The sequence below is a fragment of the Ostrinia nubilalis genome, chromosome 16 (assembly GCF_963855985.1).
Source record: "Ostrinia nubilalis chromosome 16, ilOstNubi1.1, whole genome shotgun sequence".
Lineage (NCBI taxonomy): Eukaryota > Metazoa > Arthropoda > Insecta > Lepidoptera > Crambidae > Ostrinia > Ostrinia nubilalis.
This window is the reverse complement of record NC_087103.1, coordinates 5,552,102-5,795,894: the sequence shown is the minus strand read 5'-3', so window position 1 is coordinate 5,795,894 and position 243,793 is coordinate 5,552,102. Positions and strand designations below refer to the sequence as shown.

At 36.8% G+C, this 243,793-nt stretch overlaps 2 protein-coding genes and 1 long non-coding RNA gene across 3 annotated transcripts; 2 read left to right on the top strand and 1 right to left on the bottom strand.

Annotated features, from left to right (window-relative positions):
* Positions 1–247: 247 nt before the first annotated feature.
* Positions 248–161,830, top strand: LOC135079523 (phorbol ester/diacylglycerol-binding protein unc-13-like). The gene is made up of 11 exons (XM_063974177.1): positions 248–311; positions 75,541–75,570; positions 75,906–76,008; positions 88,673–88,787; positions 102,191–102,317; positions 155,954–156,067; positions 157,374–157,489; positions 159,641–159,744; positions 160,182–160,267; positions 160,790–160,886; positions 161,596–161,830. The coding sequence occupies exons 1-11, from the start codon at positions 281–283 to the stop codon at positions 161,828–161,830; spliced, it is 1,158 nt and encodes a 385-aa protein (XP_063830247.1). The 5' UTR covers positions 248–280.
* Positions 161,831–161,992: 162 nt separating this feature from the next.
* Positions 161,993–163,942, top strand: LOC135079469 (uncharacterized). The gene is made up of 3 exons (XR_010258811.1): positions 161,993–162,052; positions 162,912–162,996; positions 163,872–163,942. It is a non-coding gene; the product is annotated as an uncharacterized LOC135079469 (long non-coding RNA).
* A 17,083-nt stretch (positions 163,943–181,025) lies between these two features.
* LOC135079115 (uncharacterized) lies at positions 181,026–187,406 on the bottom strand. The gene is made up of 5 exons (XM_063973712.1): positions 187,138–187,406; positions 185,128–185,319; positions 184,572–184,716; positions 181,961–182,094; positions 181,026–181,568 (listed from the first exon to the last, which is right to left on the bottom strand). The coding sequence occupies exons 1-5, from the start codon at positions 187,192–187,194 to the stop codon at positions 181,353–181,355; spliced, it is 744 nt and encodes a 247-aa protein (XP_063829782.1). The 5' UTR covers positions 187,195–187,406; the 3' UTR covers positions 181,026–181,352.
* Positions 187,407–243,793: the final 56,387 nt, after the last annotated feature.

Here is a 243,793-nt window from a genome sequence, read left to right as displayed (position 1 = left end):
TAGGGCAGTGCAATAATTGCATCAAGTTTAACCGGGACCGATCGATGTGAGGGTATTTACCTCGCCGGGCGAAAATAATCCGGGTGCCGGTGATGTCAGAGGGAGTCGGGTGTGCGCAGGCGCGCGGCTTCGATGGCGGCCGGCGGGCGTCACTCGCCAGTCGGTCGGCGGGCGCGAGCGAGAGATGGCGCCCCGCGCCCGGTGCGGCCGGTGAGGCGCCGGCCCCGCCGACCGCCCCGGTCGACGGGCCAGCCCAGCCGGGCCACGGGACGGGAGGCCCATGCCCACCATGTCCTTACTCAGCGTCACAGGTGTGTTGTGAAGTGACTACGATACCCCATACAGCCTCGCTTTGGTCGTTATGGACGCTTGTAGTGTACAGGTATTTATGGTGGTAAAGGCTCGGCAGCATTAAAAGCCTGTATTGCGATGGCAAAACATATAAAAATCTAGATAAGATTATATCAATGCATTTCGGCCGACGATCGTCACTTGCGTATAGGTTATGATATGGATTCCCGGGAAGTCGGTTCAATGCGTCAATGAGATATAAAAGATAAGTGAAGTTTGATTACCAATTTCGATAACTCCCGCCCAGTTTGTTTATTTTGTGTGGAAATATCGAAGGATTCCAGTCATATTTCCAATATTTTCGATCTCGCAACAAAGGTCTCGGGTCGAGCGATATTTAGCGGCACGCGCTCGGTGTCTTCACTCGGATATGTTGTATCGTTCAAATTGTTTTGACTTCTAACTTTGTTGTTAATCTTAGTTTATGTAAACAAACAGGAAAAGGTGTTAAGATCAAAAAGTTCAGTTTACAGCTATTTTTATTTCATGAATTGAAACTTTTTGCGTGGAGAGCCTTTTAGAATTAAACCTTCATTAAGTGTAAGTAATGCCTTGCTTTACTACATTTTGTAAAACAGGTAAGTGTGACAATTAATAATTACATAATCCAACTAATTACCGTACATATTTTGAATAAGCAGCAGCATTACCGCGTCCTTTGTCTTTGATTTTTGCCGTAGCGAGCCCAAACGTAGCTACGTTAGTGCCTACCTATACCTTAGTTTGGTAGGCAGGGCTCCGTCGAATGCAGGCGCAAGACGCCAACCGCACGCACTGTAAGCACCTACTTATTAGTAGTTATAACTATTACACGTTCCGCTCTATTTCGTGCCAAATATAGGGCGGGAGCTATGACCATAACAGAGACTTTGGCCAAGAATTACCGCGGCTACATAAATATATCACGGGTTATGGTTGTTCTCGTGAAACTGCTGCGTTGACCCTCTTCTTTTCGGGATTTATTTTATGTAAATTGTACTCGGAATGAGGAAGACTTTGTTAGAATTATAAGTATTTGGATGTTAATACTCTCTTAAGAGCGTTGTTGCGAACCTCTTTGCGTCCTTTGAATACTTTTTCCGTCTCGAAATTAAACTTAGTAATTTTATATATCTTATTTAATTGTTCGTCCGTTTAGCCAGTCCTCTTAGATACTCGTAGCTTCCGTATTTTAAGGGAAAACTTTTCAAGATTACTAAAATATTTTGAAGTTTCAGTAGCATTAAGTCCGACACTTTCCGCAACATTAATTCTGCCAATCAATTGATTACATCTACTGCTGAAAACTAATTTATTACGTAATGGTGTTTGAAAAAGTACTGTATAAAATAATATCCCAATCTGCCTTGAACGTCAATCAAAAACTTGGTAATTCATTTTTGGCGACGGATTCAAAGTTTAACGAATTCGGAATACTTTTAACAATTGGAAATGACTTTGTTCTCATTCGCGAATGAAATTATTACTTACGAGGATTAGCATATAATACTTTGAGGGAATAAAGGAGAATTTAATAATCCCATCGACCAATTCTAGCTCTGTTTGTAACATTTATACAGCGTAGTGTGATATGTAAATATTTGTCGCACCTTTGACTATCTTTATTGCCTCAGACGACATGCAAGCTACACGGCATATGAAATTAGGGCAAGCGTTAACTAAAAGGCTAACAAAACAAATGGACACGAGGCCTTCAGGTTTTTATTTCTAAGAATCTGACCAATTCGCGTTCGTATTCACGCGCCAATCGATTGCGTTCGCTTGTGCTCGGGAAACGGAGCGCACTAATCGACACACTTTGCCTACTTTAAATTAGTAGAGATTTCAAAATCTGAGTTTCAAAACAAATGGCGGCACGTTTTCGTTTGATGAGTTGGAAATAAGTCCGTCAAATCACTTGACGAACTTATTTTGTTGTAATAGATGTATTTTCCATAAGACTGATGTACTGCCTATGTTTTGCTGAAATAAGTGCAGCGATAAAAATTGAGAAATTTTGACTCTTTAGCATGTAATTTGGAAAACAACACCCTAAGCATTTATTTTATTAAAATAATAAATCTTTCGGCTGAAACGAACGTACGAACGAATAAATCGTAAATCTACTTACTTCTTTTTTGTACTGTTTTTTGTAAAAACTAAAACAGTGTCATAATTTCAGCGGTTTTAATAAAACACTGTCTATTTTCATCGCACGTTAATCAGCAATTGATAGAGCGCGATAAAACATTTATTGGCTGAAACTATGAAGCACTATTTAAATGTTGTTGAATAGCTAAGCTATTTCCACAAGTCCGATCAAGTTGAATGCCCTGCCGGTACAGTTTGTTTATTTGCGAACCGATCGTTAGCGTTATTAGCGTACCTCAGGAAGCTCGCGGTATCGCCGTGCATCGCCCAATCGAATGCAGATTTAATGTCAGCTGCACTAGGTCTAATTTCGTGTAACATGAAAGTTCCATTGTAACACCGCGAAATTCTATTGGCCAGGTAAGCGCGGCCATTATCTTAATGTACGGGTCGAAGGTAATTTGGTTAGTTTGGACTAATTTCTCCTCGCTAGACAGATGCTCATCAGTCTAGCGAGAAGATCTCTTACCTACATCTCTATAAAGTATAACCGTTTTACTTAATCTACATTTAAAATGCATTTTCGAACTTTTGTTAATTGAACCGCGTACCATCTTGTAAAGAACACCCTTCGAACTTTACCATTCTATGAATAACATTTGTATATACAATTACTTCACCACCTTAAAATCTGCAAAGTAATAGCTTTTTCTTCTTCTTCTTCTTTCACGTTGCCTCACATTTTAATGGTCTCAAAAACACTTGAATACCTATCAAAATACAACAAGTAGTGATGAAAATAATGTGCCTTATGAATGAAGAACAACTGAATATGATATGTATAGCAAAGATCAACTTTAATATTCCAACAGAGAGGCAGCGGCTTTGTGTCCTAAGACCAGTCTTTGGGGGCGTATTTCCTACCCAGCGGATTATGGCACCGCGCCAGCCCACCTTAGGGCATGCGGACACTAGCGAACGCTCCAAACGAATCTTTCATTGGAGTTTCCGGGGTTAAGGCGGCGATACACTTTCATTTATTTACTTTTGGTATGTTCAGGAACAGATTTCAAAAACGCGGTTTACATGAGAATATTGATAAAAGAAAGTGGTACCTTTTGCACTACAATTTATAGCTAAACACTTACACAACATAGTTTTAGCCGTGAATTAAATTATCAGGTCTATTTGCCAGTAACTGGTATACTTGCCAGTTCCCTGCACAAGCCACCAACTGTCATTCTATATTACGCCAACTGGCATGACTGTATCATCTGATTTTCAATTAATTTTTATGAAAATAAAGGCATGAACGCAAATTGCATGCAAGTGTATCCACATGCCGCCTGCTACTTGCCATCAAGAAGCATGCAAGCTAATTTTCTGTGTTACTGGCATGTGTATCATCGCCTTTACTCGTACGTAACGACTCCTTAGAAATATTATTTATTGATTTCCTTTTCAAGGAGGTACAATATCGGGCCGATTAAAACAAAAGAAGCGGTCGGGTTATTATTTATTCTGAGGCTTTCATCGTACTACTTAAATTGTTTAAGCTTTGGACTTCGATCGAATAGCGGAAGCTTTCAAATATCGGAGTAGGTAGGTACTCGTATTTAAGTGTTATCGAAAGTCAAGATTACCAAAGTTTTGTATTTTGATTTTATTTATATATCGTCATAAAAAAGTGATTCTATGTATACCTCTAGCGAACAATTTTCGTCTTCGAATCGTTTGCGTATTCGACAAAATTCGATACTCAACCTTCGAATTAAACGATAGCATGACAATTATGATTCTCAAAATAAGTTTTATGCTACCATTTCTCATACTAAGTTCACTTTACGACACGTTCACATGGGCGCTGTTGTAGTTTTCGTACTATTTTATGCTAGCCGTACAGTAGTATTAGTCATGTATGTAGGTGTGTTAAATGATACTTTCGCTAGGTGAGAAAAGCATTTCATCCTTCAGAATCACAGAGAAATCGAGGAAACATCCGTTTTTTCATAGACTTCAAACATATCTTTCATAAACGTCACAAAACGATCAAACGTGTAACATGTTTGTGTGATTTATTTTTGAGATTGTATCTACCTACTTAAAAGTATCCACGATCTCCTTGTCGCATGCAACCCCTTGGCATTTCCTTGTCCTGCCCACATCGCCGCCCGCCCACAGGAGAGCCTCAAAGGCCTGAAGAGAGCCGCAAATGTACCTGCGTAGGCACAAAACTTTAGGGAGATATGCCTTAAATTATTCATTGCTGTAACTTCAAACAGATCTCGAGTATTCGCCAGTTTGAGGTACACTTTATGTTGCAACTTTGCCGAATTGATGTTCGCGTGATAAGGAATGACTTTTTCATTTCACTTATGACTCGCTAAGTTTATTGTTAGATAGTTTTTACCATGTTTCTCATGGGACATAGTAGAGTAACGGGTAAAAGTGGCATTTTATCAGACTCAAAATCAAACTTGCATTTGATAATTTGAACTAAGTACACACGGTACACATGCAAAGCTAACAATTTTCTTAATTTTGGACAGGCGTCCTTACTCCTTACTAAAGCATAGATTTTCCATCAATACCTTTTTGAAAATTTTTTGCAAAGGCCTTTCCTTCTTGTCTTTAATGCAAATCCCTGACAAAATTTAAGCTTTTTACCGTGTATAACATTATAACAGGCGATAGAAAGCGGTGACTTTAATTATTCTTAAAAACGTCCCGAAAAGTAATTTAACAGATATAAAAGTATTAAGTACCTACATTTTCTCTGCAAAGTGTCAAAGACTAAAGATTTTCACCACGAACATGATTACTTGTCGGCTTATTCCGAATCGCGTGATCAAGCACCGTTTGATTTAGTATTAGATTTATAGATATTGCCCTGATGTTGCGCAATACTCTGTTCAATACATTACTTGGTCCGTGAATTCTGTCCCAACAATTGGGTCTTTGTTTTTTACTGAAGTCAGCAGTGAATTTTCGATCCCTGAACTCTAAGGCCATAACCTATTCTGGCTTGATTCATTTATAACGCCAACGTCTAATTTTCTAGTACACTTCTCTTGTAGCAAAGTGCATTACAAATTCTGTTTCGTTTTAAAACCTTCGTAGATTTTGTAGATGACCTGTTTAAAATAAAAGCATGTTGGTGATTCTTTGAGTGCTAGTTTTCGTTAGCTAAGTAATTAGTAGAGTCGCTAGAATAATTACTTACTCGAACATAGCACGTTACGCCTTACTATAAACAGGAAAAAACAGTTTACAGTCTTTTGAATTTGAATAAAATTTAACTATAAACACTAGGTTCCGCTATGTAATGCTATTTATCTATTTCCCGCGACTTTTATTCGAGTAGATTTCGATAACAAAGCTAAGATCAAAATCTATTCTATTTAATTTGATAGTAGTTTTTACGTGACTAAGTACCTAATAGACATGTCCTACCCTCAAAAACATTCCCATTTATAAGTGCATAATTATGTAGTTAGTCATATTTGAAAAGGCTGTCTAGACTAGATAACTGAATCATACTATTCATTCCTCACAAGATGTCTCTAAACGCGGTAAAACATTTAATAACAATAATTGTTTCTTCAGCCCAGGATGGTCTGATCGAAGAATAATTTCCGCATACAGCCTGCTTCTATGCACTTCACGGTGGCGGCACATCGCACGCCGTCATTCACGTGGCATGTGCCCGCATGACATACAAACAGCTCGGTCTGGCTCAAAATATGAGCGCTAGCGGGTGGATTCTGTAGTTTTTCCAGCTAAGCACTGGAATTCGTTGCTGCTGCTGTCTTTCCCGAACACTATAATCCAGATCTTTTCAAGATGAGAGTGTACCATCCTACAGGACTATTCCCACCTCTCGTTCCCACCACTGCAACTCCTGTGTAGCCAGGATCTACAGCTTGACCGCCACAAAAACCCAACCAATGAAGGTCAAGTTTGTCCCGGGGGAAAGTTAAACTGTCATTGGACCCGCAACGAAATTAATCAGAAGAACATAGGAGGAGTTCGAAATTAAGGTTCGACTTCCCTCCATTGCAAAGCGGATGACAGGTGACAAACAAAGGTTTAAAACCTTTAAGAAAAGTGTAACACTTAACATCAGGTGCGATTGCGGTGAAATAACTGCCTTGCTCTGCAAAAAAAATTGTAACTGCTCGGAGGCAGCTGGAGATCCTTGGTTAGATTTCTAGAAGGTGTACGAATTACCTATCAAAGATTTCCCTTCATGTTAGTTCCTTCTTTTTATTTTTTTTATATTGCTCAATCGGATCGACAGCTTAACTTTCCGAAGCCACAATCATATAGATACTTACTTCTTCTTGGGCAATCCGGTTGATTCAACAAATAAACTAAAAACAAATGCACGAAGTCAAAGTCCAAACTTTTATTGCATTTTCATGAATATTACGTAAGATTGTGCAATCAGAACCATTCATAGTATGAAATCACGTGTGACGCGTATGCGTAATTCTACCTATGTTTGTATTTTATAACTGATTTTTCAACCTGGGAATTGAAACCCCAGCTCAAAAAAGTCCAACTTTTCAGCCCCACGATGGTCCCTTAGTTTAGGTCGATTCTTAATCCGACCTTATTGTCTTATTAGCAGATTGCCTGATTGCGTGATGCTCTTGGGAACATTAACACGTCATCTTGTACGAGGCACGAGACTGACGCCTACGCCCCTCGTTAGCCTAATAACGTCGTAACTGTTACCCCACATGATAAATACACGAGATACAAAATTAGACCTAATGTAGGAGTACTTTGCAAGTTACTTTTTGACAAAATCCACCCTAATAACAGAGTGCTGGGATGTTGGGATTTTCTATTTTATAAATGTAGAGGACGTGTTGCTATTTAAATAAAGTACCATCCGCTGCCATGACAGTACTATTCATGGATTGATTTTTGTTACAAGAGGTTTTAAAGTTCCCAGTTGAAGTCCCTTTTTTCAGTAGGGTTTTGCCAAATGTTTCTAGAGTAAATGGATTTTAAAACGTTAAGACGCCTTACGGTAATATTATAACTTTTTTGATAAGCTTTTCATTTTTATTGAATTTTCTTGAAATTGTCGCTTTATAAGAAAACAGATAAAACTACGTTATTTGAATTAATCTTGACTTTATGCAAATTATAGGGATTTTACATACCAAAAATGAATGTCTTATAACTTAGATCGACCTCATCAGGTGTGCTCGGAGAAGTGTGTCAAGATGGGCTGTTTTAAACGCGTTGCGGCGGACGGCCACTTGGCAGGATTCTCTATGGTACGATAGCTTCAACCTGTTTCCCTGAAGATATTGGATATCTTTGAATTCCTGCTTAGTCTATGGAGCCTTTGTATAAAGGCACATAAAGCCCAATCTTCGGTTTATTGATACAACTTTAAAAGGTTTAACTTTTGCGTTCGGATTTTCGTCAGTCTACTTGTTACTACAGCTGTAGTACCACAATTGAAACGTAAAGCTGTGAAAGTACGATTAGCTCATGTATTACCTAATATACATTATACATGTCGTGTTTTGAGACCCGTTTCTCTAATTTTTAGTTTCTAATACAAGTTTCATGTTCTCTTAACAGTAAAAGCTGATGTCAACTTAATTGTTTTGATGCCTCAAGTATGAGTTTAAAACTAAGATATCTTTTAAGAATAACTTAGAAATTATTTAACTCAATTTGTGTCTATCTGTATTCAGTAATACATACTTGTTATAAGTATTACAAGTTCTATTAAGCTTTGGTGTAATAGGATCATGTCATTTAATGTTATATGATGCCACTTACCGTGTACCATACCATGTTTTCATATAAAATAAGCGTTTACCTCAAAAACAAATTTACGTTCCCGGAAAATCGTTTCCTTGTATTGTTCACGTCGCGTGACTTTTAAAATGAGTTATTTTTTGTTGTTTTTACTCGAAAGTGTTACGTATTTGTTTACGGCTTTGAAGGGACCATTTAAAAGAAAATTTTGTTAGTTAGAAAATTGCATAATGTTTGTTTTTCCCTGGGATACTTGAAGGTGTGAAGCGAAACGTGATAAACATTCCTGAAAAGTCTTTAAGAAATGTTAATTTGCTCTTTTGGCGTTCTAACACCAAGTTTTCGTGCTGTAAATTCAGTGGTATTACCATCAATATGTATGTATAATATCAGTATGATATTACCATCAACATATACAATACTGACACTGAATCAAAACTATAGTGAATAGAAAGCAGTGTTTGGTCCCTCAATCAAAAGCTTAACAAAGCTTATCAAAAAGCTGTACCAAAACTTGATTTGCAATATGACCTCACTAAGGACCTAACATAGACTGTGACACTCAATTTTCTTATACGGATATGCCAAAGTTTAATGTATCTATCGCTGTATATTTCGGAATTAATGTTGAAATAAGTGCACGAAGGCTGCCCCATTTGGCTTTGAGGCAGTGTACGGGAATACACAAAGAACTGAAAAGGAACGAAGAATACAAACGCTGAGTCAACATCTATATTGCAGGGTTGCCACTTTGTGGAAAAGTTTAATCTAAACATGCTAAACATTTTAGTTGATTTGATAAACTAACTCATCATCAATTCGTTTAGTCTCCTCCTGGAATTGGCTTACAAAGTTACACTCATCGCGCCAGGTGGTTTGGGGAGACATATTAACATTTGGAAATGCGATCTCTAAACAAAAAAAATATTTGAGAACGAAGAAGCAGAAACAAACAGCATGAATTTATTAGTACATGTGAACCTAAAAAATAGAAACGGTACAGTAGCCTAATCAGTTTCCACATTTAAACGTTACAAGTTGATTGCTAGTAAGTTACAACTTTAAATCACAAAAAATGCATAATGCATATAAGGTCCCTCCCGGTTTAAATTGTACCTTTCTGTTCAGTTATGTTTGTATGTGATTCAGGTACAATAAAAAGTTTCTATCCAATACGAGTATGACAACTCATTAGTATTCGGCGAGACAGCGCAAGTTTGTGAAATAATAGAATTAGTGGATGACAGTACAGAAAACTAAACGCGTAGATATTAATTTATCTTCGTTGTATCTATACAAGAGACCCGTAAAATGTTCACTGTTCTTCCCTCAGGGAATAAACTCCGAAGTTGGCAACCCTGAACTGGGGTAGAGTCTCACGAATATCGGTTTTGGGTCATTATTAGATTAATATGGGGCTTGGGAACTAGGCACATGTTTCTTTAAGTAGTTACCGTGGCCAAATACTCTATCATCATTTACTTATTTTTGTTACGATAAATATAAAATTACGTAAAACATTATGTCTATGTTTGTACATGTATTTAGCTATAGTAGGACCGTAATTAAGTACTTGTATGGAATACTTTTACAACAATTTAAATAAATTAGCATGTTACTAGCATTATAACATCAAAATTCTAACTATAGCAAAACACTGGGAGTGTTTTACTAAAGTTAAACAAGTTGTCTACATGAAAATGCTCCAATATAATTATTTTCTTGACTTGATAAAATGTAAAAATTGGATGTACATTTTCGGCTCCGGCGCCTTCAACTTGACATTTACCTGTTAACAAAGGTCAGATATTCGCCATTTGACAACGAAAACACTCAAATTACCTGCCGACATCGGAGACAAATTCGCAAAAGGTTATCACAGCTAATAGAGCAATTTTGTTACTTTATATCGTGTTACTGGATCTGTGACGTTTTCTTTTGTTTTTGTAGGTTGCGATAGTTTTATAAAAAAAATTAAGAAAAAAAATCTGCATATTTTGTGGCCAGTGTTACTACGGGTTATTTTGTATTTGAATTTTAGATAGATGTCAGCAAATGAGGTTTCATTTCATATTTATTTTATATTTCTAACTTTTATTTACTTTAATAGTCTCATTTAAGTTGAGGTATTTGTTCCAAGTGGGATCGCCCGCAGGCTAAGCGTTTTTGGAACACACCTCTTTGTCCTTTACCACATATGGGCTGTAAATTAACATATTATTACTAAAAGTTTTGAAATTAACCTTAAATTAGAAAAAAGTCTCAAGTTCTGTAGATAAATATTACGAAGTTCTAGGTAACTATAATTATCTTAATTCTATACTCCCAGGGTTATTTATGATCATTATGTTTTTCTTACTTTTCTGTCACTTACAATCATTGAATTGAATCCTTTCAAGATGTCTCGCGAGAGCAACAATAAAATTTGAAGTTGGAATCGTCAATCGAATAAAAAACAAAAGACGGACGATATTCTTCGTCTGTCGCGTGCGAATTCGATTCGTGATTTATTTTATAAGCGATTTTCGAGACGTTTCTGGCGTGAGTTCCACCACGTGACTTATTCATCGGAAAATCAAACCGGTGTAGAGCATTAATCTTCGCGGCAGGACAATAATGTATTAGATTATACCGTTGATCGCCTGTAATATGCTGTAATGCGTATTAATGTGAGTGAGTAATACTCGGATAATGTGCAGATTTTTTTATACTTAGGGATAAAATTGCGGCGATGTTGTAAAAGTGAGGTGCGATCTGGTTTCCCATCTCATGGTATAAAATGTGAGAAAAAATAATTGCAGAGTTAGCAGTTACTTATTTAAACAAAACAATACAAACCGACATTATTCATCGTGATCATGAGTCTAACATTTATTTGACCTACTTAATACTTGTTGAAAACAGTCGTAAAACGCTTTAATCGTCTGATTTCAATTCACTTGTAGGCATGTTTATACATTTTTTACATACAAAACAAAAACATGTTCCTAGTTCGATACAATCTCGCTTTGATTAACATTATTACCACGACCCTTGTGTGGAGAGCATTAGGTCTTTTTCCATGGCATTATAGGCATTATAATCACATTAGGTTCTTTTAGAGGTCGGGCAGCCTTTGGCGAGTCACGTCCTGGCTGTTAGGCACGCCGAGAGGGCTGATATCACGGTTATCAATATTGGGCGTGCTGGAGTGCGCTTCGGAGGTCCGCGACTTTATGCGGATATTGCTAGTGATATCTTTTTATTTTTAATTTTGTAATTGTAATAATATTTTTTTTTAAGATTTTTTTTATGCAAGACAAGGCAGGTATTTTATGAATTAGAAATGTAATAATGTAATGTTTATGTAATGAATGATGTAACGATGTATTGTATTAATAATGTAAGTATTAACGATTGAGCGGATTCCTCTCAATAGAGGTTTTTTACAAACTTAAAGGGATTTCCCCAACAAACTGTTTAATTGAAATTGGTTCCAATAAATATTTATTTGACCGCAATTGCACCTGGTGTAAAGTATAGGATGGTAGATATCTGCCCTGTAAGTGCCTATTCACTCTCGCCTTGAAAAGGCCCGGATTATAGTGTTCAGGAAAGACACCAGCAGGCAGCGAAGTCCAGTCCTAGCTGTTCGCATTATAAAAGAGTTATCAAAACACTTGGTGCGTGCTGGTGGAATGTGGACAATTAGTAAATATTACAAATTACTACTAGTCCGGTTAACCCCTCGCATTAAGTAAATAGGTATGTTAATTGTGTTATGAGTGGATTCACCTCAATAGTCTAGTGGTGGCAGGATTCGGTTGTCAGGTTATCATAATAATTTCTTCCATGTAATGAAACCCTAAAAATTCAATCAATGTTGACGTGAATATGTAAAGCGATTACTACACGAAAAGTTTTGTATAGATATATTTGAAACACCTATAAAGTGTAAACGAAGTAGCTTTTTTAACTGCCGTTCGATCGCATCCATCAAGAGTAAATTAGAGCATGTCCACTAACCCCTAAAAATTGAGACTACAAAAATACACTTGGCAACACTAGTCGGGTCTCTACGTGGCAACTTAGGGAAAGAAAGTCGTTTTGAGGGTTAATAAGCGCCGAAGTCTCGGAGAATTTGATTATCCGAAGATACTTTTTACGCAGACCCTAAAGGAAAAACGATCGGAGGCTGTGGCTCAAGCGTGTATGGCACACACTCGTGTAATATTAATGACGCGAGTTCTGTCTTCGTCAAGATGTAACTGGCCACTTTATGACGTTTGATTAATTATGTATTGCCTGACCAGGAACATAAAAACCCTGGCATAGAGGCGCGTCAATTGCATTTGATAGTGCAACACTGGGTACAGTCGTACCTGTGTTAAATTAATAGGCTAACTTTATGTATCAGGATTCAGGATTATAGGCTAATTCAATGTTTTCATAAATTAACAAAAATATATTACATTAAAGGTAAACTGGTTTAAATAAATTAAATGAAACCATCAATCGAGCAAGTAGGATTTTATTATTATTCATCAATAATAACATTCTGAACTTGAATATTCAACTACAATGTCTGCTCATGAACGCTTCAAACTCGGTACTTCTTTCCCAATTCCATAAAATTCAACACTTAAAAAGTGACAAAAAACTTTAAAATAGGTAGTTGAAACAAACCACAGCTAATTTTCATAGTTGACTGTACTATACGATAAACATGTCAGTCAATTTGACAACCTTTGTCGGAAACATTATTTAATGAAAATATTGTCCGAACCCTTAGTATTTCTCTTCGACAAATACTTTAACACATTGTGAACCACTTTTCTTTCACGACTATAAAAAGTTTTTAGCAATTTAATTCAGAAAATCAATTGCACACATTTAAAATAAAGTTTGTTTACACTTTGACAGCAATAGACTGACATGCAAGGTGACTTATCAATGAAGTTTTCAGTTACTGTTGCCATTAAAAGAAATTAGTACCATTAATTTTCCGCAACATGGCGAGGGTTTTTATGTTCCTGGTCAGGCTATAGTTCGTTCAATTGTTTTTATCCGACTGGTGAAGAAATAGAGACTGTCTTTGCCTTTGACGTAATTATCTTGCCTAGTGGATTTTAACATTCATGGGGTATTACGTATCATCTGTTACGTATTACTATGCTTAACATCTGTGAAGTAACCATGAATTCAATGCTCTTACATCATAGTACGAGAGCCCACGACCAAAACCATGTCTCATAGCAATACGGCAAAAACCCTATAAAATCGTTAGATTGTATGATTCTGAACCCGACTAGGTGTGTAGTAACGGTCGAAAGTGTAGCAACTGCGTGGGAGGCCATTTCTGCTGTGTCAAAAAAAAAAGACAGTCGGTATTATAGCAATACGTCTGATAGTGAAAATGTACATAGATTTTATAATTGTATTACGAAAAAGTTTGTTTTCAGACATTTTGCGCGTAGCATATAGCCTGTGCGCATTTTTGAAAATGTCAACAAATTTAGCCGACCTGTATCATAGCAATACAGATAATATTTTTTTTCACCTTTTCGTATTGCTGCCATGATTACCAAAAACCTGTTTTCAGACACTTTAAGTGTATCAAAAAGTTGTATGATAGAGAAGGTGCTACACTTAATTTGTCTGATATACATTTTTTGCACATGTGGACAACTTATTTTGTCATGTCCAACAATTTTCAGACATATTGCTATGATACCGATCGGTAAAATTTGTTAACATTTTCAAAACGTTCTCAAAATTTAATGCGTTCACATTTCCGTCTGAAAATTGTTTTGTTCGCATCAAATAACCAAAATTTACTAATAAAAAAGATTTTCAGACGTATTGCTATGAGACATTTTTTTTGTCACATTTTTAATTTTTTTAAGTGATTTTACGGGTTTGCGCTACACCACTAACGTCTGAAAATAATGTTTCCGGTATCTCAGAACTATCATTCAACTACAGTTTGCAAATCAGACATATTGCTATGATGCAGTTCGGTAAAATTCTTTGACAATTTTGAAAATTCGGTCAGATCAAACGCTACGCGGAAAATGTCTGATATTGGTATTTTCGAGTTCAGGATAATCGTATCTATCGATTTGATGCGGTTTTGGCCGTATTGCTATGAGACAAAAATTTTGGTCGTGGGCTCTCGTACTATCATTAAAGTTCGTCTCTAATGTTTAGTTCGCTTGACAGTCTATTTTTTATTTAACTACTCATCTTGCTAATGAGAGTAGACACTCTTGAAAAAAGATGTTTAATATTAAAAGTACGAGTACCTACACATTTTTAACTATTCAATAAAACAACGCGAACGCGAACGCGAACGTCTAACTAGGCGATGGTTAGAAATCGACCATTGCCGTCGCAGTTCCTCACGGGACATGGCAACTTTAAACATAAACTTCACGAATTCAAACTAGTTCCGTCTCCTTTTTGCGAGTGTTCCACTGATGATGTCAGTCATGAGCAGTCTGCCCATCATATCTTGTGGGAGTGTGATCTTTGGAAACATGAACGTAATATAATGCTTAATTCAATACAACATACATCTGTTTCCGCAATTTATTACACCGATCTTGTCGCGACAAGGAAAAATTTCCGTGCTTTTAAGCGATTTTGTGAAAAATATTATTGGCAGGTAGTTGCTAATTGCTCATAAGATAGGCCCCCTTAATTTAATTTACTGTCCGTGGTGCATAATCTTCTTCTTAAAGGTTTTAAACCTTTGTTTGTCACATGTCATCCGCTTTGCAATGGAGGGAAGTCGAACCTTAATTTCGAACTCCTCCTATGTTCTTCTGATTAATTTCGTTGCGGGTCCAATGACAGTTTAACTTTCCCCCGGGACAAACTTGACCTTCATTGGTTGGGTTTTTGTGGCGGTCAAGCTGTAGATCCTGGCTACACAGGAGTTGCAGTGGTGGGAACGAGAGGTGGGAATAGTCCCGTATTCAATAAAACAAATACATATAATTGGATGAGTTATGATTTTCTGTATAAGTAGGCAAGGTGTCTGCCACATTAACCCGAATGGGCAACTCAGCATAATAAGATATCTAATAATAACCGTGAACCCTGGATATACGCGAACAATAGGTACTGGATCTCAATGCTTTGTTCGTCTTCTATTGTCGATGCCAATTATTCAAATCGAAATCTAATTTTATACCGGATTCCATATTAGAGCTCGCTAAACAAAGGCCGACCGGATGGCTCAAAGATGTCGCTAAAACAGCAAGTGCCTTTATTTCTAACGTTTATAATCATGATATCTTTTGATTAAGTAAATTAGGTTACTAGAGTATTTACATAAATAACAATATGTCTCCAAATATCTGTCTTTCACAAAGTGACAAAATGTCTGATGGATTATAAAAAAATTGAAAATGGCAGAAGCCTCAAAAAATCTAAAGCTTTGTGTTATATAAATTATATGAAAAGCGATACAAATGCGATAATTTCTATAAATATTCAACTCGTACGTTTATGTGCAAAAGATCATTCTCAAAGTAATGAAAATTTGGTCGAAAGCGTGTTATCAACATACGCAATACTACGATATCTCAAAAACGTGGGCGGTCTGCAAAGTACTTTCAACGGAATTGCTTTAAAAGCTTTATTATTAATGACACATGCAAGCTGAAAAAGTTAATGCCCCTAGGTCGTAGGTGTTTTTAGATGGTTATCGCTTACGTGAGTCATTAATACTGGGAAATAAAAATATAAAGTCACATAAAGGCTTCTACTACATCGATGATATTATAATTATGTAGCGTAAATGGTTTATTAAATTGACTTTTTTTACTTACAAACTTTAGTTACTTTTTATAATATTTGCGTGCTCTAAAATCGGATCCTGTTTAGACTAGGGTGATTGCTACAGTTATTGGCCCTTTAAGAGCGTTGTGTGAGTTAACTTGTGTAAAATGTAACAAAAACTCGACTTTAGTTTACTTTTTATATTTTATTATGAGAAAACAATATTGCTGCTATTTAAGCTAGTACCTATTTGGTGTTATACGATAAGAATTACAATAATAATTTGAAAAATATCAGAGATCACATTAAATTTAGCTATTGGCCCCAAAAACACAGTAATTGGCTCCTAGAAGTACAGTTATTAGCCACCGAAAAAAACCCATAAAAATCACTGAAACTTCACGCTTTGTAATCCTAAGTCATTTTGTCTTTCCTTAAGATTAGCTAAGAATTCGTCATCAGTATCACTCTTATCGATTTCTTCATCTATCTCATCATCGTCAGTACATTCAGTAACATTGTAACAATTGTGACAAAGATAACTGTCTCCTTCTTCTTCAGGAATATGCTGTTGCACAAGATTTATGAAAGACACGGTGACATTCAGAGCATACTAAAAGTCTATTTTTTATAAGCTTTTTGCAAATATTACAGATTTGATTGGATACAGATACATTATTCTTACTTTTTTTATTTTAGCAGTTTTCTTTTCTTCAGCTTTCCGTTTTCTGTCCTCTCTTTTTTGTTCTCTTTCAATTTTTCGTTCCCTTTTTTCTTTCTCGAGGATTTCTTTTGCTTTAGCTTTTTCTTCCAGAATCCTCTGATATTCTGGCCTGATATGTGAAACGGTAATCGCGATATATTTCTCTTCCCTTTTCGAGTTGGCTCTGGGGGAATCCGTAGAAAGTCCTTCAGACTTGATTTTTTTTGCCTGTTGGCGTGATGCAAAAAGTGATGAGATCAGCATAGCTTCCACTTTCTGCTTCTAAAGTTTCTTTACAGTTTTCGTTTTCTATTTCTATTAAGTCAAAGTTGTTTCGTTCTATTTCTTTCACCTTAATGTACGTTTTAGTGATCATTGTCTTTTTTTCGTCAATTTAGCCGGTAGTGGATGTACTTCTGCTGTGATACTAATAAAAGTATTGGTAGTCCTTGTTTCAGTTTTTTCCAGGTCGTCAAATTTATTTTTTGTTGTGTTCTATTTTCAGATAACGCTGCTTCATTAACTGTTATTTCCTTTTCTTGGGCCAACGGTTCATCTCGTCGTTCTCGTTCGTCTACAAGTACCTATCTCATCTTCTTGGGTCCCAGTTTTAGGGTCTTTCGTCTCTCTTTCTCTATCTCTAGTTTGAAGTTCTCCTATTTCACTCAATGTTGATTCTTTCTCCCGACTTACAGGTTCAGGTTCATCTGTAACTTCCGCTTCCAATCCATTTTGCTTATAATAAATAGTCCCAAAAAAAATTTCATTGTTTTGCATTTCAGGTATTATTTGTTTTATTTTTTTAAACTGATTAAGTGTTTCTGTTCCAACTACTTATACCAACCTTAGTATACTGTGTTACCTACGGCATCTTGTAACAATCTAGGTAAAGTAAATCAATAAAAATAGTTATTGGCCGTGCATAAGTGTCAGTAATTGGCCCCCCGGCTAATTACTGATCCCAATAGGTTAGGACGTTAGTATTTTAATAGCAAATATTTAAGGGTTAAATTAACTTAATCTTGAATAAAAATACAATAAAAGTAAAATTTAATTATTGGCCACCCATGGCCAATAACTGAAATAAATTGAAACGTGGTATAGTTATTGGCCGGTATAATTTTAAAGTTATTTTATTCCAAAACAAAGTAACTTAATCTATCTACATAAGCTACCATTTAACTCTTTACAAAAAAACAGTAAAATTACTATAACAAGCAAAAACACAGCAAAATTACGAACAATATTCATAAATATTTACCTTAAAATTTTGACAAGCATGCGGCTACTCGGACGACTCGTTTTCGAAAGAAAGCTTCTGCTGTTTAGAGTGCCATCTGTTCTTACTCTGACATACTACATTGGACAGCGTATTGCTCAGAGAAAGTATTTGTGTCTCTTTTCCACTCTTAATAACGTACATATGCTTGTTTATTTTTATTTTAGCCAAGGTGGCCAATAACTATGTACAGGCCAATTACTATAGCAATCACCTACTTATATTACCCTCATCTGAATATTTATTTATGTCATGAAAAGTAACTGCACCTCTCTGCACCAAAAACATACGTTTACTTCACCGGTTCGAGTCAAAACTACCACATGACCAACGTTGTCTCGTAGATATTATTTTAGGGCAGAAACTGCGATAAGCGGGCACCGCCGCGGTTTCATACAAAATGCTCCGTCGCGGGCACCCGCGCGGGGGACTTTCGTATAAAACCGCGCGGGCGACCGCTTAAGGCTTGGTATTTCTTCTAAAGTAGGTATTTCGCGCTGTCAAAATCTGCGCGCGCAATTCTTCGCCGAAAACAGCGCGTCAAAGAGCTCCCGCCACAATTTCCAGCTACACAGTATAGAAATACGCAGTTGGTTAGGTTAGGTTGACTTCCTTCCCTTCAAGCGTCACACTCACACACTTTGTTTATAGTCATTACGAAGCAGACTGATGGGAAACTGCACTGTCTTGAATTCGAAAGGGTAATTTGACGGTGTTTGGGGAATTCTAGGAATAAATACAGAGTCTCCTCATTGAGATTGAGACATTTCAATTTGAGATTTCACTTGACATTGAACACAATCTGAAATGGAGTTTTCAAACACTTGTAAAAATAAAAAGTAATTAAATCAAAGGCACTAAGTAGTATTGATATCAACTTCGAAGAAAATGACTGCCAAAATTACTTTCTACCCGTTCCACACGTCTTTCATGAATTATATTAAGGTATTGTTAAACTAAATTTCAAGTAGATTGAACCAAGGAATCACTAAACTTTGTCCCATACAAACTTTGCCCCCTTTTTTCACCCCCTTCATTTCATGACCCCATTTCAGAAAATCTTTTCTTATGAGATGCCTACGTCATAAAAAGAACACACCTTCCAACTTTCAGGTCTCTACGATATCCGTCAGTCATTTAGGACAAAGCATTTTTATTAGTTGTTCAAAACTCTATCGTTCCAGGTATGTCATTGACAGGAGGGCGCTACTATCTTAATGGGTTATTCATTAGTCCACTTGACATTTCAGAATCGTTTGACTTTAGATACCTAAGCGATTTGATATTCGGAGTCTTTTAATGAAATCAAGTTCTGAAATAACTTGAGGTGTTGTACCCGATCAAGCTTTTCATTGCAGGACAGTTAAATAGTTTTATTATTAGTTTCTTCTCTAAGTCTTAATTTGTCAGAGTAGGTAAAGGCTCCATGAGAGCAAAATTTAGCTTTATAATAGTTTTTAATTTTTTTCTTGAAATATTTGACGCCTTGTAATCTCTTGTAATCTCTCGTTAATATAGGTCCACACAAATAAAGAATGTTTGACTTCGACTTTAATAATTATGCTTTTACATAATTATAAATAAACTAGCTTTCCGCCCGCCGCTTCGCCCGCGTGGAATTTTTTGGTTTTTATATAACTTATTACACTCAGATATAATGTGGCTTTCTATTGGTGAAAGATTTTTTAAAATCAGTTCAGTAGATCCCGAGATTACCCCTTACAATGTAACAAATATACAAACACACAAACTTTACCTCTTTATAATATTAGATTATAGATAGGTAATTTGAAACCCTATTTTGTTTTATTCTTTTTTTTATTTTAAATATTTCACGATCCAAACTAATATTTACTGTAAGTAAATGCTAAATAGTAAATATTAGTTTGGATTGTGAAATATCCTACTAATATTATAAAGGCGAAAGTTTGGATGTCTGGATGTCATGATGTCTGGATGTTTGTTACTCTTTCACGCAAAAACTACTGAACGGATTTTGTTGAAACTTTACAGTATTATTGTTTATAACCCAGATTAACATTATGACGATATGTGGCAAATAAATTTCAATAAATAAATAAGACGTGTCTAAAAGCGCCATCTATCGTCATTGGTTAAAATCTACAGCACTGGACAAACTACGGTATGACGTTCGTAAATATTCATTCGGGGGAAACCGTGAAACGCCATCTATCAACATGGGTAAAATGAGGTAAAACGTCATATCTAACGGGGGTAAAACGAGGTCCACGCGAACGAAGTCGCGGGCGGCCGCTAGTTTATAATAGGTAGCTTTCCCTCCGCAACCTTATTGGTATTCCATGTATGTGTCTTTTAACTGAGTTCTGTTAAACATTTCATGTAAAATTTGTCCAATTATAACTCTATTTACATCTGCATCTGTAAGCAAGGATTCATGTTCTTCAGCCCAGATGCCGAGTAAACAGAATCATCTTTCAGTGACGTGCAGCTGCCCCTATATTTGACCCACTGACCTAATTTTTTTTTATTTATTTGTGTCAGTGTGCTCTTCTAAAGAGTGAAGACGATTGTATGTAGGTACTATTAAAATGTAATTTTAACTCATTGGTTTTGTCTCATATTTGAGGAATGTATCATGAGTAGAGTCTTAGTTTAAAAGGATGCCAACGATTTAAATTTCAATAGGTAGACAAAATTCAGAATTCTTAATTATCAAAAATTTTAGCTTTCTCCAGTAACACTGGTATTATTATACTGTGACTCATCAAAGTCATCATTGTCAAAAATATTGACAAATCGAGAACTGTCACGGCCAAAAAACTGGCACGCGTCCGTCCTCCGTAAGCGCCACCGCGCGACTGATTGAGATTGTCCAAGCCGTCATGGGCGATTTTTTCCACATTTTTTAACATAGTAACTAAATAAGACGCAATATAAAAATTTCATCCGTTAAAAGCCCTCAAGTTATTTCTAAACTTTAGTTTAGTAAAAGATTCAGAATCTCAAATCGTTTATTTTAAAAATAAAACCATTATTAGAAAACGAATAGAGGTAACTTTGGGAATTTATTCTATCGAGTCAACTTCATCAAATCGTGTTTCCATCCGTTAATAGCCCTAGAAAATATCCTCAACTATGCCCTAAAAAAATCTTAGCCTTTTATTTTACTGTTTAGTACCTCAAAAATGAAAAATGAAAACCTCATTTTCGCCATTTTCTCTGTTACCCGGCCTTAACGCAGTTTCGGGCCTTAGTTTGGCCGCCATTTTCTTTTTGCCATTTGTGAGCGCAAGTTGTTGTTTGTTGTTGCTTCTTATGGCGCCTCGCGAAAGAGGAAACGAACGACTTTTTGATAGTTGTCTAATCTAATTTTATTTTATTTTATTTTATTTAGGATAACAAACAATTGTACAATTCAGATATGCAGTAAAGTTATACATCGACATTTAGTTATTGTACAACCCGCACCGCTATCCCCATCTTACAAACATGCTTTGCCTCTTTGCACCACTAGCTGATCTATGGAAATGAACAGAACAATCAGTGGAGCCCACGGCCACGGATACCTCTATTCATTCCCACAAATCATTTAAATTGGAATTTTCCAAGTGAACAGAGTTATTTATATAAACAGTCAGACAGTTAACACAGCATAATAATATTTTATAACAATATTCTTATTTAAACAATGAATTTAATTAAATTAAATGAGATCTATCAGTTTTACTATTGAAAATCCACTAAGTTTACTGTTCAAAATCTGAGTACTAAATTTAACAAAATTATAAAATTATAATTTATTTTATTTATGACATTTTGTGGTCAGTTATTTTACTGTTGACTGTTCAAGTGTAGCTACATAAGTATACTAATAGATTGAGCTTTCGTTGCGGGGCCAATGACAGTTTAACTTTCCCCCGGGACAAACTTGGCCTTCACTGGTTGGGGTTTTTATTGGCGGTCAAGATCAAGATCCTGGATCTGTAGTCGCAGCGGTGGGAACGAGAGGTGGGAATAATTAATTCCGTAAAAAATTGAGCGCCGGTTGAAACCATTTAAAGTTTGGCATGATTTCCTATTTTCCGACGTACTTACAACGTCATTAATAACAATAAAATTGTTATTACCTGTTTCTACGGCAATCTAAGGTTACCCTTGAAAGCGGTTATTAAAAGAAAAGTCTCTGTTAGGTATAATCAACGTTTATTAGCAACACGAGCACTAATAACTCGATCTAAGTGCACTTGAGCGATAACGCGATGCAAGTTGTGAACGCGTGGGCGACCTTGTACTTGAGACTAGTCCTTGATGGAAAATAGATATGAAACTTATTAATATAATATAATAAATAAAGGAAGCAATGACGTGGTTCCGGCTCACAGAACTATAACATGACAGAATATGTACGTACTTACACAACAAAATTATAAAATACCATAAGGATAATGTAGCTAGAATATTTGGGACTAAAAGTGATCCTTTTTTAAGTTTGAAAATATTATAAAAATCTGCTTAAAAATATTGCAATAAGGAGTATAGTAGTAATAAAAGCATGTTGGTAACCCTATTGGTACCCTTTTCCCATCTTAGGGAACGGACATGGTATATTAAATAGAAAAAGGCGGTACAACACGACTATTTACGTAAAGGAAGGCATTGTCCATAGTTAGTTTCCCTTTTTACACAGTGTTCGCTGATACATATTAAACTACGGTGCTACGGCGTAGCACGCGTGCTACGATTAGCTACGTGATGTTACTACGAGATACAAAGCAATGTTATGGTAGGAAATGGGAGTGGATGGAAATGAGGGTTTTCATAACATCCAGTATAGTTCGTTTCATCCACGAAGACGTGCCCCACCAATTTTTGGTCGAGGTAAGCGCGGGTGCAGGGAGTTTGATCCGAGCAATCCGAGCGTCATTATTATAGTGTGCGTGTGCACTCATGGATAATTTAGGGTGTACTGATAACACTCAAACATTAGTGGAAGAATGGTGGGGCGCGTCTTCGTGGATGAAACGATCTATAGCATATAATGTTTCTTTCTTAATTAAAAATAAATACACTTCCGTTACATTTCCTTGTAGAAAACTCTACAAGTTTTCAACTAAAAAGTTTAGTCTGAACAAAATTCAGTGCCAGCGCTGTATAAAAATCCAACTTGTTTTCTCGTAACCTTTTTGTGAAGTGAACAGTCGTAAACACTATCGTATCGCTATCCTGTTGACAAACAATTGTAAACATAAAACTCTATAGATGTTTCACTGGAGTTGGCACTTCTACTATCTCGTTAAACTATCTAGGGTAGTCGTGGGGTGACTTTTCTTGTTTTTTGGGCCCACATTTGTTTTGGATTTAGAAGGTCGTTGAACTGCTATAAATAATTTGTTATTTAAACATAAAATATACTCCAATATACTCCAAATCGAATATCAAATACAGCGCTATCTACCATAGCGCGGAATTTAAAAAAATATCTGAAAAATAGGTATTTGAATAAACCTTGTATATTTTCTGTCAGAGAAAGATTGAGAATTTTAGAGTATATTCGAGCACAATATCCTTTTCTACCTAATACATGTTTCAACAAGAACAAAATTTGAAAACTCGCCTTATTTTTGTGAAAGAAGATCAACTTCAGCAAGCAACGACGTGGATTTTCACAGTAGTGCTTTTGCTGAGATACCTATTTTTGCACTAGTTTAAAAATAAAAAAGAAAGCTCTTCTCAGTATTTTCTCTAAATAAATTGACAAATTAAAAAGAAGCTTTTTAGATATTATTTTAAATTTATTTGCATCAAAAAAGCTCGATAAGATTTTATCTTTTCTAAAACTCTCTCACCTACGTTGTGCAATCTATACTTAATATAAAGCTAAAGAGTTTGTTTGTTTGGTTGAACACGTAGTTCTCAGGAACTACTTTCCGATTTGAAAAAATATTTTTGTATTGGATAGCCCATTTATCGAGGAAGGCTCTAGGCTAGGTTTTAGGGTGATGTAACCCTAAAACTCTGGGAGGATCAGTAAAGAAAAATGTTAAAACGGGAAATATTCAAACTATTTTCACGCGTACGAAGACGACTTCGACTTCTTGTGCCCACGAGGGCACAGCTAGTAGAATATAAAATGCTTAGCGATTCATTAGCTCGAAGAAGTACTTATGTTTTCCCTGTAAACTCCCTCCAGACGAGTGTTTGTATAACGAATTCACGGCTTTTGGAACAACGTATTGAATATTTTATTGTTTCACTTCAACGTTGAACGAGTAATTATACTGCTACAAACCTTTCCGAATAAATGCAGGCTTTTGATCCTTGGATTGCTGTCGATTATACGAGTATATTTGTTGTATAAATCTATAACAATGCATGGATTGCAGTATTTGTTTTTTGTTCTGTTGTATGAAAATACTTACGCAAGGATAACGAAAACAGAATCTAGCCAGCTAGTAAGCAAAAAAACGCTACTGCCAATGATACAGTATAGTTGGTACTTATGGGGGTTTAGCATTTTTGCAAAAAAAAAGCTGAAACATGAAAAAATTACTGCCTTAATGCTGCCTCGTGTGGGATTTGAATGTACAACTTGTAGACAATAGAAAAAATATTAATTTAATTCATGAAATAAAGATGGGTCTTGCTTTCGTTTGTACCCACGTCACGTTATCCTTTTGGCAGTGCAAAGTGGTTGCAAATTCGACTATAGTAGAAAAAGAGGGTTAAATAATATTTGCACCTCAGATTTAAACCTAATTTATGAAGATACCAATGAAAAATTGCAGTAATTGCTCCCAAGCCTATTCGCCTACTCATTGCCCTGCGGAGGCTTTTAGGTCACGTGATCTTATTAGCTGCTAATGCTTTGGATGTTAGTGGAGGCAAATGGCGTAGTGAACTTAGTGTCGCATTCCGTTAACCAATTGCTTTAGCAGGCAACTTGGTTAGAACACGCTTCAAGAAAGAAACTTTCAAGAGCTAGATAACTTGCTTTGTAGGTTGTGCTTAAAGTTTGATGTTTTTATTTAATTTTCATAAGGTTAACTGGCAGAGAATGCCCAATGGCATTAAGTTCGCCTTATGTACCAATTTTGTGGCATTTAAATAAATACTTTTCTCTTTTTCTTTTTTAATGGACTCTCACTAAAGCTCTCTTCAAAATTAGATCAATCAAAGAAACATTGTTAATTTGTTTACTTGTCAGTAGAGAAGGAAAGCTATTCTCGAGTGATTATATTAATTAATTTGAACAGAGTTCTCCAATATTAAATATATTTTAAGATACAATTTCCGTCACAATAATCAGTTGACTTCAGTTGTTGTCATGCCACAATATTGAAATTGCTTCATTTATTTCACGTGACAATTTAAACTTATTATGTCACTTATTCACTAAGGCTGAGTTGCACCACCTAACTTTAATACTAACTTTAACGATAACTGGTGTCTTTTGTATGGAGTTTGACAGATTTTTGACGTTTATTAAAGTTAAAGTAAGATGGTGCAATCTAGCCTTACTCAGTTGATTTATTCATTTCAAGACATTTCAAATCGAGAAATAGCAATCGGAAAACTAGTTGGGTTTTGCTCAAATTAAGTGTTTTAACGAAGCACCTTGAAATTATTGGTTAATGGGATCACATACCCAATTCCATGACTGTAAATTCAAGTTTTCGATAAGGCTATAAGAATATTTGTGGTGAAAGATAAAAGTGGAGTTACGAGCGTATCGTAATTCGTGGCCGTAGAGGCCACTGAGTTCAAACACGTGCCAGTGTCTCTTATAGTATTAGTACGAGTAGCTTAGTATGTTTGCCAACTATCATTTTAGTGCAAACTGTTGGAACACGGACGTTTGACGAGAATGGATAATCGTGTACAGGGGGCGTTAGTGTGAGTTTACGTCAAAAGCATTCGATATCGACTGCGTTAAAAAATAATAGATGAAGATTTTAGTTCTTGAAAGTTTCCGCTAGGGGCGCTGTACGATCCGTCATACATTTAATGTCACTTTTTTACGCAGTTGATAACGAATAGGTACGTTTGACGTAAACTCACACTACGCCCCCAGTTGTCAGAGGGTAAAATAACCTGCTACAAATGACAAAATACTAACAATTTTGGACTAGTTATAATATTTTATGGCTTTATTAAAGCGTCAAAAATGTGTTGTAATATTTATTCACTTAAACTTACGTTCTGAAATTTTATCTGAACTTGAAAAACTATATGGTTTATAAGGGCATTTCTACGGGGACGACCGATCGACCTACTGGGGCGAAAAAAGTACCTTTAAAATTGAAGTACGGACTTGAAAAAAATCACACGTATTTATAGGACTCTTGACTCGATGGAGAGCATATTCAGAAGACCGCCAGGTTTTACATCTCGCCTTGAAAAAATCCGAAAGTTCAAAAACGGGCGAAATTTGGCCTAAAATGGAGTGTCCGGTTTCCAGAATTTACTCGTTTTTGCTTCATAACTTATGAAATAATAACTTCCCCATTATGAAACCCACATTCACAGAACAAGGGATAGTTAATAAAGCTATATAAATGAGTTTCTTTATCGCAAGTCCTTGGGTTTTAATACAGTAACACATTTAAATTTTGTCCGACGTGTGTGCCTCAATTCCGTGATTTTTACTTTTGTGCTCCTATATCACTAACAACGCACAATACGAACACCCACGCCTGATTCCCATAAACTAGCAGTTGCACTCGAGTGGTCGAGCAGTATAAAAGAGGGATCAGTCGCTTTGAGGAGCATTTTTCAGAGGTTTGAAATCACTCAGAATTTTTGGTCACTGGTCATTTCTCAAACCGGTGTGCGACATTAATAATATTCATGAAGTATTTAATGAGATTACTGCTGAATTAATTAAGTATTTAACTGATATCTGCCATTACGTTTGGTAGAAATCGTTGTAATTTATAATATTTTCGAGTAATTTGATGAAATGTGATTTTTCCTCAATTCCGTGGATCTCAATTCCGCGGAATATGGGGCATCGAATTGAGAAAACACGTACACCGAATTGATATTAAATGAAAATAGATACTTTTATTGTGCTATAAATTGTTTGTGTAACTTAAAATAATAATGAAATCAATAATAATAGGGTGAACTACCAATCATTGGACCGTACCAGTCATTGGACAGAAGACAATAAAACAATTTTTTTGAGGTTTTTATTAAAAAAAATACACTACTATTGCTATCTTATTAAAATAATTCTTCCAGGTTCTTCGCTCGACCTTCACCAGATCGTCGGTCTACCTAGTGGGGGCTTGCTCACTGGTCCGTGGTTTCCACTCGACAACTTTTCAGTCCCAACAGCCATTATCTGTACGAGCTATGTGCCCCGCCCACTGCTACTTGATTTATGCAATTTTACGGGCTATGCCGGTCACTTTGGTTCTCTTGCCGATATTCACATTTCTGATTCTTATTAGGCTCATAGTAAGCGACCAAGTTTCACATCCATACACCATCACTGGTAGAAGACTTTTGTCTTAAGACGCTGCGGTATTTCAGACGTAATAACGAAGCTTCCCGATCGATGCTTAGCTGAGTTGAATTCAGCGATAGACCTCTTTCTCAAAGTTGGACCTAACTATCTGGACTCTTGTCCCAGGTATACACAATTGTCAACAACTTCGAGTGTAGTCTCCAACCTTCAGAGGAGTGGGTGCAACACGGACATTTGACATGATTTTTGTCTTATCCATGTTCATTTTGAGACCCACTTGTTGAAAGGCTCTACGGAGGCCATGACTCCGATATCATCCCCGATATCGCGACTTCTTGGTCTTCTGTATGATCTGCCGTAGCGTACCTGTGTGTGTACCATAATACTAAAGCCTTTTCGGAAACAAGCTTGTTGTAAGGACTCTCGAAAACAGCTTGTAAACACGCCTCATAAGTGAGATGAGTCTATAATACTATCACCACACTTCTGCGCCATGCCGGAGGCGTTTTTTCTTCGAGAATGACGGAATTGAACTGCTTCTGTAGAGCCTTTAGTACCGGCGAAGCTCAGCTATAATGCCGTAACACCTGGTGCCTTGTTGTATTTCAGCTATTTGAGTGCCATTCTAATCGTGTACAAACTGACGTCCTATATAATATCTTCGGTATAGTGTCAGGTCAATCTAGCTCTTGGGTTTTGCAATATTTGTTTTATGTTTAAGGTTAAGAATAAATAAACAAAGATACCCTGTGTTATGTATTTATTTGTTTTATTTAAATAAAATTAAAATAATGTATAAAAATTAAGAATTTATTATAGTTCCTTATTAAAGAATTAAACATAAATATTGATTAGGATTTTTGTTTTATTCCATTGGTATTTCAGACACATAAACCTAAAATTAACCATCTAACTAATAAACCAGCAATCAGATATCAAAACGTTTTAAGTATTTATTATATTAATTATTGAAATACATTAGGTATTTCTTCATAATGTCATCAATTCTAAGTTTGCGGAGCGATTTTTATATTTGGAGATTCATTTCTCAATTCCGTGATTCATTTTCTCAATTCGGTGCTCTCTCAATTCGATGCTTAACATTTCTCATAAACCACTTCACAATATTTAGTGACAATGCTATTTTTACATTCAGAATGGAGTAACATTTATTTTTTTGTATTGAAACTACTTAAAAAACTAAATATAAATTTTAGCACCGAATTGAGAAAAAATACACCGTACAGTAGAAATGCCCATAAGCACTAACCCAATAAATACCGGTTAAATGTGAACAAAATGTCCTGTTTATTTTCGTACTTTAGTGCTACTAAAAATACCGGGCCAATTTATAATCGCGGTCGTATCCAACGTAAAATGGTTATTTTAACGTCCAACCGATTGCAAATTGGTCGAAATTTTAACGAACGGCATTAAATTCGATTGCAATACAAAGTGCGGTACACTCGTGACTAGAGGTGGGATTCGAATAAAAAATCGAGTAGATTCGAATTACTCTTATATATGTAGTTCAAATGAAACAATGGTTCATATCGATAGGATGATTCGATTATTGTGATAATTATTACATAGTTATTTAGTATTATATAGCGCGCGATGTTTTACCGCAAACTAGGAGTACTGTGCCTCCCGTGCCTGCCACTAGCCCGCTCCGCCGCTCGCCCCGCCTACGCACACCGCGCTCATAAACTCCGGCGCCCCTCGTCGGCCAGTCCGTCTCAGAAAGGCAAACGGTGCGCGCGTCACGAGCCGCGGGGCCGGCGCGCTTTGTTACTCACTGTTTTCTTTTGTCTTTTCTGCTTTGTAATTTGTAAATCTACTTGTGTCACGTTTTTTCAATTGTCTATAGTGAATAAACCATTTAAAACCTACTTATACGCCTATAAATGGCGCATCCAACGAGTGGCTTCGAACTGTGAATTTAACTGTGTTGTGAACTTGTAAAACTTTACGAACATTATTAACTGTTTACGTCTTTCCACTGAGAAGTCAGTCTAGTGCAAGTGTGCGTTTATCAGGCTCGACTTACATTATCCAGTGCACGTAAGAGTTTTGTACAGACTGTGACATTAACTGTTATTGTTTTATAGTGTGTATATAGTAGGTTAGTTAGACTATAGACCAAGTGACTTTTGTAAATCTTTTGTACAGAAACATAAACATTAAGTGAAACTGTGAGTCTGTGAAACAAACAATGCTTGCTTGCAAGTTTCCGCGCGTAAGTACCTCGTACGTCGGTCGACGCTAGGTTCGTCCGGTACAGGCGTGACTGTGACGTCACGCGAGTCATCGTCGCGCAACCCGCTCGCTCAGGCGCGCTTCGTCCGGTACAGGCGTGATTGTGCATGTTAACCGTCGATGTCTTCGGCCGCCGCGAGTGATTTTGAGCGCGTTTTGGACAAGTTAACTCGCAGTGACTATTTGATTGGCTAAACGTATAAAGTTAAACAATTTAAAAGTAATGGTGCTAACGCGTTCGCGTGCAAACAGTATGAACCGAAGTGCTTCTACTACCGCCACGTCGGCGGATGTGGCTTCGCCACCGCTGCCTCGGCAGGACTATAGTCCGCCAGGCGCTGCTGCCGCGACGTTGGAGGGCATGCACGAGCCTTCTTATGGGGCAACCGCTACTGTTGCCGCGCCTCCTGCTGCTGCTGCGGGGTCAGTGACCCTAACCAACGAGCAGTTCGAGTTCCTAATCAGTAGGTTGACGCGCGATCCTGTGAGTACAACACCTTATTCTGGCAATTTTGCGAAGTGTACTGCGCGGTTTGACGGAGAAAAGTCAAGCGACGTGCGCACGTTTATTGATGCCATTACCACATACAAAGAGTGTGTAGGTATGGAGGAGGGCATAGCTCTCAGAGGCCTGCCTATATTGTTAACCGGCCTAGCTGCGACATGGTGGCTTGGTGTGAAATCCACTGTACATTCGTGGGCACAAGCAGTAGAGCTGCTTCAGCAAACTTTTGGTCCACGCTTACCTCCATACAAATTATACAGGCAGATATTTAGCAGAGAACAAGGCAATAATGAATCGACGGATGTTTTTGTCTGTAACCTTCGGGCGCTGTTCGCTCAGTTGCCGCCACGCTCGTTGAGCGAAGAGGTACAACTTGATATGGTCTATGGATTATTGCATCAACGCATTAGGGAGAAGGTTCCTCGTACCATGTTTTGCACATTTGGCGAATTATTAAGCGAAACCCGCCGAGTAGAGGACCTTGTGGATGAGATTCGTCCAACAGTCTCAAGTAGTAGACCATCATCATCATCCACATCAGCAACACATCCTGACTTGCCTCCTTTGACGGAAAGCAAACGCCGTCCACACTGTGCGTATTGCAAGCAATACGGTCACTTGAAGGAGGATTGTCGACGGCTTGCCACCCGGCAGCACTCTACCGACACTTCGGATAGGAGTCAACGACCCGGCCCTAAACCTGGGCCGTCCTCAGCGCTGACGTCGCCGCCTATTTCGTGTTTCGGGTGCGGCACTCCCGGTGTAGTGCGTTCAAAGTGTGCTAAGTGCTCAAGTTCTGTGCCTAAATCAGTGAAATCAGAGACAGTTTTTCAATCTATTGATGTTACAAAAGGTCTTGATTCACGCATGCGACCTGTAATTGACATTAAAGTGTTCGGTGAAATAGGACAAGTACTTGTAGATACAGGTGCTAAACATTCAATCGGTAGTAAAAGCCTAAGAAATCACTTAACAAATAATGGTCAATGTTTTGAAAGCATTCTAGTTGAACTAAAATTTGCCGATGGGCGTATTTGTACTAATTATGTTGATGTGGCCACGGTCAACGTTACAGTGTTAAACATAGTACTCCCAGTGAAATTTGTGATGTTGCCTGATGCAACTGAGAGTTTGCTAGGTATGAACTTTATTAAAGACATTGGCATGATACTTGACTTCAATGAGGGTACGTATTCTATTCGGAATGTACGTACAATTTTTCCGATGATATTTGAGAAAAATACAACATCTCAACAGGTATGCAGCTCGTCGTTAGGTCTTCGCGAGGATGAGGGCACTAATTTGGGTCCGGGTGACCGGAGCAGATTATCTGAACTTCTTAGTGTCAATGAAGATATCTTCAAACCAGGGGGAGGACCGACGAGTTTAGCTGTTCATCGCATAGATACAGGAAATGCGCTTCCTATTTCAGGCCCGCCTTATAGAGTATCACCTGCTAAGAAGGAGATAATACGGGCTGAAATTGACAAAATGCTGGAACTGGAAATTATAGAGGAAGCAGAGTCCGAATGGGCTTCTCCGGTGGTACTAGTGCCGAAAAAGAACGGCGAGACTCGATTTTGCGTCGATTACAGAAAATTAAATGCGGTGACTCGTACTGACAAATATCCGCTTCCCGTAATCGACGATATTTTAGCTACTGCCAAAAGCAATTGCGTTATGTCCACCATAGATTTAAAAGCTGGATATTGGCAGGTAGAAGTAGCTCCTGAAGACAGACACAAAACTGCTTTTGTTTCACCATTTGGAACGTTTCAGTTTCGACGCATGCCGTTTGGCTTGAAAAATTCACCGTCGACGTTTCAAAGATTAATGGACCGTTTCCGTTCGGGCTTAAACGACATTCGCAATAGTGGATCAAAAGGCATGACAGTCGTGGCATATCTTGACGATATTTTAGTTATCTCGGACGACCTTGACTCTCATTTGCGTGACCTGCAGCTGGTTTTCGACCGTCTTCGTCTGTTTAATCTGAAAGCCAACAGAGAAAAGTGTGTTTTTGCCAGAGAAAGGGTAACATACTTAGGACATGTAATTACCACTAAAGGTATCGAACCGGATCCCATGAAAATCCAAGCTATACAAGAAATGAAGCCTCCTACGAATTTAAAAGAATTACGGACTTTCTTGCAAACCTGTGCGTGGTTTCGGAAATTTATTCCAAGATTTTCAGAAATCGCACAACCTTTGTCCGATTTAACCAAGAAAAATAAACCATGGAAATGGGAAGAGAGAGAGACTGCAGCCCATGAAGCTCTTAAGAAGAGTCTTTCATCAAGTCCAATCTTACGACAACCAGACTTTGATGAACCTTTTATTCTGCGTACAGACGCCAGTGCCTATGCACTTGGTGCAGTACTAATGCAAGGTCCAACTCCAATGTCTGAGAAGCCTATTGAATATGCCAGTAGGTTATTATCGTCAGCCGAGCGAAATTACTCGACCACTGAAAGGGAAGCATTGGCTGTGGTATGGGCCCTTGAGAAGTTTCGAGGTTACCTCGAAGGTGCCCAAGTTCGCATTGCGACAGACCACCAACCTTTAAAGTGGCTGCTGTCTTTGAAAACCCCAAGCGGGCGACTGGCCCGGTGGGCTTTGAAGATTCAAGCTTTTAATCTTGATGTTGAATATACTCCAGGAAAAGTGAATGTAGTAGCAGATACTCTTAGCCGCCCTGTGTGTTCTGAACTCGAAACTGACGACAACACCACTTGTGATATCTGTCCAGTGTCCATTGATCTACCTCACCGTAGTTCTGAAGAGTTACGCAAGTTGCAACTGGAAGATCCGGAAGTTCAGAAAATCCTTTTGGACTTTGAAAATAATGACGACTCTTCTAAATGGACGGATCGAGGTTATTATCTATCACAAGGAGTTCTTTTTCGTTTTGATCCAGATGGAGAATCTGAGGAACCACAATTGGTAGTACCAGAATGTATGCGTGCAGAAATTATGAAAGAACTGCACGATGCTCCTACAGCTGGACATTTAGGCTTAGAGCGCACATTGAAGAAAATCAAGGAAAGATTTTATTTTCCCAATATGCGGCAATATGTATTCAAATACCTCAAAACGTGTGACCTTTGCCAGAAATTTAAGCCGACTAATCTCAAACCTGCTGGTCTTCTGCAGACACCCGCCCTACAACAACGCTTTGAAGTCCTCGCCATGGATTTGTTTGGTCCTTTGCCTGAAGGCAGCAAGGGTGAAAAGTGGATATTTTTGGTGGAAGACACAGCGAGTCGATGGGTTGAACTTTTCCCCTTAGCCGAAGCTACTGCTGAAAACTGTGCCAAAATATTGATTGAAGAAATTTTCTTGAGATATGGATTTGCACGCAGAATCATCTCTGACAATGGCACCCAGTTCGTATCGGCGGTCATGCAGAAAGCAGTGCATGTCTTGGGAGTTCAACAGAACTTAATACCAGTGTACCATCCTGAGGCCAATCCCGCTGAACGGAAGAACCGCGAGATGAAGCAAATGTTGGCAATTTTAATTGATCCCGAGCATCGTCGTTGGCCGGAAGCATTGCCAGCAGTCCAATTCGCCTTAAATACTGCTCCTAACCAAGGTACTGGTCATACCGCCGCATATCTAACTTTTGCACGTGAGTTTCGATCTCCAATAGAAATTAATAATGATCTGCGAGCCGTCGTAAATCAGGAAAATTATGTGCCTCAAATTACACCCTACTTAGAAGATTTTGTACGTCGCCTACAAGATGTAAAATGGCGAGTTGAACACCAGCAAGATCTTCGCAAGGGTGCTGCGGATAAGAACCGACGAACTGGACCCATCTACAACGAAGGAGACCTCGTTCTTATAGAAAGTCATCGCCTTAGTCAGGCAGCAAAAGGATTTACGAGTAAATTTGCTCCTAGGCGCGAAGGTCCCTATCGTATTTCTGAAGTAGTTTCACCTACCACCTATGAAATTGTAGATAGAGATAGTAACCCTCGAGGGAAGTATCATGCCAGTCTGCTCACACCTTATGTCGGTGATTCGAATACCGCAATCGTGCACGGCCGTAAGAGGGGAAGACCTCGGCGTAAAGTACCGGTTGCCAAGCCATCCTCGATGTCTTCTGATGGCTTGGAGGGGGAGGATATAGCGCGCGATGTTTTACCGCAAACTAGGAGTACTGTGCCTCCCGTGCCTGCCACTAGCCCGCTCCGCCGCTCGCCCCGCCTACGCACACCGCGCTCATAAACTCCGGCGCCCCTCGTCGGCCAGTCCGTCTCAGAAAGGCAAACGGTGCGCGCGTCACGAGCCGCGGGGCCGGCGCGCTTTGTTACTCACTGTTTTCTTTTGTCTTTTCTGCTTTGTAATTTGTAAATCTACTTGTGTCACGTTTTTTCAATTGTCTATAGTGAATAAACCATTTAAAACCTACTTATACGCCTATAATTATTACATAGCTCGCAGAGCTGATGGCCGCTGGGGCAGTAAAGTTCTAGAGTTGCGACCACGAGCTGGAAGAAGTAGTGTGGGCAGGCCCCCCACTTGGTGGACCGACGATCTGGTGAAGGTCACAGAAAGTACCTGGATGCGGGCGGCACTGGACCGGTTGTGGAAATCCATGGGGGAGGCCTTTATCCAGCAGTGGACGTCATTCGGCTAAAACGAACGAACGAACTTACTTGGCAACTATTTAAGAAATGGAAAACTTAACGAATAGTTACTACCAACTCAGCTAAGGTAATCTTGCTACGTCATCGAAGTTAATAAAAACAGCCAATTCAAATAAGAGGATTCGATTTCCCATAAATACTTATTCGAATCGAGCTCAGACTGGCGTTATTCGAATATGATTCGAGTCCCATCTCTACTCGACACGAACGTTGTCGGGATTATACGGTAAAGTGTGTTAGCATAAATTACTACTCGTTTTTAATCCCGCGCAGATTCGGGATTTGCCCGTTGATTGTCCAGTGAAACGAGATTAGTATACTCTGGTATACTCGCTAGTGGCACAAAGTAATAACCTGTCACAGCCAGCTAACTATAATTTCACGTGCTGAATATGTATGAGCTTGAAACGGGTTAACTGTTACAAAAATTATAACTTAGTCATAACTGTTAACGTTATGTGCACTGCCACACACGATTTATGGCGGCTTTTATGAAATAATATTTACTAACCATAAGCAATTTTTTTTGTTCATTTTTCATTAGTTTACTCGCATGCAAAATGACAAAGGCACATGAGATATTTATTAACAATATTATTACTTCGATTTCAAAAACATAACCCTCCTTCTGGCGCAGTCGAGTAAAAAGCTTCATCAGTCAGCATCATAGAGATGTTTTGTTTTAATTTGACTCCTTTTAAACTGCTTACTAACCTCTTTAACACTTTGCTTGCAAGAACCATAGATTTATTTACGGTTCCATATTTTAATTTAAACTGGCGTAACAAAAATTCGAATTTGGAAGTTTGGAACCCGCAAAAATGTTGCGCATTCTGTGAGAGAAACAATTGAAGCTCGCTGGAAGCTCAAGGTTTTACGTAACGTCCCGGCGTTACGCAACGTGCGTCTCCTTCGAAGTTATGCGGGATCGGCACTGAGCTACAACTGAGCTACATGTAGCAGAGCCACTATAGGGGTCTCAAGTCAGTGTGATGAGGCAAATGTGCTATACAGGGTGTAAGATACAGGTTGAGAAAAAGTTTTATGAGAGAAGAATGCGATTGAGTTTGAATCTGTGTAATTTTTCATGGAAAACTATGATTTTTTACATTTTATACAATTTATGTCCAATTTTGTCAAGTGGAGTACGAAATGTGATTTACGAAAATACACTCCTATTTGAGATACCTACTACAATCACAAAGTTTTCCAATAGATTGTAAACTGAATGTAAAAGCGAAGGTAGGTTCAATAAAAGTTTAATACATTTAGACTTGCCGTTGTCTGCTAAATATCTGGGGACTGAAGAAAAAAGTAAACACTGAACTTCAGTTTTAGTCTCGCGAAAAAGACTAATGATAACGAATAGGTACGGCACATTAATCAGCGAATTAATGGCGAATCCTATCGGTTACACCCTGTATATTTCCTTACCCTGCTTATGGTTTCTGTTGGTCTCCTATAAATAGAGTCCTACCGTACAACTTCGTTGTATAGCTGTTGGCACCCAACCTTCGGCGCAAGGTCACGGCCGGGAGTTTGAGTCAACGCACTTGTTTTTACTGCGCAGTGCTATTTATAATGTAAATACATTGCCTTCCGCATTCACTGAAGAGCTTAGATAATGTATTTCTAATAGGTTTATTGGTATAGTAATACAACATCGAGCCTCCAAGACTATCATTGTATAAGACTATTTTTTACAAAACGCAGCGTGGGACGTCCACCCACAAGGTGGACCGACGACCTGATAAAAGTAGCAGGAAGGTGCTGGATGCAGGCCGCTACCAACCGTGCCATGTGGAAGTCATTGGGGGAGGCCTATTATCAGTATTGGACGTCCTGTGGCTGAAATGATGATGATGATAATGATGATTACGTGTTTAATTAAATTTAATCTTCCTGTGAAAATTGGCAATACATTTTCTATTGTCAAAGCCAAATTATTTTTTATTTTAAACCAATGTAGAGGTACGACATATCTTACTATTTGTCAATTTACATGACCCAATCTATCCTAATACAAATTCATTAGAGTTTTGAGTTAGACAGCCTTTGTTTGTGGTCCCAAAAACTCTACGTACCTACCGTGTTTCAGCTTATCACAAAAAGAACTTTACCAGGAATCCCTCAGAAACTTTTAATATGTTCCTAACATTCATTTCGCTAGTATGTGACTTGATAACCTAATCAGTATTCAGTACCTTCCCCTAACATTTACATACTTAGAAATAACATCACCTATTACAATATTGGTATAGATTACTACAGTAATAATATGGAAATGTATTCGCTAGAGAAATTACCGAGTTAATATGTAAACAGAATATACATACATTTGTAAGTGTAATACATTCGTTTACAGATGACAGAACAATGATAGGTACAAGTAAATATTTGTGACGTGAAATGAAGATAGATTATCCATGTAAACAATGGTGGGTAAATAAAGACACTAGCAAAGCGAGACTAGACGATCAATCATACAATGTTTATGCCAAATGTACTTTATATAGTAGTAATACTTTATATAGTAAAAATATTCAAGGTTAAAAGGTATGGATCCGCGTAACACAACTGACCCATGGCTAGTTTCCTAAAAAAATAACTTTCAGTCCGTCAATTAAAAAATATTGGACATGAATAATTTTATTTATCAAACAAGTAATTACGAAGTGTATGATGCGTTGAAGTTCCGCGAGACGTCTTGTCGTCACTGCCCTCTTCGTTTAAACTTTGACGTGCTTTACTACTTTAAATTTTCATTAGTTTAAAAAAGTGAAAAATACGTGTCGAGTATTTTTTTAAAGTTAACCGACGGACTAATTCAAACTCTTGCAAACATCCCTATTGAAATATACGAGAGAACAGCCGCGGGCGTAGGTTAGTCTTTTGTAAAATCTTAATGAGCTGCTATTATAATATTAGTTTATAAACTTTGGTTTAGGTTAGTGGGTATTCTAATTTCGCTGAAAATTTGAACATTGCGAACTTTCTATTCATTTGCATTTTAAGTTAACCTTCGTGCAGTTTTGGGGGCGGCTAAAATGACCTCTACCGCTATCTATATTAGCAGGATATGTAATTCTATACTCGTTTGAATTTCAGCATCTCCATTCCAGTGTTTTAACTATGAAAGTTGCACGCTTTTGTCAGGAACAAGAATATCTTTAGTATCTAACTGAATCAAGTTTCGGCTGTAGTTAATTTTCGCGTACATTTTCAGTATCAGGCGATGGTACTTGTAGCTAGTGGCACGTTAGCCAAAGAGCTCGTGAGTAGTTACGGTATTACCTTGCTTAATTACTACCTCCGTTTAGAGGTAATGGAGAACGCATACCTATAATGTTGTTATAAAATCAAAATGGTTACCTACCAGCTTTTGTGATACGTATTTTGACCGCTTAAGCCTACAGCAACGTGTACGAATGACAGCAGAGGTGAAATTGTGTAAAGCAATCGTTATCATTTGACAGTTCATAACGTACGATTATTCTGTCAAACGCTTTGTTTAACTAACTTTATCGTACGTTATGAACTGTCAAATGATTACGATTGCTTTACACAATTCCACCTCAGATCATGGTGTGGTATCTTATACAGTTGTAAATAGGTGGTATTTTGCAAAAAAAATGTCTATTCTAATATGGTCTAGAGTCTAGACTGTAGGAACCTGTAAGGCATTCTTTAACCAATTCAAGCTCAAGCAATTTGAACTTTTAAATATTTTATTATCATTTCAACAGAGAACCCAATTACAGATATATTCAGGTTCATTCAGGACAGGTTCCAATAACACCACATCTGGCCAAAATACACACTTACGAAAACGTAATATACTTCATGGAAATATTCAAGTAAAAGTCATAATATTGAACAAGCTATTATAGTACTGATTTAGTAAAGGACAGTCAGAGACTAAAATGCCAGATATTAACGGGCAGTTAGAACTAATCAAATGAAAATCATACATGTCAAAATAAACCAAACAACACACAACAAATTACAACTGAGCTTATAATGAATGAGTCGTTTATTAACATAGTAGGGCGGAAAGCGGGATTTAGGTAAGCTTTCGCTCAGAAAGGTGTAATATATGAGGCTTTACTGCGGCAATGTTTTTACTTTGTGTTATTTCGAATTAGTATTTTAGTTATCTCGAAGGAGTTGACGCAGAGAAGTGAAAGTTCTATGTGATATGCAGTCCTTAGTTATTGCATTAGAAAGTGCAAATTGATTTTAGTCCCTTCTTTTCGTCTTAACGATTACCACAAAATTTTTTATAGCTCGAATGCTCGATGCCGCATTAAAATTTGTTTTTGAATTTGAAATAGAAAGTTTATGAAGGTAGCAATAAATGCTGATAGTACCAAAAACATTATGGTAGGTCATTGCTGGATCAGCAATGGTTTACACATGACGAACAATAAAAAAATATCCAACACAATTGGGGCGGTCTTAACGTTAACCTAGTTGAAAACATACTTTAAAATAATTTGAGATTGTATTTCTCAGTTTTAAAATGACAATTGGAAGAAATCGTTTGGTCCCATCTGCGATTTCTACGAGTAGCATCGAGCTGTGCAGTTGTTACTATAATACGGGCCATTGTCGTTACATCGTTAGAACGTGCGAAGGATGCTATAGAGAAAGTTTCAATAAGTTTTGTGTTTGAGAAGTCCAATCGATATCTGGTAGTGTCAAATTGCACATTGATTTTGAAGACAGTTTTACGAGTTAGTTTTATAACATGTGAAAAATAAATACCAGCATTGTTCGCGTCAATTGGTTTGTAACTGTTTGTTCTGTGTCTCTAATAAAATAAATCTTTCTAGATAAGTTAGTCCATAGTTAAGCCACGATAGCAACGGTGAAGGAAATAGAAAAAAAAAAAATTAAAAATAAAGTTAATCTTTATATAAAAAACATTGTTACTAACCAAAAGCAACAATTTGACGCAAAAAAACAGTCGTAAATTCTTAATTTTTTTTTTTACAAAAAATCTCTACAACTATGTAGGTACCATTTCTACTAATGTAAGGCGTTGTACTAGTACTTTGAAACGATTATAGTTAGGTGTTTTGACAATTTAGGCGTAAACACATAACAAACCGAAATACACAGCTATACTATCGTTTTTCGTAGGAGTATAGGTTCGAAGTTTGACTACAAAAGGCAAACGGAAAAACCGTTCAGCATTCTTCGAGTGATCGCGAGCGCGCAGTACTTACCAACAAACTTAACTCGGAGTTACATCATTAGAACTTACGAGTCTACTGCGAAAGGTTTAATAAGTTTTTAACACGTCAAAGAAGACAATTTGTGTTTTTTCTGTTTCGTCCGTTCCAGTTATATGTGGGTATGTTTCTTTATTTTTCATTTTGGCTTTGTGTGTTGATATTTTTAATTTCGGCAATAATCGTTAAATATGGCAATATAAAGTGCCAAGAGTAATAAACTGATACTGATCCAAATATATGTACTCATTTGTAATTAATTTCATAAATAACTGCATTACGTTATGCATCACAGAATCACTTAATTGCATGCTGAATAGTTAATGGTGATCCATTAATTATTTCAATCAACATCCATGCCATCATTTTGTTGGCGACGTAGGTAGATACCTACCTACATAAACCTATCCATCTACATAAACCTAAAATAACAGTCCTTCTGCGAGTATGTGTAAGGGCTCTTACGACTTTTTGACTTTTTTATTTGATCAAAAGACAACGCTTAAAAATTAATACTCGTAGACCTTTACAAAAATATAGGGTATCTGGTTGACGCGTTATTTTTTACACTGAAAATTCTTGACGTTTAATTGCTACAAACTGGCGCATCCTGACAGCACGAATATAACTGTAACGGCGCTCCGCTTAATTGTAAGTTTTACACAGTATCTGTTGCATAATGAAAGCATAATTTCGTGCAGGCCCGCTGGCTGGCACAGGGCCGCGCTCGGGCCCGGGCTCTTCTATCAAAATAAACAACAAAAATTATACCCTTCCTTTTGGTTGGGTAAAAACAATTGCGAATCAGGACCGCGACTTTTGAACTTGTTTCCTAGATCTTTTGGCTTCGATAAAGGATGCATTCCGAGGAGATCCATTGTGCATGTATTTGCAATGACGTACAAATATCGGCCGATGGGGCAGCAAGGTTTTGGAATGGAGGCCGCGTACCGGAAAACGCAGCGTGAGACGTCACTCACAAGGTGGACCGAAGATCTGATAAAGGTGCAGAAAGGCGCTGGATGCAGGCCGCTACCAACCGTGCGATGTGGAAGTCATTGGGGGAGGAGGCCTATATTCAGCAGTGGACGTCCTGAAATGATGATGATGATGATGTACAAGAATCTAGGCTCCAGATATTTGAGCCTGTGACTGGTTGAATTTCCATACGTTGACGAATTCTTGAGTGTGTTTTATAATATGGGTCTCAATATCATATGCTGTCTAGAAGTCTTTTTCAGCGATTAGATCGCTACAATTAAGTCATTTAATGCAATTAAGTTTTAGATCCATCTTTTTTTAACTTGGATAAAACTGGTTTTAAACAACAAAGTTGTAGTGTGATCGGAAGCACTCTTCCGGATGGTTAAGTTTGCCTATAACATTTAAGTTTTCATCAGCGCAGGGCCCCGGCGAGACTCGAGCCTGCTCTTGTTGGCACCACGCCATTAACTCCCATCCATATTACGGAAACTTCCTGCCCACCGAACATCGCCACATTCAACCTTACCCCCATTAGTTTAGAAACGATTTTCTGTTGCACTGCCCCAAACAACCGGTCGCTCCTTTCTGTTCAATTCCTTTTGTGTTTTTCCACACTTCGCGAATTTGGGAATTTAGGGTACCCAGATATGAGTCAAGTTTGCGCGATCATTTCATTGTAGTTATGACGATTTCGTTTTTTTTGTTTGTTGTTGTGTTTTGCACAATGGCATTCACTGACTTTTGTTATGGCAACTTTTTTGTAATAAATCGCTCTGTTGAAAGTTTGTCAAAAACTTCCACTGCAAAACTTAAAGGTGAATTTTATTCATCACATTCACAAGCTATTTATATAGACTTCTTGTAGAAACAGAGTAAATACAATTTGTATTTACTCTGGTAGAAAGCTCAAAGTATTGCAAAAAATGATTGATATTTTAAAGCTTATTAGCGGTGCCGGCCGCCGGCTTCGTATGTGTGGATCCCGTTTTACCCCCTTAGTGGTTGAATTTTGCAAAATCCCGTCTTAGTGAGCACCTACGTTCTAAAAGGAAATTTGAAACTCCTAGCACTTGTAGTTTCTGAGATTTCGCGATGAGTGAGTCAGTCAATCAGTGACCTTTCGCTTTTATAGATATAGATTTATAAGTACTCACTGTAAAGATTTGGAGCATTAAGGTCTAAAATCTAGCATTTCCTTATTTAGGTCAGTCCGTCATAAAGCGCTGATTTCAAGAAGCTAAGTAATTCCTGGGGGAGCTATGTTTCTTAATGTTCTTGAATATTAAGTAAATCCTTACGATGTGATCCGAGGAAGATTAATTAGTGGTCCCTAGACTGATGTAATTAATAAACTTCGCGTCCTCGAGCTCCGAGTGGGTACTGTTGCCGGAATCTTTCTGCCAACATTTCTCGTCACTTTCCTTGTTCCTTTTTCTCATTGTGGGAAAGGAATTGTAAATTGTGTGCATGGATGTATAAAAATCTCGCATCACAGACAATGGTGCCCATGTTGTTCCGCTTGCTTTGAAAATAAACGTATATTTCGTGTTGTAGATGTCAAAATACAGCCAGTTAGTATATTTTGAAACGAAAATGTAGATGCTCTCGCTTAATTCAACGCGAAAGTTGTGACTGTGTTTGTTACTTACAAAAAACTATTGGACGTCCACTTATTATATTAAAATCATACAAAGTCTCGAGAAAAAACTGGTTGTTGACCATAATCATGTTACTTAAAATATGGTATTGTTAAAAGCTTTGTAGGCACAAAATGAGCGTCCCGTCACAAGTTTTTAATAGGTTTTTGGTGACTTGTACTACCTACTAAAAACAGTTACAAAACTCATTCACGAATCTTTAATCTTTCGTTTTAAATTTTACAGTTACATGTGACATAAAGTACTTCAGATGTGATTGGTTTTTCAGCGTCATGCTGGGCACTGCTGGTGTTTTCATGAAAAATGAAATACGCTCAGTTTCATTGGCAAAAACAAATCTGGATGCAAAATTTCGGTTTCACTACGCTTTTTATGTTTCTCTAAAATCTTTGTTAGGCGGTATGTTCTGGTTTTTATTAAAGCGGCCGTGTATGTGGAATAATTTGGAATGTCGCCAGAGGGCCGTACTTTTTCCAAGTTAGGCCGTAAACGCGTCGCGCCCACTCGTTAAAATCAAAATTAAATCAAATTTTAATCATATTTGCGTGGACTAAAATTACCTAGTAATGTAATAAAATGAATGACAAATCGTTACTGGTTTTCGCGAGCCTCAAACTCCTCCAGAACTTTTTAATCCGGGGTTTTAAACATTTGCAATACTTACCTCCCAAATTATTCAGCAAAATACAAAAGAAATATTATTTCTATATCAGTATATTTTTTGCGGCTTAATAAAACCAATGCTTTTGGCTATCTCTGCAATAAAACAGTACTTAAAGATAGCTTTTAATATTATTCATATTTAAGTCCTTTGATCACCGCAACCTCTATAAAAGGTTTAATTTTCGTATTTGTATTCCTCAGATTACTGTTTATTAGTTTCTGCCCGTGGGTTTACCCGCAAGGATAAATAATACCTAGTACAATTCTGATTTAAAAAATTGTAAAAAATTTCATTCATCCTCAAAAACTTCATACATTTCAACATATACAAATAATAGGTAGATATCCCTGATCTGACACCCGTATTCACAAACGATGCTTGCTTAAGTGAAGCAGAAAATCGAACGCACAGAGTTGACTAGAGCTCTGTGATGGTTCGTGTGTGACCCTGTGCGTCCACGCGCACTGTGAGAGTTCATAGTAATGTTTGTGAATACGGGCGTGATTCTTCCCACGTCAGCGTGATAAAGGTGACATTAGCAATAAGCACCATGTAACGACGCGTATGTCGTAAATCGGAACGACAACGTTCGTACGTTTTGCACAACAATGTAATGGAACCGGTTAGAGGCGTTTATGGTTCACATTAGTAACTCGTTGTCCAGGGGGCCTAGTGTGAGTTTACGTCAAACGCATTCGATATCGACCGCGTAAAAAAGTGACATTAAATGTATGACGGATTGTACAGCGCCCCTAGCGGACATGTTCAAGAACTAAAATTTTCATACAATTTTTTAACGCGCTCACTAGTGAGTTTGATGTACTCACACTCAGCCCACAGGTCTGTACACGCGAGGTGCAATGTCAAATTTTCACCTTTCTACGTTCAAAGAACAAAGGCTTTCATGCAATTTGGGTCCATTCCGTAAAGTTGAAATTTTTAACAAACCTTTCTGGGATGCTTCCAGTGTAAAATAAAGATATATTCCAAATTTCAGCATTCTTGACTTGACGTGAGCGTGATGTCAGGAATAAGGAAGGGCGAAAAATTTCATAAGTTTAGACTTCGTGCTTCCCGGGAAATTCGTAACGTTAAAGCAAATTCATGCTCACAAATTATTCAGATTGTAACAATTCCCACTTTAATAAGATTAAGAAAATTATGAGATTAAACTAGCTTATCTATAAGCGACGTTCAATCTTAATTATACGACGCTCCTATTCTATTTTTTGTAGGCAGTTTTAACATTGTGATCGCTCTAGAATACAGGACGTAGTTGCTGTCTCGGACATGGAGAGAGTATATTCATTGAATTCAATATGATTTTTGTTCTTTTATTAGCTTACGATATAGATGCGTTCGAGAGTGATTCCTACTTAAAGTACCTACCTATGCTTTACCTAACAATATTATTTAACTTTTCTTTGTAAAAAAGTAAGAGAGCTTTCACTTTTATATTCATAACAGTTCACGTCTCAGACCAACATTGTAATAGGCAAAATGGGAGCGCTCTTTTAGAGGAAATGAGCCTGGCATTTTATGTTTCATAGCCGCAGTCGGCATAATATCGCACTTCTATGTACCACACGAATGTTCAATGTGATGTTTAGGTGCGCTAAAAATAAATATTTAAGTATAAATAAAAAGAAAAGCAGGAAAACGCGACAATGCGTACCTACAGGTCGCCTCAGCTTCTAGCCGAAGGAAGATGCAATTGTGTAAACGCTTTACTGCGTCTTTCTAAATACGTAATTACATCACAACGTGAAGCTATCACGAAATGGAATGTCACACTCATATAATTTGGCTACATTGGCATTTGCAACACCAAAAGAAAATAAAAGAATTGTGTTTTCTCCCTTTTTGAGTGGCACACTCATTTCTTAAGACTTCAATATTTTATTCGGTAGGCACACTGAATCTGTAGAGGTAGGTCATTTCGCAAACATGTTACTTGCTAGGATATTTCTTGTGAACCGTACCCCATTGATTGCCAGCCATCAAAGTGATGTGGGTAGGCATTATGACCAAGATATTGAAGATATCACTAAAATGTCACGTTTGGAACCTTATTGTTTTTGAATATGTTTCCCAACGTTTAAACTAAATCATTCAGTGGGGTTTCTTTTTAATCTTTCGTTCACAAGTGGGATGGTTCGACCAAATCAACGCGTGCAGCTCGCGTGCGCGATAGCGATATTATGTACTGTTTTTTCCTGATCGCCATCGCCATGGTTTGGTCGAACCTTAAGCGGTATATGCCCGTTTTCACCATCAAACTTTAACTTTTAAGAGACCCCTTCTAAAAAATCCTGTTATGTGACCCGTAAGGTAACCTTACGGGTCACTTAAAAATTAGGGATTGATGGTGAAAACGGGCATTAGACAATCTGATTAAAAGGTATCGTAAGTCTTTTAACCTTTAAAGTCCCAGACGGCATACATTAATGCCATAACAATTGATTATCTATTGTGTCTAGATTCGCGGGCCTTGAAGGATTAAGGCTTGGTATTTCTGCTAAAGTAGGTATTTCGCGCTGTCAAAATCTGCGCGCGCAATACTTCGCCGAAGACAGCGCGCCAAAGGGCTCTCGCGGCTACACAGTATAGAAATACGCAGTTGGTTAGGTTAGGTTGACTTCCTTCCGTTCAAGCGTCACACTCACAGCACTTTCTAATACAAATCAAAATATCCAAGTTATTAAAACAACTTTCAGAATTTTTGGGAATATATTTTAGAATCGAATAAATATAAAATATAACTGCCAAAGTAAACACGGTTCAAAGAGGCGTGGCGTCACCCAACCTTCCGGAAGTTCCACGCCGGCCAAAAGAATTTCAAGATTACGTCACCCGACCTATCGGTAGATCCTCGGGAGCTTGAGCTTGAGCTTGATTGGAAAAACATTTTATGATCAGTTACTCGTAGTAGCGATTATTTAGAGCTTGGATAATAAATTATAGTTGTTGCAATTCACGAAACTTTGCATGTGGTTAATTACATTAATCAGTACACGCATCAATTTTGTTCAGTCTTTTTGTTTATTAATAAATAAAAATAACATACTAAAATTGCATACATATTTGTTTGTATTGGTCTGGGTCTTCCATAATTTATATATAACGTATGTAGGTACGGGGCTCTGTGTCGAAAATCACTATGAGCATCACACGCGGTTACCTGCCGCAGGCACCCGCTCTGAGCACTCATGGGAGTTTATGCAGAGGTCGCTAGAGTTTGACTTTGTTTATAGTCATTACGAAGCAGATTTTGATGGGAAACTGCACTGTCTTGAATTCGAAAGGGTAATTTGACGGTGTTAGGGGAATTCTAGGAATAAATGCAGAGCCTCCTCATTGAGATTGAGACATTTCAATTTGAGATTTCACTTGACATTGATTGCAATCTGACATGGAGTTTTCAAACATTTGTAAAAATAAAAAGTAATTAAATCAAAAGCAGTAAGTATCTAGTATTGATATCAACTTCGAAGCAAATGACTCCCAAAATAACTTTCTACCCCTTTTACACGTTTGTCATGAATTATAATATTAAGGAATTGTTAAGCAAAATTTCAAGTAGATTGAACCAAAGAATCACTTTGTCCCATACAAACTTTGCCCCCTTTTTTCACCCCCTTCATTTCATGACCCCATTTCAGAAAATCGGATGCCTACGTCATACAAAGAACACACCTTCCTTCCATCTCTCGTTAATATAGGTCCACACAAATAAAGAATGTTTGACTTCGACTTTAATAATTATGCTCTTACATAATTATAAATAAACTAGCTTTCCGCCCGCCGCTTCGCCCGCGTACAATTTTTCGGTTTTTATATAACCTATTACACTCAGATAAATAATGTGGCTTTCTATTGGTGAAAGATTTTTTAAAATAGGTTCAGCAGATCCCGAGATTACCCCTTACAATTTAACAAATATACAAACACACAAACTTTACCTCTATACAATGTGTCCGGGCTTGTAGTGATCAAACTTTAAGGGCATAATCGGTTAAGTCGGCATAACAAGTCGGCGGCTAGTATGTAATCGGAATAGGTTGTGTGATTCTTTCAGGCAGTGCATTTTCGCATGTCGCGTGCGCTATAGAAACCGCTGCGAAGGGGTATCTTTGTTCAACAATTACGTCAAAACTAATAAACGTAGACTGATAAATTTACATTCGTTTTGTAGAATAGCTCAAATACTAATAATACAATGCAAATAAAACATACCTTAACGATCTGGTTTTTCTTGTATTGGAAAATAACTGAAAAAGAAGTGAAAAAAGTCATGTTTTTTTCTAATTAAATCCATTCTTACTCCCTTAAAATGTATGAAACTTGTATCTGTTTTCTACTTCTACTACTAGATAATTTTATTGGCTATCGTATGATATAAATTTTTTACTTATTAGTGTTAAGCTACCCACGCTATCACTTATTTTTGAAGAAAGAGGTGAAAACTTAAAATTAAAAACTTAAATCCTTGTAATTTTGTGAGAAATGGGTCAAGCCCCAAATTTGAAGTATTTTCATCGATAAAATTGTCCATAGATTACGCCCTTAAGGTTTGATCACTACATGCCCGGACACACTGTATAAATTAGATAAAGATAGGTAATTTGAAACCCTATTTTGTTTTATTCTTTTTTTATTTTAATTATTTCACAATCTAAACTAATATTTACTGTAAGTAAATGCTAAATAGTAAATATTATTTTGGATTGTTAAATATCCTATCCTACTAATATTATAAAGGTGAAAGTTTGGATGTCATGATGTCTGGATGTCTGGATGTTTGTTACTCTTTCACGCAAAAACTACTGAACGGATTTTGTTGAAACTTAACAGTATTATTGTTTATAACCCAGATTAACATATAGGCTAACTTATGTCGATATGTGACAAATAAATTTCAATAAATAAATAAGACGTGTAAAAAGCGCCATCTACCTATCGTCATTGGTTAAAATCTACAGCGCTTGCCAAACTACTGTATGACGTTCGTAAATATTCATTCAGGGGAAGCCGTGAAACGCCATCTATCAACATGATATCTAACGGGGGTAAAACGAGGTCCACGCGAACGAAGTCGCGGGCGGCCGCTAGTTTATAATAGGTAGCTTTCCCTCCGCAACCTTATTGGTATTCCATGTATGTGTCTTTTAACTGATTTCTGTTAAACATTTCATGTAAAATTTTTCCAGTTATAACTCCATTTACATCTGCATCTGTAAACAAGGGTTCATGTTCTCCAGCCCAGATGCCGAGTAAACAGAATCGTCTTTCAGTGACGTGCAGCTGCCCCTATATTTGACCCACTGACCTAATTTTTTATTATTTATTTGTATCAGTGTGCTCTTCTAATAGGTGTAAGACGATTGTATGTAGGCACTATTAATCCTTCAAGGCCCGCGAATCTAGACATAATATGACATTAATGAATGCCGTCTGGGACTCAAGCGGTTAATATGTAATTTCAACTCATTGGTTTTGTCTCATATTTAAGGAATTTACTATGTATCATAAGTAGAGTCTTCGTTTAAAAGGATGCGAACGATTTAAATTTCAATAGGTAGACAAAATTGATAATTCTTAATTATCAAATATTTTAGCTTTCTGCAGTAACACTGATATTATTATACTGTGACTCGTCAAAGTCATCATTGTCAAAAATATTGACAAATCGCGAACTGTCACGTCCAAAAAACTGACACGCGTCCGTCCTCCGTAAGCGCCACCGCGCGACTGATTGAGATTGTCCAAGCCGTCATGGACGATTTTTTCCACATTTTTTAACATAGTAACTAAATAAGACGCAATATAAAAATTCCATCCGTTAAAAGCCCTCAAGTTATTTCTGAACTTTAGTTTAGTAAAAGATTTAGAATCTCAAATCGCTTATTTTAAAAATAAAACCATAATTAGAAAACGAATAGAGGTAACTTTGGGAATTTATTCTATCGAGTCAACTTCATCAAATCGTGTTTCCATCCGTTAATAGCCCTAGAAAATATCCTCAACTATGCCCAATAAAAATCTTAGCCTTTAATTTTACTGTTTAGTACCTCAAAAATGAAAAATGAAAACCTCATTTTCGCCATTTTCTCTGCTACCCGGCCTTAATGAGAAATAAAAGTCTTTAAACCTACATATGTCTCACTCTTTTAAAACGAGTGACGTAGCAAAATCTCTAACCAGATCCGTAATAAGGGATTGACCACTTTAAAATTCAACCTCAATCGGACGTAGTCTCGGACCAAGTTTGGGCTTGAATTAGTAATTCGTCGCTCACTCGGAAATAGTGCCGTCATAGTCGTTTAGTAATTAATGACGTGTTTCACTCAGCTGGCTCTCCTAGACTATTGAAACATTGAAACAGAGATGTAGTTGTTCGATTTTCACCCTTAACGGTTTGGGTACAGGATAAGTTTTGGATAGATTTGAAGCGGGGGAAAAATGTACGAGTAATTCAATTACGTATTAGATAAAGTCTTTTGTGAAGATGAATAGGTTTGTGTCAATTCATTAATTATATTTTCTTTCTACAATGTACCTATACCAAAATATAGCATTTTCAGAAAATTATACCGACATAACTTGTAAGAAGGCATATCAAACAAAACAGTGGCATATATGTCTTGAAATTATAATATTAGCGAATGTATAGTTGTATATGCTGGTGACTGCACTTAAGACACTCAGAACAGTACAAAATGGTTTTATTTCATAAAGCAAACTTAAAAAAAACATTTTCAAAGAAAAGAGGACAATGTTCCTAAAGGACATCATCCATTTTGGTCCAAAATCAAAAGTGCCGGCCAAAAAATAAAAGTGCTGTATTCTGATAGAATACGTCCGCCTTAGCATTTATTACTATGGCACCAAAGCTGTAGCACCACTGTGCATCGTAGTATTTGAGTTCTAAAAATATATGAAACGACTGACTTTGATCTCAAATACTACGACGCACAGTGGTGCTACAGCTTTATTGTCATAGTAACAAATGCTAAGGTGGACGTATTCTGTCAGAATACAGCACTTTTTTTTTATTGGCCGACATTTTTGATTTTGAACAAAAAATGTATGAATCGTCGATGAATTTTAGATCTCAAATACTCGACGCACAGTGGTGCTACAGCTTTGGTGCCATAGTAACAAATGCTAAGGCGGACGTATTCTGTCAGAAGACAGCACTTTTTTTTATTGGCCGACACTTTTGATTTTGAACAAAAAATGTATGAATCGTCGATGAATTTTAGATCTCAAATACTCGACGCATAGTGGTGCTACAGCTTTGGTGCCATAGTAACAAATGATAAGGCGGACGTATTCTGTCAGAATACAGCACTTTTTTTTATTGGCCGACACTTTTGATTTTGAACAAAAAATGTATGAATAGTCGATGACTTTTAGATCTCAAATACTCGACGCACAGTGGAGCTACGGCTTTGGTGCCATAGTAACAAATGCTAAGGCAGACGTATTCTGTCAGAATACAGCACTTTTTTTTGTTGGCCGGCACTTTTGATTTTGGACCAAAAATATATGAAACGTGGATGATGTCCTTTCATTTTCTTAAATATGTACTTAGCGAAGTAAATTACAAAGTTCATATAAACAAACCTGTTAAGTCCGAAACACAAGTTAACATTTGTTATTGCCTAACAGAACCAAATCTTCCGATTGACTAGTATTCATTGGTATGGTTCGGCTAGAAATGAGCAAAAACTTTTCCCGTAAAAGTTAGGCTCGGTTTCCACCAAATCGGAGCGGAGCTGAGAAGTGTTTCGAATAACCAATCAGATTACATTTTTTCTACATCTCCACTTCGGTCGAAATGGATCGAGCGGAGAATAGCGGAGAATAGCGGAGAAGTGTCGGACTCAAAGGTGACTGACTGACTGACTGGCTGACAGTGATCTATCAACGCACAGTCCAAACCACTGGACGGATCGGGCTGAAATTTATCATGCAGGTAGATGTTATGATGTAGGCATTCGCTAAAAAAGGATTTTACGAAACTCCACCCCTAAGGGGGGTAAAACGGGATCCACGCGTACGAAGTCGCGGGCGGCCGCTAGTTTTTTATAGAATTTGAAGGCGGCGGCGACGCGGAACAGAGACAGCTGGACAGAGGTTTTCAAAGACAGCAATAGACTGACAGCTGACAGCTACGCACAGCTCACACATATGTCTCCTCTCCGCTTTTCTCCGCTCCGCTTTGGTGGAATAGCCTGCCAGCTTTGCCGCACATCTCTCGTCTCCGCTCCGCTCTGCCTTGATAGAACCCGGGCCCTACTCGTTCCGTTTCGCGGTGAATATTTTCCCGGCTACGTTGAGTTTTGTATTCTATTATTTGAAGCCTATTTTTATGCCTTTGTGCCAAAGCTGCAATTCCGGCTGTGCAGATCGTATAACAAAGAAATTTCAGCAACCAGAATTTTTAACAACACGTAAATGACCAAAACGTACTTTTAGGTTTTCAAAAACATTTTTTTAGTTCTGACTACTTATATTAGGCACGTGCATTTAGTCCTGAAAACACAATTATTTTTCAATCAGCAAATAATTTAACATTTGATTCGAAGTGAATCAGTTGTTTAGTCAATTGGGTGGGTGAAAATAATACTCGTATGAGCCTAACATACTATTTGTATCACAATTTTTAGCTTAGCGAGAGATAATCTAGGTATACTACGTTTTCACCATATTCCAATAACGAATACTGATACTGATACCTTAGAGACTTACTTATTTTTGTAATGATCGCCCTCAGACGCCCAAACGTACAAAGTATTACGGGCGGTAGCATCCCACACGAGTATCACAATAGAATCAAGTAAAGTTCCTCACTTACCTTTGACATTTGGTTCACTCATAGGTTTTGGTGACCTTTATCTTGTTACAATATTTATGTTTATTTTTCATTTATTATTCTACTCCATTAGTAAATCTGCTTTAGCCTCTTGTAGGCGGTAAGCTGTTTCAACACAAACATTTTTTTCCAAGAAAAGCACTTAGTTGGTTTCGAAGAATGGGGGTGATGCTGATCGCTAGCTGAGGTTATGAATGTTTAATACAAACTTAAAACGGCAGCTGTATAATGCCCGTTTCTCCATCAATCCCTAATTTTTAAGTGACCCTTTGAAAATAAAACGTAAAAATTTGGGATTGATGGTGAAAACCGGCATAAGTCACACATACATTCGATTCATGTCTACGAATTAGTTTTTTTATGCATAACGAGGCAGGTATTAGGTAGTTTGTAATTTTAATTATTTTTCATTGTTAAAATGAAATAAAATGAAACTGTTCACCTCGAAATAATACTAAAATCCGTCACCGTCTGGTTCTATAAAGCAAATTCTGCTATCCGGACTGTGCTGTGACTCATGTGGAAAATATTTATTATTATGTAAAAAGTAGATCTCAAACAAAAAGAAAGAAAGATATTTATTACAATGGGCATCACACAAATAAAAAGACGCGAGATAATACCTACTTATAAGTATCAATTTTTATGTAAGCTCTAGGATACCGTTGGAACCGACTCTTCTATTCTCTTTGAAAAACAAATTATATTTACTACAAACATTATCCCGTTCATGACCACCTGTAACTAGGACGAAAGGAATTGCTCTAATTTTTTCTTGCTTCTTTGTTACTCTAACAATTTTCACTCTTATTATAGGTAAATATTATGAGTGAAAAGTCCCAATTTTATAATAATTGTTTGCTGTATTTTTTTATTACAGTTGTTTTACAGTATTCGTGTTAGTTTGAGGAGCATAAAATCTAAGCAAATTAAAGAGTTTCCTAGCTGCTCCAATAAGTTCGTACATATTACATTTATCAGGTAATGAGTAGGTACCAAGCGTTACATGCTCAACCGTGCCTACAAAATAATAATCACGATTGAACTTGCAGCGCATGCACTTGTTTAAGGATCGCACTTTATGAAACAAAAAGCCTTTTTTGTTTAATTTGAGTAATCTGTCACTCCTATTTATTTCTAGAAATTAACAACATTGGTGCTTGAAACTTCGGACTGTGCGAAAGTAATCAAATTCGGTCATAAACTTCCCTATAGATGGAATTTGGGTCGGATTTATAACACTTGTGTCGGACATCGTGGATCCTTACCGCATTAACTGTGAATCCGAAAGTTGGGTGATTTAAGGAATGTTCTGATCCTGCTCGTAACTGAAGTTTACGTTTCATATTATCATATAAAACGCCTACTCCATAAAGTTGTAACTTCGGAAGTTTCTTTTGTCGGTTTTAAAGAACATGGTTGGTGTAGTGGTTAGAAAGTAAGAGACTTAAATCTAAAGGTCCTGTGTGCATTTTCCTGGTGGAAATCACTTTGTGTCAATATTCCCTGTTTGGTTAGGACGCTGGATCAGCCTGACAGTGATATTTTATTTACATTTACCTTTATGACCCGGATTTTTATTGTAACAATTTATAATTTAACTTATCTATTAGGGTCCTCGCCGACGGCGTTAGTCGCATTTGCAACTCACTACAGAAGTGATGCCAACGCGCTACTAACGCGCTACAATGTCATTGTCAAAAATCATCCAACATTTTTGCCGCGAAAACTATACAAGATATAGAAAAACTTGACTATCTCACCTGTAGTAAATTGAATAAGCTTTTTTTGGTTCATACCCAAGTAGCATTCGGGGTTCTATATAGTATGTCTAGTCGTTCACATGTACTCCACAAGCTGTGTATGTCAGCTGTATACGAGCTGTATAGCTTGCTATAATGCTTTTATAGAACCAGTTTGGGCACAAATTAGACAGCCTTAAGTTCACTATGGCTGTACATTAGCAGTATAATATCATTATAATAGCAGTTTAAGTAGTAACATCGGACTTAAGGCTGACTTACGGCACTATATGGGACGCAGTGTGAACCATACAACGTACGTGAGTGTAATAAAGAGTAACAAGTGGCTAAATACACAGCTTTCAAAGTTATAAAGTCCGACAAAAGTACTCCAATGCTACCTAAAGTTCACGTGTGTCCTAAATTATTTCCACATTTTAATATTAGTTTGGTATTTGTACGTGAGTGCCAAGAGGCAAACAACTCGGGCGGATAATCATTTATGCAAATAATAACACGGGTTTTAAATACTTAATAACGTTAATGCCATTGGGAATGCAACTTTATCGTGAAATGTATACATATTTACAGCTAAAATATTTACGCGCCTCTGTAAAAACGCGATATTCATTTTAAAATATTTAAAACTGCCTGAGAGGAAATCTACAATTTTCAGTTTTTGATATTGTATTGGCATTATAATTATACTACGGTAATTAATTATAACATGAAACCAAAACTCAATCGCTCTATCTGCGAATTTTGTGATAAATCTGCATTAATTTTGGAGATTTATTTGGTAAATATTTTAGGTTATGTAGAACAAAATGGTGGAAATGAAATACGGCTATGTGAACTGTTATAACTCCAATTTAATGCGGTGAGCGTATATAAGGTTCACATGTGTTCTGTTTAAATGCTGTTATCTATATGAAGTTCCACATTTGTACCACTACAGCGCTAATGTCTATAAATTTATTCTAATGTGAACTTATGTACAGCTTTAAGATGTACCTAGTTCAGGTCAACTGTGTATCTTTAATTATTTCAAATACTGAAATTTTAGAGATCCGCAATAAAAACTATTAATGTCCGTTAAATCGCCTAGCCCAGGTACTAATAGTCAAGTATGAATACCTAAAGCATCAGACGGTAGTGTATAATTACGGTTTAAATTCGTTTATTATGCCTGACAATTTATTCAAAGTGGAATGAGGAATACGATTTTCAATAGCCCATGTTCTTATTTTTTTGCGAAAGGTTAAATAATTGTCCAAATCAAAATTGTATTCACTATCACTAGAACTGCAATCATCACACTCTGATATCTGTATATTTTGAAGGGGAATTTCAGGTTCAGGCATAATATTTTCCTCTGCATCATGTACAGAACCACCATGAACAACTAAAAACAGGCTTGGGGAAATGTGTAATAGAATATCACATTCACATTCATGTTCAGCTTGAAGCAAACAAGAGTAGTACTTGTGGACAAATAAACTGCTATTGATGTTAATGGACAACACATATAGTCCTTTTAACAGCCTACAGTGCACATGCGAACCATTAAAACACTTTTGTACAGATAGTAAAAAAAGGCTATTTTAATTATCACAAACAAGTCCTACTACAGCTACTAGCTGTAAAACAGTCTAAAACAAGTAAACATAACAGCCTATGGCTCTATAACATCGTACAAGTAGGCCGTTAAACAGCGGTTGCCGTATCTCTACCCTCCTATAATGCTCTTAGTCAGACGGCTGACTAAAGGATAGTTGTTAGAGTATTATAACACCAACAATCGTATAAAAGTATAACTCTACACTAGTCTACACTCCTATAAGTCCCTTAGACAGGTATAGGTGTAATTAATTGCAATAATACAGCTTATACATCACGAGTGAACTGTACTAATGCTTCAAGTACACATTGGAACTAAATGTGAACACTTAAATGGAGTAAAATGCTACTTGGGTAGTAGCCATGTCACTAGGACGCATAGTTTCCGAGGATTAAGCGAAAAACCGAAAAGTGGTACCTTTAAACTCCCCTCTCCCCGCCGGCTCAAGGGCTAAGGGCGGGGACTTTTGCTATGTTCACCTCCTAACTAGTTTAAATAAAGTCCCGAAGTCAAAAATTGTGTTCCACGGATTTCCATCTATAATGCTTTATTGACTGGACTATTTAATAAGCTGCCATCCCAACTAATATTATAAATGCGAAAGTAACTCTGTCTGTCTGTCTGTCTGTTACGCTTTCCCGCTTAAACCTCGCAACCGATTTCGATGAAATTTGGCAGGGACATAGTTTGAGTCCTGGGAATGGACATAGGATAGTTTTTATCCCGGTTTTTGAAACAGGGACGCGCGCGATAAAGTTTTTCTGTGACAGACAAAATTCCACGCGGGCGAAGCCGCGGGCAGAAAGCTAGTATTCAATAAAAGGAGAAGATAAAGAAAAAATATTTATTAAAAAACTAAAAGTCTTACTAATAGAAAAAAGTTACTATACAATTCAGGAGTATTTTAATGATAAATTGTAATAGGAAAGTTACAGTAAAATATAATTATATTATTTATACATAATATGAATATTAAAATAAAATAATTAACGACTAATACTTTTATAGTCCAAATTGTGATAAATTAAAAGTAGATCCTCCTCTCTTCTAATGGACAACACGCATAAGTTGTAATATTAAGTTAAATTATGACTTAATTTAAAGTTTAGATCACACACATTACACTAGTTTTTATTTCACCTCAATCCATCCAGTATTACCGAAGATAGAGCCTCGAGAAGTTTACGGACTTTTTAAAATTTTCAAAAATTTCCAATATTCGCGCGTGACGTCACAACATGATTTTGCAGCCCCCGCACGTTAACCCATTTACCACTTTTTGTCTTTTTCCAACTAAAATAAAATTTTACCTAACTGACAACTGTTGTTAGTTGTCATCGTTCAATCACATTTCAAACTAGGCGCTAAAAAAGTAACCATTATTATGCCACATATTGCCAGTTTTGTGCACTATGAAGCCATTTTTACATTTATGCACTTCAATATAAATTTTCTGGAAAAATAACCAAGTTTGTGTCTCTGTGCTCAATAACGAGTAAATAGTCCAGTTATTTGTTAATTTTACTTGGAAAGTTTTCCGGAATTTTTGAAAATTGGTGAATAAATAGATTTCGCTATGTTCTTTCCGAATTTTGTGACCTCGTTTAGAGCCGCGCACGCGCCCGCCTTATTGAAAAAAATACGCCTTAAAAAGGTTTTTGACAACTACTTTATTCATTTTATAATTTTTGGGACATAGACAAGCTAAGAAGCTTTGATAAATGTGATAAATTTCATGTAATGTAAGTTAAATAGATTTAGAGTTGTGAAACAGTCAAATTAATGTACCTGCTAAATTGCGAGTTCTTTTTTCTTTGATCATGGCAGGACACGCTGCCGGGTGTCCTAAATATGCTGAAGTATAAAAAAATTCGCGTTGCTGAAGTATACATTTTTTTGTCTTGTTTGTTTCTACATTACATAATTGTATCCTACTAATATTATAAATGCGAAAGTTTGGATGTCTGGAAGTTTAAAATAAAGTAAAGTAATGTTTATTTCTCACCAACATAACAGATAATATTATGATAACAAACAATCAGGAAAAACAAAAAGTAAGAATATTGGTGGGTTGATACCTGAACTAGGAAGATTCCTGTGTCTCAGGTTTTTTACTCTTTCACGCAAAAAGTACTCAACGGATTTTGTTGAAACTGTACAATATTATTGTTTTGTTTGTAACCCAGATTAACATATAGGCTATAATTTATGCCGATCTGTGACACTAAATTTCACGCGGGTGAAGACGCAGGCAAAATCTAGTCGTGAAATACATAGGAAAGTTTAAGGTTCTGAAACGTGGTCGCTTACTATGGGCCTCATAAGAAGGCTCAAGGTCACCCAAAGGGTGATGGAGCGGGCTATGCTTGGGGTTTCCCTGCGTGATCGAATCAGAAATGAGGAGATCCGCAGGAGAACCAAAGTGACCGACATAGCACGCAGAGTTGCTAAAATCAAGTGGCAGTGGGCGGGACACATAGCTCGTAGAGACAGACAGAGTTGGGGCAGAAAATTTCTTGAGTGGCGACCACGGGCTGGAAGACGTAGCGTGGGCAGGCCTCCTACTAGGTGGACCGACGATCTGGTAAAGGTCGCGGGAAGAACCTGAATGCGGGCAGCGCAGGACTGTTCATTATGAAAAACCTATGGAAAACCCAAAGGCCTCTCGCCTTTGTCCAGCAGTGAACGTCATTTAGCTGTAACGACGAAATAGGAAAGAATGTAACTATCAAAAATCTTCTCTAAGGCAGCATTTTTCCAATTTCGCAACGAGCGCGGCAATCACACTTAACTAACAGACTAACAGAGAGCATAGCGAAATCTATTTTAATCACCAATTTTCAAAACTCCCGGAACACTTTCCAGGTAACCACGTTAATTTGTACCAAACGACTGGACTATAATTAAATTGATATAAAAATGTGGGTACATCTTCTCAAAAACAAAAGAACTGGTGCTAAAAGGGTTAAGTGACGTTTTGACATTTGTAGAGGGCCTTGTAGAAGGGGAGGCTATGGTGCTGAATGTGGATTAACTCGAGTGTCATAGTAACTTATTAGACTGCTAAGCTTGATGATAAAAAGAAAAATATTTTATTCAATATACATAGTCTGGTCATAAGTTCTGTCATATGATATTAACTTTTGAATTTTGAATGAAGGTTTCAAAAACATTTTTACTGAATTAGAATTAAAAAGAAAAAATGTGCGATAGTTCGAATTTTATTGTATGTGTAGTGGACGCATAAAGAAGTCCGAACTGCAGTTGTCACGTTGCATTGCTACGCGCCAAAGCAGATTTTCGTTGTGCTGAAAAAGTTTAGTTTATCTTTTCATTAAATGATAGGTATAGGTGTACCAGAATCTCATGGCAAACAAAAATATTGGAAAAGTGTGTCTTTCATATGGCAAATGGCTTTATTGTCACCTGTCAAAGTAAATCAAGTGAACTGTCTCAGTCGCTGCAGAAATTTTGTAATCTCTTCATGCCTATTTGTTATTTTTGTGAAAAAGTCGAAAAAGCTCAAGCAAGTCATATTGTTTTCAATGTGTATTGTAAAATAAGGCATAATTCAAAGTCAATCTTTGATTTTAAAGCGCGTCGTTGAGTTGACAGTAAGTTGGAGTGAAATTGGATACATTAAGTTTATTACCTAACTGCGTCAGAAGAAGGGTTTTTTTTTAAATATTATTCTTATAATAGCTGCTTTATCGGGGGTTTCAGGTGTACCTCACAAATTGGTGCAGAGGAATGGTGAAAATGTTATGACCATGTAAATAAAATTGAAAAAGATTTCATCAAGTAAGATGTAAGATAGAATAATTGAAATGGTGGAAGAGCAATTTATAATAAATACCTCTTTATCTTGATCATCTATTGAAGAAAAGTGGAATCCTTGGAATCGTTTTCTAGTTCTGAATGAAGTGATTAGTATGATACATAATAAAATTAGTTACATAAAGTAATATACGATTTACTTATTTTTCAAGACATTTTCCTATTATTATTACTGACGGGATTGCTACCATGTACCTTATTTTTGAGTTTCCAATATTTCGGCACTGTTGCAAGCGCCATGGTCACAGAGTAACTGAAGAAATTAAAACCAGACATGGTTCAGATGTGCGTTCAAAAGACCTGAGATTTAAAAAAATCCCACGTTTTGTTTAAACAGTAAGCGAAAAAAAAGTGACTTGAAAATGGAATACAAAATGATAAGGTATGGTAAATGATAAGTCTTTATCAATGAAGAAGCAGCAGTTCAATTTCATGTGTCCTCCATCTAGGCTAGTTTCCATCGTCACTCAAAGTTTGCTTGCGGTCTCAAATTTGGGCTTAATTGAGGTATTTTTTGGGTGAGAGGCATAAGAACTAATGCCGTTTTATATCAAAAATTCATACTTAAAGGTAATCAACCAGGTACAAAGTATTTCCTTGTATGTTAGTCTGCCACTCTTTAGTAAGTCCCGAAATCCCCGCTTCGGCTCCCCTACTAACCATTCTAACCATTGTACACAGATAATATCTTACATGCAGCTTTTCATGTTACTACGTCACATTTTCAAAATCCGCGCGGAAAATCGCTCCTAGCGGAAGAGCGCACTTTGAGCTTGAATATTTCAGTCATTTTTAAAGATATCAAAAAAGTAAAAATACAGTATTCATTCTAATTTTTTGTAGTTTTTTTTGGCATCTTCAACAAAAATTGTGCGCCATGTCCATTGCAGTGCCCGACACGGTCCATAATGATCTATTTAGCTTTCAGCCTTATCTATCCTATGTTACATTATAGTGATGCAAATAAATATCTATCTATCTACAGCAGCGCGACTGCATCGCTACAAAAATTCGCCGTGGGAGAGGGCCCTTATAATAGGCGCGTGAAAATGACATCGATTGTTTCAGTATAAATAGTATTTTAATTTTAATAACAAGTTCAAGTCTACTGGCAAATAAAAACGATTTTAAAGAGTTTAAAAAATGAAATAACCTTTTCGTTAAGTCTACTTAAAACTAACTGAATTCAATAACGCGGAAGTTAAACAATCGGTGAGGGCGCGTAGGCCGAAATTGGCGGCCCCTATAACGATGCGGCCCATTTGTACGCCTTTGTTAACCCTTCGGCGCTGACGATTTGACGAATCTGCCCGGATTCGATGTACCTACCTAATGTATTCAGTGCTGAAATAATTTCGCATTTGGCCCGTGATGTTTTGAAGAAAATTAACGAGGAGAGCGATTTAGGAGGCTGGTTTTTGATTCACGTTGGGATCCAGAATCTTTGATGGCGATTGCAATAAACGCCAGACAATAAGGTTTTATGTGAACAGAACTCGATTGTTTCTTCAAATGTATCCATCCATTATAGTTGAACACTAGTACTCGTATTTTATAACCTAACTTGTTGTAAGTATACCTAGAGTATAAAAAGGGCTATTTTGTAACAAAATGTCTGAAGCGCCGTCGACTGTATTCATTCAGTTTTAAAAGGTGAAACGAAAAAAGGTCTCCTGACTCGTATTTTTTAGATTTATCGTGAGTAATTACGAGTCCGACTCGATTTAGAGTAACAAATCGTAAGCTTGGACTAGATGTTGCGTGTTCGGGGCCCATTAATACCGGTGCGTACCCAAAAGGAGCTTCGAACCTTTATTCATCATGTACACAGTGTAGACTGTCATTTGTTTCATTGTTTACATTCCAAGAATCAATTCAAAGTGGCCGCCATTGTTGCTCAATATTCAATCACGTGGTATGAAACTTTGCCACAATAGACGAATGTTCTCTGGAGAAATTGAACTGAAGTATGTTGGAAGCACCTATGCTATTGATTTATGTATGAGTGTGCTTTCCATGAACTGAAAAAGAGGAAGGAATTCGAAGTGTGTTAACTAGCTGACTCTCGACTTATTTGCATTGAAATACAAATACCTCATAATTTCACGAGACAATCTAATGCAGGGACATTTACCTACTTTTTGTTCACATACTAAACAAACATTTATGACAGACATAAATTCTAGGAATTAACTTTTTGGACTCTTATATTTTTGTAGATAGACATTTTTTTTAAATCAATATTTTTGCTATCTTTCCCAGTGCCTGGCCTCTTATCACGATCATTTCACACGATGTTCAGACGCTCGTTAGCCATTACTCTACATTCGGCATGATCGCGGAATCATAATATTTCATTGGCGGCCGATACCATCTCGATTCCTGTCGGGATAGTAGGGTTGCCAGATCGAATGACCCCATTTATCGGGAGAAGAAATGTTTTCGGGATTTTGGGACTGGCCAGGATAAAAAAAAAAAAATTAAAAACGATAAAATTCAATATTATTGTCACAGATTAAAATGAAGTTGTTTGTTGGGAGATTTTGTACTTTATTGGGAGTCGGGAGGACATACAAAAAGTCGGGGGAATCCCACCAAATCCTGCCCATCTGGCAACCCTAGCTCGAACAGTGATATTAAATACCTGCCAACAGTAAATCGGAGACACCTGTCGGGTTCTGCAGAATATTTTGTTATACGCTCGTGAAATTGAATTTTAGAAGTGTCATCTTGAATGATATGGAGGTTTTAAAATCGAATAGTTTTATTTTATACGTGAGAAAGTGCTTCAAGATCAAGTCAACAATTTGCAGCCGAGAATGCGATTTCATTTAGCATGAAATTAACTTTTATGACACCAAGCACTTAACTGCTTTGTTATTAGAGCCAGGAAAAAGGAAAATTCTTCATGAAAAGCCTACGCAGACATTTAAGAGCTTATGATAATTTGTATGCTAAATGGTTATGTTTTGTAGCTATTTTGTTCTGCCACTCATTCTATCTATCCGTCTTTTCGACTTAAAATTTGAGTTAGTAGTGAAAACTTTAAGTCTTAAATGTTTACTATTCATCTGAATTTAATATGAGCTGTAATATGTTTTCCAAATAAAGAAATTAAGTAAATAAATAAACTAAATAACACACAGACATATACTCAAGAACCACTTACCTACTTCACAAATATATTACACACGGAAATAAGAGAAAACTAATCTTGTGATTGGACGAACTATTGGAAAGCGCTTTTATTTAGCTAAGAAAAATCCCACCCAATTACTTAGCGGTAATGGTGGTTTCTATATTAGCCTGCGGATCCCAATAATAAGATGATCGCGAACGTCGCGGGCAGACGAGACGTCGCCTCGGTTCGTGCCGTTGACATTCGTGATCTCTTTCTATGAAAAATCCTCGTTTATTTAGAACTCTACCAGATGGCAATTTGCGGTTAAGGAGATTTGGCAAATGAAAGCACAGAACGTAGTTTGCGCTAATAGAATATAGCATTATAAAGCAAAGCAAAATCAAATCGATCCGTTTAATACCAGCCGGCTTTCTCGCAAATTATATTGGCGTGGAGGTAGCAGGAACACGATAAGTATTAAGACGTTCAAAAAGGAAAGAAAACATAAACTTGTTGGTTAAAAGTTATACGACTTTTGAATGTCTGTGTTTGTAAAGCAAACAAGAGAGAATTTATTGTGAAATCCCCGGCAGCTGGCTAGATGTGGAGATACTCGTAGATTCTAAAATTTTCTCTAGATCAAACTTTGACTTCACGGATACGGTGTTGTTTCAGAGTTTAGTTTTAAAGTAATCCAGCTTAACGTATTGGGAGTGCTTTTTAGCTGCTTTAGTTCTGTTCCATTTCTGACGCAAATAACTTGTGGTGTCGACAAAAACTGTGGCTTTTTGCGCGTGGCGTGCTCCAATTTGTCCCGGTCTACCCCGGGGTCGGGACAATCGCTCTAATTTCGGCTCAGCCGTCGGGGCGTCAGCGGGGCTGCTGCAGACATTTGTTATCAAATAAATAATGCAGAGCCTTTAAATAGAATGGACGTTACAAAACAGTAAACTTTTGCTTGGTGACGATACTAAATAGTTTAGATTTATATCACAGAAAGATGCGAAAACTAAGTAGATTCAATTGACATGACAGCGATCGAGGACTTTTAATGGTTGAGTTCTAATTTTTAGGCCAATTACAGATAATTAAATAATCTTTTATAGATAATAAATTTAGTTTTGTGTGCTGTTTCATTCGATACCGCTGTAAATGTTATTTGAACTAAAGTTTATCCTAATAAATAAATGAAGAAACTAGATTACTGTACAGTGCTGATGAAAATAATGACATGTTAAAGCATTGTGACTTATCCGTAAATCACAGCAGACGTTGTTTAATTTAGCTGGTACAAAAGCGAATTAGACTGTAAATAAACTACATGCTGTAGCGCGGCGCAGGACCGTAGATATCATATTGCCAGTTAAACGCTGTGGTAACTTATGTAGTAGTAATAAAATACTACTTTAGCAACAAAAAAATTGTTTGATGTGTGTCATAAATTTTTATTTTTCGGGGATTCCCCAAATTCATGTGCGTCAATTTTTGGCAGCATTGGTAGTGAGTCATAATTCTCATAATGTTGACTAGCACTCCTGTATCCTTGGCCTTTTTTATATGACAACTATACAATATCGTTACTTACACAATATCTTCAGAGATACAAATCTACTGTGCATATTACAGTAAGAAGCTAAAATCACGATTGATTTACAAGCATGGATTGAAACTATGGACAGAATTTTATTGGACCAACCAAGACAGAAACTGTAACTGAGATTTAATTTAGCTTAGCGTAAGCGTTGTTTGTAATACAGACCACTCACAATTATTTTTTGGAGAATCGCCTTAGTTCTCTACTAAATCTTGCGAAGAGACTACGGTCTACCCATTTATTTATCTAAGTTGGCAACACTGTTCCTAGCCAAATTACCGTCCTAGCCAGTCAGAGAGGCCGGCACGAGACGTCGCCAGCACGACATCTGTTTCCCTCTAACCTTTGTTTAATGAATTCACTGTCACATCGCGGCAAATTGGTAGATTAAACGCCATGAGTTATGGTGACATTTATGCTCACATGTTCTATGACGTAGCCACATGTTATGTTCTTGTGTCTCGAACTTATGTTAGAAAAAAGCCACGACATAGGGGTGTTGATAAGTAGTCGGACTTGAGTATACCTTATTGCTTTATGATTTAGGTCCTATTCGACCAAACTTTTATCCGAGAATAACTCCTGGTATAACTGGCACATTGACAGTTTCAGTATGGGAAATATTTCAAAACTGACGATTTATTCTGAGATCAATATTTATTCTTGTTTGGTCGAATCCACCCTTAATAAAAGGTTTACTTATTCCATAAGCGATCATGATGTAACTTATAAACATCCAAAACATTTACATGAACTTTAAACCTACTAAAAACTACTACCTACCTATAAAGACCTTTTACGGAGATTGGAAACTGTTGCATCAAATAAGTTAAATTGCTAAGTTGATAATATGTGTTAGTTTAGCTAATTTACAGTATTTTTTCTCACATCTAATCTTTTTCTTCTTAATTTTGGGAAAACTCACGTGATAGAAGTTCTAGTTCTGAGGTTTGAAATAAGTTCCAAACGAGAAGAGGAAAAGGAGTGGCTAAAACTTTTGCCGGTCGACCAAATTAGCAGGAAAGTTTTGGTAATAAAGCATAGCACCAAAAACAAGGCACCCGTTTTTGGTCGGTGCAAGTGAGAATAGCGTTTTGGTTGGAACTCGCGGTTGCTTTCACAAGTACTTGCTAAATTATTTTATTCTTTAACCAGTGCAGAGGAAATTTTTATTTTATTTTATTTTATTTTTCTTTATTCAGAAAACCACTAATTACTCTTTAAAATTTACTCTTTCTAAATAAAGTTTAAAATGTAGGGCAATGTATTGTTTGATTTTTTGATATTTTTTACTTGCTTCAGTAATGAATACAGCGAGAGATCTCGCTAGGCTGAGTTGCACCATCTTAAAAACCATAATTATAACAATAATTGGCGTTTTTTGTACGGAGTTTAACAAAATTTTGACGTGTGTTAAAGTCAAAGTAAGATGACGCAAGCCAGCCTTAGAGGTTTACGTCCAATAATAGTTTGCATTTGGTTACCCAAGTAGCATTTTACTCCATTTAAGAGTTCACATTTAGTTCCAATGTGTACTTAAAGCATTAGTACAGTTCACTCGTGATGTATAAGATGTATTATTGCAATTAATTACACCTATACCTGTCTAAGGGACTTATAGGAGTGTAGACTAGTGTAGAGTTATACTTTTATACGATTGTTGGTGTTATAATACTCTAACAACTATCCTTTAGTCAGCCGTCTGACTAAGAGCATTATAGGAGGGTAGAGATACGGCAATCGCTGTTTAACGGCCTTCTTGTACGATGTTATAGAGCTAGCATTTTAATAGAACACACGTGGTCATTTATAAAGCCAAAGGCTGTTATGTTTACTTGTTTTAGACTGTTATACAGCTAGTAGCTGTAGTAGGACTTGTTTGTGATAATTAAATAACCTTTTTTTACTATCTGTACAAAAGTGTTTCAATGGTTCGCATGTGCACTGTAGGCTGTTAAAAGGACTATTATGTGTTGTCCATTAACATCAATAGCAGTTTATTTGTCCACAAGTACTACTCTTATTTGCTTTAAGCTGAACATGAATGTGAATGTGATATTCTATTACACTTTTCCCCAAGCCTGTTTTTAGTTGTTCATGGTGGTTCTGTACATGATGCAGAGGAAAATATTATGCCTGAACCTGAAAGTTCCCTTCAAAATATACAGATATCAGAGTGTGATGATTGCAGTTCTAGTGATAGTGAATACAATTTTGATTTGGACAATTATTTATTTAACCTTTCGCAAAAAAATAAGAACATGGGCTATTGAAAATCGTATTCCTCATTCCGCTTTGAATAAATTGTCAGGCATAATAAACGAATTTAAACCAGGAACACTACCGTCTGATGCTTTAGGTATTCATACTTGACTATTAGTAGTTGGGCTAGGCGATTTAACGGACATTAATATTTTTTATTGCGGATCTCTAAAATTTCAGTATTTGAAAGAATTAAAGATACACAATTGACCTGAACTAGGTACATCTTAAAGCTGTACATAAGTTCACATTAGAATAAATTTATAGACATTAGCGCTGTAGTGGTACAAATGTGGAACTTCATATAGATAACAGCATTCTAACAGAACACATGTGAACCTAATATACGCTCACCGCATTAAATCGGAGTTATAACAGTTCACATAGCCGTATTTCATTTCCACCATTTTGTTCTACATAACCTAAAATATTTACCAAATAAATCTCCAAAATTAATGCAGATTTATTACAAAATTTGCAGATAGAGCGATTGAGTTTTGGTTTCATGTTATAATTAATTACCGTAATATAATTATAATGCCAATACAATATCAAAAACTGAAAATTGTAGATTTCCTCTCAGCCAGATTTAAATATTTTAAAATGAATATCGCGTTTTTACAGAGGCGCGTAAATATTTTAGCTGTAAATATGTATACATTTCACGATAAAGTTGCATTCCCAATGGCATTAACATTATTAAGTATTTAAAACCCGTGTTATTATTTGCATAAATGATTATCCGCCCGAGTTGTTTCCCTCTTGGCACTCACGTACAAATACCAAACTAATATTAAAATGTGGAAATAATTTAGGACACACGTGAACTTTATGTAGCATTGGAGTACTTTTGTCGGACTTTATAACTTTGAAAGCTGTGCATTTAGCCACTTGTTACTCTTTATTACACTCACGTACGTTGTATGGTTCACAATGCGTCCCATATAGTGCCGTAAGTCAGCCTTAAGTCCGATGTTACTACTTAAACTGCTATTATAATGCTATTATACTGCTAATGTACAGCCATAGTGAACTTAAGGCTGTCTAATTTGTGCCCAAACTGGTTCTATAAAAGCATTATAGCAAGCTATACAGCTCGTATACAGCTGACATACACAGCTTGTGGAGTACATGTGAACGACTAGTCTACTCTTAAATGGAGTAAAATGTTACTTGGGTATGGATCTTTTGAAGATTATTTCTCTTGTCATCTTCTTATCTTCTAATCTAAATAATCAATCGGACGAAAGTGTCGAGGCGATAATTTATTTGGAAACCTGTTATTCGTAACGCCCATCGAAAAGGGTTTTTCAATAATTCAGCTTTAAGCACGAAATATGTACAGGCGCGTAGCTCGTAAAATGGAGCGAAATTATTTCCACAATGCTACAAAATCTCTTTGAATTTGCAAAAGTTTATTTTCTTTTCAGCTTTTTATTGTGCAATCGATTTAACGTTCATTTCATCATATTGTGAACCTTCGATTTAATTTCGTCATTTGTTCATACTTAAATGTTTGTTGATTGCTCAATTGATTTTGCTCGACTTTGGCACCACTTGGCAATCGAACCTAGGACTATTGAGTCTAAATTTTCAACACCTGATCTAAAATTACTTAATTAGAAAAGAGCACTCGAAATACCAAATATCGCTATGGAATAAATATCAAGTCGTTATACTTAATTAATTTTGAAGTATGTATTGAAAATAAGGCTGATTTTCACCATCTAACTTTAACCGTAACTATTACGATAACTGGTGTTTTTTGTACAGAGTTTGAGATTTTTGACGTTTGTTAAAGTTAAACTCACTTTATTGCAATCCAGCCCTAAATTTTCATGTCTTAATGACGGTATAAAATCAGATAGAATAGATAATATCGTAACGAATTGAACGCTTTTGTAGTTATTTAAAACAGTTTGCTTGTATTCACCAAGATAAATCTTTGAGACGTGTCGGCCATCTCATTACCGGAATGGCCTGTTTGTATAAAATCTGGGATCGCCCTCCGCCCTCCCTCAAGATTATCTTGAAAGATGTTCGCTGATTCTGTTTAATTTTATTCGCAATCGGAATACATTTCGCCGAAAATATTGTTTAATTTTTTGGGATTCTCTTTTCAAATACCTGGCGTTTAAAATTTAATTCTTTGATTATTTTTCTTTTTTCTCTTTTTGTGTTTGGACAGCATTCGTTTTATGAAACGTGTGGCCTGTCATTCCATTAATTTTTTGGTTATTTTAACCAAAATCTTCATAATTTGTCCTTTATTGCCAAGGATCGTGAACATTCCGTGAAATGAAACACGAGTCTCTTTGTGTTCACACAATTGTTAGCAAATGTATGTGCAGTTTATTATGTGTGATGATGCTATATATTTACCTGTGTCCTCGTACTAATACAAGTTTGTGATAGATATGTATAAGCCAGATATTGAATGGATTGTCTCAAAGTTTATGTACCTAATAGTGTTTTTGTTATAGAAATACGAAAACAGCTAAAGGAATATTACTTCCATATCCAATCTCAGATTTCCGTAAAAATACTCACGTAGGTGTAATCTAAATGTAAGTGAGAGTGCTTACAAGGTTAAACCAAAAAGCTATGTTTCTGGAATTAGCCTTATACTGAATCGAACCCAGCATATAAAACAAAACGTATGAAGTCCATCAATCAAGTAATGGGGGAGAAACCGCCGCTAATGTTGTTTATAAAAGAACAAAAGGTTCAGAAAGGCCTTAATAGTCGCAAATCTTGAAAGGGCGTCCTTTTATTAAGGCACATTAGTATTGAAGGATGGCCTAAAGGCAGAAATGGCAGTGATATCATAAAGGTTTAAATAATACAAGGGACTTCACTCCGAATAATTTTACTAAACTAATACACTTTTCTGATCCTTTGGCACACTTCGCGACATGTCGTTTGCTCTCAGTTTTGTTGCGAAAATTAAATATCTATTTGTTAATTGTGGAAATGTCACGTTGCGCCCACTTTGCGCTAACGTCGCGCCCACGTCGCACCCACGTCGCATCGCAGTCAACGGAATTAGAGAGTTGCAATGGTTAAATGCTATTGCATGCCTATGACAAAAAAAATATTTCAACTTATTTAAAAATAGATAAATCATAGTAATTCTAATAGTTACAAGAAATCTAAGCTACTAAAATATTTGCAAGTACTAATAGTTTCAGTTAAAAGTTAGATGAATACAAGGCAAGTTATGTTTTTATTCTAATGTTGTTTAATAATCTATACTAATATTATAAAGATGTAAAGATAAAGATAAACTAAAGTTTGTGTGTTTGTATATTTGTTAAATTGTAAGGGGTAATCTCGGGATCTACTGAACCGATTTTAAAAATTCTTTCACCAATAGAATGCCACATTATTGCCGAGTGTCATGAGTTATATAAAAAACCGAAAAATTCCACGCGGGCGAAGCCGCGGGCGGAAAGCTAGTCATTAATATAACGGTTTTCCTTAGTTATTTTATTTGGCAAAATGTATAAGGCCGACGTTCTCGCATTCCAGCGTGTGGTGAGTCCATAGCTGGGCACCGTTAATCAAATATTTAACTTCGTTAATCGTTAAACCGTTAATAAAAAAATTAACTTCGTTAAACGTTAAAACGTTACTTTTAGCATGATTTAACGCAAGTTAACGTTAATCGTTAATCCGTTAACCCATTATAATAAAACGAAAAAAATATTTGTATGCAAGGTTCAAATAATTTCAAAAGCTTGTATCGCGCATGGAATTTATTCCTCTTTTTAGCCAGACAGTTTTGACAGTTCCAACTCCTTGCCAGACAGTTTTTTAGGATAGCTGCGAAAGCCACAATGAACCAAACTTCATAATCCACCAACATTCAAACCTATATTGGGAGCATACGCTGACAAACTTTCAGAGTTTATAAAGTGACGTTGGTCTGGCGTTCACCAATACAATTTAGCACCAATGTGCTCGAAAAGACAAATCCAACAAACCCAAACTCGATAAGTTTCCACCGTTTCGTTTAGGAATTCCTATGGCCACCTCCTGACTCCATCATCAGGACCCTGGAGATCATCTAGTACTAAAGTGCTCGAAAAGACAAATCCAACGAATCCAAATTCGATGCGATTCCAAATCCAATTACCAAATTTCAGCTCAATCGGTTGAGGAGAACTGGTCATAAATTCAGTTGCAAGATTTGTCCCACACATACTAACAAGTGAAGTCAATATAAGCAGGCCTGTTCATCTCCGCGAGTTTACTTCGAGAACAAAAAAAGCACGATGGCCCCCTACAGGATTACTATTCGACAAGGCCTCACATCACATACGAGCAAGCATTGACTCACGCACGCGTATTCTTGTGTATGATGGAAAAAAATTAAAGAAAATGGTGCACTAAATACTGTGTAGTATTTAACTGTCTAAATAATAATAAAAACACAGAATGTACTTTTTAGGGTTCCGTAGCTGAAATGGCAAAAAACGAAACCCTTATAGATTCGTCATGTCTGTCTGTCTGTCCGTCCGTCCGTCTGTCCGTCCGTATGTCACAGCCATTTTTTTCCGAAACTATAAGAGCTATACTGTTGAAACTTGGTAAGTAGATGTATTCTGTGAACCGCATTAAGATTTTGATGCAAAAATAAAAAAAATATAATAAGTATTGGGGGCTCCCCATACTTTGAACTGAAACTAAAAAATTTTTTTTTCGTCAAACACATACGTGTGGGGTATCTACGGATAGGTCTTCAAAAATGATATCGAGGTTTCTAAAATACTTTTTTTCTAAACCGAATAGTTTGCGTGACAGACGCTTCCAAAGTGGAAAAAAGTTGGTCCCCCCCCCCCCCTCTAACTTCTAAAATTAATAAGAAAATGAAAAATCTAAAAAAAACATATGATGTACATTACTATAAAAACTACCAACGAAAATTGTTTTGAACGAGATCTAGTAAGTAGTTTTTTTTTAATACCTCGTAAATCGTAAACCGCTTATTACCGCGTAATCTTTCATACTAATAACTTAAATAGAAAATAATAATTTTAATTTCATAAATCAATGGTACGGAACCCTCGGTGCGCGAGTCCGACTCGCACTTGGCCGGTTCTTAAGTTGCCTGAAGACTTGAAGACATTGAGAGGTAATTATGTGGTTAATATTATTCATGATAACTCATGCTTAATCATGTATTTCCTCCGCCATTTTCTGCTGTTTGGCACCTCACGTCACACATAATTTTACCGAAGTCAGCTTGTGTGTGTGCTTGACTCTTGAGAGAAGCTAAATTACACCATATTGTTAATGACATTGAGCATACATTTTTTTAAATACCCTAGCGAAGTAAACCTTCTGTATGTAGTACCACAGAATAATAATAAGTACTAAGTACGTACAGAAGTTTTACTTCGAGAAGGTATTTAAAAAAATGTATGCTCAATGTCATTAACAATATGGTGTAATTTAGCCTGTCTCAAGAGTCAAGCACCATTTTGTTGCAAACGTCAGTGATCGGCACTGCGCCGAAGCTATAGGGCTGACTTCGGTAAAATGATGTGACGTGAGGTGCCAAACTGCGGAAAATGGCGGAGGAAATACATGATTTAGCATGAATTATCATGAATAATATTAACTACTTATTTACCTCTCAGTGTCTTGAGGCAACTTAAAAAAGTACATTCTGTGTTTTTATTATTATTTAGGCAGTTAAATACTGCACAGTATTTAGTACACCATTTTCTTTATTTTCTTCCATCATACACAAGAATATGCGTGCGTGAGTCAATGTTCGCTCGTATGTGAGGCCTTGTCGAATAGTATCCTGTAGGTGGGCCATCGTGCGTGTTTTGTTTTCGATGTAAACTCGCGGAGATGAACAGGCCTGGTAGTACCTACTTATTATTGTTCTGTGATATAAGCTTGTAAATAAATAAATAAAATAGCATTTTTTATATCGTTTCTTTCTGGTTACAAAAACTGGTGTTTTGGGTTCTGGAAGTTCTGGAAGCCCGAACGTACTTGTCAGAACGCGTTTTTCTAGTGCCTGCTGTATCTTTTTGGTAAATAATAGGTACTGGATTAACGATTAACGGACTTAGGATAATTTAACGGAAGTTAACGAGTCCGTTAACATTTTTTAAAGTTAACTTAAAAGTTAATCCGTTAATAGAAATGTTAACTTCGTTAATTAACGATTAACGGATTAACGAGTTAATGCCCAGCTATGGGTGAGTCCATGTTCTGGCCACTAAAATGCTTCCTCTTTTGCGCCAGTGTTTGTTCAGGCATTTAGTCTACACGCAATTAAATATTTCAAAGCTGAATCGGATGAAACTGAAATACAGGGCGTGGCAAATTGTTTAAATAATGAATTTTGTATAGTTTTTTTAAAACTATGTATCTTAAAATTGAACAAAAAAATATACAAAGAACTACCTAGTTTGTAGACAAGCGGCTATGTGTGTATGTAGTTGTAAATTAAATAATAAAATGTGGTCTCTAAATATTACATTTAAAACTAAGTTATTTTAACATTATCATCAATCTAATTGTTTCTGAAAAGCTTTCTTCCCTACTCATATTTATAGCAGTTATTTTAAACAAGTAAGTGGGGTCTAAGCACGTATTTAAATACGAAAAAGCTGAGTGCTATTTCACGTAGCAGTGTGAGTTTGTTATTTTCACATATTATTATCCTACCCGCAAAATGTCCGAGGATATTTAACATTTCAGCCCCTATTTATCCTGACTTTGTACCGAAAGGGCGAATCTGCATACCTTGCTGGCTCACCCTTTGAGCTGGCTTTTTTGCGGTAATTTTTACGGGTATGTCGTAGTAAGCTTATATTTAAAATTTTGCTGTCGAGTACTTTTTGTTTTGTACAGTCTACCGCACATAAAATCTATAGACTGTAGGTAATAGGTACTTTGTTATTAAAATCGCAACTATTACTACCCGTTCGCGCTAAGTTTGCCGGTCCGTGGAATGCGCGTCCCCTCCCTCAACCGCGATTTAACGCAATTAGTTAGTGATTAAACGCAATTGATGTGTCTTATTTTACGCAAATACACTATTTTTATCAATATTATTAAATAAAAAATATTTTAAATATAGTTTGTTATAGTTATAGACGCTTTCCCTTCGAGTGACGTCATATCGCCAGCGGCAAACTTAAAGCGAACGGATAGTACTTACCATTATAAGGTGCAATAGAAAGTGTTCAGCTTGATGCATTCTAGCAAACTATTGTTACCTTTCGTTCACACTAATATTTATGTGAAACTCAATCATTGAAGGTTGTCTCGAGGGATAACTTAACTATTAAAATTAACCATCTTAGAACCTGCGACGAATTTAATTTCAAGATCTGAGAAGTCCAATATTTCCAATTGTGGAAGACATAATTTATCCTAAAAAAATGTAAATATTCACTAAGAATAAAGTAGAAAATATGATATAAATAAAACAGATCTTTCACGTGAGTTGTTGCAAACTGTCTGCCAGTAATAGGCGTGGGCAAATTGCCTGTGAGCACGGAAGTTTTTTCCTGTTGCGACAACAATAAGTACAGATATAATAATAACAAATATAAATAAAGAAAAATTTTTAGGATGGAGATTTTACTAGACGGAGAAGAATATAATACCTACTAGGTAATCTAATCACTTACCATCAGGTGATCCATCTGTTCGTTTGCCTCCTTTCACATAAAAAAGGTAAGTTTTATCACCATGAGACAAAACTAGAAAATGGTGTTAGTGAATTTACATTCTAAAAGGTTTTGATTTAAACACGCATGACAAATACTTTTTGTGTTAAATCGAAATCCACTCAGACAAATCCACTGGGACAATCGAGTTTAAGTCAAAGAGAAACATAATTCACTTTGCAATTCGTTGAAAACATTATATTTTAATGTTCTCTTATAAACAGAACAAAAGTTGGGCATTTGCTCAAATAAATAAGATTAACAAAATCTGCAAGTTCGCTTGATGGAGTCAGAAACTTTGAGTTATCTTGAACTGTGTGTTCAATGTGGTCTAAATACAAGCGTTTCTGAAACAGCTTTGTGCAATATAATATTTTAGAATCTATGGTAAAATAGAGACACCATAAATAGAAGCACTGCTAAATAGCGATTAAACTCAATTATTTTTTTTGGTACTTCAAAGTTATTATAATTTATGTTTTTCTTTTTAGAGCGGCTTAAATTACATTTTCAAATCAATCATTTATTGTAAGTATACCTAGCGTTTAAATCCTTATTACTTAGTTGTAACCTAATTAATCTTAAAAACCTGAACACTTTTCTAAAAGAATAATTACCCTTTATTTTACGTCAAACTAAATTGAATGTCAGTTTAATGACCTGTGTAACAGCTGTATCTTCATTAAGCAGAAGTTAGTCAACTCGCTAATCACCTGTAACCTGGGCCGTTATAAGTTTAAAGTTTTTGTCGCCGCCCAACTTGCGCAGGTTGGGCAGATAAGCCGCCCTCGGGAGTTATAAATTGATATAGATTGCGCGTCCGTCCACCCTTTGTACCCTCATAAATACCTGTTGATATAGTGCTGGATTGGAGAAGTGTCATGGTTTCTTCAACCTGCGTCTTGTAGTGACGACATATGTATATTGTGAGAATAAAGACATTTATATGTATTCAGTTTTCTGTCAAAAAAGTTCTTATGCCGATAGGTATGAAAAAATGTTCTGTGTGCTTACCATGAGTTTACATTAGGTGTGCTCGCTAGCGAGTACGTCAAAAAATATTTATGAAGATTTTAGTTCCTAAAAGTTGCGCTAGGGGCGCTGTACACTCTGTCATACATTTAATGTCATTTTTTTACGCAGTCGCTAGCGAGCACACGTAACGTAAACTTATGGTAAGCACACTGAAACTAAGAATTTCAATTACATTAGAGATAGGTACATTGAAATTGGTAATCAACTACGTTTTAAATGAATTCATTTAAATGAGTTACTATAATATATTTAATTAAGAATAAACCAACCACCATTATACTTGTACAATACTGAATAGATTGCATCAAGGTTTGAATTGAAAATTGATTTGATTTACAAATTACTAATAGAGTATTTTTTTGTTTCAGTAAAAAAAGCGCGCTATGTTGGTATACAAGGTAAGCATTTTTACAAAAACTTATATGTTTTTATTATCTAAAACTTGAGTTTATCTTATCTAATTATAGGACCAATGACATTATTATCTTTGACCCTAAAGAATGAAATTGACGTTTTGACACAATTTCCCATACACGAACTGTCAAAACGCCAAACTTATTCTACAGATAAAAGTTATCTGGTGATTGAAAAGTCGCCCCTAAGGTAACTTTACCATACTCTCTTTGTAACGTAAATTCACACAAAAACAGACCTCTCCAAAGACGCCTATGTGCAGCCTTTCAAGTAATTTTCCACTTTAAATCTAGTTGCTAAGGCTCGTTTTCATTTGCAGCAACACAATTCAACACATACGTGACACTCAAACTACAGAATGTCAAGTCGACGACGGTGACAGTGAAGGGCCCGACACCATGCTGGGAGCAAGACTTCCTTTTGTGAGTATAACTTGTCTAACTTTAGTTAGTTTTCCGCATGAAATTACGTAGTTTCAGGCGGCCAGTTTGGTCGATGTTTTATACATATACGTTCCGGGACCTTACTGGTTTAGATCGGTTTTGTATTCGTTCGGGTGAAAGGTTTGGATTCGAATCCCACTGGGGGTAAATATTAATGTGATGTGCATGAGCATTTGTATAATGTATATGGTTATTGTAAATATGTAGATGGATGCGTATCTATTTAAGTAAATTAATCCATATCTGGTTGCTATAATTCTCCTAGGGTTTGGTTAATTGATCTGGAAGTTGTAAGTACCTAACCATGAATAGGATTGATTTGATACTTTAGTCCTTTTATGTGTAGCACATTAAATTAGGTATTTCTATTTACCTTTATGTTTTCAAAACACTTCTTTAAAGGTTATCATTCAGTTAGTTAAGATTATTATTAACTTATTCCTTCATTCTTCTAATTAGTTACTAAGTAATTAATTATTTACTGTCGTGACAGTGCTATAACTTCTAGCATTATATTATTTTGAAACCAAAAGTTAACAATAGTAGCAATGTATAAATATCTTAACAAAATCAGCAGCTACGTCCGTACCACGCTACGGCAAGGCATATCATTAATTATAACGAATGGAACTGCCGGCGCCCAGGTATTATAATTGTGGTATTTCAGCCGGTGTAGTGCCAATTATATTATTATCTAGTGCATAATTACAGTAATAAGTATAAGAAACATTGTTGATGGCTGATTTGATCTTAAACGAACAATACGATAACGTTAGTCGTTCTGGGAGTCATCCTGTAACATTCTCTTGACTGTAACAAGGAAGAAAGGAGAATACGAACCATTGTTTCTATTAAATGCTACTCTCCCTAGCAAGTATAGATTGTCCCAAACTTCAGTCCCAGAATTCAAAGCTTGAAAGAATTTTTAATTGTGCCCACAGAATGGGTCGGCCAAAGTTTATACTTATTTATCTCTCTCGGATCAAAAAACCACAAGTCGTTCGTTCGTTTCAGCTCAATGACGTCCACTGCTGGACAAAGGCCTCCCCCAAGGATTTCCACAAAGACCGGTCCTGCGCCGCCCGCATCCAAAAGTCGACATTATGTAAAAAGGAGGATAAATATGTATTCGCATACCACTAATAGGTGAAGAAGATAGACATTACACATTAGTGTATATCACACATAACTGACAAGCAGCAGGATTTTCAAATGACACAGTATAAAGTTTATTTAAAGTTCCCGGAAAACTCGTATTAAAAAACCGCGTCCATGTTTGCTCTTAAATTAATAGCCACACTCGTTGCCCTCCCCGCCCCAGCGCTTCAGTGAAATAAGTGACACTCATCCACAAATAAATAGGGGGCATGACATTGATCATTTTCATAATCTGTCGGGAACGGCGGCAAATTGTTAAATAAACTGCGGTTAACGCGGTGGGCGTAGGGCTGCCAGGTGTCCGGCTTTGGCCGGGCATGTTTGGCTTTTAGGGACATGTCCGGCCAAATATTCTCTCATCCGGCCTGTCCGGCTTTTGTTAGGCTTTTTATGTGGCTGCAGGGCCTTATTTGCTAATATACCTAATGTAGGATTAACTCATAAAGAAATTTAGCAATTGCTTAGGGCATCACGCACCAAAAAGAATACAATATAATTTGCTATCACATAAAACTTTTTTTTGGAATAAACGACGGTGTGTACGCCACCAATGTCCGGTTTTAGGGTAAATGTCCGGCTTTTGTGTTTTTGGACCTGGCAACCCTAGGTGGGCGTGACCTCTGGCGTTTACGATCGTAGAGTTTGTGCTGGTAGAGAACAACGTACTATGTCCAGATTGTTTAATGAAATCAAACATTTTTAAAAAGAGAGATTGACGCCTGTATTCACAAACATTACTGTGAGGTCTCACAGGAGCGTGGACGCACAGGGTCACACACGAACCAATCACAGAGGTCTATTCAACGCTGTGCGTTCGATTGGCTGCTTCACTTAAGCAAGCATCGTTTGTAAATACGGATGTGAATGACGACTTCCTTTATGATGTAGAGTCAGTAATAAGTCGTCTCAATATTATTCATAGTAGGTTATGTCTGTGTCCGACGAATTATTTATTTACTGAATTATTTTAAGTGCCTACTTTGTTTTAGTACTATTCTATCCGTCAATAGCGTCGATATCGGTCTGTCGAACCTGTCACTTGTAATTGAAAAGAAAGAATCATTTTTTATTCGTTTAGTAGAAGAAATACCTAGCTATAATATTTTTCTGTTAAAAAAACAGTGTGTTATGAATACAGTATTCATATTCAGTAATAGGTGGGTATCGGGATATTCCCACGTCTCGTTCCCACCGCTGCAACTCCTGTGTAGCCAGGATCTACAGTTTGATCTCTAATATATGGGTATGTTAAAAGTTAATACCATGTAATGTATGGTGAAAGTATTAAAATACATTATAACCAATCACAAACTTATTGATATAATTATGTGCCATGGTAGAGACCGTATGAATGAGACGAGAGTTGTTGTTAGTCTCTGTTATTAGTCTGTTTATTAACGTGAATTTATACGATATAGATTAAAGGTTAATGACGTTACAGCCTCAACACTATACGTGATAAATGTGCTGACACTGTGAACGTGATCAAGATAAGATATGCAGAGATTAAGTATTGTGCATATCGGCACAATATAAGTTGACTTGTAAGTAAGCTTCACTTGTAATCCAGTAATGGGCATCGCACAATTCGATAACTCATCGTACAATCAGAGCATAAAATATATTTTTTCGCGCAGGTGCCCCTTTTCCCCTTCATTCAGCCGTATTCAGAATTGCCCTTTATTGTAGCATGTGGGCGTTCTCTCACTTATAATTTCAGTGCTTTTATATAGCTGTCATAGGAATTGTTGTGCATTGAACTTTTCCATCCGTCCTACTTTCAAGTGTCCACGACGGATGGTGAGAGCTATGCCATTTGCTGGAAACAAGTTTCTGTTAAATAAATACCTAAGTATTATAATGTACTCGTATTTCCTTTCTATTCGATCAATATACATGTACAGTGGGTTTGCAAGTACTTAGACAGTATAATATCATACATTTTGTAAGTAATAGTTACCATTATGAGGTCGTCGGTTCACCTTGTGGGTGGGTGGACGTCCTACGCTGCGCTTTCCGGTACCTCATGAAGGTAGCAGGAAGGCGCTGGATGTAAGCCGCCACCAACCGGCCATTGTGGAAATAATTAGGGGGGGCCTATGTTCAGCCGTCCGTCCTATGCCTGAAATGATGATGATGATGATGAAGTAATAGTTATAGCAGGGAACTAGAGTAAGTACTCGCAGGTGGTGTTTGGTATTTAACAACCAAGAGCAAAATTCATGTTGGATATAACTTTATAGATATCATTTTAATGAAATGTAATTTTCAATATACGATTATGTATGTGTATTACCTACAATTTACATACCTATTTTCAAAAAGTTTTTATATGGACTTCGACAAACGATATCCGAAAGCTTCTCTGCAGTTGTAGCTTTTCCAGAAAGCACAAATGTTTATAAAAAAAAAGCTTAGTATTTATTCTAAGTACCTTTATTAAATGAAATGAAGAGTTTTTGCTCTCGTATTTAATTCAGTCTGCTTCATTTAATGTTAGGGATTTTTCAAAATGTGTAGGTATTTCAGATTCTTATTTGCGAAAAAGATTCTCTTTTCTCCTCCTGTGAGTCTCTAAGTTTTTAAAATGTTTCCTTTAATGCTTTCTGGGGTATAATTTATACGAGTATTTCGCATTTCTTTCTGCGCAAGAAATAATATAAAATACTGCTGCTTTTTGCTTTATATCACCGAGTAGATTGCATAATGAGGCCATATCGATCTGCGATTTGCAGTTTTTATCAGATAGTATTATATCTACTGTAGTGCTTCGATAATGCCGCTGTTTGCGTTGTTGTGTTTAACAGCGTATTATCTAGGTGCATATTAAAAGCTTTTAAAGCTCTCTCTTCGACGTAAACAAATATTATCCTTAATGTGACATTGCTATGACTTATTTCTGTAAAACTCGTGTTATTTACTAGTGCCTTTTTTCTGTGATGCGGATTTCGACACGTGTGCGGATTTGGTCCGAATTCGGTGATTAGGGCTTATCATCATTATTTTAAATGTATATTATGTTTTTCCTATTAAGCACAAGCACGCAACTAGCAGCGTGATTATTAGGTATATACACACGCCACAGATTAGAGAGATCAGATCCGCACTGCTGAAATCCGCATCACAGAAAAAAGGCACTAAAGGCTTGTTTTAATACTTACCTATTTTCATTGGGATTTAAATAACACCTATAATGCTCCAGACCTAAACGAGGCGACGGGCAAACCAAATCCAAGATACTTTTACAAATAACGTTTGTAAGTTATTTTCTTAAAAGCAAGAGAAAAATAAATATTCAATGAGCGTTGGGGTTTTGATTTATGTCCAACTTCGTTTGTGTGGAATGCAAGATGAAGATTGATGATACCCTTAATTTAATTACATTTTAGAACAAACGAAACGTTCGTACTCTCATTAATGTTTAGTTTGTTTCAGACCCTTGTTGGTGAATCTCTACGATTCCATAGTTTATAAATAGTTTATGGATTACTTACTTAGTCCAAATTATTTTTAGCCCAGTGCCTTTGAAATGGCGTAAGTGTATGTCATTAAGGTTGGATTGTTCATTCTTTTTTTTAAAGTCCAATAAAGTTTTAAGATACCTAACGAATTTTTTTTTAAAGATTTATTAGCAATTTGTATTACCTATATAAAATGAAAAAAAAAAAATGTTGGGATTATCATAGTTCGCATCTTAGTCATGTCTTGCTGAGGTTAAATATAAAAAAAATGTTGCTATTCTTTAGGTTCTCTTGGATGAGTAATGACGAGTACGAGACGGCAAAGCTATTAGTAGATAAGCGCGAGATTGACTGGCTCATATAAGGCCCTAAAAACTGAGGAAAACTTACGCTATGTGGTATGAACTAATGATATAATGTTTACTTTTTTCGTGGACTGATTTACGACCTATATTCATTTGTTAGTCGGTATTTACATCTTTTGAAAGAGATATTAGACTACCCATTTATTTTTCTTGCACATAGTGCCAACGACATGGCACCAATGCTTAGCTTGATAGCATTGTTGCTTGTGCATAGTATGGTCCAGATTGGTTAGAAGTTATACGGGGTGTTTTCCAAATTAATTTAAATTTTTACTGGATATTACTCAACATCTATTGTACTTTAAGATGTGTTTGTAAACAGCTCATTTTAATACAGGTTCTGCAAAATCAAGATATAAAGATTTTTAAGTTGTAATAAGAATAAATTACTAGGTGTTCTTACGTATGAAAAGCGATTTAAGGATTCGTTAGTAAACCCATCCTTTATCCAACATCGGATGAATCCGATTCTGAGAACTATTTGTCTCCGGACTTAGAATTCACAAGCCGTGCGCATTAAGCCCGGTATAACGCCTTCGTAATAACGTTCACGTAGTTACGCCCTTCAAACACACTGACGTATCGTGTGACCAGAGAGGATGTATCTAATTTATAAATAAATACCTACTCTCTAGCACAACAGTTATTTGTTAAACCTCTTATATTACCAGTTTAATTATGCTTGTTATACAAACGCTCATATTATGTGTACGACAACCGTTCTCACGAATGCTAATACAATACATACAAGTTCTGCTATTTTAGGGCTTGGTATTATAAGTGTGACAATTTATTTATTTTTAGTGTAAAATTTTGTACGAACCCGTTTTACACCTTGTATAGGTAGGATTATTTTAAGACGCACACGGTAAACCAATTATGGTTCCATATAAAGATGCTAAATCCATTTTGTCTTGAGACGCTCAATGTAGCTCGTCTCGGCATAACGCGTAAGCAATATTAATCCAGAGTTGATCGAGGCCTGAAAGCCTGTAATCCAAAGTTTCAAATGTCTCCATCCTTCTCACGCAAAGCGAGAAGCACGCATGAGCCACAGTGACAGATAGAATCGAAACAGCGTTCTTGTGAACTGTATACCTATTGGGGTAGGCCGGTTGCGGTGCCGCCGTAACCGGGGTAAGCCGTTGTTATTTGTATTCAGATTAAGAGTATTTTCTACCGTAAATTCATTATTATGACAGATTCAGATTGCGTAGGTGTGTATAATGACAAAGTGGAAGAGTTAGGAAGGGTAACTGGAGAAAATGAAATAGTGTGAGTTGGGAAAATTTAAGATAATAGTGTAATCTAGTTCGGAAACTTTTTGTCATAAATATCATCAGCATGTCAACTCGAAATATTACTCTAAAATAGTGTAGGGAACAGAGGCGGCCAACTTGATTAGACCCAAGATTTACTGTGTGCTTACTGACGAAACCCTGCACGATCTAGGAATTATATGCTCTAATTATTATTATTATTATGAAAAAACGTAGAATGGTTTTTTACTAATGCCCCGAAAATTACTATTGTACGCTACGCGTTGATCAATTAAAGACTTATTTATTTAGGGGACATGTGAACTCTGGATGGCCTCATAAATTGTATAGTTCATAGAACGGTTTAAAATTTAGCCCGAGTCTAGGCTGCAATAAGCCGTCAAATAAATCCCTCAAAGTCACCGGGTGGAACAAAAAGTTGCATTAAACCAGTGGTTCCCAACCAGTGGTAAGCGGACCGCAGGCGCAGGTAGTTCGCAGGAATCAAGATATAGTCCGCGATCTATTTAAAATTTTCCAGGCGGTACATTTCCGCATATCATCATGAGAAATACTCAAATATTTAATATTATTCCTAGGATGACTGTTAAAATATTATTCATGTCACACACTTAGGCTGAGTTGCACCATCTTACTTTAATTTGGACAAACGTCACAAATCTGTTAAACTCCATACAAAAAACACCGGTTATCGTTATAGTTACGGTCAAAGTTAGGTGGTGCGACTCAGCCTTATTGATTTAAGTTCAACAGAATATTGCCATAATAACAATGTATTTCAGCTGTTAGAGGTAAGACCCAGTACCTCTGTGGTTTAGGATTCCGAGTAAAGCTAGCTTCCACCTTCGGCCTGATCATCATTTTCCATTAGGCAAGGTGCAGGCAAAGAACTTCCTCGTTGTAAATTAAAAAAAGTTTTTTAAGTTACAATAAAAAAATCATAGTGGTCCTTGGTCCAGAAAAGGTTGAGCGCCTCTGCATTAAACCCTCTTTGTTTCAACCCGCTAGAGCTCTTAAGTTAACAGCTTATCAATATTATTTAAGTGGCGTGGGTGGAATGACTTTATACAGGGTTTAAAGTTACTTCAGATAAAAGGTTTGAAATGCAATTATTTCTTTTTATCCATTAGACTTTGATATTGAGTTACTTTTTCTAAAAAACATTATTTTACAGTTAAGATATCTTCTATACTTTAATACTTAAAGCGAATTTTAAAGACGGCTTATAATACACAACGGAATATCAAAATAAGTAGAAAACAAGTAGTTAGTCATTAATCTACAAGAATTAGAAATCATCGTCGTAATTAACACAAACGATGAAATATTCTAATAAAATTAATCATACAAAATGCTATTCTAAGGTGTTTTTATCTCTGATCTCGCGTGGTAACATAATATACATACATACATATACATTTGATAAAAACAAAAACATAAAGCATTAAAATCATAAATTTTATTAAAGCAGTAACTCTAGCCTTTCCACGCAATTTCCACGTATTTCATGTTAGTAGCCAAATTGTTAGGAAAATAAAGTTGTTTATGTAAATTTTGAATCAGCCGCACATGAGAGAGCAATCCGCGTGAAATTGTTTTGAAAAACACGCGACAATTTGTAATATCCGGTGAATCGAGCGTAAGCCTTGTGCGTGAATACTTTCGGGTTTCACAATTTTGTTTTTCATTAAATCGGTATTTTTATCAAAGGTATCGTAGTGAAAAAACGATGAGCATACTAATTTTGCAATTTAAAATGCTTGTAGCTAAGAAAATGCTAGCTTTATTAGCAAACACAATGATATCAAAACCGGTGGCGCTTCTTATCAGCACTTGCCAAATGCATGTCTCGGTGCGGATAGGGCAAAAGGATTATGAGAGTATGAGGCTCTTTAAAAGCAAAATCAGACGATTTGCAGGTACTTACTTATTGAAATAAGTCCAAACAAATTAAGATTGATTTTAATGAACTAGGAGCCCTTGGTGACTTAGTCAAAGTGAGTAAGTACAACACGACGTGCCCATTGACACACGAATTGAAATTACGAAAATAAGGAAAACATAATTATCGCTTAATTCCAAACTTTTTACAAGAATTTTCATTCTCCTTACTTATCGTATGCTTCATCTAATTTGACTACGGCGTAGTGAATTTTAAAAGAAAAACATTCATCCTCCGGTGCTTGGGAAAATATTTGTTTGTTGTGATAACTTTCAGTGGAGGCAGTGGGAGCGCCGCATCGGAACTTGACTCACCTTCGTGGGAAAACATGGTTGCTCATTAGAATAATATTTTGCCGAGTTAATAGCCAAGGCTGCTATCAAAACACCACAGTAAATAGTTAATCACCTCAGGTTTTTATCCGTGTCGGTAAATATTGGATTTTATTTTTTATTTTTACCGACAGTTTTCTAAAAGGGATATGTGGGTGGGCTGATGGATTGACAGTCGCCATTTTCCTCGTTCGATTTAAAACTGGAGTATAGCAAACATCTATTTACATTATCTATGGACAGATCCATATTGTATTGTAAACCACACACCATTAAGATCCTGTGGGAACGGAACAAAATAAAACAAACTATACACAACATACATTGCATAGTACTCTACATAGAGAATTACCATATATTTTTTTAAATGATGTAGATTTTAGTGAAAAAAAGAACTTGTCAATGTTTACTGTACTGTACATACAGTATGAAACTAAATATTTTATAATTATTTTTAGTTTGCCCAAGCATTGTTAGCCAGCAGTGAACTGTGCGGCTTATTATTAATTTTGATGTAACAGCGCGACTATTGTACAGTCAACAAAACATGACACATACATTTTGTTGCGAAATAGTACTTATCACCACGACATAAGTGACTTGTAATTTCGCTTAATATGCGGCCTGTACATAGCTGGCGTGAAGGGCCGCGCGTTATAGTTTGGCATCACGCCAGCTCTAGGTGTAGTTGCAATAATGACCGAGTGACCGTGCTGATGTGACAAACTATAACCTAGCTTGAGTAGAATGTATGCGAATAGTGCAGAGTTATCATTGACAAGGGTGAAGGGGAATTGTAGGCATAGGGTGATAATGACTATGATGGGCTTACTATGCAGTACCTTTTGGCTTGCAGATCTAGCCATTAAAATACTTATGTCGATAGCTACGGGGGTGCAGTGTATATACCTAACGGACAGTGATTTTCTGGCAAAAGGTGTTTAAGGTTAAATTCATTGGTTCAAAAGACATAAGGGACTCTTAATAAAACCAAAGCTCGCTTTTTTCCGCGGTACACCATTGAAAGCTATACAGGATGACTGGTGTACTATAGTAGGCCGCGCGTGAATGCTAGTGATAATTACTACCTATCCGATGCGCGCTATTTATAAATAACACACGTGGATAATTACTTCGTTCATATAAAAATACGCACACACAGTTAACTGCAAAGTTAACAAGTCATTACCATGCAGTGTAACCGTATAGTAAAAGTGAATCTCTCACATATTTAGGAATAGAAAAGTCCTATCTTGGAACATTCACGGAACAGCACTAGTTTCAACATTATTCTTGAAAATAAATTGAATTGGATGTCATACAAATGTTCAAGCGTGTCGCGTCCAATGGCTTGTTCGTAAAATAAAGGGCAACACGGTTAGGGTTGCCAGGTCCAAAAACACAAAAACTAGACTCGGTGCTTAATTTGGCCGGACATTTATTTAACTCTAAAAGCCGGACATGACTTTTTTAACCAACACCCAGAAGGTGGACCGACGACATCATAAAGGTGGCAGCAAGGCGCTGGACGCAGGCCGCTACCAACCGGGCAACATGGAAAGCATTGGGGGAGGCCTATGTTCAGCAGTGGACCTCCTATTGCTGAGACGATGATGACGATGAACTCTTTTAATAGCTAACATGCCTTGTCACTGGTGCAATTAGCAATTATCATCTTCAAATCGGCATGTGTGCTCGATATTATTCTATGGCTCAACTTTCGACTGGGCAGCCCACATAAAAAGCCTTAACAAAAGCCGGACAGGCCGGTCATGAGATTATTTGGCCAGACAAGTCCGTAAAAATCCAAACATGTCCGGCTGTAGCCGGACACCTGGCAACCCTAAACACGGTGTAAAACTACACAACAAATAAAGTAAGAACTACACATAATAAATTCGATCAACAGGACACGCTACCTAAGAGGGTTCCATGTTTCGGGCAAAGGTCGAACAATCAACTTAAGTTGTGCTCAATTAACTTAGTTACCCCATAAAGTATGGTCTGAGTAGGGCTGTTGCCATATGTACCTATTACACACTACATTATTGGCCGTTTGGTGTAGTTTGGTCGCGGGTACGATTCCCGCACAGACAAACATTTGTGTGTATGAACATAGTTGTTTGTTTTGGTCTGGGTGTTTTCTATCTATGTATGTATTTACAAAAAAAAAGTCAGTTGGCTATTATAGTAAGTTACCCATAGTATATACAAGTTTGACCGAGTTTGGGTTTGGGACTAAGGCGGTTATCACACTGCGCCGCGCTCCGCCGCGGACGCGTTGTCAGTGTGAAGTGCCGCGCGTGTTTTCTATACAAACTGAGGTACTTGCATACAATGATTAAATCTGTCGCCCCCGTGTGATAGCCGCCTAAAGATGCAATGTATAAATGGCTAAGGATATTTTTTTATTATTTTTTATTTATACCATATTTGTCGTTCAAAAAGGTACGTATACTGTAGAGTGAGATAAAGCATCCAATTCTACACAAAATGATAATAAAAAGTGAATTTAAATGTATACTTATACAATAATATTAATAAGAACTCTTATAATAATAATAAAAAATACAAATAAATTAAAAATATATTAAAATAGTTGAATGATAAATGCTCATCAACAGTTACAGTTCATTCATTCCATTATTCTGACAGATTTATAACGAGACCACCATCTTTATGGTCTGTATCGCGAAATTTATAAGTCGATCCAGTCCAATTTATTGTTCGTTTCGCTGGATGCTGACTGAAAATTGAAAACCAAAACGATAGCCGGCTATCTGTCTCTTACTCTCATGACAGCATTTCGGCGTGGCAGAAAGAGACGGGTAGAGTCGATATGCTAACGTTTTATGCGGACGTGCAATAAAACAAAGCGAGTGAGGATTTGTAATTTAAGCGTACACTTTATTCGCTTCTTACGTTATTGCGGCTTTGTAAGCACGATTTCAATCCTTAAAATCGACTTAAGTGTAACTTATGAGTAGTTATTTACTAAAAAAGCATCGTCTATATTCAAGTAACCGCATTTTTCAGGCTCAAGCAGAGATTTTACTATTAACGTAAACGGAAAATTACTAAGAAAACCGAATATTTTAAGACTTGTTTTACCTTCTTCAAAGCTATCATGTCATGAATTATTAATTGTTATGTTACACAGCCTACTCTTAATAAAATATTACCATAGCTATTCTGATAAAGAAAAATACGCGGAGCCTGTTTTTATTATGCCCAAAAATAATTGTTATTTTATTGACGAGAGCTAAAGGAAATTCCTCAAAATCTATTAATAAACAAGCTCTAAATTCTATTACGTTCACTTTCAGTTTGAAAACGAAATAATAATATTATCCTGCCACTTTAACCAAAAATATCCTGTCACGTTGTCGAAATACAATTTTATAACTTAGGGTAATAAAATAAAGCTTAAAACTCTTTGACCCGTCCATGACACTACAATCGGGCCACGCAGCAGTCAACGAAATCAGTTCCCCACATAAAACATATAGGCTCGTGAATGGAAAGATATAAAAATCCGGGAAGGTCCCCAGGGACATAAACAAAACACCCGCTTTGATATCGGAAACATTTAGTTCCCTTCCGCTGTGTGACTTATTCTGAAAACCGATCGAAAAATGGTGTCGATTGTTTTTGTTATTGTGACGCGTGATCACACGTAACTGTTTTTAAAATAAAATGTTAGTAAACGTTTTCGTAAATTTACTTACAATATAATACCTATAAAATGTTTGTAGATAGCATACAATTTCATTTATCGGCTGAAAACTGTGGCAAATAATTAAATTACAACTAACATTGTTCCCTTCCGCTGTATGACGTTTTTGCAACTACACTGAGTGAATTTTATGTTATTGAACATTAGCTCAAAATCTGGGCGACATTTTTTATCAAGAAGCTTAGACGATATTATAGTAGAAAAATCATAAAAGGTAGGCACTAGAAAAATAATAAAAGTAAGAAAACACTCGTTTTTCCGGAAAGAAGCTCCAATGGTTTTCATCGTAGTCTATCCCCTAACTATAGGCATACTTAAAAATGTTGTAAACATCGTTACTTGTGTACTCACTCTTTTTTTTGTCCACAGTGAAATTAACGACATCAACCTGGGCCTCTTGGTAGAGGTGTGGAACAAAGGAGTGATCTGGGACCGTGCCCTCGGGTACCACTACTTGCCTCTCACTTCAGTGGCTTACACCGAGGTAAGTCAGAGCAGGATAATAAAAAGAGGTCGAAGGAAAGATAAACAACACATATTTATTAATTTGAAAATATACTTGGTGGTTGCTCTTTGACTAGTACTTTGAAAAGGTGCTCAAAAAGCATTGGATTGGATTGGATTTCAATACTTCAACCGATTTATTGCTTGTGATTAATTTTCTTCTTGTTACGGGCTTAAAACACTGGGTACAACAACTTGCGTCTAGGACGTATACCAGAGTAAAAAATGCATGTTATAACAAACTAAGATTTCTTATCTGGTAGGTAGTCCTAGTCACTCTTTAAGACCTAGTGAATTTCTTTCAATAATCACAGTAGTTTAAAATGGTTTTACAAGAATTTTTCTAATCAATTGTACCCGTTTAGATACAGAGAGGCGTTTGACATGGCTCAATCAATAAATATCTACTGACCGCTTTAATTACCACCAAAAACACCGAAGTTCATGTCGTAGTTATTTTGCTCTTAAAGCCCAAACAAATATCATAAATACAATCTTAAAACACGCAGTCAGTCTAAGAGTAAGACAGGTGGTATTTAATTTGGTATATATGGGTAAAGCCACATGTAAATCTGTCTTTCGTAGACGTCTGCCTGATGCTGACATTTTGAGAGCCAATTTTACGCACTATGTCCTTTGGGTTTACATGGAATGTTCATTTCTACATCGAAAACTACTTACTAAAAGAAATTTCTCAAACGAACAATTCGTAAGAGTCTAGACTAGAAGTTAGTTCTTTTGTAAAAACTGTTTTGTTATTCACAAATAGTACGAAATCAATGAGCAGTAAGAAATCTTTTGGGAAAAATATTTTCAACACGTTTGATGTAGTGTACCTTCTGTGTATAACATTATACCTACATATGAATGCGAAAGAGTCATTCAGATGAAAAAAGATTGCAATATTAATATAAATCAATAACAATCTTTTCCACGTTTCTATCGAGTAGGATCTAAACTATTATGATGTGCTTATTACCATATTGTAAGCAGGCAGGAAATTTTTCCCTGTAATTTAAATTGGCCTGGGCCGTGTATCTTGCTTGTTAAAAGGTCTTCCCACGTGTAGCATTACAATAATAGGAACGTGTCGAGTACGTAACGATTTGTCAGAGAATCGAGACATTGATAAAGTATTCATATTTTATTGAAGTCCTAATAGAAATGGTATATAATGTAGATACAGGACAAAAAGCTAATACACAAGCCGCTCGTATATATACCAAACGGCATATCATATAATGTATAAACTACTGTATTTATTAGGATAAGTTGGAATAGCGATACCTATTCCTTCATACATAGAAGTATTAATTTGATAAGGCCATATGCGCTGTTGTACTAAGCAGTCTTTATGCTAGAATTGGACCGTATGCTAAGGGTTTTTATCATGGTCTGGATTTTGACCGTGTTTTTTTAATTAGTGGACAGTGAACTTGCTATATTTAGGTACTTCTGTGACCCCGCGTAGTCAAGTAGCGCTGAACAATGCTGCTTTAATTGACGCGCTCTCCACAGATTTTTTAATTATTCGTTTTCGTGTCAAATGGCCTAACGATTATGTTTAATTAGTTACGTAATCGGCAGATTAAAATTTAATAAAGTCGTTATAAAGATACAGATATGGGTATACTTCTGTTAGGTTAGATAGTAAGAAATGAAAGGGCTGTTTTCCGTCTCAGATCTCTACGAATCAAATAAAATAGTGTTATTAATGGTTAACGCATGATAACCGTATAGGGCAACAAGAAAATAGGCTAGATGACAATTATTTGTCCGTTAGAGCGATAATTAGAAAATATTAGACTCGTTTTTTTATTTTCTTTCATAATTAAATAATAACAGTGCTACATCGAGTTAAAAAGGCGCGTTACGTCACGCCTATGTAGATTTTTTACTTAGAAGTGACTTCACGCGACATTTCAACTCAATATACCTAATACTGTTATGATTCGATTATGAAAAAAAAATGAAAAAATACGTGTCCAACATTTTTTTATTATCTATATGACGGACTAAATAGAATTTCGATTACCCAGTCATAATCATCATCACAATTGGGCTGAGCTTGAAGCATGAAAAACTATGATTAATGAATAGAACTCGTATACTCACACACTACTACACAACCAGGCGATAGTAGGTTGTGAATTATTAAAGAAAGTTTTCCCCTATCGTATGTACAACCATGTCCGTCCAACCATGTTTTGTCATGTCTCCACATTGTTTCTCTTAAACATAATGCATTTATTGTTCATTTTCTCTACCACTAGCAACCACTCAGCCGGCACGAAATTGTGATTCTTTCTACAATTTCATCCCCAGTCTCTGGAGTAACATTGAAAGTAAATTGGAGTCCTAAGAAATAATACGCTTAGAGAGAAGCTTATTTCACAAGTATTTAAAATTTATAAGCTTTCAGTATTGAGTTTCATATTTAAAAACGATTCTTAAGAAGATTTTGATTATTAAAATGGAGAAGAATTTACTTAAGATCATTGTTATTGTTCGCTATAATAAATCTGTTGTAATATGGCCCCAATTAACAAATTTCCAATATTTTATGATTTGAGCTCTAGAGTTTATGCTTGTTTAAATACCTACCGTATTTAAGATGTGAGATGATCATTATTTCGTAATGAAGTCTTTGTTCTAATGAAGTTTAAGATTTTAAGCGGCATAATTGGTTCAATATTTGAACAATTTGTTTAGATGTTTTGAGCAATCCGTAGGTCAATTTTAACGTATTTTTGTGAATAGCCTTCACAAAAATACGTTTAGTTTACCAATAATACTTTTTAAAATACCTAAAGACAAAAAGCTGACACAATTACCTATGTTCGATAACTTTAAGTGCATGTCTGATTCAATTACTAAGACCTGTACCTTAATAGCAAGAATTAACTACAGTCCAAGAATTAATTTAAGAGCTAGGCTTCGTAGACAAAATAAAACAGCCAACCTAATTATTACATGGTACTTAACACGGAACACCTTATTCAAATACCTACCTACTTGAATCATAAAATAGTATCTCTTTGGCTGTACTAGATGTATGGAAGCAGGAAACATTGACTTTTTGGATGGATCCAGTTTAATCTGTAACCTATTATTGATACCGTCTGATAGAGCTCGTGAAGCACTATCAGGATCAGTAAACAGTTTTTCAATAGATTGTGTGGTTGAGAAATAATCGAGAGAAATCATTTATTTTTTCCTTCCTGAATAGAAAGAATTTACATTGATAAGTGACTTATGTTTGACCGCGTAGAGGCTTAGGCCTGCACTGAATCGTATCTCATATCTGTGCTCATATAGAAAGACTAGCGGCCGCCCGCGACTTCGTACGCGTGGATCCCGTTTTACCCCCTTAGGGGTGGAGATTCGTAAAATCCTTTCTTAGCGGATGCCTACGTCATAACATCTACCTGCATGACACATTTCAGCCCGATCCGTCTAGTGGTTTGGGCTGTGCGTTGATAGATCACTATGTCAGTCAGTCATTCAGTCATTCACCTTTGAGTTATATATTTAGAAATGTATGAATTAAAATTTACTTAAAAGTTGTTAAATAATAACATTTGTCCCTGATCAACTTTTGATGACAATAATGGCTCATAGTGCTTGAATAATACCGTTTAAATCCAAATCATACCTTTTATTTTTATTCAAAGTGAGCTGTCTGTTATTGCCAGGCTGTGTTTAAACCTATCATTACTCAGTACATCGGCAATTGATTCGATTATATCTGGAACATTAATGCGGGCTGCAGACGGGTAATGAAGTCTCCTGATTGATTGCCTCCTTTGAATGCCGGCAAATGTGCCGCGGAAAGGCAAACTGATTAATTGGTTGATTGTATTTGCTTAAAGTTGAGATATTTTAATAATTTATAGACGTAACTCACTGCGGCCGCCCGTCGCACAGTCGCGACAGCAACATAATTAAGCGCGAGCGATAAGGATGGGTAGGTTGAGGTCATTGGACAAAATTCTACGTACTCACGGACGAGGCTTTAGAGTAACGCATTTTCTCGAGCATTTCTGTGTAATGTAAAGTTCTTGCGAATGGTACAATACAGGTAAAAAGTACGACCTTTGGTTCGTGAAAGGGCGATAAACTAGAACATATCATAGAGCGACTCGTTGTTCTGTTACAAGTGAAATGAAACACTCTTGTAGGTTGTTCTAACTTGTATTTCAGCACCACTGATTTACACAATTCCGACATTATGACGTCATCTTAATAGTACCTCTTGCTTTGAACGCTCAAATCGAACTCACTGTCCAGCGGCATGCCAGCGATAAGGTAACTTCCCCTTCCATCAGTGAAAGTCGACCGGTTCAAAACGACTTATCGACGGCATGCTCCGGAACTAGTCAAATGCAATACTTATTTCATAATTAGCTGTTTTCTTAATTTTTAAAATACTAAAATGTATACAATAAAAATCTAAAATAATTAAATTAAATAATAAATATGAAATAATTGGATTTAATACAAAATAAATTCTAAAATCATTCTAATGTCTGCAAAATGCCTAGGAAGTAATCAAATAAAGTATTTTAATTTAATAATGGGTTTTTGGGTTCTTCTAAAATACAATACAAATACTAAAATTGTTGCAATAACTATTTAAAAGTAACCAATAATCGTATAAAATACAATATAAATTCTAAAATCATTACATTCGGCCATCCAACACCGTGATGCCTCCCGGCATTCACGTCTAATAAGGATTTATTCTAAAATCATTAATATTACTTTTCAAACAATATTACAATATGAAGCATATAATGTAGAATGAGAAACAATTCTATGACAACTTGTTAACAAGTGTTTTAACATTAATAATGCATTTTAGAAACTATTCTTCATATTAAACCAGTAACAAATGTTAAGGGAGAAAAATCTTGTAGGCACTTATACACACTATACATTTTCACCTAATCTATATTATTCGTAATGACTTATTTTATAACCAATAACGAATATTTGCATGAAATTCAGATATTAATCGTTTTACTTTATAATTTTCTCAAAACTACCATATCGAATATATTGGAAACTTCTCTTTTTAAATCCAAATTTTTATTTCACATAAATACACGTCCATTAGATGTTAGTACATAATCAATTTAATTACAGTGTATCTTGCCATGACTGCCATGTGTAAGTTATTAAGTTTATAAGAACATGTCAAAACGTTAATATTAAGTACATCCAATTATATCCATTTGTAACCGTAATCTGGCAAATAATGAATTATGGTCACGATTTATGATTAACACTAAAGGTACTTTCGTCAGAATTATGTATTCCTAAGGCCTTAACATAATTTTCTTCTTTACAAATTTTCCAAGTTTTTGGAACCAATAGGTACAATTACAGTGTCCTTATATTATGTGTTTCTGAATGTCTGTGATGCTCGATTTCATCACGATAAGCGCAACATATTTGCCATCTAGCTGTACGTGGGACCACTAAAAATAATTTCATAACCTTACTGTATCTGCTATTTGAAGAGATTACGATGTTTGGATGGGTTGTCGTCAGATTCTATGACTAAATTTTGGTATTTGGACTATTCGCGGAACTAAATTTCTTCTCCTTTTTTTTTAACGTGGTTCTTAAGGCAGCATAAAACTAAATTTCTTCTCCTTTTTTTTTTAACGTGGTTCTTAAGGCAGCATAACCAGTAGAAACTTTTAAGTCGTAAAAGACATACCTTTTTTTTTAGCACACACACCACAGCTAGTGTCTCTAACTCATAGAAGTTGTCTTTCATTGAAGATGTCTTTCCTCAGGGGTCGTCTGTCTGTGGGTCGACTAAAGTAAGTGACTGCTACAGAACTTTGAAGACTTTTCTCTTTAACATCAAGATCTGACTTAAATATGATTTAGAGTCCTGAATAATATTGATAATCATAGCATTGGATCAAGTTAGTCATCTATGGTTTTATGAACCCTTTTCCCTTTTGTAATGAGATAAGTGGTAATGGTGGTATTTGCACATTCTTTTTCATCCTGACATCAAAGACTGCACGTGTACGTCCTATCTCAGTCAGATTTATAGCAATACAATCGCGATAATTTCACAAAAGAGTATAAAGCTTATCTAACTAACCAGAACATGTCGGAACTAAGTCCGGGCTTAGTCATAATATCAGCTCTATCGAGAGTATCCATAGCTGAGGGGTCTTTTACAATTCGATTTACATGACATATTGGACATGCTCCAAAAAGCATTGAAGTAGCTATTAAAATATTTGCTTTAAGTGTTATTGGACTAGGAGACAAATTACCAAAAACGATTTCACCTTTGCCGTTGTGAATTAAAAAGGCTCTTTTAAACACCCGGTACTTGGCCCCCTGTTTAATTTACATACATAACATACAAAACAAACAACTGTGACAAACAAAATTCCACGCGGAAGAACCCTCGGCGGAAAGCTATTCGCATTATAAAATATCACTTGAAAATATAGAACCGCCTAAGGGGGGAATCGAACCCACGGCCTTAAGCTCGCCAGGTGTCAAGTTATTTTAAAAATTTAAATCGAAAGGCAACTGTAAACGCCAGAAACTATCCTCTGTAAAACTAGAAATTTATGTTAACTGGTATTCACTTGTGTCCGTCATTTTCGTGGCTCTCGAAAATATTCTGACCAGGAATTTTATAGAATGTCAGTATTCAAAACCGTGAGAAATTGCAGTTGCGTGAAGTTTTGACCAATAGACGTGTTGACACCGCCAGTTAATTGACGTACTTTTAAAAACTGTTAAATCAAACTCCCATAGATTTCGTATGGCACGACAAGCAAGTGACGTCGCTATTTTGTGAATTTAATCAAACTACTTTTCTTAATTACAATCCGACCAAAAATGATAATTTACAGGTCATTTCAGATTAATTAAGCTTTCAAGATCAGAATGTCTTTAATAAATTTTAATATCGAATCAATATCGGTGTCAAATCGTCCATTGTCAGTGAAGTCTGCTATACATCATCAATCACTAACACTTCTATAACAGCGTCAATCTCATCAACATTTTTGTTTATATTAGCTCTATACTTAGAGGTATGACTGATGATTGACCACAACTTTTACAATTGGAATTGATATTGAAATGATCTGCCAAACTATACTTAGTTTCAGCATCGGTTTTGCGTCAACAAGTGCACTCACTACCAACACTTAAAAGGATTTTTCATTTACCAAAACAGTCTCATAGATTTTTTTTGTCATAAAAATAATTACGTAAACTGTTCATCCTTTCAAGTAGCAGGATTCAAAATTTCCTCTAACAGACGTCCGTAGTTCTCTTAGCTAAGCCAATTAACTTTTGCAATGTCTAAGTCAAAGACAAAATTCTCTTATTTGCATTAGCTATTATAATAGCGCTCACAAAATTGTCATAAAATGAAAGACTACTAAAAGAAAAACTTTAAACTTCTGCTCATTATGGAACCTTGACGTTTCATATCTTTTGCTCTACCAAAAAAATGACTAACCTAACCTATGAAACCTTGGTACAGGTACTAAGTTCTTTTTATAGTTACAAATTGCATGACTTTTTTTTTATGACTAAATTAGAAGAAAAAGCTTAATTCAACTAGAAACTACCTATCTAGGTCAGACTAATGTAATCAGAGGTCAGAATAATTCGAAATATATTTTTGAAGTGGAATTATAGATCTATAGACAAGATATTGTACTTGGCAAAAGAACCTACCGAAAGTCCGAACCGACGACAATTTTAAAATAAACGAATCATTAATTAATTCACTTTACTTGTGTAAAAATATTTAAAAAAATAATTTTTTTTTTAGCACATTTACACTAACGTTAATTTAAACGTTATAATCGAATACTTTATCATTACCTTTAATTATTACTATCAAAGATTTACTACATAAGCTAATATTCCCATTTTACTGTAGGTATGCGTAATATTTCATAATGTGTGCGCAATAAAAAAAATACCAATAAAAAAAATAGGCACTTTTCTTCACTAGAGTCTACCAGAAATTTTACGAACCTCATGTGGCACTGCTCTTTCAGTAGAGCTGGAAGAAGATGAGTTCCTTCGCGTATTTTTCTTCAACCTTGGCCCCCCTCAAGACGATCGTGGTGGCGCCTTCCTACTGGACGACGACGACAACTTCGTCCGCTTAGCACGCTTATTTCATCGTCAGCTGACGGGTGTCCCTGGCGGCATACGAGCTCCATCTTCAGTAGTCGTTGTACTCAACTGTGAAATAAAGTACTCGACGAAATAAACTGTGTCTGACCAGCATCAACTCAACATCATATGGAAGCTATGTTCATGTTATATTAAGCAAAAGTTTGATTTGTGTCTTTTCTAAAAATCTAAATCTCAAAAAATAAATCTAAAAAATCTTTTGTTTGACAATTAATATTATGCTCCCTGAGCAAAGTGTAGTAAAATACCATTGTGACATGTTTCTATTATACATATGCATCACAAATAAAGATTTTGTATTTATACTTGTATTTTATTCAGTGCGACCTTCACACACAACTCATGTGACAACTGGACGGCTTGCTTGTTATGTCAGTAATAGAAGGCTTTTCATTCTAGACTCTATCCTAAACAATGGGGCCCTTAAGGCGCATCTAGCCTGATAAACTGGAGGCGCGTCTAGCCTCGTCATACTCAGTCATAGTCCAAGGCGCATGTAGCCTGATGAAACTGGAGGCACGTCTAGCCTCGTTATACTAAGTCACAGTCATAGTCCAAGGCACATCTAGCCTAATAAACTGGAGGCGCGTCTAGCCTCGTTATATTTAGTCATATTCAAAAGCGCATCTAGCCTGATAAACTGGAGGAGTGTCTAGCCTCGTTATACTAAGTCATAGTCATAGTCATAGTTCATAGTCATAGTCATAGTTATAGTCAAAGTCAAAGTCAAAGTCAAAGTCAAAGCCAAAGCCAAAGTCAAAATATCTTTATTTGTTTAGTAGACTAATTAATAGCACTTACAAATCGTCAAATATTTTGCTCATAAGGAGCCTCTTACATGTCTCATACTTAGTCATAGTCAATGGGGCATCTAGCCTGATAAACTGGAGGCACGTCTAGCCTCGTTATACTAAGTCATAGCCATAGTCTAAGGCGCATCTAGCCTTATAACCTGGAGGCGCGTCTAGCCTCGATATACTAAGTCAGTCATGGTCATAGTCATAGTCTAAGGCGCATCTAGCCTTGTTATACTTAGTCATAGTCAAAGGCGCATCTAGCCTGGTAAACTGGAGGCGCGTCTAGCCTCGTTATACTAAGTCTTAGTCATGGACAAAGTCATAGTCATAGTCTAAGGCGCATCTAGCCTATTAAACTGGAGGCGCGTCTAGCCTCGTTGTACTGAGTCATAGTCAAAGGCGCATCTAGCCTTGTTATACTAAGTCTTAGTCATGGTCAAAGCCATAGTCATAGTCTAAGGCGCATCTAGCCTATTAAACTGGAGGCGCGTCTAGCCTCGTTGTACTGAGTCATAGTCCAAGGCGCATCTAGCCTTGTAATACTTAGTCATAGTCAAAGGCGCATCTAGCCTGATAAACTGGAGGTGCGTCTAACCTCGTTATACTAAGTCTTAGTCATGGTCATAGTCATGGTCATAGTCATAGTCTTAGTCATAGTCTAAGGCGCATCTAGCCTGATAAACAGAAGGCGCGTCTAGCCTCGTTTTAAAAATAACTATTTCATGCATTAAACGAAATATTCATACGTTTTTCTACTTGAACTTTTAAAATCAATTACTTTTTAACCAAATAAATAAAAACGTACCTTATGAGCTGTAGATCACGTACCACTTCTGAGTTGAAATGAAACACTCTTGTAGGTTGTTCTAACTTGTATTTCAGCACCACTGATTTACACAATTCCGACATTATGACGTCATCTTAATAGTACCTCTTGCTTTGAACGCTCAAATCGAACTCACTGTCCAGCGGCATGCCAGCGATAAGGTAACTTCCCCTTCCATCAGTGAAAGTCGACCGGTTCAAAACGACTTATCGACGGCATGCTCCGGAACTAGTCAAATGCAATACTTATTTCATAATTAGCTGTTTTCTTAATTTTTAAAATACTAAAATGTATACAATAAAAATCTAAAATAATTAAATTAAATAATAAATATGAAATAATTGGATTTAATACAAAATAAATTCTAAAATCATTCTAATGTCTGCAAAATGCCTAGGAAGTAATCAAATAAAGTATTTTAATTTAATAATGGGTTTTTGGGTTCTTCTAAAATACAATACAAATACTAAAATTGTTGCAATAACTATTTAAAAGTAACCAATAATCGTATAAAATACAATATAAATTCTAAAATCATTACACAAGTAAATGCTCTAGTGTATACTCACCCTTATAGGGACATAATGACGCACTGAGTAGATGCAGTGGGTCTAGACAAAGTGCAAATTATAATCGCAAACCAGTCGATAAGTGGTCGAAAAGCCCCTTTTTTGTATGGAGTTTTGACGGATTCGATTTTCGATTCGATCAAAAAGTGCGTTTTGTCTAGGGGGGCAGGTATCAGTACAGTCAGCATCAAATAGTTCGTGACACCCAAAATAGCCAAAAAGTTGACAACACCACCTTATTCCAATTGTAACAAAGGTGTTGCAAAATTTTTTGCTACTTTAAATGTCAGTAACTATTTGACACCGACTGTACGTGACGTTCCGTTGCAAACACCTTATACAACTATACACTTTTTGTCGGCCGGCATGTTTGGTCGGCTTCTAATTAATTTGTCTGAGAAATCGGCCGATACGAAATTGGTATGTGCGTATTTCCATACATGTTTGATTAACAGGCCGGCCAACCTATAGGCCGACAAAGCGTTAGTAGTCCGTTTTACATTGATGCACTGTTCGTGAGTGAGCACCTACTTATCTAAGCCAGGTCGCTGCATGGCCGAGTCTTGAATAACAAATAAGAAAAGTAATGATTTTATATCAAGGGTGCGCTGCTTATTCTCTTTTCAAAAATGTTTATTACGATGTTTTCTAGCTTAAAACTCAAAACACGACTGAACCAAATCACAGACTGAATGAATCTATGCTTGAGTAAGTCCACTTATGTTACGAGTATATTATTCGTAAATAGTATTTTGAGATGTATTCGACTGAGGTTTCTGTATGTCCAAAAGTTCTGTTTTCAGCTAAAGCCCGGTGTTTCCAGTACTTTCATTCCGAATAAGAGTTGCTAACATTAGCCTATAAACAAACTTTCTCATTTATACCATCACTCGGTTGTGGAATAGTGTGAATGTTTTATGTGTGGCTTAACGCTTTTAATGCCTATTTCTGTCTAGTTCAGATTATTAAATAAGTATTTGTGATTATTTTAATTATAGACTGGGCCTGTCATTATTTAAATTGGGACCACTTTGCTGCGTTCCTAGTTTGGTACTAAATATAAAGTTTACTCAATTTAATTAAAAGTTTTATATGTATTTTTAAACATTATAAGTAGGTAAATTCCAAGCATTCGTTATACTTATTTGAATATGAATTTTGGTGTTTTAAAGGTTTTTTGCCCAATCAGTCTATAGAGGTATAATCAATTAGCAGAATACGAAATCCTTTGCCTTTTGTTTTTTGACCTTCCACGGTATTGCTAGTGAACTTCAAGAGATTGCAGACTTCAATTTAATTAATGAAACATTTACTTAGCATCATGATTCTAAGGCCAAGCGCTGATCAATGCTGATGCATCGCTGTCTCCAGGGATTTGCATAGGAATGTGTTTTATTGCTCGTCTGGCGCATTCGTGTTCGGTGACGTCTCCGAGGGTTATTGAATAATGTTAATTTAGTTGAGACTTGAGAATATCGACGATTAATGGGTTTGCAATGTTAATACAGTTTACATTGTGATCGGTAAAATGGTTTTATTAAATACTTCTGAGATAAAAGGTTTTGTCTTTATTGTGCAGTATCATAACTACGACAATATTTTGTTTATTCCATCTTAGATTTATTTGATATTATTTCCTTGATAACACATTAGTATCATTTGAAACCAAAGGCGTGAAGTTGCTGCAGTAGCTTTTTAATACCGATACTAATCACTCGTAGACAAGATTTTTAGCAATTTAATGAACACATCTAATTATTAGGTAGCAAATAGAAAGATTCATAGAAAATAATAGAAATCGAATCTGTGATTTTTGTCGTAATATTGCACGTCTGACCATTGCAATCTAAATATGAATTAGTAGGTACTTCAAAATTTACTTTAAGCTTTTGCTCCGATAGAGCCATCGGGCTGGTGCCCCATTTACTCTTACCTACACTTGGCTTGTGACCTTTCTTGTAACAAGTTGCATGTTAACACATTGATGGACAGTAACGTCCTCGGGCGTTCAGGTAGTAAGGATGATAAGACAGAACGCCTATAGATGTAGTTTTTACTTGTTTCACATTGACACTACTCCCATAGGAAATGTATGTGAATAAATAGTGTCGTATTGGGATGTAATTCTTAAAGCTTCAACCACACCAACGCGTGCAGATCGCTATCGTCGGCACGATCAAAGGCCAATGACAAGTCGCGCGACCCATGCCAGTTCACGCGACCTGTCATTTCCCTATGATCACGCCGGCGAAGGCGCTCTGCACGCTTTGGTGTGGTTGAAATAGAAATATAGAAATATACATATTTATTTGTCTTTGAATAGGGTGTACAGAAGGTCGAAAAAAACAAAATATGATCACCTATTCAGCCATCAACAATAACATGCAATTACACTCGACATCAAATAAATCGCACCTCCCGCGATAAGCATTTTCAAACGTATGCATCCCGACTTCCCACCAATATTGGCACCATTTGAAAGCCTAGTTCTAAACTTCTTTTCATTAAATGAATGGTTTTTACCCCAAAAATGTGTCTTTAGAAGGATCCAGAGTCACTTTATCAAAAAATTGGTAGTTACGCTTGAGCCAACTTTTATGGCTATAAAACTGTTAAGTTGGGATTAATCGCTATCCATCTGTTAAAGAGGACACGTGAGATCATTATTTGGTTTTATAACCATAAAAATTGGTTTAATTGATCCCAGAGGTGAGCCCCAAGTGAGGTCTTTTTTCAAGTCACATTTATGGTATATGTTATTAAAAAATTAAATGTGTTTTTCTGTAAGTTTATTTATTAGACTTTCAAATAACACCAATATTGTTGGGGCACCACGATTGTGTCAGAAGAAAATCTTTAAAGTTCGCGTCGCGGAAGGTGCGGTTTATTTGATGTTGAATATACATCGATGAAATCATAACTTGTGTTGTCCACCAAAGTGTTGAAAGAGGTTGCTGGGATCCTAACCTGTAATGTTTAACAGCAGGAGTGTGGCGGGCGCTGGATCGAGCTGGAGGCACAGCTCATGATGCGCGGCGGCGCAGTAGTCGGCACCACCGGGCCTACGGGCCATGCCTTGCTGCTGGACTGCCGGTTCGAACCTCCGTTCGGTAAGTACTGTAGAATAGAACACGTCTTTTTGACATCAAATTAGACCTACTATTTAACTGTCTGAATATTGTTTCTTAAATACAGGGTGATTTTGCAATTAGTGCCCAAATTTTTAGGCGACTCAGAATCAGTAACTTATTCGATTAATGTAAAAAAAAAACAATTGTTTTTTATATTGAATTATTTTTATCAGCTGCGCGCGGTTTCAAAATTGGCACACGTGGATTTACTTCGTTCATTGAAAAATGCGTACACACAGTTAACTACAAAGCTAAACATAATGGTACGCGAAAACTACCACGATTAAAAATAATTAAGTTAATTCTATTTTTAAATTGTTCTGTAGTACTTATTAAAATATTTGGATACTGATTGCACAGTCACAAGTGATTGTATAGTGTTAATGCCTCCAAATAAGCTAACAACATTCGGCAGTCCAATGCCGACGAAACTCGGCTATTGTCTCATTTTGAATATCTCCACGATTGATTAGAGTTGATGCGTCGTATCGATAGGGAAGATTTAAGAGGTACAAAGGACTAAGGCTGGGTTGCACCATCTGATTTTACCTTTAACAAACGTCAAAAATCTGTCAAACTCCATACAAAAAGCTCCGGTTATTGTTATAGTTACCGTTAAAGTTAGGTGGTGCAACTCAGCCTAAGAAATGAGGCTAATGACAATTAAATTTAAATCGAGTACACTCAAGATTATAACAAGCCAGTTTGATCAAAATATCCAAATTCGACCAATCAGGCCCAATCTATGCTTAAGTTTGAATCGACTTCAGATTCCACAAGTGTTATCGATTAAATAATCATCTTTGTTTTACCGGTATCGATAGGAGTACTTCTGCGTTTCGAATAAAATATTCTCTAGTTAAACTTTCTATCTTTCTAACTTTCCCCATACAAACTTTGGACCCCGGGTAAATTTTCAGTCTAAACCCAGCGGTTTGAGCTGTGCGTTGATTTAGACTAAGAGCTAGTGAACCCAAGATCTATGTCATTTTATAAAAGCTGAAAGTTTGTCAGCGTATGCTCCCAATATTGGATAGAATGTTGGTGAATCATTCTAATCTATTATTGCCCTAATATTTTACATAAAAATCAGCTTTTATGGTATAACGTAAGCCTAACTTTTAAGGTGGCTTTTTCTGTTATTCAATAGAGTGTAATTCTACTTACGTTAAACCATTAAATCTGATTTTATGTAAAATATTACGGCAATAATTAGAAGTAGTTCATATAAACAACATTCTAACCTATATTGAGAGCATACGCTGACAAACTTTCAGATTTTATAGAATGACGTAGGTCTTGCGTTCACCAGCTCTTAGTCTAATTTGCCAGTCAGTCAATTTTCATTTTTATAAATATAGAATTTATAGATTTTGAAATAATTAAGGAGCCTTCAAGACGCCAAATGATGTATACGTCTACGTCTACGGTGGCCTCTATCTCACCCTGACGTGTGAGCACTTTTCTCATTACGCCACGAAGGGCTACTCTCCGACACTCGCATCCTGTCCCACATTCCGATAGTAATGTTGATTAACTCTTTAATTAAGAATCTCAAGTTTCATTACGACAGTACGTAGGGCATAGTAGAGATTGATGTATCATTAACAGTACCTAAGCGACTTAAAATTGTTTGAGTGGTGAGGTAATTTTTTCCGTCCACATTTTTTTGATTTGGTTTGAGAGATACTTTTTAATTACCATTGAAGTAATAATATTATTTTGTATATTTAGAATAGTTGGACTTGTAAATAATTTATCCACGTATTATGTAGGTGTTTTCGTTAAGTTCAGAGGGATAGAGTTCAGAATTTCTCGTAAATAAACCAACATTTAGAGGCATAAACAAAACTTGTAATATAAGTCGCAGTTTACAGTAAAGCGTGTTTATATCCGGCACGAAAGCTTTTAAAGTTGTTAACTTGATAACTGCATTATACGCTTAATTTATCAGAAGCTTTACACGTGGCTCCACATACACTCAACATCAAATAAATCGCACCTTCCGCGACGCAAACTTTAAAGATTTTTATTTATTTATTTATTTATTTAAATGATATTAACATATACCATAAATGTGACTTGAAAAAAGACCTCACTTTGGGCTCACCTCTGGGATCAATTAGACCAATTTTTATGGTTATAAAACCAAATAATGATCTCACGTGTCCTCTTTAACAGATGGATAGCGATTAATCCCAACTACACAGTTTTATAGCCATAAAAGTTGGCTCAAGCGTAACTACCTATTTTTTGAAGAAGTGACTGGAGTCTGGTTCCTTCTAAAGACTCATTTTTGGGGTAAAAACCTTTCCTTTAATTAAATGAAGTTTAGAACTAGGCTTTTAAATGGTGCCAATATTGGTGGGAAGTGGGGATGCATACTTTTGAAAGTGCTTGTCGCGGGAGATGCGATTTATTTAATGTAGAGTGTAGTATGTACTCACTTATAGGTACGAGTATCTACCGTATTAGGTAGAGTTCATTAGGAGGCTATTAAATTGAAAAAAGTCGATTTCGTTGGAAACCTGCTAGTAATAATATTTTGAAAATATTATACTAGTCACTACCAATAATTTATAATTCATGTTTCAATTATCTTTATGTAAGTCATCTTGACCTAGTTTTTTCTTCCTTTAAAGCCACAGCTTTTTTTGTAAGTTTTTGCACACCTGTTATTTAGTATCTTGTTTACTATTGATAGATTATTGCTTTACATCAAGAATCTAATTTTGTGATATGATTCTTTTTTTTACGATAACACTAAGGTTGATTTGAAAATTAACTGCTATATGAATACGTAGATTTCCTTGAAATCAAACTTGGCAAGTCAACCCGACTCTTTGAAATTCATCTAGATTTTTCGTTTATGTAGGAAACAATATCTACGCATCTAGTACTCGCGTGTTCCGCTTGGTACAGGTAGCAGATTAAGCCAAACCTGTGGCTAAACTCTGTAGCCTCTTACATAGTAGTAATAAGACCGATATTGTCCAAAAAATGTGTAGACGTATTGTAGACTGTACAACCTGACACAATTTATTAGTGAACAACAAGCTTCGTTCTATTTCTTGAATATGTTGAACTAGCTTTCCGCCCGCGGCCTCGCCCGCGTGGAATTTTGTCTGTCACAGAAAAACTTTATCGCGCGCGTCCCTGTTTAAAAAACCGGGGTAAAAACTATCCTATGTCCTTTCCCGGGACTCAAACTATCTCTATGCCGAATTTCATCAAAATCAGTTCAGTGGTTTAGGCGTGAAAGCAAGACAGACAGACAGACAGTTACTTTCGCATTTATAATATTAGTATAGATGTTGAATCCGAACCACAGATAAAGTGAGAGACATATAGCAGGGTCACTTGGCAGAGGTCTCAAGTGTGTCGGGAGGCGCCACGTCTGCCGACTCGGCCTTGCCTATTTTTAGGATTCAGTGGCCAGAGAAGAACCCTCGACTGTAAGGATCTCTTGGCTTTAGGCTTTGTTACGCGTGAGTTATTCATTTGTTTCACACGTACGTGAATGGTAGTATAAGTTACGTAGTAACTATTTAGTAATATGTGGTAGAAGTAAGTAAAGGGAAGTAGTTAGACTTTGAACTTTGATTCTTCTTCTTCTTTTTGTGTCGACAACAAATCTACACAGTGTCAGCCCAAAACTCCGCCACAAGAGTGGTTTGATTTGATTAATGCTGGAGTTTGCTAATATTTAAGTAAGAGGACCTTAAGATAGGAGAACTAAGAGATGACAGCTTGCTTATAAAAAGATACTATGAAAAACGATAAATCTAACAACTTTTCCTTGGAAAATTGCAGAAAATATAAAAGATAAGACACTTACGGCCGTATTCAAAAACGATACTTGCTTAAGTGAAGCTCCAAATGGAACGCACAGCGTTGAATAGAGCTATGTGATTGGTTCGTGTGTCACCCTGTACGTCCGCGAGCACTGTGAGGCCTCATAGTAATGTTTGTGAATACGGGCATTAGTTTGATTTTTTAAAAGTATGCATGCCACGTACAAAAGTAATTTTTGCTATGTGCAAGCGGAGGTATCTAACTTAAAAGGAGAACATTCTTAAATATATCTATGACTTAAGTAAGTGCTATCACAAATTAACCTTCTCTTCGAAGCCGCCAACTGAATACAAAACTACGCACTTATTTTATTCATTCAAAACTTACTACATTTTAAATGGACTTTGTACGGAATTCTTGTCAACGTCCAGTTCACGCTTGACCGCTTTTATATCCTCATGACACTGAAAGGAAGCACCATAACGGCGATGTGCCGAATCCAAAATGATTTAGGCGCCCTTTTATGGTGGTTGTGATTTTTGTTTAGGTCAAAGTTACGCAATGCCTAGTCTAGCCAATTCCAATGTACTCGTATAAGATGTCAGGGTTAACACTGTGGCTTCTTATGTAGCTTTATTAAGAGCTATTTTGCTAAAAGCTGTCAACTAATATGGTGATTTCATTGAATATCAAAGGAGTAAAGTTTTTGCACGACTTAGTCTGAGTTGCACCATCTAACTTTAAACTTGATATTTTGTCGTTTGTTCAAGTTAAAGTAGGATGGTGCAACTCAGCCTTATTTTGGGTTGCACCAACTTACTTTATTTATAACAAACGTCAAAAGTCTGTCAAACTCTATACAAATAACCAGATTTAGTTATACCTACATATTATACAATAGTTACGGTTAAAGTTAAGGTGGTGCAACTGAGGCTTATTTATGAACTTGAATTCATAGAAATTAGGACAAATTTTCGTACACTTTTCGTATTATTCCTGCCTTGTTTTGGTACATAAATTACTTTAGTGGTAAAAAGGTGTTTGTCTCTAAAACTTTGTGCCGATAGATGATGTTGCTGGAACTATTTCTGAGAACTAACTTGTAATGAATATCGTTTCTCATTACACTGGAACTACACACATCTATCAATATCCATCACAGTTAGGCACCTAAATAAGGGTGGAACTGCGAATTTTCTTCTTGGTAGTCTGTCTATCTTAAAAACTCGTAATTCTGCACTATTACTGCTGAAACTACTTCTGTAATCTGTACCAAGCTTTCTGTAACGACTAATATTATGCTACTTACATAATTATAAAAACGGTTAGAAGCTACAATTAAATGATACAAAATCTTTTTGTAAAGCTTGAAATTTCTGTATAAATATTCCTTACAAATCACAAGACGTGTATTGCATAATACACAACGAAATGGCATCGCATTAGAAACGCAGTTGAAGGAAGCCATGCAAAATAAGTTGAGTAGTAATGGGCTTCTTAGAAATGAAGATTTAAAATAGCTTGCAGCGTGGGCAGTACACCATATAACGAAACCATTAAAAAGATCTTAACATCTTTTTAAACGAAGCAGTTTGAGGAGAATGCGATATTGAAGGGTAGTTTCTATAGAACTTATGTTATAACAAACTGGACAGTTTTGATTGCGAATGTTGTAATCCCGAAAGAACTATGACGTAATCTTTGAAATATTTTTTGCTTTGAAAGTAACTTTTTGAACTGCAAACAACTATAATAGTTGCCAATATAACTGTATGTCCATGGTGTATAAAAATTTAAGTATATTACATACATCATTCATAAACATAATTATGATGAACAACCCCTCAAAGACAGCTCGTGGCCGAAGTGCAAGACCACAATTTTCGCTGTAAATGTAAATTTTGCCTGCAAGAAAATGATTTGTTTAGTCTAGACAACACATATTTAATTTTTTATAAAGAGGTTAACATTCGTTTAACTGTAAGTGACGGTTGCAGGCAGTTTTCGTCGATGATTCTAATATTCGTCATTATACCAGATCAGCCTACGAAATAGGTTCTGAAATTTTAAAACAGTAATTAATCTTTGCTCGTGATTTATTTACAAGCTCAGCGTGTTCCTGGATACAGGATGTAGGTAGGATATTTTTACGAAAAATATGCGTTTTAAAACAGATTTTATAACTAAGTCTGTATGCGGAATTGGATCTTAGCCTAGTGTAATCTAGAATCTCTAATCACCTATCGCACATTTACTTCTTAATGTTTTGTTTCGTTTAAACCTAAGTAATTTTTATAACTATAGTGTTGATTTCTTTTGAAATTATTTTGGTAATTTAAACCAAATTGGTTGTTTAAAAGTAAATTAATATTGAGTTAAATAATTCCACTGGGCTTTGCCAATCGGTCTCTACACTACACCCTGTATGTCATAGCAATTGTTTGCGTGGTATATTTATGATCGTCGGATCTAACTTTGGGTTGTTTTTCGTAACAGTGGGCTTTTAGGCGCCGTCTGGGCGCCGCGGCCAGACGTTGGAGGTCACGTGATCTTGGTAATGAATGGGAGATTTCGACACGTGGAGTGAGAAAGTTTTAAAGAACTGTTACTCTGGTCACTTCATCTACTCGTACTTGGAATGCTGGCTCACATCACAGGTGTAAATAAAACGCTGACCTATACGCCCGTATTCACAAACGATGCTTGCTTAAGTGAAGCAGCAAATCGAACGCACAGCGTTGAATAGAGCTTTGTGATTGGTTCGTGTGTCACCCTATGCGCCCACGCGCACTGTGAGACCTCTTAGTAATGTTTGTGAATACGAGCGATAGTATTTTATACCAGTATTTATTTATTCATCATTGTCACCATCATTTCAGCTACAGGACGTCCCTACTGAACATAGCCCTCCCCCAGTGATTTTCAGATTGGACGGTTGGTAGCGGCCTGCATCCAGCGCCTTCCTGCTACCATGAGGTCTTCTCTTTATTTATTGCCAGAAGTCCTGTGTTCCTCAAAGTTTCACTGTAATTTACGAATAATATTTGAACTACTCGCGGGCTTAAATACTTATTCTACGCCTCACATAGATGGCGGATAGCGTCATCATTCGAAAGGTCCCATAACTTGCTATAAAACAGCCCGCGTGAGCATTCCCTCCGTGTTAAGAAAGGTCAATGGTTGAGACGTGTGTTGACCTCTGAACCTTCAAGCCCTTAGACCTGACGACCAATGAACTAAAATTACCTACCACATGAGGGTTTAAAATTGTTTTTTCCGTTTAACTGGTTTAATAGTCGCATTGTAAAATAATACAATAACTCCACATCTGTCTTTCAGAGACTTTTTTCTTATGTTGGATGAAACGTGAATAAAGTGTGCGTTTCTAAAGAGATGTTTAATCCACTATTCTTTAGTATATTCGGTGACGTTATCGTTTGAACAACAAAAACAAAAATAAAAATAAAAACTTACAGTAAATAAATGATGATTCTGATGTTCCAATATGACGTACTATCGGCAACAGTGTTAACTGCCCATTGACGGTCATGTCGTCTCGTTATATCGCAAAGAGTCACCATTTGATGAGAGCGAGAGCAAAAACGGATATGGATAGTTAACACTGTGGCCGTGTGTACACTGAAAAATAAATCTTTTACCTACATAGGTGTATTTATTTTTCATTGTTGCTCTAAGTCCAAAATTTTGTTCCTGCTTCCAGCTCCAAACTAAGGAAACCTCTAGTTATTACGCCCATAAATATACTCCTACGTATAACTTCAGATAAGCAGGCTTAGTTATACCCATAAATGGGGGGAATTATGCAAATTATTATAGGAGAGTCCCGACCCCGATATAACGACATTTACAACATATCAGTACCTCTAGCACGAACAACTTTCGTCTTCGAATCGTTTGCGTATTCGACAAAATACAATACCCAGCCACCAGCTTCGAATTCAACAATAACGTGACGATCTCGATTGTCAAAATTGGTTTTGTGCTACCATTTCTTTACGTCACGTTCACAGTGGCGTCATACCAAATCTTTTGATGGCGATTCGAATACGCCAACTTGAAGTCTTTAACTTGAACTTTTTCGTGCTAGAGGTACTGGGCATGGACGCCGGTGATGGATTATGTGCTGGGCCGGCAATTTTTACAGCTCGTGATAAATGGACCCTTGCCTTATCGGGATTAATAGGAACTGGCATTACGGAAGTCGTCAAGTGTTGTGATTATAAGGCCCGATTCGACCAAACTTTTATCCGAGAATAACTCCTGGTATAATTGGCACATTGACAGTTTCAGTATGGGAAATATTTCAGAACTGACGATTTATTCTGAGATTAATATTTACTCTTGTTTGGTCGAATCCACCCTAAGTTTTTTGGGAATAGGCGCTGAGCTAATTTAAATGTTTTGAAACTGACAAAATCGAAGCTCCAGGTAGGAATTGAACATTTCGTATATTGTACCATCTTACTTTAACTATAATAAACATCAAAAATCTATCAAACACCGATTAAGTTATAATCACACTTAAATAAAGTTAAGGTGATGCAACTCAGCCTAATTCTGCAGTTGAATTTTTTACTTCTTAAAACCTTATACAGTGTGAGTCACGTTAAAGTGTACATATGAAAATAGATGAAACTAGACCTATTTTTATCGACAAAAAAGAGGTCAAAAATTTTTTGAGATTTTTTTAAAAAAAAATATAGAATTTTTTTTCTTCCAATTACTTATTGCAAAGAAAACGTAATAACTTTTAAACTAAGCGATATATCCTGATAAAATAAAAAGAGTAAAAATGCTAAATAACAGGCGATACTAAAAAAATACATAAAATACACAAAAAATGCCAACAAATAATAAAAAATTACACTTTTTGAAAAAAATCTGCTTTTAAATTCGTGTTTTTTTGGTTATTTGATAAATTTCTCCAAAAAATGCCCTATAACAGGTGGTTTTTATTACTTTGTATTATTCTCAATCGTATTACCTTCGTAAAACCAAAAATCGCATGTCTCTATCCCTATCACAACATTTGCTATGATCGTTTGAACAAAGGCCTGCCACAACATTATTCTCCGTTACAGGTAGAGACAATTTTAATTTTAACTAAAATGCTTATTTCACTTTGAAATCTTTTGTTTTTATTTGAAATCTAACTTTTCTTTATCAAAATTACAAATCTAGAGCCATTTTCAGCTTCGTTGTTAACGAAGCGTTGAATGGCGCGCCCGGAGAAGCTTAGTTCAAACGATCATTGCAAACGCTGTGATAGAGATAGAGACATGCGATTTTAGGTTTTACGAAGGTAATACGATAGAAAATAATACAAAGTAATAAAAACCACCGGTTATAGGGGAATTTTTTGGAGAAATTTTAAGTTAAATAAAAATTGTCTTGTCTTTCTTCAAACCATATCTTGATCTTTGCTTGCAATTTCGTTGAAAAATGTGATATTACAGTTTGACCTCAAAATTAATTAAAAATTGGCTCGAGGAGCTTTTGGACTTTAGCCGCTTTGGAACGTTATCAACTAAGTTAAATAAAATTATTATGCCGAATAGCGTTATTAAACTGCCTTCTTTAATTTCTCGTCTATTTTTTACAGCGCCATCTAGTCGTAAAATAAAGGAAGTCCGTAATATAAAGAGGATATCATAATAAGGGGGTATTTAAAAAAAATATAAAGATAAAAAGTAGCTATTTTGTGGAAACTCACTGCTTATACGCAATTTACACTGGACCGGAAAGAAAAAGGGTCGGTTAGAAATTTTTTCAATATCTCCAAAAGTAGGTGACTGTACCTGACTACCTGACCTAGCTTTATAATCCTTGCGGTTCAGTGTATATTCACTGAGATTATTGTCCACTGTTTCTTAGCCTCTAATAATGTAGGGTAAAATTTTCCACAATTTATTGTTTCCAGTCCTAATTCTATTTCATTAAGCACAGAAGATTGACCTACGTAAAACACAATAAAAGTTATTAATTTAAAGAAAATTTTTGCTCATTTTGTTGTGATACTTGGGACAAATTGAGATTCCCGAGGTCTCCATAAACCGCTTAAATCTTCATTATTATCAAATTATGCCTTTGTCAGATAAAACAATCGGGTTTTGTATTTTATTATTACTGCTATGAAATAAGTAATAATAAAATAATTACTTCGTAATTGACTTCAAAAGTCATGGCAATGTAAAATTGAAAGACGGAAAAGTACGAGTAGGTATTAAAGTAAAAAATCCTCGGTTACTCGTACCTTTCAAAGTTATTGTTAAAATTCAAAATGATAAAACACTATGACATATTGTTATGTGTTATTATGATATGAAGAATAGTCTTCAGAAACAGAGGTCATGCTTTCATTTCAGAGTTTTCAGACACTACTATACAATGAAATAAAAATTTCGATTAACTGGTTCCAGTTTAAGGAAATTGGTGAGTAAGGATATTTTTCAGTATTTTCCGTGCTGCGTGAGCTTATGACAGTAACGCCCGTATTCACAAACACTATGAGGTCTCACAGTGCGCGAGGATGCACAGGGTCACACGCGAACTAATCACAGAGCTCTATTCAACGCTGTGCGTTCGATTTGCAGCGTCACTTATGCAAGCATCGTTTGTGAATACGGGTGTGAGATTTTTGCCACAGTTACTATAAACCTTACTCATTTTTTTTTGGTAAATCACAGCTAATACGTACCTAACTCTCATGTTTGTCAAGAGAAGAAAAAGATTATATTGTCACTTTTAACAAATTTATTTTATCAACAATGTTTATTGTATTATCTTGTAGACAGTCGGTAATGATATTTCCCGGCTCAGTTGTCCTCCAAGGGATTATTTTATTTAAAACAACACCGTCAAAGCATTACTTTTCAGTGGAATAATGACATTTACATAATTCGCCGAACGTATAAGTACATTTTAGCCTGTCAAAGGGAATAAGGGTGCCAAATTGAAAAACGTCTCCGAGCAATGGGAGCAAAATTAAAAGTAATTTCACCTCGAAGGAGGGATGAAAATGGCAAATGGAAAGCAATATCTCTTATAAAGGTTTGTTTGAACATGGAATCTTTAGGTTAAGAATTATTTAGATCATAAAATGCTACTTACAAAATTTTATCTGCCTGTCTCTCTGTCTTGGCTGTTATCTTAAGAAAATACGAACGGGTTTGGTGTGTGGTGGGAAACATGAAGAATTTAAAAAACCTAACACGAGTAGTTATAGTCCACGCTAGCAAAAACTGACAATTGTAATAAAAAAACCGAATCACATTGACCTACATATTCAGTGACCTTTGATTCCTGAAGTAATCTTTAGTACCTATAATATTATGACAGTTAAGTCTCTGTGTAACTCGATTTGTGTCATATTATACTTACAAAATTGCCAGTTTCTACAGACCTATACATTCACGTTTTTCGTTCTGCCAGTGTATATCTACACCTACAGGAAGATATAGAGACGGGTCTACCTCCGTGTCGCGTCTCCGTTTCCCGTCGATACCCTCTAAAGGAAATAAGGCGCTCAAATTAGGGGTGGCGAATGGAACTCATCCCGTTGGATTTAAATATTCGCAGTGAAGATTGCTGTATTTTCAAAATCAAAATAAAAACAAATTTTTTGTTAAGAGTAAATAAATTAGTTCTTACAAATATTCAATGCCCTTATCGAGCGCCTTTACATGACTCATTATTTTTGCTATGCCAACGCTTCGAGACAAATACTTGGCAAGCATTTTAGCAAATACAGCATTACCATGCTGGATAACAAAACTAAAATAGAATAGATACGAGTAGAACAATGTTATGATATGATGAACAAGCAAAGTTTTGTGTTGTTTGCACTAATTTGTGTTGTACAAAAATGTTGAAAAAGCATTTTTGTTGAGAAGTTACAGACGACAACCCTAGCACGCACGTGTTCGACATCTTATAAGCATTGAGGGTTATAAGGGGTTCCAAGTAAATAGATACTTATAGATGTATGGCTTACTGACGAATTTCCAAGGCAAATAAAATGGATGTTTTCATTAATAACTTACACACTAGGCCATTTTCACGACTTGTTTCTATGTTAATACAATTAAGAAAGGTATTTTTCTGTGAGACAGATATTGTAATTATGAAAAAAAAAATGGACGCTTCGACATTAAAGAAGGTTTTCTAAAGAAGGATAAAACAGTTTCTTTCGCAATTTTAATATTCGCCTCTGTAAATATGACTCCAAATAAACACCTGTATTACGTTTACGAATAATTTATCCAGAACGGCGGAAAAATATTTCAGCGAAAGCCTAATGAACAACTTTTTCAAGGTTTCAATGTCAGCTAGGCCCGTATTCGCGGTATTTGTTTTGCCTTTTAATTATCTTATTCTCAGACGGAGTATTTTTGACAAAAGACATCTTTGTTAAACCAAAAGAATTGCCTTTTGAAATCTTACAAGAATTTCCTTTTGTATTTGTTAGATATTTTTGCTTTGGAATTAATACAGCATCTGTTTTGTAGCAGTACATGTTAATTATGGTAATATTAAAAGCATTGACCTATTTTCTTGAAACCTACCTTATTAATCTTTACCTCTCGAATTAACCTCATTATAATAACCTATATAAGTCCACTCTCGACATACGACTTAGAGTAGGCGCACACCGTTGATTTTTAGTTGGCCGATAGTTGTGCCCGATTTTAATTTGTATGAAAAATCGGCCAAATCGAATCGGCGTAGTGTGCGCACTCCCATACATGCCCATACTGATCAACTGCCCGACTAAACTATCGGCCGACGAAAAATCAACGGTGTGCGCCTACTCTTAACCCATTGATTTTGTTGACACATTACATTTGTAACAAGAGAACTTGTAACTTTTTTAAAAGTCTCAAAATCGTAGCAATCAATGTAACAAACGATTTGTAGAAACGAATTGTAAAATATGAACTCTCTCAACGTCTATATTTCTACACGCTTATAACTTGGTGTCTATAAGAATATGAGTGAATAACTTTCATCTCATCATCATCACCAATGATCAATCAATGATCATCATCATCAAAATCAGTGACGCAATTTCATTTCCAAGCATTGTTTTATATTGTACGATATATTTTTTTGTTTCTTTTTATGTGACAAGAGGCAAACAGGAGGATATTCGATTAATATTCCGATTGAAATAACATTTTAAAAAAATAAAACCGACTTCAAATGCGTGAACACAAAAAAAACTAAAAATTGCGTATAAAAAAGTTCATCCCCAATTTTCCACCCTTGGGGGTGAAATATTTTCTTCAAATTCGCATGAAACCACCCTTTTGATAATACCTATTCAACAAAAAAATAATCGTTCAAATTGATTTATAATCGGCGGAGATATTGCGTATAAAAAAGTTCATCCCCAATTTTCCACCCTTGGGGGTTGTTTTTTCTATTATTAAATTTAAATGGGACCACCCTTGAGGTATTACCTATACGCCGAAAAAAGATTTGTTCAAATCGGTTCATAATTGGCGGAGTTATCGCGTAACAAACATAGAAAAAAAAAAAAAAAAAAAACATACGGGTCGAATTGAGAACCTCCTCCTTTTTTTTGAAGTCGGTTGAAAAGAGAATGCACGTGTTGCTCCCACAAATCTATATTTGAATCCGTAGGCTGTATAGTAAAGGCAACGGTACATCAAACTTAACACTGTGGCATCTTATGTAGTTTGTATTAGGTTCGATTTTGCAACAAAAATGTATGGCCTGATGTGCTCTCGACTGTACAACACCATGCAGTTTCCACGGCGTGTTTTCACATTCAATTGTGCGACAGAGCGTGATGTGGGAGCCTTTGATGTTTATGTGGGGCATATAATATGCATAGACAAACATAATATGCCTGCTTTTATATTGTTTGTGATGTCCAGAATACAAACTATTGTAATCTGAACTTGACGACAATTTTGTTAGTTAATTTCAGCCAAATGACGTCCTTGGTTGGACAAAGGCATCCCTTAAGGATTTCCACAACGACCAGTCTTGCGCTGCCCGTATCTAGGTACTTCAACAGATCGTCGGTCCACCTAGTATGAGGGTTGCCCACACTACATACGTCTTCCAGCTCGTAGTTGCCACTTGAGAACTTTTCTGCCCCAGAGGCTAATGTGAACTCAAAACAACATCCACGTGCGCTTATTTAATTTCTACGAGTAAGTAATTATAGCGAATGCAGCAAACGGTCCTTTTATGGACGCATTTTATTTGTTTTTTTATTTGCTTGAGGATTATGGTCGTTTTATTCAGCTCCTAAAATGAGTTTACGTAAAAGGTAGGTGTAGTATAGTAGCACGTAAATATCAATTTGGACCTTATGCTAAAGAAATAAAGATTGAGGAAGTTCATCATTTAAGGAAAGGTTGACTTGTAGCGACTAAAAACTTATTTCATCCAACTATCGTGTTCTGAATAAAGTATAAAAAATTAAGCACACGTAGTTTTATGTGTTTACTTTAAAGATGTATTGAGTTATAGAAGGGTCAAAAGTGGCACCAAGTGGTTCGTGTAATATTTCAGTCAGCGCTGGCTATAGCCAGTTCCTTTGCTTGAACTTGGCTTGACACGCTGCCGCGTGTCTAGATTAGCTGAAGACCAGCAAACAATCTGATTAACTTCTTCTTCTTCTTCTTTTCGTGTCGACAACAAACCTACACAGTGTCAGCCCAAAACTCCGCCACAAGATTAACTAATGTACTTGCAATAATTACCCTAAAATCTCTCAAAATTCGCAAATTCAAATATGGCAACATTAATTTAATGTTAAGCCTCTATTGAGGTTAAGTTTGTGTTTGTGTTGTTGAACGAGCTCCACAAATTAAACGTAAAACCTTTTTGTTTTAATTACAGTACAGGCAAACCTATTTACATGAAAAATGTTACAATAAACAGACTTATGAGCACTCCGTTTTATGCCATTTTATTATTAGGAATGTATCTAAATGGGTTAAACTTTCATAGCTAAACATAAATATATTCAGATACTTCCAAAATATTCGTTTTCTTTACTATTACCATAATATTCGTTTTCTTTACATAGGAATTTCAAATTTTCCGTTATAGAGCTGGGAAATTTGCAATGCCTTATATCTTAAGGCGATTAGAGTCCTCAATGACCTTGGGCGTTTGACCTTCACGCCGCGTGCAACACCCGCGTACCCCGCACCAAAAACTCCGATTTGACACCGATCAAAAATACACGGGCATAGGTAGATACAGAATAGAAGCTCTTTCTTCATACATTACTGCCTATTATTTTAAACTTAAATTGATGAACCTTGATGTCGGTGTCATTTAACTCAGGCGTAAAGGTATTTAATCATCAACAGCCCTTTACAGTCCACTGCTGGACTATGAGCCTCCTCCACTATAGTGGAGGAGGAGTGCTCTCTGAAAAACATCAATCTTTTAAACTGCGATCTCCAACCCGCCTGCCTAGCGTGGAGATTATGGCAAAAGGTATTTAATAAAAATAACAAAATCCATGAACATTTTGTACGGGATAAAATTTTATTTTATTTTTCGTAAATTTTCTAATGCTTTTGTCGGTTCAGTCGTTCTCGAAATTTGAACAAACCCGACTTTATTACAAGCTTTTATTTAGCTTGCAATTTATGATGTATGTAGGTAATTATATAAATGTTTGTTCGGGTGGAATCTTGCAAGCTGAATTAGTTAGACCAACTTCCTGACGACAACTAGGCTAGATGACAAAATTTCAATTATTTGTCCGTCAGACAGATAATTAGAAAATATTAGACTCATATTTTTTATTTTCTTTCATAATTAAATAATAACAGTGCTACATCGAGTTGAAATGCAATAATAGAATTTTTACTCAAATGTGACGTCACGCGACATTTCAACTCAATATTATAATACTGTAATTATTCGATTATGGAAAAAATTAAAAAATATGAGTCTAATATTTTCTAATTATCTGTCTGGCGGACTAAATAGAATTTCGATTTCATTACCCAGTCATCATCCCTATTGGAACGCATTAGTACCTACCTAGTATTGTCTATGGCCTAAAAAAGCAAATGTTTCTGCTTTTGTCTATTGTCATTCTCTCTGTGTCACTTATGAAGAATAAACTGAAAATGTATTTGTCTTTTTATTAGAAATCCTTCGTCAATTGATTGAGTTAAAATTTCGGATATACATGTAATTCGGGTGACAATGCAATATTGTGATGACATGGAGCTGATCTGATGGTAGAGCTGGAATGCCAGTGGCCCCATAGCAACTCCGGGATTAAACGATTCCATCGAGTTTAGGCTCGTTTGATTTGTATTTATTTATTATTATACCTAAATAATTTCATTACAATTTTCTAAAAATGCACAATAACTTAAAAATCTTGAAAACGGTGATATTTTTACTGGGGTCAAAATTGGACGTTAGGGAGACCATGGCGAGGCCTATCGATGATTGAAGGGTTATCCATTGTTTTTGGGACACCCTGTATAAGCAAGTACCTAATGTTATGTAAGTACGCTACTTTGAAAATCATGAGTCTTCAATTCTCTAAGGTAAACTGCAGGGTCTGATGGTGGAGGTGGAATGTGGCCATAGGAATAGGCTAGTTTCTTAAAAAAAGACTTTTGGTCCATCAATTTTACATTATCAAAAATATTGGACACAGGATATTTTTATATGTCAATTAAACAAGTAACTGTAAAGTTATTGGTTTGGTAATTTAGGGAAGTTTATTTGCACTTAACATGAAAAATATGGTATCAATGCACCTATACCGGTATAATGTAGAGTACCTATGCACCTTCAGTGGCAACAACAAGGTCTACTGAGTACCTATAGTCTACTAAAGGCATGAAATAGATTAATTTCACTAAAAATTAAAACCAACTCCAAAACGAATCACCAAAAGGTAGGCTGCCACCGACTCCGAAAATGGCTAATTTGTAATCAGTATCCAAATTTTTAATAAGCTCTATAGAACAATTCAGTACCACTTTATCTTAATTTTTTTTAATGTGACAGGAGGCAAACGAGCAAACGGATCACCTGTTGGTAAATGATTACCGTCGCCCATAGACACCCGCAGACCCAGAGGCGTTACAGGTGTTATTTTTAATTGTGGTATTTTCGCGAAGAAACATATTGAAAATCTAATTCTAATAAGTATGAAAAATATAAATTGTTTTCTTCACGTAAATCGATTAAGTTACAGATTCTGACTAGCTCCTAATTTGGATACTGATTGCAAAGGCCTAGTAAATAAATAACGTAATAATTTTTCTACTTGTATTTATCTAGTGCAGTTGTTTTGGAGTCAATTATAGTTTTTTTACACTAATAGATTCTATTCAGGAAGAAAATAGCGTCTGAGCGCGTCATAATTCAATTGTATCGTCTGACTGCACGTACTCTATGAACAATTCTGACATAAAATCTTTTGTCGAACAAAAGCTGGGTTGCACCATCTTACTTCAACTTTGACAAGCGTCAAAAGTCTGTCTAACTCCATACAAAAAACACCGGTTATCGCCAAAGCTACGGTCAAAGTTAGGTCACGTCAGGTGGTGCAACTCAGCCAAAGAAAAAATTCATTTTGATCGCTAATGTCAGTTTGCAGCGAGTGACACAACCTCCCCGTCTGAAGGCCAGCGGCCGACTGCCGCCCGCACCCCGCGAAGGCCCCCTCAACAGCAAAACGTTCGGAATTTATCAAAAGTAAAATTTATGAATGAAAGTAATGTTCGATTGAAAAACGCAACGTGTCATTTAAAGATTAAAGAATTCCTAATCTATTCGTGCAAAAATCTTTTAAATTAACATAGCCGTTTTGGAGGAGTAGGGAATTGAAGTAAAAAATCGATGTCCCGTATTTATTTTTTTAATCCAAAACAAAGAGACGTAGCGAAAATTCAAACGTCACAAATGTAGTCCTTGAACTGTTGTATAACATATATTTTTTTCAACTATTTCTGTCCAGCAGTAAAAGAGGAGTAGGCTTTACAAAATGCCCATTTGGCGCGGATTGAGGACTCTAATCGCCTTAAGTTACTTTTAAGCAACTACTTGCTTGCAACTTGTTTATTTAATCATTTATTGCACATAATTACATCGTATATTATTACTATGTACTAACATATCAATGCACACCCAGGGCATAAATTATAATAGGTATAAATTCAACGCCAGCGCATAAATTGAAACATACTCAATACTCATAAATTGCATAATTATTGTTTGGCGTAACTTTTATAGAAAGTTTTGTCATTTTTATATAAATTAAGTTGAAAATAATTGTGTTTAATAACCGTAGAGCGTTATGATACACTAGCGGCCGCCCGCGACTTCGTACGCGTGGATCCCATTTTACCCCCTTCATCTATCTTACGCGGTTTAGATTTTTTCATACAAATGTTTTTTCCCGCTAACTCCCGTTCCCGCGGGAATTTTGCAATATCCTGTCGTAACTAAGCTTTAAGTTTACTAAGGTACCTGCATTCCAAATTTCAAGCGTCTATCTTACGCGGTTTAGATTTTTTCATACAAAAGGATTTTCCCGCTAACTCCCGTTCCCGTGGGAATTTTGCAGTATCCTGTTGTAACTAAGCTTTAAGTTTACTAGGGTACTTGCATTCCAAATTTCAAGCGTCTATCTTACGCGGTTTAGATTTTTTCATACAAAAGAATTTTCCCGCTAACTCCACTTCTCGTGGGAATTTTGCAATATCCTGTTGTAACTAAGCTTTAAGTTTACTAAGGTACCAGCATGCCAAATTTCAAGCGTCTAACTTAAACGGTTTAGATTTTTCATACAAAAGAATTTTCCCGCTAATTCCCGTTCCCGTGGGATACTCCTAAGTATACTATAACCTGCCCAGGAGTATGAAGAATAATTGTACCAAGTTTCGTTAAAATCCGTCGAGTAGTTTTTGTTTCTATAAGGAACATACAGACAGACAGACAGACAGACAGACAAAAATTTTACTGATTGCATTTTTGGCATCAGTATCGATCACTAATCACCCCCTGATAGTTATTTTGAAAATATATTTCATGTACAGAATTGACCTCTCTACAGATTTATTATAAGTATATATAGATATATAGATATTGTTTATAGTATAGCTACACGTCTATATTGTAACTCATTCATAAACGTTGCGTTAAGACCCGTGTCTTTCTATTTTAGTTATATTTTCTAGGTCTCACAGTACTTACTCAAACACTAGTATACCTACGTTAGCCAAATTGAGCCAGCGGCTTTCACGGTGTTGTCAAGGTATTAGCGCTTTACCAATGATGTGGGTATATACGGTTTATTGTGAAATACACGCCTATGTCAACGCTTCCAGCATACAATACTTTGTGTATATTTAAGGGCAAATTCGATGGTTAATTCAGAAGGCCGCGGTTGCTACTCAGCATTCAAGACATGATTCCAACTGAAAATAGCTTTCGGCCGAGTCCTTTTATTGTGAGTCTAATGCCAATTAAAATATTCACAAAGGGAGGAAAACGAATTATTGCAATGGCAACTTAAAGGTTTATGTATTTTTACAAGCTTATTCTTAAGTGTTATTTGTAAGGATTTCTGTCGACGATTTTATTTGAGGCTCTGCCCAAATGTAGAGACATTAACTGTACTCGTAGGGTCTTTTGTGGTCATAATAAGTGCTATTTTGCTACAGAAATTATAATCTGATGTGTTGCTGACTGTACGCACGATAAATAAAATCTCAGCTCATTTCTGTGAAGGTATTATGACCAATAAAAGTAGGATTTCATTCCTCCATGATATTTAGGATTTCTTAAAACCATTTATTTTGTTATAAATTATGGTAGGGTAAGCGGTTTACGTATCGGAACGTTAGTTTCGGTTGAGGATTCAATACCCGCGGGCAGCATGTGTGTAGTTTAACAGTTTATGTAGGTACATATGGTAGATGATTGAGAAGGAATGGTAATTTGACGTGAAGAAGGTACGTGTAGAAGGTAGACTTACCGTTATATAGAAATTATTAATAAGATACCCCGCATAGTCTAACGTGGTCTACATTCAACCCTGATGAAGGTTGACACCTGTGTTCCTCCTACAAATATCCGAATACTAAGGCTGAGTTGCACCACCTAACTTTAACAGTAACTGTAACGATAACCGGTGTTTTTTGTATGGAGTTTGACAGATTTTTGACGTTTGTCAAAGTTACAGAATCATGGTGCAACCCAGCCTTAGTGAATATATCACGATTTTGCCGGTTATCGTGTCGTGTTGATTACCTTATCATAGCCTAGATAATTAGGGGAGTGTAACCCCTAAATCATGGTAATAAATTGTATGTTTGCATGCCATATGCCGTCGTAAAAACAATGGCTTATCAAGCTGAACACTGTGGCTTCTTATACAAAGTAATAAGAGTGATTTTGGAATGAAAATGTATAGTCTTATGTGCTGTAGACAGAAATATAATATACACATTCGAAGAGCTCGAAATAATTGCTGCTAAAATGTTTATAGACTTATTCGTTTAATTCTTGGTACTCAAGAGAGCGTGTGTCTGTTTTATTGTTAAGTGTCATTCGTCAAAGGTGACTTCCAAATGGTTTAATGGCTGCAATCAACCGTTTGTTTATATTCGTTTCACAAAATTAAGCCTCGCAAACTTACGTTGAGTTGCACCACCTAACTTTGACCGTAACTCTGACGATAATGACGACCGTTTGTCAAAGTTAAAGTAAGATGGTGCAACCCAGTCATTTCACGATAGAACGACAAAATTTTAAAAATATAATAAGTAAACTCATTTATAACTATGATTCTTCAAATAAAACAAAAAAGACGCGTTCTGTTTACCGGGTATATTGATAGGCCAGTAGAATTAAACACAAAAATTGATTAAATCGGAAATAATTCCTACAAAAGATTTTTTTGCTTTAATGGCTTCATTGGTTGCCCATTAAGACTCTCCTAAGTTTTCGACTTCGACGGAGTTGTGCTTAAGTGGTGGGGGTCCCCGAAAGGAGCGTTTTTTCGGTTTTCCGGTTATACCGCGTAAAGGACTTACCCTATCGAAAAGTGGTCTTCATGACGGTTGAAGGGCACTTAATCCTGCATTGAATAAGACCAAATTCAAATGTTTTGGATAAACCGTTCCCGCGCTAAAGTTCGGAAAAGTAGAAAATATACGTATAATTAATGACCCTCTCCACGTCCAATGACTTGTTACCCACAGGCTTCCAAGTCTTGAAAAGGGCCACCTCAACCAGTGTAACCCTATCAAGGCTTACGAGCTTGATGCGCCTATCCTTGTGCGTCCCAGCCGTTCCTTAACTGCGGTTGGTGCACCTCTTCCTTGCACTCTCCTGAACGACCCTGTGTTACCTACTGTGGCTGTCCCTCTTCCTTGCAGCCTCCTGCACGACTTCGTTGCCTAGCCGTATGCCTGGTCCAAGGTTCGACGCCACAAAATCAACTTCGCACGCGTGAAAATAGTTTAAATACTATTTTCCGTGCTTGCAACATTTTTCTTTACTGCTTCGGCTCTATTAGTCGTAGAGTGATTGTATATAGGGTCCTTCTAAATCAGCTACGTTCCGTTTAATGGGAGCATGTATACGTCACACTGAATACGTTCCCAAAGTTTGAGCCAAAAATTCAGGCTAGTTTCCGAGATAATTAAGGAAACAACTTCATTTCTTATCAACCCAATACAACACCCTGTTCAGCTGATTCACTACTACACCGACAAAAACGCACGCACACGAGCTTACGTAATGGCCGCCATTGCGCTTGTGCTGCCGTTGGGCCACTGGCCGCGAACACAAGAGTGCCGCCGGACGACGGACCGGGCGCCACACAAGCTATTCTAGGGCTACTACTAGTTATTTGAGGAATTAAATTAAGCAGAAAATTAAAGTTTATTTATTTTTGGTAACATAAAAAAATCTTATGTGGTAAGTACTTATTTAGTGGCCTTAATGGAATGATGTTTATTCAAAAGTTCGTTAAAATACTTTTGCGCTTGTAAAAATCTTTCATTTCAAACGTAGCAACGAAACGAAGCAAAAAGTTAGTTGCCGAAATCAATGACTTATTTTTATGCCATACACAACTGGGATAGTTACCATGACTATGAAATTTAGAATTACGGTTATTATTACGATAAAGCAGGCACATTTTTCATGTTAATTTTAATCGCTTAATATCCCCTTAGCAAATTAAATAAAAATGTGATTCGTAATTGACTCGATCATAGCAGAAACTAAACGCTACTATCGAATTATCTACCTGTGATTATCGGCAGTCTTTAGTATTCCGAAGTAAATAAGTAAATAATTGTTCCCAACTATCAATTTTAAACTGAAATAATAATCATTAAAATCATCGTAGAAACAAAAAAAAATTATAAAAGTAAATAATGTAATTTTATTATTATTAAGATTAGAAAGAATTTTGGAGTTGACATCCTTATTTATGCGTGGCGGAGTCGGTGGTATCAAAGACAGCCGTCCCTCACAATAGCCGACCGCGCTAGTGTTGTAAGAACCTCGAGTCTTTAAAGTCTTTATTTTGAGACTTGAGTTTATTTTTAAGACTAGGACTCGTTAGTCACATGAATAAGGGAATAATTGAGTCTTCCGAGTCCTTTCGAGTATTTTAAGTTCTTTGAGCTAGACTGAATCATGACATGAACTTGAGTTGGTGTATACTAATAGGCAATAATGAGTGATTTCATATCATCATCCGTATGTTATATCCTAATTGAAAATAAAATAAATCGCACAATACAAATGTAATATCAATAAAATTGCATTAAACGCAAATAATCGAATCAGAAGTATCCATCTAAAGACTGACGATTTTCGTAATCAAAAAGTTAAAACGGTCCAATAAAATAATAAACACACAGTCTTAATTCATAGCTATTTTATTTTCTTCAAACTTTTAATAAGTAAGATTCCAAGACTCGAGTGTCGTATCGTACAACACTAGCCGGCGCGCAGCAAACGAACTTTTAGACACGTGCCGCCGGCCGCCGCACAGTGGTCTGAAAATGAAGCTCCCATACCATAGAAACTTAATGTCAGAAATGAATAAATAAAAATATGTATTGTGTTTAGTATACCTCCCTTTGTTTTACTAATATAGTATGTAGGGTATAAGTAGCTCCATGTGTGAGAAAAAAAATATTTTTATTTTTTTTGTATGGAAAAAAACACTAAAAGTGGCTTTTTTTTAAACTGAATAGAACTGAAGGGCTGGTACTCACATGAGCTATTGCACCATACATGGCGATCAAGATGACATACAATTCTTGTGCCGTTGGGTGCCGCTTTGCATGTAGCAAGCTTTGGAAATTTTGAATTTTCGGTAGGTGATCTTTCAAGTCTTTGATGTTATTTTATGAAGTTATTAACCGCTTTCAATACGAGAATCATATGTAAATTGATACTCATATAACTAGGAATATACTAGGGATATTTTTAAATAATTCTTATTTTGAAAATTTAAAAAAATAAAAAGTTTAATCATTGAATGAAGTAACCAACCAGTTGGTAACTGACATTGTTATTAGTTAGGTACTAACCTGCTAATGACGTTTTAATGAAAATAATAGAAATCAATATTGATTAAATAAACAACTTAAAAAATCGAACTGCCTAATAGGCCAATAGAATTACATTTGAAATCGGAAATATGTAATTCCTACAAAAGATTTTATTGTTTTAATGGCTTCATTTGTTACCCATTAAAACTATCCTAAATTTTCGACTTCGACGGAGTTGTGCTTAAGTGGTGGGGGCCCCAGAAAGGGGTGTTTTTTCGGTTTTACGGTTATATCGCGTAAAGGACTTACCCTTTCAAAAACTGGTCTTCTTGACGGTTGAAGGGCATTTAATCCTGCATTGAATAAGACTAAATTCATATGTTTTGGACAAACCGTTCTCGTGCTTATCTTCGAAAAAGTACAAAATGAACGTATAATTAATGACCCTCTCTACGTCCAATAGCTTGTCACTCGCAGGCTCCCAAGCCTTGTAAAGGGCCGACTCAACCAGTTTAACCCTGTCAAGGCTTAAGAGCTGGATGTACCTATCCTTGTTCGTCCCAGCCATTCCTTAACTGCGGTTACTGCACCTCTTCCTTGCACTCTCCTGAACAACTCTGTGTTACCAGGCATCGATTAGGCAACGGTATCGAATGGCTGGGACGAACAAGGATAGGCGCATCCAGCTCGTAAGCCTTGATAGGGTTACACTGGTTGAGGTGGTCCTTTTCAAAACTTGGAATCCTGTATCGAGCCATTGGACGTGGAGAGGATCATTAATTATACGTACATTTTGTACTTTTTCGAAGATAAGCACGAGAACGGTTTGTCCAAAACATATGAATTTAGTCTTATTCAATGCAGGATTAAATGCCCTTCAACCGTCAAGAAGACCAGTTTTTGATAGGGTAAGTCCTTTACGCGATATAACCGTAAAACCGAAAAAACGCCCCTTTCTGGGGCCCCCACCACTTAAGCACAACTCCGTCGAAGTCGATAGGATAGTCTTAATGGGTAACAAATGAAGCCATTAAAACAATAAAATCTTTTGTAGGAATTACATATTCCGATTTCAAATGTAATTCTATTGGCCTATTAGGCTGTTCGATTTTTTAAGTTGTTTATTTAATCAATATTGATTTCTATTATTTTCATTAAAACGTCATTAGCAGGTTAGTAACTAATAACAATGTCAGTTACCAACTGGTTGGTTACTTCATTCAATGATTAAACTTTTTATTTTTTTATATTTTCAAAATAAGAATTATTTAAAAATATCCCTAGTATATTCCTAGTTATATGAGTATTAATTTACATACTATTCTCGTATTGAAAGCGGTTAATAACTTCATAAAATAACATCAAAGACTTGAAAGATCACCTACCGAAAATTCAAAATTTCCAAAGCTTGCTACGTGCAAAGCGGCACCCAACGGCACAAAAATTGTATGTCATCTTGATCGCCATGTATGGTGCAATAGCCCATATGAGTACCAGCCCTTCAGTTCTATTCAGTTTTAAAAAAATCCACTTTAAGTGTTTTTTTCCATACAAAAAAAATAAAAATATTTTTTTTCTCACACATGGAGCTACTCATACCCTTCATACTATATTACTAAAACAAAGGGAGGTATACTAAACACAATACATATTTTTATTTATTAATTTCTGACATTAAGTTTCTATGGTATGGGAGCTTCATTTTCAGACCACTGTGCGCCGGCTAGCGCAATGTACACTCACCAAAATAAAATTAAGAAATGCAACAAACTTTTTTTTACTATTCAAATTAAAATTGTGTTTATTGTTAAATCACAGGTACATAAGATAGGTCATAAATAAATACCAAGTTGGAACGGAAATGATTCGGAAATTTTATTTAACTAATTAGGTACCTACCTACCTCATCTACTTTTCTATTGTAATAGAAATGATGACATTAACGATTAATTTAAGAATGGACTTTGATTTAGGATAAATGGAATATCAATACAAACAAATTGAAGAGTTTTATTTGCTTCAATAGTCTAATTTAATGTTTCTAAATAATTGACTAGGCCATTGAATTACCTTCACAAAACAATAAGTTCGATTAATTTTTAATTATTATCTGTTATAGGTAGGATATTTTACCATGAAATACTCAACATCATAATTTAGATTCGAATCAATTGAAATCGAAAGCAAGCAGATAAAATAATAAACAAATAAGTTTCTTTTTTGTCGTCGACTGTACGCTTATGCCAACTTTTCGGCTTTTGCTTTGGCGGCGTCGGCGTCTTTGTGTCAACAAAAGGCGTGCGGCTTGTCGGCATTTGTCGGCGCGTGCGCTTTGATTTAATTCAGTTTTTGATTAGCTTTCTTGTGTGAAGGTGCGTTTTGTAGTGCTCGTGAAGTGAACTATGACGCACAGATGTACAAATGCAAATAAATTTACTAAGACGCGCCTTAAAAATCATGGCCTTTGCTGGTTGATTTTTCGATGGTATCGTGAGTCCGTTTTACTGTGATTAACATAAGATAATAAGGATAGTCTTGTAATTAAACGCTTGAGTCACAGACAAGAACTGTTTTATTTCAAATGTACACAGTGTTACATACTTTAGGCCAGAGGGCGCTAATAGTTTAAATCTATGCTAGTGACGATACAAATACAACACCCCCACTTATCGCAATATGCATTAAACTATTTTAAACAAAATCATTCAATACAAACTATGCCTAGGTGCAACATAAATTTATAATGTTTCGCTGAAGATAAACTTTTAGTTAGAATGTCAGCTGGCATATCAGCTGTTGGCAAATACAGAACCTCAACAATTTTGTCTTTTACTAGATCACGACAAAAATGATATTTAACATCAATATGCTTTGTACGTTTGTGAAAGACTGGGTTTGCACACAGCTTCTGTGCACCTTGATTATCATTGAACAAACTTAATGTGTACATTTTATTGGTGACTTCATATTGCAGATTTCTTAGGTACAATGCTTCCCTACATGCCTCAGATAGACCCATATATTCTGATTCAGTGCTTGAGAGTGCTACACATTTCTGTTTCCTACATTCCCATGAAATAGCACCACCAGATAGTAAAAAACACATACCAGTATATGATTTCCTATCCACAGAGTCAGAGGCCCAATCAGAATCTACATAGCCTGTTATTTCCGAATTACCTTCTTTACAATATTTTATTCCATAACATTTAGTTCGTTTTAGATATTTTAATACTCTTTTTGCATATTCCCAATGCTCCTTTGTATGGCAATTATTAAATTGACTTAAAAAGCTTATACAGTAACTAATGTCTGGCCTAGTTAAGACTGACAGGTACATCAAACTCCCAATTAGTTGTTGATAGGGCACATGACTATTTACACCTACTTGACCTTTATTTACATCCAATCTGACCTCCATAGGAGTATCAACAGGTTTACAATCACTTAATTGAAACTTGATCAAAAGTTGATCAATATAAGATTCCTGACTCAAAGTTACATATCCTTTTTCTTTATTCAATGTTACATTCATTCCAAGGCATTGCTTAACTTCACCTAAGTCCTTAATACTGAATTTATTAGATAAAAGCTGTTTTAAGTTCTCAGTCTCAATTTTATCGTTGGAAAATATAAAGAAATCATCGACATAAACTGTTACAATGGTCTTACATTTATTGATATTCTTTACATACATACATGGCTCTATTTTTGACCTTTTGTAACCATTATTGACTAATAAGTTATCAACCTTTTTATTCCAGGCTCTAGAGGCCTGCTTAAGTCCATAAATGGCCTTCTTCAGTTTCAATACTTTACAATTTGAACTACTAGTATTGTAACAGTCTGGCATTTTCATATAAATGGTTTCCTCTAGATCACCATTTAAGAACGCAGTCTTGACATCTAAATGGTTAATATCTAAACCTAATTTTACAGACAAAGCGAACAATAGTCTAAGTGTTGTGTGTCTCACTACAGGCGAAAATGTTTCTGTATAGTCTATACCATGTTTTTGGGTGAAGCCCTTTGCGACCAAACGAGCACGGTAACGCACATTGTTTTCACTATCGTACTTTTTTCGCAAAACCCACTTGCATTGTACTATAGTACCATCTTTTGGTACATCTACAAGTTCCCACGCACTATTATTCTCAAAGGACTGTAATTCGTCCTCCACTGCCGCTAACCACTGTGTTTTCTCAGGACCTTCTAAGGCTTCTTGCAAGGAAATCTCACCCGTGAACATGTTGTCATCTTCTGCACAAGCACTTGCAAAGCCATATCTGTCTGGTTGCTGCCTGCGCCGAGGACCACTTGTCATGTTGACATTGTTCATTATAATAGAGTCTTCACTATCAGTTGTACCAGACTCAGAACTATCTAATGTATCACTATCACAAGGTACATACAGTTCACCGCTGTCATCTGTGTTCAAGCCTTCTGTTTGTTCAAGTGAATTTTCCTGAAGAATCACATCTTCGTCCCCCACTGGAACCACATTCACCTCATCTGAACAATTTTCCTGTACCTCGATAACATTTTCTGTCTCTATCTTCTCCAGTACTGTAACATCGCGACTGGTAGTGATGACATTAGACTTCGGGTTGTAAATTCTATATCCCTTGATATCATTGGAATAGCCAACAAGAATACACTTTTCGGACTTTCTGTCCCATTTTAGTCGCTTTTGTTTCGGCACATGTACCATGACTGTACTGCCGAAAACACGTAAATGGCTTATGTCAGGCTTTCTGCCTAGCCATATCTCGTAAGGAGTTTTATAATTTAATGATCTGGTCACAGTCCTGTTCTGTAAGTACACTGCAGTGTGTGCTGCTTCTGCCCAAAATCTTTTCTCAAGTCCTGCATCGAACAGAAGACACTTAGCTTTCTCCACGATAGACCGGTTGAATCGTTCTGAGAGACCATTCTGCTCAGGTGTGTATGGAGTTGTTTTGTGATGTACTATCCCATGTGTCTTCAAAAAATCTTCGAACTTGCTGTTGCAGAATTCTGTACCATTGTCACTTCTCAAGATTTTTATGCTGCGATTTAGTTGATTCTCAACCTCTGCTTTATACTGTTGAAAACATTTCAGTGCCTCATCTTTTGTTTTCAAAAAATAAATATATGTCATACGACTAAAATCGTCTATAAACAGCATAAAATATCGAGAGCCACCTATTGACCGATTTTCCATCGGTCCGCAGAGATCGGTATGCACAATGTGTAGTAACTCTGTACTTCTGCTACCTTCTTTGGGAAAAGGTAAGCGGCTTTGCTTGCCCTCACAGCATGTGACACATGACGACTTGGATATATCAGTCTTACTATCAAGTGTCAATCCCTGTACAGCATCTTGCATCTTGTTCAAATACTGGCTGTTGACATGAACCAGACGTCTGTGCCAAACTTCACTCGACACCATCACTGCAGCTGATGAATAAGTTTCAGGCATGTTTAGTTTGTACACCCCATTCAACAGATTCGCTGTAGCCACCAGAACTCCTGCTTGGTTGAAAATCTGACAACCATTATTGTTGAATGAAACTCTGTTCCCTTTTGATATGAGTTGACTAACAGACAACAGATTTGTAGTCAACTTCGGCACGTAAAATACACCTTCTACCGTAATATCATATTCACAGGTGCGCATCTTTGTCGTAATCTGCACATCACCAGTACATAATACAGGTACTTTATCTTTGTTTGCCACGACGATTTCCTTGATCTTATGATCCCGCGACACATTTGACAACCATTCTTCATTCGTAGTAAGATGAACACTCGCCCCGGAGTCAATATACCAATCGTTTTTGCAAAATTCACCATTAAGGAACACTGCGCTAAACGCATTACTGCTTGTACTTTCATTTTTATTTGTATTCGACGAATTTTTGTTAGAAAATGTACACTGATTGCGGTAATGTCCTGTTTGTTTACATTTGTAGCACGTGATGACTTTTGGTTTTGATTTTGACATTTGGGCATTGTCTTTGGTCACAGTGTTACCAACATTCCGGTTCTTCTTAAAACTTGCAAACGCGCCACTAGAGCTGGGTCCGGCGCTGTTGTCGCCGCAGTTTCCGGTTTCTTCCATGTCCAACAATTTGGTTTTAATGGCGTCCGCTGTCAATGGTATTCCGCAATGCTCGATCGCCATTATCATTGGGGAATATTTATCTGTTAATCCCGCCAACAAAAGAGATGCGACCCACTCATCGTTGATGTTAAAACCCGTACCACTCAATTTTTGACTTGTTTCAATGATTTGTGTTACGTATGAAGTCATTGAAACGCTATTTTCAAGTCTGATGGAAATCAAACTTCTCAGTAAACTGATTCTCCTCGTGAATCCTGAGTCGTCAAATAGGTTCTTCAATGTCTTCCACAGCTCATGGGTCGTTTGTACACTTTTGATGTGCACATACAGCGACGAGTCTATTGTCAGAATCAGCTTAGCTCTGGTTTTCGCGTCACCTGCTGCTCCTATTTCTGCTGGCACAGTCTCCGATTTGATGCAATCTGACATTCCCTCTAGCACTAGGAAATTCTCAGCCGCGAAAGCCCATTCGCTGTAATTTTCCCGCCCCTTCAATTTAGGCACACTGACAAGGTAGTTAGTCGACATTTTCACAGTCACAGCGTTAAGTTTATCTCAATCTGCAGTTTATTTTCACTTTTCCAAGAATAATTGCGAGAAAAACTAAATATTATCACTGAGCACATAACCTCTTGTAATTAAACGCTTGAGTCACAGACAAGAACTGTTTTATTTCAAATGTACACAGTGTTACATACTTTAGGCCAGAGGGCGCTAATAGTTTAAATCTATGCTAGTGACGATACAAATACAACAGATAGACAACGATATGAGAGTAGGCCTGCAACATTAAAGTGATAGCTCGCCCAATCAGTCGATCAGCTAATCGGCTATCAGCTGTGACGACTGCTGTGAGTTGTTATGACGTGAGTGTAAACAACAAAAAAGTGTGCAGTGGTAGTGAGCGTTGTGTGTGTTGTGTCTCGTGTTCCTGTGCAGAATGAATACACTACAGCTTTGTTGTGTGAGTAAAAAATACAGCATGTTCCGTTATGTAAGACGAAATGAATTTTTATTTTTGTTAGAAAATGTAACTTTGTAAAATCATTATAAAACACATACTCAAATTTGGTGAACTTGTTCAGTGTACCGTATAGATGCCCCCATTAAAAGGAATGTAGCTAGTTTAGAAGGACCCTGTATATCCTATAGCCTTCCTCAATTTATGAGCTATTCAACACAAAAATTATTATTTCAATCAAACTAGTAATTCTTGAGATTAGCGCGTTCAAACAAACAATCAAAAAACTCTTCAGCGTTTTAATATGAACTTGTTGTTGTTGATTTTTGGCGTCAAACCTTAGACCAGGCATACGGCTAGGCAACGTAGTCGTGCAGGAGGATACAAGGAAGAGGGGCAGCCACAGTAGGTAACACAGAGTCGTTCAGGTGAGTGCAAGGAAGAGGTGCAGCAACCGCAGTTAAGGAACGGCTGGGACGAACAAGGATCGGCGAATCCAGCTCGTATGCCTTGATAGGGTTACACTGGTTGAGGCGCTCCTTTTCAAGACTTGGAAGCCTGCGGGTAACGAGCCATTGGACGTGGAGAGGGTCATTAATTATACACATATTTTCTACTTTGCCGAACATTTGCACGAGAACGGTTTGTTCAAAACATATGAATTTGGTCTTATTTAATGCAGAATTAAATGCCCTTTAACCATCAGGAAGACCACTTTTCGATAGGGTAAGTCCTTTACGCGGTATAACTGGAAAACCGAAAAAGCGCCCCTTTCGGGGGCCCCCACCACTTAAGCACGACTCCGTCGAAGTCGAAAACTTAGGAGAGTCTTAATGGGCAACCAATGAAGCCATTAAAGCAATAAAATCTTTTGTAGGAATTATATCCGATTTAAAAGCTAATTCTACTGGACTATGATATTTCTTCGCCAGCCACACTTTAATCATAATATATTTTTATTTTCAGTGAAAGCGTGAATATTCCGAAAAATACCTTGCTCTGGATTTCACTGTAGCAATTCCATGATTACATAATATTAAATCGTGAAAAAATCATCTGATCTTTTACACCTCATCTTGCTGCGATTGTCCTCTTCAGACTGTAGTTGAAAATCAGCTATTTGCTTCAAGTAGGTATAGACTAATATCTGAGAATCTTTATTTGTTTTGTGTATGGTTAGAAGCTTCCAATTGATGTTTACTTTTGGTACTTTTTAAACACGTTTATCTATTATCTGTCAGCTTCGACTTTTCTGTCCGATTCATTTTAGCAAAGATATTATGGTTCTGCATAGATCGTTGGTCCTGTTTTATTTTTCGGTTCAGTATCGCCGTTAACCCTGTAGTTGCGGGCCATAATCGCATTAATTTACAGGTTATTTACTTCCTTATTGCTTGTTAACTGGGAGGTTGAAGGCCTTAACTCCATTTTGCTTCTACCCTGGAGACTGAAAGTAGGTCGATACGGTTTATTAACCAGAAAGATATGATAGGTCACACTTTCAATTCAGTTATCCCGGGAGAAGTTATTTTAAAAACAACGTTTCTGCATACTATTAGAAACACAATCATGCTCTCGTAAATATATTCACGGTAATGTAGGAAATAAATTATTCCTGTTCGAGTTGTGTGATTGTGTGGTATCAAAACTATAACATCTCGTTGTGATACAGTATTAAGGACTTAAAATATTTAAAAACACATTAACAAGGTTGTTTTTTTTCAATAAACTAAAAATTACGTATGTCTTAAACACACTTATTCTCCCAGCTACCCTGAGTGCGTCCCTAAAGAAACATGTACTTGCTCTACTATTCAGTGGTGAAAAATATTTTAAATGCAATACTTAGTAAGCAGCAATATAACAACATTACAACTTGAAATTGGCTTGAAACTTTATAAGCGTTTCAACTTTGCGTCACCTTAGTTCAAATTAGGTACCAGGGACTTACAACAACTTTGAGTTACAGAATACAGTGATTTAAAGTTCACAACTTGGCAGTTAACAGGCCAAGTCAGTCCGTAACAGTAGGTTTTTTAAGTACTAGATTTGTTAACAAATAATTATGAGTTATATTAAATACTAATAACTACCCCACGTAGTAACTGGTTAAAAAAGAAGCAGCCTACGCGCTCACGTTTTTGTTTATTTTTTGTTGTTTGAATATTATAAAGACTACTTATCTTGTTTTTGAAGATTAAAGGATAATGAATAATATAAGGCGTATTATAATAAAAAAGGATGGATTATTTTATTTTTAGGACAATTAGGAAAGGATTACTTTATTTTTGTTTTATCTTTTAAACTGAGATAATAACCAGATGAACTCCTCATACCATAGGATGTTCTTATTCTTTACGATAGAAGAACAATTTCTACAAACTTTAAGTTGTAGAATACGAAAGAAATCCAAGAAAATGTCACAGTTGAAAATGTGTTTTTGATTGTTACAGAATAAATTTTGTAGTAGAAGTTTCATCTTTCGTATACTCTTGTGAGATGGAATGCACGTTGTATTATGAAAAGCTTTTACAATTTTATGCAAGTTTTAAAAAATATTCCCAGACTTAAAAATATTATTTGGGTGTAGAAAAACAAAATTAGCACACGTTAATTATGAATTGCATCACAACAATTGAACATTGTGGCACAATTTTGTATATTTTTCTGTGGTAATTAACCACAATTATTATTATTTTCGACTAAAGGCTCTGAGGATGCGGTTCCAAACCAAACATCTACGGTCATTAAAAAACAAAGTTCAATAAAAGTGGTTTTACGCCATGTAAACTAAAGTGAAAAAACCTTTACTTATCCCCGCTCTTTTACATCTGACCAGAATAACGTGAGCTGTGTTAGGTGGAAACACGTTAGTAAGTCTGTTGTAATAGGGTCCAATGTTAGTTTTCCCGGGCCGAGTTAGAGTAGCCGGTTGCTTTATGATGAAACGGGGGCATCTTCCGAGTCGTCAGTTGACCCGTCTAATAATACTGTTCTAAAAGCAGTGCTACGGAGTCTACGACGTATAACCATTGTGCAGGCGTAGAAAAGATTCAGTTGTTCTCTTGCAATTTTTGCATTTCATGAAATCGCTGGTTGTGTAATTAAAAGGTTTGAAAATGACAAGTTGAGTGTTTTAAATGAAAAATAGCAGTGTTTTATTCATAGCAGCAGCTTACAGCTTCCAAGTAAGTACGAAGGAGTACTACTTTCAGAACAAAAAAAAAACAAGTTGTTTTTTCGTTCAAAAAGTTTAATTCAGCCAGGAGTGTCTTGTAAACTACTTTAAGATCGTAGTCTCGTAGACATCTACAAGATTCGTAGCAGCTACGTCGTAGCACTGTAGTCACGTAGCTCTTTATTTTTCCTAAAGGTTACTAAACCTTTGTTTTCTCACCTGTCATCCACTTTCCATTGGAGGGAAGTCGAAACTTAACTTGTAACTCCTCCTATGTTCTTCTGATTAATTTCGTAGCGGGTCCAATGACAGTTTGACTTTCCCCAGGGACAAACTTGACTTTCACTGGTTGGGTTTTTATTGGCGGTCAAGCTGTAGATCCTGGCTACACAGGAGTTGCAGCGGTGGGAATAATTCTGTTTTAAGTCACGTAGCTCCATCTAACAAATCAAGCTGAACACACTCAGCTGTTAAATGTTTAGTGAACATTGTGAAGGTGACTACGAGTGTTATTTACTGTGAAGCACTAATTCATACTCTTATGTTTGCGGCTTGATTCTCGTTGTTTATTTGTGTTTCAGTCAAGAGTTTATTGTTATAGATGTGACAGTTGTTTTATTAATAACAGCATTGAGCAAAACAAATAGGTTTGTTTAAATAAATTGACACATTTTGATAAACTTCAAGGGATATTATAAACCTATAAACTTATAAAGGGTGGAAAATCAAGCCCAACTTTATTCAAGATTAAGGCCTCAACCACAGAATAAGTAATAGTACAGGTACAGAAGGATTACTCCACAAGACGATTTAAATAAATGCAAGTCTTGCTACGACGCGATACAGTGGAATTCAGCTCGCACAGCACTACGTACCTACAATTTTATTCACCTACAAGTTTTGTCTCTTTCTATCGCGTGCCTCTGAACTCTTCTTACGCTGTTAGGGTTGCTGTCTAGTGAAAAAATAATTAATCTACTTATTTGTAATGAGGTACGTATGTAGGTAAGTAAGTATTACTGTTATTTTACCTTTGTAAAAATAACATTTCAAATATACCTAATTAAATCTACACTAATATTATAAAGAGGAAAACTTTGTTTGTTTGTTTGTTTGTTTGTTTGTTTGTTTAGTTGTAATGGATAGGCTCAAAAACTACTGGACCGATTTTAAAAATTCTTTCACCATTCGAAAGCTACATAACTCACGAGTAACATAGGCTAAATTTTATTTTGGAAAACAATAGGGTCCCGTAAAATATTTGGGATTTTCATAAGACGTGGAAAAGCGCCATCTATCGTCATTGCTTAAAATCTTCTTGCGCCTGACAAAAATTTTTGAGGTACGTAAATATTCATGAAGGCAAAGCTGTCAAACGCCATCTATCGACATCATTAGTAAATTAGTAACTAAATATTACATGTACTATGAATAGCGCTGTTCGTAATTAATATTGAAAATTTAATAAATAAAGATATTTTATGTAATTGAACCATTCACTCTATGTACCTATTTGAATCATTCACTGTGTTTAAACGAGCAAGTCAAAGTGTTAGTTAGTGACTTTTTACAAACTTTCTTGCAAATTCTTACTATGTGCCGCCATCTACCGAGATGAATATTAGGGTACGGTTCAGCGGCGGACAAATGGGATGGGCGCGTGGGCGATTGTAGTTAAATAGGATAAGAATTACTTCGTTTTTATTTTCTGTATGTAATTTGTTAATTTTTTGGTAGGGTCTTTATTTTAATTACTTAGGTTGGTAGGTACTTACTTATTTGATTTTAATGATAATTACTATAGGTACGTATAATTTTAGTAGAAAGAAAGGTCATTGAATGACTAAGTGACTCACTCACTCATCACGAAGTCTCAGAAACTACAAGTCTCAAAAGAGTTCTCATAGGGGTTAATGGTCTATTCCACCTGGCTTTGACCACCAAGATGATCAAAGTGGAATCCAGTTAAATTATTTTTTTAGTGTTCTTTGATCACCTATAAATAAATCATACCTCTGAATTGTCACATACATGTCCAATTTGTTTATTGCGGTTTTTAGAAAATATCAAGAATGTTACAAATCAAAATATGTAGTACAACAATTGGACATGACGTGACTATTCAGAGTAGGTGTATTTTTGTTTGTAGATGATCAAAGGACACTAAAATAATAATTTTACTAGAGTCCACTTGGCTCACCCAGGACATCGTATCCGTGGGTGATCAAAGGCACAAAATAAATTCAAAGGACACTAAATTGTCGCTGTAAGTCCACTTTGATCACCTGGCTGATCAAAGCCAGGTGATCAAAGTGGAATACACCTCCTTTTAGAACGTAGGTAGTCACTAAGACGAAATTTTGCAAAATTCAACCCTTATGGGAGTTAAAAAGGGGGTTGGAAGTCTGTATTGCAGTCCTCGGTTTTTAAAGTAAGAGACTTGAAAGTTAAAATGTATGCTCACTATGATATCTAGATATTGTGGAGGTGTACATAATAATATACTGTTCGGTACACTGTGGTACTGTGTACACATCGGTTTGCCGACGATATTGTGGTCATGGCAGAATCGTTGGAAGATCTTGGAACAATGCTCGAAGACCTTAATCGATTTTCCCAACAGGTAGGCCTGAGGATGAACATGGACAAAACGAAGCTTATGTCGAATGTCCATGTTGCGCCCTACCCAGTTTCAGTTGGGAGCTCAATTCTCGAGATTGTCGACAAGTAGGTATGTCTACCTCGGACAAACGATCCAGCTAGGTAGGTCCAATTTCGAGAAGGAGGTCAATCGTCGAATCCAACTCGGCTGGGCAGCGTTCGGGAAACTACGCAACATCTTTTCGTCCAAAATACCTCAATGCCTGAAGACTAGAGTGTATAACCAATGTGTGTTACCAGTGATAACTTATGGCTCGGAAACGTGGCCTCTCACTATAGGCCTTATACAGAAGCTCAGTTGCACAGCGTGCTATGGAGAGGGCTATGCTTGGTGTTTCTTTGCGAGATCGAATCAGAAATGAGGAGATCCGTAAACGAACCAAAGTCGCTGACATAGCCCAACGGATTAGCAAGCTGAAGTGGCAATGGGCAGGGCACATAGTACGCAGAACTGATGGCCGATGGGACAGAATGGTTCTGGAATGGAGGCCGCGTACCGGAAAACGTAGCGTGGGACTTCCACCTACAAGGTGGACCGACGACATCGTAAAGGTAGCAGGGAAGCGCTGGACGCAGGCCGCTTCCAATTGATCAACATGGAAAGCATTGGGGGAGGCCTATGTTCAGCAGTGGACGTCCTATGGCTGAAATGGTGGTGGTGGTGGTGGTGGTGGTACATATACTGAAAATGTATCATTAGAAATCAACCACGGGGGCTAAGGAGATAAAAGGAGGGTTGGAAGTTTATATTATGAAAGTCCTATGTGTTTAAAGTAAGAGAGTTGAAATTTAATATGTATGCGCTATAGATGCTAAGAGCGGATTTTACGAAACTCCACCCCTAATGGAGTAAAACGAGGTCCACGCGTACGAAGTCGCGGGCGGCCGCTAGTAAATAAATAAATAAATAAATAAATCTTTGGACAATTTCACACAGCGCCAGCTAGCCCCAAAGTAAGCAACTTAATGCTTGTGTTATGGGTGCTAAGCTTAACGGATATACTACTTATATACTTTTTTTTTAAATACATAAATAGTCACACCCAGACCCGTCACAGAAATTAAAATTCATCATTTCAATTTCTGCCCGGCCGGGAATCGAACCCGGGACCTCTCGGCATAGTAGTCCGTTCTGAACCACTACACCAAACGGCCGACGTTAATTAGGATTAAAAAAACTTGTTTTATTACAATGTCTTCATTCATACCTATTTTAACATAAGACAGATAAATTAAACATACTATTACAGAAAAAAGAAGAATCCTATACTATCCTAAGAATTTTATTATTGACTAGCGGCCGCCCGCGACTTCGTACGCGTGGACCTCGTTTTACTCCATTAGGGGTGGAGTTTCGTAAAATCCGCTCTTAGCATCTATAGCGCATACATATTAAATTTCAACTCTCTTACTTTAAACACATAGGACTTTCATAATATAAACTTCCAACCCTCCTTTTATCTCCTTAGCCCCCGTGGTTGATTTCTAATGATACATTTTCAGTATATGTACCACCACCACCACCACCACCACCATTTCAGCCATAGGACGTCCACTGCTGAACATAGGCCTCCCCCAATGCTTTCCATGTTGATCAATTGGAAGCGGCCTGCGTCCAGCGCTTCCCTGCTACCTTTACGATGTCGTCGGTCCACCTTGTAGGTGGAAGTCCCACGCTACGTTTTCCGGTACGCGGCCTCCATTCCAGAACCATTCTGTCCCATCGGCCATCAGTTCTGCGTACTATGTGCCCTGCCCATTGCCACTTCAGCTTGCTAATCCGTTGGGCTATGTCAGCGACTTTGGTTCGTTTACGGATCTCCTCATTTCTGATTCGATCTCGCAAAGAAACACCAAGCATAGCCCTCTCCATAGCACGCTGTGCAACTGAGCTTCTGTATAAGGCCTATAGTGAGAGGCCACGTTTCCGAGCCATAAGTTATCACTGGTAACACACATTGGTTATACACTCTAGTCTTCAGGCATTGAGGTATTTTGGACGAAAAGATGTTGCGTAGTTTCCCGAACGCTGCCCAGCCGAGTTGGATTCGACGATTGACCTCCTTCTCGAAATTGGACCTACCTAGCTGGATCGTTTGTCCGAGGTAGACATACCTACTTGTCGACAATCTCGAGAATTGAGCTCCCAACTGAAACTGGGTAGGGCGCAACATGGACATTCGACATAAGCTTCGTTTTGTCCATGTTCATCCTCAGGCCTACCTGTTGGGAAAATCGATTAAGGTCTTCGAGCATTGTTCCAAGATCTTCCAACGATTCTGCCATGACCACAATATCGTCGGCAAACCGATGTGTACACAGTACCACAGTGTACCGAACAGTATATTATTATGTACACCTCCACAATATCTAGATATCATAGTGAGCATACATTTTAACTTTCAAGTCTCTTACTTTAAAAACCGAGGACTGCAATACAGACTTCCAACCCCCTTTTTAACTCCCATAAGGGTTGAATTTTGCAAAATTTCGTCTTAGTGACTACCTACGTTCTAAAAGGAGGTGTATTCCACTTTGATCACCTGGCTTTGATCAGCCAGGTGATCAAAGTGGACTTACAGCGACAATTTAGTGTCCTTTGAATTTATTTTGTGCCTTTGATCACCCACGGATACGATGTCCTGGGTGAGCCAAGTGGACTCTAGTAAAATTATTATTTTAGTGTCCTTTGATCATCTACAAACAAAAATACACCTACTCTGAATAGTCACGTCATGTCCAATTGTTGTACTACATATTTTGATTTGTAACATTCTTGATATTTTCTAAAAACCGCAATAAACAAATTGGACATGTATGTGACAATTCAGAGGTATGATTTATTTATAGGTGATCAAAGAACACTAAAAAAATAATTTAACTGGATTCCACTTTGATCATCTTGGTGGTCAAAGCCAGGTGGAATAGACCATTAACCCCTATGAGAACTCTTTTGAGACTTGTAGTTTCTGAGACTTCGTGATGAGTGAGTGAGTCACTTAGTCATTCAATGACCTTTCTTTCTACTAAAATTATACGTACCTATAGTAATTATCATTAAAATCAAATAAGTAAGTACCTACCAACCTAAGTAATTAAAATAAAGACCCTACCAAAAAATTAACAAATTACATACAGAAAATAAAAACGAAGTAATTCTTATCCTATTTAACTACAATCGCCCACGCGCCCATCCCATTTGTCCGCCGCTGAACCGTACCCTAATATTCATCTCGGTAGATGGCGGCACATAGTAAGAATTTGCAAGAAAGTTTGTAAAAAGTCACTAACTAACACTTTGACTTGCTCGTTTAAACACAGTGAATGATTCAAATAGGTACATAGAGTGAATGGTTCAATTACATAAAATATCTTTATTTATTAAATTTTCAATATTAATTACGAACAGCGCTATTCATAGTACATGTAATATTTAGTTACTAATTTACTAATGATGTCGATAGATGGCGTTTGACAGCTTTGCCTTCATGAATATTTACGTACCTCAAAAATTTTTGTCAGGCGCAAGAAGATTTTAAGCAATGACGATAGATGGCGCTTTTCCACGTCTTATGAAAATCCCAAATATTTTGTGTCATGCTCTGGGGCGGGACCACCTTAACGTAGGTACATATAATAGATACGAAAGAAATGTATAAAATATGTATATAATTGTAGACTTAGTTAAAAAAAATGTATATCTATAGTTTTGTTGTAAACATTAATTCAAAGTGGTCCCGCCGGAGAGCATACTCCCTAGCGGGACCACCTAGAAGATTTCGTTACTGAAGGTTTCTGAATTCGTTTATAAGACCATAAAAATGTATATTAAATGTATACAAATCTGCTATACTCAATTTTTTATTTGATTTAGTATAAACCGATTTACGGCAAATTTCAAATTTCCTTTCGGAACATTTAGGGGAGACTGACCCAAAGCGGGCACCTTAAGGTAAAATAGGAAAAAAACATACAGATTATGCAAAACGAAATAAGTTTTTATGACATAAGCTCAAAGTGGCACAGCGTGCTATGGAGAGGGCTATGCTCGGTGTTTCTTTACGAGATTATCGTTACATTCCCTCTAATATGGTCGAGTGAAGCGATGGCTGGTTCACTCGTCATGTCTGTGAACAGGCGCTGCTTTCGGGGACTGGTCAATCCAAGTTATTCAAAGGATGATGGGCACAAATGTATGGAAAGTGGTACCCGCTCCAATAGCCATAACCAATATATATTTTAAAAGGTCTTTAGATGTAGGAAAATGTCTGCTATGGGGCCAGTTCTAATTCACGTTTTGAAAGCAGTAATTCCACTCAGTATTATAATGAAAGTATAACACAATCATCCATGTATACGAGTATGTATTATGACTACAATCTATTAATATAACTAAAAGAAGCATTGAAAAGGAAAGGATTATACCTACGATGAACTACCCAAGCTATTAGCCCTTTATTCGCTTTCATCATAATCATCATGATCATTTTAGCTATAGGACGTCCAGTTGAACATAGGCCTCCCCCAATGATTTCCACAATGGCCGGTTGGTAGCGGCCTGCATCCAGCGCCTTCCCGCTACCTTTATGAGGTCGTCGGTCCATCTTGTAGGTGGACTTATTGGGTCTTGTGGGTTTATTCGCTTTAGCAACTCATAATAAAACCCTTAAGAAGTAATAAAACTTTAACCCCTTTATAAATAAAAGTTACACCCTAGTTGAACTCTAGCTTAAATTGTCATTTGGTATGGAAATGTCATTTTAATCCAAGGTTCTTCCTAGGTGTAACTTTTTATTAATAAAGGGATAGTACTTCTTTAAATAAAAATATTTATTTCACAACTAGCTGACCCCGCGAACTCTGTTCCGCATTAAAGGCAATCAATAAGCCATCGCAATTTTTCCTTATTTGCTCACCGTTTAGACCTACCCTGGACTACGACAAACATTTTAAAACCAAAATTAGCTCAATCGGCCCAGCCGTTCTCGAGTTTTAATCAGACTAACGAACAACAATTCATTTTTATTTATATAGATTATCCCCATCAATAATTATAGAGTTAAGGAAGGATGCTGGAGCAGTAAACCCTTCCTGCCTCGCATAACCTAAGTACCATACGATGGACACGTATGATACTTCTTCTTCTTCTTCCTCGGTCCCTCACTGATGAGGATCGCGACCACAGATAGTGTTCCTCCACAGACTGCGGTCATAAGCTGTGTGGACCGCACGATGCAAACTCCCGCCCACCGTCTTCCTCACCGCGTCCGACCATCTCGTCGGTGCCCTGCCCCGAGCGCGTGTCTTCCATACTGTATGATACTTAGGTTACACAAAAAGTATCTTTATCTTCTAACGCAACCAGATCTGAGGCTGGTGGCCATAGTAAATGTTGTTCGTCTTGGTAAGACCTTTCAAATGACACTACAAACATAACTATTGGAGCCGGGTACCATTCTGCAAAAAAGTATGTATATCTTCGTACACAACCAGATCTGAGGTTGGTGGTCATAGTAAAAGTTGTTCATCTTGGTAAGACCTTTCAAACGATACTAGACACATATCTATTGGAGCCGGGTACCATTTTGCCCATTGTCCTTTATTAATGCGAGTCATTTCTACTAGTATTTACGTATAAACGTAGTATACAGTGTCAGTCACGTTAAAGTGTACATATGAAAATAGATGAAACTAGACCTTTTTTTATCGACAAAAAAGAGGTCAAAAAAATTTTGAGATTTTTTTAATTTTTTTTATAGATTTTTTTTTCTTCCAATTACTTATTGTAAAGAAAACGTAATAACTTTTAAACTAAGCGGTATATCCTGATAAAATAAAAACAGTAATATTGCTAAATAACAGGCGATACTAAAAAAATACATAAAATACACGAAAAAGGCCTACAAATAATAAAAAATGATACTTTTTGAAAAAAATCTGCTTTTAAATTCGTTTTTTTTTTGTTATTTGATAAATTTCTCCAAAAAATGCCCCTATAACCGGTGGTTTTTATTACTTTGTATTATTTTCTATCGTATGACCTTCGTAAAACCAAAAATTGCATGTCTCTATCCCTATCACAACGTCTGCAATGATCGTTTGAACTAAGCCTCTCCGGGCGCGCCATTCAAAGCTTCGTTAACAACGAAACTGAAAATGGCTCTAGATTTGTAATTTTGATAAAGACAAGTTAGATTTCAAATAAAAACAAAAGATTTCGAAGTAAAATAAGCATTTTATTTAAAATTAAAATTGTCTCTACCTGTAGAAGAGAATAATGTTGTGGCAGGCCTTTGTTCAAACGATCATAGCAAATGTTGTGATAGGGATAGAGACATGCGATTTTTGGTTTTACAAAGATAATACGATAGAGAATAATACAAAGTAATAAAAACCACCTGTCATAGGGACATTTTTTGGAGAAATTTATCAAATAACCAAAAAAACACGAATTCAAAAGCAGATTTTTTTCAAAAAGTATCATTTTTTATTATTTGTAGGCCTTTTTTGTGTATTTTATGTATTTTTTTACCCGACTACGGCAAAGCAAAAGGAGGGTTATGATTTTGACAGGCTATGTATGTATGTATGTATGTATGTATGTATGTATGTTCATGTGTACCCTCGTAACTTCTAAACTACTTATCAGAATTCGACAAATGACATATCATTAGAAGCGTCTTAATTGTCCGCTGGTTATAGGCTACATGGGGTTTCACAAAATCTAATTTGGCGCCCTCTAGCGGACAAAACATAGAGAGTAAAAAAATAAAGTTAAGATAAATATGCCGTGTTTGGTATCATTTGAAAGCGCTTCACTTGTACATTTTGAATATATATATTATATTACTAGCATTTGCTTGTGACTTTACCTGTATTCATGGGCTGATTGCATATAATTCACATCTATGCGTTCATAGCTTCTTTACTACTTATTAGTTCATCAATTTAACTTTTGGTAATATTATGCGCCACAAATAGGTACACTTTATCACCAAAATAGTACAAATAATAAAAAGTAAAAAAACTAAAACCCAACTACGACAAAAAACGACGCTGAAAAAGTATAAAACAAGATTTTCAGAATACTGAACTGAACAAAGTTGCTAATATAGTTGCATAGTAATTTTCATGTTTGGAAAGGCGTAGTCACACGTTACATATACGAGTACCTACCTACCGTAGCACTTTGACAACGTGTGACTGCGGTTTTCCAAACATGAAAATTACTATGCAACTATATTAGCAACTTTGTTCAGTTCAGTATTCTGAAAATCTTGTTTTATACTTTTTCAGCGTCGTTTTTTGTCGTAGTTGGGTTTTAGTTTTTTTACTTTTTATTATTAGTATTGCCTGTTATTTAGCAATATTACTGTTTTTATTTTATCAGGATATACCGCTTAGTTTAAAAGTTATTACGTTTTCTTTACAATAAGTAATTGGAAGAAAAAAATTCTATAAAAAATTAAAAATAAAATCTCAAAAATTTTTTGACCTCTTTTTTTATCGATAAAAATAGGTCTAGTTTCATCTTTTTTCATATTTTATGTACACTTTAACGTGACTCACACTGTATAATATTATCTAATGCATTGCCTCATTACTTAAAATATTAAGTTTTAAGAAACTTATTTTTTAGGCTATTGATTCATCATCATCACCAGTCCACTGCTGATCATAGGACATCACTTACCATCAGGTGATCCGTCTGCTTTCCTTGTGGATGAACGTCCTACGCTGCGCTTGTGGCCTCCACTCCTGAACCTTGCTGCCCCATCGGCCGTCTGCGTACTATGTGCCCTGCCCATTGCCACTTTAGCTTGCTAATCCGCTGGGCTATGTCAGCGACTTCAGTTCGTTTACGGATCTCCTCATGTCTGATTCGATCTCGTAAAAAAACACCGAGCATATTAGCCCTCTCCATAATACGCTGTGCAACTTTGAGCTTGTTTATAAGGCCCATGTTGCGTCTTACCCAGTTTCGATTGGGAGCTTGATTCTCAAGATTGTTGACAATATGTCTACCTCGCACAAAAGATTCAGCTACGTAGATTCAATTTCGAGAAAGAGGTCAATCATCGCATCCAACTCGGCTGGGCAGCGTTCAGTAAACTACGCAACATCTTTTCATTCAAAATATCTCAGTACCTAAAGACGAAAGTCTACAACCAGGTGTGCGTGTGCTATCAATGATGATAATAGGTACGGCTCAGAAACGTGTCCTCTCACTATGGGCTGTTGATTAGATACAAATATTGCCTTTAAAGTTGGTAAAAAAGGGAGTAACATTAAAATAGGAGATGAATTTTTTTGTGGAAATTCCATTTCACATAGTATTCATGCTCATGAGATTCGCTTCACTCACTCACTTCTCATTTCACATGTGTTTTTTTCTTGGTGCCCGCTTTGGGCCAGTCTCCCCTAAATGTTCCGAAAGGAAATTTGAAATTTGCCGTAAATCGGTTTATACTAAATCAAATAAAAAATTGAGTATAGCAGATTTGTATACATTTAATATACATTTTTATGGTCTTATAAACGAATTCAGAAACCTTCAGTAACGAAATCTTCTAGGTGGTCCCGCTAGGGAGTATGCTCTCCGGCGGGACCACTTTGAATTAATGTTTACAACAAAACTATAGATATACATTTTTTTTAACTAAGTCTACAATTATATACATATTTTATACATTTCTTTCGTATCTATTATATGTACCTACGTTAAGGTGGTCCCGCCCCAGAGCATGACACAATATTTTACGGGACCCTATTGTTTTCCAAAATAAAATTTAGCCTATGTTACTCGTGAGTTATGTAGCTTTCGAATGGTGAAAGAATTTTTAAAATCGGTCCAGTAGTTTTTGAGCCTATCCATTACAACTAAACAAACAAACAAACAAACAAACAAACAAACAAAGTTTTCCTCTTTATAATATTAGTGTAGATTACCTACATGGCCAACATACCTTTCAGCATCTTTGGGAAGCGAAAAAAAAGATAAATCCGGTAGATTTCTTTTCGAATTTAAACACCCGAACGCCGCACAATATTTCTTTCTCTTAATGTCCATTTTTAAATAATACTTCGATCATAGAATTAGGTACTACAACTCACGCCAGCGTCCTGACGGGCGCGCGCGTGACACTCGACTGATATAATACACGCCGGCGGGGCGCTTCGCTGCATAGGTAATTATCGGATGTACCGCGCGGAGTGAGCCAGGCCTGCCTCAACGCGGCTGTTTCAACATCCAAAGAGTGTCTGCATTTGAAAATAATACGCCGTATTCTTCTCGGATCTCATTCAATTGAAACTGTAGACACACAGAGTGAAGGCAACGTTGTATTCCTGTATAAACACAGACGGCGGCATATCAAGTTAAACAATGTAGCATCTAATGTTATTGTAATAGATGCGATTTCGCAACAAAACGTGTAATCTTATGTGCTGTCTACAATGCGATGTGTTCACTATTTTGCTATTTATTACAAAGTCGTAACGTTACATTTTCCTGGGACATTATTCCAGCCCAAAATATGGCGCCATAGTGTAAGCGTTCCGCCGTAGAAAATCTTCATCGTTGCCGTAAATATTCTTGAATTTGCTTGATGCTATCTCAATAAAAGGCTATTCCGGTAATATATTTCGAAGTTTCTGGCTTGGGTTGGTACCTTAACATTTATTTATTGGCCTGTGACGGAATAGTTTTCAAAGTAAAATAGAGATTTCTTTGGCGATGCTTCGTTTTGGATGGTCTAGGTCGCCTGGGAGCTTAGGAAAATTCCAGGTTTAGGATTACAGGGATTTTGCATTTTAGTTTATTTCAGCCCTTCTCGTAAGATCGATAGTGAAATATTTTGACCTGAGTACCTATGTCAAATTAAATTGATTCAAATTTATCAATAACGAACATTAATTGAATTTCTGTGACTGATATGACTTGAGATTTTGAAATCGCTGTTCAACTACGAGGCTTTTTGAAAAAAGTAACACCTAGTTTAGTAATAAAGAAAATGCCGATTGAATGTAATTTAAGTTTATTATAAGACTACCTTTGCATGACTTTATTTTACCAATAAAAATAAAGTAACCATGCAATGTCTTTGAAGTGGGACATTCAACACTCATTCAACATTCACATAGGGTCCTAAATCCAAGAAAAGTGGTACATCAGCATACATCCAATACACTAACTAAATATAGAACTTCGACCCAAACGATTTTCGTGTCAACATCAGGGATGTTATGGATATCCGTAATCGTAACCGAAACTATCGGATATCCGAAATTCAAAAGTTTCGGACAAAGACGGAGTCTTTTAATATTTGTTACTTGTCTGGCATCCCCTGGCACCATTCTGATATACCCGCTTGTTTTACCTTTATCATAGGTACTGTCATAGGCTCATCCTACTAATATTATAAATGCGAAAGTTTGTGTGGATGTCTGAATGTCTGGATGTTTGTTAGTCTTTCACGCAAAAACTACTGAACGGATTTTGTTGAAACTTTACAGTATTATTGTTTATAATCCAAATTAACATATAGGCTATAATTTATGACGATTTGTGACAAACTAAATTCAACGCGGGTGAGGCCGCGGGCAAAAGCTAGTAGTACATAAAGTGGCTATGTGGGTCGCGCAGCATTTTGCTATTCGAATTTTAAAAAGGTAAAATTCAAATAGCGAAATGCTGCGCGACACACGAAATGATTTACTATCCGTAACCGTAACCGAAACCGGTATAATATTATTCTAATATCCGAAACCGTATCCATAACCGAAACTTTTTATCCATAACATCCCTGGTAAACATTACAACGCGTATTTGCCAAGGCCCGTTTTTCGGTCAATCACTTCCACTTTTGCCCTCTTTAGGTAGGCCCTATGGAAGATCGTTAGCCATTTTATGCTTTTTGTAACGTTAATACAAATCACCCTCTGGATATTAATGATGCCGTTAAATTGTAATAGGTATAATATTTTTTCTGACGTCGATATTTTTCAATAAAAAGTTTTCCAAGTCTACGTCTGAGACGTTTCATAAAATTTTAGACGAAAAATTTAAATTGAGGTAATAATAATATTGAAATGTGAAGTTTAGGCGCGTCTACAGTGATTATAACAAACCTTTGCTTTCTTATTTTGCCTGGAAAATTCTACAGCCCGTTGAGGTGGTGAAATGAGTATTTTGATACTAAGTTAAATCCGCCTGAAAGATGCTATTTAGTTTTAGTGCGTCGCTTTACCCAAGTGGCTTTCAGTTTGTTTTAATTGTATAAAGGTTTTATACTACGTCGCGTTTGTTTATTTCAACCAAAGAACGTCCACTGCTGGACCAAAGCTTCCCCTAAGGATTTTCTCAACTGCCAGTCCTGCGCTGTGTACCACTAAATTGCCGGTACAGTGGTCTACGCCGCGGTCATCAACAGCTTATTTTTTAACTTGTGTACCTTTCAGGTACGAGTTTCTTACTAAGGCTGACATGTATCACCATACTTTAACTGTTACAATATCCATAACCGATGTTTTTTTTGCGGAGATGTAACAGACTTTGGACGTTTATTATAGTCAAAATTGGAGAGTTTTTCTTCCCGCTAACAAAATGGCCCGACCCTACCGCGTCGTAGACATAAGACAGGACATTACTAGCTCCTTTGTCGTTTACTGGTAAATGAAATCCACTTCGTCGCGAGATAAAATGATTACCTTCGGAAAATCCCTCTTTATTCCCTTTCTAGTGTGGTTATTACTTTTTACAGGGACGTAATCAATCTAATATGCCTTATGAAAGATGTGAAACTAATTTTTGATTCTATGTACAAGGTTACAGCTTGATTTTTCGACTTTTTCTTTTGTATAAACTGTAACAACTGACGTTAGACTTTATATTTCACCATAACAAGCAGATGCATAAATAGTATAATTAATTATGATCGTATTGTAAACTTAATTTACTACTAGCTTTCCGCCCGCGGCTTCGCCTGCGTGGAATTTTGTCTGTCACAGAAAAACTTTATCGCGCGCGTCCCTGTTTCAAAAACCTATGTATGTCCTTTCCCGGGTCTCAAACTATCTCTATGCCAAATTTCATCGAAATCGGTGAAAGCAAGACAGACAGACAGAGCTACTTTTGCATATTATAATATTAGTACAGAAGTATAGATATACTACATAGATGAAAAACTTCACGACGTGTATTATATTTTTTCTGTCCTTGACCCGAGTGAAAAATCAAGGCCTTACGCACAAAAGACCGTCGTTGAATCTATAGCCCGATTCAAGTATGAATTTGCACTCAAGTACGAATCCAACCGTGTGATTGGTCTCAATAATGAAATTCAACCAATCATAGCCTTGAATCTATACTTGAGGTCGAATATAGTTCTTTCAGAATATGACTCCAGCGGAAAAATGACGGTTAATCTCAATTGTCCTCACCAGTATCATCCCAACTGGGGACAAATGGGAACTTATTTACAAAAATGTTCCAGTCTCTCCTCCTTACCTTGTGAATAAACGGTATTAAATCACTACAAATTATAAAAGAATTTAGCGTTTATTTGAACGCTTTACTCAAAAACTATAAAACGGTTTTCATAATTTGTTCATTACTTTATAAGTAACTAAATTCCCAGTTGCCCCCTGTAGGGACAATTCTGGTGAGGACAACCCATTTAGTTCACTCCAAACATTGTGCTTGCATACTTTGTTTCATAGCTTATTATTCCCATACTATTTTTGCTTTTCGCAGACGTGTTACGTATGGTTGTCAAAGCTACAACCTACTTCTGAAGGCCTTATGATTAATTTACCGACTCTACTTAGGGTCATGACATGGTAAGCTTGTCACGCGACTACGCCTTATATTTTTACAACTTAACTCACTTTTAATCGCGGCGAAATCTAGATAAAGTATGCATACTTTGTGGGTTTGTTTGAGGATAAAATAGTAAGAAAGTTCGGGCAGTTAAACACTTTTCGTGGGTTTTCTTGGCATATGTGAAAGTATAATGATCATGAATTCAGGTTAACTTTAGTATTTAAAAACATGATTAGAATTAAAATCCCAAATATCCATAGTGGAACAAGTAAATAGGTAGATAGTTTTTTGTTAGGGGCAAACAACAGAAATTATCTGTGAGTGCTTAGTAAACTAAGTTAATTAGTCTAACTAAACCAACAAAAAGAAAAGATTTCGATCGTGATTTTATGGTAACTACTGGTACTCGTAAGTTATATCGCCCCAGGGTATATAAAAATACTTATTTTTGGCACCAATTAAAATAGCTGTTGAAATTACTCAAGTAATTACCGAGCAGTGAAAGTAAGCCATATTTTTAATTAGCTTTTAAAGCAAGCTTACAATGTACTTGAGCTAGTAGTTAAAAATAGGTTTATGAAGTTTCACATACATTTTTCAAGCGTTAAGCAATGACGTCATGGACTGAACCAATGTCGCTCTTAGCATGCAAATTGTAACCTGCACACCATGTACAGTCACGGAATGAAAAGGTTCGTCAGTTTTCAAATTGATTCCTTCAACGAATCGCGAGCACATATTACCTTTTGAAACTATGTTACAGAATAATCTCGAGTTAGAGAAAATAATCTTTAACTGTTCGTCAGTAAAGTTCAAAATTATTCAGATCAAAGTTGTTTGACGATTTAACTTGTCAAGAAGATTATTATGATTGATAAACTAAAACCTTCTTGTTGGTTCAACCTGCCATTATCTATTAAATAAAAAAAACTACATTTTGTAACATTGCACTGATGGGATAGAAAAATAAACAAGCAAAACCTTATTCGTTAGCAAACGTCATATTTATTTAAATGTTAGCAGCAATGTTTCTTGCACGGTTATGTTGGCAGCTTTGACTCTTACCTAGTGCAAGCGAAAACCGACACTAAGGTGACGAACCTTTTCATTCCGCGACTGTACATACTGTGCCTTGTGAAAAATGCTTGCGTGCTCTGCTAGCCATGGAGGTTATTTGCTCTGCCTATAAATGGGGCTATTCATCAACTAATGCTACTCTGTCGCCATATTTTAAAGTTTAGCGCTGGTATATTTTTAAATTACATTCTTTACATAAAAATATTAAATTGTGCCTGCTGTTTGGTCGACGTATCTCGTGAGTAGCGACGGCCACCAGTGTGAATATGTTGTGAATTAATTTGTTGTGGTGAATAATTCACTACAAAATATACGTAAAAACTTTAAAAGTGTTATTATAATTTTATAAATCTATTAACCTTGAGGAGGTTTATATTATTTGAAAGTTTTCTCTGCTGATGTTTCATGCACGTGGATTCCAGTATGTCAGGGTTTTTAATCACAATTTCTTACTTTACCTATTTTTTTGTGCTGATTTCTAATATCTGATCTCCTAATGAAATTCTCGTCAAAATCTCCCGTATTTTATTTCTTACGGATAATTAATAATTGGTTAATATTGTATAGTTTGATGTAATAATGTAAACCAATCACATTATCTGAGATGGTTATATCTAACCGTATGAGTTTGTTAGATTTTTGGACCTTAGTCATTCGTAATTTAGGAAATATTAATGTATTAAAGCAGATTCTTTAATTAATAAAGTTACCACAAAAAGAAGAATAAAATTAAGCAAAATCTAGCATAAAATACTTTACGTTATATTCCTATCATATCGTATTATATCGTGGAAATATATAGGACTATAATACTGTAGTTTAATAAATAAGCAAGTTCCAAATTAAAAATCCAATTATAAATTCAAATGGTTTATTCAGTATAAAGCCCTTTTCCAGGGCACTTATACACGTCCCAAATATAGCTTGCCCTACCACCACTTCGGGACAACTTGGGCTGGTGCTGAGAAGAAGTGGCGGAAGAAACTCAGTCACCTTTGTCAGCCTCTTTTCCAACCAGTTATAACTTATATAAAAATGAGTAATCTAGCAGTAATTACGTCTTATTTATTATTAACATTTTGACGGTATTTTGTATAACCAGTATTTATAATCAAATACACAGAACACAAGTAAGTTAGGTTACGTTAAGACTTAGATTTAGGTTAGGTTAAGAGTTAGGTTTAGGTTAGGTTACGACTTAGGTTTTATACCATAACATAACCGGCAACTATAAGCATTGTCCTTCTTTATACTGGTCATCAAACTACCGACCCGACCCCGTGGAATGTCACCATCAATTGGCCAGGTGTCAATATAATAGGCCTGGCGCAGCCACATAGCCAGGTGTTAATACAATATCACAATAATACAATACAATTACACAACAAGCATAATAATAGTACCAAATAACAATGTATACTTAACTTTGGTCAGCAATCACCTCAAAGATCCGTTCAGACTACTTCTCCATGAGAAATTCCATCTATTTATACCCACATTCCCCCTCTTTTTACTCAACTCCGATTGGTCGGCTTAAAACGACCAATCAGAACAGTCGACCAATCACGGCACAGGATCTTAAAACTATTTTTATTCGGAAGCGGAAGTTGGAGTTTCTCATTTTACAATATATTAAAAATAGGGTAATATTATTATCTTTCATATTTAGAATCGGAGATCTTAATTAAATTCTGAATTATTAAGAAACCAAAAACCTTACAATAAATTCTAATTTACGAATTATATAAATCTGAATTTCAATCTGTCAGTTAATATGGCGGCTGTGCAATGTTTTGTGTGTGTAGTGTTTAACAAGTTAAAAAGTGTACCAATTATACATATTTACCATGGAATATTAATATAAATCAGGTATGTAGATATATATATTCTAACAAGTTCATAGAAAAGGTACATATTATTTTGTACCTTGAGAGCAAAAAGGGCTTATTCGTACGTATAGTACAATGCAAAGGTTGCATATTCGTCTGAATACGGTACAGGCATTCTGAAAATAACCAAATTGGATAGGTAATAACGTCCAAATTTCAGTGGTTCAACTTTGCCGATTTTATTTAGCCACGTAAACACTTTAGCGCAAGTGCTTAATATGTATAGCGTCATCCAACCACGTTAATATTTAACCAATTAACTAAATCGGAAAGGGTAAACAAACGTACTACGTGTCGTACTAGAGATGTGCCAGTTCAAAGTTTGTATGGTGAGTATTCGGTCTGTTTAATCGATTCAAAGCCAAATGATGTTTAGCAGATCGTTCTGAAAATAGAAAGGATTAAGTTTAAGGGAAACTATTATGTAATAATTCATCTACGGAAAAAACATGAGAGTGCGTGCCTTACGTATTACTTTGGTTTTAATGTATTTTATATAATAATTGTCTCCCAGGCAACAACCACATCAGACACAAATATTTAGGTGTGAAGAATATTATCCTTATCCTTTATTTTTGTATTCTTTCATTACATTTTATACGTTGTAGTACCTATTTTTGAAAGTCGCTTGCCAAATCGCGAAATCTATGCTCTCTTTACACCACTCCATATAAAGTGATCCGAGAATTCGGGTCATATACGAAAAATCGCACATCCCTATTATACAGGTTGTTCACGCTATTCTCGGAAGTCACTGGGAATCAATTTAGTTAATAATAAATTGGCCCGCCAGAGCAGCGCGCCGTATTTGGAGCAGGCCAATGACTGGCATTGGCTTGGCAACATAAAAGTTTTATAAAAGTACACTGAGAAGAAAATTGTTTGCTTTTTCTTTTGTGTTTTCTTTTACCATGTTATTTGTAAAGACAGCCTGATAGAATTTAAGTAGGTCTCTACATAAAAGATGAGGAGATAATTGGGATACGCATTTTGAGTCGCTTTTCAGTAAGTAATCAAAGGAAATTCGTTCTTTTCTCAAAATAAAATATAGTCCAAGTGTTTATAATATGATAAGTGTTTATAATACAATAATGTACAAAAAATAGGTAGGTACATACGAGATGTGGTATAATATTAGATTATGTGACGGCTGATCTGGTTTCTTGTCGTAAGTCGAATCGATTTATAGTGCTAACTAATCAGTCCAGTAACCCATCGCCTGTCTTATGTTAAATCTTGTCGTGAGTCATGAGGTTTTGTCATACCCCAGCTTAACCCTTTTACAGTCTTCGATCAAGACAAAATATCAAAACAATAACAATAGGCCTTGAAAGTCTACTATAATGTACTTAGATTTTAAAGGTAAAGCGACGAAGCCCCGCTGTCGCTCGACTATTTTGTTGAAAATAAGCATATTTAGCTTACCACGAGGGGTTAACGGGACTATTAGTAATTTGTATTAATAAATTACTAATTCCTCTAAAAAAAGTGTTAGTGTTAAGAAACCCTGATTTTACATGTCAATAACATAAAGTTCATTATTGCTTACAGATGCGGAAGGCACGGGCGGTGCCGACCTCCAGCGTAAGCTTGACCTGCTCAACGGCGCGTTGGACGCCGAGAGGGCGGAACAAGCTCGCAGGCAGATGCAGTATATAGCCCACTGTAAGTAAAAAAATATATCTAGACTAGACTGCCTCTTTCCAAAAGTTGCTGTGCCCTAACTGGGTTCACATTGTATAACTGCTTGAATTGTAAGACCTTAAGCGTTAATGTGGTGTGCAATAAAGTATTGAGTCTTGTCAGAAAATAAGTTTGATTGTTGCGTTTTGTGCCTACACATATTGCTGAACTAATTTCTTCTGTCGAGATCGTGACTCACTTTATCTCATCACAAAAACACTATGAAGAAAAAAGGAAGTCATGAGAAAAATTGTCATTTCTTGATATAATTACGTCGGTTAAAATAAAATACATGATTGATGTCAACTTGACGAGACAGACTACATCTTTCTATTCTTCTAAATCCGATTGATCACTGTCTAGAATACCTATTTAGCTAGAGTTTCAGTCGCGATTTTATTGTAATTACAGACTAAGTAATATTAAAAGCAAAATCAAAAATATTTATTCAGTTTAGACCACAAGTGGCACTTATGAACGTCAAAATGTAGTAAAAAAGAAAAAAGAAAAGGTAGCCCTTATGGGGCACTTTACATGTCTCCTTATCTTTTGGGCCCTACCAGCGCTTCGAGACAAGTTTACACTTGATGATTTAGAATGGACAGACTCTATAAATTGATATTGTTTCGAGTTTTAGCGTTGTTTTGTAATACGATACGAGCCTCAATTTCTCATCAAGTCTTTTAGTCCTAAGTCTTCTCAATTATGAGAATAAACTCGAGCGTAATCTAAACTTGCTTGAAGTTGAGTAAGCTCAAACTGAAGCCAGATGCATTACATTCAATCTCTAGGAACTAATTTTACGCCTTGCGTCGACGACTAAAACGTTTGTTTGAAAAGTGGTTCCTTGTGACAGAGTGCATTTTCCTCTGAATATTATCGTAGTGATGTACTTTTGTTCCGATAAAGGATAGAATCTGATAGAACGTTAGAATTTGGAAAAGCATACGATTTCATTTGGCTTTCGTTTGACAGCAGCCATGTTTTATCGTTTGGTCGTGCATAGTGTTAAGTAATATTGGTTTTTATTTTTCTATTAGTATGCAATTTTTTAATGAGTACATTGCGAATGATTACGATTTATACCACTATAGGTTTATTATTTTAATTGTTCATTATGTTTTTTTTCAATTAAGGATAAACGGCACGTTACAGCTAAACATTGGCATATTGTTTCATTTAATAGGGGCTATTTTGCTACAATCAAACTACAACCTTTCTTACACCCTCTTTCAGTATAGTAAAGCTGATTAAAAAACTTACTAATTATTCTTTTCTCCTGTTTCAGCTGGGTACTCAGAGGACTCTGACTACACCTCAGACCTCAACTACCCAGTGGGCCAGCACGCAAACTGCAGCGCATCGCAATTCAGGAGTGCCGCACACCAGATGCACACGCCACAGGTAACATTAAATTTTGAAAGAAAGAAAAAATATTTATTAGTTACCAAAAAAAAAGAACAGGATTTAAGGAAATGATGTAATTTATTTCCTTAAATCCTGTTCTTTTTTTTTTTGTCGACAAGCTTATTTTCTTCGAATGCTGTATTTACCTGTAAAGGCATATCTTTTAGATTCTAGCTTTCTAATAATGTAACGATGTATATACATTATGTTTTTGGTAAATATTTAACATTATATGAATAAATATTTAATTTTGTGGGTCTGAAGAGAGTTTTCTCAGAATCCCCCGGAACCTATACAATATGTAACGGAAATACCGTCCGATCCATTAAGGTGTTAATAGGTATCGAGTTAAGATTCCATTTGTGTAATAATTTTCATAAAATATTATAAAAAAAATACCCCATGAAAAATCAATACAAAATTTACAAAAATAAAATAGCTTACATGGCAATCCGAACTGCAGTGTAGAGGGTACGCGGGAGGGGTAGAGATGCGCCGGCACGCGTAGCGACGTCATAAGGTCATGACCCCCAGCGTCTTAAAAAAAGCCGCGCGCCGACAGAGTGTTAACGCTTTTTGAAAATTTCCCCGTTGTAGGGTAAATCATTGCTAAACTTATTGACTTTAAAAATCGATAAAAAAATTGTTTTTATTAATTACGTAATTTTGATACTTGTTTTGGTAATGTTGTTAAAGCTACTTTATGACCCTTTCGGATCGGACGGTGTTTTTGTTACATATTGTAGATAGGATACAAACTTCTTCAAAATTCACAAATTATAACTTAAGTAACAAAATAATCGATAGTGAATTTATCATTGTCTATCCGGCACTGGTCAGGACTTTATCATTTATAACTACAATATTATACTTTGTCTAGTTTGACTAAAAGCATGTCATAACGTAATAAGATGCCATAACAACTCGCTCGCTGCAAGTTGGTAACTGTGGGTCTAGACAAAGTGCAAATTATAATCGCAAACCAGTCGAAAAGTGGTCGAAAAGCCCCTTTTTTGTATGGAGTTTTGACGGATTCGATTTTCGATTCGATCAAAAAGTGCGTTTTGTCTAGGGGGGCTGAATGTACAGTCAAAAGAGGGCTTAGTGTGAGTTTACATCAAAGTCCTCACTAGTGAGCGCGTAAAATAATGACATTGAGGCTGGGTTGCACCATCTTACTTTAACATGTGCTTTAACTTTGACAAATGTCAACAATCTGTCAAATTCCATACAAAAAACACCGGTTAACGTTATAGTTAGGCCCTTTTCACATGTTCCGGTTGCCGGCTAACCGGCGGCGGGTACCCGGTGGTGAAGTGTATGGGCATGCCGGATTAATTACGCCGGAACATGTGAAAGCTACGTACTATGCCCATACACTTCACCACCGGATACCCGGCGCCGGTTAGCCGGCAACCGGGACGTGTGAAAAGGGCCTTACCGTAAAAATTAGGTGATGACGGATTGTACAGCGCCTCTAGCGGAAACTTTAAACTAGAACTAGAACTAAAATTTTCATATTTTTTTAACGCGCTCACTGTTTGGTGAGGACGTTTGATGCAAACTCACACTCAGCCCTCAGTACATCACACATAAATATATTATACTATTACCAACTTTTAAGTCACAGTGCCACTTGATGCGCTGTCTGTACACTGTACATCCCCGTGAACATTGTTGTCGGCTCGTTTACATAACCAACATTAAGTTAGTTAACGTACTGAATACATTTTGGGATGCTCAGCCGAATGTTCATAATGTTATCAAATCCGCATTGCGTTTCTGTGCTAACAACTTCACATAATACCAAGTCCCGTGTTCACTCACGGATCTCTGATGATGATTTACGAAATGTGAGCAACACGTTATAATGGACTCTTTAGACAGGTTTATTTTGATTAAATGAGCGGTCTAAACTGGTATGAAAGCCAGTTTAGATTCATTCATACATTATAAAGATATTTTAGGTATATTTTTTTATGATTAGGGATTTTTTTGAACAGGCGGTTCATAACCGCTAAAATCGGAATCTTTAAAATCACATAATTAGGTAGCTATTTGACATTCTATGTTAAGTAATTTTCAGTTATTAATGCTGGATTAAGAATTAGACCGTTGACACTTATGTTCATGTTTTTTACGTTTCAGAGATCACTGGAGGTGTCCCGAGAGAATTCTTACGAGAGAGACGAGTACCACATACACGGCGACACGGACCCCTTGTATTATAACAGTCAGCCGAGAACAAATAGGTATGGAATTATACAATTTTTATTATGATTAAGGGAGGATTGGAACAATATTAATCTCAGAAAAAACTTGTCATTTTGACATATTTCCCATACTGAAACTGTCAATGTGCCAGTTATACCAGGAGTTAATCTCGGATAAAAGTTTAGTCGAATCGGGTCTTAGACATATTAATTACTTAGTGTGGATTCCACCAAACATGAGTAAATATTAATCTCAGAATAAATCGTCAGTTATTCGATATTTTGACATATTTCCCATACTTAGACTGTCAATGTGCCAGTTATACCAGGAGTTATTCTGGGATAAATGTTTGGTCGAATCGGGCCTTAAGTACTATACTATAAAAATAAACTTAAAAAATATTCCTAAAGTATTGCTATACTTTCAGAATGTTAGCTAAATGGGTTTCAAATATTTTTGTACTGAATTGTTCCAGGATAGAGACTTGGTCCCAGCTGCATGCGCAGGCGAGCGTCGAGTCTGCCATCTCTTGGCGGACCGCCGCCGACTGGCAGTCCGCAGGTACTTACTTTAGTTGTACCTTTTGTTGTACTTCAGTTAAACATACCCCTCCATTCCCGGATGATCAGTTTAAAAGGCCTTATGCCATTATACATAATGCCATCAGGGCACTCAGAGATTTATCATGATGAGTGGAATTTGTTCCGTTGATAGAATACTGTAATGATAGATAGAGTTTTAGTTCATACCTAAATAATAAATCTTCGTTAAATTCACTAAACCCACTTGTTGGAAACTTGTCAGCATTCCTACTCCCACCAGTTCTGATATTATACTCATAGTTCCATAGTCAACTCTGTAATATCACTCCTTTAGGACTATAGTAGAATGGAACTTAAAAGTCCATAACACATGGTTATTTTTGTGACTTTTGACCTGTCCTAAGCTTTAAACACTGATGCTTGTGGACCACTGGATCTGTATAGTCTACTGACCTCAGAACCAGATTTTAAAGAATGTATTCTAGCATGTGATTCCCTCTAGTTCAGTCAAAGCTAAAAATACTTTTTTAATTTGTTTCAGAGGACCAGCGGCGACCAAGTCTCGAGCGACAGAATACTCTGTACGACGACGGATTAGGCTACGGGTTTGATGCCTATACAACTAGTACGCACATTAGGTAAAGAATATATTTAAAGATGAACTACACTGAAATGTCCCACCGACGACATTGACAGAAGGGCGCCACCATCTTCGTTCAACTATATGGTTTCCACCGTGGCAAAAGTCGGAACTAGCGATCCGCTATTGACGGTGGCCCTGTCAGTATCAAATAAAGGACAGTACAGTGTAGTTCTTCTCTACCTAAGCATTTATTTAAAAAATTGTACTGTACCGTTATTTCAAGTTAATAATTAGAAAAGAATTCGTTTCCGGTTTGATTACTAGTCGTACAGTTGGTCCACGTGACTTCCATCAGGTTACCCCCACTGCCACAGCCAACCGACACTAGCGCCACCAATGGTAGCTTGAAACTAAAGTTAGATATTTTGTCATTTGGATTTTAGTTCCCACTCGAGTTGGGTCGTACGAAAAAAATGGTAGTAATTATGTTGTTTTAGTTAAAATTTATACGACGTGTGTTTAATATCTGAGGTATTTGTAACAAAATTGTGTTCTTTCGTCAGGTCAGGTCCTATAAGTTGTCTGAATTTATAAACCAAGTTTGCAATATTATTTTATTGGGAAAACAAACAGCCCCCATGCCCTACATCATAAATTTTTCAGTTGGTAAAAAGAAAACGATTAGAAGAAAATATAAATAAATATGAGTAGGTACCTAATATAAGATCGCCGAATCCATAATGAAAAACCTTCGTCTATTTCAGGGACCACTCACATTTATCGCAGCAGGCCAGCTACGAGGAGTACTATGACTCGAGCAGCTACCCCTACCAGACGTCGTACGTGGGCGACGACTCACGACAATGGGACAGTGGGGGGCAGTACTTCTTCGATGACGGCTACGGGCTCACGCCCACCGAGTACGAGAATATCGTCAATAAACGGCGCTCGTCGGTTGTGCAGTTACCGCAGTTACCGACTAAGCAGGTCAGTCTTTAGTAGAACGGCAGCAGAATACGTGGTAAGGCACGCGATAGAGTCCCAAAGTAAGTTCTCGCGCAGCAGTAGACGTCGTACGTGGGCGACGACTCACGACAATGGGACAGTGGGGGGCAGTACTTCTTCGATGACGGCTACGGGCTCACGCCCACCGAGTACGAGAATATCTTCAACAAACGGCGATAGTCGGTTGTGCAGTTACCGCAGATACCGACTAAGCAGGTCAGTGTTTAATAGAACGGCAAACACGTTATACTAGCAGATGATATGACGTGGTAAGGCACGCGATAGAGTCCCAAAGTAAGTTCTCGCTCAGAAGTAGACGTCATACGTGGGCGACGACTCGCGGCAATGAGACAGTACTTCTTCGATGACGGCTATGGACTTACGCCCACCGAGTACGAGAACATCGTCAACAAACGGCGCTCGTCGGTTGTGCAGCAGCCACAAATACCCACTAAGCAGGTACGCTTACTTCTCAATGCATCAGAATTAGACAGCAATGTCACCTACATTAGTCGAATGACTCACGACAATGGGATAGTGGGGGGCAGACTACTAAGCAGGTCAGTCTTTAGTAGTACGGCAAACACATTATACTAGCAGATGATTTGATTGAGTCCCAAAGTAAGTTCTCACTCGCCAGTAGGCGTTATACTCGTACGTAGGCGACGACTCGTGGCAGTGGGACAGCGGGCGGTGGTATTTTTTCGCTGACGGCTACGGGCTCACGCCCACCAAGTACGAGAATATCGTCAACAAACGGCGCTCGTCGGTTGTGCAGTTACCGCAAATACCAAATAAGCAGGTGAGGCACGCGATAGAGTCCTAAAGTGAGTTCTCGCTCAGCAGTAGACGTACGTGGGTGACGACTCGCGGAAGTAGGACAGTAGAGAGCAGTACTTCTTCAACGATTGACTACCTACAAGCTCACTTCTTCCACTAAGTGAGAAAATCTCGCTCATCACTGTTAACCTATCTCTTACTATTGTATAAAGTAAGTTAACATAATCAATTTGTTATGCTTCAATTTTGACTAAATATGAATTGTCATCTTAATTAATCGTAATTTTCTTTGCAGTTGCCACCGTCATCTCGGTACTCGGATTGCAATGAAATGGCGCCGTATAGACCGCGGCCGCGTCGTACAGCGGCAAGTCTCCCTGGTAAGACATTTAAATATTATGTTTTTTTCAGTAATTGAAATTTAAAATCGATACAATGGATATGAAAATAATTATGTCTAAGACATTTCTGACACGTGTATAGGTAAACGTGCAATACTGCTACAAAATAAATTCAAAATTGGCCCAATATTTCTATCATCACTTCTCATTTCCTCTATTCTACCCCCAATAGTTAAAAGGGCGCATCCTCAGATCATCTATGATCATCTATGATCTGAGGGCGCATCTAACACCAAATCAAAACGGGGATAAAAAGTTTCAAATATGTAATTGAAATGAGTAATTCTTAGCTGTCCTTGAGCTTAACTTATAGGTATCCGAAAAAAGTGTAAGATGCGCCTTTTCAACTATCGGGGACAGTATTGCAACTCCTGTATAGCTAAATAGATTCTGGCTATAACACTAAAAATAGGAGTTTGGCTGTCAACAGAACCCACCCAGAAGGTTGAGTAGTCCCAGGGATATCTTCCTAATCTTCCTATAATAGAAAGCCAAGGAATATAATAATCAGAACAATTTCAGGAAGATTTCCAGACTATGAAAGAAAAGAAAGAAAGATAGAAAGAATAATTTATTTGGCACAAAAAAAGAAACAATAAATCAGGACATTAAAATGGAAATAAAAAAAAAAATAACAATAATAATACACAATATTATGTCTATGAAGGCGATGTGCCAAAAAGGACGCCCACTCAGTATATCCAGCCAGCTAAATGCATGGCTGGACACTGATTTTCAGTGGACGCCTTGGGCTTATGGGCATGCTGCGTTATAAAAATAATCAATAGAACGAAAAATAAGAAATTAAATAAAAATAAAAAACAATAATACTGATGAATTAATTTCTTCAACAGCGACGCCATCATCAACCCCCAAACGCGGGCGCGCGCTCCCAGTCCCGCCCGGCAGCGAGACGGGCTCCCTGCGGTCAGGGCGCGGGCGCCGCCTGCCCCGCCCCCCGCTCGCCGCCGCCCTCCCCGCGCTGCCCGTCGCGCCCGCGCACACGCACGTGCCTTACATTGCTGGTGAGTTATAAAGGAGCACGCTACATTGCCCGGAAACTGACCCGAAGGGTCAAGATCAAAATTTTCGGGTCCAACGTTAAATCCGTGCTGCTCTATGGGTGTGAAACGTGGAAGGTCACCAAGGTCATCTCGCACCAGCTGCAGGTCTTCGTCAACCGCTGCCTTCTCGACATATACTGGCCTGAGAAAATCTCCAACGTCGAGCTATTGGAACTCTGCCACGAAATTCCGATCGACCAGCAGATCAAGCGCCGCAAGTGGAACTGGATTGGCCACACTCTCCGAAGGGATCCCGATCACATCCCCAAGCAGGCTCTGGATTGGAACCCCCAAGGAAAACGTAAACGTGGTCGCCCTAAGCAAACTTGGCGGCGCACTGTGGCAGACGAGGCGAAGAAGATCGGCAAGACTTGGAGCGAGATCAAACGCATAGCTCAAGACCGAACGCGATGGCGGACTGTTGTGAACGCCCTCTGCCCCATCTAGGGGACATAGGACCATAAGTCAAGTCAAGTAAGTCATAGCGACGCCATCATCAACCCCCAAACGCGGGCGCGCGCTCCCAGTCCCGCCCGGCAGCGAGACGGGCTCCCTGCGGTCAGGGCGCGGGCGCCGCCTGCCCCGCCCCCCGCTCGCCGCCGCCCTCCCCGCGCTGCCCGTCGCGCCCGCGCACACGCACGTGCCTTACATTCCTGGTGAGTTATGAACGAGGTAATAGAGGAGACAAGGAGACAAGGAGGTAATAGAGGAGACAAGGAGGTTATCGAGGAGGTATGAAGGTAATAGAGAAGGCTTCTTTAAAACTAGTTGTCGCCGAAGGTGTAGAAAGAGCACTCGCTGCCACTCTATTGTTCTAAGTGAGACGGGTTCCCTGCGGTCAGGGCGCGGGCGCCGCCTGCCCCGCCCCCCGCTCGCCGCCGCGCTCCCCGCGCTGCCCGTCGCGCCCGCGCACACGCACGTGCCTTACATTCCTGGTGAGTTATAAACGAGGTAATCGAGGAGACAAGGAGGTAATTCCTCTATTACCTTGTCTCCTCTATTGCCTAATGCTAATAGAAGAGATAAGGAGGTAGTAGAGGAGACAAGGAGGTAATAGAAGAGACAAGGAGGTAATAGAGCAGACAAGGAGGCAATAGAGCAGACAAGGAGGTAATAGAGGCGACAAGGAGGTAATAGAGCAGACAAGGAGGTAATAGAGGCGACAAGGAGGTACCTAATAACGGAGACAAGGAGGTAATAGAGAAGGCTTCACTGAAGCTAGATGTCGCCGAAGGTGTAGCAAGAGCCCTCGCTGTAGATAGAACACTGTTAATAGTAAGTGAGACGGGCTCCCTGCGGTCAGGGCGCGGGCGCCGCCTGCCCCGCCCCCCGCTCGCCGCCGCGCTCCCCGCGCTGCCCGTCGCGCCCGCGCACACGCACGTGCCTTACATTCCTGGTGAGTTCATGAAGGAGCACGCTAGATTTCCCTTTGGATGATCTTAAGCCTTCTTATGAGGTAAGCGACCACGTCTCAGACTCGTAAGTCATCACTGGCAACACACTGAAGGAGGAAATAGTGGAGTCTTGACTGAAGCTAGATGTCGCCGAAGGTGTAGCAAGACCTCTCGCTGTAGATAGACCACTGTTAATAGTAAGTGAGACGGGCTCCCTGCGGTCAGGGCGCGGGCGCCGCCTGCCCCGCCCCCCGCTCGCCGCCGCGCTGCCCGCGCTGCCCGTTGCGCCCGCGCACACGCACGTGCCTTACATTCCTGGTGAGTTAATGAAGGAGCACGCTACATTGCCCGGAAACTGACCCGAAGGGTCAAGATCAAAATTTTCAGGTCCAACGTTAAATCCGTGCTGCTCTATGGGTGTGAAACGTGGAAGGTCACCAAGGTCATCTCGCACCAGCTGCAGGTCTTCGTCAACCGCTGCCTTCTCGACATATACTGGCCTGAGAAAATCTCCAACGTCGAGCTATTGGAACGCTGCCACGAATTCCGATCGACCAGCAGATCAAGCGCCGCAAGTGGAACTGGATTGGCCACACTCTCCGAAGGGATCCCGATCACATCCCCAAGCAGGCTCTGGATTGGAACCCCCAAGGAAAACGTAAACGTGGTCGCCCTAAGCAAACTTGGCGGCGCACTGTGGCAGACGAGGCGAAGAAGATCGGCAAGACTTGGAGCGAGATCAAACGCATAGCTCAAGACCGAACGCGATGGAGGACTGTTGTGGACGCCCTCTGCCCCATCTAGGGGACATAGGACCATAAGTCAAGTCAAGTAAGTCATATCGACGCTCCCAGTCCCGCCCGGCAGCGAGACGGGCTCCCTGCGGTCAGGGCGCGGGCGCCGCCTGCCCCGCCCCCCGCTTGCCGCCGCCCTCCCCGCGCTGCCCGTCGCGCCCGCGCACACGCACGTGCCTTACATTCCTGGTGAGTTATGAACGAGGTTGTAAAAGAGACAAGGTGGACGTAGGTCCACCTTGTCTCCTCGTATCCACATCGTAAAGGTAGCAGGGAAGCGCTGGATGGCCTCCTGGCCAGGAGGTTATAGAGAAGACAAGGAGGTAATAGAGGAGACAAGGAGGTAATAGAGGAGACAAGGAGGTAATAGAGGAGACAAGGAGGTAATAGAGGAGATAAGGAGGTAATAGAGGAGACAAGGAACTAATAGAGGAGACAAGGAGGTAATAGAGGAGACAAGGAGGTAATAGAGGAAACAAGGAGGTACCTAATAGAGGAGACAAGGAGGTAATAGAGAAGACTTCATTGAAGCTAGGTGTCTCCAAAGGCGTAGTAAGACCTCTCGATGTAGATAGAATACTGTTAATAGTAAGTGAGACGGGCTGCTTACGTCGCGCCCGCGCACACGCACGTGCCTTACATTCCTGGTGAGTTAATGAAGGAGCACGCTAGATTTCCCTTTGGGTGACCTTGAATCTGTATATGAGGCCCATAGTAAGTGACCACGTCTCAGATCCTTAAGTCATCACTGGCAACACACTCCGGTCCCTGAAGGAGGAGGTAATAGAGGAGTCTTGACTGAAGCTAGATGTCGCCGAAGGTGTAGCAGGAGCTCTCGCTGTAGATAGAACACTGTTAATAGTAAGTGAGACGGGCTCCCTGCGGTCAGGGCGCGGGCGCCGCCTGCCCCGCCCCCCGCTCGCCGCCGCGCTCCCCGCGCTGCCCGTCGCGCCCGCGCACACGCACGTGCCTTACATTCCTGGTGAGTTATAGAAGAGGCAAGAAGGTAATTCTTCTATTACCTTGTGTTCTCTATTGCCTCCGGCCGAGGAGGTTATAGAGAAGACAAGGAGGCAATAGAGGAGACAAGGAGGTAAGGAGCTAAGGAGGTAATGGAGAAGTCTTCACTGAAACTAGTTAGCCGAAGATATAGCAAGAGCTCTCGCTGGCGTTCTATTGCTCTCTATAAGCGAGACGGGCTCCCTGCGGTCTGGGCGCGGGCGCCGCCTGCCCCGCCCTATTGCTAATAGAAGAGACAAGGAGGTAATGGAGGAGACAAGGAGGTAATGGAGCCGCACTCCCCGCGCTGCCCGTCGCGCCTGCGCGCACACACGTGCCTTACATTTTGGTAAGTTAATAAAGGAGGCCTTTGGTTGATCCATTTTATGAGGTCCATAGTAAGCGATCACGTCTAAAATCCGGAAGTCATCACTGGCAATACACACTGGTCCCTGAAGGAGGAAATAGTGGAGTCTTGACTGAAGCTAGGTGTCTCCAAAGGCGTAGTAAGACCTCTCGCTGTAGATAGAATACTGTTAATAGTAAGTGAGACGGGCTCCCTGCGGTCAGGGCGCGGGCGCCGCCTGCCCCGCCCCCCGCTCGCCGCCGCCCTCCCCGCGCTGCCCGTCGCGCCCGCGCACACGCACGTGCCTTACATTCCTGGTGAGTTATATAGGAGTAATAGAGGAGATAAGGTGGTAATAGAGGAGACAAGGAGGTAATAGAGGAGACAAGGAGGTGATAGAGGAGACAATGAGGTAATAGAGGAGGTAAGGAGGTAATCGAGGAGACAAGGTGGTAATAGAGGAGACAAGAAGGTAATAGAGGGGATAAGAGGTAATAGAGGAGGTATGAAGGTAATAGACAAATCTTCACTGAAACTAGTTGTCGCCGAAGGTGTAGAAAGAGCACTCGCTGCCACTCTTTGGCTCTCTCTTAGTGAGGCTCTCTCTAAATGTTTTTGAATATGTTGCAAGTATCTGTGAATTTTCTCAAGTATGTATTTGTGTATTGTCAATTCAATGTTTGATTTTCTTTGCCAGAACCCGAAAAGGTAGTCCCTGATGTGAGTTACGGGTACAGCAGTAGCTACGCATACCAGACGGAATATCAGGACACCGCAGCTGCGGATCAGTATCAGGATACTAATTATAATACGAGGTAAATAAAGCCAATAACTTTCTTTCCATTCTAGTTTAAAATTTTCAGCTCCTTTTATAGCAAATTAAAAATGTTCATTACATTTGAAACTTAATAAGACAAGGTATTAGATTAGCCAGATTAGCCAAAGCCAAACTGATCAATATTTAAGTTATAATTTTAAAAGATTAAAAACAATATTATAATATTTTTCTTTTATTTTCAAGTTACGATGAAGATGGTATGCAACCATTCTTCGACGAAACTCCACACGCTACTCCGCCTGCCGCTGGTAACTATTTTCACTATACATAAATTCACATTTAATTGGTCTTTTTTGTTTTTCCATTCTAATTTTAACTTTGCTAATTATAACTATTGCGTGATAGATAATTTACATTTGACATTCAGCAAAATTACATAAACTGATAAGAATTTCCGTTTGACTGGATTCGCATTGTTGTGATTCGCTTCAGATGTTTATTGCGTCTCGTTTAAGCAATGTCGTGTCAATTTATTTACTCTCTGTGTGAAGAGTTCTCTCTTAACATATTTCGTGTTTTGTTTACCATTACAGCTCACCAAAAGTCAACGTGGATTGACACGGAGACTACACAGTTTACATATCCAGTGACTAGTGCTGAAGATACTTTGTTATCAAAATCTGTGCCAAGTACTATTTCGTCCTATTTACCTCAACCACCTGTTAGTAGACAACAAGACATATATCAAGATAGTTATCAACAGTACGACGTACAGTTTGACGAACAACAGCAGTATCAACAATACGATCAACAAGAACAACAGTATCAGGTTGAGTCGAGCCAATATCAGCAGGATCAGTACCAAGAGAATCAAGATTATCAGTATCAGCAGCACTACGATCAGCAGTATCAGGATCAGCAAACTCAACAACAAATGCCGGAGCAGCAATACCAACAGCAGTATCAGCAGCCACAGCCGCCGCTGTTGCATCAGCAGCCGCTTTTGCCGCAGCCACCATTGCAGCAACAGCAGTTTAATCAGCAGCAGTTTAATCAACAGCAATTGCAGCAGCAGCAACAACAGCAGCAAAAGCTGCCAGCACAACAACTGCAAGCTAGTGTTATGACTGGCGCAGCGACTTTGGGGTCGCTAATGGCAGGTGGCGCTAAGAAGCTCGGTAGCTTCTTTGGCGCCGCCGCTGCCGCTGTTGCTCCAGCTGTGAGTCAACCTCCTGCATCCGCAGCGATTGCTTCTGTACCAAGCAGCCAGTTCACCTCAACCGTTGCACCCGTAACTCCATTTACAAGTACGACTACAGTACCGATCTCCGCATCCGTCCCAGATGTATCACCAGCAGTGCCAGTGTCTACAGTTACGTCATCTGCCCCTGTCGCCTTACCGCGGACTCCGTCTCTGAGAAGACAGGAGTCTATACAAAGACCTTCAGTGCGTCGGACTCGGACTTTACCTGACGCGCCGGAGGACTTACCCCCGTCGGGTTACGACGAAAGTGCCTACGAGGACGAGTATCATAAGACTGAATTCGATCAATCTGTTGACCGTGACAGGACGTCATTGGACAGGTATCATGATGACGAGTACGCGCATGATACCATTCATGAGGACGTCACGGAAGAACGGCGCTTGTCGGAGGAGCCAAGTGCTGGAATACAAAAGACTGCATCGCCCACGAGAAATGGCACTCTGATGAGGAAGCCCTCGGTGGACAGCTACCACAGTCAAGCGCCTTCAATCATCGATCGAAGAACCTCACAAAGTTCTTTTCATCAAGAGAAAATCACCGTTCCGACGACACAAGAAGGTACGTGTACGCATGTAAAGCAATACATTTTTTATATAAATAATTTTAAATTGGCTTAAAATGTCTTAAATATTATAATAATAGAAAAAGATAAAGATTTTTTATTGATGGCATAAGGGAGTAATTCATTAAACCCGTATAATCTCTCCTCAGTAGAAATTTGTTTGGATCCTCATAAGATAAAATATTAAGGATTTTCGATTGTCATGTATCACACACTTAAAACAATTACAAGTGGTGAATATCAGTTTCGTTGCGTAATAAACCATAAAAACATGTACCTGTTGTACCTACAGCATGTATCAAAGAACATTTTTCCTATTGCTATACTAAGACCAGTTAAATTCAGCATATCAGAGTAGATAGATCTGTCAGACGCTAATTACTTCTATTTTCTGCAGAAGCTATCGACAAATCCAAAGTGAAATTCCAAGACGATCGCACAACTTACCACGAGGTGCCCGAACAGACGAACGGGTTCCACGAAGAGCCATACGATGACCATCCTGACGAATACCAGGATGAGCGAGAGCCTTACCATGAGCAGGACGAAACATATCACGAGGAAGACGAGAAGTTCGATGACCAGGAGCAGTTCAATGAAGGTGATGAGGAGTATCAGCAAGAGGATAGCGTGTTCAATGAGGAGCACAGAGATGAAGAGGAAAGGATAGAGTTCCAGCCTGAACAGCCGAAGCTGACTCCAAAGCAGTGGTGGCATCGGGCGTACAACAAAGTCGTGATGCAGCTAAACGTGAGTAACTTTTTTATTATAACGGTAAAAGCAGATATATTTTTCTGAACACAATTTTATGTTTTGATTTATTTAACGGGAGTTGAAGTTTTCTTACTGTTACATTTGATAAGTTTTGAATTGAGGCCATACTTACCTTTACGGTTCCTTATTTGTTATAAAAGTTGTTGTTTATTATTTCATGATTTTCTTCCTTTTTATTTATTTTTAATTTATTTCAATAATTTCGGTATTTTATTTAAGTTTAAACATTATTTATTTTATTGTATTTAAATTAAGTTTTTTACGGTTTACAAGGATACTTTTATCTGCTTCTACTGTCAATTTGTATGATATTTTTTATTGTTTATGTATTTTAACGGTCTAGGGTTTAGGAAAATGGAGAATTAATAATTTTGCATCAATCGCGTAAAGTTTAATTTGTTTACGGTTCTACGTGTTGACCTATAATTTGACATGGGTCACCTGTTGCCGATATTTATTAGGAAATGAACATTATCTGCGAATCAAGACCGATTCTCATCGCTCACCTCCGTGTACAAATTGGGTAAGTACCATAATAATACCTAATACGTTGATCTTTTATAACAATCACCACACTGAAATTCTTCGTTGCGTTGAGGTAGTATCAGAATCTTTTATTTGTACAAAAGGGTCCCAAAACCTGTGAATATTTAAGTACTTCATAATCCAACATGAAAAAATAGTTTATTTTATTCGCATGGAACTCAACAGTTTACTATAGTTACTTATATAAAGCAGGCATTATGTATAAAATAGGTCTACGTCTTCGTTGTTGAGATCTTTCGATCAGCAAACCCAACTCCCTTCTTATACAAAAATGTATAATTACGTTACTTACTCATCGATTTAAAAAAGAGTAACTGGAACTAACAAAACTTCAGCAATCACTACTGACGGTACAAATTCGTTAATGCCGATTCATCGAAAACTCTCCAATCGAACGAACAACACAATCGCATATAGTTACACGCCTGCCCCGCTGGGCGGCGTAAGTGCAAAATGCGAAAGTGCTGTAAGTGGTCTGCTGACCCCTTAATGTGTCGACCTTGGCTGGCGAGGCATAGAGAGAATTATTCCTTTGTGCATAGTCTACTGCCAAATAAAAAGAAGATATGGTTAATGCACGTACGCGTGTAGTCTTAATCCCCATAGGTAAGATGCGTATCTATAATAGCTTGTCCTAAAAACGTCTCTAGTTTTTCGTACATTTAGAACAAAAAGCAAAAGATAAATATAAGACAAATTAAATGGAAATGGAGATTAATTCCTAACTTATAAGGGCGATTCCTTCGTTTGTGTATTTGAGTTCGTTTCCGTCGTTCAGGTAGGTATTTTCGGTAATGAATGAAATATTTGAAAGCTTCTTTCAAACACCGCTCGTTTTTCTACACAATAATATTGTTATCATTCAATGTGCTGCAAGTATTTTCATAAAAATATCACAAAAATATTACTCTACTTTAAAAAAAATACACGTGCTGGAAATCTTACATACCATATTTACAAATACGCAAACCGGTTGATGTTATCTATGGATAGCTATAAAAAGACTACATTGTGACACCCCGCAGTCTAAAGACTTTGTCGGCCGATAGTTTGCTGTTGATCAGTATGAACTTGTAGAAGTGCGGACATGACTACACCGATTCGGTATCCGCCGATTCCTCATACAAATAAAAAACCGACCCAACTATCGTCCAATAAAAAGTCGGGGTGTCTCAGACCACAGACTTTTTGTAATTAAGGTGGAAGAGCGAGGTACTCCCAACACAAGTATCGATTACTTTCTGGGAGGCCCCAGCAACTTTATTGTAAAAGATTTACTGAATTTTTTTTTGTCGGTTGATAGTTGGGTTGGGCTGTTATTCAGTAAGGACAGGTTAATAAAAGTGCGCACATTGGTATCGGCCGATTCTTCATACAAATTAGAATCGGGCCCAACTATCGGCCAACTAAAAGTCGGTGGTCTGCGCCTAAGCTTAAAGTGCGCACATTACATCGGCCGATTCTTCATACAAATTAGAATCGGGCCCAACTACCGGCGACTAAATCTTTAGTCTGCTGGGTGTTAAGATGTATCGAACCAGTTCCATCTGAATTGGTCACCAATTAATAGTTTGACGTAAAGGATACATTCGAGATAGACGTCCAATTCTCGCTATAATTAGACTAAACTTCGTCGCCTGAAAGGCTTCAACAAAGTGGTTGTTATTTGCACTCAATTTGTAGTTAAATAAGATTAACTATAGTTTCAAAGTGTCTTTTTAACTAGTTGCATCGACATTGAATAAATAGTTTTGCATTATCCAGGTATTTGAAGGTTGAATTAGGCTGCTTTTATAAGTAAACTTTTTCTCTTAGGTTTATTTAGTAGGTATTGGAAAAACTTGCTTCTATTAAAACTTAAACCTCTCAGATTGTAATAAAAGCCTTATTTATGCCCGTTTTCACCATCAATCCCTAGGTTTTAAGTGACCCCTATGCAAACAAAATTCATATTAAGTGTTACAATAGGGGTCACTTAAAAATTAGGGATTGATAGTGAAAACGGGCATTAAACTTCTCACCCGGAGAAACATATTATAACCTTGTATTAAAATAGAATTTAGTCAGGTTTAGTTTAGTTTATATTTACTGGAAGCTCAACATCCAGTAGTGGTTTTAACTACCACTTAGGGGTACGATTTCACGCCACTATAAATCTATTTAATAAGAGCACATCGTACGGACTTAATTGGTTGGACGATCATAAATGGCGGACGCGCGACAGAGATATAGATTTGTATGTTTGTAGTGTGTTTTTTTACAGACGCTTTTATGGTGTAACGAAACATTTTTACTTAGAGATCTTTCTTAGAAAAGTGTAACGATTGAAGTATAAATCTTTTTTTCATAAATGGTGTCTAAGCGGAACTTATTTAAAACTGTCTTAGGAAAACAAACGTTGTGTTATTAAGAAGTTTCATGTTACATAAACATTAAGCTGAAAAGTAACAAAAATTAAAACTATTTTTTTTCTGTATTTAGGCTTTTTCCTCTTCACATAAAATGTTTTCTCTCGTAGGTATTATACCCAATTTACTTAATTGTGTACTGCCTAATTTAACTTGAGTGTTCTTAAACAAATCAAGTTTCAAACAAGCCCAATTCTTATGTAAACTTGTCTTAATAACTTTGCTTGTTAAAATATGTAATTCTACATATTTAATTTTTTTTTTAATTTAAACATTTTGAAGTTCAGAGAGTGCGCGGCGCGTTGCTCTCTCCTACGTGATTTCGAATTTTAATTGTTAAAATATTTTATTTTTTATATTTCTTACTATACTGTTACAATACGTGGTCGCTTACTATGGGCCTCATAAGAAGGCTCAAGGTCACCCAAAGGGCGATGGAGCGGGCCATGCTTGGAGTTTCCCTGCGTGATCGAATCAGAAATGAGGAGATCCGCAGGAGAACCAAAGTGACCGACATAGCTCGCAGAATTGCTAAAACCAAGTGGCAGTGGGCGGGGCACATAGCTCGTAGAGACGATGGCCGTTGGGGCAGAAAAGTTCTCGAGTGGCGACCACGGGCTGGAAGACGTAGCGTGGGCAGGCCTCCTACTAGGTGGACCGACGATCTCGTAAAGGTCGCGGGAAGAGCCTGGATGCGGGCAGCGCAGGACCGTGCATTGTGGAAAACCTTGGAGGAGGCCTTTGTCCAGCAGTGGACGTCATTTGGCTGAAACGACGACTATACTGTTATCAATGTGGGTGGTAAATGTTGTTATGTAATCTTGCTTGGTTATAATTTGTTGGAAATTGAATATTTCAATCGTTGGCTACTTTCTTTAATTTTTTATACGTGGACAAAATGATACAAAGTATTTTTACCCGTAAAGAACACGAAATATCATAAAATATTCAACTTCAATTATAGACGTCCACGTCTCCTTTAATATTATCTTTGAAATAGCAAAATTCAGGAAGTAAATACGATTTTCTAAAAGAAATTACTAGTAATAGGTATAGGTACATTGCAGGCCGATACAGACATATCCCTCAATAATGGCCAGACTCTACTAATAAATGGGTAAACTGCTTAATTGGTCTTTATGTCTTATAGATTAGTGTCCCCCCTCGTTCGTCTGTCGGGAAGAGACAATATTTAGGGAGGAGACAATTACTTATAAGCTTAGAAACACGTTTTCGAGATAGTTTCAATCTTTTAAAACTTTTTTAACTGTTAGTTATTTTAAAAGCTTTGACTTCTTTGACTACTTACTGTATTATTTGGCTTCAATTACTTAGCAGAAAGCTCAAACTTTTTATGCTCTTTATAGTAAAGGAGACAAATTAGATTTATGTAAATATAAAAACTTTTTCTTCATTAGAAGAAAATGTAGTTTACCATAGTCATACTATTTTTGAAGTTTTGATTACCTTGGTCTGAGGTTCATATTTGAATTTTCTCTTGTAGGTACACCTGATATAAATTATTCAACTTCGCAACTCTCTTTATTTTAATTATAAACTTACAGACATCGTCCTGTATTTAAATAATATGCTCACAGAAATCCATATTTCATAGGAAAAGTCACGTTCAGTTTTCCCGAATGTCAAATGTTTCCGGGAATCTTTTCAAATCTTTCTCTTCATGAGAACCTCCCTCGTACTTCTAGAAATATAAAAAAAATGAATTGGTTTAGCCGTTTCATATTTTGTCCCTAGCAACACATTTTCCGATTTTTATTTATAAATTAAAAAATAATTTATTTATAATATTACAAATACCATGCCATAAAGTAATTACACCAAAAATAAGTAGGTGTATTCGATCTCCCGTCATCGCGGCAAATTGCTTCATGTAAATCTTATAAACAGAATATAATTTGCGGCTTAATCTTCACCATAACGAGAAACGCAAAGTGGCTGAATTCTGAAATAGCAGCCTATCAAAGACTACACTTTGACTGAGGTTCCGTCTTGTAGATTTAGTCTTACTCGTAATAATTTCAACTTTATTTATATCACGTCAAAATACACATTTATTCAAACCTTACAAACAACAGCTTCACCGCCCTAAGACCGATACATTTTCGTCAATTTATCATAAGTATCGTAGGGACTCAATTGGGCCCTCTTGTAATTTCGCAAACAACAATATTCCGCCTTTGTTGGTTCTGTTAAAAGCGTAACAATACTCGTTTATTCCTTGGTAACCGTACTCTGAAACGTGTAATTTCCATCTGTGATATAAAATAAATAAGCGTTGTTTTTTTTTCTTATTAAATACCCGCTGGTATCCCGCTGTCTGGTCGCTAAGTAGCCTGTGGAGTCCTGCGAGCGCCTTTGAACCCGATCACCTCATTAGTTCAGTTGAGTTGCTCTATCCACGCACACACTGAGCTACGCATTCTCTTCTCAGTACGTTTACGGCCTTCGTACAGTGAACACCCCTCAACTGGGTGATTGAACTTAGAAAAATTCGAAATTCAAACTTTTTTCGATCAGTCGAAAACATTGCGCAAGCGATGGCGGCGGAAACGCGCGAGGACGCGATAGCGGCATCCTGCGGGCGACCGTGGCCCTATTGATTGCGACGCGAGCGCACCTATCAGCCATTTGTATGCAAATTTCTTTCGCCGCAGGTGTTAACTGCTAACTTTCAGTAATCGTCTGGATCCGGTGGTGTTATGTTGTGGAAGTAATGTTCAAAATGGTGCGAAGTAGAAAAGTGCAGGCGGCGAGCGAGGCGGACGTTCGTCGCGACCAAAACTTTCAGAGCCGGTCGAATGCGAGCGGGTCGCGTTTGAGAGTCCGCCGCGGTTCGAGCTTGACCGATTTGGACAAGTTGAGATGTGGTGGTGGGTCGAGCGGTGGTGGTTCTATAGGCGATTTGATGAACATGTTTAGTGGTAGTGCTAACTCGGTGGGTAGTGATACGTTGATCGCTCGGACAGTGCCGTTGGAGACTGTGCGCCGGACTATGCCGCCCGTGCCGAGTCCGCCCGCCCACCCGCTGCCCTCTCCGCTCATCCACGTGTCCCGCCCCGTCGGGCCCTTGACGATGGCTCAAAGGACTCTTAGATTTAGTAGACTGCTCAAGTATCAACCTTGCTCTGCGGATATTGCCATAAGTTTGGTAAGTGGTTTCACTTACTCTTTTATTCACGGAGTATTTGAGTGAAATGTCGTAATTTTTTTCGTATCGTTCACTGGAAATCATACCCAATCATTAAGGAATAGTATTCAAATGAGTTGCATGGTTTTCTGCAGACATTCCGCTTGCGATCGTTTAATTTCCTGGCAATGAGAGTTAGGTACTAAACCGTATGCAGATAAGAAATGTGTGCTAATACATGCAAATTATGGAAACTCTATCGGTTTTACTGAACGCTGTTAGGTGGTACTTAAGTGTTGTAATTAAACCGCAAATGGCAATTACTGTGCGCTCCATACTCGCCATTAAACATGTATTATTGACACGAAACGGGTTGACTTTATGAAAATTAAATAATTAAGATTTGTGTCTGCGCTGAATTTGAGTCCGTTTTTAAATTATTATGCATTGAACTTTCATGTAGTTCATCGAAATGTTATCAACATCAAATTGCTGTGATAGAATATTTTAACATAAGTATTATGTCATCAAGTAGATAGGCCTGCCATATCTGTTAAATAACCATAAGCTCTTAATGGAACATTATAATAACCCATCATGTTGTTATCCACATTTACTTATCATGAATATTATATTAGATACTCATCCCAAGAGATTTTTCACTAGTATACATTAAAGTGACTACTAAGTCTGATACTACCAATATACTTACTTAAACACCTATCGCCAAAACAGCTCTTTTAAGACTACCTAACCATATGCTTATAAAGGTATGTTCACATTAATGTACGTGGCGTGCGCGGGGCGTGGAACATTTGTATGAAACACGAGTCGCGATTTCACCCAAAAACATAGCAAAATAATATAAATACTTACCTTTAAAAATTATCAGAAGCGGTTTTGGCATAAAAGGTTGTGAAATCAGCAAATTATTATAATTATACAAGTACAAGCTAAGAAGAAGGTAGGTACTTTATTTTTTGTGCCGACTCAACAAAAATACACCAAATTCACATGAATCGAAACTAAATAGGATATAAAGTTACATTCAGTCTCTAATGAGCTCTTTAGTCCCTATTGGATTTGACCTTTTCTTATCGCACTAATAAAATGTATTTCACTACAGAAATCACCTCCTCCAGCTGAATCTTCTAAATATATAAAAGGAGAAACTGTCTGACTGATAGACCAACGCACAGCCTAAACAAACGGCTAAACGTAGGCACTTGAAATTTGGAAGGGACGTAGCTTAGGCACCTTAGAGGTGCATTAAGAAAGGAATTCCCGAAATTCCCACGGGAACGGGAAATAGCGGGAAAATCCTTATGTATGAAAAATTTAAACCGCTTAAGTTAGACGCTTGAAATTTGGCATGCAGGTACCTTAGTAAACTTAAAGCTTAATTACAACAGGATATTGCAAAATTCCCACGGAAACGGAAGTTAGCGGGAAAAAAAAACACATTTGTATGAAAAAATCTAAAGAAGGGGGTAAAACGAGATCCACGCGTACGAAGTCGCGGGCGGCCGCTAGTATAACTATAAACCAAATATCCTTTGGTAGAATAAGATTAGTGGGATTAGTTAGTTTTAGTCCGACTGTAGTTGGTTTTAGCTCTATCTGCTCGTTGAATATTTAATTTTGTCTATAAACTTGTCTCTCGTCTGCAATTAGTACTGAAATTCTGGCTTAGGTTTGATAAACTTGGTATTCGATTATTGAATACCCTAGGTATTAATAATCGAATACAGGAATATAATAACGATGAGAAACAAAAATACATTCGATTCAGGTGCGTCAAAAAAAAGAAGCTTAATTTAATAAAATAGGTTGTAAAAAAATCAAACAGCCAAATTTGAATCCAGTGTCCACTCATTTTAATAACATTTTTTGTAAGTAAAATGTCTTGGATTGGTGTGCACTTTCTTTTTTCCTATAGGTACTATAGAAAATATTTTGTACCCCTTAACAAGGTTCAATGACTCACTTTGGTGAGACTTAACTAGAACAACAAAGCTCTGAAACTTCTTACGGCGAGAAATAAAAGGATTAATTAAATTCTTGCACGTACAAAGACAGTTTTAAATACAAACTTTTACAACTTATTTAATTTAGCGAAGTATTTTTTAAATACACGAAGTAATAAATAGTTGTTAACGATGAATTCAAGTTTTCTGCTTTGTACTAAATATTTGAGTTGTTCTATAATTTATGTCATGAATTTTTGGCATTCTGTAGGTATAAGACTATAAACTAAATTATGTATCGTCAATCTGTTAGTTAACGATTGACACGTAACAAAGCAAATCACTCTGAAACTTTTAGACATTTCAATTAAACTTTAAGAACTTTGCAGGCTCCAAAGTTTTCAGAACTAAGCAAAATAGTCACTATTACAATATCGATTCTACTTGACATTTTATTTGCTATCCTTACACTTGACTCCGAAAGAATAGGACGCAATGCATAAAGAAGAGCTGCACATGACATATTTCAATGCATTTCAAATTCATATAAAAATAGAAGTGCTTGCATTGTGGATTTTAGATTGCTCCTGTTTGTTTACAATAAACTTTTGCTGTTGTCATTTAAAAATAATTTTCCATTTGCGTGCATCATTGATAGACAGCGTTCGTCTTTAAAGCCTTGATCACACGTACCGAGTAAACGGGCGAGATAGTGCTCTCGGCCGAGTACTCGGTGTGTATGAACATTACGCCGAGTGCTCGGTCGAGCGCTCGAGTAGGTGACTCGCTCACCCAACTGTCTCGACCGAGTAAACATTTTACTGTCTCGCCGGTTTACTCGGTACGTGTGATCAAGGCTTAAGTAATCATCTAGATTTTGATTCCGATTCTGATTTTATTCAGTAGCGATAGGCAATTGATTAATCAGTCGATAAAATCGAATGAATGGTCAATTGATTGACAAACAATAAGCGGGGCTTTTGACACTTTTTAGGCATGAACCGGTACTTTACCTGGGTCTATGCGGTCTGCAACTACTTACAACGTATACCCCGCGCACGCCCCATATAAATGTGAATGTACCTTTAAGTACCCGTTTACCCTTTGACCGGCTTTAATAAATTAATCTACGGGATCTACGCATGAGAACAATACGTTTCAATATTAAGATCTCGGAATATTAATTAGATTTGTGTTCCTTTGAAGGGAAAACTAACGTTTGGAGACATTCCGGTACGTTTGGTTTGTGTGTAACCTCGGGCTAAGTAACATACAGGGTGTTTACAACAAAGGAATACAAGTAGCGTTTGTTTCTTTAACTTCGTGTTAATTTGAAAATAAAATGATTTATAATTAAGGAAATGATTAATTAACTTTAGGTGACAAAAACGAGTTTGGTAATCGAGGCGAAGATCAAGCCAGATCAACGGTGTTGATATCGGAATGTTTACTAGAGGTTAAGTAGTTCGATCCCATCCACTGCTTGACTTGAACTTACATTTAATTTTGCTGGAATAGCCTAAACTTACAAAAAAACTATTTCAGTTTTTGTCTTAATTAAAAACATCCTATATACGCCCGAAGTTTCTAGTATTTTGATACCATTTGGAATATCTTTAATTATTAATTCAAGACGCTACAAAACACAAACGTTTAATACCGTTCTTAATTAGGAATTTGCTGGGAGGCGAATGTTAACGACATTGATATAAAAACGAAAACAGTGTTTTTTAATTGTGCGAATTCTTTTGTTTCTCGTAAACTCATTTTGCAAGTGACGTCTCCTGCGTTTTATGTTCCTCTAATTCAAAGCAATGAACTTTTTAAGTGCTTCTTATTATAAAATGTAATTACAATTCTTTTAAGTTAGCATTTTCCTCATTCATTTGGGTAAACAACTTTCGTCATAATTTTCAATTAAAACTTATTCGCAAAGCACAAGGGACGTAAATAAAACACTAAATTACAAATACATTTATTTATAAAACATAGTTTAACTTTATATCAAACACGTAAAATAGAACTTTAGGCATTGGTTAAGTATCCTCAAGCGGTTCTCTTGTCATTCACAACTTAAGATATTAATTAATTTTGTTTTATTTACACTTATTTTAAACTCAAGTCGCAATTAGAGTTACTTTAATTCACGCGAGACGCCTGTTACACTTAGTTTGAAAGATAACTTTCCTACAACTTATATTTTCGATTTATTTTACACAAGGGAAATTTAGTCAGATTGTAAAATTATTTAGTACTGTAGATTTTCTATCGAAACTTAAAACATTACAAATCAGGCATACTTTTTCATGAACTTGAGTAGATACTTAAGTTTAGGCATTTCTATGTTATGAATGCATCTATTGAAGTCTCCTATGACCTTGACTGAGTGCGTCATCATCCTGGAGATGATGTCTTTGAGGCACACGCTGAGGTCTGACACCTCTTTGAATCCATGGATGGCTATTTCTGCCATCACCACTGGGAATGGCGAAGTTTCGTACAGGAACTGAAATAAAAGTACACAAAAATTATCGTCGATGAAATGATGACGTTGGCTGGCTTTTTGGGTAGAGATCAAAAGGCTTTGAAATTTCGTTGAAGCCTCGTTATCTGTTGACGCTTTCCTTAAATGTATGACAGTGGGATGTTCTCTTATTTAATTTTGCTACAATTAGCTGTGGAAGTTCTTCAATATACTTTTTCTTACTAGTTAGTTCATACGTTGAGTTAGATTAACTTAAGTCTCATTGGTTTTAGTTCTATAAGACTGTGCTGGCGTACTTTACTAGGTTTTAATGTGAGAATTTCCAGATTGTGTCGTAAAAATGATTAACTATTTGCATGAAGCGCAGTTCGTCTGCTACTAAACTCTAAAATAGTAATATTAATTCAACTTACGACAGTCCTTTCCAAGTCCTGGCTTTCGTGGGAGCAGTTTCCGCCCACCTGCTGTTGCTTCTGGCATTCGAACAGCTTCGAAGCCGAGTACTTCTTCAGATTTTCCAACGTCTCGAAGTGGACTTGGAGTTTCTCTGCAGGAAAACAAAGAAGGATCTTAAACAAAGCAATTAAAAATAAGAACTGACGTTGCACCAGAAGATTTGTGATCGCTTCGAACGTCTCAGTTTGATTTTTCAAGCTCCTATAGGTTTGTTGAATCCACCGGTGACAGAAATTGCTGTTTTTCGTATTCCTTCCTATACATACCTACATACTATTGTCGTGTTTTTATTAAATGACTAATATTCGAAGCTTAATCTAACCAGCTACTCTAAACAAAAACTCGTGTTAGGAGTGAAGAGAGCAGTCAGAATCTGGAACCGTTAGGACATTGTCATCAAATTGGTCCCATTAAGTGAAAAGGAACTGAGCTCAAGTTTATATCTGTGTTTTTATGTAAAAAACATCACCGACTTTGTCCACGTATTATCCTCAAACTGTTTCTTTAGCTTCAAGACATAAAACAGCCGAATAAAAGAATATCACTTTCCTCCTTATCATGACCTTTTACTTCGTCGCGTGTAGGAAGGAACTTTGTTTGTCAAACAATCCTGTATTATAATACACTAGCTTTCCGCCCGCGGCTTCGCCCGCGTGGAATTTTGTCTGTCACAGAAAAACTTTATCGCGCGCGTGCCTGTTTCAAAAACCGGGATAAAAACTATCCTATGTTCTTTCCCGGGACTCAAACTATCTCTATGCCAAATTTCATCAAAATCGGTTGCGAGGTTTAAGCGGGAAAGCGTAACAGACAGACAGACAGACAGACAGACAGACAGACAGAGTTACTTTCGCATTTATATTATTAGTTGGGATTATACAGTTGCCTACATACATGTCTAAATACTAAACACAAATTCTAACGTTGTTTATAATTACGGTTTGTTTTGGACACATTGCCAAAGGAAACTCGCCGAGTCCAAACAAGGAAGTGAACTGCAAATAAAAATGGGCCGCGGTGACAATGGACGTAGCAAACAGTCGTGCGTAAACAAGAAATGTTATGCCTTGCAATTTAATTTACAAGGAAAGTTCTTGGTGATGTTTGCACATAGGGTGTGTTATTCTGAGGTAGAGAAATCTCTTTGGTGGGTCAAAAAAGGAATGATATGTGCCAAGAAGTAAGCGAATTGGAAGGTTGGAGCTGATATAATTTCTCCGTGCACGTAGACTCAGTACCATGAACAACTGTTCTCTTCAATAGTTATTAACTACTTACTATCACTGGTTTATCCGGTGTCTAAGTAGCTCATATGGAAGAGTAGTCGCCCGGCAAGCGAAAGTTCGATTTTTTTAAGTTATTTATTAATTTGGTTCGTTTCAGCTTCCAAATACTTAATCTACTTTTAAACTGTTCATATTCACTTAGAATTTGCTTAAGTCCTATTTGTGCTGACAGAATTTACCAAAATAACCCAGATTTCGTAAAGTAGCTCGCTTATTCAAATGCAGCTTTAAACGAGATTTTAAAATTTCATAAAGATATTCTCGGTGGGAAATTATTACGGAGGTTGTTATTTTAAACATTAACGTACGTGATAATGATGTATTTTCACGTTTTCCGAGTACACCGTAAACAGAACGGTTTTAGTAAACACGCGTAGGAAGATAAACTTACGGGCTGGCATTTAAATTTGTTTTTATGGAAACTTTTTAATGTTGGAAATGGATTACAATTGAAGGTAAATAAAGCGCCCGTGTTGCGGTAAGCCATAGGGTACTTTGTTATATTTTAACTTTATGTGAAATTTTGTTATGTATTACCAATGGTGGGTACGTTTCCTTGTGTCTATGTAATTTTATCGGATCGTAACGATAATGCTTTTTGTAATCGACAGTAAAATCTAAAAGACGAATCTAACGACACCTCTCACGCTAAAATTCAAGCCGTTTAGGCTGTAGGCCGTGCCAAAGAAATATACATACATACACTCGAAAAACATAACCCTCCTTCTGGCGCAGTTGGGTAAAAAACTAATTACGAGTATATGGCTAATTGCTTAGGTAAAAGGGAGTACAAAATGTTTAAAATCTTACTTTCTCGCGAAGATAAATAGACTTGGACCATTACGGTTCTATCTTCTTGGTATGACCAGATCATACATTTGAAGAGCTTTTAATTTAAGCCACTAATATGAAAACATATAATGAAAAATAATACCAACAGCGATTAAAATTTTAATAGCGTGGAGTAAAGCGTGATCAATGCCCGTTACACATACCTAGGTTAGGTACGTTAAGTTTCCCACACCCATTCACAAACGATGCTTGCTTAAGTAAAGCAGCAACGCTATTCGAAGTTGAATGCACAGCGCTGAATAGAGCTCTGTGATTGATTTGCACTAACTCAAGTATTATCTATGAGTAGGTTTTTGGGACCCTGTGTGTCCACGCGCACTGTAAGACCTCATAGTAATGTTTGTGAAACGGCTGTTAGTTTTGTCGCTAAGTATAATCGAGTGTCGGTTTCCTCACAAATAGCTTCGCTACGTGCAGTATTGTTTATTACCTGGTAATCTCTGTACTCTTTGGTACCCCAAGGCGAGGCATAGGGTCACATTCTCGTCTGCTAACTGCAGGTTTTCGCCAAGTAACTTCACTATGCTCTCTTTGCAGTAAGTGCCGTTGCGTGGCTTTCTGTCGTGGATTATTACCTGAAACAAATAGGCATTTTCATTCATGGAAATTTTACCCCATTGTCCGCATTATTACTGAAGATTCTACATAATACATATATGTTGCTCATTTGTTGGGATGTAGACCACTTATTATGTTTTGAAACGTGACTATCTAGTGAAGTCAGTTCATTATTCCAATTTCCCTAGCATTTGTTTTTTTGCGGAATGAAAGTCAAACAACTTTAAAAATAAACTTTATGTTCAACTGCTGAATGCTTAGGCTGAGTTGCACCAACTTACTTTAATCGTAACTATAACAATAACCGGTGTTTTTTGTATGGAGTATAATAGATCTTTGACGTTTGTTAAAGTAAGATGGTGCTACTCAGCCTTAAATTTTGATGTATTGAATTGTTAAATTGATTTTCTAAATTTACTTTATCTTACCTGGAAATATAAAGATATTTGCTCCAAATACACTGTCATGTAGTTGATAGCTTTGTCAGCTTCGTTCTTCATGAGCAGCTTGATCTGCGAGACCAGCGTGTCCATGTCTTCCCTAGACTTCTGGGTCCGCACTTGGATGTCCGCAATGAGGGCACGGTAGCCATTTATTAGGTTGTCTTGGAAATCTGTAGTCTAGGAAAGATAAAATTAGATAGATAAATAAATGATTGATTGCACATATAAATACATATTTTATTTGTATACAGGGTGTAATTTTGTAATGCCACCTAGAGGGGATATACAGGGTGTTAGGTAAATGGGTATATGAGCCGGCACTGGTCCATGTTAACATGGGCATATAAATGGTATGGTGAAGTCAGAAATTTGATATCATCATTTTATTTTTTTAAATTTTCATACAAAAAAAAAAATATATGTAATTAAAATGAAGATATCAATTTTCTGACTTCACCATACCATTTATATGACCCATTTACATAACAACCTGTAGAGAAGACAAGCACATAATTATAAAACTAAAGTAGGTAGTTTTTAGAATTGGAGTAATGTTTCCTGCATTAAAGTGATGTGTGCCGCAGCAATGTATAAAGCAAAGAGTTCCAAAAAGAGCAGAACATTTATTTTTCAGCTCTTGCTAGAAAACGCGCGAAGCGCTAATTACTTCTTTTCATTCTTAACTTACTCAGTAAATAACTATAGGCGCAGTCGAAACATAAATGAAGAATAAATTCAAGCTTTTGATTGGTTTCATTGCAATATTTAGACTAAACATTGGCATGAATCTGTTCAGTGTAGTTTTCTCGTGATACTGCTAGGTAATGCTCGCAATGCTACGGTATTTGCAGTTGACACCAGCCCGGAATATTCAGGTGGCACATTCCAGTTTGATGTAGTATTTGATACCAAACTTAAGACCTATTAAATTAAGCTAGCCTATTAACTAAAGTAGTCATGAATACTTTCACTAATTGGCAATTAAAGCGATAAGCTAATAAAATCTTTGTTTAATACTAAAATCATAAATAAGAACGAAGTTCCAACAACTCTTAAAACCTTAATTAATGATTTGTTAAATTGAGCGTGGCAAATGCCGCCCTGGGCGACGTTTGATGGGCTAAATTTTCCCTATAAACGTTTTAGAGAATACAAAAATGCTTAGTAGGGTGGCAAAAACTTTACGACCAAAGATTTTAAAGGTAGAACCTTAAAGAGAAAAAGTGGCGACAAAACATTTCCTTGCAAAAATAAATTGTTCCTTAGACTTTTCGTAGAAAAACTTATTTTATTTATGGTTCGTGGCGAAACTTCCTTTGAAAAACCGCGCTAATTAGAGTTGCAGTCAAAGTTGTTGAATATATTGTTTTAGATTTTTCAACGTAATGCAGTTTGTACCAGAGTTGTTATTGCGGGTGAGCGCTCACTCCGTTAAGCATGAAATCTGTTCATCATTCGATATATTTACGCATCGTCTGCGTTTTTTTCCAGCGAAGGCATTTATTACCTATATACCTAGGTAAAATCTTTTAGTGCGCTTCATCAATCATGCATAGATTGTAATCTTGCTCTTCAATTTAGAAAAAAAAAAACGATTCGTTTATGACAGCACTCAGACAATCATGAGTTTTCAATTCGTTTCATTTGTTTAGCAATATGAATGCAAAAATTGTAATAACAAATATGAATTGAGTTTTGAAAATGTCTATCAATAGATTCTAATGCCGACTGATTGAGATGTCACGCACAGCTAAAACTAATAAAAAATACATTTCAAATAAGTACCGTATTTTAAAACCTTTCGTTTCTCTTTAGTTAAAAAATATCAATGATATTGCATTAAAAACACGTTTCTACGCACGAAAAACCGTGGGTAAAAAGCGCTACTGGTCTGTTTAATACAAAATAAAAAAAACTTTAGTCAGCAATGAGCAATGAACTGCTTGAAGCAACTAAGTATTCGTTGAACAGCACAATCGCACAAAGGGAACTTACTTGCAACGTCACAACAGTGAAAATGGAGAGAACGGCGAATATGGCGTAGCGACTCATCTCCCTGCTTTGCTTTCACTTCCCATATCAGCATGTTGCGTTCAGCATTTTCAAAACAAAACCTTTTATTTTTCTTTTTGATCACCACCCGTGTTGCCTGCACGCTAACAGTAGAGCGACTGGATGTTTGGTACGAGGTTTGTTTAGATTTGAACAAGTCGAAACACGGTTTGTTATGTTTGTTCAAAATGCGACTGCCGATATGATGACTGTGGTAGCCGCATTGATGTAGTTTATGATCGGTGTTAAATTGTTTTCAGTTAGCGTCATGCGGTTTTAGTGTTCCGCGGTGCTCGAGTGAGACGGGCTAAATAATATAAAAATATATTTTATGCTAGAAGAGAAAATAAACTACGAAAATGGTCCTTCCGATTTCGATTAAAACATTGTAAGATAAGTATTTTGGTCCTTAACAATATTTGAAGCCACAAATAACGAAGGTTTCGGTTTATAATTAAGTTAAAAACTAACTAATAGTGTTTAATCTGATAACACTAAAAAGATTATGGCACAGAAACCAGTTAGATTATATTATTTGTGCAAAAAATATAATGAATGAAGTCCCGCTGAAAGAAAACCCACTCTATGAAAGCGCCATCTATGAGCAATGCATTGAACCAACACTTCGCGCCTTTTCAGGAGTATCCCGGGAAAATCCATAGGGGTCGCTACCGACAGTTTTGCAGCAGGAATTAGATATTTTTCGTTCTAGGCAAAATTATTATAACGTGCTACGGAACCACGGAACTAAATGTATTATTTCAAAACATAGAGTACGACTAATGTTGACAATAATATAGCAAAACTATGAATGTACTTGCCATTCATTCATGATCGTTAGTGACAATAGCGACACAGTTAAATATTTTGTTATGAATTCTATTGGTGAAATGTTACTTCTTTTATGTGATAAAATATTATCATGTAGGTATTTAATATTCAAGCCCTCAAAAATAAAAAGACAAGAAACGTCTAAAAACAAACTTATGGTACAATTTATTGTAAAAAAAAACAGATTTTCCTTAGATTCCAGAGCCATCTGTTCAATACAGCAGGTATTCTCTCATAATTGGTAACTTTTAAGATTAAATGCTGCTCTTAATTTATCATTGAAGAGGTCGCTATTAGTTCTCTTTCAAAGTTTAGCTATCCTCTACTAAATCAAATATTGAAAAAATGTATGTGATTCAAGGTACTGCAATTTTATACTATATTTGATTAGACTTTCATTGGATATGAAAAGTTTCACATTTTGGGTGTTGCTTAAAAGAAATCCGACTTTCTTGCACAGTTGTAAACTTATTATCATCATCATTTCAGCCACAGGATGTCCACTGCTGAACATAGGCCTCCTCGAATGGCTTAACCACATCGCACTGTTGGTAGCGGCCTGCATCCCTTCCCGACCTTTATCAGGTCGTCGGTCCACCTTGTGGGTGGACATCCCACGCTGCGTAAAATGATTATACATTATTTGAAAGTATCTAGATTCAACCAGCTGACAAATTAAAAAGAGCTAACTAAATCAAGATAGTAATTTCGCCCAAAATTTTCTATTAATTAGTTAATCCTGTATTGACTGTCGGATTAGTTAGATTGATGAGTCGATTAGACGGCGTCTAAGTAAGCCGCAAGGTCTCCTCGTAGACGCCTCTGTGTCGTAATCCCCACTAATCTACGTTTTAGTTTCACTGAAAATCTATAAGTGGGAATACATGCTTTTACGTAACGTGTTGTGGTTGATGGTGTTTCCAATTTAGAGTAATCTCTTATTCTCTTTCGTAGTCACGTCGGTCGATAGTAGTAAAATTCTCTCTACACTATCTGTTATTATACGTTGATATAGTTCACCTGTAATGTATGAAGCTAATTCAGTCAGGTTCACCTGTAATGTATGAAGCTAGGTCAGTTCAGTCTGCACATATTTGATGTACTTAAATTTGACTATTCTTACCGTTAGATAATTCCTGGCAGTAAGTGGTGACTGAGTTTGTTCCGGCGTTTCTTCTCAGCACTTGCCATATGTTTGTCTCGAAGCGCTGGTAGGGCCCAAAAGATAAGGAGCATAGCTGGGCATTAACTCGTTAATCCGTTAATCGTTAATTAACGAAGTTAACATTTCTGTTAACGGATTAACTTTTAAGTTAACTTTAAAAAATGTTAACGGACTCGTTAACTTCCGTTAAATTATCCTAAGTCCGTTAATCGTTAATCCAGTACCTACTATTTACCAAAAAGATACAGCAGGCACGCTGAAAAACGCTAGTAAAACGCGTTCTGACAAGTACGTTTGGACTTCCACCCGATCACCAACGATAACGACACTTGTTAGTATGTGTGTGACAACTCTTGAAACTGAATTTAAGACCAGTTTTCTTCAACCGATTGAGCTGAAATTCGGTATACTTATGTAAGTACGATGACAATGCAATGTTATGGTACCATTGAACTGGTCTGATGATGGAGTCTTGAGGTTGCCATAGGAACTAAATGAAACGGCGGCATCGCATCGAATTTGGGTTCGTTGTATTTGTCTTTTCGAGCACTTTAGTACTAGATGATGTTCAGGGTCCTAATGATGGAGTCAGGAGGTGGCCATAGGAATTCCTAAACGAAACGGTGGAATCGAGTTTGGGTTTGCTGGTTTTGTCTTTTCGAGCACTTTAAATTGTATTGTAATTCAACCAAGGCTCTGAGATTGAGATAGTTACTACTAAAAAGTGTAAAATAAAATTATAATAATTAAAAAACTTTTTTAAAAACAAGCTTTTATTCTGAAATGCAGTTGTACTAAAACGAAAAAAATAATTGTACATATGCAAGGTTCAAATAATTTCGAAAGCTTGTAGCGCAAACATATAAGAGGAATAAATTCCATGCGCGATACAAGCTTTCGAAATTATTTGAACTTTGCATACAATTATTTTTTTCGTTTTATTATCTTGTGTTAACGGATTAACGATTAACGTTAACTTGCGTTAAATCTTGCGAAATGTAACGTTTTAACGTTTAACGAAGTTAATTTTTTTATTAACGGTTTAACGATTAACGAAGTTAACTATTTGATTAACGGTGCCCAGCTATGATAAGGAGACATGTAAAGTGCCCCATAAGGGCTACCTTTTCTTTTTTTATTATTTTCTATTGACGTTCATAAGTGCCACTTGTGGTCTAAACTGAATAAATATTTTTGATTTTGATTTTAATAGTCCTAAAAATCGACATAAAGGCCTCCCCTAAGGATCACCACAAAGACCGGTCCTGCGCCGCTTGCATCCAGGCACTAGTACTGCTTATTGTAAACCTTTGAAAAAGCGGCTGACAAAGGTGACTGAGATTCTTGCGCTGCTTCTTCTGAACACTGGTCCACTTTATTGTCCCGAAAGTGATAGACTTAAAGTTATTTAAGTAGTTATCTAATACCTAACACAGCAATCACGAAACTAAGTATATCTGATCTGTAGGTAACGATTGTTTCACTATCTGAAAGTCCAGGATTTTTACACTTATTAGAAAAAGTAAAAAAAAAATAAGCACTCAAATGGATTATCAGATCGGCTGTAACATAGTAAAGGGAATATTAAAACTAACACCGATTGAGAACACACGAAAACCCACGCTTGTGTGAATGGAAAATAAATTTTACGATCCTCTTTTTGCTATGACTGTACGAGTAGGACACAACTGAACTGAATTATTCTGCCTGGTGTAGCGGGATGAGTTCTACGAATAAATAAAAATTAAAACGTATTCATTGTTATTTTCCCACGCCTATAAATGACCCAAATCCAATTTAGGTCATTCAACATTTAGTGCTTTTCCAGAAATCTGATAAAAAGTTGTTTTTAAAAAGGTTTTGGTCATTACGAGAGAGTGAATTTTGTGTTGAAGCTGCTTTTTTATCCAAAAAGGGTAAATAATATCTTTCTCACTTACCGTCTCTCAGTTCTTTTTGTCGCAATCTAGCTTTTCAGTTTAAACCGTTTCTATGCAAACTTGTTTCCGAAACTACTCAAAGAAAGTGCGGATAACGAAAAGGAACGAATTGCATCTAGAGTTTCTGAATGTGTTTGGCGCAAACGCTCTTATTCGATGACATTGGATTTGGAAAAGCGGTATGATTATTCCTTTTGAGTCTGGCTTTAATTTTTGTAGTTAAATCAGATCCTGGTCATTTAATTGAATTTAAAACTGAGTTCAATCAAATGGCATACATTTTGGTCTTAGTGATGGATATATTTAAGTAAAAGCATAGCTCAAAGGTCAAACTGTAAATACTCATGTAGGTTCTACATACATAATAAATATCGCATTTGAGTCTTTGTTGCTTTCAGTTTTAAATATAACAGGAGCTTAAGATCTTACATTCAATTGAATACAAAATTCTAGAGCAATACAAAAAGCACAATTTTTTTTCCCTTCCTACCCAATTTAGTTACTGTTGCAAAACACATGCCAAAGTCTACCACGGGCTGTGCATTCGATTAACAGTTTGTAATTACGCGGTTAGCTCGCTCAGCTCGATCTGTTTGTAACTACGTTAATGAAATTGCAGCGATTATCGGCCGCTGCCACGGGGTGTCAGCAATCAATGGCTGGTTAGATTACGGTGTAATCAGTTGACAATAACGGGCAGTATGCGAAAATTATATTCGGTACTAATTTTGATTAATAACTATGATATTGTCATATAACTTTAGGAAATTAGTTTAGCGGAATGCTCAGACGATTCAGGCGGGTTAGTAGTAGTTTCGCACGAATGTGCGAAACGTCCCCTTTCAATAATATTTTTTTTAGTAGGCGTTTCGCCCGGATGTGTCAAAAGTATTAAAAACGGGTGCGAATCGACCCCTTTGAGAACTAGTAATCGCATACTACTAGTTCAAAAAAGAGTCGATTCGCACGCGATTTGAATACTTTTAAAACATCCGAGCGAAACGCCCAGTAAAAAAAATATTATTTATTTATTTATTTAATAGGACAACCAACAAGACATACACTGGAAGACAATCAATATTTACAACGTATTTAACTGAATCTAAGTGCTGCCTTAATTATAGGTTGCCACGGCATGCAATAGTGGACTTATACATAAACAGTGTCTACACTTAAAGAAAAGAGCTTCTTCAGCGAGTATTATTGAAAGGGGACGTTTCGCACATTCGTGCGAAGGAAAATCGTGTGAAACTACTACTAACCCTTTCAGGCGGGAGGAATCAAATTGAGGAAATTAATGTTTCTACCTCTGATTGACTTAATTGTCATGACCTCAATATACTCTATGTATAGAAGAGATGTCACTAAAACCTATGTAGTGCTATTCAATATAAGTATTGATATGTTTTTCAATTGGTCAATCAATTATAAAGTTTTAAAGTACTTGCTTAAACTAATGCTTAATGACTTTGCATTTTAACCAACTGCAACAACATCACTTTGCAAACGATTTCACAACATCCCTCTCTTTCTATCACATTCACACAAGACTGAAACGAAAGAGACAGAGTCAAAACCGCATTGTTTGCGGAATAGTGACTACGCATCAGACAGGTCTATGCTAGGAATTCCATCAGCTTTCAGCCTATTATTGCTGTCCAGTCGGTTTGACATGAATACCTACGTTTGTGGTCGTATTTGACAAACAATTTTGTCATATCGTTTTACTATGACAATATTTCAAGAGTATGAAGCTACAAACTAACCCACGAGCTCACGGTTATCGTATAATATACGCGCCCTCATATCTTCCCAAGTTTGTTCTTAATGCCTGAAATTATCTTCTTACTACAGAACTCCCGAGCTAAATTAACAATGTGCACTTAAAAGTTAGCACTTTAGTGTTAAAGAAAATGAAAGCACAAAATATGCTTTCTCTATTCATCATATTATCCATAATTGAAGTTAGGTAGTACCCTAAAGGTCACTTACTATAGTATGTAAGGGAGCCGAGGTCCGAGCCTACCGTGGCGCCCTCAGGCCGCGTCCGTAGTCTTCTCGATGGATTTTGGTCTAACACCGCGGTGGGCACGCTCGATCGCCTTATGCGCTCGATACGGCCTGATCGTGAACGTGAAGCTGGAAAAGCAATTTAAGCAATGAACATATTTGTGCTAACACGCTTTGTGATTGCAGAAAACACAAGTGTTATACTGAGGAATTTGAATTTAAATTTTCATTATCCGAATACACAGATTAACTTTAAGAACTAACAGGCAATGATAAAGTTGGACGAGTTTCTGAATCGACGTTTACTGGATTGGGCATTCTTTGATTTATGGCACATTTTCAGGTCGCAACTGAAGTAAATTGAAGTCGAAATTGCAGATTTAAAGGGCTATGCAGATAATAGTGCAGTATCTTATTAAACAGTGTACTTATATGGCCATTTATTTATTTGGTTTTAAACACATGAAAAAAATAAAATTTTCAAAAAAGACCTAACTACTTACTGCAGAAAAAAAAGAAGATATAATTCAAAAAATAACCTTAACGATTTTTTGCGGCAGTAATCTTTGTTGGCTGTTGAAGTTATACCAAACTATCTTATATGTTTTATGCCCTTTATTAAAGACCTAGATAAACCAACTGCAAAATGACCTCGTAAAATATAGCGGTAAGAAAGCTGGGAGTGAAGCATAAAATTAAAATAATTAACTCTATTAGCAACGAGTACTTGCAAATGCAATCACCTAAGAACTCTCGGCTCCCAAGCATTAGATATTATACAGTCGGCTAAGCAAATACCGCTTTTAATAAAACTGGACTGCTTTAAATGGAATGAATAAATTCACTACCACTGTGTTTCGCACTGAAGAATGGTTGGAGCGTGAATATATTTTATTTGAGAAATGGAAGACGAGTCAATGCGGTATATGTGTAGGTCACATTGTTATTTTGTGTCATTGGTTTTTAGAATAAAAATATGAATAGTCCTCGTTAAGTGTAGCTCGTGTAAGATAACGTATTCTACCTTAACAAGCTTGGAAACTTACCTGGCAAAGTAGTACATTTGCTACTTCATCAATCTAATCGTTTTTATGGCATCGTTTAAAATACAGACCTAAAACCTTCTTTTCGCTAAATCTATAAACACTACATTACTAAAAGAAATTGAAACCATAAATTAACCTATAAACTAATACTCCCATAGTAAATCACGGAGTTAGGACGCAGTTAAGATAACATAGTTTTGAAATACAAAGTGCAATAATGCCATTTGTATACAATGTCTGCACTCTGAACGTGATACCAAAGTTTGTTGAACGAGTTATCCAGATTAAGTTGGCAATACCACTGTCGGTGTGCCGTGTGGGGCATCAAGCTTCCGAAAGTCTATCTATATCGATTAAATGAGGGTGTTCGCGATTGAAAAATCCGCCAGATGGCAATACGTAGACGGGAGGTCCAAATGCTGCATGATTGGTGGATTTTGACATGACATTGACAGATATGTCAAAATCCACCAATCATGCAGCATTTGGACCTCCCGTCTACGTATTGCCATCTGGCGGATTTTTCAATCGCGAAAACCCTCATTGAACTGAGTCTACGTTCAACTAGATCTCACCTTTTGAGGTACTTGTAGCATAGGTTGCGGGACTATTCCCACCTCTCGTTCCTCCGCTTCAACTCCTGTGGAGCTAGAAACAGGATCTACAGCTTGACCGCCAATAAAAACCCAACCAGTGAAGGTCAAGTTTGTCCCGTGGGAAAGTTAACTGTCATTGGACCCGCGACGAAATTAATCAGAAGAACATAGGAGGAGTTAAGGTTCGACTTCCCTCCATTGCAAAGCGGATGACGGGTGATCATAGGGTGTATCATAGGTTGTGGTGACCACAAGAGCTGCGTATTTTTGGCATTTTGGTTCGCAGTGAAATGTGGAAGCGCGTTTCGCTCTGTAATTTAGCCGTAGATGTCCGCAAAGATAAAATTTGTTCTTATCTACAATCCCCGTTTTTAACGTCAAACGAACACGAAATAAAAATTCCAGGAGTATCATAGCTGTAGTGGTCAAGCTATCGAGTAGGAATACTGGAGTGTGAAGGGAGTTCCTTCCCTTACATTATGAATGTCAATCGTTTCATTCGTGTTTCATACTAATCCTATACAGGTTGAGTTTTTATTAGCGGTCAAGCTGTAGATCATAGCTACCAGGAGTTGCAGCGGTGGGACCTAGAGGTGGGAATAGTCCCGTTCTTCTTCTTCTTCTTTTAGATGAATAGTCCCGTTTAATCCTATACAGATTCACACTACATTGATTAAATCGCCTGGGTATATTCGATAAGAACTATCAACAACAATTTTCCATACATCACTGCTCTCGCCACTCTCGGTTTTCAACTTTATGACTGTTTCATAAACGATTTATGCATGAATTGTAAAAGCGAAGTTAAATTTCCCCGATATTTCGTATAGTGCAATGGCATATGGCATAAACATTACGTGTGATTGCGTGTGTACGAACGATTGACGAGTGATTGCAAAATCTTTGAGTATAGCTTATTCATCTATTGGTTCAACACTTGCTTCAACCAAACCAACGCGTGCAGATCGCCATCGCGCCGACGCGATCACAGGCCAATGACAGGTCGTGCGTCCTTTCATTGGTCGCGTGTCCTGTCATTGGTCGCACGTCCTGTCATTGGCCTATGATCGGTTAAGTTGAAGCTTTAAAGTAATCAAGATATGAATAAAAACGAACCCTCATAAATCTCACAAACGCTGAAAACGTGACATCACCTTTGATTACTTTAAATCCGAAACCTTCATGAACCCTTGTAATATTAAATAATTAAAATTATCACACAAAACACGGCTTTTATTTCACTTGGTCTGGTTTGGTACGCGTAGGGTCTGGATGGTACGTGTTTTCGGGCAGAAGCCGCAGCTTGGTAAACGTATCAGAAAGCCGTACCAAAAGGTCGGGGCTACGATATTTATACGCCCCTAACGGCCAGGTCCACTTAGGTGACCTGTAAGTATCACCTCGATACTTCGGAATAGGTACAGTCAGCGTCAAATAGTTCGCTACACTCAAAGTAGCCAATAAGTTCATAACGCGTCTTTGTTACAATTGAAATAAGGTTGCATTGTTAACTTATTGGCCACTTTGACTTACTTGACATGGTCCTATGTCCCCTAGATGGGGCAGAGGGCGTCCGCAACAGTCCTCCATCTCGTTCGGTCTTGACCTTCTCGCTTGATCTCGCTCCAGGTCTTGCCGATCTTCTTCGCCTCGTCCGCTACAGTGCGCCGCCAAGTTTGCCTGGGTCGACCACGTTTGCGTTTTCCTTGGGGATTCCAATCCAGAGCCTGCTTAGGGATGTGATCGGGGTCCCTTCGGAGAGTGTAGATTGGCCACTTTGGGTGTCACGAAATATTTGACGCTGACTGTACCCTTACCTACCTGTGACCTAGTCCTCTCTTCTCTCACGCTTCTTCAGTTTCAATCGCAACTTATTTTGAAACATTTTAGTATTTTAGTAAGTATACCTCGTTCGTTGGTTTCAACCGAATGACGTCCACTGCTGGACAAAGGCCTCACCCAAGTATGCTCTGTATATTTAATCATTAACTACTCTACCTAAATCTACGAGTATGACGACATACGAGTAGTGAGGCTTTTAGTTGATTAGGTACATTATATTCTAAAAGTAGCAACATGTTTGTTTTTCGTATATTAGTGAAGCGTTTGTTTACAACTAAGTAGAACTAAAGTACAATAGACGTGGCTTAATGTAAGGCTTAGACATTAGTATTTGCGGAATTCTAATCTAAGTTAAACCGGTTCCTTTATAGTCGGCTGTTTGCCTGAGAGCACGCTTAATCCGGGAGACCGCAAGTGCCTAATGGTTTTAGAAATACGAGTTGAACTGAAAACTGAAAGCGTTGCATAAGAACTGAGAGGCTAGGAATGTGGTGGCTAATTGCAGGAAAAAGATATTTAAAAGAAGATCGAAGACGGAGATAATTAATTGGGAGCATTTGTGACGTTACTTGGTCGTGTTTTTTTTTCTCTTGGCGAAGAGGTTTCGCATGAATTTTTGTTTTCGTAAAAATGTATGTAAATGCATATTGCATATTGCATATTTCGTCACTAGTAAGATCCTCTTACGACTTTTCATAAGCGTAAATTTTAGGAATATTGGAAAATCATTTCTCGTACGGATAACACGTAAGGGTAACTTTTATGACTACGAAACGAGCAAAGAAACTGAATAAGCTGTTCTTAGGCTATGACTTCTTAAAATAAGGGTTTTTCGATAAATCATAAGTGAACTGCTGAATATGATAGATAAAATCCAGTGATCTAAAGGTCTTTCTCTAAAAGGACCCTATTATAAAGCAACGCTAAAACTAGATTCGGTCTCAGCCATAGTTTCTGCACTATGATGGGTTTCAATCTGCTGCTGAGTTTTAAACATCGTACTGGTATACGTAGGTACCTAAGTATTTATGTTCCACAAAAAGTATGGCTTATTTTAGGCAAATACCTCCTTAACCAGTCCAACTCAAACGTAATGACATCAATTGTTACAGACAAAAGCACACACATTTTTCCTGCAAAATAGCCCCAATTATCTAACTAAATATATAACACGAAGGTGACTGACTAACTGACCGACTGACTGGCATAGTGATCTATCAACGCACAGCCCAAACCACTGGACGGATCGAGCTGAAATTTGGCATGCAGTAGATGTTATGACGCAGACATCCGCTAAGAAAGGATTTTACGAAACTCCACCTCTAAGGGGGTAAAACGGGATCCACGCGTGCGAAGTCGCGGGCGGCCGCTAGTAAATACATAAGAGGCTATAGTGCTATGCTTTATATACCGTTATCCACCTCAACCTCAATGTGATTGCTTTTCGAGTATCCTTGAGATATCTCAAGCGATTTCATTAAACAAAACAGTGGCAACAGAGCCAGTAATTAGCAGAATTTCTAAGCATTGAGTATATTAATTCGCGACTAAATTACCTTGAATTAGGTGAGAGTAGGATTGGATTTTCAAACGGGAAAGGTCAAACGAATTGGGGATAACCTTGGATCAAGCCAGAGTTGTTTTTTTAACTTGATGCCGATTGAAACGTAGAAAATTCCAAAAAACCTAAAAGGATACTTTTATCTCTGGAGCTTATAAAAACAGAGTATTTATCGAGTTGCCTTAAAAGCAGTTATCTGAAAGGGAATCCCAGGTTATATTAATATATTCATGATGTAATGCAACATTCTTAAAAAAAAATCTTAGTGAAAAAAACCTAAAAACCGATTGTTACTAGCGTCAAAAGACCGATCGAAATCTTTGTGGTTTTTATACGTGAAAAATGTAACAAATTGCCGGTGAGGTTGCCAACAAAAAAAATTGTAATTTAGTCTAAAAATACACACAGAAACAGTCCTGGTCCCACCGGGCAGCTAAAAAATGTTTCACTTTGATAAGGACATATTATGAGCCGACAGCTCGACACCTATACGCAATAAATCTGGGCCGGAGAGTCTAGGCAGCGATTTAGCTGTATTTTTTACCTAGGAAAAAATACACTGGCATCTGGGTAGATAAATATTAGGCGCGAAACAGAGGATTCTTGCTATTTTAAGTAATTGTGAAGACTCGAGAAGGATTTCAATTCTGGTCTAATTGTCATCTTAGGTTGTGTTTCAATACTACACAGACAATCCTTTTTTTTTTCTTTTTTTATGCTAGACAAGGCTGGTATTTGACCGCAATCGCACCTGGTGTTAAGTGAGATGCAGTCTAGGATTAAATAAAATTATTTAAAACTAAAACAGACGTTTACCGAAAATTTCATGTCCCAGCTCGTAGTAAATTACTCCTAAAACAATACACTGGCTGGGTTGCACCATCTTACTTTAACTTTGACAAACGTCAAAAATCTGTCAAATTCTATACAAAAAAACACCGGTTATCGTTATAGTTACGGTCAAAGTTAGGTGGTGAAACTAAGCCTAAATTTTTTAACTGCAAAACAGTGACCGATTTTCAACTGCAGTCACAAACGATTTTTCACTATTTATGTCTACAGCAGAATTCAATTCCGCATTGATAATTTCAAACTCTTGAAGGTGTGAATTATGTTTTAATATAATCTGGTACATTTCAGTGATAAATTCCGGCGAAATGACCGTGTCTCGACACATGGCGACGAATGCCTCCCTCCCTCTGGTATAAATCAACGTCTGAGAGCATACAACAGACATCAGACTCAATTTTTCACACAAAATGGCTGCAGAATATATATTTTCTGTATTTTACGAGTAAATTAGTAGGTGAAGGTGAAGTTGGTTTGAAACGTTTATCAAATATTTAGACCACAATGCCTTTTCAACGGAATTGAAGAGAAATATTTCTACTTTCAAGTTATTGTCGGTTTCGTTCAGTTTCGAACCATAAGTTTCTAAGGAGAAAGAAAATCTACTTTCTTTTACGGTATTACCTTATTGATTCTTCTACTGAAATCCGCCAGGAATTGAAAAAGGAAAATCATCCCTCATCCCTAATGATTGATAAAATTAATCATCAAACACATTAAAAGATAGTTTAGATTCGGTATCCTTATTAAAATTAAGTGAATTGTTTATTAGCATATTATTATTAAAAGTCCATATTAGCCTATTTGAATTATTGTAGGTTTAAAATAGGTACCTAACTACTTTCAGTAAGTAAAAATTGCTTAAAAATGTGTGAAATAAAATGTCACGCGGAATAAATTCATCTGATAGACAAAAACCGTCGCCAGCTCTCCACTTGAAATTCATCTTACAATAGTATATTAACTAAAAAGAATTCGCTGTGCATTTCTCTCGGGTGGAGGATGATTTTATTCCGACTGTAATATTTCCTTGTGAGGAATTCCCCGACTTACCCGGTGAAAGTGGATGAAAAATGCATTACAAGGGCTACTTAAAACTGAGGGAGAGAAAGTGCGAACAGACTTTTCATGTTACCAGCACTGTTGTGGAGTAATGTAATAGTTCTTTACAAGATGAAATATTATAGCTTACACCGGTATGATGCTGAGCAATTTAGCATTCTAAACATATTGCTAAAGGAAGATAAATCGGGTCTATTTGAATAAATGTATGCTCTACCAAATACAGATGTGAATGCGTTTGATATTTATAAATGTGCTTTGCGAGAATGCTATTTTGAAACAAAGGAAAGAAAACATAGTAAGTACTAATGTTCCCCAACGTATAAAAGAACTACAGGCGATAGGTAGAACATTTTGGAGAATCTATCTAATCTTTGTTTTAAAATTAAAACCAGTATAGGTGTAATTGGTTAGTGATTCGGAGTTAGCTGTAAAGTTTTTGTCAATCCGTAACCATACATATTATGTAGGGTAGGTAGGTATATTGTTCTCAAATCCTATGTACAATATCTATGATCTAAAATGACTACTTTTCCCCATTCCATTTCTGTAATCCTGCTCAGAAACTCCCCTCGCTCTTTTGAAAGTAGAGCACCTAACAACCTTGGCACAATTCCCTTCATCCATCAGTTCTCTGCACCAGAGCCACCCTTTAATTTTGCACGAAATCCTAACGCCACTAGCCCGGCTGAATTGTGAAAGCGCAAAGTTAATCTTTCGCCTTATCTGCACTTAGGCTAAGCTGAGCAGGGTTGCCAACGAGGCATCACCCGAAAATGTGGGTGAAATAGCGAATAGACTGACCGTGGCAACATTGGAGGCAAGGATCTCGAAGCTTTTTGAATTTGAACTTCATATTAGTTGACATTCTATTTCTTCTACTAATTAGTTTGATTATTGTGAAACTTAGCAGAAGGAATTTAGAGAAAAACGTAGATAATAGCTAGTAAAGTGCTCGTCAGTCAAGCGCAAGGATTGTGAGATAAAAATTATTAAAGTACATTATTTTCACTCATTGGAAGAGTAATCGTAATACCTAGGTATAAGTTACCACTCAATGTTTTATGCGACAAATAAATCTAACAATAAAAGTAAATAGAAATAATAAAACAAAAACAAAATAAGAAAGATAAGCTGGTCTAGAAGCAATCGTCGTTAAGAAATACGTCTGCCATGGAGAGACGCGGTTAATTAAATTAATTTGCTGCCAACCCTAGGCTAGGACTCCGTAAAAACGGTTTTAGCTGTTTCGCAGAGGAACCCTGTCTATTGGCAGAGGAGTTAGCCACTGTCAGGATTAATTGCAATAGGATAATGTTGGGTATCAGGAACACAAAGCGGAACGGACTTAGTTTCACTTCGTTATCTTTTTAGCGGGTAGTGTTACCTTGTTGGAAGTTGATAGTTTTGTTTCAGCTTTGTAAGATTATACTGCTTGCTATTTGAGTTATTGCATTCGCAAACGCGAAACTTACTCTTTGTTCAATAGAGTGCTTTAAATAGCAAGACGGTATGCTTTAAGTAACAAAAAAAACGACAGGTGTTTTGAAATTGTAATTCTGTAAGATCGTAGATCAAGCAAGTTATTACGTTTATTACTGAGTAAGTAGGTACCTACACCTACTCGTAATTTAGCTTGTCGAAATAGAAACTTTATAGAAATCAAAAAGTATATACGAACACATAATCCTCACCTAGATAATGGTAGTTACAGTATAGAAGAAGCATTTATTACCGACTCACGTCGACACTCGAATTGATAATAAATTCGCACACTTAAAAGAAGTGCTTTCTTGTTTCTCAGTAAAATAAAGCTTTTATTTTTTCATTCCCGACCATCAGGAACGCAAGTGAGAACTTTTTATTTTCCAATTTCATTATTGCCGTAAAAAGGCTTTAGTGGTCAATTCGGTACGCCATAAAACATTAACGCCGGATTACCACATCGAATAAATCAATTTGAAACTTTAATGTTTAAATTCGAAGTAAAAAGTGTTTTTACGTTGATCCTTGGGCTTTAACCGTCAATCAGACTGATCGAACTCAACACTTCTTGATGGATCAATTTGTTTTCGTTTCAAATATTGAAAATGAGGTAATAATCGTATGCTATTGAATGTAGGAGTCTATACAGAGCAATAAATTGAACGTGTCAATCATTGGCTAGGCGTAATCGAGCAATAAGTTATGGCATCCTTGAACTCTGAGTTACTTAACCATACTTACCTATTTGTAAGTAGCAAATTGTATGTAACTGGCAAACGTTTGTGGGTTCGTTTCAAGCAAATAACGTCCACAGCTGGACAAAGGCTTTCCCTAAGGATTTTCACAACGGTCGGTCCTGCGTTACCCGCGTCCAGGCGCTTCCCGCGACCTCGCGACCTTCACCAAATGTGACTGACCACCACTAACTTTTTTATTTTTACGATAAACAGCTGTTCGCCGGCTAAACGGTTTTTAATGAAGTTTGAATAATAAAAATATGATTTCTAAATAAAACCATTTCGTCAAATAAATTGAGCTTAAGTAGAAAATTTAATTTAAATGCTCAGGACGGCCTTGGCAAATAAATTGGATACGAAACGTAAGCTCGGGTTAGTTATCGATACAAACCAGTCGATGTAGCTAGTTATCGATATATTACAGTTGTGATTGATCGGGCCTGCACGGGACTGGCTGCGATTGGATTCTGCACTTGAAAAGTAAACTGCAGATCAAATATTTACACAGGGATGCTGTTAAAAGTGTTTATTGGATGTTACTTAGAAATAACTTTGTAATAGAAACAGTTTTTAAAGTAATTTAAAAATAAATGTTTATGGAAACACTTGGTGAATTCTAAATTGTGTTTATTGACACAGGACACACGTTAAATGATTACAAACAATTTTGGGGTGGAGGTTATAGACTCCAACGAGCAATCCGTCCGATTCTCTCCAATAGAATAGAATGTCAAAAAGGAACGAATGAGTAAGTATGAATGAGTGACTGATGTTTGCGGTGAACAATAAACATGATCAGTAAAATGGTCTGTGTAACTTATGAGTCTCAAGAGTAATGAACGACGGGGATCAAAGTGACCTCTTTGCATTTCAACCTTAACCATTCGGGTTATCTCAAACAAATAATTGTTAAGTTAAAAAAAGGTTCTATTCTTCTCTCTACTCGCATTCTCTATTTTAAAAACATTTCGTCAGAATACTTCCCCAGGAAAATAGAAAGAGCTTTCGTCGTATACATTTTCTTGATTCAAGGATCATTGAATCACTTTTGTATTACCCAACAAGTCGAGGCGGATAATTTTAAACGCAAATACGTCACGCGGAAGCCAGCAACCAGTAGCCCACCTGCTCAAAAGGCTCACTCGTCTGGACACAAAGCTTCTCTTGTTACAACCAACCTAAATCACATTCTAAACCTCCCGCATTAAAGTCTAATATTAAATGCATCAGTAGTCTTTCTAACCGCAAGCGGCTTTGGCTCAGAAACAATAAAGTTCCCACAAAGGCGTTTGCCGCACTATTTTTGTAATAAATAATGGTATTGTTTAGCTAGGTATTAAGTTATTAAGCGGAGTTAAAGCAAATCTCTGTGCTGTGAATGAATAAAATTTTAATGTTCATGGGACATTATACAGGTCAGCTAAGAGCTAGGAATTGTATCGTTATCCAGGTATACAAACATTTTATATGGGCAGCTTGAATGCGTTTTTTGTTATGTCAAGTTTTTATGTAGGTATGCAGTAGGTAATCTCAAGACCTTATCTAAAACCAATGTACCTACGTATTTCAAAAAGTTTTTAACCATTATGAAAGGTACTTTTTTAGGTAGGTAATAGAGTGTGAAATCGCGATTCACCATACATTTTATGTATTAATTAAAACTAAAACTCATAAAAAAAAAAACTCATAAAACTCACTAACTAATTGGCATTTCAACGTTACTGAATGTAGTTTTTCAGAAAAATGTGCCATAGAGTCATCGGTTGTATGGTCTGTACTATCCAATAAAAGCATAGCCTTCAATCCAATTGCCGATAATGTAATCACTTACATCAATCTAAGTAAAGATTTCCGAGGACTCCGTCAACTGGGACCGCAATTAACTGGGACCCGCGGTCCCAGTCGCCGGATGAGTAAAAATTAAATAATTTTCTTCCGGCGACTGGGACCACTCATGGATTTTAGTACTGTACCGATTTAGGATTGAATAATATTTTCTTTTAAGTTATCTATGAGTGGTCCCAGTCGCCGGAAGAAAATTTTTTTTTTTTATAGATCCGGCGACTGGGACCGCGGTCCTAGTTAATTGCGGTCCCAGTCGCCGGAAGCCTCGATTTCCAATTGGAAAAGATTGTACAAAGATATCTGCAGTGTCATTCATTAATTTTATTCGGCCGTGTTTTGTTTCTGCAAAGTCATTGTGTCGCGGCGCTCAACATTTTTCCCTATAGAAATATTTTGTCATTGTTTTGGGACAATACTTAGGTTCTATGCGGAGCGTTCCTCTTCGAAGTATGGATTAATCGAGTTTTTTGTCGTTATTTCGCTGAAACGCCGCGTTGGGCGAGTGTTTTTATTGGCACGTTAATTATTAAGTACGCGCTGTCTAATCTGTTTCTAATTGATAAATATTTCGTTATTATTATTATATTTATTTTTGTCTGGTTTCACCTGACATAGTTGGTAACTTATCAGTGCTTTTTTTGAACTTCTTTGTAAAAGACGTCGCCACTTTTTAAATAAATGCGAAAACAATAATAACTTTATACTTATGACTTCGGAAATGTAGCGGAATACGAATCTGTGCTCGTCAGAAGACGAGGCGATACTCACAAATACCGAATATATGACGTCATAAAGTTTTGTTATGTTGCTCCCGCTGTTGCATTTAAAGAACAAAGCTTTACAGTGTTAAGGGCAAGCGGTAGCGTTGCTCAGATAAATATATGTGACGAAGCGTGTTACCTATGATCATCATAATCAAGCTAAACACTGTTGCATCTTATGTACTTGTAAAAGGAGCTATTTTGCAACAAAAATGTTATAGTACTTTGGTATTTTTATTATGTACTAGACCGCAAAAAGGCATAACATATGCGAAGGCAGTCGCATATGTTATGTCTCGTGTAGAGCTCGTCTCGCACACGTTACGTTTCAGTGCTAGAAACTGTAAAAAAGTGAAAAATACCATGGCGTTTGCATAAAGACTAAAGAAATCGTTTTATCTACTGTCTCACACAATAGCATCTTGTAGTTATTCGCGCCGCGCCCGCTCGTAACCAAGGCTGGGATGCACCGCCCCACAGTCCACATTACCGCGAGTCACGTATTTGCCGTGTTCTTTTGAATAAAATCTTATACAGTAAAATTGTTTCTTTAAAGGAACTTAAGTAATCGCTTCATCTCCTGTCTTACACAATACCATCTTGTAGTTATTCGCGCCGCGCCCGCTCGTAACCAAGGCTGGGATGAATAAGGATGCACCGCCCCACAGTCCACATTACCGCGAGTCACGTATTCGCCGTGTTCTTTTTGATAAAACATCGGTCCGCCGCTTAACTTTGTATTTCCTTGTGATAATGCGCATTGTTAGTTCTGGTTGTATACATAAATACTTAGCAATTTTACTCTTTACAGTCGTTAATAGTAAATTCAGTAAATACACTCTCTAATGTGATAATTTTCTTTCATAACCTAACTCGTACTACTTCATAAAATGTAATGCTTCCCTGTTTCTTGCTTTTTATTGACTCACAAAAGGAATACGCAACAATTTTACATTGTAGAGTTAATTTATTTAATGTATTTATTTAAGGCCCGTAATTTTGCCAGATGAACACTAAAATTGTATCTTTCATTGATCTCTCAAATAGCTTTTTATGTCCCAGTCTGTTTCTGCAGTACAAAACGGCGCTGTTACAGAGTGGCCTGTACTCGTTTATTCCAATTTGGTACAATGTTTGTTCTCTGCTCATTAGGGTTTATTGGGAATATTTAAGTTAATAAAAACGAGGAGGATATTGTGAGTTCGAACACCAGCAACATCAACTAAATACTGTGCAATCTTATGTAGTTGATATAAGAGCTAATATTTTGCAACAAAATGTCCTGTTGACTGTCCTGAACTTATCAGGTACGTATTTATATTATACTAGCTTTCCGCCCGCGGCTTCGCCCGCGTGGAATTTTGTCTGTCACAGAAAAACTTTATCACGCGCGTCCCTGTTTCAAAAACCGGGATAGAAACTATGCTATGTCCTTTCCCGGGACTCAAACTATCTCTATGCCAAATTTCATCAAAATCGGTTTAGTGGTTTAGGCGTGAAAGCGAGACAGACAGACAGAGTTACTTTCGCATTTATCATATTAGTATAGATATATGGACATGTGAATTGAGGCCACCGTGGAAAGTTTTTTAATCACTCATTTTATTAAAAGACAGTCATCAAGCAATACTTCATAACAAAACATAATAAAAGGCTTTATTAAAGGCTGCTAGGACATACATGTTGTTATTAAAGCAGACTCCTCATTAAAAACTAGAAGGTTATTTTCAACCCTTTGTATTATGTTGAATTATGTATTAATTTTAATCCCAACCACAAGTATGCAAGAAACTAAAATAAGTATCTACTTTTGCTTTACATGTGCCTAAATTTATCGACCGCGTTGAAAACAAGCTACAAAAACTTCCAGATCTAAAGTTTAAATAGTCTAATTTTCAGTTCACTTTAATAGGCTTTCTCTTAAGCTAGTGAACCCCTGTACTAAAAGCTAGCATCTAGATAAGAAAATTATTTCTTTTTTTTTTTAAACAACTTGAACTACAATATTACATACCTACATAGTCCTTGCAAGTATATCTAAAATTTAAATAGCCTAATTTTCAGTTCAGTTTATCAGGCCAACTCTTAAGCTAGTGAAGACCCAAATTGTACTAATTATTCCTTTTTTACGAAACAACTTTTACTAGAACATTACACACATACTCGTAGTCCTTGAAAGTCTGGTAGGTACGAGCAAACGCTAAGTAGGACCTAACTTCGAACCATGAAGCTAGCTAGATCCGTGGGTAATAGTTACTATTTGTAGGTAGGTACTACTTACATAAAACTCCTTTAAGATCGCGAACTTTTAGCATAAGTGTTTTATCTGGTTTTATTTTACTAAAGTACGTCTTAAGTACCGTGTTCCTACGTTTGAGTACTTTTTCGTTGTTAAGTACTTTTCTGACTCTTATTCTGATGATACTAATAAAAAATTAATATGCTGATGCATAATATAAGCATGTTACAAAGATAATGGGCTTTAATATTCAAGAAGAACAAATTGAAAAGGACTAATTTCCGTACTTCAAAAGGCATGCGGATCCGTCAGTCCTGTTAAGCCTTGTCAGACATCTTAAAGTCTTGATACCAGGATTTTCTCGTCATTTGTTATGTAATCATAAGAGAAGCAAAGATCAAAGGCAAAATTGGTTTTTTTTTGTGTTTGCGATGGCATAGGTGGCTTTTCAAACTTAAATTCAAACTTAAATTGTGTTTAATATTTACTTATTTTTTTGTTACTAGTATAAAGTGCATTTACAACGCCATTTAACTTCAAGCCTCGTACTCCAGTCCCCAAGAGACAGGTGTTACCTAGTTTGGGGACCACTGGCAATGTTGTCTAAGTTGTTAACTTGGTTGAATAAAGGTTTTTATTATTATTATTTTATTATTAAAAGTAAGATACATTTATGTGCCAGTACCAGGTAATTAAAATATTTTTGAGAAACCGCGTTCGAATTGTGTTTGTACTCCGCCTAGTCAAGTTGAAAGACGATAAAAAATTGAGGTTGCCTTAGAGAAATATTACATTGTACTATTCTTCTTCTAGCGAGATTAGTTTGGCACTAAAAAGGACTTGAGAGGTTTAAGACTCGGCTGATGAGATTTTAATTTTCTGCACCTTTGAATTAAAGCGGGCAAGCGCTTTCAGCTATACAGTATATTTCACGGATTAAGTTTTTAGCTTTCAAGTATTATAGTTCTCTTTAGTGCTGCAACTTTTGTTTCATGACATTGTGTACACCTGGAGTTGCTTTGGATTGTAATATGAACTTTGACATAAAGAACTTGCTTTATTGTATTAATACAGTATGATACAGTAGTACTTCGTAATACAGTATGATACAAGAATAGGACTAGGTGATTTTTTAGGCATATTTTTTTTATACAGACTACAGCACATCAAGTTTGTGTAATGTACTTTGAGAAGTGGCTGTAGTACCCAGTTTCATGTTTAAATAGTTTTTCTACAAAGCGCGGAAATGCAGCCAGCATTCTGGATACCATGACGCGTTGTTTGGATAGCGATTTAGGACATATTTTTTATTTGTAAATATTTAGTCTATATAGGTAGTTCATAAATTAAATTGGGTTAGCCTGTAACAATAGTAAATGTGTGTGTGTAAATAGATAAATAAATTGTATCTGTATTTTAATTGTATCTTAGTAGAATTTAAGATATTTTTTTTTGCAAATGTAACATATCCAGCAGTTATTAAACTATGACATATTTTTATCCAGCACTGGTGCTAAATTTCCTCCCATTTCCATATGCTTTACGAGGGATCTACCGATACTACAGATGGAGTCTGTTTTACGCAGATTACTCTAGCTGGGTTAATAGTTTTGGTTTAGTATTTCACCTCCTGCGTTTTATACATACCGAGAATTTACGTCCCTAAATAAAACAAAGGATGCTTCTGAACGTTCGTCCCGGTATCATGGCCCGGGTTCTATAAGCTGTAACGTATTAGTGAAAAATGCAAAGCCAGACCATATTTTTTAAACGAGTTAAGTTTATCTTTTTGTCAAGTTAAGATTAAAAGAGATGGTGATGAGCCTACTAAGTTATCCTTTTTATGCAAAAACAGTCAAGTTTTAGCATACACCTTCTTATCACTTTTAAATGACTGATTTTGAAAATCTCTACATTATTAAATACCTACGTTGGTACATATAGGTTAAAGTGCAAAGTTTTCCCATAAGAATAAATAATGGTTGATCGTAGTCGAGAATTCAATAAAACTCTACCACACTCTACTGAGTATCCAGTCGTATATTTCAGGCGTTCATTTCAATTTCAGTACCTATTGTTTTCTTGTAGCAGTATTTTACACTATTTCATGTCTTTGTAGCAAAGGAATCAGCTACAAAAGATCAAAACCGCTTTTCTCAGCTTCCCGAAGGTTACATTCTTTCTTTGTAAGTCTGCATTCGAAGAAATTCATCCGATCCCATTGCGATCGGTGACGTTCGCTCACCAGGCATTTTCAATATCTTCAATGTGCCTTCAGAAGCACCTTAACTTTTGACTCTTCTGTCCAAGGGCTAAAAGCCATTATTGAATACCACCTACTTGATCCTTCTGAGAGTTGCTACGTGTACCCTCGACTTTATTTGAAAAGTTCCACCTTTTCGTTGTTGTCAGGGGAATATGCTATACTTCTGGACAGCACGCCAGAAAATTTAATTTTAAATTGTACAACATTTTGGCTTATAACCATATATTGTTATGCGCGTTGCGGGCTTTGTTCTATATTTCGGGGCTAAAAAGAATTAACCATTCAATGTGATGCTCATTTGTTTCCTTTATTAAGACATCCAAACTTTTTTTATTGCTTTTTTAATGTCAAAATGTTTTCAACTTAAAAACGTTAAGATTAAGTGAAACCGTAAGTCTTAAATGCTACCAAAGCTTAAGTTTTAGTGCTGAAATTGAGGAAACAACGCTCATTCTAGTTTTATTACCATTAAAATGTCTAGCGAAGAAATTCAGCGTTTAGGTACGACTACAGAAAATGTCAAGAAGTCGTTACTGAAACTATTTTCGATAGTAGAGCGTACTCTGAGTGCATTTGCGTCGTTATAATAAAACATAATAGTGCAGCTTCAAACGTCTTTAAGCTGATTTTTGCTAGAAAATGTTGTTTAGTTTTTGCATCATATTTCCTAAGGTAATGATTATAATACTTAATCTGATACTGCCATTTAGTTTGAGAGCTAATTTTGTTTGAGAAAACTAGATTCTTATTTGCAGTGAGCTCTTACTTATACAAATTGCTCTATTTGTTAAGCACTGTCTGCCTAATACATAGTTTTCTCAGCATATCATAATTTCTTCAGGGTCATCTAGCTCTACATATTATACCCACATAATAGCTAGTCTAGCAATAGTTATTTGCTACTAACAAAGTAAACATCGTGACTTTCTAACCTTGATCTGCCAAATAAAGCGAATTCCTGCACGTTCGCCAGACGATCAAATCCTCTTTCACGCCGATCAGTGTTAAAACCCACAGATAAAAGCTGGAACGAAGCAACATACCAACGTAAATTGCAGCAACTATCGCAAACAAGGTACATGTCAGTTTTAGCCTTATACAATCCTTGCCACGCCAAAGTAGACATTACGACTTTGGATTACCGAGCACCACACACGCATATTCCTCTGACGATGTCTTTTCCCAAGGGTGTAATCAGAAATGGACTCTATGTACTCTTGTTAGAGTTAAAAACACGGGTGTGCGGTTCCATTTCAGGGAATGCGGGGTTGCGCTAACGATGATTAAATACTATGATTAAAACCGCCTCTAAGAGCGAATAATTAAGGTCTATTTACGAGCTCTCTGTTCCTGTCCCGTCTAATGCACAAATCCGATACCACTGTCGGTGGTTATCTTAGGATATCGATATTTAAAATATCGATTCAGGAATGGTAATTTCCGCCCTCTGACTTTGATTTATACTGCTCGAAATTGACTGTCGCCTTCACTGATATTAATCAAGTAGATAATTTGACGAGTTCGGTCAAAAACAATGTGTCTCTATTATTTGAAGTTGATAAAATGTCAACCTATTTACAGCCAGTAATAATTCCGTATTTTTTTCTTTATTTTTTTAACGTCACCTTTATGATTTTTTTCTATTAAAACAAAATAATTTTCCTATAGTCTTTTTCACCTAAGATGATCCGTATGACGTTTCGAGTTTTAAAGATTTAGAGATGTCACATAACTAAACCATAGCGATTTATCTATCGATTTTTTTCGAAGAGTTAGTAAAACCTACTTTTAGAGAAATATTTTGTATAGGTGTTATTTGACAAAAAACATGATTTTTTTTAATTACAAATATTATTGTAACAATTTTTTATTGTTAATATTCAAATTTCATGGTTCGTGTTCAAAAAAACGATTCTTAAAAAGTACTGGTTCTGTTTCTTTAAATTAAAAACTATTAATTTATTTTCAATGCGTTTATTAAAGTCAATAATCGAAAAATATAGTTGATTTTTGTGATGTTTTTAATAACTAAGTATTCACTGCAATCGATTAATGAACCGCGGAAATAATCAATTTTATTATACAAGAAATACCCCAGCACTAAATCTATTCCGTTTCACACATTGCGTACATTAAATAAAAAATATTTTTACATCGTATTTAATTAAAATATAATCAATAGACTCAGATTTTACTACATATTTCAAGACAAGTAGTTAATTTTTTTTTATTATATTGTTAATAAAATACAAATATTTTTTCAAAAATATTCTGCATATGTAGTATGCGTAAAATGGATAACCTTGAAGTGTCATACGGATCATCTTACGTGAAAAAGACTATAATAATTCAAATCTTACGTCCTATGATTCGAAAATCATCGTAAGGTTTGAATAAAAAAGAAATTGTTTTCAGCCAGTATTGACAAAAAGTAACAACGAGTTACTACCTACGTAACATAGAAAAGAGGATTTCCAACTGACCTTACCCTACATGAAAAGTTAGGACAGTCCCAGAGAAATGGGTACCACTAATGAGTACAATTTCTAAACCGCAGGATCAGAACTGCCCCGACTAGTTGAAGCTGCAAGCTTTAAGCAAAAATGGGTAAAGTTTTAACTATGCGCTTATGAAATACAAGGATTCTCGTCATTTTAGTTTCTTTATAACTTTATCTGAAAGTTTCAGTGGCGCTTGTAAAGTTTAAGAGCGTTGTCACATTTTTCATGCAGAAATCGAGAATTTGGCAGATTTCGAAATGATTTTAGTCATATAATTTATTGTTATAGCTTCTTTTGACTTATATCATCGTAATTATCATACGTTTTTACGGAATGTCTATTGACAAAATCTCGTTCAAATTGAATTTTTGCCTACGAAAACAGCGAATTTCGAAAGCCCGATTTCCAGGTAACTCGCGAAGGCACAACTTTGAACTAATATTACAACAAATTTATTTCTAAGTAAGAAGATAGAATGTATTCATTAGAATAAGCATACCCTGAAGAAGAAAGTGTATTGAGAAAATTTTGATGTTTAATTCATTAGAATGCATTTTTATCATGTCTAAGATAGTCAAAATTCGAGAAAATTACTGCAAGAAAACAGGTCACATCTCATAATCTAAAAGTCATTTGGCAACATAAACTACTTTATACTTAAGAAGAAACATAGTACTATTATTGTGTGAAAAAGAAAAAATATCTATCTTCAATCTTCAAATGAAAAATTAATTTGAAAATACTATAAAATCGGGTGCATCAAATGGCATAAATCAGTCGTGCTTTGGCACTCGTAGACGCCGGGTCTATGTCAGTTGACTGCCCACTGACGTATGTGCGTCACGCGTGATTTTTTCGTAAATTGTAGTATGATTGAGTACTTTTGATCCGCAAGTATTTTTAATTTATTTGTTTAGGTAAATCGGACTTGTAATTTCTTTCTTTTCAAACTTTTTATTATTTTACTTACAGAATATGGGTAGAATAGATAAAAGATATTATTATGGTATCTGTTTGGTCAGGAAAAAATAAATGACTAATAAAAATTTTAACAGGGTGTCAAAACATTAGTCTATGCTATTGTGTTTCTACCAACATAAAATATACTCTTCCTTACTAATAAAAGTTTAATAGCGTCTGTATGGTCACACAACGCTTCGTCATGTTTTTCCGAAAGTTCAATTACTGACGACTGAATGAAAGAAATTGGTGCGTAACTATTCATCTGATATTAAACGTTTAGTAATAAAGGGGTAGGTCAGGTAAATGGCAAATTCACCAGCGGTCGCTCGATGCCACTTAGACAAATAGTTTTATAAAACGTCAACTAAGTTGGTTAGGTATTTGTATTGTAGATACTTATACAAATGAACGTATAAAATGAGTTTATTTTTAAAAGTATAGGTACAGGGTGGAAACGATAAGTGATTTCACTTGATTTTTAATTATACAAGATATCGAGAAACTGTTTACTGTTCCTGTAAGTGCTTCATGAGCTCTTTAAAACAATAACAATAAATAGGTCAAATAATAAACTGGATCTATGCGAAAATTCAATGTTTCCGAATTTCATACTAAATGTATGCCGCCAGCCATACCTACCATATTAGAAGTGTCAATTTTTTAAATTTAAATTTGTAATTGAGTAATATATAATAATCAAACAACAAACTCGTAAATTGCATTCTTATTTAAATTATTTACGGAAAACATGATTTTAGGTTTAACTTGCTACAATATCATCAAGAGATACTAATTAATAAATACTAAATAAACAGATAAAGGGGACGAAGGTTTCTCAAAAACCATTGATTTCGTGTTTGTTTGTAACTGTATTAAATGTATGTAAGCTGGAAATATAGGTTTTTTGAATAGATTCAGTTCGTTCTTAAACATATTATTGATGCCGTTTGCTAGGTCTCATGAAGTACTTTTTCAGTAAGTAACCATTTGTTCGACATCTTGTATACCTACTATAAGAAATATTTGAGTGAGATCACTTATCGATTATTTTCGTCATCCTTATTTGTATTAAATTTAATTAAAATACACTTAGGCTGAGATGCACCACCTAACTTTGACCCTAACTGACAATAACCGGTGTTTTATGTTAGACAGATTTTTGACATCCAAAATTTTGATGTCAATGTTAAAGTAAGACGGTGCAACACGGCCTAAAAAATGTATCGTAGACAGTACTTTTTATTTTCTTCATAAATCTTTCTTTTCTTTGTAAAGCTATCTACAAGCTTTTATTTTCTTTGACATCTGGAGTTGTAAAATCTTGCAACTTAAAATTTACTTACTTCCCGTTTTCCCATTGAGCTGAAATTTTGCACGTCTATACAGGCATGCAAAATTTCGTTTCATTTCGCACTAAATAATTTAATTTACACGTGTTTTCATGCGATGGCCAAGTCAATATATTTATGTAAAACGTTAATGATTTTCTGGACTGGACTTGGTATTACATGGATCTCACAACTTTTTACCGTAGAACAACAGAGTAGTGAGACTTGGTTTTTTGACAAGTATTGTTTTTGATGGGTTTGTATTACAGAACGCATGTGTACCTAATGGGATAACTGTTTAAAAACACGATTAGATAAATTTTGTTCTATGGATAAAAATCTTAAAGTTACCTCTGATTTTTTAGCATTATACGACCGTGGTTTATAATAATAAATTCTATAAAATCACAATGATATCAGTATTTACCTCTTTGATTTCCTGACTTGTTTAGATTTACAAAAACTAAATATTTATTATTAACTTTTAGATAATAATTTGAATGGCGCTTACGATGTTTAGTTACGAGCTCTTTGATAGACACAGATATTATAGACTAGCTTTCCGCCCGCGGCTTCGCCCGCGTGGAATTTTGTCTGTCACAGAAAAACTTTATCGCGCGCGTCCCTGTTTCAAAAACCGGGATAAAAACTATCCTATGTTCTTTCCCGGGACTCAAACTATCTCTATGCCAAATTTCATCAAAATCGGTTGCGAGGTTTAAGCGGGAAAGCGTAACAGACAGACAGACAGACAGAGTTACTTTCGCATTTATAATATTATATAGTTGGGATTGGGATGGGATAACGTTTAAAAAATGGCACGCTCGTTTTCATTCTATTTATTTAACCTATACATATTTATGTGCGGAAACGTCACAAAATCAGAATAAATTTTAATTTTTCCATTTCCCGCATCATAAAAACTAAAAGGTCAAAAGTAAAATTTAAATAGTAAATATTTTTCATAAACAAGCTTTTGATGCTGTAAAAAGAATAAAATAAAAGATAAATTCTTTCAAACCCATCAACTTATTACTTTACTCAATTTAAAAATTAAAAACTTGTCGCGGGATTTACTTGTGTAAAAAATACATTAATTACGTAACTTGGTTTTGCTAAAAGTCTGATCTGAGAAAAAATCAAATAGGTAAATTATACATTATTTCTTTATTATTATGTATGATGTACTGTCTTAGGTACGATACAACTACGGATTAAGATCGTTTAGTCGACGCAGCGTTGAAATTGTACAGATAAATGCAGTTTGCGCACTCACTACGCGACGTCAAGCAATAAAAACCTAAAATTCGAACGCCAACTTTTTGCTACAACGCTCTTAACTTGTTATGAAAATAATAACACTCAAGGCTAGTGTATCTTTAGTAGTCGAGTGCAATGAAAAAGAGTTGAGATAAACGCTGTGCTATGACACTTGAGTGCTTATGATGATCCTTGGAGCATTAATTTTTGTTTTTATGTTTTTGTGCGAGCTTATAGTAATGCGCAACCTGTTCTACTATGTAAAGTACGACCAACTAGCAGCGATACAAAAGGTCGATTCGACTGTCGAACTGACAATCTATTCTTTCTCTTCCCATCTTGTGTATTTGTCGTAATGTCTCGTTCTCCCGCCAAAATATGTCAAAGTCAAACCCCTGCTATTCCAAATGACAATGACATTTAGGTTTGTTTACATTTGGTATCGCTTCTCGTTGGCCGTACTTTAGACTTTAAATTCTTTGAAAATTGTACATAAACGAAGATTGTGCAACTATTTAAATGACTTAGCATTGGGTAAATTTACTCCATATCATAATCTGTCCTTAATTTTTGAGGCGAATTTTTATTCTGAATAAAAAATCGTGAAACCTATAGTACCTATACAAATCCAACGTTATTCAAACAAAACTGAATCCATTGAGAATTCATGCATTAGTTCAATTATATTATTTCAACTCAACTGCAGTTACATCGACAAATTCGGAATACCCCGTGAATTTCACACGAAAACTCGGGAATTCCCCGGATTTCGTTGAACCGTCGGCAGATGAAGTGTTGCCACCTTTTTATCAAGCGGATTTATTGCACACTCGACTTTATAGGCTGAGTTTAGATGAGCTGACCCTTTCCACTCTCTTTTGAGTGCTAGTTGGATTGTAACATGTGGTCGTTGTTCTCTATGACTTTTCTAATGGCAAACGAAAGGTTAAATCAAATCAACTAAACATAGCCAACTACAAAATGGTCTTATACTATATTTGTTTTTATAGTGTATTGAGTTACATAAATCCTCATCGGATTTCCTTTTTGTGCACAACACAAAAGATTTTTTTTTCTATACTGTTCTATTGTTATTGATTTTTTTTCTTGAAAAGGAGTTTTCATTTTTTAATTCCAAAACGTTATTCAAGGTAGAGCGTTGATTTCTATAGCAATTCACAAACTTTCCCAAGTTCATTTGAAAGGTTTCGTTTTCATGAGCACGGCATTCTCAGTATTTCACTGTAGAAAAGTTTCACGGCAAAACAGACAAAGCATTACCTCTTTTTATGCAGACGGGTAAAAAGACCAGTGTGCCTACCATGAGTTTACGTTAGGTGTGCTCGCTAGCGAGTACGTCAAAAAATCTATGAAGATTTTAGTTCTTGAAAGTAGCCGCTAGGGGTGCTGTACAATCTATCATATATTTAATGTAATTTTTTTACGTAGTCGCTAGCGAGCACACCTAACACTGCTTACCATGAGTTTACCATGACAAGGCTGAAAAGATACATACACTTTTATATCACTAACAATGTAGTCACTATAAACAGCCAAGATTGTCCCAATAACTAGGTGCCACCTTTTATCTAAGGAGATTTATTAGGCACTTATATTTACGCGTTGCAAGCGGATCCTTTGAAAGGTTTATAGTGGATATTGTGTGGACTGTTCTACTTACGTTTTATGTGTTGTGCAGACGTAGGTTTGCACCTGGTTAATGGTTTTCTATAAAAGCTTCAGTGTGGAAATTAGGTGATAGAGAGTATGTGACTATATGTAGGTAGACCACTTTGTTCTTTTTGTGTTGGTTTCTAGTTACACAGGGAGTTTCTCGATAGGACTTTACGAAATAAGCCTTCCCGCTTCGCAATTGCCCTATTTTAAGATTCCACGTAAAAGCTATATGCATAAGTAACACTGTTTTAAATAAAAAATTCAAAGCTCACTTCTATGACTAAAAGAAATCGGCCGCAAGGACATAATTTGGATCTATCTCATAAGATCCATTCACTAGATCCATTATGGATCTACTGAGATTTTATTTTCCAACTAGATCCACCGTGGATCTAATGAGAAGTTATTTATCATTTGATACACCATTACTCCTAGTCGCTACAAATGGATCTGAGGAGAATATTTTTCTCATTAGATCTATTGATATGCTCGAGCATGGATCTATGTAGAATTTTTCCCACTGGTTCCATTGATTTCCATAACAATGGATTTAGTGACATTGTTTATCCCACTGGATACATTTACCCAGATCCATGGATCTACAGAGATTTTAGCACTACTAGATCCAGTGTTTCTCCTAGATAAACTTTTTTGGATAGACTACAACCAACGTCAATGCCAATTTTATAATAAGTAGTAATTGAATGTCCGTCATTCGGTACTTTTTATCCGACTGCGACAAAAGGAGGGTTATGTTTTTCGAGTGTATGTGTATAAAGGGTGTTTGGCGGAAGGTTAGACTAACTTCGTGAGTGTTGTAATTTGTAAGGTCATTTTAAGAATACAAGTTCGCCCATATGATCCTAAGTGAGCCTTTTTTAATTGATGTTTTTGTTTTTTTTTTCTTTTTTCCGAAATTTGACCAAAACACTGCTTAAATTTTTTTTCTCGCGAATTTTTAACCTTTTTTAGGGTTCCGTAGTCCTGACAAGGAACCCTTATAGTTTCGATATGTCTGTGTCTGTCCGAGGTTTTGCTTGGAAACTACTTTCACTAGAGAGTTGTAATTTTGTGAAGGTATGTATATTAATCTCGCTGACAAAATGGTAGAATAAAATTTTAAAAAACATTTTTTTTAGGGTTGCTCCCATACATGTAAAATGAGGATGATTTTTTTTTTCATCTTCTACCCCATCGTGTGGGGTATCGTTGGATAGCTGTTTTAAAATTGCTTAGGGGTTTCTAAGACCATTTTTCGATTTAGGGATCCGTTTGCAAAATGTTAAAGTTTAAAGTGCCAATTTTTGTCTGAGTAGGGCGTCCCCCCCCCTCTAAAAACTAAACTGTTGACTTGAAAAATCTAGAAAAATTCATGATAATAGTGTTTTTTATGAACTTTCAAGGAAAACTACAGCGGTTAAGATAGATCAGTTAGTTCAAGAGTAATAGTTGTTTTACTCATGTACCTATTATAAAATTTCATACCTAATAAAATTCCTTAGAAGAAAATATTAAAAGTGACTTTAGATGAAGTAATTGCTTACTTCTGAAATATATCGTGGTAACGACGGACAACTACGGAACCCTACAATGCGCGTGGCACGACACGCACTTGGCCAATTTTTTTGATTAAAAAAAATTAATGGTGATGAACGGTGAAAAAAATAATGTTAATGAATTGCCTTAAAATGAATGTTCTTAAAAACATCTCTAAATTCTCTTCTTTCTAATGCTATATCACAACATGTAGTAATTAGATATTGAAAATCTTCAAAAATTCAAAGTTTATGGAAGAAAATGGAATAATAATACAAAAATTATCCATACATACATCCTTAATTTTCGGGAAGAAAAAATCATTCAATTTTCTTACATCGAAATCACAGGTGGCAATTTTCTAAAAATACAAAAAAAGTCATAATGAATCCTATCGACAATTGCAAAGATATCCATTGTTTTTAGAACTCCATTGAAAAAGACATTAGTTAGTCTGTATTTTATTGTTTTGTTTTTTATATGAATTGCAATAAATATAATTTAAATCATGCTATCTTTTGAATAATAATTACAACATTTAAACCCAGAACCCCCAATGAGTGGCGTTATTGAAAAAGTTAGATAACATTTTTTTACAAATTTCGTATGTAGTTGAGCAACTATTTTTTTATGTAATTTAAATTTCTTCTCACTAGATCCATAACAAAAAGTTGTATCTAATGAGAAAAATATTCTCCTCAGATCCATTTGTAGCGACTAGGAGTAATGGTGTATCAAATGATAAATAACTTCTCATTAGATCCACGGTGGATCTAGTTGGAAAATAAAATCTCAGTAAATCCATAATGGATCTAGTGAATGGATCTTATGAGATAGATCGCATAATTTAAGTTGAAAAAAAAAATAGAAACAAATTTTCAGTCACACGTTTTTACGGGTCATTGGACCCGTTTTGATTTTGAATTCAGAATATTCCATTATTACGAGTAGGCAATGAATCACAACGATAACGCCATTGACATGTGAACCTGGGTGAACGAAGTAAAATGAATTTTTTTATGACCACTTCTACTAATATTTCTGTGGAAGGTTTATGATTTGGATTAAATTGGAGACTTTCAACAATGTTATTTTTTATTCAAGTCATATTATGATCACAAAACGTATAAAAAATTTGGTCCATTTATTTGGAGCTGGCTAGATTTTTGTCACTGGCGTAAGCATTTGATACTAGTTAGTTTAAGATGTCAGATACTAACATTTATTATTTCAACAGAAGAAATGATTTGAACAATATTTTCAAACAAAACACCTGATGGAACTTAATTCATTTGTTCAATGTTCTGTTTTGTTTTATCACAGCCTTTGTTTCATTGTTATCTTTTCCGGGTATTGCGATATTTCCTACTCTAATTCTTAATTTGTAATTTCAAAAAAATACAATAATTTTCATAATTAAAAATCTACCTAGGTACTTTAGTGTTTTATAATATGAGTAAGAATAAAAACGAGAATATTTTTTACAAGATTTACAACGTAATACCTATTTTCTAAAAACTAAACAAGTATTCAAACTATGTTATACTCGTACAACATCAAGTTAAAAAGGATTTTTTTTTCAAAAAAGATACTCGAGAAAAACATGAGCTCATTAGTGATTTAAATAATAAGGATTTGATGAAAGCGTTTTAAATAAATCTAAAGTTAAACATAATCAGTTATTTAACGCAAGAAAGTAGCGACTATGCAAATTGTTGGTAATTAAAACTAAGGTTAGGCTTCGCAACATAATTTTCTTAAAGGTGAGTATATACTAGAGCTATTACTGGTAACGGAACAAGGAGCCGAATATGTTCTAGTGTATCGCTCTTTCACAAACTAATCGTTGAGCATGCTCACCGTTCTGTAACAACTTAATTGTACAAACCAGCGAGCGTATTGGTGTAACGTGTAGTAACATTTCATCGAGTCTGCACTAGCGCGGGCTACTTTTTCTGCGGCTGCCTGTGAGAACGAAAGTCTCAACGACTTTTTTAAACCTATTGGTTTTTGTGACTTCCAGTTACCGTTTTATAGCTAACAGTAGTACATAAAATATAATGGATAAGTTCGTCACACGTTCGTCATCGACCCCGAATTTGGATGCGAACCCAGCCAAAAGACCTGGGGACGAGATTAATGAATGGCGATACCCGAAGAGAATCGCTGTCCCAAAACGACCTTCAGCAGATAATGAAACTAGTACAAGTAACAGTTTCAGTAAGCTCCCCGTTGATCAAGATTATGAAACAATGGAGCCTTTTAAAAAGGCTTCTAAGAAGATGAAATCCCGAAATGTTCCTCCGATTGTTATTGAGCTTCGCGAGGACTGGACACATCAATATATCAAAGACGTGATCGACAAGTATGACAAAAGTTATCATCTGGAGTATAAGGGTAACAACAGAGTCAAAATACAATGTTACACCCCTACAGGACATCAGGCAGTCAAGAGCGGTCTCCTGAAAGAAGACGCATCGTTTCACACCTTCACCAGAAAGGATGAAAAGCTACATAAAGTGGTTGTCAAGGGATTGCCGAACAACCTTCTCGATTGCCTGGTTGATGAACTGGAGACCTTAGGGTTTCCAGGCGCAACGGCTACACACATCAAACTTAGCAAGCCGGTTCAATGCCTGCCGATCATCCTTCAACTTCCGCCCGGTACTGACATGTCGAAGTTCAAACAAATAAAATACCTATTGAACTGCGCCATTGTGATTGAACGCTTCAAACCAAGCGGCAATAAATGCACCCAATGCTATCGATGCCAAGGCTTTGGCCATGCCTCGCGCAACTGCAACAGACCCGCCAGGTGTGTCAAATGTTCCTCCGATCATATTACCTCGCAGTGCCCTACCAAAGGTTCAATTGAGTTCGTTCGTTGCTGCAACTGTAATCAAGATCACCCAGCCAATTACTCACAGTGTAATGAGCGACTGAAGTACCTTGAACGCATTCAATCTAAGCGTGAATCAATTCGCAGTGCCGTTATTAGCTCCAAAACTCCTGCAAAATCATACGCGGAGGCCACCAAGAGCGCTACTACCACCCAGGCACACATCTCACATCCATCTAAGGTATCAAAGCAGCCTGAGGTACTGAAACTTCCCCGCATGAACTCAAGAACTGTTCCCCCGTGTCAAGATTCCGCCAACACCCAGAGTGATCCGGTAACCAGTGAAATGCTCCAAATTCTGACTGCCGTCAAGGACCTCAAGGAAAACTTCATTAAATGCGCTACCTTTTTGGATAAGGTTATTCTTATTATGTCTCACCTTGGTCACTATGTCTAAGTCCAATGAGCTACGCATTCTTTACTGGAATGCCGACGGCGTTCACAAAAAGCGATCTGAACTTGTGGCTTTGGCGGTAAGTGACCACAATGTAGACATTATCGCACTCAATGAAACGAGATTAACCAAACGACTAACCTTCCAGATTCCTGGTTTTACTTGCTATAGAACTGATGGTAGACCCGACGGCTCCGGCCAAGGTGTTGCAATCTTGGTCAGAGCTGACTTAGAACATAGTCTAGTTTCTACCCCACTCACTCAAAATTTGGAAGTCATAGGTATATCTCTCAGCTTGCCTAGTGGTAACATCACTGTTTACTCAGTATACCAATCACCAAACAAGACCTTACTTTCCAATGACATTGGTGCACTTACCTCCTCGGGTAATAAGATACTAATCATGGGCGATTTAAATGCTAGACATTCTTACTGGTCCCCGGGTCCTGCCAACTCCCATGGCAAAACAATTTTCAACTTAATGTTATTTAACGAACTCATTGTCCACGGCCCTAGCGAGCCAACACTTGTTCATTACAATGAAAATAGCTCACCTACTAATCCCGACTTACTTCTTACTAAAAATATACATACTGTAGAATCGGTCAAAACTCTTCATGCACTCTCCTCAAACCACCTACCTGTCATCGTAAATATTGCTATTAAGTTGCAACGTAAGGCCATACAAAAACTCAATTTCGCTAAAGCCGACTGGAAAGGCTACTGCAGCTATTTAAATGCTAATACGCACCTAAATAACAAGACTTTTAAATCCGCTGTTGATATTGACCAAACCATCACACAACTTCAAAATACTATAATTTCAGCAAGAGATTGTCATATCCCAATTACTAACCTAAAACCATGGGAATCCACGCTACCAAGATGTATCAAAAGAAAAATAAAATATAAAAATCGGCTCCGACGTTACTCCGCCAAGGAAACTGATAGTAGCATACGTAAACTCCTCAACATCGAAATAAAGTGCCTGCAACAGGAAATTAATTCTGCTTTAAAAAACCACCGCGATGAACTGTGGAATAGTAAGCTAAAAAAGGTAGATAATCCCGGCTCTGACCTTTGGCGCATTGCTAAAGGACTTAAATCTTCGAACTCTTTTACAGTTCCTCCCCTCAGAACGGTGGCTGGTGACCTAAGTTCTAATGTCGAAGAGCAGACAAATATATTGGCCAGTACTTTTTCAAATAATATGCTCCTCACTCATAACTGGTCCAGCGATGAACAACTCGCTGTCAACACCTCTTTACAGTGTCTAAGTGATCTTCCGGTTGTTTCGCCGGTTCAGTTAGTTAGACCAAAAGAAATAATTAAATGCATATCCACACTCAAGGCACGTAAAGCTGCTGGACCTGATGAAATTTCGAACCATCTCATCAAACGTTTGCCACACAAATGTATAGTCTTGTTGACCAAAATTTTTAACGCCTGCTTGCTTTTGGCCTACTTCCCCAACCAATGGAAAGTAGCCAAAGTAATTGCTATTCATAAGCCCGGCAAGGATCCGTCTGATCCCGTTGGTTACCGCCCAATCAGCTTGCTCCCTTGTCTGGGCAAACTTTTCGAGAAAATCTTGTATTACCGCCTTCGACTGGCCACTGAGCATATTCTGATTGATGAACAGTTTGGGTTTCGTGAATCCCACTCAACTACCCAGCAGCTAGCTAGAGTGGCTGAATCGGTGTCTCATAGCCTTAATTTGCAACAGTCGACTGGCATGTTTCTCCTCGATATTGAGAAAGCTTTTGACACGGTCTGGCATGAAGCTCTTATTCATAAACTGTTTAAAATTGACGTCCCTTCTTCATTAATTAAAATCATAAAATCGTACTTAACCGACCGTTCCTTTAGAGTTCACATAAATAATGTATCCTCTGAGCCTAAGTTAGTCCCAGCTGGTGTACCGCAAGGTTCTATCCTTGGCCCACAGCTCTTCTTACTATACCTGAACGATATACCTATACAAACGCGTACCAGTCTTGCTTGCTTTGCCGACGATACTGCTTCGTTTACTTCCTCCGCAGACATTGACCTAATTATTGATCGGCTCCAACTATCTCTTGACCTATTATTAAACTATTTTAACAAGTGGAAATTAAAAATCAATGCTTCCAAAACGGAAGCAATTATGTTTTCAAGAAGACGTTCACTTCCTTCCCGTACCCTCAAAATTGAAGGATACGAGATCCCGTGGAGCCTCTCCGTTAAATACCTAGGTATTATTTTAGATAGGACACTCAATTGGAGCCATAACACCTTAAATCTTAGACTCAAAGGCATAAAAGCCATAAATATTCTGTATCCTATCCTGAACAGAAAAGCTTGCCTTAGCAGCCGGACCAAACTTTGTATTTATCGCACACTGGTACGTCCTTGCATCACCTACGCATGCCCAGTGTGGAGCAGTACATGTTCTACAAATTTAAATAAGCTTCAAGTTGTCCAAAATAAAGCCCTAAAATCTGCTTTTAACACCCGCTTTAAAACCAACCTACGCAAATTACACATAAAAATCAATTTTCCCACACTTTACGAATACATTTATAAATTATCTAAAAACTTTTACATTCATAAAAATTTAAATAGTAAAAATAAACTCATTAATAATATCTGTAAGACTAGAAAGAAAAACTTATCATTTATCGACAAATATAATCGATACAAATTACCCCATCACTTATTTCTTGAGTGCGACGATGAATAGCAACTGTGGTCGGCGCGAGCGCTGGCCGTCGGGCAGGCGCTGCGCGCGCGGTTCTCGATCTTATTATAACTAGCAGAGATCGGACGACCGCGTGCGCTGCGCGCGCTTCGTTATGCGGGTGCTTGCGCGGGCGGTTGTTCCTATTGACGAGCTCACTTACATATTTTGCCTACGAACGCTCGTTCGTTCGTGCCTCCTTTACTATTTTGTTCGGTCGCTTTTTGTGATTACCCCCACAAAATTTATCTGTTGGTTTTATTCCATTGTATTACAATAATTAAAAACATGCTAACAAATGTAATGCTTAACTAAAGCTTACATAGGCAAATATTTATTGTTATAAATGAATTCTTAATATAGTTTACGATTCGTAAATATAGATAAAATGTATATTTCATAAGTTTTTAACAAGCGAATTAGCTTAAAAACAGTTAAATGTTAATTTTTATAACAGCCTAGGATTAAAAATGTACACTAGAACTGTTTTAATGTAACATTATTTTACGAAATAAAGATATTTTGAAATTGAAATTGACTAGCGCGGGCGATGCACATTTCAACAAAAAGTGAACGAAAGGTACCTACAACGAAGTGTTCCGGATAAACACACGCTGTGAGCATTACGCCGAACAGAGCATCGAGCATTCGCAGGAACGTTACACTTCCTGAAAATGCTTTGAAAACTGAGCTTTTATCTGTATTGTACCATTCCTAACAACGTTACATAGAGATGCTCTAGTCTACACTCACCTTTAGCCTTCGCAATATAATTTCGTAATGAGAGACGCAAATTTTCAAGGAATCTCATGAATAATTCACAAGCAGCGATTGTTTTAAATAACAAATTTGAAAAAGAAACGGTTTCTAAGTTTGAAAGACAGATTTGTCTTTACCCTGCGTGGATTTACCCTCGCTAAGTAAATTTACCCTGAAATTGGGGTATTATTTACTTGAATATAACTCTCTTCAATTATCTAGAATATTTTGTCTACGAGTTGTGTATCTGGTGCAAAATGTTTCAACAAATGAGTTCAGAAAAAAAAATGTGACTAGAAAGACATAAAATCTGAAATATATTTATAGTCAAACTTATGGAAAAATCTGCGAAAAAGGAAAGTACATACAGTCGAACACAGAACATCCTTGAAATCGGTTAAAAATTGTTGTCTTTTTCAAGATGAAGAAAAGTTAGTTGCTATTCAGAGAAAAAATATTTTCCCCGTAAAAGTAGGTATTACGTAACCCATTGGCACAGATGCTCACCGAGGGGTCATGCGCGTCATGCTCGCCGAACTTGTCTGCTCCTCTCTCACACCTCAGTTTACTGGCGGCGGCCCCGCAACTCTCGCAACTCATGAGCCCAACATTTCGCGCTTGGGCCCTCACATATGTTTCATGACTGACTTCTCTCTCTTCGATTTTATATAGTACCAGTAAATACGCCACATCACCCTTTCTTTAACGTGGCACAACGTGCGTAATAAAAATGAAAAGCATGAGGCGAACTCGTGAAAATTAAATGTGAGGTGAAAAAATATTAAAATGACACTTATTTTTTTTTTCTTCTATTTCTCTTTCATCTTTTTCCTGTTTGGATACACACCCCGCAGAGTACGACACTCCCTGCAACCGTTACCAATTTTCACAGCACAACATAATATTTTTTAATTGTGATGGTCTTGTAATTGTCGTCTTTCTGTTTCTTTATTTTTGTTTTAAATTCCTAAACACTATCCACAGGAGCAACTGCGAATTGAATTGGCTTGTCTTTCCGCATGTTTTACTTGTAAATTTAGCTAACTTTGTAAATGTTTGAGTTATTTTTTTTTTCTTTTCTAGCATCTTGCAACTTGACACTGGCACTGCGTTCAGTTCGAACAATTTTAAAATGGAAACGTTCACACTTTTTTTGTTTTTTTTTAATTTTATTTTATTATTTCTCATGGCTGCGTTTGGCGGAAAATAGCGCTTGTTGAAGATTGTAGGTAGACCATGACAACCAGCCGAAAATGTATTATTGTTTAATTTTTATCGACTACCACGCCCCCTGTTGCGCGCCCTTATGGCCAGTAGACTGACCTGGCTCACTGTGTCACCAGATTGTAGCTTGCCTATAACCTGTCTGACACTATCTGATTAATCCGTCTCGGCCACAGATCTCGACCAGAAGGGCGCGCAACCCTCATCACGCATTGGTTCCCGCTGAAAACCAGCTTCTCGGCATGACGTTTGTGTCATGTCGCGATTTTTGCTGAGCGGGCGCCTATTCAGCATATTATGTCTTTATTTATTGTTTGTTATGTTTTTATGTTTTTTTTTTTATGCACTTACTCTTGCCTTGTATACCTTAATTTATAATTATGCTGAATAAAGACTTTCTTATTCTTATTCTTATTCTTAGGTATCTAAAACTGTAAGCAATTTCCGTAGAAAGTTAGTACGGATAAACATGTTAGATACCTACTTGTTTTCGACGAAGACCTTCTCTAACGTTTTCCAGTCATGAGTATTATCGCGAAATAACTTGTTTATTTAACTGAAAGTTAATTGAAGGCTGTTATGGTAATAAAGTTAACAGTCCGTTATTTATGACTATAATTTTGTGACTTGCCGTTTATTATTTATTTTAATATGTTTTTTTTATGACTGCGTCGGTCTAGCTTAGTGGATTTTGAATTGCATTGCATTATTTAGTTTTATTGAAAATTTTGTACTTTTAGGAATCTCGTGTCGTGGATAAACTATGAAACTCCTGAACCGATTTTGATCAAAACTTCGTATGTTATATGTTTCGATTGTTTTATCTTAATTACCTCAAACGGTTGTACCTACTGATTGAGATTATGTACTCTAGCTATGACAAAGTAAGTATACGACTGAAATGGAATTGAATTTTGAGCGTTGTTTTTGTAATACTGGTAATACTAATTTATTATTTAATACGGTTCTTACTTTTAACACAGCTGTGGTGTGTTCGCTATCCCATAAAATAAATTTGATTAACCTATTTTCCGTCTGGTCTTGCAACAAAGTAACTCAGCACGCACACTGTAAATATTTTCAGCGACCTACATTTCTTCGAACAAAGATAATATCCAGGCTGTAAGGGACGTGAGTTTCTGAAAGAGGCAGTGTTTCTGTCAGCAAACCTGCAGACCGTCAAATTTATCATTTTTAAGATAATTTTCCTTAATATTATTATAGTTGTTACTTGAAAATGTATCAATGCCTTTGATTATTATTATTAGGTATATACTTTTGTAGGGAGATTGTTTGTTTGACTTATTTGAAAGCCAAAATATTATGGTGTTTGGATTCATTAATGTTAGGTACTCGTATTAGCGGCTCATTCAGGATTAAAACTAGAATTCTTTGCCTAAAAAACAATATGCCAATCTGTTAGACTAGTCTATTACTAAAACTAGTCACATACAACTTTACTTATTAGGGCCCAATAGATATTGGTTAAACCACTTAATAATATTAAGTGGTAGTGTGAGCTATATTTAGGACAAGTATAAAAGGCCCGTATTCACAAACATCACTACGAGGTCTCACAGGGCGCGTGGATGCACAGGGTCACAAACAAACCAATCGCAGAGCTCTATTCGACGCTGTGCGTTCGATTTGCTGCTTCACTTAAGCAAGCATCGTTTGTGAATACGGGTGAAAGTGTCCTGAAAAGGGCATACTAATGAAAATTTTGAATTTTAGCTTTGCTTTATTATATAAAAAACATTACCATCCTATCTACAAGCCTACAAACGCCATAATGGCATTCACAGCGATGTTTCCCTGAAATATAAGCCACATATCAAAGCTGGCAGTGAAACATGGCCTTTTAAAATGGTTCGCGCTAAAAAAACATGAAATATGAGTGTAAACAGCGAAAAGCTTCTCTCGTCAGTTTTAGGCGCAAACAGTGGATTTACAACGAATCCCATGAGCGTGATGTATGTACTAGCATTTGGTATATAGGATTATACAGTTTGATACAGTTAGATGCAAATAATGTGGATAGTTTTAGAATTTTTAGCATACGTAGAAAGTTTTGGAGCCGGTTGTAGTTAGGATGTAAAAAAACAAATGCTTTTAGAATCCTCAGCTGTAGAGAATATGTTATCGTTGTGTGAGTTTAGTATGTCTGTCTAGGTTATGATAGTCAAACTCTCTTACAAATTGAAGCCCTGGGTTTTCTAGATAAGGAGACATAAATCAGAAATTACTTTGTTTGTTCCCAGACTAAACAATGTTAAACACACTGCAGGTAAATCGACTTAATTGAAAACATTTTTCTATGCTCCGAAAGGCATGTTAAGAGAGATGTCAGATACCTATGGTGTATCATAATACTTACACCATGGTTTTGACCTCAGTGATAGACCACGTAGGACTCTGCAATATTATATTCCCCAATAACTATTCACATTTTTGGCAAAAACCTAGGAAACTAAGCAATAGCGTAGAACCTTTCCAGATCTGAAACTTCTTCCTACAAATATGTTAGGATATAGGTCGGTGGATTCGTTTAGCCCAAATAGTTTGCTATTTCGGTGTCATAAAGTGACCTTTTCTGGCCATTTCTATCTGGAATCGGTGAAATGAGAAAACCTAACGGATTATTTAGAACAGCGTCGAAACGTCAACTCGTGAGTTTATTTGCTTATACGGTGTTTATACTAAGCAATTTTAGCACTAACATACCACTCGGTGTCCAATATAGGAAACAAAGACTTAGAACAAATTGTGAATATTTGCTCCGTTTCTTAGAGTCAAGTGTTTATTAAGCTATAATTTACAACATCTTGTACATTTTCACTGTCAACCCTTTGGTTAGCGACATTGTTTGTCCACACAGTCAAGTTGCATGTCATTGTAGCTTGTGCATAAAGGGTAGTACTACCTACTTACATTTAGTTCCTCAACTCCCACAAACTTCATATAAAAGTTGAATATAATTTTCAAATTGTGAATGTGTGCGCACCTATGTACTTTCATGTGACACAGCTTTTCTAAGCCTAAGGCTGGGTTGCACCATCTTACTTTAACTTTGACAAACGTCAAAAATCTGTCAAACTCCATACAAAAAGCGCGGGTTATCGTCATAGTTACCGTTAAAGTTAGGTGGTGCAACTCAGCCTAAGAGTAGAACCGCTTCATAACTTGAGAGAGAGCAGTCACACATAATACCTTGAAGCACATTTTACACCAAGTGCTGCTTTTATCCTTATTTCGTTAACTGCATCTTGTCGGCTAGTTACACATACGTTTATACTCTAAAACCAGGACAGGGACGTGTCGTAAACTTTGCACAGTTTATACGCTGTTTTAACACTAGCAGCGTTAAAGTGGGGTCTAGAAAGCCTGGTTTAATAATTCAATCCATTTACGTAAAAAGTTTTTATGGGAAAACTCATGGTGTTCAAATACAATGTTCTACAAGCTGGCACTAATATCTCCCTTAAAAATTTTCTGGAAAATATAAGCTGTCAAAACGATTGCCTTGAAGAATTTTTAGGCTATAAGGACCTGTGACGTCTCTAATTTTTTAAGAGTATTCTTTACTTTTTGGGTTGACTTCTTCATTAAGAAAGTATGTTTTACTGTCTTGGATTTATTATGGTATTTACCAAGCACTAATACCATTACCAAAACGTACCCGTTATCAGTGTTATCAACGATCCAAAGTTCCCACGGTATAACCCTTTATCCGGTATAGAGTAACATTTTTTCATTGGTTACAACCTTATGTTATCTCAATAAAGTTCAAAATACAGCCACAATTCAGCCACTATCAGGTAAAGGTTTAAACTTGATTAGTACAGTTGCTATTCATTAGTTGGGCCAACTCCAGCTTATCGCAACTTGCCGCGAGACAATGGACCTCTTCCGCCTCGGATATCATCTGCCAATTATGAATGGTACAGCCGACGGCTCGTCAAGGTAAACAGGCACCTTAAGCAGATATAATAGAACACCTATTTGCAATGAAAATGTATAGTTTAATGAGCTGTCGTTCATTGTAATTACATAATACTAATACTAGGTCTGCCCGCGACTTCGTACGTATGAAAAACCCTTATCACATAGTACCCTTAAAGGGGTATGAAAAATAGTTCACGTTCTATTCTCAGCCGAATTTAATCAAACTGACTGAATACGCAAGAAATTATAAGAATCGGTCAAGCCTTTTCGGAGTTTTGTTATAACAACTTTTGTTGTGAAAGTAACTCTTTCTGTGTTACCTTTTCACGCCTAAAACTCGTATACTCGTACTTCGTCCATGCTGATTACTGAATTGCATCAGCACATTCATTTTAAAGGTACTCTAGATTGATTTATGGCGTGTATTGGACGAGCGTCATTTGCATGAGATACGGGCACACCGAGGATCATTTCAACTGTCTCTGTAGCAATTGATTCTTTACCTAGCGCTCGTGTTTTCAAAATGAATCTGACCTTACTCCGAAAAATTTTCCAATTAAATCCCGCCGAGTACCTATCCTCCTTAATATGGAGCTGCAGCATCAAGGATTACAATTATCCACAAAGGAAATGAGTCATTAAGGCTGTGCCAGTTAAACAAAAGAAAGTTTAATGTCCCCTGGCCATCATTCGGATCACGTATGCCACCTCATTGGACGTTCCGAGCCATGTTTGCGCTGTGCATAGTAATGTAACCAGCAAAAATGCGACAGTGTTACATTGCTGGTATTGCTACAGAATTATACCCCTGATTGCAAATCTCGAAGTGCTAATAAATGCATTTGATAACGCTGTAATTGGAATTGGAACATTGTAGTGACGGAGATCCGATTTGCAACTTAGTTCTTGGGCTGTAGGGCAAATGTTACATGGCAATTTTGTTAAGTAATATATCAGTTAACAAGAGTTGTATATGCCAATTAGGATACTTGATAGTTTAGATAGAATACGTAGTGAGGGCAGCCCTCCCACTGGGTGGACCGACGATCTGATGAAGGTCACGGGAAGTACTTGGATGCGGGTAGCATAGGACCGGTCGTTGTGGAAATTCTTTTAGGCTTTTTTCCAGCAATGGACGTCTTTTGGCTGAAACAAAAAAAACAGAATTTTCTTTTAGGGTAAAACACGAACGTTTATTAATAATAATTTCTCACCGCCGAAGCGAAAAAGATGCTCATTTTGATGAGTAGCCGATTTTCTTGGGCATGAATATTGCACGTGAAAATAATAAAATACTGCTGATTCGCAATTCTGGGATCGTCTAGACTGAATTATAAGCGTGAAACAAGATTTATGCTTTACATTATCTACATTCGCACCTAGGCTTTTGGTGAAATACCGGCTAAGCTTTACTAATGCGATGAAGGGAATGGGTGTATTAGTAAAGGATTTGAGGCCTACAACTTTTCGGGTGATAGCTTTGGTTGATGGCGTCTACTTTTTGCTTGTATTTAGGGTTATGATATAGAGTCACAGTGTTCTGTAGATGTTAAAAAACGTAGGTCTTAATGGTTCACATAGAAACTCTAAAGTGGCTGCGATTGGTCGCAATACATGAAAGTCTCCATCACATACGTTTCTGTGTTTTCCTTAAAAAAGTACTGCATGGATAAATTAAAAAGCACGTTTGTCAATTAAAAAGACGTAAATGTGTAGTAAATGATAATTCTCGCTTGCAAGTTAAAAAAAATGCACGTGACAAATCAAATTGCATGACGAAGAACTTTTCGTCATGGGTTCGATTCCCGGCCGGGCAAAAATTGAAATGATTTCTTTGGCGGATCTAGGAGTTGTTACTATGAAGATTTTTTTTATTTGACTCCTAAAAATGGTGTGATGTCTAATGTATTTTTTTTAATGTATTTGAATTTGAATTCTTCTTGATTATAATTTCAACCAGCTAAAGTAATATAAACTTCTTTAAAATGTGACTGCAACTATGAGCTTCCAATTAAACTTGGTTGGAAGCTTGTTGCCACTGAATGTCCCCAGAAATGACACCCCCTGTCCTGCATACAACTTAATTGAACAGTTGTGACTGCCGAAGGTCGATTAACACACTGCGAAATTAATTTGAGCTTTATTAAATTTTAAAGCACCGGTATAATTAGAATTGAAATCGTTTCTCTTATTTGCGTGGCGTTGAAAATTATTATCTGTGTCATTAAATTTAATGCGATTCTGAGAAGACTTAACCACATCGCAATTTCAGGTCAATTTAAATGCTTAATTTAATAATATTTACAAACTAGCGGCCGCCTGCGACTTCGTACGCGTGGATCACGTTTTACCCCCTTAGGGGTGGAGTTTCGTAAAATCCTTTCTTAGTGGATGTCTACGTCATAACATCTACCTGCATGCCTAATTTCAGCCCGATCCGTCTAGTGGTTTGGGCTGTGCGTTGATAGATGTCACTGTCAGTCAGTCAGTCAGTCACCTTTGAGTTAGTATATGTATTTAGATGTGTGTCGGAATCAAGTAGGTACGTAATTAAAGTGAATTGAATTGAAGTTCCACTGTTAAAAAAGTCTTCAATGGATGGAGACTCGTGTTCTCTATTTTAGTTGAAATGGAACGTGAAAGGCTCTTTGGAATTCACCAAGTTACAATAATTTATTGAAACTCATAAAACTAATTTTATTTTTGCATGTAGGCTTTTAAATCAAGTAGTTCCTACCTGGTTAAACAGTTAAACATACTTTCGAAGCACCAATCGTGTTTCCTACCGGACTTAAAACAATTAAACCAATTATATTGCAGTGGTAAAGTATAGTGTACAAAGCTTCAAATTACCAACTCTTTGCCATAAAAAAGTTATGAAATGTCAATAAATGTGAATTGCATGTAGAAATGCAGAAAATGCTTAGTAATATTTAAGCTTAAGATTTCCTCATTTCCTTGCATCCATTAGAGCAGTGAATATTTAATGGAAATCCGGTTGAGCTTAAATACTGAGGATGGTTTAGTTAAATCTAAAAAGAAGTAATATATTCCACTACAAGTATAGTCGATCTACAGGGTGTTAGGTAAATGGGTATATGAGCCGACACTAGCCCATTTTAACATGGGCATATAAATGGTATGGTGAAGTCAGAAATTTGATATCACCATTTTAATTTTTTAAATTTTCATACAAAATATTTTTTACATAATCCGATTTGTATGAAAATAAAAATAATTAAAATGATGATATCAATTTTCTGACTTCACCATACCATTTATATGCTCATGTTAACATGGGCTAGTGTCGGCTCATATACCCATTTACCTAACACCCTGTATATTCAAATTAAAATTTAAATTGTAACTCTGTCAACGGCCTTTTAAAATTAACTCCAATTAACTGCCTAATTCATTCGTCTAGACAGGGCCGGATTAACCATCTCGGGGCCCCTAGGCACAGCTCGTTTCGGGCCCTCCCACAATACCGCAATTTGGAAATTTTTACTGTCTACCTTACGAAATAGAATAAAGGTACCATCATCATCAACAACAGACTTCAGTCATCACATTGCAAAGGTATACGCCTTCCTTTAAGTGAAAAGACTTTCGCCACTATCTGGTAGGTAGGTACAGCACGAAGTATCGGAGTCATTTAAAAATGAAACAAAGAATAGGAAAATCTTGCATAAGTATCTATACTAATTATTATTAATGCGAAAGTAACTCTGTCTGTCTGTCTGTCTCTCTTTCACGCCTAAACCACTGAACCGATTTTGATTAAATTTGGCATAGAGATAGTTTGAGTCGCGCGCGCGCGATAAAGTTTTTCTGTGACAGACAAAATTCCACGCGGGCGAAGCCGCGGGCGGAAAGCTAATATTAAAGTCATGTAAACCAAAGCAGTAATGCCAACTAGGCCAGTAGAATAATAAGGCTGAGTTGCACCATCTTATTTTTACTTTGACAAACGTCAAAAATCTGTCAAATTCCATACAAAAATTTTGGAATTGTTACGCTTAAAATAAGGTGGTGCAACTCAGCCTTAAACATGAAAATCAATCAAATCGGAAATAATTCCTACAAAAGGTTTTCTTGTTTTAACTACCCGCGGCTTCACCCGCGTGAAATTTCATTTGTCACAGATCGTCATAAATTATAGCCTATATGTTATTCTGGGTTATAAACAATAATACTGTAAAGTTTCATAAAAATCTGTTCAGTAGTTTTTGCGTGGAAGAGTAACAAACATTCAGACATCCAAACTTTCGCATTTATAATATTAGTAGAATGGTTTCATTTCTTGCTCTTTAAGACTATCCTAGGTTTTCGACTTCGACGGAGTTGTGCTTAAGTGGTGGGGGCCCCCGAAAGGGGGTGCAGTAGGGTGCAAGGAAGAGGGGCAGCCATAGTAGATAACACAGAGTCGTTCAGGAGAGTGCAGAGAAGATGTGCAGCAACCGTAGTTAAGGATGAAGGAGGAACAAGGATAGGTAAATCCAACTCGTGAGGCATAACAGGGATACGCTGGTTAAGGCGGCCCTTTTCAAGGTTTGGGACCCTGCGGGTATAAATTTTCTACTTTGTCGAAGATAAGCACGAGAACAGTTTGTCCAAAACATATGTATTTGTCTTATTAAATGCAGGATTGAATGTCCTTCAACCGTCATGAAGATCAGTTTTCGATACAGTAAGTCCTTTACGCGGTATAACAGTAAAACCGCAAAAATGGCCCTTTCGAGGGGCCCCACCACTTAAGCACAACTCCGCCGAAGTCGAAAACCTAGGATAGTATTAATGGGCAACAAATGAAGCCATTAAAACAATAAAATCTTTTGTAGGAATTATTTCCGATTTAAAATCTAATTCTATGGCCTAAACGTTACGAAAATAAATTAACTTCCACAATATCGAAATATTATGAATGTGTAAACCAAAATAAGGCGAAGTTTTGAGGTGGTTTGAGTTTTGTTGCATAAAAATAATGTTTAACGTATTTTTTTTTTCTTTTTTTTAATCGGGAGTGCTGGGCCCCTGGTCATAGTGGGCCCCTAGGCACTGGCCTAAAGTGCCTTATGGATAATACGGCACTGCGTCTAGAATCTTTATAATGAACTAGACTCCTGGATAATTTAATTTTCCATTTACAATTTCAGTTCATTCGTCATGTTTATGAGTCATAATGAAAAGATCATTTTGGTCGAATGACGTCGTTACTTCGCGGCAAACGTCACTTGTTCACCGAGGTGTATAAGCTTATCGTTTAAGTTTAACTTGGTTTATATGCAACTATCAAAATATAAGGATGTGGTTAAATTTTTAATGATCTTAGGATTTATTACAGGTTGTGTCGTGAGAAATAATTGACTATGTTCAGTTTAGCTCATGCAGTTAAGAACGAATGGAAAAGGCAACAGTATTAGCAATAGCAGATGCATTGACGAAGATAATTATATTCGAATAGTTAGTGGATTAAATCCAAGTGGCATTAAAGTTTAGAAGCGTTTCTTTTAATTTGTTCCATATTGTTAGTTTTCAGAAATTTTAAGTATTTTTTTCTATTTTGTTTCACTTATGGTGTGTTGTAACTTATTACTCATTTAAAATGGAGACAAGTAGCGGGTCTCTATATTGCTGTTGGCTCTATATTATTTGAGATTATCTTTACACTAAAACAATAACTTGTAATGTTTTCATAAACTTCACCAGGCAATAGTACAAACTTTTCCATTACAGTAAATTAACCTCAAATATACAAACGAATAAAATATTGGCATTCAATCTTTACATACCATAATCAAATAAATTCTGTTTACATTTTCGTATTTACCTCTACAATTTGGGTAGTTATTTACTGATGTTCTCATGTGTAATCTCGGTATGACTTTAAATGCCAAGGTGGATTTACCAGTATCAGCGTAGGACGTTCAGTAAACACAAATCTCCATTTATGGAGGATTCATTTATCTGAGATGTTTATATCTAAAGGAAATTTGATGAAAAGGCCAGTTTGTACCTACCTAGAAAGTTCCTGCTATCTATACTAAGGAGGTCCTAAATCCAAAGCTGCTGCTAGTTATTCTAAGTTAATTTTCAGACACATTGCAGCAGTGAAATGTTATTTATAGTCTCTTGGCTTGGTTTGCATTCAGGATAATAATATGTGTTGTGTATTTATGGCTTTGTATTGATTTGTTTTTCTATTTTTTGTCAATACAGTTGTCACAGAATTCTCACTCTGACAGTTTTGTTATCCCTAAAATCCCTAGTTTCCCGTCCAAATCATAAGCTATCCTGCACAGGATAGTTAGGCCATCTTTACTTTATTATACATACTTATATACATCCTAAACTGCTACCATTTTTGTTGCAAATGCGCTCCTATAACAACTGCATAAGATCACACTGTTAACTTGATGTGCGTCTGTACCTATTTATTTTCATTTACATTTCACATTTACAATTAAGATGCACAGACCAATCTCCGTTTAAACTCGAGAAGGCCAAAGTTGGTTACAAGAACAAAGTTTCAGACATAATTTTGTCATGTTTCAAATATTTGGGGTGCCCCAAAATGTTCTTAGCAACATAATGGCGTCGAAAGTTCGGTGAATGTGCACCCGGTTTTAGGAATTTGCATAGGATGGCGCTTAAAACATATGGGTTAAAGCGTGCTGCACTGCACTGTACGTGTTTCCAATAGCATGCCTAAAATCTTTGTTAAAATTATATTATTGGTTATAATGGTTGACAGAGGTAGTATTTTTTCTTTCATAATGCAGGGAACGTGTAACCAATACAAAAGTTTCGATCACATTGAGGAACATTGCGTGTTTACATAATCAAAGTGACCTGCCATCTTAAGTGGTTGATAATGAGATCTCGTAACATTGAAACTGATGTGTTACTGAATGATACTTTATTCATCATCATCATCATCATCATAAGCCACAGGACGTCCACTGCTGAATATAGGCCTCCCCATTTAATTTTTAATTTACAAATAAATCTCAGCCGTTTTACATCGTGACTGCATCACATTTTCGTAATAAATAGGGTATTTTCGTCGAAATTCCAACTGCACTCGTGATGAAACGCTGTAACGAGAAAAATAACGGCTAACGGAGTATATTGCCACTTCGGGTTTGAAGCGCTGCAATAAATCGTATTGTGTGAAGGCGCTACGATTCCCATTGTTCGATTACGTCCACAGCTAATTTGCGAGCCCATTTTGGGTATTAGATGCGAAGACTTTGCTTGTGTTAGCATACTTAACGCCTCACTGCAACTGATGCGTTCATAACTATGTATGTATACGTTTTTTAGTCCTCTTGCATCGTGATAATCACATTTTCGCTTTGGTATCGATACCAAATTGTGTTTTTTCTACGATAGTCTCACTACAGTCGTGACTAAACACTGTATAGCGTCGCATCTCATTGTGTAAAGGCGCTACGATCCCATTGTACGAGTACGTCCACACCTAATTCGAGAGCCTACTTTGGGTATTAGGCCTGCGACATGCGAGGACTTTGCTTGCGTTAGCGTACTTAACGCCTCGCTGATGCGTCGACACGGCTTGCTTTGTTCGCGCTTCTAAATGAGCCTACTATTTCAGGAAATGTGTAGTGAAAGCTGCTAAGAAGGCTTGCTGTGTCGTTATAATTTTAAAAATAGGCAAAGGCATATTTTAAAGATCTTCTTGCTCTGTTCCCTTTAGAGTTGTGACATTGTCGATTTTTGGAAGCTCGCTACAGCCCGCATTTGTTAGCTCGTGACTTGAACTAAATACGCGCACTGTTACGAGCTCGCTAGTAATTAACAAGTTTCAAAAAATCGACAATGTCACTCTCCTCGGTCTCCCCCTACTATTCCAGGAAATGAAATGTGTAGAGAAAGTTTCTTATAAGATTTTATTTGCTGCTTTATTTATTTTTTTAAATATAGAGGCAAAGGCATATTGAAAAATCTTCTGTTTTTCTATCGCCTGCCAGACAGCCATCAATTTTAATTTTACCTAAAGGAAATTGCACTTGTTATCTAAAATTAACAATCTCCAAACATTTGCATGACATGCTATGTCCTATTTTATTTAGCAGCGACTTCGGCAATTTGTTGCTGTGAAATATTGACGACGTTTCACAAGTGTAATTACGAATAGAATTTCAAGTAAATTAGTTTTAGTTTCGCTTTAGAGTTAGTTTCTCGATGCGCAAAATGTTAGAAATACTCAGCTTTACTTTATGGCCGGTAAAATTCAGAGAGGTATGTGCCTAATCCACATGCGGGTCCCCACAGTGAGATAAAAACGTAAGAGGAGTGAGAAACGTAAAGGACTGAGTCAGGAATCTCGGCGTAATCTGCTTTTACCTAAACATGGGATGTGAGTATCACATCCCATGTTTAGGTAACACTCGTGCCTAAATATAGAAGCGAGCTCTTAACGGACGGTGATACAAAAGCAGGATTGCGTGGTGAATACGGCTTTAATAATTAATTGCTTGCAAAAGATGATTGTTTTGAAAACTTGTTCTTACATTTTAATACCCACTCTATTTTAGTTAATTTGCTTCAAATATGTACAAGTAGTCAGTTCAGCACTTGACAAATTATAAGCTTTACTTTAATACCACCATTTAATTAATACGATAAGTGTAAACCATTAACTGTATTTCCAAAAATTAACCCGCCGTTTTAAAACAGCGAATTGCGAACAAGTCACTTAGTTAAAGAGATTATCCGTTTTTAATATGATCTACGTAACAACTGCACATTTGGAAATAACGTGAAATTCCACCAGAGAATACGTTGCTTTTATTTACGGCACATTCCCACCGCGAAGCGTAAAGAAAAACTGGTCAAGTGCGAGTTAGAATCGCGCACGTAGGGTTCCGTACCATTAGCTGTACAACATTAGACATATTGAGCAAAAAACGGCAATGTATCGGAGCCCCCTCAAGTATATTCAGTTTTTAGTATTTGCTGTTATAGCGGCACCAGAAATACATCGTCTGTGAAAATTTCAACTGTAAATCTATCACGGTTCATTTGATACAGCCTGGTGACAGACAAATAGCGAAGCTTTGACCGTAACTATAACGATAACCGGTATTTTTTGTATGGAGTTTGACAGATTTTTGACGCTGTTAAAGTTATAGTAAGATGGTTCAACCCAGCCTTAGTAATAGCGTCCCGTTTTTACCCTTTGGATACGGGACCCTAAAAATCTACATAAATTATTACATCGAAGTAAAGAAACACGCTGGCTAAAATAAGAGGCAATTCTCTTAGTAATAAAATGTTGAAGTAATAGCTGGGAGGTGTACAAAAAGATAGAATTAAAGTCGCGATAATTTCTAGACATTTTAAAGAACAATTAATACCACTAATTAAAGAATGTTTACACAACAGTGTTGTTAATTAACCGTTGTTAAATATTTTGGTGTATTCGAGTTAAAAAGTATAATATTTAGTTTTCTCTTGCTTATAACTTTTGTCTATTGTCTACTGAAATAACCTTTGCTTTTTGAAAATGAAAATAATTTTAGGATTTGGATATACACCTACAAGTCTAATAGGTATAATGTTTAATATTCAGTCCCACAACAAGCAGAGTTTGTACAGTCAGCTTCAAAAAGTTCGTGACACCCAAAGTGGCCAATAAGTTGACAATATGTTTTGTACAATTGGAATAAGCTTGTGTTGTCAACTTTTTGGCCTCTTTGGGTGTCACGAAATATTTGACGCTGACTGTACCTTGTGGCTAGATAACGAATAAACCTAGAATAGATAACACAGGATTTGACTCCGACACCGCTGACTCTGTTTTCGTACGCAACGCACTAAAGGGTCAATAGGGAATCCTATTTAAATGACTATGCATTAATTCATTTATTATCGTTTTATACCTACTTCTGAAGCCCTGTAGGATTTGAAATGAAATGAAATTAGGTTTTCAAGTATCACTTAACCTAATCAATTGACAATTGACTTTGACCGCCTTTCATTTGACATCTACCTTTGATCATCCAAGCGAACATTCAAGTTTCATGACGAATACTAATGAAAATGTATGACATTTACGACCTGTGGGTAATAATTTAGGTTGGCTCTTATGTCTGGAGATAATGGATGTAAATTTTGCTCCGATTTCTGCCATTAATACTGGCCATTGTTATCAGACAGGTTTTTTTGTTTTTGTTGATTTTCTTTTGTTAAATTTAACCCTCTGGCTAGTCTGGTGTCTTTTGAGACGTTTTAAAACAACGACAGGGAGTATACGCGTATCATCGCGTTTATTGTGGTCATATCAATTTATAGGTAAATATTCCGACTATTAATTGAGTGTCATTTAACAATTAACATAATTTCAGTGCTTCGGAAATCGCATATAGTTAGTTGGTACTAGTCGCTTAGCCTATTCAAAAAGGCTAGGGTGGTTTCATAACATCTAACTGTCTGGTTGGCCAGACCTTTCATACACTGAATCTGGCATGACCAGAACCATTTCACAGTAATTGTGGCCTGTGATCTGCAGTTGGACATATTTAGGCCTAGATTGTTTTGGCTTGTAGTATTGTAAATTCTACAGTAAAACCAGGCTTTACTGAGCTCGAACCCGCGTTTTACTTTGTGATTGTGGCTTTACACCTCATCATTTATACCTATGTACTCTATAATATGCGCCATGCGTATTATTAATTGATTGGTTATTAATTGCTCCTTTTCATTTCTAATTACCGAAATTGAACCCGTTTATTGAGGGTGTGCTCCGTCTAGCTGAGTGAGTGCTTTTAAGGAATGATTTAGTTTAAAATAATAAAGTTACTGTTATAAACCTTGGTGTTATTTCTTCATTAATTCTATTATGTATTCATGTTAATGAGTACATTCGTTATTTTAGTATGACGAGGATTGAAACATTGTCTATACTATGCGGGTACTATGAATATTGAGTAGGTCATAAACTAAGTTGTAATTATTAATGTTTTTGTCCTAGAAATAGTACATTTTTTAAACATTACTAACTAGAGTATGTGTGTGAATTGTCAAAGTACTTTATAGTAATCCATTTAGTTTCGTGACAATTCAACAAAAACACCATTTTAATTATTTTAATAGTCATCAAAATAGCGTGTCGTACAAACGTGCAGTTTGTAATTAAGGCTGAATATCGTGTATTTTTATACTTTTAAGCCCTGCTACATGCAAAATGCATAGGTTGTAACAAATATGTAACCCAAACGTTAGGTATTATCTTGGAAATGATATAGAAGCGTTCGTTTTGTTTTCATAGAGTTTATTATGAGTAAATCGGTATATTCTCGGATTTGAATAAAAAAACACTACCAAAAGAATGTGAGAAAGTCATGAATTTTCAGCTATGAAATAGGTTGAAGTTTATAATTTCCCTCACTTCTGTTTTTGCCATACTGTGCCATACAGTCTCTATAGGCAGCTCATGCACGCTACATAGGCGGCGAGCATGAAGTGGTACGAATCACGAAACCATGTACGAGTATTTCATTGCTGGAAAATCCAGTATTCAACGCCCAATTACAAACATTCATGTGTGGAATTAGCCTTTGTGCAGTGTAAACTGTAAAGGCATTATACATTTTTGTTGCATAATAATAGAATTTATTAGAACCACATAATATGCCACAATATACAGTTTGAACTGTCGCCTTTACGCGTAAGTCTAGCATGCAGAGTACTAATTAGGGACTGGAATTCACTGCCTGCCATCTTTCCGAGCATCACTCAATCCGGGCCCCTTCAAGGCGCAAGTGAATAGGCACTTACTTACTTATTTTACTTACGAGCGCATCCTAGGCCTGCCTACAGGTGTGATTACAATCAGAAACCTGCTTTGTGCTGCATTCAAAATACAATTATACTCTTATCCAAAAAACTAAAATACAAAAATACATGCGAGACTCTACTACGAGTATATGATAAACCACATTATTTTGTTCTAACCCTTCGCACAAGTTTATGTTGAACGCTGAATTTTATAGGACACAGGACCCGTTTATTCCCGACATAAAATATAAGCCTCCAACATTTTGATGTGTATAAACAGGAATAAAACGAGATAACGTGTGAGTATACAAGATTTTTGCGTGTATAATTTACCTGATTCTTTTTTATTTTTCCTATTTTTGGGAAATTTTTTTAGTCTTTCTGTGGGGCAATTATTATAAGTGCCACATTTGTGGGATACTGATGTTAGAATAAAAAGTCTTACTGAAAAATATGTACTGACAATAATTTGGTTGATTAAATTTTTTGCACTGGTTTTGATGGTGTATTTATTGTGAGGATGGTGTGCTCCAAGGCAATATGAAGGCCATTTTTTCCTGAATCAGTGAAAGGAGGTTTTTTTTTGTTTAGATGTGTTAAAAGTACTTCAAATAACACATTAACTATAAATAATTTCTAGGATCGCATTAATAAAATCATGTATTGAAGTTGAACTACGAGTTTATTAACATTCTCAATAAATCATACTCATTTGACATTTACTACAAAACATCTCACACAAAGTAAATTAAATGAACTGATCGCGCGTTCTTTCTTGGAATCTCATAAAATAATATTCCAACATACTAGAATATTAGGAATTCTTGTCCGAAAACCGTTTAATCCTTGTTCTATGAAATCGTAATTACATAGATGGGCAAAGTTACCCAAATGGCGTAGACGTGACTTTTTTCGAAATTCCGACATCAAAGCTATCAGAGAGGGATAACGCTCTTAAAGGCGATGGATTTTTTAAAATCTCTTCAAGGTAAAACGTTAATAAATAACGTTTTCTTGTTAATTGATTATGCTGAGTTTTTGAAGATTTTTATTTAGAGTATTCATTCGTTGGAATGTTATTGATACTATTATTTTCAGCTGGGTTCTCAGGAAGTATTTACCTACATACGTAATACATAAACTTGTTCCCAGCTTATGTAGGACATTGGGCGATTGGCTTGACTAAATTTTGCCTGCACGTTAAGCTCTCAGTCTGATTTTGCTTTCGCCCTTTGCCTTCGGCGTCACTCTCAAGCCAAAATAATGTGGTTTAAGAACAGTTTTACTTTATGACAATAAAAACATTAGTGATCCATGACTTTTCTAGTTAGTTACCGACCATAAATCGTAATAA

Bases quoted from the DNA above. Each gene is read 5' to 3' on its own strand.
- LOC135079523 (XM_063974177.1), top strand. From the start codon at position 281: ATGCCCACCATGTCCTTACTCAGCGTCACAG. The intron at 75,571-75,905 runs GTAAGCATTTTT...TTTCATTTGCAG, and splicing joins GCGCTATGTTGGTATACAAG to CAACACAATTCAACACATAC. The intron at 88,788-102,190 runs GTAAGTCAGAGC...AATGTTTAACAG, and splicing joins CTTCAGTGGCTTACACCGAG to CAGGAGTGTGGCGGGCGCTG.
- LOC135079115 (XM_063973712.1), bottom strand. From the start codon at position 187,194: ATGAGTCGCTACGCCATATTCGCCGTTCTCTCCATTTTCACTGTTGTG. The intron at 185,320-187,137 runs GTAAGTTCCCTT...TATCTTTCCTAG, and splicing joins TCACTGTTGTGACGTTGCAA to ACTACAGATTTCCAAGACAA. The intron at 182,095-184,571 runs GTAATAAACAAT...GTTTTCCTGCAG, and splicing joins AAGAGTACAGAGATTACCAG to AGAAACTCCAAGTCCACTTC.